The following is a 288,358-nucleotide window of genomic DNA, read 5'->3' on the forward strand; positions in this document are numbered from 1 at the left end:
TGACTTGACCAGAAAGTGACGGTTGTCACAAATTCACTCAAACCAAGGCTCTGATACCAATATGTAACATACATAAAATTCGAGCCAATTTGAAACTTTTTAAATCATTTGAAACCATTCAGATATTACAATTTGTTTTCAAAATAGTTTAAACATCAGAGTTCCCAGAAATCATGATCATTAATCGAGGAAGTGTACGGTCACGCCATCGCCTTCCTGCGCCCATCCGCTGAACCTGAAACAATAAACTGAAACTGTAGGCCCGAAAGCTTAGTGATTTCCCCCAAAATACCCATACAACAATACACAAATAACTATAAACAATTAACAGCATGTACTGGGTCCATAACTTTACAAACTATATTACCCCTGGGCCCACATTGTGAGTCTGGATTGCATTCTGGGCCCACACCTCACATCTGGATGGCCATCGAGCCTACAGTACGAGTCTCCCTCAACCCGTAATTGGAATGCTCCCGGGTTTGTTGGATTACCGCACGGAGCAGTATCACCTCAACCCATCCACATAATATGTCGACGTATAACACAACTAATGAACATACGTATAATCACATGATACTACAGGTAGTCCTACAGATCTACCTAACTGCCATAGCAACTAATATGCAATACTAACTCATACTCAACATGCTACTAAGATACTGATCTAACGGATCATATCAACATATAACGACCTATGTACTAGGATTCTGATCTAACAAATCATAACAACATATATCATCCTATCTTCGAGGATACCGATCTAACAGATCATAACAACATAGCAACATCCTATAACAAGGACACCGAGCTAACCAGGTCACTAAGCATAAACATAACCTCATCCTAACTACCAGGATGCAAACCAATAAACATATCATGCCATAACCGGATACAATCCATAAAGGGTCGGCCTTGGTGCCTTAGACCCTATTGATATAGTGAGGATAACTCACCTCACAATATCAAATCCATAATGAAGAGTCGAACTCTCGAATCGCCGCCTCACCGAGGATCCCGAACTATCCAGATAATGAAACCAAGTCATTACACAACATAACAATCTTGACTAAGGGTCCACACAACTCATCAAGTCCATTCTCTTTATTGGGCCAAAGCCCAATACCAAGTCCTTAACTTGAAAGTCCATTACAAAGGCCATTATTGGCCTAATTTACCAAATTGGGCCCAACTCCTTAATTAGGCCTAAATCCAAGGTCCAATATCAAAACTTGGCCCAAGTCCAATTATTCAGAGAGTCCAGCAAGGCCCAAGCCTAGCTAGCCCAAAAACACTCCAAAAGCCGAAGCCCAAAAGACAAAATTCCGACAGAGGACGTACGCGGGGCGTACTTGTAACATCCCGAATTCAGGTGTGTCTCTTAAACCCTTCTTCTTTTCCCAAGTTGTAAAGTTAAGCCCTTAAATAAATTGTTAGGCTTGTGGGTACGCTGGGCGTATAGAAGAGTACGTTGCGCGTACTTGCGCGCTTATTTTGGACGCGGACTCGCCTGGGTACGCTGGGCGTAACGAGTCCAGGTAAAAACCCTAATTTGGGGCTTGTGCACTATAAAAAGAATGCTATGGCCTGGACCTCAGCCCCCATTCCAGAGAGTGAAACCCTAATAGAGAGTCCTCCTTCGTTTCTAGCTAGTGTGTTGGTGTTCTAAGCTTCTAAGTGTCATTTCAAGGTGGTGGAAGAGAAGTAGAGGCCATTTTGGAGACTAGAAGTTGTGGGCAAGAGTAGATCTGAGTTTTTCAAAGGTTGGAGCTTCTTCCTGAGGCGGGGGCTAGACCAGTGTGTTCGAGTGCGAGATTATCCGAGATACCCGAGGTGAGTCTTCTCACTACACATTAACTAGAGTGGTATATTTGTGTAGACCGGGGGGTCTTGTGTGTTATGTGTATGTATGAGATTATGTGCAATGTGATATATGTATGCTATGTGATTGTATAGACCGGACCGGAGGGTCCAACGATATAGACCGGACCGAAGGGTCCAACGATACAGACCGGGCCGAAGGGCCCAACGAGCTATGGCCGGACTAGAGGGTCCAACGAGCTACGGGACTGGAGGGTCCCGCTGAGACACATCGACCGGAGGGTCGTACTGTAGCCTCGAAAGGCATATGTGTTGTATGTGGTATTTTGGGGAACTCACTAAGCCTTGTGCTTACAGTGTTTGTGTGATGTGTTTCAGGTACCAGTGAGGATCGCGGGAAGGCACCGGCATGACCAGTACACACTATCGGAGTTTCATATGTTTGATCTTGGGATATGATTTTATGGATTTGTTATGCGGAACTTTGAGAATTGGAATCTTTTTATGAATGAAATTGTGTTATTAAAAAGTGAAAAATTGTTTTGAATTTTACGTTGTTACAAGTTGGTATCAGAGCCTTGGTTTGAGGAATTCGGATGCACCTTCGGGCGTGTCTGGACTCAAACTGAGGGTTTGAGAAAGTTTTAATAAAATAAACAATTTTTCTAAAGAAGTAAAAGAGAAAACAGGAGAAAGCAGTGTGTACGGTCAGCCAGCGCCCGAACGGTGATTTCCCAAAATACCCTTACATTATGTGTTATGAGTTATGATTATGATATGATATACATGCTAGAGTAGGCTAGGTATTCATATTAGGACTTGAGTGGCCTGATTTGTGATGCCTTAGCCTAGGAAGATTTCTGCTGCTTGAGAGTGAATAGGTAGCAGTGAGGAGCTTATGATCTACCGAAGGGTAGCCTATGCTAGCGAGATGTAGAGTACTTGTGATCTGGGATCCAAGGAGAAGGACTTGGAGTGAATACTGATGCGGTGTGGACGGTAGTATAAGGGCCCGTACTACCGAAGACACCGTATCAGTGCGCAGTCCAAGTAAGAATCCCTAGGATACTAGGAAGCAAGTAGGGTTGAGTTATCGAGTGCGAGTATGCTCGAGCGGATCTCTGATATTTTGTGTTGTATTTCAGAGAGACATCATGGTTGGGACACGCCACACACTTGAGAGCAGCGGTGTTAGTGATGAGGAGATCCGCAGGTTGATTCATGAGGAGGTGGCTGCTGCCATCCGAGCCGAGATACCGGAGATGTTTGGGTCTATAAAGACCACTCTGATTGAGACTTTTGACGAGCGTTATGCTGCTCTTACTGATGCTGCTGTTGCTGCGGCTACCGCAGCCGTCGCTGCTGCGAGGCCGCAGGGGGGTGACTCGTTGCTGTACCGAGAGTTCAGCAACACAAACCACCAGAGTTCGACGGGACGCAGGATCCGATCGCTGCTATGAGATGGATTTCGGACATTGAGGGATGTTTCTATACTTGCTCATGTCCGGAGCATTTGAGAGTTCGGTTTGCACTGAACCAGCTTCGCTTGGGGGCGAAGGACTGGTGGAAGTTTGTGACGGCAGACTTCACTACAGCAGAGCTTACTACGGTGACCTGGGAGAGGTTCACCACGATGTTTCGAGATGAGTATGTTCCCCCTGTGGAGAGGGAACGTCTAGCCCAGGAGTTCTTGTCCCTCCAGCAGGGAACTGAGTCTGTTACGGTGATTACGAGGATGTTTCATGAGAGGGCGCTGTTTTGCCCTGAGCATGTGTCGACCGAGCAGGCACGTAGGAGTCGATATTTGAGTATTTTGAGGAGGGAGATCCGTGAGTTCGTGGCGAACTCGTCATACCGGACATTTGTCGAGCTCTAGGCAAATGCCCGTAAGAGGGAGATTGAGCTGGAGACCCAGGTCAGGGAGGAGGCCGAGTCTCAGAGGAGAGACAGGCGACCGGCACAGGCGCAGCCGGAAGCCAAGCGGGCAAAGCCCGCTGATTCGAGATCTGGGGGTCCGAAGGGCCGCACTTGTGGGAAGTGTAGCAAGAGCCATGAGGGAGTGTGCAGAGATGGGGTGTGTTACAAGTGTGGGAAGGAGGGACACTATGTGAGGGATTGTCCCCAGGGATTCATGGTTTGCTTCCATTGCAACCAGACCGGCCATCGGAAGGTCGAGTGCCCTCAGTTGCGGCAGGGATCGGCACAGGGATCTGCACCTGTTGCCCGAGCTACTAAGGCCTGGCCGGTTAAGGTCGAGGCTCCGAAGGCTCGCGGGAGAGCCTTCCAGTTGACAACGGAGGAGGTCCGCGTAGCGCCCGATGTTGTGGCTGGTATGTATTCCTTCTGTTATTTATGATGAGTTATGAGATATTGTGCTTATATTACGATATGCGTTGGTACTTTTCTTGTGAGTTCTGTACCTGCTTTGGTGTTATTTGACTCGGGTGCGAGTCGGTCATTTGTGTCTTTAGCTTTTAGTCAGCACATCAGTACCCAGCGAGAGGCGTTGAGTCGACCTCTACGTGTTTCCATAGCTGACGAGCGAGCGGTGTATGCCACTGACGTGATTCGAGGTTGTGTGCTTGAGATTTTCGGCGTTGAGTTTCCGAATGATTTGGTCCCGATTGCGATGGGAGATGTCTGTGTCATCGTGGGCATGGACTGGTTGAGCAAGTTTGGAGCGGTTATCGACTGCGAGCGACAGTTGGTGACCATACGAGACCCTAGTGGGGGAGTTCTTACGATTTATGGCGAGGGTACCCGTTCTGGGTCAGCATTCTGTTCGGCTGCCAGAGCAAGACAGAGTTTACAGAAGGGTTGCAGTGGGTTTGTAGCCTATGTGATGGATGCGCGAGTGGCCGCCGAGAGGCCGAGTTCGATTGATGATGTTCCGATAGTGTACGAATTCCCGGATGTGTTCCCCGAGGAGTTGTCGGGTGTGCCTCCCGAGAGGCAGGTTGAGTTCCGCATCGATTTGATTCCGGGGGCAGCACCTATCGCCAAGGCACCTTATCGCCTTGCGTCGCCAGAGATGCAGGAGTTATCCTCGCAGCTTTAGGAGCTGCTGGGGAAGGGGTTTATTAGACCAAGTAGCTCACCGTGGGGAGCGCCGACCCTTTTTGTCAAGAAAAAGGATGGTTCACACCGGATGTGCATTGATTACCGGGAATTCAACAAGTTGACGGTCAAGAACCGTTACCCACTACCGAGGATCGACGATTTGTTCGACCAGTTGCAGGGGGCATCTTGGTTCTCCAAGATTGATCTGAGGTCGAAAATTTCATCAGATGAGAGTGCGGGATGAGGATATCCAGAAGACGGCGTTCAAAACTCGTTATGGGCATTACGAGTTCGTGGTGATGCCTTTTAGGCTCACCAATGCATCGACGGTGTTCATGGATCTCATGAACAAGGTGTGCATGCCGATGTTGGATCGTTCAGTGATCGTGTTCATTGATGATATTTTGGTATATTCGAGATCCAGAGAGCAGCATGATGAGCATTTGAGGGAGGTCCTCGGAGTTCTGAGATCGGAGAGGCTTTATGCCAAATTCTCCAAATGCGATTTCTGGTTACGGGAGGTCCAGTTCTTGGGGCATCTCGTCAACCAAAACGGGATTTTGGTCGATCCGACCAAGATTGAGGCAGTTATGAGGTGGGAGGTGCGGAGATCGCCCATCGAGATCAGGAGTTTCCTTGGGTTGGCGGGCTATTATCGGAGATTCATCAGGGATTTCTCCAAGATCGCCGTGCCACTCACCAGGTTGACCCGGAAGGGTGTCGCTTTTTCATGGGGTCCAGAGCAGCAGACCTCGTTTGAGACACTTCGCCAGAGATTATGCGAAGCCCTGGTATTAGCCCTCCCGGAAGGGATGGAGGATTTTGTGGTATATTGTGATGCATCGATATCAGGGTTGGGTGCAATACTTATGCAGAGGGGGCATGTGATAGCATATGCATCGAGGCAGCTAAAGCCTCATGAGACGAGGTATCCCACCCATGATCTGGAGTTGGGGGCAGTAGTGTTCGCCCTCAAGATCTGGCGTCACTACTTGTATGGGGTTCGGTGTACTATATACACGGACCACAAGAGCTTAAAGTATTTGATGGATCAGCCCAACCTGAATATGCGCCAGAGGAGATGGTTGGATGTGGTAAAGGATTACGATTGTGAGATCCTATACCACCCGGGCAAGGCTAATGTTGTAGTTAATGCCCTGAGCCGTAGGGCGGAGAGCGCCCCGATTCGAGACATCTGTATGCGAATGACAGTGATGACTCCGATGTTGGACACCATCTGGGAGGCCCAGGCAGAGGCTGTGAGGCCGGAGAACCGTAAGAGGGAGCGGGTGATTGGGCAGGTACCGGAGTTTGTTAGCGATAGCCGCGGACTTATGACCTTTCAGGGTCGGATTTGGGTGCCGTATGCAGGTGGGGCGCGCACCACATTGATGGAGGAGGCACATCGATCGAGATTCTCAATCCATCCCGGGGCCACTAAGATGTATTTGGATCTAAAGAAAGACTATTGGTGGCCCTGTATGAAGAGGGACGTAGCATGGTTTGTCGAGAGGTGCTTGACCTGTCGCAAGGTTAAGGCCGAGCACCAGCGTCCGCATGGCAAGTTGCAGCCACTTGAGGTTCCCCAATGGAAGTGGGAACAGATTTCCATGGATTTCATCACCAAATTGCCGAGAACCGCGAGGGGTGTCGATGCAATTTGGGTGATCGTCGACCGGCTGACGAAGAGCACTCACTTTCTTGGTATCAGTGAGGGCTCTTCGGCAGAGAGGTTGGCCGAGTTGTATGTGAGAGAGGTGGTATCACGGCATGGAGTTCCGATCTTGATTGTGTCGGATCGGGATGTACGTTTCACTTCCAGATTCTAGAAGAAGTTCCATGAGGAGTTGGGCACGAGGTTGCATTTCAGTACCGCCTACCATCCACAGACGGACGGGCAGAGTGAGCAGACGATTCAGACGCTCGAGGACATTCTCCGAGCATGCGTGTTGGACTTCGGAGGAAGTTGGGACACGCACTTGCCGTTGGCCAAGTTTTCTTATAACAACAGCCACCATTCGAGTATCGGTATGCCTCCCTTTGAGTTATTGTATGGGCGGAGGTGTCGGACTCCCATCTACTGGGTAGAGGTCGGGCAACGAGTGTTTGGTAGCACTGAGTTAGTGCTTCAGACGACAGAGCAGATACATCAGGTCAGACAGAGATTGTTGATAGCTCAGAGTCGCCAGAAGAGTTACGCGGATAGGCGACGATCCGAGCTTGAGTTTCAGGTCGGAGATTTTGTACTCCTTAAGGTGTCTCCTTGGAAAGGAGTGATCCGGTTCAGGAAAAGGGGCAAGCTGGGGCCCCGGTACATCGGTCCATTCAGAGTGTCCGCGAGAGTGGGCAGGGTAGCATATCGTTTGGAGCTACCTGCAGAGTTGAGCCAGATTCATGATACCTTCCACGTGTCACAGTTGAGGAAGTGTATTGTCGACGAGTCGGCAATGGTACCATTGGAGGATATTCAGGTGGATGCGAGCCTGAATTATGGTGAGAGACCGATCGCGATCTTAGACCGGAAGGTCAAGATTCTGAGAAACAAGGAGGTGGCTCTGGTTCAGGTCCAGTGGCAACATCGGAGAGGGTCCGAGCTGACTTGGGAGCCGGAGTCAGAGATGCGGGAGCAGCATCCGGAATTGTTTGCGGCATGAGACTTCGAGGGCGAAGTCTGGTTCTAGTGGGGGAGAATTGTAACATCCCGAATTCAGGTGTGTCTCTTAAACCCTTCTTCTTTTCCCAAGTTGTCAAGTTAAGCCCTTAAATGAATTGTTAGGCTTGTGGGTACGCTGGCCGTACAGAAGAGTACGCTGCGCGTACTTGTTAGGGTGCAAAGTTTTCCATGAATGACTTTGTAATGTTTGACTTTTGTAAAACCCACTTGCATGTGGAGTATTAGCCTTGTGACACATGAGAGATAGAGAGTGAGAGAGAGACATGTAAACACCTCTATAAATAGTGGGTTCATACCACTTGTAGAGATGTGCTTGAGAGATGTAAAAGTGAGTGTGTAAGTGTGTGTTATTTATGTAGTCTAGATCTAGATCCTTTTTGTAACACCATATACAATCAATACATCTCTTGATCACCCAAATCACCATGTTCAATTGTGCAAGCTTTAATTCCGCATGCCAAACCATGTTCTTATGTCACTACAATTGGTATCAGAGCGGGTCTTCAAGATCAAGGTGATTTTTGAAGAACGATTCTCGGTTTGGCAATTTTTGTCGCAATTTGAACAATTTTGGTGAGTCTCTCTCTATGATCTCTCTTAATTTCATTGAAATCGTGCGTTGCGTTCTTGATTTGTGATCGTTTGATTCGTTGGATCAATTTTTTTTTTGAAAAACCCCATTGATGATCCAATAAATTTTTTCTATTGATCAAGCCCAATCCAATCATATTTGTTGTTCAATATGTTTATCAATTTGTAATTCGGCATTTGAATCCAGATTTAGCCCAAAAACATTTTAAATTCATTACTGATCATCATTGGTTTTAAGCTCGTAATATCATGATCCGATTACTATTCATTTTTGTTCAATTGTCAAGCCCAATTCTACGATCTTTTCACTGTTCATCGGATCAATTGGCCCAAAATCAAATTGTATCTGAATTCATTGTTAAGCCCAAGAGATGATTAATTCATTCCGATTTATGATAGTCGCTGATTAAGTCGACTTTATCATACGCTTTAAGGAGTTGTACGTTCTTGATTCTCATCGTGTTTATGTTTCCTGTGTTCTGATTTCATCAACTTTATCATTCTGAATAATCAATTTGTGTCTGTTTTGATTAACTAGCCTTCTGAATCAATTTGTGCTCAATCTAAAATCGATTTTGTTCAAATCTTGTCGGGAAGTCGACGATTGAGTTTTTGATTTAGATAAAATTGGTCGAGAATGTTGTAATTTTTGTGAAGAACATTTGAAGAACAGTTGGTTGAACAAGTTTTGATCTGAAATTTGTGGTTAGATTCGTCAATTTCGTGTTTCTTGATCTTTGACTTCGAAAAGTCAATCCCAGAAAAAGTCAAACTCGGCTTCTATGGGTTGATTCAATGAATTGGAAGAAGAAATTGGAAGATATAAGTTGTTTTTGAACCGTGAATGTCAAAATCATGTTCAATTTGGTGTTTAATTTCGAAATTTCTTGGATTAGAGCTAATGGTGTCGATGCTTGTTCTTATGTTCTTGGTTGATTTTGGAACTCGATCTTGGAATTTATTTGGGGTCGAATGTTCTTAATGTGAGTCAAAGTTGATGTTTTGGGTGAATGAAGAATGAAGAACGATGAAGTTGGAATAGATGATCTCAATTAACGAATTCCTTGGAGTCTGAGTTCGTTATTGCAAAGAACGAACTGGGAAGATGTTACAGGAGAACGAACAATTGATTGCTTGTGTTTGGGGTGTGATAACGAAATGGGTTAATTGTTTTACAATCGGATGATTTTATCGAATTTGTTAAGGAGTAGATATCGACTGAGATGGTTTGGGAATGAACAAGGAATGCTTGATTTGGAGTCAAGAAGTCGAAATTTTTTTTATGTTGATGAATTAGGTTGGAGTCGATTTGATGAACAGGTGGCTGACGAAGGCTAGATTGAAGAATCGATGTGCGAAAACTTGTTTTTGAGATGGTCGATGTTGAATCAAGTATTTGGGAATCGAATGTATGTTGCTGTCGATCGATGCGAAGTCAAGAAAAATGGAATTGATTAATTTCCAAAGTGGTGATTGGGTCTCGCAACCGACTCAGAATCGAAACGAAGGCATATGAATTAATTTGGGTCATTCGCACCTACAATCACATTTAGGGGTTAGAGATCAACAAGAATGCAATTTGGTTAACTGGTTTGAAGGCCAAGAATGTTCGCACATAAGGTCACGATTTGTTCTTTGGGGTTAATTGAGTTAGAGATGCGAAGGCTTTGTATTGTAAATTGGATGATTGGGTTTGAAGGTCAAAGTGTTTCGTTCGCATCCATGTTTCAGTATGCGAAGAATTGTATATTGACGTGCCAAGAATTTGACTGGAACGTGCGAAGCGTGTCACTGTGAATTCGTTCATTGAAGAAGAAAACAAATATTTTCGAATTGGGTCCCTGATCTTTTCACGAAATGACATAAATGGTCCAAATTCGAATTGGTGTAATAAGTTTGTGAAGAATGCAGAATTTTCCAAATGAGTCCATGCAGTTTCGGATTTTTGGCAACAAATACCCAACTTCGCAAATGGGTAATAAAAGCTGAGAAATTGCAGAATTTTCATTTCTGGTCCCTGCAGTTTGTGTGAATTTACACATTCTACCCAGTTTCGCAAATGGGGTGTGTTTCGCATATTTGGCTGGTTATGACGCAACGGGTCACTGCAGAATTTTGAAATTGACAATTTCTACCCATTTTTGAGAAATTTTGTCAAAGGCGGTCCGTGAATGAAGCTAAAAGTTGATTATTTTTTGGATTTTCCGGATTGAAGCACAAAGTTTATGCCACATGTTAAGGGGGAGTTTTGACATGAAAAATTCCGAATAGAGCACGTTCTTTTTCCTTGGAGTTTTATAATCAAATTTCGATTATAAAAAGGGGGAGAAGTTTTATATGGAAATTCGAACTTGAATTTTTCATATTACGCGGATTTGAAGACCGAAGTGATCTTGAAGTTTTGAAGCTTACGAGATGATGCATTTGGAAGTTCGGAAGTGATGTATTCGAATTGGGTTTGGAATTATTGAAGATTTTTGGGGTGTGTTTTTATGCTCAACTTTAGGGTGATTATTTGGAGTTTGGGATACTCTTAATCATTCGTTGATGCTCGGATTGTATGGTCTCACATCCTAGAGCCCAAATTGAAGAATCGTGGAAGAATTGAAGATTGAAGTTCGTTTCAACATGTGTCACCTTTGAGGCTCGAACCACGTAGTTGTTCGAATTTGGAAGAATTGAAGTGGGTCATTCATTCCTAACTTTGAGGGGGAGAATGTTAGGGTGCAAAGTTTTCCATGAATGACTTTGTAATGTTTGACTTTTGTAAAACCCACTTGCATGTGGAGTATTAGCCTTGTGACACATGAGAGATAGAGAGCGAGAGAGAGACATGTAAACACCTCTATAAATAGTGGGTTCATACCACTTGTAGAGGTGTGCTTGAGAGATGTAAAAGTGAGTGTGTAAGTGTGTGTTATTTATGTAGTCTAGATCTAGATCCTTTTTGTAACACCATATACAATCAATACATCTCTTGATCACCCAAATCACCATGTTCAATTGTGCAAGCTTTAATTCCGCATGCCAAACCATGTTCTTATGTCACTACAGTACTCGCGCGCTTATTTTGGACGCGGACTCGCGTGGGTACGCTGGGCGTACCCATGGTTACGTTGGGCGTAACGAGTCCAGGTAAAAACCCTAATTTGGGGCTTGTGCACTATAAAAGGAATGCTATGGCCTGGACCTCAGCCCCCATTCCAGAGAGTGAAACACTAATAGAGTCCTCTTTCGTTTGTAGCTAGTGTGTTGGTGTTCTAAGCTTCTAAGTGTCATTTCAAGGTGGTGGAAGAGAAGTAGAGGCCATTTTGGAGACTAGAAGTTGAGGGCAAGAGTAGATCCAAGCTTTTCAATGGTTGGAGCTTCTTCCTGAGGCGGGGGCTAGACCAGTGTGTTCGAGTGCGAGATTATCCGAGATACCCGAGGTGAGTCTTCTCATTATACATTACCTAGAGTGGTATATTTGTGTAGACCGGGGGGTCTTGTGTGCTATGTGTATGTATGAGATTATGTGCAATGTGATATATGTATGCTATGTGATTGTATAGACTGGACCGGAGGGTCCAACGATATAGACTGGACCGAAGGGTCCACCGATACAGACCGGGCCGAAGGGCCTAACGAGCTATGACCGGACCAGAGGGTCCAACGAGCTACGGGACTGGAGGGTACCGCTGAGACACATCGACCGGAGGGTCGTACTGTAGCCTCGAGAGGCATATGTGTTGTATGTGGTATTTTGGGAAACTCACTAAGCCTTGTGCTTACAGTGTTTGTGTGATGTGTTTCAGGTACCAGTGAGGATCGCGGGAAGGCGCCGGCATGACCAGTACACACTATCGAAGTTTCATATGTTTGATCTTGGGATATGATTTTATGGATTTGTTATGCGGAACTTTGAGAATTGGAATCTTTTTATGAATGAAATTGTGTTATTAAAAAGTGAAAAATTGTTTTGAATTTTACGTTGTTACAGTAGTCCTCTGGTACGCGGGGCGTACTCGTCTATATGCTGACCACCATCGAGGTGGTTGACCCAGTATGCTGGGAATACTGGATTTACGCTGGGCATATGCGAGGTTTCTCCAAAACTCTAATAAGTGCTAAATCGCTTAATCACTTAAGCCCAAACTCCAGATCCATCGACCAAAAGTTCCATAAGACTATAAAGTCTTGAACTTTATCACTTTGGACGTCTAGAAGGTTCTTAACACATGGTCTTAATCCGTTAAGACCTTCTCACTTCATGAATGAGGCAAATCTAGCTATTGGGTCACCATTTTTATCACTTAGGACCTCTTTTAAGGTCTAAAAGGACAACTCATTGCGTCCGAAAACATAACATGCACCATTTTGGGACTTTTGGGACAAGAATGCTTCCATTAAGCTAAAATGACTAGATATATCTCGTAGTAGTATAAAGTTCCAAGTTTTTTTTACCTTCTGGAGCTTCAAGTGCACAAATCAACTTCAGATCTACAAGCTTGATCTTCTTCTCCAACTCCTTGATGCAACTCCTTCTTCTTAAAACACTCAAGAAACACTCAAAAAGCTCAAACACTCAAGGAAATGGCTAGGGTTTGGGGAAAACGACTCTAAGCAGTGGAGGCTGGGGGTAAAGGAGGGTCTTGTGCTCATAATGTTGCTTATATAGTCCCCAAACCCTAAATATTAGGGTTTCCTTCTGCCATGAGTACGCCCTGCGTACACAAGTGTACGCCCAGTGTACTAGGGCGCGCCCAGTACGCTCAGTGTACCCTTATGTACGCGCAACGTACTCCTCCTGATCCCAATAATTGAAATTTAGCCCTTAGACTTTCATGGCTTCACCCTTCTATCCCCCGGGACTATAAATGACAAATCTTGGGATGTTACAATATATTAATTTGTATATTTTATATAATTTTTCTGTTCAAATATAAATGAATGTATGTATGAAAACATTAAATTGTGTATTAGGAACTAATATGTTTATTAAACTGTGAATATGTCTTATGAACGATATATTTTTTAAATAATTTACAATTTAGAAATGAAAATTTTGAATTTGTCAAAGCATAATTCTATTTTTCTTTCTTTTATTAAAAACAAAATTTATATTTGGCTTCAAAAGTATAATGACTTAAAAAGTATTACCAAAGAAATGAGAACTACAATATTTTTTCTATTATTTTGTAAATACAACCAAAAAATACCATTGAATTTGGTGTTGGTCAGGCAGCGGTTAAATGATAATCTAGTGGCGGTGGTCCGACGACGGTCCAACAATAAGTAGCAATTAGTTGTAAACTAGGGAATGAAAAGGTTTGGTTAATATAAGATTAATGTTTGATTTGTCCAAAATACCTTTAATGAAAACATTTAAAAAATGGTCCTTAGGGTTCTTACATTTGAACCACTCCCTAAATATGAATATATAAGTATATTTATATTCCGACATATTTGTATAAAAACATACACAAATTTTGTATTACACATTGTTTAAGGTTTCAAATTAAGAAAAAAAATCTTTAATCTTATATAACTTTCATTTAAGAATTTTGAACATAGTAATGTCAGAAATTTGGTTTACCAGTTTTCAAAATTGGGGTTTTCCCAAATTTCAATATGAATTTTGAACGTTAAATGTAAATAAAGGACAATTGATAATATGTTTGTGTTCTCCTTCGTGATACCATCATTTTGATATATCACACGTCCAAAACGAATTAAAAATGAATGAGAAATTACTTTTCAAGTGAGGTATTTGAAAGATACTAAAAATGAGTTAATTGGGTTTTGTTCCATCCTAAAATGGTGGGAGTATGAAAAGAAAATAAATTTATAACTACAAAGAATAACTACCTTTGTAAGACACATAGAACCAATGCTTTTTCTTGCACGTGCAAGCAAGGGGGTTGCAAATACGAGCCAGTTTGGCTTCGGTTCACTGAACTTATGAGCGAGTGCACGTCCTGTGGGTACAAATGCACCACCGGACAACCAGAATAGTTCAAAGACCTTTTTCAAATTATTTTATTTTCGTTTAAAAGCCCTCATATTTGTCAAAATGTTTGGCTTTACCTTAATTCTGTTTTAATGTCCATTAATGCCCTTATAATTTCCAAAAAAAAAATGTTTGGTTTTACCATTTACCTATGATAACAGGTTTTCTAGGTTATATATAATATATCTACATTGAATTACGGTGTCTAAGCCAATAACTAAATTGCTATATTCTTGAATTAGATATAAAGCCCTTTTTGGGTTGCCCTCATAACTAGTAACCAAATAGAATGACATTTGTGATTGTTCAATAGTTGAACAAGAGGGACTTCGGGCTAATTAGAGTTAATTTCGGGCTAAATAGAATTAGTTGGTAGTGTAAGGACTTAATTTGTGATTTTTTCAGTAGTTGAACAAGAGGGACTTCCAGAACCTTCCAGGGCATGCATGGTTCTCGGAGGGATCGTAAAGAGATCCATAATATTCCTTATAGATAACTAGAAAAGATTCCCCCGCATTGCGGGTATTCGACAATATTCGTTCTTTTGATGTTGTTACTATTGGAGTCCCAAAATTGAATAATCATGCCTCTGGTGGTGGGTCACAAAAGTAGGACGCTATAATGTCATCCAAATACAAAGAAATTGGATAGATAAATAGATTATAATACCCTAATATAAGAAATTAAGTAATAAAATGAAATGAAAGAAGAATGCTATACTAAACAAATAAATGAGTGTACATTGTTATTTTTGGCACTTAACATTTTTGGCTGATAGTCAAACCGTTTGATAACGATGCATATTTGGAGCTTAAACACGACTCTTGCATCGGAACAAAGAACACTTGAATCCAAAAATGAAGAACAAGTAACGAGAAAGGATAGATTTGAAGTCCAAACTAGACCTATAGTTTGAATCTTCGATGAAAACAAACCAAAACCTATTGGTTTGATTTCGAGATCAAAATCAGGAAGTGCGTCCCAACCAAGATCAGATTTTGAATCATGCGCAACAATTCAATGAACACAAGTTCGAGTATTTTTCTGGAAAATTCAATATATCAAATCAATCGACAAAAGGGCTTTAAAAAGCCTTACAAAGGAAAGTACAAAGGCAACTACATAATATTGCCAATAAATGGCTTATTTGATTGTTAACTTAAAACTCATAAAGACTAATTATTCCCAACAACGAAGAATGACTCTTGAATTTCCGGAACGTTTTCTCTACTTAAACACCCATGTCACCAAATAGACTCCTTATTCACAGTCAACCCCTTGCATCATAGTCAGTTCGTAGCGAAAGTCCAAAGGCTCCGGAAACACCAAGGTTTGCGACGACTTGCGATCGACCACTTTGCTTTGTGACAAGCTACAAAATACGCCATCTTTGAAAACCTGTCAACAACAACCATAATTGAATCTCTGCCCCCTTTGAGTTCAGGGTAAAGCCACAATAAAATCCATTGAGACATCCTCCCAAGGACGAATCACAACTGATAGTGGAGTATACATCCCTGGTTTGAAAGAACTCTTCGTAATATGACAAGTAACACATTTTCCAACGATGTTGGTTACGTCCCCTAACATTTTGGGCCAATGAAAATGTTCTTTTAGTACTTCCACTGTTTTGATTATTCCAAAGTGACCTGCTATGCCTCCACCACGTGCTTCTCTTACTAATAATTCTCGAATTAGATGCTTGGGTACACACAATCGATTGCCTTTAAACATAAAACCATCTTGTAAAACATATTCTCCGTTTGGACCACTTGCACACTTCTTGAAAAATTCACCAAAATCACCATCAGTTCCATAGTAATTCTTTAAACCTTCAAACCCCAACAGTCGAACATTCAAAGTTGTTATCAATACATAACGCCTAGATAAAGCGTCAGCCACCACATTGCTTTTTCCATCTTTGTATTTTGAAGAAAAAATGAAACGATTTCAAAAACTCTACCCACTTTGCATGCTTGGAACTCAACTTTTGTTGTCCGTTTATATACTTCAATGATTCGTGGTCAGAATACAAAATAAAATGTCTTTCATGAAGATAGTGACTCCAATTATCTAAAGCGTGTACGATCGCATAGAACTCCTTGTCGTATGTGCAATAATTCAAGCATGCTCCTCCAAGTTTTTTTTAGAAAAATAGGTGATAGGGTGTTTGTTCGTATAATCCAGAAAGTTTGGGAACCATTTATGTTTTATTCCCAGTTTATTCATGTAGGATGTTTTCAAAGGTTATGTTAGTCATTTTTCCCTTTTCCTTGGGAACTAGCAATTAAGTGGTTTAGTGTTTCCACATTTCTAGCTGATTGATAGGATAAGTAGATTGTAACGTTATTTTTTGAAGAAGTGAGAAAACCTCAAAAAATTGTCCCATCTTGTTTGTGTACTCTATTCTCTCTAATCCTCCCTGTAAAGCAGCAAACACAAGGGACTCCACCTTTATAGGGCCTATTAAAAAAATTTAAATTCTTTGTAATGATGATTACTTTCGCAACTAGCTAAACATATGCTTTAAGCTTAACACTGTCCTAAAATAATAATATTTTCGAAATTTCACCTGTGTTAATATTAATTAATATCCACGCCATAAAATGCACCCTCAAATGTATATATACATTACATTGCTTTAAAAAAAGAACCAAATTATAAATAAATAAGCACATTTTTAAAATGTAATGTAGAAGACCAACCAACAGCAAGTGCATATGTACATTAGTTGCATCAAATCCAACATTATTACAGAGTTGCCATTGTGTCTAAATCACGTCTTTTCATTTTTTTATGTCATTGGTGGGATTGATGATTCAGCATCAACTAGAGTTTTAACCTTTTCCATTGTGTTTTTCTTTTACTTATCTTGTTTGTTTTTAACTGTTTTAATTTATAAAGATTCGTTTTTCGCTTGTAAAGGGTGATTCCAACCATTGTAGAAACAAAACCAAAGGCTAATATTACCATACTTTTGAATATTAATACCAATTCTTAATCTGATGATTGCACTTGGTTTCTTGAGGTGGGGTATTCAAAACTTGTCCACAAATTATATGACAGTTTAATGATATTCATTGATTTTTAAATTTAGGCGGACACTCGGTTCTCAAGATCACAAGAAGAAATTTGAAACTGAGGTAGTTGTTTGGAGTATATTAGCAGGTGTTTATGTGTGTGAAGGTTTTAGTTATGAGTTTAAGCACATATATTTAAGTTAAATATCGAAATATTAAATGAAAATAGGGTTAAATGCAAGAAATATCAGCATTAGGCTTTTGCTGCTGACAACAATCTTAACGACCCAAGAAGATAATTACATATTATATAGTAAATGCCCGATATATATTATTGGCTTGTTGGAAAGCATTATCTCCTACTATTGATATCTTTTACAACATTCTATCATGGGACAAATGTGTAACAAACACGTTAATAACCTTGTACAATTATCGTGTTTTGTAAGCTTCATAGCTTAAAAGTAAATATTATTAAATTTTATATGATTTTGAGCGTTGAGTTCTAATAAGATAGTTTTATGAGATTTGAAGTAAAACTACGTTTAGAATCATTCGGAAAATATTAGAAGTGATGGGAAGTCTTATGAGATTCCGATCAAAAAGTCAATTATCAAAATTAATGAAAATATAACATTTAATTTGGAAATAAGTAAAACTATTGTTATTGAAAGTTGTAAATTATCTTGTTAGAAACGTTTAGGCGAAGGAAATGATGATTGAACTGCAGAAATTACTTAACAAGGGCTTTATTCAACCGAGTACCTCTCCTTGGGGTGCTCCAGTATTGTTTGTCCAGAAGAAGGATGGATCGATGCGAATGTGTATTGATTATCGCGAGCTAAATAAGGTAACTATCAAGAAAAAGTATCCACTACCTCGCATAGACGACCTGTTTGATCAACTTTAGGGTGTTAGTTATTTCTCAAAGATTGATTTGAGGTGTGGCTATCATCAATTGAAAGTACACAATAAGGATGTACCGAAGACTTCATTCCGTACTCTTTATGGGCATTTCGAATTCCTTGTTGTGCCATTCGGTTTGACAAATGCTCCTGTTGTATTCATGGATATGATGAATCGGGTATGCCGTCCAATGCTTGATAAATTTGTCATTGTATTCATTGATGATATTCTAATCTATACCAAGTCTAAAGTTGATCATGCCATTCATATTCGTGAAATATTAGAACTTCTTCGAAAGGAGAAACTATATGCTAAATTCTTAAAATGTGAATTTTGGCTTCGCCAAATTCAATTTCTCGGCCATGTGATATCTGGTGACGGTATATCAGTAGATCCTACCAAAATTGAAGCCATTCAGAATTGGGAAGCGCCCCGTAATGCTTCTGAAAATTACAGTTTCTTGGATCTCACGGGGTATTACCGGAGATTCATTAAAGATTTTTCACATATAGTTGTACCTCTCACAAGTCTTACACGAAAGGAAGTAAAGTTCGAATGGCGAAGCCCAAGAAAAAGCTTTCTCAACTCTAAAGATCTTTTGACTCATGCTCCGATCTTATCACTCCCAGAAGGTGATAATGATTTTTTCCGTGTATAGCGATGCTTCAAGGTTGGGACTCAGTTGTGTGTTGATGCAGCGTGGTAGAGTAATAGTCTATGCCTCAAGACAACTGAAAGAGTATGAAAAGAATTATCCCACCCATGACCTCGAACTCGCTGCTATAGTATTTGCCCTAAAACTTTGGAGGTATTATCTTTTTGGTACAAAATGCCATTTATTTACTAACCACAAAAGTCTCAAGTATATATTCAGTCAGCAAACTTTGAATATGAGACAACAGCGAGCCATGGAGCTGATCAAAGACTATGACTGTGAAATCTTGTATCATCCTGGAAAGGCCAATGTAGTTGGCGATGCACTTAGCAGGAAGGTTTATCATAATAGTGTGTGTTATGTTATTACTCACACTACAGTAAAGTTCACTATTCTTGATGAACTAGAAAAATGGCAACTAGTGGCCTTAAAGCCAGAAAATGTGAAGAAGGAAAGGATGGTATATTATGCTGATATTTTACTTGATGATCCACGTGGACTGAAAGTATTTAAGAATCGGCTATGAATTCTAGAGATTAGTTGATTAAGACAGAAGATTTTAGATGAAGCCCATAAGTCTAAGCTGTCAATACATCCTGGTACAAGTAAAATGTACTATGATGTACGAGCTGATTATTGGTGGCCTGGATTAAAGAGAGACATTGGAAGATATGTGCAGGACTGCTTAATATGCTTACAAGTCAAAGCGGAAAACCAAAACCCATATAGTAGTCCAGAAGGTATTAATGCCCCCATGTGGAAATGGGAGGAACTGTCCATGGATTTTATTACCAATTTTCCAAAGACTACGAGACAGAATGATAGCATTTGGGTAATTGTCGACCGACTGACTAAAAGTGCACATTTTCTTGCCATGCATGAAACAGATCCAATGGAGAAATACGCATAAGTATACTTGGGTGAAATTGTTGCGAGACATGGTGTGCCACTAAAGATTATTTCCGATCGTGATACTCGCTTCACTTCTCATTTTTGGGTGAGTATGCAACATGAATTAGGATCTCGGGTGGCTCTCAGCACAACTTATCATCCCCAGACAGAGTGAACAATCCAAACAGTGGAAGATATGCTTCGTGCATGTGTCTGGGAATTTGGTGGTAACTAGGATAAATACTTACCTCTGGTTGAATTTTCATATAATAACAGTTACCACACTTCAATCAAAATGCCACCATATGAAGCATTATATGGACGTAAATGTCGTACCCCATTATTTTGGCGTGATGTAGGACAGAAAATCCTTGGAGGCCCTAAAATGATTCAAGACACCACTAACAAGATTTAAATTGTACGAGAAAGAATGAAAGTGGCCCAGGATCGACAAAAGTCCTATCTAGAAAAGAGGAGACGACCCATAGAATTCCCGGTGGGTGATTTCGTAATGCTGAAGGTATCTCCATGGAAAGGCATTATACGATTTGGTAAGAAAGGAAAATTGAGTCTTAGATTTTTTGGTCCTTTCAAAATCATCCAGAGAATTGGTAAGCAAGCATACCGCTTGGAATTGCCTGAAAATCTGGCAGATATTCATGATGTATTTCATGTGAGTTATCTTCGTAAATATTTGAGCATATATGATGAAACAGTTCCGTTATCCGAGGTGAAACTGGATGATAAATTAAGATATGTAGAAGAGCCCGAAGAGATTATAAACGAGAATACAGTTGAATTGCGTAATAAAGAAGTGCATTTGGTGCTTGTCAAGTGGAAACACGATCGAGGCCCAAATTATACTTGGGAAAATAAGAATGAGATAAGAGTGAAATATCCTCATTTGTTTAAATCGTTGTAATTTCAGGGACGGAATCCTCAAAAGGAGGAAGTGATTATAACATACATGTTAATAACACTGTACAATTATCGTGTTTTATAAGCTTCATATCTTAAAAGTAAATATTATTAAATATTATGTGATTTTGAGCATTGAGTTCTAACAAGATAGTTTTATGAGATTTGAAGTAAAACTATGTTTAGAATCATTCGGAAAATATTGGAAGTGATGGGAAGTCTTATGAGATTCCAATCAAAAAGTCAATTATCGAAATTAATAAATATATAACATTTAAGTTGGAAATAAGTAAAACTAATGTTATTGAAAGTTGTAAATTATCTTATTAGAAACGTTTAGGCGAAATCCTCATCGAATTCCGATTCATAACGAAGAAGTTATGACTTATAAAAGTTTTGCGACAGAACCGCCACGACGTCGTATGACGTAAAAAGTGAGTTTGCAATAAACTACTTTTTAGCTTTAGTGATCTAAATGAAAGTCGTAGTATTCGTTAAACCGTGAACTTTCATAAAAAGAATGTCCAAATCGGACTTCGTATGAGAAAAGTTATGATTTTTCTAAGATTCAACATAGCAGTATACAACTCGAAATTCGAATTATAGATCGAGCAATTTTTAGCTGACACAACTTAAACAAGAATCAAAGGTCTCATCAATATTAGTTCAATGGTAAAAAGACAGACGAAAACGGACGTCGGATGAAGAAGTTATGAATTTTTAACAGACTTTTCCTGTCCCGACCTGTTAAAAATATAATATTAAAAATCAAGTCAAAATTATCCGACGGAGTCTAAAAGAAAGTTGTAGAGTATAATTTCACATACACGTGGATATAAAGAACGTCAAAAATGGAGCCCGTATGCGAAAGATACAAAATTTTGAAGTTTCAGACACAAACTTCGAGGATGCCGTATGCCCAGCGTACTCGAGTTACGCCTCGCGTACTTGAACAAGGTCCACGATCAGCCACGTCGCCTCTTTATTCGGACGGAGGACACCTGTCTCACACGATTTACATGTCGGTGACACGAAGCTTCAACGCCCAGCGTACGAGATTACGCTTAGCGTAGAACAGCTTAAGCCAGCCTCGCGTATGCTGAGATTACGCTCAACGTAACGTGAGGTTTCGGCCACTATAAAAGGGGTGCGAGACCTCCTGAATTTGTTTAGAAAAAATCACCTTTTCACACCCTAAACTCACTCTCAAAGTATCCTAACACCCCCGAAGCCTAGGAAATCACCCCAATACCTGAAGCAAGTCCCGAAGCACCCGAATACCTGAGAAAAATAATCTTTTTAGTTGAAACTCTGCCCGCGCAAAGCCCGGTTTTCTACAAAAACTCCCGGTTTCGTCAAAGAAAGTCATTTTTAGAAACGAAGTGTTGCCCAAATTACCATTTTATCATTCGGTTATTTCACGGTGAGTTCAATATAGGGACAATTATATGTTATGTGTTATATGTGCAATGTGCTTTCCTGTGTTATTCTAGTATTAGTTTTATACCGTTGAGCATGTAGAGCATGTCTCGTATCACTTTTGGTATTGGCTTTAGCCTTTGGCCATGTAGAGCATGTCTCGTATTATTATGGTATTGGATTTATGCCTTTGGCCATGTAGAGCATGTCTCGTATCACTTCTGGTATTGGCTTTATACCTTTGGCCATGTAGAGCATGACTCGTATCACTTCTGTTATTGGTATAGGGCTAGGTAGGGCTGAAAGCCTATATGTTCTAGCAAAAACGATAATCTGAAATTGTATTTTTCTGTGCCACTTAGGTTGAAGTCTTATGATGTATATCATGTTGAAATTGTTGTATCTTATTGATTGTAAATCTTTGAATCAAATCATTGGTTGATATGGAAAGCATGTCATATGATACACATATGCCTTTGTTGTTCTTTGTCCCTCTATGTTTCTGTCATATTGTTATATATATGGCATAGCGTTATATTGTATTTATTGTAAAACTCACTAAGCGTCACCCACTTATCCCTCTTAGTGTTTAACTATTGCAGGTGATACGCATCCAGTATAGTCATGTACTGTTGGAAGACTTAGAATAGTTAATACTGTTACTTTTGTACTTAGTGTTCATATATGTATATGAATTATAAATTCATAGGTAGTTATGTAATATATAAAACTTTGTAAAAACCTTAATAGTTGATTTGTATCCAGAATTTTTGTAATTAGACTACTGATGTAAATTATAATTATGAATATGCATGTAGTATGTTTGGAGTAATATGGTAAAGTTTAGAGAATGGGTTCTCTCAAAATGCAAGAAATATTAAAATATGATTTCAATTTTTTTTTGGTATTGGCTCCTATATTGTACTTCCATTTTTTCTTATTACAATATTGTACTTTCTCTAATGGGAGATTGTTGGGATGTGAAATATTAATAAAAAATGCCCTGAGAGAGGATATCCAAAAAGAGATTTAAACACGAACACAAATTATAAAACGTGTCAGTGGCTATCAAATAAAAACATCACATGTAATTAATTTTTGTGACACGTGAAATGAATGAAATAGATCGATTTTTAACGGTGTTACACAAAAACACAAATGAACATGGATTTACATGAATAGACATGTTTTTAATGCCATTTATAAGCTAAAAAAACATACATATTGGTCCTTTTGCTTTCAGTAAATGTAAACTTTAACCCCTAAATTATACGAATATACATGTATATATGCATTTATGGGTGTTGCATATCAGACGAATCTAATATATGTTTTATATGTATTAAAACAAGTAAATCCGCGTTTGACATGTGTAAGACAAGAAACACTAATTCAAAATTAGTGTCGACACAAATTGACATTCACATAAATTTCTAAAACTCGTAAACGGAAAACTCATGTCATGTTAGTCATGTCATGTGTCAAAATGTGGGGTCTACTTACTATTCCATCCATCACCAGAGACAACAAAAATATGTCGACCTCAAATAAAAGTGGATATGGAATTTGGATGCCTTAGAATACTTTACAAGATATAATTCGATGGATAGTAGATCGATGTAGAGGACGAAAAAGCAAGCTTTGGAAGCGATGGTAATGACTACCATATGGGTTATATGGTTAGCTTGTGATACATGTGTGTTTGATCATACGTATGCTTGATCATGGAAAATTTTGTAAGAACGGGCCATTTGAAAACATCGATGCCTTTTCATTTCCATACCTTGTTCATAGAAACAAAAACATTCATGGTAAATGGGTTCTTGGTTACAATGTAAAATACATTGCTTTTTTTCCTTGTAAGATTTGACTATTTAAAACAAATAACTATGGTAATGGATAAAATCTATATAAAAGTAAATTCAATTTTTCGTTCCACGGACAATAATGGTTTTGAATTAAACCAATTATATCATTTGTATATATTTGGTCACTTAACTTTTTTTTGATGCACTTTAACCCTTTAACTTGTTTTTTTCGTTTTAAAAACACCACTATTACATGGAATAACAAGTAAAACCTATTATGGGGTTTTGAGTTCCACATCCAATGACGTTTCTTGTTAGCGGATATTATACCCATTATATTTATTGTTATGTATTTCATGTATTGTATTATATGGCCTAAGAAGGCATCCTTGTATTTATACCTTTGTGCAATGCATATTGAATCATGGGAAAATACGTTCACTAACATGGTATCAGAGTACAGCAGTGGGGCAGGCCATCCTCAACAATAGTGGGGCAGGCCATCTTCAACAGGCCTAGGTCTCCTTGGCAGCCATCCTATAGCCACCCAACCTCAGCTACAATACAGCGCCAACAACCCACATGCCCACCTGCAACCCCTGGGTCCAATTCAGCCCCCGTGGGCATGGCCCACCTATCAGCCCGCGTCGCTTCCCGCTCTTTTTAACACGATGACTCTTGATGACCCAAGCACCAGAGGCTAGGTCATGGATACCGGGGCTACTGATCATGTCCACACAAATGCAGGTATTCTCGATTCTCATTCTAATAATCATTATCCTCGTTCTATTTATGTTGGTAACGGTTCTGCAATACCGGTTGTGACCTCGGGACACTCTACTTTTCCTATTTCTAATATATATCGTCCTCTTCATTTACAAAATGTCCTAATCACACCAAATATCATCAAAAACCTTGTCTCTATTCGCAAATTTACCACTCAAAATAACTGTTCTATTGATTTTGATCCTGATGATTTTACTGTTCTTGATTATCAGATGCGTCGCCCTCTCATCCGTTGTGATAACTCAGGACCTCTCTGTTCTGTCACCTGCTCCTCCAGTCATGCCCTTGTCTCCACCACCTCCACCACATGGCATCAACGACTTGGTCACCCTGGCGATCCAGTGTTGAAGCATTTACTTTCTCGTAGTTTTATTTCTTGTCGTTCACCGAAAACTAATGTAACTTGTCATGCTTGTCAACATGGCAAACACACTAGACTTCCATTTTATCTGTCTGATTCTACTGTTTCTTCACCTTTTGAGATTATACATTCTGATTTATGACTTCTCTCATACCTAGTTGTGGTGGATCTCGCTATTATCTATTGTTTCTAGACCACTATACTCATTATATTTGGGTATATCCCATTAAACACAAATATGAAGTTTTTGAGAAATTATTATATCTTTCTAATGTCAATAAAAATCAATTTAGGGGCACAATCAAACAATTCCAATGTGACAATGGGGCGGAGTACAACAATAAAACCTTTCATGATCACTTCGCCTCTCACGGTATCACTTTTCATTTTTCATGTCCCCACACCTCCCAGCAAAATAGTAGATCTGAGTGCATGATTTGCACAATTAACAATATGATGCGTACTCCACTCTTTCACTCCCATCTTCCACCCACCTTCTAGCCCGAAGCCCTTAATATGGCTACCCACCTTCTTAATATATTTCCCTCTGTCACTATCTCAAATAACACCTCTTACTATCGTCTTTATCACCGTCACCCCACATATGATCACCTACGTGTCTTTGGATGTTTATGCTTCCCTCATATTCACACAACACATACACTCCAACCTCGTTCCACTCCTTGTATTTTTCTTGGCTACCCCACCTACCATCGGGGATTCCGTTATTTTAATCTCTCTACACGGAAGATCATCATCTCTCGACATGTCACATTCGATGAATCCATTTTTCCTTACGGTTCGGTCACCCCAACTGATCCTCCCTCCTATGATTTTCTCTCTAATTCGGACATCTCCCCGAATCATCTCCACATTCTTCACCTCATCGGGTATGGTTCCTCCTCACGGTTTTTAGCCTTGCAGTCTCTGGACACTGGCCTATTCATCAACTTGATGTCAAGAATGTGTTTCTACATGGACATCTTCACGAAACTGTATATATGCACCAACCTCTGGGCTTTCGGGATCCTCAACGCCCGGATCATGTATGTCACCTCTAGCGCTCCTTATACAGACTTAAACAGGCCCCACGGGCATGGTATCAACGTTTTGCTCAACACGGTCTTAACATGGGGTTTCAGCATAGTTGTACAAATTCTTCTCTATTTATTTCTCATCATGGCATAGATACTGCCTATCTCTTACTATATGTTGATGATATTGTCCTGACCGCATCATCTACGGCTCTGCTTCAGTCTATCATCACTCAACTTACTCGAGAGTTTTCCATGACTGACCTTGGCGCTCTCAACTATTTTCTTGGGATTTCTGTTACCTGGTCTTCTAAGGATCTCTTTCTCTCCCAGAGAAAATACGCATCTGAGATCCTTGAGCGGGCATATATGTGTCAGTGTAATCCAGCGCGTACGCCTGCAAACACAACACACAAGCTGGATGCTACTGGACCTCTTGTCGCCGACCCATCTTCTTACCGCAGTCTTGTCGGGGCACTCCGATACCTCACCTTTACACGCCCGAATATTGCTTTTGCAGTTCGATATATTTGTCTTCTTATGCATGATCCACGAGAGCCCCACTTACATGCTTTGAAGCGTATATCACGCTACCTCCGCGGGACCCTCGATCACGGTCTATAGCTCTGTGTGTCCCCCTATCTGATCTTCGTTCCTACTCTGATGCCGACTGGGGAGGGTGCCCCATCTCACGCAGATCGACGTCTGGATATTGTGTATTTTTCGGTGACAATCTCATTTCTTGATCATCTAAGCGACAAGGAGTTATTTCCCGATCCAGTGCTGAAGCTGAGTATCGAGTCGTTGCAAAAGTCGTTGCAGAGACGTGTTGGGCTTGTAATTTACTTCGAGAGCTTCAATGTCCGCCCCCCAAAGCTACTATAATTTTTTATGATAACATCGGCTTCGTATACATGACCTCGAACCCAGTCGAACACCAACGTATAAAACAGATTGTGATTGACATTCATTTTGTGCGTGATTTGGTTGCTCGTGGTGTTGTTCGGGTCTTTCACGTTCCATCATCCGCTCAGTTTGCTGGAATCTTCACCAAAGGCCTTCCGACACAGCTCTTCAATGATTTCAAGACCAGTTTGAACATTCAGAATGCTCCTCCCGATCAAACTACGGGGGGATGTTAGCGAATATTATACCCATTATATTTATTGTTATGTATATCATGTATTCTATTATATGGCCCAAGAAGGCAACCTTGTATGTATACCTTTGTGCAATGCATATTGAATCATGGGAAAATACGTTCACTAACATTTCCGGAGGATACAAGCTCCAACGAAATCTCTGACCGTCTTCTCCAACGACATTTTCAGGTTTTTTTTTGTTTCAATCTTCTCCATCGATAAATCACATAAAAATAACTTCAAAAATGTTTCTTTAATATTGTTTCCTCTCTTTCGTAGCATGTATGCCCCAATTCAAGACATTCAGATCTAATATCAGCAAAAGGAAACCCATATTTCGTATGCGCATTAGGGTTCTTGTAAAACCCTACAAATCACAACAGATTTTCAACCAAGATAAACTGAAATCGTTAAATCGATCACAAAATTAATTCTTATTTGATTGATCAAACATACATGGGATTTGAAAAATAACGAACATGATGATAGGGATGAACCCTAAAATCCATTCTACAAAAAAAATCAAACCCGAAATAGAAATTGTTTGATGATAATGAAGTATCAAGATGAATCGATGTTGTACATAAGATTAATAATGGACCCCTCAAACAAATACAGTGAAGAGGCATGGTCGGAGCTTTTGAATCATAAAAAGTGAGCTTCTTGAACTTCAGCTACCGCAGTCGTCAAGCCCCCGCAGTCAAGCTTCTTCATCAGCAATCGCATCTGCAGTCTCTACCTAGTGCAGTCTCTTTACTAGATTACTTTACTTGTCTTTTATTGTAATACTCTCTATTGTCCAGTATGCCTTGCATGGCTACTCTTAGAGATGTAATCCAGTGTACTTCGTGAGTCTCTATAAATAGAGCTCATTCTCTTGTATTCAAAAAAAAACTTACGCATCTAATATTCTGAATATAGTTCTGAAGTTATCCTTCTATCTCTCTTACTCATACTTCTCACTCTCACTTAATCGATTACAATCTCTCCTTGGAGCAAGTCTTTTCTGACTTAATCACTAAGTTTGATCTCACTTATTAACTTGTCTTGAATGCATTCCTCGTTATGAATCAACTTATGTGTATACTTGATATAACAATTGTTGTCATTTCCATTTCTTTACTTTTCCGCAACTAACTCTCTAACCATCTAACTCTAAATATTACTGTTGATCTTTTAGATCCTTCGAGATTAACTATTCCGCAATATACTTGTTCTAACGTTTGTTCAAGTGTATCTCAAAGTTTTTCTCTCAACAATTGGTATCAGAGCCGTACCTTGAAGATCTCACGATTAGTTCAAGGGAACGACTCCCGTTCGGTGATTATCTTGTGATTTTTCCGTGTTTCTGCAAGAAAAATTTTCGGGTTTCTTACCGGAATTTTTTTTATGAGTTCGTTCTTAGTTCTATTTTCTGGGTGATTCTTACTCAATAAAATAAATTGTTGCTGCTGCTGCTCGTTCTATTTGATGCTGGAAGAAGATGTTCTTAAAAGTTATTATTATTTTGCTGTTGAAGAAATGAAGAAAAATGGGAAAAGAAATTAATTTTGTGGTCTCCAAATTGTTGAAGAATTTGTTCCAGGGAGTTCTCTTATTCTTGGATGAGAAGACAAAATTAATGGGATTATTTTCTTTGAAGTGGTGCTCTTTTTTTTACCCAGCAGCTTGGAAATCTTCTTGAGGTATGAAGACTTTTATTCCTCGTTTTTCTTGCTGTAGATCTTTAATTGAAGAAATATTGGACGTATATTGTGTTTGCAAAAAGCACTTTGTCCTTTTTGCTCTTTTGGTTAAGGAGTAATTCACTCTTATTTGCCTTCCCAAGCAAAAACCATGTGATATTGTCCTTTCCCATCACCTTTTGTCCCTTAAAAAACCTCTGTACACTCTTCCTTTTGCCTTCCTAAGACCACATGTTGACTTCAAATGCTTTATAAAAAGATTCCCTTATTAAAATATGAATAAATGACCTTTGCAGTACCATTTTTCATGAAAAAATAGCATTTTTTGTCACCTGTTGAGCCCTTTCCGGACCCCCGAACCGCAGCCAAAAACTGACTACCGGAGTCCCCTAAGAAGCCTCCCTGCAGCCCTTCTTAGACCTTGATCCAAAGCCTCTTGACCGCAGCCTAACCCCCCTGCTGATGAACCGAAGTCCGGACTCCTTACCGCATTCTATGGAATCTTCCGGACCGAAGTCATCCTCAGACCGCAGCCTCGGACCTAGGTCCTCGCACCGCTGTGATCCTGCCCCTTCTTCGGACCGCAGCGACAATCAACAGACTCGGACCGCAGTGGCTTCCCGGCTCGCACCGCAGTGGCTCTGCTCCCTTGTACCGCATCGCCTACCGCAACCAGCCTTCGCTTCATCCGAACCAACCCTCATCCGCAGCCACATCTCCGCCTCCAACCCTCGTCCGCACCCAAGACCACCCACCCGCAATCACTTCCTTGACTCGCAACACCCAGCAGACCTCGGATCCCCTCAGCTTCGCCCCCTCTCCTCCTTCAGCCTTCCCTTCCCTCCTTCTTCCTCCTCCCCTCCTTCCTCCTTCTTCCTTCCTCCTCCTCCCCCCTCCTTTCTTCCTTTTTTTTCCTCCTCTCCCCTCCTTTTTTCCTTTTTTTAAACCTTTTTTTTCTTCCTGGACTTTATTTTTTTAATTCAGATTTTTTTTCTACATTATTTTTAATTAAAATTTTTTTTTCAGCCAATTATTTTTATTTAGCGAATTATTTTTTTTAACACCAATTTTTTTATTTAGCCATTTTTTTATTACAACCAATTTTTTATTAAAACCAATAATTTTTTTTAACACCAATTTTTGCCACCACCTACCCATGGATTGTCACACTGGTTATTCATTTCATGCCGGTTATTATTATTGGAAGAATACTTCTACCGCAGTCGGACTTCATATTATCTTTTGTGATGCTTGCACCGCAACGGCGATTGATCAACAAAGTTGTTTCGCATTCTTCACATTATGGGATTTTTATGTCTTGGTTGCTTATTTTAAGCAAGTGGACTTTATTTTCTTTGAAGCCACTTCAAGTGTTCCGGCACCGCAGTTTGGATATTTGGATATATTTTTGGCACAACAGATTATTCTCAGCACAACTTCAGCAACTATGTCACCCTCCTTCTCATGACCGCAAGAGTATTTATTTTACTCTTTCTCGTTTCTTATCGAGACCCTTCATACATCTAGGGAGAGCTTCTCTTAGCTCTTGGTATCCGGCACTCTCCATCCGATGATTTGTTGATTTTTGATATCCTGTCATTGGTTATCAAAAATAGGCAGAGAATATCATCCGGATTTGGTTATTATGATTGTTTGAGTTTGGATTTTTGAAGACTTCTGAAGACGATTATTTATTTAGTGATGCGATGTGACACTTATTTTTGGTCTTCACGGATCAAATTTTTGGCATTACTCGATGTTTTCCGATTCAGATTATTTATTATTCGGACTCTACCACAGGATGATTTTGTGTTCGCATCTGGTTCAGTTCTTATGGTTACACGAGTTTGGAATTATGATATGTTGAAGACGAAGATTATTTTGGCGATGTGACGTGACACTTATTTTTGATCGTTGGATCAAATTTTTGGCATCGCTGGACCATGTTTTTGGACTCACATTATCTTTATCCGGACTACATTTTATGGATGCTTCACATTTTTAGTAGGTTATTCTTTGAAGAATTTCAGTGTATTATGATTCGAGAACTCGAGATGTTTTTCAGACTTTTGAAGCCGAAGTGTTTCTTTTATTGGATCTTCTACTTGCTCATGGTGACCTCCTTCTTCGGGTGATTATGACTGGTTTGAAGATTTGGATCTTATCTTTTCTGCTTCATTGGTAGTGCTTTGAAGTCGAAGACCTTCATTGTTAGAGATACATGGCCAGTTTCAGACTTCACAGACACTTCAGAGTTTCAGAGACATTTCAGCACTTGATCTCATTTTATTACCACACTTGCTAGTCGGATTACTGTATTATAGCCTTGTATCACTTATTGTATCTCTCATCATTTGTAAGCATTTAGGGAGAGAATGTTGGTGCATGTAAATGCTCCACAAATAATGAGTGTTTATTAGGTTGTATTTTCCCTTTATTGTATTTATGGTGTAAATACTCTCCCTCCTATATAAAGGGAGAGTTGGTCATTTATTCTTTTAGCTAGCTTATCTTTTCCTTAGTTAGAGTTACACTTCTTACAATGTAATCTCTAGAGAGAGAGAAAGTTGGTGGGTTCTCCCACCCAGGGAGAGTTTCTCTCCCACCATGTTCTTCATGAATATCAATATTATTCTCTCTTTGTTCTTAGTCTTTTTATGAACTCATAATATGTTCTTCGTGTTCATACTTACAAAAACACGATTAATCTCGAAATATCTTACTTCCGCACTCACCGTTCGTTATAAAAATGGGTTCCTACAATTGGTATCAGAGCCATAGTGGTTGCTATTTGAAAATCGGAACTCTGATTTTTCGAAGAGCTTTCTATACCACTAAAGCTCATTTAAAAAAAAAACATGGCACAATCGTTATCTCTGAATGTTTCCAACAGTGTTGGTGGTTCTAATCGAGCCCCAATACTGGTTGCAAATGAATATCATCACTGGTCACAAAGAATGGAAAGATACTTAAGGAGACTTGGTAGAGACGTATGGACATCCGTACAAGAAGGACCACATGTCCCTATCCTTACTCCAGTCCAAACTGACGGAGCTACAACCAGACTAGGAGGAGGTCAACCAGCTTTGAACCGTCCCACCAAAGATGATCTCGATAAAATGGAAAATAATGCTGTTGCTTTTTATGAAATCTCCTGTGGAGTTCCTCCTGACAACTTCGATATTATCATAAATTGCAAATCAGCAAAAGAGATCTGGGATGTTCTCAAGAATCTGTACGAAGGCTCAGAACAAGCACAAGACAAGAAGCTTACAACTGCACTCAATGAGTTCAACAACTTCAAAGCTCATACTGGCGAAAGTTTGGAAGAATCCTTCAAAAGGTTCAACCTGATTGTCACCAAGTTATCCAATGCGGGCACCATCCGCAGTAACCACGAAACAAATCTTCAGTTTCTTAATGGTTTGGGAAGACATTGGACTACGGCTAAGATGATAGTCCAAGGCGATAGAAAGATTCAATCCCTGTCACTCTACAAACTCTATGGAGAACTGCAAGCACAAGAATCCACCGTACTCAAAGACTGTTCAGACTTCGGAGGACCTCTTGCTCTCATAGCACAAGCTCCACATAATCAATCTTACTCTCCCTCGTATGACACTCCACCGCAGTCATACGAAGCAGAATCTGAGTATGATGATGAAGAAGAATTTCAAAAGGCGATTGCTTTAGTTAGCAAACAATTCAACCGACTACCACCTCACTCTTTTCGCAAAAATCAACAATTCAACAAACCACCTTTCAATCGTAACTTCAACCCACAAAACAATCACTCTCATTATCCTAAAAGTTCTCATCCATCACCACAATCTCACAATACTCAACCAAAGGAAGCACCGCAGTCTACTCAAACCACTGACTCCGGTACTCCCTCAGAAGACAAGACTGATGTTGTAGTTTGCCACAAATGCAACAAAGAGAATCACTTTGCAAGAGATTGTAAGGCCAATGTAGTAAAAGACAGAGCATTCTACCTTAGAATGGTTCAAGAGTTGGAAGAAAAGGAAAAAGCAAGGGCATACGTAGCCCATTTCAAAAGAGACCATCAAGTTTGGTCATCCGGAGACGAAGATGAAGCCATCAGTAGTGTCAAAGGAAAAGGGAAGATCTGCATGCTGGCGACTGCGGATGATGATGGGTCTACAAAGATGGACAAAAACTACTGCTACATGGAAAAGGATGGAACTCTAAGCATCGTCGAACAGGTAATACTCATGATCCAGACTCTAAATTATAGCATGCATGACTGTCAACCTTACATAGATGATCTTAATGACACATGTTTTGCCGTCCTTACAGACTATAACAAAGCCTTAGATGAGAAGAACATTGCGTCCGAGGAGATGTTCCATGTGAGAGGACGACTGGATAACAAAAGACTCAAAATGGCTATGTTAGAAAGAGATTTAGAGTTAGAAAAAGATGCAAGAATGCTGAGTGAAACCCAATTAGAGATAGCTTTGAATCAGAGAGATTTAGCTCAGAGTGAAATTGTACACTTAAATCTTTTAATCGAAAAATTGTTCAATGAAAGTGAAGCTATTGTAAATTTTCTAAATAATGGAACTGTGGACAACACATATAATTGGGGTTGGTCAAATGGATATCCTACCGCAATGGATTCCTCACCCCGGTTCAACAAAGACAGACTGTATGTCCCTCCAGACCGAGAATTTCATTTCCCAGTCAATGACAAGACCTTTCCCGAAGATATCAAAACTCACTTCAGTAGACTGCATAATCTAAGCAACAATTGTGTCGTTGAGGAAATTGTGCCTGAGGTTTCGGGTCACACATGTGATCAAATTCCTATCTGTGGCACTACTTACCCAAATTCTCAAAACTCATCCGTAGTTGATGAAGAAATTGTCATTGAGGACACTGAAGTCTCGAAAGACTTTCCATCTCTGTCCTCAGACCACAGTGTATCACACTATAATCAAAAGTCCCACAAAAGTCTCACCGATGTCCCAACTAAGACTTACTCTGCGGTAGTCAAGTCTTCTCTACCGCAGTCTTCGAACAAAAGTTCTGCCACTCTTCAAACAATTCATCATTAATTACCCATAGAAAATTTTGAAGTGGGTCAATGTTCTCAAATCCCTGAGTCTTCAAGTTCGGATGAATCAAGCCCACGTTTTCACAAAGTTTCAAAGGATTCTAGGAAACCGCAGTTGAACAACAGAGACTGCGGTTCACCAAAATCCTTAGCTAAAAAGGCTTTCAAAGAGGAAATTCGCTCCTGAGGCACAAATAGACAAACTTTTTCAAAAAACAAGAAGCATGTCAGATCTCAAAATTCCAAAAGTCCAAAAAAAATTGTTTTCTCTCACTATTTTTCTAAAAACTCTACCATCAATAAAACATCCAAAAAGGAATGTACAGTTTCAACAGTCATTCCTATTTCATCTGACACAACTCAAAAAAGTGTAAAGTTTTTTCGAAACATTTGTTTTCAAATCTATTCCTCAGATGATCCGAAATGGAAAGGTATCTTACCCACTCCAACACTTTTAAAGTCACATCAAAGTTTTAACAAGTGGAAGGGTATTCTACCAAATCCAACAAAAAGGACACAAAGATCTACACGTGCTAAACCTTTTTCAAAACAAAATTTTCAGAAACCAAACAACACTCATGTCAGATCTTTTCAATCTCGGACTAGTCACAAGCCCAACAACTCATCCTTTAGACCGTTGACCAAACGAGGTATCAGAACAAAAGACAAAATCTCAACCTGTGAATGTCAGTGTAGTTGCCAAAATCAGAAACCTCGTAACTTTGCAAAAACACACAACACTCCAAAACTACACAAACACCCAGGACTAGGTTTAAAAGTTGACACGAAACCAGTCCCTGCAACCTCGGTCCATGCATCACTCAGAAACTCATATGTTATTCCAGGCTCCAAACTAGTTTGGATGCCTAAACTAACCGTGTAATTCTCAGGCTTTGTGCAAGGAGGAACAAGAAAATGAATGGCTAATCGACAGTTCCTGCTCCTTGCACATGAGCGGAAGGTTAGAATACCTTCGGGATTTCAGGCCAATTTGCAACGGTGGAAATGTTACATTCGGCAATAATGCGAATGGAATCATCCGAGGTTTCGGTGTACTCACTACGGGGAACTTCTGAATTCAAAAGGTTGCTTATGTAGAAAGCCTTAAACACAATCTCATTAGTGTTGGCCAACTATGTAAGACATGCCATCGAGTTGAATTTGATGATCAATTCTGTTAGTAATGACAAGTGATAGGAGCACCTGTTTGATCAAGTCTCGATCCGAGGGTACCATGTATCCTCTGGATGTCTCTTTGATCATTGACAAACCGCAGTTGTGTTTCCTTTCCAAAGCTGTATCCGAAGTCAGCTGGCTATGGCACCGCAAGCTCGCTCATCTCAACTTCAGATACATCAATACTTTGGTCACTGGAGAGCTGGTCAGAGGACTCCCTATTCTCAAGTTCAGTAATGACACTCTCTGTCCTACATGTGAATGTGGTAAGCAATCCAAAGCAAGTCACCCCATGGTGATTGACTCTTCAATATCTGAACCACTTGAGCTTCTGCACATTGATCTCTGCGGTCCATCAACCGTAGCCAGTCTCCATCACAAAAAGTACATACTGGTTATAGTAGATGACTTCACACGTTTCACATGGGTTTTCTTCCTCAGACTCAAATCCGAAACACCGCAAATTCTCATCAACTTCATCCAAGAAATAGAACTTCAGATCAAGCTGCCAGTAAGACGAATCCACAGTGATAATGGAACCGAGTTCACTAATCATCCTCTCAACAGTTTCTTGGTGTCCAAAGGCATCAATCACAACTTTTCAGCTCCTTATACACCACAACAAAATGGAGTAGTAGAGAGAAGGAACCGTACACTAGTAGAAGCAGCCAGATCCATGCTCAACTTCGCACACCTTCCTCTTTACTTCTGGGCTGAAGCAGTAGCAACCGCATGCTTTGTACAAAATCGAAGCATTGTATGCAAACGTCTCAAAAAACACCATATGAGGGCCTTAACAATCGCAAACCAAATGTTCGTTTCTTTCATATCTTTGGGTGTAGATGTTTTGTGATCAACAACAGAGATCAACTTAACAAATTTGCACCGAAGTCTGATGAAGGCATCTTTCTTGGCTACTCCACGAACAAGGTTGCTTATCGGGTTCTCATCAGACGTACAAGGCTAATCATTGAAAGCTTCGATGTGAAATTGGATGATTCTCACATCCGCAACGCCCCTCCATCCACTGAAACCACCGCAATCATGGAAAGTGATATTCCTGCTTCTTTAGGTCCTTTAAATCTAGTTGAAGTCAATTATGACGATCTTTTCGACCCTGTTGAAACAGCGAAACTATCCGAAGTTCTTGTGTCACCAGCCGCTCAACAACAACACGTTGATGTTTCTGGTCCATCTCTATCCGAAGTAGCATCTCTCAATACTTTCACCTCTCCGGTTGAGAGGGAAAGCTCTACTCTGAATCAAGCAACAACCATCGAGGTTCCAGTACTTGATGATGCTCAAGTTCCTATCCGCAGAAAATCATTACCATCAAACGTATCTTCGGATTCGGATGATGAGCTCATAGACAACATTGACACTAGAACCGATTCAAGGATTATCACTCTCCCATTCGCAATCCAGGGGGAACCTTCTCAGATTCCAAAAGAGCTCCCATCAGCAATCCAGGGGGAACCTCTCCAAACTGCTCAAGAAAATTCCACTCTCGTTCCAACAAGCCAAGATGATTCCGCAGGATGTTCTCAAATCCAGGGGGAACTGCCATCCCCAACGGAAGAAACTTCTGATATTAAAGACATTCCCTCTTCCGTAGCTGCTGATCATCTGATACCTCGTCTACACGTATGGACGAAGGACCACCCACTAGGTCAAATTATTGGCAACCCATCCGCAGGTATTCAGACTCGATCTTCTAAGGACCTATCTGATCATTGTCACTACGCAACATTTATGTCCTCAGTTGAGCCATGATCGATCAAAGAAGCATTATTGGAACCTGATTGGATATCCGCAATGCAAGAAGAACTAGAAGAATTCAAAAGAAACAAGGTATGGCAACTCGTTCCCATACCGCAAGGCCACACTATTGTTGGTACAAGATGGGTGTTCAAGAACAAGTTACATGAATCTGGTGCGGTCATCAGAAATAAGGCAAGACTAGTTGCTAAGGGCTACAGTCAACTTGAAGGTGTTGACTACAATGAAACGTATGCTCCGGTGGCACGAATGAAAGCGATCTGAATCTTCTTAGCATACGCAGCCCACAAAAACGTCAAGGTATACCAAATGGACGTTAAGAGTGCTTTTCTAAATGGGAAATTAAAAGAAGAGGTTTATCTTCAGCAACCTCCCGGCTTTGAAAGTATTGAATTCCCTGACTACTGCTACAAGCTACAAAAAGCAGTCTATGGTCTGAAGCAAGCCCCAAGAGCTTGGTATGAGACTCTTTCTGAATTTCTAGTCTCTTCAGGTTACAAAAGAGGAGTGATTGATCCCACTTTATTTAGAAAAGCAAATGGTGACCACCTTATGCTTGTACAAATATATGTGGATGATATCATCTTCGGATCAACTGATCAAGGAATAGTGGATGAATTTGCTAAGCTCATGACCAACAAATTCCAAATGAGCATGAATAGAGAGATTAATTTCTTTCTAGGTCTTCAGGTGAAACAAATTCAGCAAGGGATATTCATTAATCAAGAGAAATACACCATTGAACTATTGAAGAAATATTCTACGGACAATTGTTCTTCGGCTAAGGTCCCCATGGCCTTCGGATATAAGATGTTTGCTGATCCCTCTGGCGAATCTATGGATCAGAAGACTTATAGAGGTATCATTGGCTCTCTAATGTACCTCACCGCAAGCCGACCAGACATTGTCTTTGCAACTGGTGTATGTGCAAGATATCAGGCTGACCCAAAAGTGTCACATATGATCGCAGCCAAACAAATTCTTCGGTACCTAAAAGGAAGCAAATCTCTTGGTCTATGGTACCCCGCAGGCAATGACTTCAGTCTTCAAGCATTTACAGATGCAGATCATGCCGGATGCAAACTTGATCGAAAAAGCACCTCAGGTAGATGTCAATTTCTGGGAGGAAGACTCGTCAGCTAGTCCTCAAGAAAACAAAGTTGTGTATCATTGTCTACCGCAGAAGCCAGATATGTGGCCGCAGCCAGCTGTTGTTCTCAAGTTCTATGGATGAAGACACAACTGTTAGACTACAGATACAGAATGCTGCGAATACCAATCTACTGTGATTCTGAAAGTGCCATAGCGATTTCTCATAATCCTATTCAACACTCCAAGACGAAGCATATTGAACTACGGTATCACTTCATCAAAGACCACATTCTGAAAGGTAACATTGAACTCATCTTTGTCCCTACTCATGAAGAGATTGCTGATGTATTTACAAAAGCACTTGACTCTACCAAACTCAACGCGTTCTTACAAATGTTAGGAATGATGAATCCGGACCCTCAATTCTTCTTGAATTAATAGGTACCGCAGACCATCCTTGGTCTCCGTTGCGGTCCTAACTGAAAGTTATTTATAATAAATGGTTTTGGTATATCATGTGTACCACAGTCTATGTACCGCAACCATATATTATATTTATCCTTCACTGGTCCTTCTTGTTTGTTATTACTAACTTATTGTACAAGTGCTCTTCTCAGTTTCTTCCACTGCAGTCATATATCTATTCATCCGCAATGGCAAAGGGTCCATCCGCAATGATATGTCCATCTGCAGTCACATTAATTGATTTTCAGACTGATACATTCTTTTGAAAAACAACAAAAAAAACATGGTGTGCTATTTAATGATCCTTCATTAAATAAAACATTAAATAAAAACATTCCTTGAGAAACTGTCTCATTCTTTTTTCTCTAAACCTCGTGTCAGACCTAGGTATGATGACAAAAAGAAAGATTTTCCAAATCAAATCCTTTTAATATTTCCTTTCCTATTACCCTAAAACATCCCATCCGTTACAACTTCCCCTTTACCCAACGGATTGATCTCACCCTCACCACACGTTCACCAGACGTGGTATCAAATCTGACATTTCATTAAATGCAAACCCTTTTTGGTAAACCCCAAATTCAAATTTAATCCCTCTTTTATCAATATGTGGCTGAGATTAAAGACCCTAATTCAAAGGAAAAACCCAAACGTTTTCACCCAAATTCACTTAGGGCAAAACGTTTCCCGCTCCCTTAAGCCACTATAAAACCACTTTCTTCTCCACAAAGAAAAGTTTACGCTCTCTGAACTTTAAACCTTCTCTTGCATTCTACCTTTCTTCTTCAAAGCTTCCTCTAACTCTCAACAATGGTGAAATCCAATGTTTCCAAGAAACAATCCAAGGCTGCTGGATCAGTGAACCCTATTGGTTCAGACTCTCCCACGATTGCTTCAAGCAATTTCAGAGCCGTGTTTAAAGAACACCCTTTCTACAATGCTCTCACGAAACTAATGATCAAGTTCCTGAAGAATCACCCTCTGTTTGGCCCCTTCGATGCTTTCACAGACGTTGTCCCGATCACAACCCTTTTTAAATGTGCCTTTTCCGCCTATCGCCCACTCGAAAACTCCCAAGAAGTTCATCTCAACCTGATTAACGATTCTTTGGTCATTCTGTCCAAAGAAAAGTTTCTTACTGCCATTAACCTTCTGGTTCATCCCTCCATCAAGATTTTCACCCCATCCATGGCAGACATTAGTTCGGCACTTTACCAAATGGGATATCAGAAAAAGATCAAAGGAATTGGTGAGTTCAAGAAGAACCAATTGCCTGCGGTCTGGCAATTTGTGTGCCACTTCGTCATCCGCAGTCTATCCGGCAGAACCGGAGGCACGGATAATATGGGACTCAAACTTTTAGAGCTGGTATGGAGTATCTTCACAGGTCACGATGTGAACTACGGACAGATCCTTTGGGATGACTTTCTTCAATACATTCCCAATGAGAGCCTAAGGGAGAACCCAACCGAACGCAGTTTCGCAAGGTTCTGGTCCCTCTACATTTCAGACCTTCATGCGGACGCAGGAATCAACATGGGCGGTGACATCAACTTCTTCGTCACCAAATATCTCAAAAGGTACAATCCTTCATCTGATCAATCAATTTTTGGACCAATCCGAAGACTTCCTCCCCACATTCTTTCTACCCTCGGTCTTGAGACTGCTGATGTCTCAGACCACATTGAGGCTACGGAAGGTATCGACCCATACCTTCCTACCCCACCTTTTCAAAATCCATCCGCAATCCTTAACCCTGAAGGCACCGCAGTCCCTTCTTCCACTACTCTCTCCAACATTTCTCAATCCCAAAGACGCAAGCATAAAGTCTCTGCTCTTCATGGCCCCTGCAACACCAAGAAGCAAGGAACTCCTAAAAAGGATGCTTCCAAGCCTTCCAAGCCTTCCAAGAAAAGAAAAACACCACCAGTAGTTACTATTGTCGAACCAAGCCGACCTGACTCCAGCAGTGACTCTGACGAGGATGATCAACCTATAGCTATCCTCAAGAAACGCAAAACCGATCCCACTAGCCATATGTGTGACCGGACTGATACCTCAGCCTCTCAACAGGCTCTGGTAGTCCTTGGGATGGCCGCACATCCATTCGACACAACCATCTTCTACCACTCAAACTCAGAAAGTGAGTCTGATTCACAGTAACGAGGAGACTCCCCCCCCAGTTCAATCCCAAGAGGATAATATTGGTTCTCGCCCCAAAGTCTCCAGGGCTTCCCGACTGCATTTCTTTTCTCCTGAGGAGTTGAACTCCATCCTTTTGAACGTAACCCATACACTGCAAACACCTTCCCAACCGCAGGGCACTTCTTCCGCCCATGCCAGAACCGAGCCGAGGCCAAACTTGACTACGGGTCAAGGAGACCAAGGAAGCTCATGAAATCCTACTCTGCTTACATTTGTAACAGGTGGTTTAGGCACGGTGAGCACAAATGTGCAAGGATCCGTGGACCCGAAGGACACTTCGGTGCGATATAAAGGATTTGACGGTGAAGACTATAATGATTCTTGGTTGAACTACAATCTAGTAACAGAAGCCGAGATTCAGAAATATGCCGCTCTCCGTAGGGCATTCCAAGCACGCAAAGATCAACAAGTCAAGCAACAGCAACAGAAGGAAAAAGAAATCCAAGCTGTGGCTAAGTATTGGGCAGATGCAATTAACAATGCCAATACCGTAGCCACCATTTTGAAAGTTCAAGACTGGATGTCTGAGATGGTCGAAACCTTCCACAAGGCTCAGGAAACAACTGCAGATCAACATGCTTCCAAAGTTCCTCCCACCCCCACTGTCCAAGGATCACAAGACGAAGGACCCGAAATAGAAGTGAGCTCTGCTCCCACCTTCAGATTTGATGATGCTGATCTGCAAGAGGTAAACAAACCCTCTCCCTCTGATGATGATCTTATGATGTTTGATGAAGAAGAAGAATCCAGTGGCTCTCATCATTCAACTTCTAAGCCCAAAGAGAAGAAGAAAAAGAAAAAGAATTCTGTCACTAGGAAAGAATTTTTAAGCCTTCAAGCCAAGGTTGATCAAATCCTCGCTGCGGTCAAGCGAACTCAACCGCAACCAGAAGATATCCCCGGACCGCAGTCATTGATTGAACATATAGAGCGCTTGGAAACTCGTGAGAGATTGGATGCTGAGCGTATCTCCCTCAAAGTGGAAATGGGGATCCGGTCCCTTGACAACAATAGATAAGCAGACCACAAGGACTTCATGGCTACTACGAAACGCCTCATCTCTGAGGTAACCGCAATCAAGAAAGATCTTCAAGCAGCCGTTGCGGATCAAGCCTCCCAATCTCAAAAGCTGATCGCTGAGACTCACACTGCCTATGAGTCCGCGATCTCAGTCCTTCAAGCTACTATCAACCGCCTGTAGCGATCCTTGTCCACAAATTTCCATGGTCCCGAAATCTTCCAACTCACCAAGGAAATTCACAGGCTACTCTTCAACCCCACCATCCCCAACAATCAACAACTGGCAGAAGCCCTCAAAGCTCAATTTCAAGAAGTTTTTGCCAAAGTTGATGGCCTTCGACAATGTCTTGAGGAGGCTCCTGGTCTGAACTCCTCAAGAGGGGGAAGTAAAGAAGAAGTCCATCACTCCAATCACTCCATCTCACAACATCAAACTCCCCCCATCTCTACAGAAAAAAATTCCTACACCGCAACTATCTCATCATACTCCACCTCAAAACACTCCACCGCAAGAGGAAAACACTCCTGAAAAACCAGAGACTCCCCCTCACTTCAAAAATCTTGCGGAGCACATGTCTTCTCCGAGCTCAAATGACTCTCCTGCCACCACCCAAAGGAAAAAAGATTGGAAGGCAGCCAAACTTGCTGAGCTCATATGGAGAGAATGAGGTTTTGATACTATCATGGATGAGTCCTTGATAAATTCTTGGATCAATCCTCACCGCAGACTACTTGATGATGATTACACTCCTCACCTCACCTATGCGGAACCCCCTTCGGATGGTTACTGGGATGTTCCAATCTCTCCGAATGCCAGATACTTCACTGTATTTGAGCAATTCGACCGCAGCCTTCCAGACTCAAAAAGCTGCCAATGGAATTTGAGAGACTTAGTCTTTTTTATGCTAAGCATGCCTCTCCCATTGAGAATATATGGTCTAACGATAGACCATCCGCAGTCAAGAACTACAAGATCAGGAAGTTTATGAAGGCTGATTTCATCCAATACACTCTGACTAGAAGGGAACACGACTATGTCCCCACCCAGGCTGACTTCCCCTGTATGAATCCGAAAGAAGTCTTTCTCATTGCAAAGGTGTTCCAACACAAGTCGGAGAAGCACCCGAAGATGAAGATTTCACTTGAAAGGGCTAATACTTTCTTGAAGGAAACAGTTTGTGATTTTGCTAAAATCGAGCTGACATCTACCCCACCCTTGCCAAGAAATTCGATCTGCCACCACTTGACCCCGCACTAATGCCTACCGAAGGCTATGAAGAAAGATCCTTAGGTGCAACCAACTTCCCTGAACTTGGAGTCATTTTCAAAAGGAAGATCGATAATGTCAAATACTTCATTCCTATGACTGCCATGCATCGCCTCACCAGGAAGCAACTTGATATCTGCCGAAACACAGTTGAAAAATCGAAGCACACTACTGCAGAAGTCAAGTTCGAAATCTTAAGGAGAATCATCTGGTTGGAAAACATCAGGAAGTTTTGGTGTATCCTGATCAAGTTTCTTAAACTTGATAGCTGATCAAAGTTAAATAGGTCGCTTAGGGGGAAATTATTGAATCATAAAAAGTGACCCTCTTGAACTTCAGCTACCGCAGTCGTCAAGCTCCCGCAGTCAAGCTTCTTCATCAGCAATCGCATCCGCAGTCTCTACCTACCGCAGTCTCTTTACTAGATTAATTTACTTGTCTTTTATTGTAATACTCTCTATTGTCCAGTATGCCTTGCATGGCTACTCTTAGAGATGTAATCTAGTGTACTTCGTGAGTCTCTATAAATAGAGCTCATTCTCTTGTATTAAAAAAAAAACTTACGCATCTATTATTCTGAATATAGTTCTGAAGTTATCTTTCTATCTCTCTTACTCATACTTCTCACTCTCAATTAATCGATTACAATCTCTCCTTGGAGCATGTCTTTTGTGACTTAATCACTAAGTTGGATCTCATTTATTAACTTGGCTTGAATGCATTCCTCGTTATGAATCAGCTTATGTGTATACTTGATATAACAATTGTTGTCATTTCCATTTCTTTATTTTTCCGCAACTAACTCTCTAACCATGTAACTCTAAATATTATTGTTGAGCTTTTAGATCCTTCGAGATTAACTATTCCGCAATATACTTGTTCTAACGTTTGTTCAAGTGTGTCTCAAAGTTTTTCTCTCAACATGAGCTTTATTAGGGCGAGGGGGGTTGTGCCCCCCCCCCCTTGATTTTTTTGTTACAAATAACCCCTTATACTTTCATTTTATACATATTAGACCAAAAAATATAAAATTTTGGCGGTAAACCCCCCTGCTCACCGATTTTTATACATATTATATTTTCGGTCCCCCAAATCATATGTTGAAGGTCCGTGCATATGAATATGTACAATACTTTGAAGAACAGATGAAATAAAATAGGGTGCGATGAACAGTGAGATACGTCTCTTTCCATTTAATTCCAAATGAATAAAATAGAGAATGAGTATAATATTGAGAATTAAAAATGATTCCAAAAGCAAATAAGTGAATACACAAATAATCACAGAGTCAATGAATGATCAGCAGCAGATTCAACATATTTGAGTAATGAAAAGAATAAGAAATTTTAGGTTTGGTTGTTACCGTTTGTGTGTTTTAGAAGAAATACTCTAAGGTGTGTTATAAAAAACATGTTTGATTTTTTTTGTTTACCAAAATTCTTCTATTATGCATAAATAAGAGAAAGATTTAACAAGAACATTTGCCAAGAATTCACCGAAATAGTCATCTGACAGGAGAAGATGACCGGAAAATCATGTTTGGCCAGAAACAACGTCGAAGACCGGCAAAACCTATTATTACCGGCAGTGGCGAATCTAGGATTAAAACTCACGTGTGTCCAATTTAAATGATGAACTAAATTATAGTAAAAAAAATTTGGTTATCAGGTCGGATTATCAACAATACCATTTAATGCGAGTGTTATAGTAACTTCAAGCACCAAAGATCAAATATAATTTAATAAATAATAATAAATTTGTTACATTGTTCATGAAAAATTCTTATATACATACTAACACAATCCATAAGTATATATTTGCTAATAAGTAAATATTGAAGTGTCATCAACATGATATCTATCGATTGACATACCACTGTAAACGAAATCACAAAAGGGTATTAAGTGTGCTCAAAAAAGGCTATAGTATGCTACTCCATTTTATAGTTTCTAGGATTTGACTCTACAGTAAAAATTGATTTATATTCTACCCACACAGATACACAAACAAGAAACACTAAACACTAAACGGCTAATAGAGAGAGAGAAATTGAGAAAGGTATGAAACCTCTAAAAGAAAAGATATGGAGATCGTGGAGACTCGAGCAGCCACTGCAACTAACTTCAGCCGGTCATCGGAAAGTCAGAAATGAACAGAAGGGGTGGAAGTGGGCGCCAAGCGGTAGATGATGTTGATCACGGAGGCCGAGGAGAGAGGTTGAGCATGAAGTCGCAACAACAAAGGAATGGGATGTAAATTTTTGTTTTTTTAAGGTTTTTGTGTTTTCGGTAATTTGTTTAATCTTTCTTGTTATACATTATCTTCTTAATATATAAAATACTAGGTTATAACCCGTGGGCACCACGGATGAAAATTTTTAAAAATATTTTCTCGATAATTAAGACGATGCTTAGGAATAACTTAATTAAAAATGTTAATATTGTATATATTGTTTTTATTTTAAAAAAATATATTATTATTATTATTTTTTACCAAAATACCCACCGAATCTCCCTAAGCCCCTTTCCCCCTTTGGCTGTAATAGAAATAAAAACCAAAAATTATCCCTACATAGATATATAGGTCGGTAGAACTTGTCCTAAATATCGATTTGTGAAAGGGATTAAAAGTTTGTCCATTTCAATCGCTGAAGGCAGATACGAATATACAACCATAGAAGAAATGTGAAGTGAAGAGAAATTACATTGATTGATAAAAGATGTTAAACTCAAACACTGAAGAAACAAAAAATTGGGGTTGAAAATTAACTTTCCAAATAAAACAACATACATATTCTAAAAACTAATGATGCATTTGAATGCTTATATCTATATATTACAAATCAAGAAAAAAAATTATATATATGAGATTGACATGAGGGTCACAAGTACATAATGGGGCAATCAAATGAAGTGTGCGTTTGGAAAGCCATGTGAGAGGATTAAGACCATGTAACCAAAGTACAATAACACCCTCAAACACTGCAAAAGTGAATATCACCGGTGTAAACAACAAAAAATTAAAAGTTTGACTTTGAGCACGACAATTCACCATTATTTACGTTATTTACGTTCTTTTTCTGAACAACACATCTATATTAAAAAAGAAAAAGACCAACCAATCGCCAGACCAAAGTATAGATACAAAGAGGTTAAAACTACAACAATTTACGACACCAAAATAACCTTATAAAAATGAAATTGGCAACATTGAATTAGAAGGAGCAAACCAACCTTGTCAAAGTACTTTCCAGACTAATCCATCAATAGCAATGCACTTTCCTGTACTACCCTGCTATAGCAATGTACTTTGAATTGCAGCCAACATTAGCAGCAACAATTAACAACTCCCATTATTTAAAACAAACATAAATAAAACACCATAATACAGAATAATGAAAATCGAAATGTCTTTTTTTGGTTTAAGCGAAAAAATAAGAACATAATAATACAAAATAACGATGGGTTATGGCCACCATGAAAACCTAAAAAATTCCATCAATACCCCAACTTGAAAAAACCTTCTAGACTAAATATAAAAAGCCTCCGGTTTATATAAACATCACCAAGACTTCCATTAGTAATTATATATCTGAAATGAATATTTCGCTCTCAACAAAGGGTAAAATGGTCAAATCACTAAAAACCTCAACAAACATAAGATGCCATATTAAAATTCCTCAAAACAACAATGTCTTTGATAATTGAGTTTGTAGGTTAAAAAGAAGGTTCAAATTAAGAAAGCTTTTACACAAGCAGATGGTGTGCAACATGGACCCATCCATTTGAGCAATTGCTTTGCTGGGTTTAACTTATACTTTGTAATCAAACCACAAAAACACACTCATATGAAAAATGCAATGAATATAAAAAAGAAACAAAAATGGAAATAGATAAACAATCGTCAAAAAAGATTCAGGACAGAGAGGGGAGAATACATACTAGGAACAAAGGATCCATACCCGGATCGTTTAGAGAGAGAAAAAAAAAACTTACGATTGACACATCTCCTGAAAAACCAAACTTAAGATTGACACATCTCATGGGTGTAGTTGAATAAACTAAAAAATAAAATGAAAAAAATCCAAACACATATTATTAGTATTTGAAATGAATAAGACCAATTTGCAACTGATTATGGTTTTGAAAATCTTCAACCTCCACAAGAGACTGAGCTGTAAGGGAGGCAAACAACAAAGAAAATGTAGATGGAGCTTTTAGGATTTTTTTTCTAACAATTTCTCAAATCAAGATACAAAGTTGCTTGGTTTCTTACACAGAAGACCAACTATCGCATATCCTCTATCAAGAAACATTTGCAAGAAATTTATCAAAAACCTCGGTAAATACCTGCAATTTCATAGTTTTTTTAACATCACCATCAAACTTCCTTACAAACTCATCAATTTCAAGTTGAAGATCTTTCTGTTTAGGTTTTCATTCAGCATCCTCGCATTCATTGTACCCTCTAAATTACATTCATATTTTTCAATCCATTTCTTAACATTCTCCAAATATTTTAACTTAAATTCATTTCCTTCAAACTATGAATAAAATTATTACCGTGTTACTTTTTCAAATTTTCGACCGACCGGTAAAAACATTCATTTAACGATAAAAAAGCATAACAAATTAAGTACTACAATATTTAGTTAAATAGACAAATCACTAAATTGGTGCAAGTACATTATGCTTTCTGCATTTTTAAATTGTACACAAGTGGCTTTCATGATGCATGATTAATTGTATGCAATAATAAGAGAAAACATTTTTTCTTTTCTTTGTCAAAACCCCAAATTATCTTTCTTTTTTTTGGATACCAAAAACCTTTAAGGGATTAGATATCTGTTGAACTTTTTGCCAAAAAACAAATAGAGAAGGTTCATGAAAGTACTGATATTTAGGTCAAATACGAAAAAGAGAATGAAAAAACTTACCAAATAAACATACACGGCAAAGGACTCGAGAAAGATGGAAATAATTTGGCAATGGATGTATAACTTTTTTACCCTGCATAGTGAAACCCATAAAAACATAATTGTAGAAAAAACAATTAAAAAAATCCCAATTGGGGCATACCAACATTGAAGGAAAATCTACGTGCATAAGAAATGCATCAAACCCTAAAAAACAAAACCGACTGAAAACATAATAAATCAAAAACTAAAGATAAGAGAGGAAGAACAAATTACCTTGAAATCATCGATGGACAGAAGAATCCATTCGAAGAACTCATCTACATCTTGTTACAAGAATCAAAATGAATTACATGGAATATTCATCTTCGTATAATGTGAGAATCGTGGCATAAAAAACATAGTCTGTCGAATTGCTTGTGATAATAAAGTGTGATACGTGTATAAGAGTGAAAATAGAAAGATTGTCTTCCAGATTTTTTGAGATAAGAATCCATCCATGATTTGAAAGTGATTGCGTAAAAAAAGGAAACTGAATATAGAGAAATCAGGGATTGAGTAATTGATTACCAAATCAATCAATTCATTTAACATTTAATAGGATAAAATCGGATATCTTAAAGCTTGACATTTGAGCGGGAAAATTATGAAATACCTTAACCAAAAAATGTCAAGTGGCATGTAGGGGAGGTTTTTATTAAGTATGGAGATTTTATAAGATTTAATCATATCTTCTTAATATATAAAATATTATATAAGATTGAATGATAAAATGCTAATTAAATTTCTATAAAAAAAAAAGGTTTTATTTTTGTTAACCAGTTCCTTATATAGCAGTTTATCAGTTTATATAAAAATTTCAGCAATTAGAAAATTTTGGTTGTTTTTCTTTTTGTTTTGTTTTGTTTTGTGTTTGTGTTTGTTGCCAGAGGTGTCCATTTTGTGATGATAATATGTGTCCATCTTAAATCTAACATATAACCTACAAAAGAAATTTTAAAATTGGACACCCTTTGCTATAATGTAGCCTCGTCGTTCATTACCGGTCATATTGGTATAACGTAAGTTCAATGGTTAATAAAGCATGCAAAATAATTTAATGACCAAATGTGACAAAAAACTAAAATTCGTTACACTCTCAAGTCATTATCCCTTATTTAATAACTTTTAAGTTTCATCCTACTTTCTTTTGAACTTTGTTTTATAGCCTCGATCATTTTAATATATTAAACAGATCTTGTTATAAATGTATGACAAATAATATGTATGATTTTAGTAAATTATACTACTAAGTTTTAAGAAGATTTTTATCAAAATGCTTAATGCGAGACGAATATTATATATTTTCGACATTATATATATATATATATATATATATATATATATATATATATATATATATATATATATATATATATATATAAAAGGTTGAGATCGGTTGAGAACTCATAAATTCCCGAGAACCCGAGAACTAAAAGTGGAGCGTTTGATAAAAGTAATTCATTAATGACATGATCGTCATCTTACCAATCTCATTTAATGTTTAATTTTTTTTATGTTATTTAACATATTAATAAATGTCTAAAAATTTAAATAAATCAAACTTTCATATTTTTTTTAAAAATAGTATTTTTTTTAAATGCAAATGTTTTAATTTTTTTTATAGAAAAATGAATTTTTGAAAAAAAATTTGAAATTTTTTTTTTTAAAAAAACTGCAATTTTTTTAAAAAAAACTGCATTTTTTTTTTCAAAAAAGTTGCAATTTTTTTTTTCAAAAAAGTTGCAATTTTTTTTAAAGAAAACTGCATTTTTTTAAAAAAAAACTACAATTTTTTTTAAAAAACTGCATTTTTAAATAAAAAAATTGTAAGTTTTTTTTAAAGAAAGTTATATTTTTTTCAGAAAAAACTGTATTAAAAAAAAACAACTGCAATTTTCTTTAAAAAAACTGCATTTTTTTTAAAAGTAAATTTTTAGGTACATATGTTCATATTTTTTCAAATGCACATATGTACATTTCTTATACTATAATATTCGTAAGTAAATCACAACAAATCTTATATTTATTAATTAATCTATAAACATAATAGTACAAGTATTTTATTTGATACAAAATAAAATATAAAAAATAAAAATGCTACAAATTTCATAACGTTTTCATGTCTTCGTGTCAATATTTCCTTATTTTCTTCAATTTATTATTTTTCACCTCTTCAATATTCACCACAATTTCTTTCAAATCTACAAGAAAATTAAAAAAAAATTATTGATGCGAAAGCACTCACAAAAATACATATGTGATTTTCATGTGATTAACATATGAATCACATGTAATTCACATATGAATCACATTTACATATGACATCATATGTAAATAGCATGTGATTTATATGTGAATCACATGTGAATCAAATGTGAATCACATATGATTTACATGTGAATCACATGTAATTCATATGTGATTTACATATGAATCACATGTAATTCATATGTGATTAACATGTGAATCGCATGTAATTCATATGTGATTTACATGTGAATCACATGTAATTCATATGTGAATTATATATGATTTACATGTGAATTGAATATAATTTATTTGTGAATTACATATGAATCACATGTAATTCATATGTGATTTACATATAAATCACATGTAATTCATATGTGAATTATATGTGATTTACATGTGAATCTAGGGATGTCAAAAAGTCTCGTGGGGGCACGTCCCGTTTGGGGGAAATTTTAAAAAAAAAATCGGGGGCGGGGTCAAGGTTAACCCCCGTTTTAATTTTGGGGGCGAGGACGGGGGCGGGGGTAGGCAATCCCGTACCGAAACCCCCATGGGGACCCCGTTAATAAATTACACTAATATTTACATATATTAATTATATAAATATAATAAACTACAACATGATTTTGAGCTTCCAAAATTCATCAAAAAAACATGTTTTTAAACTGTTAGTATAATGTTTTTAAGATGCCATAATTTTTTTATTTTTAACATGTAAAATTCTACTATAAATAATTATTTGTTACCTAAAAAATAGTTTCTTTTAGCGTAAATAACAACTTCTTTTAGAAAAAAAAAGAAAAAAAAAAGAAAAGCAGCCCAAGATCAATCGGGGGTGGGGGCAGGAACGGGGGAATAAGGAAATTTCGGAGGCGGGGGCGGGGGCGGGGGATGCACTCCCTGTACCGTTTGCCCCTGTTGACATCCCTATGTGAATCGAATGTAATTCATATGTGAATTACATGTGAATCACATGTAATTCATATGTAAAATATGTTTACTATTGGAAAGTAATTAGTATTCTCCAAGGTTGAGGTGACTAATCTTGGAACCAAAGCAGGAAAAGGTAATTTAACCCTCATATGGTAAAATATGTTTACTATTGGAAAGTAATAAAAAAACATAAAAAGAAAATGATGAAAGAAATAGAAAATGATTTACCAGTTCAATGAGCACCGTGTAGGGAAAGCAATACCAGCTTGTAGACCATTTGCTTGTATCAACCTACGAACAGTATTCTCCAAGGTTTCACAGAGATCAACCATCAACATTCCCTATTTTATAATGCTCCTAACATATTTCCTAACCTGTAAATAGATGAAAAAATTGCCATATATTATTAAGAACACAAGTAGTAATAAATATTCTATACTCTCAAAGTCAAAATATAATTCAAATCGAAACATTTGTAGCATAGTGATATCAAGTTGTTGCAGGATCTAATGCCTTCTCTTCCTTATGAGGTAACCATTAACAATTTCCTTACACCGATTATTTATCTGAAGTTTGAATTAATAGTGGTTGTGAAATGAACAAAATATACTTACATAATTGTTATGTCTTATGAAACTACAGTCAAGGGGGGAAAAAGCAAGAAAATTTCTAAAAAACATCCAGAAGAAAGAACATTCATGCACCAAATTTAACGAAATATCTTTGAATGCAACCTGAGTTTGACTGTTACCCATGATAATATTGTATATTATATATGTATATTATATTAATCTTATATAATATGTAACAGCTCAAATATTTATCAACCAAAATTTTCCAATAGCCTCTCAACTGCAGCATGAACATTACCTGCTGTTGTTGTCATCATGTTAAAAATCACATGATGACAATTGTGGTCAAACATAAAGAGGTTTCAAAGTATATTATTAAGAAATGGGAAATGAGAAATTAGAAGAATCTAATAATGTACGTAAACAAGAAAATGTGAATAGAAAACGATGATTTAGAAGAAATATGGAGTTAAACCTGATTAGAGGATTCATGTTATCCAAGGAACAAGAGGATTTCAGTAAGTCTTTTCACAAACACCTGGTGGGCATTTGGTGATGCTTATTAGAGACTGTTTGCTTGTTTGATATTCAACAGGTAAAACAAACATTATGTAATAGAACAAGTCGACATTTTCTGAAACACATAAAAAGAATGAAGTAAGAATAAGAATGGAATAATCTCGTGTCCTCATACAAGTCTCCTCCACTTATAGTGATTGCTGTTGAAATTGACGATCATTATCGCCGATTGTCAATCTCCACTGTTTGTGAGCAGTGGACTAGGGCAGATTATGGGATCGAGATTGACAGATCGAGAGATCAATTGAAATATGAATCGATAATCAGAGATAAGGTTGAGATGCAAATCAGTCATCAAAAAATGAGGTGGAGATCAATCGTCGGTTTATCGTCAATGTTATCCCGGGCGGAGGCAACGCCATCTCGAAGGTGGAATGCAGTGAAGACGTGTGTGTGTCGTGTGTGTGAGAGAGTGAGTGAGGGGGAAAAAGAGAGACGATGAAGAATTATGATAGAAAGGTTTTAATTAAATTAATTAAGTTAATTGTTAAAGAATAATATTATTAATGCCTAATATGTCCTTGTGATTATTTTTAAAATGTCTAAAATAGATTTAAAGTTGTTCTTATTTACAAATTGTGCCACTAATCATCTAAGCCATACAAATAAACGTTCCACCTTTAGTTCTCGGGTTCTCGGGAAACTTTGAGTTCTCAAATGATCCTTCCTCTCTCTCTCTATCTCTCTCTCTCTCTCTCTCTATATATATATATATATATATATATATATATATATATATATATATATATATATATATATATATAGAGAGAGAGAGAGAGAGAGAGATAGGTTTAAATGTTTCCTACAACTATTGTGTGCATGTAGGAACCAATAGGAATTTAGAAATTATTAAATAATTAATAATTCTTATAAGGGTAATTATGTAACTTAGCATATGATAATTAAAATAAAATCCCTTGATTCATGGAAACTTCCATAAAAATCTCTTTGACTAACTCTTTAACATAACCACTCATATCATACGTAGTCTAATTTTGACTCCTCCCATTTGCTTATTAACATCACCGTTCCTGTTTCTTCCCCAAATATTCTACAACAAAACCCTATCAACGATTGATTCAAGCATCTACAACATAACCGATCATGAAATATAGTCCAACACTTCTTAAATTTTTTTTCTAGATGGCTTTATTAATGTCAGATCTTCAATTCTTGGAGGTGTTTTTCTTAGCTAGTTGCAATCAAGTTCACAATCTGAAGTTGAGATTCATCAGGTTCGTTATTTTCTCCTTCTTTGACTTCATATATTTCTGTATTATCCAAATAAATCTCGTTATTTCACTTCCATTGACGTGTACATGTAAACACCGATGCTAAAAAAAGTTAGATATTCCATCCCCATTTCCTGTCTAATCTGCCTAATATGATTTTGTCATGGCCTCCATGTGTTTGATAAAATGTCGGAATGGAAGATCAGGTTCTAATTCTGTCAAAATGGAATCTCGATTTTATGGCATGGAATCTCAAATTACTCGTTAGTATATGAAGGTATACACTCTTTTATTGTAAATTTAGTAACATTCATGTATTTATTAGTATGTTTCATCAAATGGAGTATAGAGATCTGAGCATCCAATTTTGCCTGCCAATTGTTTGCTAAAATGCTTGAATCAAATATTTCAGCCAATTTTTTTTATAATCTTTGAACTATCATATCTCTCTCATACAAGTTTGGAATGATTTGAAATTTTTTCAGCATATTCTCCTTTGTGTTAGCTACAAGTTAGGTTCTAAAGTCATTTTAAGGGGATTAATGTTAGCTAAGTTACAGTCCTTCAAACATTGGATGTTACAGCTATATTTGTAGCACTTTTACTTTGTTCAGAAAATTTTTGTGATCTTTGAACTGTCATATTTCTCACATTCTTGCTTGTAATAATATGATCTTTTTCCAACGTATTGTCCTCTGTGTTAGCTAAAGCGTATTAAGTCGATTATTTGGGTCAAGTGACTCGGGGAATACTTGATCAAGTGGCTCGAGTATTACATTTTGTAAGAATAAATTAAAAGTCTTTAATATCTAACACATTCTATTAGAATTTATAGTTTTATTCTTTTAGAATATACTAAAAGTTTTAATATTTTAAAGTTGATTATGTTTTCTTTGTGGATATAGATTTTGAAGAGGCTGTCATTGATGTGGAAAAAGAAGAAAGCATGCAGAACGAGAGTATTCTAGCAGAATATATTCTCCCAGAATGTATAAAGTGTTTCTTCACAATAATATTCTTTCAGAATGGATTAGTGTTTTTGTTAGATTTTGATGTTTTTATTTTTATTTTTTTAATCATTCCTAGTTTTAATCTTTGAGAATAAATGTAACTTTTAAATCACTATTAATCATTTTTTTTTCAGAATGAATGTAATAATTGTTTAGTCTTATTCTTTACCATATGTAATTAGTGATTCTTAAAAAAGAAAATTCATATTCTTTAGAAAATATTATTCTTGATAATATGTTGTATAATTCTTTAAACATGTTAATTATAAAAAATATATTGAATGAACCATATTCTGCAAGAATAAAATCGAAAATATATTTACTAGTTTATGTTTGACTCTCTGTTATTCTGACAGAATAAAATCGATTAATATTAGAAATTATAATAGAATAAAATTTGAATTAATTTAAAAAATTCAGATTTAAAAAAGGAAATTAATTATCCCTTAAAATCTGAAAATTTCCTTTTTCAATGTAGGTCAATTGACCAACACACCATTTTTCTGAAATTTGTATTATTATATGGTACATGTTACCTTATTGTAATATCGTAGACCCTCAGATCATGACCATTGATTTTATTCATCCATTGCTCCAGAATTGTAGGGCACACAATAGATGTAAGATACAAAACTATTGGATTACTGTCTAAGCCTGTAACTATATTTGGTATGTACTTGACCCGGTTTTGCATGGTCCTTTTGGGTTGCCTTCACCAATACAACTTGATACGATGATTTATGGAGAGAGAGAGAGAGAGGTTATTATGGTTTAATAATATATTATATGAATAATCTATTAAAGGAGAAATCATATTGTTTAATTAATATTAGACAGGAATTAATTAAGAATTAATTTCGTGGCTAAAAGACATTAATTAAATAAAGGAGACTAGAATTGTCAATTATTTGACAGTTGAATATTGGGCTAATGGACTCCATAGAAGTTGGAGTGGACAAAATCTATGGGGAAACCCATTAGAATTCGTCCAAGGCTTCTAAGGAGGGAGTTCATGGGCTGCTTAGGGCTTAGGCAGTCAGATTAGAGTTTCCTAGTTCAAAACCCTAATAGCCCCACTATATAAGGAACCCTAAGGCCCCAAAAACGTGTGGAAGTAATCCTTAAGGGTTCTTGGACGTTTTTGGTGCCCTCTTCTCTTCTCATAAGTCATTCTCTTGCTTGGGGTGTTTGTAAGCCATTAGAGGAGTGCCATTTGTGACTCTAAGCTCCAAGACAAGAAGATTCAAGCCATTCTTGTAAAGGTAATCATCTAGATCTGATCTTATATGATAATTTCGAAATATGTATGCTAGATCTAGGGTTTATGAGGTTTGGATGATTATTGCTTGTTCACTAGACAAACTAGATCCAAAGCTTTAGGGTTTGCATGTACACCATAGGATTGATGTTTTGCTTAAAACCCATCAGTGGTATGAGAGCCTAGGCTGTTTGTATAATGTATTTGATGTATTTCATAATCATTCAAGCTTAAAATCACAAAATTTTGCTTTCTGGGGGCTGGACTCACCGAGTTCATTGACTGAACTCGTCGAGTCCATGACTGAACTCGCCGAGTCCAGTGCTGACTCGACGAGTCAGAGTCGCAGATGGCTGATTTTGCGGGATTTTGATCTATTTTGTTGTGGGTTAATTACCAAAAACATTTTTAATTAATATAATCCGATTTTTATTGATTTCGTGTGATTATCCTTACCAAAATAGAAGATAATTGTCAAATTAATTGGATATTCATTACCTTATGTGATAAACTTGATTTATTTTTTTTGAATGATTTGATGAATTATATTGCAAGTAATTGAATTAGCTCAATTTTAGATAATTACCAATTATTTGATTAATTGAATTATTTGTAGTTTGATCTAGATAGTTTTGAAAAGTTTCAAAACATTCCCTCAAGTTTTTTGAATTTAAAGTTTTAGTTAAAAGTTAATTTTGAAATATTTAAATTCTAAACCCTTATATTTTGGAAAAGTTTCAAAATTTGTCCTCAAGTTTTGGAATTTAAAATTTTGATTAAAAAGTTTAATTTTGAAATATTAAATTCTAAAACCCTAAGTTTTAAAATTTTCAAATTACACCCTTATGGTTTTATGAAGTTGATTAAATGTATAATTAAAAGAGAGTTAATAAATCCATAATCATATGGTTTATATTTAATTAAATTAAAAGTATAATTTTAGACCACCTAGTATTTTAAAAGTGTAAAATACACTCTTATACTATATATAAAATTAAAAGTCTAATATTATATATATATATATATATATATATATATATATATATATATATATATATATATATATATATATATATATATATATGTATGAGTAAAGATGCTACTCTTACCGTTTGTAGGTCTTATTCACGAAGCCGATCTATAAGGGGGGTATAAGGTTATGACATATAAAATGGTTGTTTAATGGGTGTCCACTCTCACCCACCGCTTCCTTGATTGGTGGAGGGTCGTTAGCCGAACGGGTAGGATAAGGAAAACCCTTTCCTCATTAAAAGTATAATGAATTATAAAGTAACTAAATTTTTTACAAAATTCCCAATCTTAGTTACTTTAGGCAAAAGTGAATTTGATGCAATTCCGTGAAATTACACTTTGTACCCTTGCTAAGACAATTAGTGGAGCGTGTGTGGTTAACCGGCACACAAATTGGGCTCTAAGCGAAGGTGGCAAAGGGTGACTCGATGTTTGTCATAGATCGATGGAGCGTGTGTGGCTAACCGGCACGTCGATTAGGTGACTGTAATATTGGGGGCACCGTGTATATTTGCATGGTTATTCACACCCTGTTTTGTGATCCTCGGCATCCCAATCAAAAAACGAGGGGCATATCGAGATTTAAACATGCCATTGAAAAGTTCAATGAATCTCAAAAGATCTAGGAGGTTTCAATACATTTAAAACTTAATCTCTTTTTCGTTTTTCATGGTGGAAAATTAGTGAATCGTCATTCACTTACCTTCAAATGTTCTACAACCTGGATTACGACATCCCTCTTCCAAATTGTAGAATATTGTGTTGGATCCTAGCCTTAATATCTCATTTGGGTGTTTTATTAAGGACTCAATCAACTAACTTGAATTTTCTCCTGTTTGTAGATGTCTGATTCTAACTATGGTCTTCCCAAATCCCTTGGAACAAGCTTTCTACATGAAGATGATATTCCACGATTCGATCGAGGAACAAGAGATCATTCTTCACTTCCTCCACATCCTCCTATTATTCTCCCTGACCCACAAGTTCGAAGGCTTGAAAATTTCAAGCTCACTCAAGCCCTTTTGGCAAGTAAACATGAAGAAGGAAAGTCAGTATGTGCACACGTCTTAGAGATGAAGTCACACATTGACAGGTTAAGAATGTTGGGATTCATTGTCTGTGAGAAGCTGGCTGTTGACTGGGTTCTTCAATCGCTTCCTGACTCATATAGTGAGTTCGTAAGAGAGTACTATATGATAGACCAGGACGTGACCCTCATCGATCTCACCTATTTGCTTGTTGCTGCTGAATCAGCAATGATTTGGCGCACTGAAGAAGCAAAGTTGATTGGTAGATCTGCCTTCCAAACCTCCATGGACATAGGCAATGGCAACAAAGCCTGAGATAGTTCCGTGTTCTATTCCAAAAGAGTCAATTTGCATTTATTTCCAAGAGAAGGGGCATTGGAGACGAAGTTTCCCTATCTACCTGAGAGATCTAAGAGAAGGGAGAGTCAAGACGTATGGCTCTACTTCAGGTAAAATCCATTAACTAACTCTATAAATTCCTATTTTTTGATTCTTAATACATGATGTGATAAGATTACATTTGATGTTTTGTAGGATCGAAGAAAAGAGAGGAAGCTTAAAGGAAGAAGTGAGCTGAATCTGACTGCGAAGAAATGGATTTCGATCGCATGATTCGATGATCAGATTTTTAGAGCTGCTACTTAGAGAGTTATGATAGATTGCTTATAAATATGTAATAATGTTGTTATCATTTAAATTGCATTGTAAGGACAAGTTTTTCCGCACTTTTTATAAATAAAATATATTTTGATTTTTGTCTTATTTATTTCCTTGCAATGGCATGTATGAAAAATTGATGTTTGTGTATTTCTATTTTTAGCAATGTTGAAATGGATGTGATTCTTAGTTATGTTATTTGTGGAAATATCGAGAATTTACCAAATAAGAAAAGATTCTCATCGCCCGAGTTTCAATTGGATAGAAACTTGGAATCATACAACTTGTATTGTATAATGAATGAAAACCTTCATATTTGGAAAATTAAGACTAATTCCTTGACAAAGAGTCAAGAGAAGGACTAGGAGAACTAGTAGACAATGTTGTACACTAGTCAAGTCCACCACAAAGAACAATAAGATTATTCGTCAAGATTTACTAAAAGTCTAGTAAATGTGGTTATGCTTACAAGATTAAGTGTAATTCTGAATCTTTGAAAAGTTTCAATAAATGGCAGAACGAATAAGAAGAATCAAATGGGCAGAAAGATAAATGTTTCTCTAATCTGAAAAGATGGGAGAGTACTTTAGTGTCATTGTTTATGATCGTCTTGTTGATTGTGAAACCATATCTCAATTAATCCTCTAAGGACATCTTAGTGCACTAGTATGTCTAAGAAGAGGAATCGGAAATTGTTAAAATGGTTAAATCAGAAGGATGAGTCATACTTCGTTCCAAAATCAAGTCTTAAGAGTCATACTCCAAGATTGTGACTTGAGTGACATAATCTTAAGTACGAATGTTCTTACACTTGCACATTTTGGTAAGTTGTGATGTCTTGGATAAGACAAAGACCAACTAGTACCAAATTGTGTGAAGTGTTTGTCTTGATAAGAATCTGCACTAACTCTTGAATATTTGTTTGTAAAGAAATGTTTCTTGACAAGAGAATCTTATATGTCAATATGTCAGTGGGAGTCTAAATGATCTTGAGAAGGTTCAAGAACAAATCAAGAATAAACCTAATTAAACACTAGCACACGACTTGAGGCTTGTAACCTATCGTGTTGACACATTCTTGTTTCTGTGCCATTCCAGTTTGGTCAACTATGCATATGAGTTCTATGAGTTCTCAATAGACTGCATAAAGACAAGCACCTTGTTCAATGAAAGTACGTTGACTAGTATAGGTGAGTTGCTAAATAACTTGGAAGCAATGGTGGGACCATTGATGGCAAGAAATTAAGAATGAACAAGTTCTGTCCATAAGAGTTTGGATTTGTCACAAACATTATCTTATGATTATGGTTATGACAAATTCACATGGATAAGAACACATACACCATAAAATCTAAGTGTCATAAGGTTTCTCTCCTTCATGAAAATGATTGTGAGGAAACGCTTTCACTAAGAGAGATTTTAAGGAGATAGCGATTGTGTAAAGTGCATTCTCAAAAAAAATTGATTATGATTACGACATCCCTCTTCATAATTCGAATTGTGAGATTTGGCAATTAGTTTAAACATTTAAGACTTATTGCTATAAGTGTTGAAATTGTTTAGACACACATATGAGCTATTTAAGGAAAGGTGTATGAGTTTGAGAAGCTTAGATAAAGGCTTATCGAAGTGTATCGTATTAGAAATATGAACTTTGGAAGTCAATAAGTATTGATTTCTAGAAGTCCAACTGTTTTCTGAATACGTGTCAAAGCTAGTGGGAGCATAAATGTTATGATGGTATGGATATAATCATCATGTTAGTAGGAGCTTGATTATTATCTTAAGTGTTGCAAGTTAGCAATATTAATTATAGAAAACAAAAGTTTCATTTTGCGAAGTTGTAGGGGTTAAAAAGTTGTTTTGCTATAATTAAGGGAGAGAATATTATACTTTGTTTCAAAATCTAAATGCTTGGATCGAGAAATTTTAATCGAATTTAGTCAAAGGACATATATGGATATTATGTTGAAACGATTCAACATAACAGAATTCTATATATGGCAATATTATAGCAAGAAACTGGTAAAGTATCAAGTTTTTCATTATAAATCGTTTGTCATACGCTTCGGGTATAGGATCGATTGCATTTGCTATAATATTTGACCGTTATAAAATTTTTCAAATGCCTAGGGCATTAAGAGGGAAAAAGGACTAGAACCGGATTTGACTAAATTAATTAAACAGCTGTCAAGGACAATCTAAGGTCCGCCAAGGATTGGTTGCTTGTGGATAGTTGGAAGTATAGTAATGGATGGACCATATTGACATTATTATGAATAGATAAGACTCTATTTAGAATGAGTTGTCTTATGGCAATATGGAAATGTTTCCATATTGGGAGTTGGAGGTTAACAATTTATGCCTAGATTAGAAACTTTTATGCAAGAAGGATGTTCAAAGGAGTGTACTTTGAATGTGAGACTTCGCATCTATTGAATTGTCTTGTAACCATTTCCAATTGAGCACTTTGTAATTTCATTGGCAAAGTCTTGGTAACTTTTGTGCAATAAGATTACAAAAGGATCATTGCATGAAATGTTAGAATCTAACATATTCTAGTAGTGGGAAGAATTTGGTATTCTTACACTAATGATAAGGATTAGGAGTTGTGAAATGAGTAACATTGGAAATGTGTTCAATTGATGTATTTCACAAAGTAAGGACCATTAGTAAACATAGTGTGCATGCTTGGAGCATGGGACAATTGTTACATTTCAAGTAAAAAGTTGATTACCCGAAACAACGAATAATGAGTAATCAATATCGTGATTAAATAAAGGTGTCTTATTTATACTCAAAAGTTTGGGGCCATATAGGATTAGTTTTATTCTTGTGTTTCACTTTGCAGTTTTGACTTCCAGAATAACTAGGTTATTCAAAACATCCACAGTCGATCATATTTTGGAAGTAGGTATGAAAGAAGACTGTCATGAATCTGTCTGTAGATTCTCTAAAGTGTTTAGACATAGCACAAGTTTGCTGCAGAGTTCATGAGTGCTCCTATAAGATTAGAGTATTGGATTAAACCCGCACTCACTTGGATCGCTTCATGGATTTTATCACGAGTGATTGGTGAGACGATAATATCTTATATTCTAGAAACCGAGATGTGTGAGTTGTATTCTGCAAGTCGGTTGCACATTGATAATATGTAAACGCACCAGTAACTTGGTGTTATAAAACATATTGTTGGGTGTGATTTGATGAGTAGATACGGGAGAGCATTGGAGTCGAAGTTTATCCGTTCCTTTTACCCAAAATGGGATAAAATTGATATCTATGGTCCCCTCGATGATTTAGTGATGATACCCTAAGGGCTTGACCAAGTCGGGACTAAGTTGATGTGTTCAATTATAGTCTGTTGTCATTCGTCATAAATCGAAAATCGGGAAACAACACATAGACTGAGAGAATGATTATAATCCATGTCTCATGTCTATACAATATCTAGAATGGAGGAATATATGATCCTTTATCTAAAGGACAGGTTGCTGATAAGATCAGAGTTCGACAGCATCTTTGAGAGCTACGATTGCTAATCAGATTGTACTTGCATTATAGTTACTAGACTTATCCAAGTGGGACACTGTTGGAATAGTGTCTAAGCCCGTAACTATATTTGGTATGTACTTGTCCCGGTTGTGCATGGTCCTTTTGGGTTGCCTTCACCAAAACAACTTGATAGGATAATTTATGGAGAAAGAGAGAGGTTATTATGGTTTATTAATATATTATATGAATAATATACTAAAGGAGAAATCATATTGTTTAATTAATATTAGACAGGAATTAATTAAGAATTAATTTTGTGGCTAAAAGACATTAATTAAATAAAGGGGACTAGAACTGTCAATTATGTTATAGTTGAATATTGGGCTAATAGACTCCATAGAAGTTGGAGTGGAGGAAATCTATGGGGAAACCCATTAGAATTCGTCCAAGGCTTCTAAGGAGGGAGTCCATGGGTTGCTTAGGGCCTAAGCAGTCAGATTAGGAACCCCTAAGGCAACAAAAACGTGTGGAAGTAATCCATAAGGGTTCTTGGACGTTTTTGGTGCCCTCTTCTCTTCTAATAAGTCATTCTCTTGCTTGTGGTGTTTGTAAGCCATTAGAGGAGTGACATTTTTGACTCTAAGATCCAAGACAAGAAGATTCAAGCCATTCTTGTAAAGGTAATCATCTAGATATGATCTTATACGATAATTTCGAAATATGTATGCTAGATCTAGGGTTTATGAGCTTTGGATGATTATTGCATGTTCATTAGACAAACTAGATCCAAAGCTTTAGGGTTTGCATGTACACCATAGGATTGATGTTTTGCTTAAAACTCACGAGTGGTATCAGAGCTTAGGCTGTTTGTATAATGTATTTGATGTATTTCATAATCATTCAAGCTTAAAATCACAAAATTCTGCTTTCTGGGGGCTGGACTCGCCGAGTCCATGACTGAACTCGCCGAGTCCATGACTGAACTCGCCGAGTCCAGTGCTGACTCGACGAGTCAGAGTCGCAAATGACTGATTTTGCGGGATTTTGACCTATTTTGCTGTGGGATAATTACCAAAAACATTTTTAATTAATAAAATCCGATTTTTATTGATCTTGTGTGATTATCCTTACCAAAATAGAAGATAATTGTCAAATTAATTGGATATTCATTGCCGTATGTGATAAACTTGATTTATTTGAATTATTTGATGAATTATCTTGCAAGTAATTGAATTAGATCAATTTTAGATAAATACCAGTTATTTGATTAATTAAATTATGTGTAATTTGATCTAGATAGTTTTGAAAAGTTTCAAAACTTGCCCTCAAGTTTTGAAATTTAAATTTTTGATTAAAAGTTAATTTTGAAATATTTAAATTCTAAACCCTAATATTTTGGAAAAGTTTCAAAATTTGTCCTCAACTTTTGGAATTTAAAATTTTGATTAAAAAGTTTAATTTTGAAATATTAAATTCTAAAACCCTATGTTTTGAAAAACTCAAAATACACCCTTATGGTTTTATGAAGTTGATTAAATGTATAATTAAAAGAGAGTTAATAAATCCATAATTATATGGTTTATATTTAATTAAATGAAAAGTATAATTTTAGACCACCTAGTATTTTAAAAGTGTAAAATACACTCTTATACTATATATAAAATTAAAAGTCTAATATTATATATATATATATATATATATATATATATATATATATATATATATATGAGTAAAGATGCTAGTCTTACCGTTAGTAGGCCTTATTCACGAAGCCGATCTATAAAGGGGTGGTATAAGGTTATGGCCTATAAAATGGTTGTTTAATGGGTGTCCACTCTCACCCACCGCTTCCTTGATTGGTGGAGGGTCGTTAGCCGGACGGGTAGGATAGGGAAAACCCTTTCCTCATTAAATTATACTTTGTACCCTTGCTAAGACGATTAGTGGAGCGTGTGTGGTTAACCGACACACTAATTGGGCTCTAAGCGAAGGTGGCAAACGGTGACTCGGTGTTTGTTATAGATCGATGGAGCGTGTGTGGCTAACCGGCACGTCGATTAGGTGACTGTAATATTGGGGGCACCGTGTATATTTGCATGGCTATTCACAACCTGTTTTGTGATCGTCAGCATGTCAAAATATCTAGGAGTTTTCAATACATTTAAAACTTAATCTCTTTTCGTTTTTCATGGTGGAAAATTAGTGAATCGTCATTCACTTACCTTCAAATGTTCTGCAATCTGGATTACGGCATCCCTCTTCAAAATTGTAGAATATTGTGTTGGATCCTAACCTTATTATCTCATTTGGGTGTTTTATTAAGGACTCAATCAACTAACTTGAATTTTCTCGTGTTTGTAGATGTCTAATTCTAACTATGGTCTTCCCAAATCCCTTGGAACAAGCTTTCTACATGCATATGATATTCCACGATTCGATCGAGGAACAAGAGATCATTCTTCACTTCCTCCACCTCCTCCTATTGTTCTCCCTGACCCACAAGTTCGAAGGCTTGAAAAGTTCAAGCTCACTCAAGCCCTTTTGGCAAGTAAACATGAAGAAGGAAAGTCAATATGTGCACACGTCTTAGAGATGAAGTCACACATTGACAGGTTAAGAATGTTGGGATTCGTTGTCTGTGAGAAGCTGGCTGTTGACTGGGTTCTTCAATCGCATCCTGACTCATATAGTGAGTTCCGAAGAGAGTACTATATGATAGACCAGGACGTGACCCTCATCGATCTCACCTATTTTCTTGTTGCTGCTGAATCAGCAATGATTTGGCGCACTGAAGAAGGAAAGTTGATTGGTAGATCTGCCTTCCAAACCTCCATGGACATAGGCAATGGCAACAAAAGGCATGCCATGGTCGAAAAGTTTGACGATTAGAGAAAGGAAAAGTCTGAGATAGTTCCGTGTGCTATTCGAAAGAGTCAATTTGCTTTTATTGCCAAGAGAAGGGGCATTGGAGACGAAGCTGCCCTATCTACCTGAGAGATCTAAGAGAAGGGAGAGTCAAGACGTATGGCTCTACTTCAGGTAAAATCCATTAACTAACTCTATAAGTTCCTATTTTTTGATTCTTAATACATGATGTGATAAGATTACATCTGATGTTTTGTAGGATCGAAGAAAAGAGAGGAAGCTTAAAGGAATAAGTGAGCTGAATCTGACCGCGAAGAAATGGATTTCGATCGCATGATTCGATGTTCGTATTTTTAGAGCTGCTACTTAGAGAGTTATGATAGATTGCTTAGAAATATGTAATAAAGTAGTTTTCATTTGAATTGTATTTTAAGGACAAGTTTTTCCACACTTTTTATAAATAAAATAAATTTTGATTTTTGTCTTATTTATTTCCTTGCAATGGCATGTATCAAAAATTGATTTTTGTGTATTTCTATTTTTAGCAATGTTGAAATAGATGTGATTCTTAGTCATGTTATTTGTGGAAATATTGAGAATTTACCAAATAAAGAAAGATTCTCATCGCCCGAGTTTCAATTGGATAGAAACTTGGAATCATACAACTTGTATTGTATAATGAAGGCAAACCTTCATATTTGGAAAATTAAGACTAATTCCTTGACAAAGAGTCAAGCGAAGGACTAGGAGAACTGGTACACAATGTTGTGCACTAGTCAAGTCCACCACAAAGAACAATAAGATTATTCGTCAAGATTTACTAAAAGTCTAGTAAATGTGATTATGCTTACATGATTAAGTATAATTCTGAATCATTGAAAAGTTACAATAAATGGGAGAACGAAAGCTGCTCTCCTAACAGTCCGTAACCTCCTACTCAACGATAGTAATAATCTATGTTAGGGTTTTACTTAATCAAAGGAACCCTCAATTCCCAAATCCTTCCATAAGGCCCAAAATACCCTTTCTTTGCTAATGGGCCCAAAGTCCATGTCTAAAATAAAAAAATGGGCCTCTTGGCCCAATAAGGCTCAACCAATATATCCATGGTCCAATATAGATGAAATGACCCATAACTCACAGAATGCACCCAAGTTCTATAATCAAATGATGCCCAATAGCTCAAATATTCAAAACAGATTTGGGTCCATCTATGATGCGTACGCTCGGCGTACCATCCTGGTACGCGCAGCGTACTGAGGTCATCGGACTACGCGCGGCGTACACTGGGTTATGCCCAACATACAAACAGGTTAAGCACTTTTTCCATTAAGTGCTTAATGCATGATTCCTTTACGTTCAAAACTCAGATCTAGGCTTGTTAAGACGTCCTAAGGCATAAAGTTGGCAACTTTATGCCTTTGCATGCCATATATGCACCCAACACCCCCATTAAGACCTTTCCAAGGTTCTTAACCCATGCATGAGGTCCAAAATCCCACCAAGACTCCATTTTTATGGAACTAAAGGACCAAGGGACTTTAGATCTATCATTCCCATCTTCTAGAGTTGCTAAACTCACAAATGGAGGTCCAAAATCCACAAAAGGAACAAAGCTAGAAAACCCTAGCTAGATCTAGAAATTTAAGTGGAAAGGTGAAAGCTTTTTACCTTCATAAGCTTTGCAAGATGACCAATATGCAGATTCTTGAAGAACCAATTCGCACCAAGCTTGCTTAGCAACTCCTCATTCTTGAAAGAAGTCTAAAATGGCCACAAAGCCCACTTCTTAAACTCCAAAACCCTCACACACAATATCACAGCTGAAGGTGGACAAAAAGAGGCTAAAGAGACTGATAGGGTTTGTGTTCAAGAGGCTAAAAGATGTTTAAATAGGGGATAAATCCAAGATTTAGGATTTGCACCCTCGGCGCGTACGCCCAGCGTACGTCTAGCTCCTCCACGACCAACCATGCAGAGTACGCTTAGCGTACTCATGAGTACGCCCATCGTACTCAAGGGACCATATATATATATATATATATATATATATATATATATATATATATATATATATATATATATATATATATATATATATATATATATATATATATATATATATATATATATATAAGAAATGTAACTTCTTTGAGGGTTTCGAGTCAAACCTGGATTAGGGTGTTACAACTCTCCCCCACTTGAACTAGACTTCGTCCTCGAAGTCCGTAGCTGCAAACAGATCAGGGTAATGCTCCCGCATCTCCTCCTCCGGCTCCCAAGTCCATTATGAGCCCTTGCGGTGCTACCATTTCACCTCTTACCAACCTCACTTCCTTGTTCCGAAGACCCTTTGTCTCCAAGTCCATTATGAGCCCTTGCGGTGCTACCATTTCACCTCTTACCAACCTCATTTCCTTGTTCCGAAGACCCTTTGTCTTCCTATCTAAGATGGCGACCGGCCTCTCAACATAATTCAGGCTCCCATCCACCTGAATGTCATCCAAGGAAATAACCACGGACTCGCCTGCAACACATTTCCGAAGCTGAGACACGTGGAAGGTGTTGTGAATCTGACCAAGCTCCTCTGGCAGCTCTAAATGATATGCCACCTTGCCCACCCAGTCCGTGATCCTGAACGGGCTTATGAACCGAGGCCCCAACTTGCCCCTCTTCTGGAACCTGATAATCCCTTTCCAGGGCGACACCTTCAGCAATACAAAATCCCCCTCCTGAAACTCTAGATCTGATCGTCGTCGGTTAGCATAATGTTTTTGGCGGCTCTGCGCGACTCTCAACCGGTCACGCACCTGCTGAATCAATCCGGTAGTCTTGAGCACTACCTCAGTGCTCCCCATGACCCGATGCCCGACCTCATCCCAACACACCGGAGTTCTGCACCTCCAACCATGTAACAACTCAAATGGACCTCAGTCAATACTGGCATGATAATTATTATTGTACGGGAACTCTGCCACTGGGAGGTATGTATCCTAACTCCCTCCAAAATCCAGAATGCATGCTCTAAGCATGTCCTCCAGCATCTGTATCGTCCTCTCACTCTGACCGTTAGTCTGAGGGTGGTACGTCGTGCTGAAATGTAGCTGAGTGCCCAGCTCCTCTTGGAACTTCTTCCAAAACCTGGAAGTAAACCAGACATCCCTATCAGAAAGTACAGACACGGGCACCCTGTGTCTAGCCACCACCTCCCGTACATAAATATTTGCCAACTTCTCCGTGGATATACTCTCGGAAATCAAAATAAAGTGGGCGCTTTTCGTGTAACACCCGTTTATTTATTAAATAAATAAATAAATAAATGAAGGACTCATAGCCCTAAAATAAATAATTATATATCAAAGGATGGTCTCGAAGGGCTAATTGTCACAGTTTCAGAAGTCAGGGGTTAAAAGTGTAAGTTTCGGACTCAGTTTGTAAATATTTATGAGGACAAGGGCTCCGTGGTAATTATTGGAACTTAAGTTGAAAAGAATGTGAGGAGGAGGGACTAAAAATGTTAACATGGCTAAAGTTTGATCATTCGGACCTAATTTGTAAAGGGTTTCAGATGGTGGGGTTCAAATGGTAACTTATGGACTGATTGTGAAAGGATTTTGGATGTTGGGGGGTTGCTTTGTAAAATATGACCTTATTTTGAAAGAAAATGTCATGGGGAGGGATCAGTCTTGCCATTATGGTAGCAAGTTTGGTGTGGAGGTGGGTATATATGTAACAGCAAACCCTAACCCTAACTAAGAGGGTGCACCCGCTATCATCGGAGATATCCAGCCGCCACCTCCAATTCCCTCGTCGCCACCTTGCACCACCGCCATGATGAGCGCCGCTGCTGCTACCCTTCAACGACGAACGCTGCTGCCGCTGCTCCTTCTTTGCCGTTTTGTACAGTGCTACTCCTTTGCCGATGACGACGAGGCCGCCGCCGCCACCTCCATCGTTTCCTGTTGCGTCATCACAAGTCCGTTGCCGTCGTCGTCATGTTGCAGTCGCCTTCGGCTGTTGCTCGCCGCCGAGAAAAGATGGTTGCGGTTTCGTTTCTGAGATCGGTGTGGACTGCCGACTCGCACCTGTTCATGGCGGGGCTGTGTGGGTCGCTCCACATATGGGAGTGTGTTCCAGATCGTGTTTTGTGTTGCTGTGTTATTGGGAGCCAAAAAGGAATCACTGCCACCACTGTGAGGTGGTGGCTGCCGACGTTAAATCACCACTCCCACCACCTTATGTCTCATAATGGGTGGTTGGGCTCCCTTTTCGAGTAAAGGAGTGAAGAAGTGCATGTGCAGTCGATGTGTGTGTGGGTGTATGGCTGGAGTCCTCAGAAAAGGCATCACCACCACCATAGGGTGGTGGCTGCCGCCACTTGCCACCATCGGCCACCACAAGGTGTTTATGTGTGTGTATGTTTAGCTTAGTTAGTATGTGTGTTGCTTTGGTATTTTCATTGTAAATTGTAACACAAAAATGGAATAATGGAAAGAAATTGAAAACCACCACCTAAGGTGGTGGCTGCCGCCTCCTGCCACCACCGACCGCCGTGTCGGGTGGGGGTGTGCTTAGTTGTGTTGTGATTCGGTTGGGATGTTGGACAAGGGACTAAAACCCTAATGGACCCAAAAAAGCCTTAATGGGCTTAGTGAAACCCTATTGGGCCTAATGAAGCCCTAATTGGCATTAAAGCCCAAACATGTGTCTAATGGGTCTAATGGACCCTAATTGCCTTAGGAAACCCTAATGGGCTTAAGGACCTAGCTATTGGGCCTATTGGGCTAAGGTGGGGTTGGAAACCCTAATTAGGGTTTAGAAAACCCTAATATTGGATTTATGAGCTTGGACTTTGGGACCCACTTTTGGGCCATTGGAATGGAATTTTGTGATTAACCCTAATCACACCATATGACTTACTTAGAAGAATGATGGACTTAATGGATTAAGTCCTTAATGGGTTAAGTGAGAAACACTTAACCCTAATTGTCATTTTATGAGAAAACCCTAATTTTGCTTGGGTTTATTGTTAGGCCTTTTATTGGGCCTTGATGACTAGGTTATTAATGGGCCATCCAAGATCAAGCAAATGGACTAGAATAATTAATGGGCTTTGTGGTAAGGCCCATATGTGGAGTTGGGCCCAATTTGGAAAATTGGGCCATAGATGGGCCATAGTTTGGGCCTTTATGATTATGTGATATGGGGCCATTAGAATGTTGAATGTTGGACTGGACTAAATGGTTGGGCCTTATGGTAAGACCTTGAAAGGATTTAGGCCCAATTTGGAAAATTGGGCCAAATGATGGGCTATGACTCATAGTTGACTTTTGGGCCTATGGATTGGGCTTTTGGCTTGAATAAAGCCAAGCGTGGGGTTATGTAGTGGAACCCAATTATTAATTGGGTGTTATTTTGGTGTTGACAGTTTGGGAATCTGTCATCCAGCAGTTGGGGTTGAGTCTACGGGACTTCAGCAGCGTGGGATTGTGTCTACGAGATTCCAGCAGTGTAAGGTGAGTTACCTTCCAGTAGCGGTGGGTCTACGGCCACAATGTCGGCCCACCAGTAGGAGTTGTATGTTAGATGATTGTCTTTGTGATATCATCTAGGTTTGCTTCTACCTAATATGTTATATGCTGGTATGATATGTTATATGTGATAGTAGTAGAGTTCGATTGTTAGGACCGAAGGGTAGGTCAGACACCCCATATATGTCTGACAGTATGTGATGATGTGTTTATATGCTGGCATGATATGTTATATGTGATAGTGGTAGTAGGAGGGAATAGTCCCCAAGTTCGGTTGTTAGGACCGAAGGGTAGTTCGGACACCCCAGATATGTCTGATAGTATGTTTATGTTGTGATATATGCGATAGTAGCAGTAGGGGTGGAATAGTCCCCGAGGGTCGGTTGTTAGGACCGACGGGTAGGTCAGAACCCTAGAATGGCTTGACACGGGTAGGTCAGCACCCCAGATTAGCTTGACACGGGTAGATCGGCACCCCATAATGGCCTTACCGGCTAGGTCGGCACCCCAGAATGGCCGTAACAGGTAGGTCGGGCACCTTAAAATTGACCGGCAGTATGTATGCTATGTGATCGTATGGTATGTGGTATGATGGGGGAACTCACTAAGCTTCGTGCTTACGGTTTTCAGTTTTGGTTTCAGGTACTTCGTGTTTAAAGGAAAGGAGCCGGCTTGATCGCAGCGCATCACACTATGTTTTCCGCACATGAGATCTTTGGGAATGCACTCTGATATGGTTTTATGATAATATGTTTTGATTATTGAAACTTTGGTTTTGACATGAGATATTATTATGAATGTTTTTATACTGATGGTTTTATGTAATAACTTATTTAAAAATGAAATTTTTGGCCCTGAAAATTAGGATGTTACAAGTTGGTATCAGAGCCTTGGTTTGAGGGATTCAGACATACTCTCAGGTGTGTCTGAACTCAAACTAAGGGCTTGGTATGAAAATTTTCAAAAGTAAAACCATTTTATAAAAAGGAGTTTGAAAAGAATCTGAAAAGAGAAATGAACTTTGAGAAGAACAAAGTGTGTGATGCGTGCAATCAGCCGAGCTCAAGTAAGTTTTCCGTAAGATACTCATACATGTATGTTATGGTATGATATGATATGATAATGAGAATTGCATGCTAGATTAGGGCTAAGGATCTAGGAGGATGCCTTATATGCCTATTGTATGTGCTTGTAGACTTGCATGCTAGTACTGATCAGTCAGTAATAGGATAGTCTGTTTAGGTTATGCCTGATTGTATGAGCCTTTGAATTGCATGTACAGATTCCTGATTAGAGGATAGAATGATTTGATTGGAATATGATGGTTAGATTTTCCATTGTCTGAATGTTGCTTGCTTTGTGCTTTGTGGGCTTCTTAGTAATGTGAGTCAACTATTAAGTGAAAATGCTAAGTCACATGGGACACAGGCCGGATAATCTCAGAGTGGGAGACTTGGCCCTATTGCGCAGCTCTTGTCTGAGTCCAACCGTTCTCGGGATGGGTCTTTTACTCGAAGGATTATCTGATCTCTGTTGCATGTGGCTATATTCATGAGGTAGCTAGTCGACATTACTAGGAACCTTTCAGCAGCTGAGGACTGGGTGAGTTCGGGAACCTAGGAAAGCCTAGGATATGTTTCAGTGGGTTAGTAGTGAGGCTCAGTGAGACTTGGGTGTACCAGTTGAGGAAGTGACTTGGAGGATCCGGGAGGATTTATGAGGAAGGTATGGATAGGTGTGGAAGGTAGTATTGGGCCCGTACTATTGAAAGCACAGGATCCATACTCGAATAGGTGAGAGTCTTGGAGAATCTGAGAAGCTTCAGGCAAGAGTTTGTGACCCAGTTTAGGGACAGAGGATGTTCCAGTTGTTGCAGCTTAGCCATTGGCAAGTGAGTTAGTGAGCGTGGCAGGGTGTTAGACCCTGAAGGATATGATTTCCAGGAAGTTGCAGATGCGAGATCGATTTGGAGCACCCTGGAAAGAGAGTGTTGTGCCAGGTACATATAGTAGAGGGTCCCGGGAAGAGACCCATGACATCTGATCATCGGGTGAAAGGCCAGCAGGGCCTGAGTCAATGCAGCACGTATATGACAGTGCACAAGGGAGTTTGTCGCTCCGAGGGTTTAGGCTACTACAGGGTAGCGTGGTTGGTCATGTCAGCACAAGGTGATTAGTATTCCTCCAGATGTTGCGGGTATGTCATCTTCTATTGCTACTAGATGGATATTGGGGATACGTATCGCGTTGGAGTTATGAGTGAGTTGGATAAGTTAGATCTCGGGTCGGTTTTTTGCTAGTGTTTGGATTATCAAGGATCATATATACCATCCTGGATGCCGAAAAGTCCTTGATGAACCCACAGAGGGATGCATCTTGCGGAGCTGGTTCAGCGTGTACCGTTATCATTCCGGATCTTTGTCGAGATCTGTGCAGGAGTATTGTTTGGAAGATCCTCGGTTAGGGTTAGAGTGATAGTTCTCTGGTGAAGTCAGCGTTCAGGGATTCTATCATTGTCCAGGTGTGGTCGACAATTGTCCATGGATGAACTTTGGAGTTCAAGGCACTACCGTTGCTAGGACAAGACTGGTAACATGAAGAGGGTAGTGTCAGTTGCGGGTGTTAGGTGCATAAGTAATTGGTCATCGGATGTTCAAGAGAATTGTGTTTTCACATGGGCTGTGTTCGGTTAGAGTTCAGCGATACTGCAAGATTGGGAGTAGGAACGAGGATTCGTCAGCTAGAGTGAAGATTAAGGTCTTCAATTGACAACATGTGAGATGGATTGAGGTGTCAAACTGGATCAGATTTCAAGAGTACTCATCAAGATTTCCGAGGATGGGAGATCTCAAGGTTTAATCGGTGATTAAACGCTAGCATTGGCAGGCACAGGTTGTCATCAGTAGGATATTAGAAAGCGAGAAGGATTGGGAAACCTTCAATTCTCGTGCGTTGTGAAGACATAGTCGAATCTAAGTGGGGGATAGACTTTTTATAAAGTTCTCCAATTGTGAGTTCTGGTTGCACGGGGTGCAATCTCTTGGGCACCTTGTCAACCAGAAGGGTATTCTAGTTGATCCGGCCAAGATAGAGGCTGTGATGCAGTGGGAGATTCCGAGGTCTCCATTTGAGATTCGGAGTTCCCTGGGTCTAGCGGGTTATTACCGGAGGTTTATACGAGACATATCCGAGATTGCGGTTCCTTTGACCCGAATGACCAAGAAGTCGATGGCCTTTCACTGGGAGCCTGAGCAGCAGGCAGCCTTCAAGACTCTCAGACAGTGGTTGTGCGGGGCACCGATTCTCACCCTGTCAGAGGGTGTAGATGATTTCGTGGGTTACTGTGATGCTTTGATCACGGGCATGGGTACAGTACCGTTACAGTGGGGTCACGTAAATGCAGGTTTCGGGAACCAAGTTAGAGTTCCGGTTAGGACTTAAGTTCAGTGGTGTGTTAGGGCGAGTGCGTGTTCGACCCGGTATGGAAAGTGTTGTAAAACTATGGGGGTAGCCGTAGCATTCACTAGCAGTCAGTTAGTATGGAAAGTGTTGTAAGACTACGGGGGTAGCCGTAGCATTCACTAGCAGTTAGTAGCATAGAAGTGTTGTAAGTCTGCGGGCGTAGCCGTAGCATTCACAAGGTTAGCAGATAGTGCTAGAGTGATGTAAGACTGTGGGTGTAGCCGCAACATTCACTAGGTTGGTAGATAACATGAGCGCGTTGTTAGGACGAGGGAAGAACAGGAGTACCCGCCAGTTCGGGTGCAACGGTGAGGATATGGAAATTCACAGATTGGATTATGGATTTCCCCAGAGGAGTTAGATCTGGTTAAGCCAGTGATAAGACGTTAGGAATGTCACTACAGTTATGAGATTAGAGAAGCAACGGACTACTTAAGGACGTGTGAGATAAGGCTACCATTGGTCAGGTAGCAATCACTTTCAGCCTTGGATTTGATGATGACAGGATTCGACGTATGGACCCGATCAGTTAGATCAGGAGGTTGTTAGAACCACAGTGGCATGATAACTAGTCGCAACTAGTTCCAGAGAAGGATTTCGTTCAGAAGTCATGTGAGGCGACTAAGTGGGGGTCCTTTGGCTCCGCAGCCGGGCCGGAACCCGATATTTCGGATGATTGGTGAGCGAATTGAGACCCAGGAGGTCTCGGTAGCTTGTGGGAAGCAGCCATGTGGCAGCATACTGCTTCAGGTAGTTCAGTGTTCGGGCAGTTTCAACGTCTGGGCAGTATTAGTATTTATGTTTGGGGTTGCAAGTTCGGACGGAATAACAGATTGTTTGGGGTATGCCAAGTCACTCGCAGCAGAATTAGTTGAGCTTTGGCCGAGTCTAAGTGTTATTTAAGGATAATTGGGTCTCTGACCCTGTTTTATAGTGGGAACCGCGAGTGATCAGAAGTTAAGTAGTCAGTTGTGAGATAAACGGATTGGATTCAATGATAATGTTTATGTATGAGTGGTCTGTCAGGGAATCAGACTATCTCAAGGCAGCATATTTCAGACGAAGTGGATGTGATCTTGTGGTTGGGAATTCGTTCACCTGCAGATTTTAGGGCTTTACGAGGATGGGTCATGGATACCCTGGGAAGGCTAGGGCGTGCCCAGGTTGCTGACCATGCTACTAGTGGTTGGGCGAGTAAGGAACAGTAAGGAATGATTTCGAGGACAAAATCTAATTTAAGTGGGGGAGAGTTGGAACACCCGTTTATTTATTAAACAAATAAATAAATAAATGAAGGACTCATAGCCCTAAAATAAATAATTATTTATCAAAGGATGGTCTCGAAGGGCTAATTGTCACAGTTTTAGAAGTCAGGGGTTAAAAGTGTGAGTTCCGGACTCAGTTTGTAAATATTTATGAGGACAAGGGCTCCGTGGTAATTATTAGAACTTAAGTTGAAACGAATGTGAGGAGGAGGGACTAAAAATGTTAACATGGCTAAAGTTTGATCATTCGGACCTAATTTGTAAAGGGTTTCAGATGGTGGGGTTCAAATGGTAACTTATGGACTGATTGTGAAAGGATATTGGATGCTGGGGGGCTGCTTTGTAAAATATGGGCTTATTTTGAAAGAAAATATCATGGGGAGGGATCAGTCTTGCCATTATGGCAGCAAGTTTGGTGTGGAGGCGGGTATATATGTCACAGCAAACCCTAACCCTAATTAAGAGGGTGCAGCCGCTATCATCGGAGATCTCCAGCCGCCGCTTCCAATTCCCTCGTCACCACCTTGCACCACCGCCATGATGAGCGCCGCTGCTGCTACCCTTCAACGACGAACGCTGCTGCCGCTACTCCTTATTTGCCGTTCTGTGCAGTGCTACTCCTTTGCCGACGACGACGAGGCCGCCGCCGCCACCTCCCTCATTTCTTGTGCGTCGTCAGAGGTCCGTTGCCGCCGTCGTCATGTTGCAGTCTCCTCCGGCTGTTGCTCGCCGCCAGAAAAGATGGTTGTGGTTTCGTTTCTGAGATCGGTGTGGACTGCCGACTCACACCTGTTGATGGCGGGGCTGTGTGGGTCGTTCTACATATGGGAGTGTGTTCCAGATCGTGTTCTATGTTGCTGTGTTATTGGGAGCCAAAAAGGAATCACTGCCACCACTGTGAGGTGGTGGCTGCCTACGTTAAATCACCACTGTCGCAGCCTTATTTCTCATAACGGGTGGTTGGGCTCCCTTTTCGAGTAAAGGAGTGAAGAAGTGCATGTGCATTCGATCTGTGTGTGGGTGTATGGATGGAGTCCTGAGAAAAGGCATCACCACCACCATTAGGTGGTGGCTGTCGCCAGTTGCCACCGCCGGCCACCACAAGGTGTTTATATGTCTGTATGTTTAGCTTAGTTAGTGTGTGTGTTGCTTTGGTATTTTCATTGTAAATTGTAACACAAAAATGGAATAATGGAAAGAAATTGAAAACCACCACCTAAGGTGGTGGCTGCCGCCTCCTGCCACCACCGACCGCCGTGTCGGGTGGGGGTGTGCTTAGTTGTGTTGTGATTCGGTTGGGATGTTGGACAAGGGACTAAAACCCTAATGGTCCCAAAGAAGCCTTAATGGGCTTAGTGAAACCCTATTGGGCCTAATGAAGCTCTAATTGGCATTAAAGCCCAAACATGTGTCTAATGGGTCTAATGGACCCTAATTGACCTTAGGAAACCCTAATGGGCTTAAGGACCTAGCTATTGGGCCTCTTGGGCTGAGGTGGGGTTGGAAACCCTAATTAGGGTTTAGAAAACCCTAATATTGGATTTATAAGCTTGGACTTTGGGACCCACTTTGGGCCATTGGAATGGAATTTTGTGATTAAGCCCAATCACACCATATGACTTATTTAGAAGAATGATGGACTTAATGGATTAAGTCCTATTGTCATTTTATGAGAAAACCCTAATTTCGCTTGGGTTTATTGTTAGGCCTTTTATTGGGCCTTGATGACTAGGTTATTAATGGGCCATCCAAGATCAAACAAATGGACTAGAATAATTAATGGGCTTTATGGTAAGGCCCATATGAGGAGTTGGGCCCAATTTGGAAAATTGGGCCATAGATGGGCCATAGTTTGGGCCTTTATGATTATGTGATATTGGGCCATTAGAATGTTGAATGTTGGACTGGACTAAATGGTTGGGCCTTATGGTAAGACCTTGAAAGGATTTAGGCCCAATTTGGAAAATTGGGCCATATGATGGGCTTTGACTCATAGTTGACTTTTGGGCCTATGGATTGGGCCTTGGGCTTGAATAAAGCCAAACATGGGGTAATGTAGTAATGACCCCCCAAAGTACGTACTTATGGTTATGTAGTGGAACCCAATTATTAATTGGGTGTTATTTTGGTGTTGACAGTTCGGGAATCTGTCATGCAGCAATTAGGGTTGAGTCTGCGGGACTTCAGCAACGTGGGATTGTGTCTACGGGACTTCAGAAGTGTGAGGTGAGTTACCTTCCAGTAGCGGTGGGTCTACGGCCACAATGTCGGCCTACCAGTAGGAGTTGTATGTTAGATGATTGTCTTTGTGATATCATCTAGGTTTGCTACTACCTGATATGTTATATGCTGGCATGATTTGTTATATGTGATAGTACTAGAGTTCGGTTGTTAGGACTGAAGGGTAGGTCAGACACCCCAGATATGTCTGACAGTATGTGATGATATGTTTATATGCTGGCATGATATGTTATATATGATAGTGGTAGTAGGAGGGGAATAGTCCCCAAGTTCGGTTGTTAGGACCGAAGGGTAGTTCGGACACCCCAAATATGTCTGATAGTATGTTTATGTTGTGATATATGCGATAGTAGCAGGAGGGGGTGGAATAGTCCCCGAGGGTCGGTTGTTAGGACCGACGGGTAGGTCAGCACCCCAGAATGGCTTGACATGGGTAGGTCAGCACGCTAGAATGGCTTGACATGGGTAGGTCAGCACCCCAGAATGGCTTGACACGGGTAGGTTAGCACCCCATAATTGCTTGAGACGGGTATGTCGGCACCCCAGAATGGTCGTACCGGGTAGGTCGGCACCCCAGAATGGCCGTACCGGGTAGGTCGGGCACCCCAGAATTGCCCGGCAGTATGTATGATATGTGATTGTATGGTATGTGGTATGATGGGGGAACTCACTAAGATTCGTGCTTACGGTTTTCAGTTTTGGTTTCAAGTACTTCGTGTTTAAAGGAAAGGAGTCGGCTTGATCGCAGCGCATCACAATATGTTTTCCGCACATGAGATCTTTGGGATTGCACTCTGATATGGTTTTATGATAATATGTTTTGATTATTGACACTTTGGTTTTGACATGAGATATTATTATGAATGTTTTTATACTGATGGTTTTATGTAATAACTTATTTAAAAATGAAATTTTTGGCCTTGAAAATTGGGATATTACATTTCGTTAGTCTATCTACGATCACCCATATAGCGTCCACACCCCTCCCCGTCCTAGGCAACTTCGTGATGAAGTCCATAGTGATCTCTTCCCACTTCCACATGGGAATGGGGAGTGGCTGCACCTTGCCATGAGGTTGCTGATGCTCGGCCTTGACCTTCTTGCAGGTCAAGAACCGTTCCATGAACCAGACGATCTCCCACTTCATGCAGGGCCACCAATAACTCAGTCTCAAGTCCCTATACATTTTGTATCCCCTGGATGTATAGAGAACTTGGATTTGTGCGCCTCCTCTAATAGCCTCTGCCTCTCTCCCCCCGTCACTGGTACCCATACTCGGCCGAACTGTGTCAAAAGGCCGCGGCTATCCTTAACAAACAAAGGATACTGTCACACCTACGAACCGGGACGGCGAAAACGTCTGGGGGCTTGGGTGACTTCATTTTTTATAGTATCATCACAGAGTGTATAATTGAATCATAACATCATCATCATCACACATGTAATAATACAACATTCATTGTTTACATCAAGTATTGTATTTCAATAATACATGCCGAAATATTCAAAGTATGATGAAAACAAAACATAACAAAATATCCATGTAGTTTTGTTAACCAACCTGCTCAACGATTTCCTAAGAATACAAGTTAATTTTTAAAGGTGAACATAAAAATGTTGGTGAATTCATAAGTATGTTTGAGTAAAATGTTTTGAATTGCTTGGTAAACACCAGAAAATCCGATATTTTCTGAAAAAACAGTTTGAAATATTTGAAATGTTTGTGTCCGATCTTGTATTAATGCATGTGTGTTAATGTTTGTGAGAGTATAAAGAGAATGACTCCAGACAACCCGATGTTGTCTACTTATGAGAATGATGGAATCTCAACACCCGAGTTTAAGTACCAACACGAGTATGTTACCGTGTTATGTGTCTGATCTTGTATTAATGCATGTGTGGTAATGTTTGCGAGAGAATAAAGAGAATAAACTCCAGAATACCCGATGTTGTCTGTGTAAGAGAATGTTGGAATCTCAACACCCGAGTTTGACTACCACCACGAGTATGTTACCGTGTTATCCACAAAAGTTGGTTTCCCATAAATTTTATAACGTTAATTCCTCTAAGTGAGCCGTTATTACCATACTTGATAATGACAATTTCACCTGTCATGACGTCAATTAGACGCCGACTTGTTTAAGGTATGGTTTGTCACCCTAGACTGACCTAGTCTAACTGTAGCGAACAACTCAGGTGTGAGGCGTCACCCCCGTATAGATCTATACACAAACTCATGCTCTCACTCTGGGAGACTCTGGTTATAAATACATGCTACGTTTGTACACTCATTTGGTGCCAAACGAAACGTCTCACTAGATCCTTAATCGAATTTACACGAAAGAGAAAACATATAAGGTATATTCCAAGCCCAATAAACATGTAAGTGGACACTAAGGCCCACTAAGCATGTAAATTATTTCCAGGCTCAACATGAATGAGATATATACATGTCTTGGGCCCAATATACATGAAAAAGGACAACTAAGGCCCATTTAACATGTATATTATTTCCAGGCCCAATAGGGACGTGAACATATGTCCCGGGCCCAATATATATGTAAAAGGACAACTAAGGCCCATTTAACATGTATATTATTTCCAGACCCAATAGGGATGTGAATACTGAAATCGATCCGTGGTTTCTTACGTTGGTTGTTTAAGCTATGTTGTTTACCGAAGTGACATAAAAAGCTCGCCTTTTTGTAAAAGATTATTTTTGCTCCTAAAAACCGAAAATTTATATTTGTGGCACATTTTTGGTAAAAATGACAAATTAGGTCTTTTAAGGACACAATTTGTATTTGAGGCTAGTTTTAATAATATTTTTTTAACTCCTCTTTGTCAAAACTATTATTTTTGGGCATGATTTTTATGAAAATGTGCATTCTAGGCCCTTTTATAAATAATTTTATCTTTTTTGCCCAAGTTCTAACAAATTCACATTTTTAGTATTTCTTAGCAAAAATTTACATTTTTGGCACAACTTGTTAAAAATGACATTTAAACCCACAAAAGTCCAAAAATTTACAATTTTTGGCCCAAGGCCATGAAAAGCCCAAATATGGCCCATTTGTGAAAAAATTTACATTTTAGTCCTTGTAGGTTCACAATTGCCCTAAATATCCATTTTAGTAAAAATAACCCTTTTTTAACCCCTAAAAACTGTGAGTTACATAAAAATACCCCATTTTTTGTTATTTTGTCACTTTTGGCCCTTCTTATGCAATTTTCATAGTTTTAAGCAACTTTGATGTATTTTAAAACCTTTTCTTTGCATAATAAATTGAAATAAGTGTTATGTTATACACACATGTATTTTAAAACCTTTTCTTCAAGTTCATGGAGTTTATAACACACAATCAGACAAATATCATGAGAAACGGACACAAATCATGCATACACACATAGATCTACACAAAACAACTTGTATTCTCCCCCAAAACATAGTAAAACCAAAAATAGGGGGTATAAACTCACTTTTCTTTGGAGATTTCAGTTTTTGATGAAGAAATGGAAAGATCTCAGCCCTTAGCAAGCTTTCTTGAGTAGATTTAGAACCTAAGGTGGATCTAGAGAATGGATCATGAAATGATGTGGGTTAAGAATAGATTTCTAGAGTAACTTGAATCAAAAGTTATAGAGTTTCACAATGACTTACCAAGGATGTACTAGCTTTGATGGAGAGTCCTTGATGTACCCTTAAAACTCACGAGAATTTGGAGGAGGAAGGAGAGGAGTTCTTGGCCGTGAATAAGAAGGAGAGGGGAGAGAGAGAGTGATGAGACTTCCCTAGATGCATGAGATTTCATAGATGTATGGTGGGTATTATGCATGGATATTCACCATACAAAAGGTGAAGTGTCTTCCCCACAATTTTCCTATTTTTTTTTGTTTTTGAGAGTGGGTCGTGAATGAGGAGGGATTGCGTTTACGGACCAAATACATTAGAGAAATGGGTTTACGGCCCATCATAGTTCAAAAGAGTGGCTCACGACCCAAACACACTAAGGAGATGGGTTTACGGCCCATCATTGCTCAAAAGAGTGTTTCACGGCGCATTGGGTCCTTCTTAGGGGTTTACGGCCCAAAATGATAAAGGAATGGGGTTTACGGCGCAATAGGGCTTATGAACCCATTTACGGCCCCTTAAGGCCCATGATGACAAGGTGAGACATTTTAGGCCCAATAAGGTCCATGACAAGTCTTACGACCCAAAATGCTATTATTTCATGTATATGGGTCTATTTAAGGTCCAAATAAGGTTCCTCGACCCAAAATAGTCAAATTGAGAGTTTACTGGCCCATTAGGCCCACCATGAGGATCCTGGTCCATTCTGAGTTTGAACCGGGTTATTAGGGTTTCAAACCCACAACTAAGTATCTAAGACATATTAAGTTAGGTTTTGGACTTCACTTAGGAGTTTTGATTCAAATGGATGTTTTTGATTGAGCATAAAATATGATATCCACTTAGATTACAAGTCTTACAAGAGTTGATGTTTTCATGAAAACAGAAATATTCTCTAGCTAAAAATGGTAGTTGTGACATCATCCTCCCATTAGAGGGAATTTCGTCTCGAAATTCTTTTGAAAATTAGGATTATAAATGAGAGAATAAGTGCGGGTACTTCTGCTTCATCTGGTCCTCGCGTTCTTATGTGCATTCCGGTCCACACTTAGCGTTCCGTCGAACCTTCACAATTGGAATACGACTCTGCTTCGTACGCTTCACTTCCCTGTCCATTATCTCGACCAGTTCCTCGACGAACAGGAGATTCTCGTTTATTTCAATCTCTTCTAGAGGAATGACAAGGGTTTCATTTGTTAAGCACTTTTTCAATTTCGAGACATGGAAAACGAGGTGTACGCTGCTGAGCTCCGTATGTAGTTGCAGTTTGTATGCCACCGGACCAATTCGGGCAAGAATCTCGAATGGCCCGATGTATCACGGATTCAGTTTTCCCCGTTTCCCAAAACGGGTCATCCCTTTCCAGGGAGAGACCTTTAATTGCACCCGATCTCCGATTTGGAATTCCAGAGGCTTTCGTCGTTTGTCAGCATAACTCTTTTGTCGGTCCCGCGATGCTTGGAGTTAGGTTTTGATTTGGATTATCTTCTCGGTTGTTTCTTGAATGATTTTTGGCCTTGTAAGAGTGCTGCTTGGTGATTGCCCTTTTGCCAGTTGGGTGTCACCTACCTCAGCCCAGCAGAGAGGCAATCTGCACTTGCAACCATACAAAGCCTCAAAAGGAGCAATCTTTATGCTCGTGTGATAGTTGTTGTTATATGAGAACTCAATTAAAGGCAAGTGGGTATCCCAAGATTTGCCAAAATCGATCACACAGGCTCGGATCATGTCCTCAAGTGTTTGAATGGTTCTCTCACTCAGGCTATCGGTTTGCGGGTGGTAGCCAGTGCTCATGTCTAATTGTGTTCCCATTGCCTTTTGGAGCGACTGCCAAAACCGTGAAGTAAATCTACTATCCCGATCTGAGATAATAGATAATGGCACTCCATGGAGTCTCAAAATCTCTTTTATGTAGATTCTTGTTAATCTTTCCATCTTGTACGATACTTTTATTGGCAGGAAATGGGCGGATTTGGTTAACCTATCGACAATCACCCAGATAGCATCCAATCCTTCTGCTATATTAGGTAATTTAGTTATGAAGTCCATGGTAATCCCTTCCTATTTCCACTCGGGTATCACTGGCTGTTGTAATAATCCCGAGGGCTTTTGATACTCCACTTTCAATTTGGCACACGTGGGACACTTTCCCACGTAAGTAGCGATCTCTGCCTTTATATTTGGCCACCAATGATGTTGCTTAATGTCCAGGTACATTTTTTCCGAACCTGGATGGACGGAATATCATGTTTTATTAGCCTCGTTCATGACTATCTCTCTGAATCCCCCAAATTTAGGGACCCATATTCTATTCATGAAGTAGTAAGCTCCGTCCTCTTTAGCTTCAAGGTTTTTATCCATCCCACGCAGCGTTTCAATCAAGGCGTTCTCTGGCTTCAATACGTCTAATTGGGCTCTCTTGATTTGTGAGGTTAGGCGGGAGTGGATGTTTATCAATAATGTCTTCACCCGACGACCTGAGTATTCCTTCCAGCTCACGGCATCGGCTACCACGTTAGCCTTGCCTGGGTGGTACTTGATCTCGCATTCGTAATCATTTAGCAGCTCAATCCATCTTCGCTGCCTCATGTTTAGATCCTTTTGGTTTAGAATGTGCTGGAGGCTTTTGTGATCCGAGAATATGGTGCACTTTGTACCGTAGAGGTAGTGCCTCTAAATCTTTAGGGCGAAGACCACAGCTCCCAGCTCGAGATCATGGGTGGTGTAATTCACTTCATGTGTCTTCAATTGTCTGGATGCATAAGCTATCACCTTTCCATGCTGCATGAGGACGCAACCTAACCCTTGATTCGAGGCATCACAATATACTACGAAGTCTTCGGTTCCCTCTAGTAAGGACAACACTGGTGCACTACTGAGGGCTCGTTTCAAGGTTTGGAAGGCAGCTTCTTGCTTGTCCGTTTAGTTGAAAGATATACCTTTTGTGTCAAGGTGGTGAGGGGCTTGGCTATCTTAGAAAAGTTCTGAATAAATCTTCGGTAGTAGCCTGCGAGACCCAAGAATTTTTGAATTTATGTTGGTGTCTTCGGAATCGCCCAGCCTTCAATGGCCTTGATCTTGGAAGGATCTACGTGAATCCCTTCCTTACTGACTACATGACCCAATAAATTTACACTGTGAATCCAGAACTCGCATTTATAGAGTTTTGCATATAATCTTTCGGCTCTTAGAGTTTCCAAGATTTGACGGAGATGTTGACCGTGCTCCTCCTTGCTTCGGGAATATATGAGGATGTCATCGATGAAGACGATTACGAAATTATCGAGGAATGCACGGCAGACTCGATTCATGAGGGCCATAAATGCGGCGGGGGCATTTGTTAGACTGAAGGGCATCACAACAAATTCATAATGACCGTATCACATTCAGAATGCAGTTTTTGGAATGTCCTCTTCTCGGACTCGAAGCTGATGATAATCGGATCTTAGATCTATTTTGGAGAAGTAACTATCTCCTTGAAGCTGGTCAAATAGATCGTCAATCTGAGGGAGTGGGTATCGGTTTTTGACCATGAGTTATTCAATTCCCTATAATCGATGCACATTCTGAAGGATCCATCCTTCTTTTTGACAAACAAGACTAGAGCTGCTCAGGGTGAGAAGCTTGGTCTGATGAATCCTTTGCTCAACAATTCGCTTAATTGACTGGATAGCTCCTGCATTTCGGCGGGAGCTAACCTGTAGGGTGATTTGGCAGTTGATGTGGCTCCCGGTACGAGATCGATTCGAAATTCAACCTGTCTTTCTGGGGGTATTCCCGGAAGGTCCTCAGGAAAAACATCCGGGAAGTCGCATGCTACTGGGATGTCTTTAAGGTTTATTTCTTCTTTGGCTTTGTCCACCACATGGGCGAGGAAAACATAGTTCTTCTTGTGCAAGCATTTATGTGCCTTGATGCATGAGATAAGAAGAAGATTAGCGCCAGGTTTATCACCATAAATCGTTAGGGTTTCATGTTAATGTGCACCCTACGTAAACATCTTTAGTTGTTTCGGTATTCCCATTAGCCATCTCCACCATGAAGGTGTCGTTTAGCTTCTGGGGTTGTTGATTTAGTAAGTGTTTGAATTTGGTACTAATGAAGCTCCGCTCAGCTCTGCCATCGAACAAGATGCATGCAAAAGTGTTGTTAAGTGGGAACGTACCAGTAACAACCGTTGGGTCTTGAATTGCCTCTCCCTGACCCAAAGTCAGGATCCTTCCTGATCCTCCCGCCCTTGGTTGTTGGCTTTGGGTTAATTTCTTCGGATATGACTTGTTTCTCCACATCCATAACAAGTGAGACTAGCGCTAGCATTGTTATTATTGTTATTGTTGTTGTTGTCATTGTTTGGCTGTTGGTTCTGTTGGAGCTGAGATCTGCAGTATCGAGCGGTATGGCCCTTACGATTGCAATTTGTGCAATGCATCTCCCTGCACTCTCCATGGTGGTGAAAGCCACACTTGTTACACTTGGGTAGGGTTCCTGAGTATTGTCTGGTAGTAGTTTGCATAGATGAGGCTGGAGCATGCGGTGTTGAGGCAACCTAAGCAGTAGTAGCGTGGACTGCTATAGTTTGTTGCTTTTTCGATGACTCTTGGCTTTGTGTAACACCCGTAGATCATGGCTAATCAATTTAGAGACGATAAGCATCAAAAATGACTTTTTTATGGAAGATTATTTACAAGGAGTAATCTTAACTAAGTTGTAGTATATGTTACAAGGATTCCGTACATATAAAAAACGCCGAAATCCGAGTTATAACGAAGAAGTTATGACCTGTCGAAGTTTCGCGACAGAACCGGCACGACACAGCGCGACGTAAATAGTAAATTTACGTTAGAGCGATATTTGGTCTTAGCGATCTAAATTAAAGTCGTAGAATACGTTAAACCGAGAGCGTGCATAAAAAGAACGTCTAAATCTGACTTCGTATGAGGAAGTTATGATTTTTCGAAGTTTCAGCATTAGCAGTATGCTACACGAAACTCGAGATTGAGGTCGAGTGATATTTAGCCAAAACTTTCTAAATGAGAATTGAAGATCTCATCAATAGTAGTCCAACGATAAAAAGACAGACGAAAACGGAGTTCAGATGAAGGAGTTATGAATTTCGAACGGAGTTTTCCTGTCCCGGCCTACTAAAAATAATATATTAATAATATATTCAAATTAAAATCAAAATTAGCCAACAGAGTCTAAATGAGAGATTTAGAGCATAATCTCACCTTTGCGTCGATATAAAGAACGTCGAAAACGGAGTTTGTATACGAAAGTTATGAATTTCTGAAGTTCAGGCGCGAAACCCCAAAACTGTCAGGGTTCACGACGTGAAAACAGTGTTCACGACGTGAGCTGACTTCTGACGCCTTCTGGAGCCTCCAGAGCAAGTGGACGAGTGACGAACGCAGTGACCTACTGTGCTCACGACGTGAACACTTAAAACTCACGACATGAGTGCAGAAATTTCACCCTATAAATAGAAATCAAGGGTCAGCCGATTTTGGTTGCTCCGTCTCTTCTCTCTCACTCCCGATACTCTCTCTAAGCCCTATTTTAACCCCCTGAAGCCCCGATATCATCCCTAGACTCGAAGCGAGTCCCGAAACCCCGAAGCTCCCGAGAAGAAAAGAGTTTCCGAGCCGAAGCTCTGCCCGTGAGAAGCCCGGTGTGTGAAGATCTTCTAGTTTTACTGAAGAATACTACTTTACGAGCCGTAGTGCTGTCCGAGAATCGTCTAATCAAGTGAGTGTGTAGTTACTTTCTTCTAACACATAGATATGAAGTATTTGCTATGAAATAAGTGCGATGTGCTTATACATTGTTTGTTTACTTGAGATGGATGTTGAATGAATGTTTTATACGAGTTTTTAAATAGTTTTAAACTGTATATGTAATTTATATCTACAAATATGTTGGGTAGAACATGGGTAGATGAAATAGTTGGTGTGTGATGAAATAATGTGATAAGAGATAGGTGAGGATATAATGTTGATGATAGATAGGTGATGAATTACGAGTCCAGGCGATGTTGTGGCTGCGTATTCATGCGATGATAGTCTAACCCTTATTATGAATTACGAGTCTAGACGATGTTGTGGCTGCGTATTCATGCGATGATATTCTAACCCTTATTATGAATTACGAGTCCAGACGATGTTGTGGCTGCGTATTCATGCGGTGATAGCCTAACCCTTATTATGTTTTACGAGTCCAGGCGATGTTGTGGCTGCGTAATCATGCGATGATACCCTAACCCTTACTAGACACATATTGAGGGAGTGATCCACGAATTAGTATTGTGTATGCGATGTAGGCGATGATCCTTAGGAAAAGTTCTTAGGAACAAACATATAAGGAAATAAGATGTAAGGAGATGAGAGGTAAATATGATAGAGGAGATGACCCTTAGGATAATATCTTTAGGGAAGATTAAATGAAGATAATGGGGATGGGTAATTGGGTTGATTGTTTGATGATTAAATATAATAATCATATTATTGTGGGTTGAAAACCCTATACGCTCACCAGGCTCCCAAGCCTGACCCACTCAGTTTTTCTTTGCATTACAGGTAATGGCACAAGAGTATAAGTTGGTGGACTTGATGAGAGATTTTGGATTATAGATCAGTAGTTATAAATAACTGTTGTAAGGTCTATTTTATACTGTTTATTCTTTTGGTTTGTATCGGAACATGACATCCCGAGATTTTGTTATTTAATGAAAATACAGTTCTCTAAAGAAATGCTTTGATAAATTCTTATCATATTTTGTTTTGGGAACAAATTCCGCAAATGTTTTCTTTAAAAGATTACTCTGATTTTAAAACAAAGCATAAACAAATCGGTCTTTTCTGGCCGAGAAATTGGGGATGTCACACTTTGTCGCCCCTTTCGTTTGTTGTCTTTGCTCTTCTTGTTATTCTTTCCCTCTTTCTTGCCCTTAGTTTCTCCAATTTTGTCACCCTTCTTGTTGTCGTGATCGTACAACTTCTTGGCTAGCCTTTTTGCACTGTCATACGTTTTCGGGTTTGTTGCGATTACATTTCTTTCAATTGGAGAGGTCAGTCCCCAAATAAATCTTTCAATCTTCTTTCCTTCAAACATGATCATGCCTGGACATAGGAGTGACAACTCACTAAACCTCGAGATGTAAGCATCGATGTCGGAGTTTTGGACTATGAGATTCCACAGTTCCTGCTCCATCTTCTAGACTTCTCCCCTTGGACAATACTCGGCCATTAGCATTTCCTTAAGCTCCTCCCATGGCATAGCATTTGCCACTGGGAGTATCATGGCCTCCACGTGACCATTCCACCAAGAAAGAACTTGAACGACGAATGTGCACGTTGCAAACTTCACCTTGCACTCTTCAGGGCACTCGCAGATCTCGAATACTGATTCCACTTTTTCTATCCACCTTTTCAGAGTTATCACACCTCCCGTCCCATTGAAGATTCGAGGCTTGGCATTCGTGAAATCTTTGTAAGTACAGACCTTGATAGGTCCTTGGTTCATCCCCTGATTTGAACTTCCGGCTCCTTGCCCGTTACCTCCTCCGTTATTTCCGTTGTGAATTTGTGTGAGTTTTGCGGTGACCGCAGCTGACACTGCCGCTTTGGAATGCAACTGAGTTTATTTCCGGTGGTGTTGGTGTCGTGTTGTTTCCGCGATTTGGTCTCTACGGTGTCTTCTGTCATGGAACGGAAAGATGTTGAGTATTCAGTGCATTTTAGTTTCACGATTTCTTAATTATAGAACAGTGTTGGTGATTTGGTTGTGAGTAAGTAAGTGAGTGCATACAATCAACATGTAATAGAAGTAATAAAACACATAGCAGATAACAACAAAATGAGAAAATACTTAGCCGTTTTCATTAATAATAATCTTTTGATACATGAAAATTTGCCTTTATAAGGCATACAATACATGAAAGGAATAAAATCTGACATCGTAACGACCCTATGAGTAGTGTAATCACTTAATCATGTAGTCGGAAATACATAGAGTAGTACATAAAATAAATACATAGAGTAGTACATCCCTATTGACCTCATCCCTCTCATGCTCTGCTTTCACGGATCGGGCTTTTGTTGCTAATAGTTGTTGCTGAAGGGTGGCAACCTCCTCCTCTAATGAGCGAGTCTGATCGAATGGATCCCTCGGTGTTGTGGGCTGGTCCTGCATCACCTCTGAAGCGGGAGGCTCGATGGGGACTTCATTAGTGTCCCCATCTTCCTCCATATCCTCGTCAGGTTCCCCGAATTCATATTCGGTCTCCCTGTATTCCTCAGGTCCAACACCTGGATCTGCCTCCTGACCCATGACAGGTTCTCCTCCAATCAACCCATTGGCCACCAGGGCCTGATAGTAAAGGATACCTTGTTGGACTTCTTCCATGACGACTGCGCGAGAAACTTGAGGGGTGAGAAGTGTGTAAGGAGAGTGTATGTAATTAGTATTGCAATTACTTTAATAGTATTTGTTTATGTTTGGGTTCCTTAGAAACTTTTTGGATACAAGGTCGGTTAGTTTCTAAATTCATTGCCCACCATGTTCACTCCCAAACACATGATGGCCGTATTGTGAATAAATATAGTTGATCAGGCTCTATTTACCCCCAATATGACTACATAACTATCCGGGTTTAACCATGGTGTTCAGTTTCTTCCAGAGACTTTTAGAGTTATAGTATTAGTGCACACCTAGGTATTATTTTATTCAAAGTGTTGTAGTCCCACTGTATTTATAGTTGCATATCTTGTATGATTAGATATGCCAGTTCACTATAAACAATGCTCTGATATCAATCTGTCACACCCCAGAACCGAGACGGCGGAAACGTTCGGGGGCTTGGGTGACTTCATTTTTTGTAGTATCATCACAGAGTGTATAATTGAATCATAACATCATCATCATCATCACACATGTAATAATATAACATTCATTGTTTACATCAAGTATTGTATTTCAATATTACATGCCAAAATATTCAAAGTATGATGAAAACAAAACATAACAAAATATCCATGTAGTCTTCCTGACCAACCTGCTCAAAGTTTTCCTGAGAATACAAGTTAATTTAAAAAGGTCAACATAAAAATGTTGGTGAGTTCATAAGTATGTTTGAGTAAAATGTTTTGAATTGCTTGGTAAACACCAGAAAATCTGATATTTTCTGAAAAAAAGTTTGAAATATTTGAAATGTTTGTGTCCGATCTTGTATTAATGCATGTGTATTAATGTTTGCGAGAGTATAAAGAGAATGACTCCACACAACCCGATGTTGTCTGCGTATGAGAATGTTGGAATCTCAACACCCGAGTTTAAGTACCAGCGTGAGTATGTTACCGTGTTATGTGTCTGATCTTGTATTAATGCATGTGTGGTAATGTTTGCGAGAGTATAAATAGAATGAACTCCAGACAACCCGATATTGTCTGCGTAAGCGAATGCTGGAATCTCAACACCCGAGTTTGAGTACCAGCGTGAGTATGTTACCACGTTATCCACAAAAGTTGGTTTCCCGTAAATTATATAACGTTAATTCCTCTATGTGAGCCGTTATTACCATACTTGATAAGGAAAATTTCGCCTGTCATGACGTCTTTTAGACGCCGACTTGTTTAAGGTATGGTTTGTCACCCTAGACTGGCCTAGTCTAACTGTAGCGAACAGCTCAGGTGTGAGGCGTCACCCCCATATAGATCTATACACAAACTCACGCTCTCACTCCGGGAGACTCTGGTTATAAATACAGGCTATGTTTGTACATCATTTGGTGCCAAACGAAACGTCTCACTAGATCCTTAATCGAATTTACACGAAAAAGAAAACATATAAGGTATATGCCAGGCCCAATAAAGATGTAAGTAGACACTAAGGCCCACTAAGCATGTAAATTATTTCCAGGCTCAACATGAATCAGAATATATACATGTCCCGGGCCCAATAAACATGAAAAATGACAACTAAGGCCTATTTAACATGTATATTATTTCCAGGCCCAATAGGGACGTGAATACCGAAATCGATCCGTGGTTTGTTACGTTGGTTGTTTAAGCTATGTTGTTTACCGAAGTGACATAAAAAGCTCGCCTTTTTGTAAAAGGTTATTTTTGGTCCTAAAAACCGAAAATTTACATTTGTGGCACATTTTTGGTAAAAATGACAAATTAGGTCATTTAAGGACAACATTTTTATATGAGGCTAGTTTTAATAATATTTTTTTAACTCCACTTTGTCAAAACTATTATTTTTGGGCTTGATTTTTATGAAAATGTGCATTCTTGGCCCATTTATAAATAATTTTATCTTTTTTGCCCAAGTTCTAACAAATTCACATTTTTAGTATTTCTTAGCATTACATTTTTTTCACAACTTTGTTGAAAATGACATTTAAACCCACAAAAGTCCAAAAATTTACAATTTTTGGCCCAAGGCCGTGAAAAGCCCAAATATGGCCCATTTGTGAAAAATTTTACATTTTAGTCCTTGTAGGTTCACAATTGCCCTAAATATCCATTTTAGTAAAAATAATCCTTTTTGAACCCCTAAAAACCGTGAGTTACATAAAACTACCCCATTTTTAGGTATTTTGTCACTTTTGGCCCTTCTTACGCAATTTTCATAGTTTTAAGCAACTTTGATGTATTTTAAAACCTTTTCTTTGCATAATAAGTTGAAATGAGTGTTATGTTATACAAACATTGTCACATTTTAGTAGATCTTCAAGTTTATGGAGTTTATAACACATAATCACACAAATATCATGAGAAACAGACACAAATCATGCATACACACATAGATCTACACAAAACAACTTTCATTCTCCCCTAAAACATAGTAAAAACCGAAAATACGGGGTATGAACTCACTTTGCTTTGTAGATTTTGGTTTTTGATGAAAAAATGGAAAGATCTCGGCCCTTAGCAAACTTTCTTGAGTAGATTTCGAACCTAATGTGGATCTAGAGAATGGATCATGAAATGATGTGTGTAACAACCCGATATTTTCAAGTCAATATAATGATCTAAAGTCAAGTATTGTAACCTATTGTTTTTGAAATGATAAGAATAACGTCAGATGTTCAAAAATCTCAATTGGAATGTACTAAGTGATAGATATCGTAACAAGGCTTTCAAAAACATAAGGAACACTAAAATCCGAGTTATAACGAAGAAGTTATGACCAATCGAAGATCCACAACAAAACCTGTAAAACACTGTTAAGCATAAAACGTAAAATTTCAATAAAATACTTTTTAGCCTTAGGTATCAAAATGAAAGTCGTAGATATCCTTAAACCGTAAACGTATATAAAAAGAATGTCCAAATCTGACTTCGTGTGAGGAAATTATGATTTTTCTAAGTTTCGGATATAACAGTAGACACCTGAAAACTCAAAATAGAGATCGAGCGACTTTTAGCAGGCACAACCTAAACTAGAATCGAAGATCTCGACAATGGTAGTACAATGGTAAAAAGACAGACGAAAACGGACGTCAGATAAAGAAGTTATGAATTTTTAACGGACTTTTCCAGTCCCGGCATGTTAAAAATATAATATTAAAGAGAAAATCAAAATTAGCCGACGGAGTCTAAACGAAAGTTATAGAGCATAAGATCACCTACGCGTGGATTTAAAGAACGTAAAAATCAGAACTCGTATGCGAGAGATATGAATTTCCGAAGTTCGGGACATGAATTCCAAGCCCGTCAGAGGACTCACGACGTGAGCCAGTAATGGATAGGTTCCAGGCTGTCAGAAGTCGAGTCAGTGGATGGATAGGATCAAACTCACGACGTGAGCCACTCCATGCGCACGACGTGAGCTCCAAAATTACTCCCTATAAATAGAAATCGAAGGTCTCGGGTTTAGGCTGCTCAACTCTACTTCCCTCTCTACTTTTACTCTGTGTTAAGCATCCCGAGACTACCCCGACACCCCGGTTACGTGTCCAAGCCCTGACGGAAGCCCGAAGTCCCGAAGTTCCTGAGAAACTTGCATCTCTCTGGTCGAAGTGTTGCCCGCGTGAAGCTCGTTTCTTCGCTAGAAACCCGCGGTTACGTCAAGAAAGATCATTCCTAGAAACGAAACGCTGCCCGATTCACTCTTACCAAGTGAGTTCATACCCCTAACTTATCTTTTAAATGATTTTAAATGCTTTTATGGGGGGGGGGATACACGTAGAAAACCATATAGTTGTAAAATCAATCACATGTGATTTATGACTATCGAAACAAAAGATTTCTTATACTTCAAACTGTGTTATCAAATAAACTTTTTCAAATCAATTCAATACCTTTGGGTAGCAAAGGTGTACAAACATACTCAGTCATTCAAACAACATTATAACTATAATAGGTATAGTTTATAGGACTACTGCTCACTATTTCTAGTACAATGAAACATACAAGAGTCAGTTCATACAAGAGTCAGTTCATAAAAGAGTAAGTTCAGTACATACTATAACGAGAAACAGAAAGAACATACTATAAAGGGAAACATGGAGGAACATACTATACACTAGAACAGAAGGAACATACGATAACAAGAACAAGATAACAATAATGTGAAACCACTACTTCACGGCTTAGCAATATACTTGTTAAGTCGCGTTTTGTAACCAGAGTCTCCTGGAGGGAAAGCATGAGTTTGTGTATAGATCTATATAGGATTGACACCCCACACCTTGCTGCTAGCTACAGTGGGAATTACAAGTCTACGGGTGACAAACGTCACATCAGTTTCGGCGCCAGTAGGTTGTCGTGTTAAACACGTGTCATATCAATATGGTTACAGCCACATCACATTTTAACCTTAATTAAGAAACTGGTTTTAAGGTAGTTAGTACATTCAGTTAGAAAGTGGCCTATAATGCTAACTTTATGATTCCTCAGTAGATACATCAGGGATATATATTAATCGGGTCCGGTAGACAGTAGAACGTGTGCTTTCCGCTTCATTTCTTGTTCCTTGTTTGGTTGTGGGCTTAGAGCCGATTCACCCAGTCTACTATCTATTCGATCTTAGCTATATATATATATATATATATATATATATATATATATATATATATATATATATATATATATATATATATATATATATATATATATATTTCGTATACACCAAGTAATCATAAGGAGTACCAGTTATGGGTCAGGTCGTAGAATACAAATTCAATATACCATTTTCTAGTACAAGAACATACTTTTCAGATAGAGTATTTAGTAGGCTAAACCAGAAACTTATCAGTAAAAGGGTTTAATTCATTTTATTAAACCAGTATAACTTATAGGACCTTTAGTGGTTAATTCTATAATACCATAGTTTATACATCAGGGTTATATGTAATTAATATCCGATAGGCAGTTGGATGTGTGCTTTCTGCTTCATTTCCGGTTCCTTGTTTCGTTGTGGGCTACTCCCAAGGTTTTATATAATTGAGATTTTATAGACTTAGAATTTGTGATCTATGCTCAACTTCCTGTTCCTTGTTTGGTTGTGGTTTTGGAGTAGGATCACTTATTCGAAGGTCTATTTAATCTTAAATTATATACAACTTGTATACATTACACAATTACAGGAGGACTTGGTAAGGATCACCCCATAATGTTACATTTAATCTCATAGATTCTTTAGACACTTCCATTCTCGCACGACAAACCTTGATAGATGTAACCACTCCATCATAGCAGTCAGCAGAGGAGTCAAAGAGAAACAAAAAGACATTCAAAAAGAGTTTTCCAAGAAAGGATCAGACGAAGAAACTAAAACGTCTTATGCGTCACACTAATAAATAATAACCTTAATTGACTTAGTGAGCTAGTGATTTCACTACTCACACTATGTGTTAGGATTATTCCTTTTTTATGGGGCCAGTAACGGATATTCAATTCACAAAACTCATTCGAGGATAGCCACTTCTGATTCATAAAGTTTATTTTATATAGACTTCCTATATGAATTGTTTCCAAAACCCTTTAAAAGTCAGAACCAAATACATTCAGAACTAGGATAACGTAGTCTTTCAGCTTTTGGCTTATAACCTCTGCTATAGACTTATATCCATCTTATCTTTGTATTCTTATCAGCAAAAGATGCCTCGCGGTAGACCTGTAGGGCGCAGAGTCAATAACGCAACAGAGAATCCACCACCACAACCCGACTTTGCTGCTTTCCAAACAGTGGTAACAGCCGCAACAACGACTGCCATAGCTCAGATTCGTGCAAATGGTATCAGTGGATCTGGTAGCGGTACCCATCTATCTAATCCCGGAGTTACCCACGGACACCCACGTAAGTGTTCGTACAAGGACTCCATGAATTGCAAACCCAAATCCTTTAATGTAAATGGGGGAGTCATTTCTCTGATGCGATGGTTCAAGAAAACAGATTCGGTCTTCGCAATCTGTCTGTGCCCAGAAGGGAGCAAAGTTAAGTTTGCTGCCTGCACTTTCTCCGACAGGGCCCTAACATGGTGGAATAGCCATGTCAAGTCACTGACCCTATCAGTGGCTAACTCAATAGGTTGGGAAAACCTTAAAGAGATGATGTTGGAAGAATACTCCCCAAGGGGCGAAGTACAAAAGCTGGAACAAGAACTATGGGAGAATACCATGGTCGGCTCAGACATAGTGGCCTACACTGACAGGTTTAGCAACTTGGCAGCACTGTATCGCGGGATGGTTACCCCGGAGAGTAAGAAGATAGAAAGGTACATCTGGGGGTTATCTCTCCCGGTTCAAGGGGACGTGCTGTCTTCTAACCCAACTACCTTCGATAGCGCCAAACGCCTGGCCCAACGACTCATTGACCATGGAGTCCTCCATGCCGTGGTGGTCCCTGTTCCCGAGCTATCAAAGGGAGGGAACTATAAACGAAAGTCGGGGAAAAAAAGGAAGGAGCGAACAACACAGGAAACCCCGCAGGAACAACCAATGGTTACTATATACGCCGCCACAACATCTGTTATTCCAGCATCTGTCAGTGGATATGTTGGAACTCTTCCGAAGTGTGGAAAGTATAACTACCACCACACCGGAGTATATCGGGAAATGCATTGCTTGAATTGCCACAGGAAAAGGGCACACTGCCCGGTTCTGCAGGGCACCGGCACAACCGATCTCCCAAGTCCTCGGAGTAGAAGTAAACCATGCTTGCTATGGCTGTGGTGAGACAGGACATTACAAGAGGGACTGCCCGATAAAAAAGAACTCAGGCGCAGATGGACGGATTCTGATGATCACCGCAGGAGAAACTACCCCCGAGTCCCCAGCGACGAGCGGTACGTCTTCGAAATAAGAATTGCTTTAAAAATTAATTTATATTTATATAAGATTAAAACTTGGGGGAAAACATTTAAAATGTAATAATAATAACTCATTCATCTAAACAAGTCACAACATTCATAAGAGAACTAAAGATCCGTACAAGTGAGCTATGATGGCTTAGTATGTACACCAGAGTTATGTATAGCTAAGATTTTGTAGACTTAGAGTGAGTGATTCCGCCTTAATTCTTGTTCCTTGTTTGGTTGTGGATTTAGGGCAGAGCCACTCAGTCGACCGTCTTATTTATCTTAACTATACATAATTTGTATATGCCAGGCGATCATAAAGGTACCGAGGAGGATCATGATATAGAGTATCGACACTAGTTAACAAAGCACTTTCACTATTAGTACTCGCTCATCGAGGTATGGTTTGTGATAGTGGTAATATCAAAGACAAAACTGAAAGCACTAGAAAGTCTACACAAAAATATCCGCATCTATTCCCTAGTCCGTAAACACTTACTTTTAGAAATAATTTCGGGACGAAATTTCCTCTAACGAGGGGATGATGTAACAACCCGATATTTTCAAGTCAATATAATGATATAAAGTCAAGTGTTGTAACCTATTGTTTTTGAAATGATAAGAATAGCATCAAAAATGAAATGTTCAAAAATCTCAATTGGAATGTACTAAGTGATAGATATCGTAACAAGGCTTTCAAAAATATAAAGAACACTAAAATCTGAGTTATAACGAAGAAGTTATGACCAATCGAAGATCCGCAACAAAACCTATAAAACACTGTTAAGCATAAAACGTGAAATTTCAATAAAATACTTTTTAGCCTTAGGTATCAAAATGAAAGTCGTAGATATCATTAAACCATAAACGTATATAAAAAGAATGTCCAAATCTGACTTCGTATGAGGAAGTTATGATTTTTCTAAGTTTCGGATATAACAGTAGACAGCTAAAAATCGAAATAGAGATCGAGTGACTTTTAGCCGGCACAACCTAAACGAGAATCGAAGATCTCGAGAATGGTAGTACAATGGTAAAAAGATAGACGAAAACGGACGTCAGATAAAGAAGTTATGAATTTTTAACGGACTTTTCCAGTCCCGGCCTGTTAAAAATATAATATTAAAAAGAAAAGTCAAAATTAGCCGACAGAGTCTAAACGAAAGTTGTAGAGCATAAGATCACCTACGTGTGGATTTAAATAACGTAAAAATTGGAACTCGTATGCGAGAGATATGAATTTCCGAAGTTCGGGACACGAATTCCCACCCTATCAGAGGACTCACGACGTGAGCCAGTAATGGATAGGTTCCAGGCTGTCAGAAGTCGAGTCAGCGGATGGATAGGATCGAACTCACGACGTGAGCTCCAAAATTACTCCCTATAAATAGAAACCGAAGGTCTCGGGTATAGGTTGCTCAACTCTACTCCCCTCTCTACTTTTACTATGTGTTAAGCATCCCGTGACTACCCCGACGCCCCGGTTACGTGTCCAGGCCCTGACGGAAGCCCGAAGTCCCCAAGTTCCCGAGAAACTTGCGTCTCTCCGGTCGAAGTGTTGCCCGCGTGAAGCTCGTTTCTTCGCAAGAAACTCGCGGTTACGTCAAGAAAGATCATTACTTGAAACGAAACGCTGCCCGATTCACTCTTACCAAGTGAGTTCATACCCCTAACTTATGTTTTAAATAATTTTAAATGCTTTTATGGGGGGAATACAAGTAGAAAACCATATAGTTGTAAAATCAATCGCATGTGATTTATAACTATCGAAACAAAAGATTTCTTATACTTCAAACTGTGTTATCAAATAAACTATGTCAAATCAATTCAATACCTTTGGGTAGCAAAGGTGTACAAACATACTCAATCATTCAAACAATATTACTAGTAAGCTATAATAGGTATAGTTTAGAGGACTACTACTCAATATTTCTAGTAGAGTCAGTTCATACAAGAGTCAGTTTAGTACATACTGTAAAGAGAAACAGAAAGAACATACTATAAAGAGAAATAGGGAGGAACATACTATACACTAGAACAGAAGGAACATATGATAACAAGAACAAGATAACAATAATGTGAAACCACTACTTCATGGCTTAGCAATATACTTGTTAGGTTGCGTTTTGTAACCAGAGTCTCCTGGAGGGAGAGCATGAGTTTGTGTAGAGATCTATACGGGATTGACACCCCACACCTTGCTGCTAGCTACAGTGGGACTTACAAGTCTACGGGTGACAAACGTCACATCAGTTTCGGCGCCAGTAGGTCGTCATGTTAAACACGTGTCATATCAGTATGGTTACAACCACATCACATTTTAACCTTAATTAACAAACTGGTTTTAAGGTAGTTAGTACATTCAGTTAGAAAGGGGCCTATAATGCTAACTTTATGATTCCTCAGTAGATACATCAGGGATATATATTAATTGGGTTCGGTAGACAGTAGAATGTGTGCTTTCCGCTTCATTTCCTGTTCCTTGTTTGGTTGTGGGCTTAGAGCAGATTCACCCGGTCTACTATCTATTCGATCTTAGCTATATATATATATATATATATATATATTCTGTATACACCAAGTAATCATAAGGAGTACCAGGTATGGGTCATGTCATAGAATACAAATTCAATATACCATTTTCTAGTACAAGAACATACTTTTTAGATAGAGCATTTAGTAGGCTAAACCAGAAACTAATCAGTAAAAGGGTTTAATTCATTTTGTTAAACCAATATAACTTAAAGGACCTTTAGTGGTTAATTCTATAATACCTTAGTTTATACATCAGTGTTATATGTAATTAATATCCAATAGGCAGTTGGATGTGTGCTTTCCACTTCATTTCCTATTCCCTGTTTGGTTGTGGGCTTAGGGCAGATTCACCATTTAACTGTCCGTTCGATATTAGATTGTATGTAGCTTGTATAAACTAAGGGATTATAGAAGGAACTATTTTGGTTACTATTTTACTAAAGGAAATATAGGATTTTCTTAAAGAATGTTTTCATCAAATATAAAGAACTATTACTGTTAATTCTGTAAGTAGCAAATGAATACGCCAGGGTTATATACAGTGAAGATCTAACAAACAATGGGATGTGTGACTTCCGCCTCATTCCCTGTTCCTTGTTTGGCTATGGGCTTAGGGCAGATTCACACAATCGATTGTTTGTTTAATCTAAATTGTATATAACTTGTATCCATTTAGCACTCATAGAAAGAATTGTAGAGTCATTTTTACTTTCAATCATCACATCAGAAGATATAAGATTTTCTGAAGGAACATGCGAACTTTTCTAAAAAGAACTTTCAGTTTACTTTACATCACTTAAATACTTATGAACTCACCAGCTTAAATGTTGATGTACTCTTTCAAAATAACTTGTATTCTCAGGACAATAGTAGACAGGTACGCACTCTGGGATTCAGAAGATGGAGCATAATAGCTTCATGTCTTGTTTTGTTATTTTACTTTTGGAGTCTATCTTTTGTAAAACACATAATTTGTATACACTTTCATATTAATGCAATGGTCGTATGTTACTTTGATTACTATGATGCATGTGTTGTCATACGAAACATGACGTCCTCCGCCCCCGAACGTTTCTGCCGTTCCGATTTGGGGGTGTGACAATGTGGGTTAAGAAGAGATTTCTAGAGTAACTTGAATCAAAAGTTATAGAGTTTGACAATGACTTACTAAGGATGTACTAGCTTTGATGGAGAGTCCTTGATGCACCGTTAAAACTCATGAGAATTTGGACGATGAAGGAGAGGATTTCTTGGCCATGAATAAGAAGGAGAGGGGAGAGAGAGAGTGATGATACTTCCCTAGATGCATGAGATTTCATAGATGTATGGTGGGTATTATGCATGGATATTCACCATACAAAAGGTGAGGTGTCTTCCCCACAATTTTCCTAATTTTTTTAGTGTGGGCCGTGAATGAGGAGAGATGGGGTTTACGGCCCAAATACATTAGAGAAATGGGTTTACGGCCCATCATAGTTCAAAAAGAGTGGTTCACGGCCCAAACACACTAAAGAGATGGGTTTACGGCCCATCATTGCTCAAAAGAGTGGTTCACGGCCCATTGGGTCCTTCTTAGGGGTTTACGGCCCAAAATGATGAAGGAATGGGGTTTACGGCCCAATAGGGCTTATGAACCCATTTACGGCCCATTAAGGATCATGATGACAAGGTGAGACATTTTAGGCCCAATAAGGTCCATGAGAAGTCTTATGACCCAATATGCTATTATTTCATGTATATGGGTCTATTTAAGGTCCAAATAAGGTTCCTCGACCCAAAATAGTCAAATTGAGAGTTTACTGGCCCATTAGGCCCACCATGAGGATCCTGGTCCATTCTGAGTTTGACCGGGTTATTAGGGTTTCAAACCCACAATTGAGTATCTGAGACATATTAAGTTAGGTTTTGGACTTCACTCAGGAGTTTTAATTCAAATGGATGTTTTTGATTGCGCATAGAATATTATATCCACTTAGATTACAAGTCTTACAAGAGTTGATGTTTTCATGAAAACGGAATTTCCTAAGCTAAAAATGCTAGTTGTGACAGATATTGTCACCATATTTTCTCTATCTTCCAATTCTCTTTCTTCACCCCCTCGACCTGGGCCTCCCTGATCATATCCATCAAAGGCGAAATCACAGTCATCCTCAAACACATGTCCCTAATCGGGGACCCCGCCGTCTTGTGGCTCAATGTATCGGCCACCACTTTGGCCTTTCCTGGGTGGGAAAGGATCTCACAATCATAATCCTTCAGCACATCTAGCCACCTCCTCTGTCGCATGTTGAGGTTCTGCGGATCCATCAAATACTTTAGACTCTTGTGATCGTTATAAATGGTGAACCGCCCTCCATATAAGTAGTGTCTCTAAATCTTGAGGGCAAACACCAATGCCCCCAGTTCCAGGTCATGTGTGGGGTAATTCGCCTCGTGACGCTTAAATTTTCTCGAGGCGTAAGCAATCACGTGCGCCCTCTACATCAGCGCCACAGTACACCACTAAATCATCCAATCCCTCAAGTAACACTAGAATTGGAGCCTCGCATAACCTCCATCTCAGGGTCTCAAAAACCAATTGTTGATTCGCACCCCACCGAAAGGTCACATTCTTCTTGGTCAAGCGAGTCAATGGCACAACAATCTTGGAGAAATCTTGGATAAATCTATTGGATTTTGAGCATTCTAACACTCCTATGGTGTACATGCAACCCTAGAAACCTTGGATCTATGTTTGACTAAGATACATGCAAATAATTATTTTTCCAAGGTTCTTATCCTATCTAGCATGGCATGGGGAACTTGAATCAAATAAAGCTAGTAGAATTACTTACCTTGTAGTTGTAGTTGATTGCTTAGAGTTTTAGAGCCTAGCACCAATAGTATGGATGCCTCAAATGGAAATCACAAATCACCACAAACATGGAACTTTGAGAGAATAGTAACCCTTCTTGAAATCGGCCCTCTTACTTTACTCACTACAACTAGTGTGATTTCAAGAACCAAAGCCTCCTTTATATAGTGTGGTGGATTAGGGTTACATCCATGTAAACCCTAATACCCATGTCTTTTCATTTCCATGAGATCCATGGGTTAAAGCTCCATGGAGTATCCATGGACTTTCCATGCAAGCCTAGCCCATTCCAAATAAGCATTAGCCCACACTATATAAATACAAGAGCCCATATTTAATTAGTCATACTTTTGATCTCTAAATTAATTCTAGATTAATTATAGATCAATACTAATTAAATAATATGATTTTATATTAATATATTAGAACTTATAATATATTAATAAACCATAACTTATACTATTTTCAAAAGATTATCCATAAATTGTTCGGGTGAAGTGCAACCCAAATGGACCATGTCGGGTCGGGTCAAGTACATACCAAATATAGTTATGGACTTAGACACTATATCCAACAGTCTCCCACTTGGATAAGTCTAATAACTATAGTTGCAAGTAGGACTTCAGGAACCGATCAGCAATCGTAGCTCTTTAAACTCTGTTGAACTATGAATCGCCATTTTAGATAAGTGATCATATAATCCTCTGTTCTAGATATCAGCCGGACAAATACATGGAACATGGTCTTGCTTATTGTCCAGCATTTGTTTCCCAATTTCCGATTTGTTTGACATAGAACTTAACTGAACACATCAATTTAGTTCTGACCGGGCCCGGTACATAGGTCAAAACAAAATCATCGAGGGGCCCAGATATCACTTCTAATCCTAGAAGGAACAGATAAACTTCGACTCATATGTTTGCTCTACTACTTGTTGAATTACACACAAAAGCACGGTTTATAACATCGAGTTACCAATGCGTTTTCGTGCAATCAATGCATAACCAACTCATAGGCAACAAATCATATCTCTAGGTTTGAAGACTTATATGATATTACCGTCTCACGATCACTCGAGATAAATTCCATGAAGTGATACAAGTGAGCGTGGGTTGAATCCAATACTCAAAACTTATGAGCACTCATGAGTGTTGTAGCCCCGCTTTGTCTAACAACTTAGACCTCTACAAGCCAACCCATGACAGTCTTGATTCATATCTACTTCCAACATATGACCGACTGTGGAGAGTTTGAATAATATGATATAAACCATAACATAATTATTCTGGAAGTCAAAACATGCAAAAAGAAATAATAGTAAACGATTGACAAGAGATAGCAACACTTTACTCATAAATAACAACTTTTATTTATCATCAAATGTCAATTACATTTTACAAATTTCAAGATTATCTAACTACTAAAACTAATATCATCCTTCAGCCCTATGCTCCGAGCATGCTGGAGATACTTAACCCGAGTCAGTCCCTTCGTGAGGGGATCTGCTGGGTTCTCATCTGATGATACCCTCTTTGCCACGAGGATTCCTTCTTCTATTCGATGTCTGATGAAGTGATATTTTCTGTCAATGTGTCTGGATCCCCCATGATCTCTCGGTTCCTTGGCTAACGAAACCGCACTACTGCTGTCACAGAAAATCTCCATTGGCTCCTTTATAGCTGGTACAGCTCCAAGGTTTCCGATGAAGTTCTTCAGCCATATAGCCTCCTTTGCTGCCTCGCTTGCTGCTATATACTCTGATTCATAAGTAGAATCAGCCACTGTCTCCTGCTTGGAACTTTTCCAAGTAATTGCCCCTCCGTTTAGGGTAAAGAACCAGCCCGACTGAGACCGGAAATTATTCCCTGTCAGTCTGAAAGCTAGCATCACTATACCCTACAACTCTCAAGTCATCACTCCCACCAAGGGTAAGGACCCAGTCCTTAGTCCTTCGCAGGTACTTGAGAATATTCTTTACCGCTGTCCAGTGAGCCTTGCCAGGATTCCCCTGATATCTGTTGACCATGCTCAAAGAAAAGGCAACGTCGGGGTGAGTACAAGTCATAGCATACATGATCGAGCCTACGGCAGAAGCGTATGGTACTCGACTCATCTCAGCTATCTCAGACTCTATACTCGGACTCTGAGTTTTACTCAGTCTGGCATTACATTGGATAGGTAACTCACCTTTCTTGGAGTTATGCATGTTGAACTTTTTCAACACTTTGTCCACATAGGTGCTTTGACTAAGTCCAATTAGTCTTTTACTCCTGTTTCTCAAAATCCTTATCCCTAGGATATAGGCAGCTTCTCCAAGGTCCTTCATAGCGAAACACTTCCCAAGCCAGGACTTTACTTCCTGCAGGGTTGGCATGTCATTTCCTATGAGTAGTATGTCATCAACATACAGTACCAAAAAGCTGACTATACTCCCACTAGCCTTTATATAGACACAAGATTCATCTTCACTCCTTGAAAAACCAAATTCTTTGACTTTCTCATCGAAGCAAAGATTCCATCTGCGAGGTGCCTGTTTCAATCCATAAATGGATTTCTCGAGCTTACACACTCTATTGGGGTACTCTGTACTGACAAAACCCTCTGGCTGAACCATGTAAACATCTTCAGCCAACTTTCCATTAAGGAAAGCGGTTTTGACATCCATTTGCCATATTTCATAGTCATGAAATGCAGCAATGGCTAACAGAACCCTAATAGACTTAATCTTGTCCACTGGTGAAAAGGTCTCATCATAATCAACTCCCGGAGTTTGAGAATAACCCTTTGCAACCAGTCGTGCCTTATAAGTGTCTACATTACCATCCATGTCGGTCTTCTTCTTGAAGATCCATTTGCACCCAACTATCTTACGATCAGGTACATTGTCAACCAAGTTCCAAACTTGATTGTCATACATGGACCGTATCTCGCTATCCATAGCCTCTTTCCATTTAGCAGCCTCAGGGCCTGCCATGGCTTCCGTGTAGCTGTTAGGCTCATCCAATTTTACCAGTGTGTTATCACTGATAAGTGTTTCACCTTCTGCAGTAATATGGAAACCATAATAATGCTCAGGTGCATTCCTAACTCTGGTGGAACGCCTCGGAGGTATAGATTCTTCAGTCGGCTCAACAGGAGTTTCCTCCTCAGGTTGAGGGCTAGGGTTTGAGGTTCCTTCACCACTTGACTCTTGAATTTCCTCAAGGTCAATTTGCCTCCAACTGTCTCCTTGGCTTATGAATTCTCTCTCTCGAAAGAATCCTCTTGTTGCTACAAAGACCACATTATCACTGGGTCTGTAGAAGATGTAGCCAAAGGATTTATATGGGTAGCCGATGAAAATACACCTTTCACTTCGGGGTTCGAGCTTATCGTGAGTCTTACGTCTCACGAAAGCCTCGCAACCCCAAATCTTGATGTGGTCTAGATTGAGAACTTTTCCAGTCCACACCTCGTGAGGTGTTTTGGCAACCTTCTTTGTAGGGACTAGATTAAGGATATGGGCGGCAGTCTCTAAGGCATACCCCCAAAATGAGATTGGTAGCAAAGCTCGACTCATCATGGAACGAACCATGTCCAACAAGGTCCGATTGCGCCTCTCAGCTACACCATTCAACTGTGGTGTGCTAGGAGGTGTCGATTGTGAGACGATCCCACATTCCTTAAGATAGTCAAGGAACTCAGTACTAAGATACTCACCACCACGATCGGATCGAAGCATCTTAATGTTCCTGCCCAAATGATTCTCCACTTCTTGCTTAAATTCTTTGAATTTCTCAAAGGTTTCTGACTTATGCTTGATTAGGTAGACATATCCATATCTACTAAAATCATCAGTAAAAGTCACATAGAACCGATTAGCATCTCTTGTGGCGGTTCTGAAGGGTCCACACACATCTGTGTGTATGAGGTCCAACAAACCTTCACCCCTAGCACAAGTGCCAGTAAAAGGTGACTTTGTCATTTTACCAAGCAAACAATATTCACAAATATCATCTGACTTTAGGTCAAATGACTCCAAGACTCCATCCTTTTGGAGTTGGCCTATGCGTTTCTTGCTTACATGTCCAAGACGACAATGCCATAAAGATGCTTTATCTAAGCTAGTGGAAGAGTCAATACACAATACATTATTTCCTAGATTATCTACAATAGATACAGTTTCATACATGCCATCACAAGATAATGCTTTAAAATAAAGAACATTATTAAAGAAAGCATCAATACTACCATTATTATTATCAAAATAAAAGGTAAAACCTTGTTTATACAATGCACGAAAGGAAATAACATTTCTTGCCATTTCTGGCGAATAATAACATTTATTCAAATCTAATGTAAACCCACTATTTAGCACTAAGGAATAAACTCCTATCTTGGTGACAGGTGAAGCTTTCCTGTTTCCCATGATCAAGTTTATCTTTCCCTGCTCCACATTCTCACTTCTTCTTAGTCCCTACAAATCACAACATATGTGAATACCACAACCTGTATCAATGACCCAAGACTTAGAATGAGGTGAGTTATTAGACAATATAGTGTATATACCTTCATGGTTGGGTTTTACTTTCCCATCCTTCAAATCTTGCTGGTACTTTGGGCAGTTTCGCTTCCAGTGCAATTTTTCATGGCAATAGAAGCATTCAGCCTCATTAGGGTTAGCAGAAGGAGTGACAAAACCTTTCTTGGTTTTGCTTGAAGAGGAGCCTTCAAGGGTCTTACCCTTGGTACCCTTAGAAGGGTTATTTCTCTTCTTCCCTTTGCCATGCCCGATTGCCAAGACATTGGCCGCAGTTGGAGTAAGAGTAGGAGTAGTAACAACTGACTTACCCTTTAGACCACTTTCGGCGGTCTTCAAGAATCCTTGAAGTTTGCTAAGGGTGACTTCTTCCTTGTTCATGTGATATGTCATGCAGAATTGATCATAACACAATGGCAAGGAGTGCAAAATGATGTCTATTGCTAACTCCTCGGGGAAGTTCACATTCAGCTTCAGTAAATGGTCCACATACCTTTGCATTTTCTACATGTGGCCCGTGATGGGTTCACCATCCTTCATTCGGGTTGTTATCATGGAGGAGATTATTTCATATCGCTGTTGACGAGCACTTTGATGGTAGCGGTCCATCAAGTCCTGGTGCATCTCAAAAGGATAATAGTCCTCATAGGACTTTTGGAGCTCGGCTGTCATGGTGGCCATCATGATGCATGCCACTTTTGTAACATCTCTTTCATGTACCTCATATTCAGCAAGCTCTTCAGGAGTAGCAGTTGGCTTGGGTACCTTCAGCTCCTTGTCGAGAACATATTCTTTGTTCTCATATCGAGTGACCATCCTGATGTTTCTGATCCAATCTGTAAATTTGGACCCATCAAAGATGACTCTCCCACAAAGATTCATGAGAGAGAAGGAGTTAGTAGGGTTTGAGCCAGAAGCATTGTTATTGGAAGACATCTGAAAAGAAGAGGGAATAGATTAGATTAGATATAGAGATAGTCCTTAATAAAACACCCAAATGTAATATTAAGGCTAGGACCCAACACAATATTTTATAAATTAGAAGAGGGATGTCGTAATCTAAGCTATAAGATATTTGAAGGTAGGTGAATGAGGATTCAGCAATTTCCACCATGAAAACTAAATATTTAATTAGGTTTTAATTGGTTTAGAAACTCCTAGATTCTTTGAGATTCATTGAACTTTCTTCAATGGCATGTTTCAATCTCGAGTGTGCCCTTCAAGTTTTGTGACTGGGATGCCGAGGATCACAAAACAAGGTGTGAAGTAACCATGCAAATTACTTGGTAACCTTAATGTATTACCCCTCAATCGATGTGCCGGTTAACCACACACGCTCCATCGATACTATGATAAACATTAAGTCACCCTTTACCAACCTTGTTAAGTTCAAGTTAGTGTGCCGGTTAACCACACACGCTCTACTAACGACTTAAACAAAGTGTAAAGTGTAATTTCATGGATTAGCACCTTATTCACATTTTCCTAAAATAACTAAGATTGGGAATTTAATAAGGTTTAGTTACTTTAGTATTATCATTATACTTTTAATGAGAATTTATAAGTCCTTGTCCTACCTGTTTGGCTAACGACCCTCCACCGATCAAGGAAGCGGTGGGTGAGAGTGGACACCCATTAAGTTGCCATTTTATAGGAAACAACCTTATACCCCCCTTATAGACCGGCTTCGTGAATGAGGCATACTAGCGGTAAGACGACTTGATCTTATACATATATATATTATTAACTTATAATATTATAAAGTATAAGGGTTGAATTTTAACTTTTAAAATTCTAATGGTTGGAACTAAAGTTTTAATCATGACTTTACTTGTTCCAAAACTTGAGGGCAAGTTTTGAAAACTTTCAAAACTTTTCATTTCTTATAACTTATGAATTTAATTGAGTATTAAAATGAAGACTCTTCATTTTTCCTAACTCTTGTGTTCTTTTAATGGATTTTATTAAAGTGTGACCTTTGGATTTCCATAACTTGAGGACAAGTTATGGACTCCATTAAAACACATAATGATCAAGAATTAAACTACCAAGTAGGTTACAAACAATTCCTATGATCATCTAATCTTCATAAGTTCAAGAACATGAATATGAAAATTCCAAGAATCATAAATTACTCATAAAACTTGTAATTTTTTATAATAGCCATTGTAAATGGATTAGCATAAACATTACACCATCTAAAACAAGTTTTATAACACCAAAACAGTTTAGGGTAATGTTTCTAGTCCATTTCCAGCAGCAAAACTCGAAAAATTGGACACTGCAGCCTCTACTCGTCGAGTGCATGAACAGACTCGACGAGTAGCATGCATTTTTTCATGGACTCGTCGAGTCCCCCCATGGACTCGGCGAGTTCATACGGCAGTGAACAAAAAAATTTGATTTTTAAGCTATTTGCATCAAGTATCAAGTAAACAAGCATAGGCTCTGATACCACTGTTGGGTTTTGAGCATTCTAACACTCCTATGGTGTACATGCAACCCTAGAAACCTTGGATCTATGTTTGAATAAGATACATGCAAATAATTACTTTGCCAAGGTTCTTATCCTATCTAGCATGGCATGGGGAACTTGAATCAAATAAAGCTAGTAGAATTATTTACCTTGTAGTTGTAGTTGATTGCTTGGAGTTTTAGAGCCTAGCACCAATAGTGTGGATGCCTCAAATGGAATCACAAATCACCACAAACATGGAACTTTGAGAGAATAGTAACCCTTCTTGAAATCGGCCCTCTTACTTTACTCACTACAACTAGTGTGATTTCAAGAACCAAAACCTCCTTTATATAGTGTGGTGGATTAGGGTTACATCCATGTAAACCCTAATACCCATGTCTTTTCATTTCCATGAGATCCATGGGTTAAAGCTCCATGGAGTATCCATGGACTTTCCATGCAAGCCTAGCCCATTCCAAATAAGCATTAGCCCATGCTATATAAATACAAGAGCCCATATTTAATTAGTCATACTTTTGATCTCTAAATTAATTCTAGATTAATTATAGATCAATACTAATTAAATAATATGATTTTATATTAATATATTAGAACTTATAATATATTAATAAATCATAACTTATACTATTCTCAAAAGATTATCCATAAATTGTTCGGGTGAAGTGGAACCCACATGGACCATGCCGGGTCGGGTCAAGTACATACCAAATATAGTTATGGACTTAGACACTATATCCAACAGTATCTCCGGTAATAGCTCGCTAAACCCAAGAAGCTACGAATCTCTGATGCACTCCTCAGTACTTCCCACCGCATCACAGCCTCAACCTTGGCAGGATCAACCGAAATACCCTTCTGATTGATGACATGCTCCAAAAATTGTACTTCCCGCAGCCAGAAATCACATTTAGAAAACTCTGCATAAAGTTTCTCTTCCCTCAGGGTCTCTAACACCTCCCTCAAATGTTGCTCATGCTGCTCCCTGGTCTTAGAATAGACCAGAATATTATCGATAAAAACAATCACTGACCGATCCAACATCGGTCTACACACTCTATTCATGCGGTCCATGAATGCTGCTGGGGCATTGGTGAGCCCGAACGGCATCACCACGAACTCATAGTGCCCATATCGAGTCCGGAAGGCCGTCTTCGGTATATCCTCATCCCGGATCCTCATCTGATGATACCTAAACCGAAGATCAATCTTGGAAAACCAAGAAGCACCCTGTAGCTGATCAAACAAATCATCGATCCTCAGTAACGGATAACAGTTCTTTACCATTAGTTTGTTCAGCTCCCTATAATCGATGCACATCCGATGGGATCCGTCCTTCTTTTTCACGAAAAGGATCGGTGCACCCTATGGGGAACTGCTTGGACGAATGAACCCTCGGTCTAGCAGCTCCTGAAGCTGCATAGATAACTCTTGCATCTCCGGTGGTGACAACCGATATGCTATCTGGGCGACACCCGGTACCAAGTCAATGCGAAACTCCACCTACCTTTCTCGAGGCACTCCTAGTAACTCTTCAGGGAAAACAACCCGAAAATCCTGTACCACTGGCAGACTGCCCATATCTGTCACAGTCTCTACTCTCGTATCTGAGACATAGGCCAGAAATCCCGTGCAACCCTGTTGTAAAAACCTCCTAGCCCTTGCAGCCGAACAGAGGGTCGCTCCTGAAACTTGGTGGTGATCTCCACCACAGTCTCGGTGTTCTGTTGCAAGTCATGAAACTCCCGCACTAGCCGTTGCACCTCAATATGTGGTGCAAACTCTGAGTCAAAATGCCGAACAAACTCGGCCCAAGTCATCTCAGCCACTCCGGCTGGCCCCACCTGGCTAGTGACCTCGCCCCACCAATCCTGGGCCCTGTCCCTCGGCATACAAGAAGCAAACCCAACCTTTACCGCATCCAGGCAAGAACTCGTGCGTTGGGCATTCTCGATATCCTCCACCCAGCATCTGATGAAAATGGGGTCCCTGACCCCGAAAAACTCCGACGCTCCACACGCCTTGAACTCCTGGAACGAGGGAGTTCGGGCCCTAACCTGGCCTGTAGCGAACTCAGCCCTGAATGATCTGAGTCTCTCCTCCCTGATCTCCATAATGCCTTCCTTGACCGTCCCAAAAATTACTAGGGTAGTGTCAAGGATGCCCCTGGTAACCTCGGCTGCAATAAGCTCGTGCAGCCTCTCATCAATCGCATCAGTAATGTCACCCGACCCTGTCCCGGATGCAGATCCCGATCATGATCCCCCTGCTCCAAATCGTGTCGTCACCATGCTGAACTGAAAAGTCAAAAATCATAACGATCAGGATTTCCATACAAGGGATTTCCCCCACACCGGTCCTCCTTGAAATCGTCAGATCTAGCATTGGTTCGGGTACCGGTCGTGTGCTTCCAGTAGTACGGGCCCAATACTACCTTCCACGCCTAGCTGTACCTTTACCCACTACTCTACCTGATAACTCCAATTCGTCCCAAAACCAAACCATACCTATAATTATAGCATATATCAATCCCAGGTTGTCCTGAGATTTACTCTACTCATATCAATCAAACTAATCACAACAGGTTGCCTTCATGCATGCAAATTGTACACAGAAAAGGATCAAATAGACTTTTGACTAAAAGATTCTACCCTAGGACCACAACCAAACAAGGAACGGGAAATAAGGCCAAATCAGTCATTCTGAGGCTATAAGCTCCTAACCGTATACAATGTTAAAAGCATATACATAGCAAGTTCCATATAATCAACAAAGCTCATATACAAGTATAACATGGATAACATATTGGGGAACTACTTACTTGGCTCGGCTGATCACGCGCGTTGCACTCTCATCTTTCCATTTCCTTTTGAAAAACCCTTTTCTTTTATGTTACTTTTGAAATTTTTTTTACCATTTCCTTAGTTTGAGTCCTGACACACTCAAGAGTGTGCCCGAATCTCTAAAACCAAGGCTCTGATACCAACTTGTAACGATCCAAATTTGACAAAGGAATTTTTTTCATTTTTAATTAATAAAACACATTTGCATAATTCATAAAATCCCAACATAATTGTTTTCAAGTCAGCATTCATTACAACTTTATATAAATCATCAGAGTGTCCCCAAACATATCAGTGGAAGAGAGGTAGAGTGCACGCCACGTCATCACGCCTTGCCTTTGCCTTTAGGCTCAGATGTACCTGAAACAAATCTACAAACGGTAAGCTTGAAAGCTTAGTGCGTTCCCCTAGAGCATACCCACACCAATACATATAACATATCATACAAGCTAAGCAGCTATACAAACATATAAGCCATGCATTCCAACATATATAGGGAAGCCCTGGAAACCCTCCAGGATCTTACTCTGGGTGTCATGGGAACCCCCACATGGTCTTAGCCTAATGCCTCGGGAATCCCCCTAGGTCTTTGACCTAGGATGCCAAGGAAACCCTCCAAGGTCTTACACCTAAGTGCCTCAGGAACCCTCCGAGGTCTTTGACCTAGGATGCAATAGAAATCATCCACGTTCTTATACCTAAGTACCGTGGGAACCCCCCGACGTCTTCCATACACGATACATAGAACAACTAGTAGATTACAAATCAAGTAATACCAATAGTATATACGTCACAATTAATGGGCCGACCTTGGTTCCTTCGACCCATTGGTATGGTGAAGAGACTTACCTCTGTCTACTGAATACAAAAGTTGCTCTCCTAACAGTCCGTAACCTCCTACTCAACAATAGTAATAATCTATGTTAGGGTTTTACTTAATCAAAGGAACCCTCAATTCCTAAATCCTTCCATAAGGTCCAAAATACCCTTTCTTTGCTAATGGGCCCAAAGCCCATGTCCAAAATAAAAAATGGGCCTCTAGGCTTGTTAAGACGTCCTATGGCATAAAGTTGGCAACTTTATGCCTTTGCATGCCATATATGCACCCAACGCCCCCATTAAGACCTTTCCAAGGTTCTAAAGCCATACATGAGGTCCAAAATCCCACCAAGACTCCATTTTTAAGACACTAAAGGACCAAGGGACCTCATATCTGTCATTCCCATTTTCTGGAGTTGCTAAACTCATAAATGGAGGTCCAAAATCCACAAAAGGAACAAAGCTAGAAAACCCTAGCTAGATCTAGAGATTTAAGTGCAAAGGTGCAAGCTTTTTACCTCCAGAAGCTTTGCAAGATGACCAATATGCAGATTCTTAAAGCACCAATTCGCACCAAGCTTGCTTAGCAACTCCTCCTTCTTAAGAGAACTCTAAAATTGCCACAAAACCCACTCCTTAAGCTCCAAAACCCTCACACACAATATCACAGGTGAAGGTGGACGAAAAGAGGCTAAAGAGACTGATAGGGTTTGGTTCAAGAGGCTAAAAGATGTTAAAATAGGGGACAAGTCCGAGATTTAGAGTTTGCACCCTCGACACGTACGCCCAGCGTACCTCCGGTACGCCCAACCTACGTCCAGCTCCTCCGCGACCAACCATGCAGAGTACGCTAAGCGTACTCATGAGTACGCCCATCGAACTCAAGAGACCATATATATATATATATATATATATATATATATATATATATATATATATATATATATATATATATATATATATATATATATTATATATATAAGAAATGTAACTTTTTTTAAGGTTTCGAGTCAAACCTGGATTAGGGTGTTACAAGTTTGTTGACATTGCATTTGTGTTTTACATAGAAATGCATATTGGAAGAATTTACTCGATAATATCACTTTATTTAGTTTTTGACTTTATAACAAAATACCCTAAATGCAAAAGGCTCGTAAAATATGGCGTTTTCTTCTTGACTGTTTCACATATGTAGTACTTTTACGAAAATAAAAACAAATGAAATAAAAGCAGTTATTACAAGTTTAAAACTCAAAAATGGTCTTCGAAATGTTGGTACAAACAGCATATACGTTTTTTTTTTTTTTTTTTCTCTTAATTGTTAGACTACATTTTCTTTGACAGCCTTTTAAGGGAAGTTTTCTTTGACAACCTTTTAAGGGAAGGAGTCATTCTCTTCAAACCACTATCATGAGCTCTTTTTTTTTTTCTCTTAATTGTTAGACTACACCATCATTTCTCTTTTTTATCTTTTTCATCTTTCTCAACTCATAAAATATGAAAGCTCTATATTTTCTAACCCATTCAATCCACTTGTCACATAATTATTTTTTATTAAATTAAACTAGAAAATATAAAATAAAATAAAATATAACATTTTTTTCTTTAAAAATAAACTTTTTCTAATTTAAAACAAAATAAAATCAAAAATAATATTTAAAATAACATTTAATTAAAAGAACATATTATTTAATGAATTGTAAATTAAATATAGATTATTAAAAATATTAAAAATATTGGAAGTATATATAATATATTAAAGATGTTATGCACAATTTAATTAAAAAAATATGATAGAAAATAAATAAGTATGCTTTAATAACATCTGTAAACTATCTTTTCAATCGATTGCAACCCTAGACCCATCATTTCCTAAAAACAGCTGCCTTCATCATTACCTGTACAACTTTGAAATCTTGCAGTGTATACCATATATTTTTTAAAAACTACCCCACTCCATTAATACGTGTATGTATAGAGAGTATAGAGAAAGAGTAGATAGGGAGAGACAACAAGAGTAGAGAGGGAGAGTCCGCTGCCTTCAAGATTTGCGGGTACCAACCCGTCCAGTCGATTGCCTGCTCATCCCGTCTTTGCTCGGAATCAGAAACCGACGGTACCGCCTCAATGTACATCACAAATCGCCATTAACTCCCTCCTTACTAAAACGACTTTTTAATGCTAAAAATGTATATTATTTTTTCGAAAAAATTACATAAACATTTAAGTTTGTCACTTTTGACTGTTTTACTTTAGCATCATTTTTTTTATATGCCTAAGACCATTTTCAACCCTTAGGACATTTCCAACCATTGGGGAGGGGTGTTGAGGAGGGTAAGGTGGACATCTGCACAGGACTATTTTTTTTCTTTGTTATATATTTTTATTTAAAAATAAAAACTTATAATAACGACAAGATCCTTTTTATCTGACTCGTACCGGGACTTTGAGAATATTTAATTCCTAAGGACCAGCCTGTCTCTAACCCTACACTAAAAACCACTTTTACATTATAATTTGCACTATACCTAACACTAAATAATTATAGTTAAACCTATAATTATATCGTAAAAGATAATGTTAACACTAAACCTCTCCAACCCATTACAATATAATCACCACTAAAAAGAATATTCTAGGTATATTCTATTTTACGTAATTTTTATAGTGTAAAAGATAGTATTGATGAATCGAATAACACTACATTTAATGTTATACTATTTACCAACACTACATCATATTATGTCACACCCCCAAACCAAGGATGGCGGAAACGTCCGGGGGTGGAGGACTTCATATATAGTATCATAACAACAATTGTAATAGTAATTCAAGCAAACACAACCAACATATATATAATTGAAAAAAGTTACATCATTGTATGAATTACATGTTTACGAATCAATTACAATATATTGACAAAATATGAAATAGTAGACGCCTTAGCGTCCCATCCTCAAAAGCACTTGATTACCTGTTTGATGATTTCCTGAGAATACAAGTTGTTTGAAAAAGTGTCAACACAAAGGTTGGTGAGTTCATAAGCTTTTGTTTGGTATTATTAAAAGCCTTTCGTTTGTGAAAGTAGTATTTGTGTTAGAAAATCCAATATTTTCCTTAATGTGTAAATGTAGTCTTAAAACCCAAAGACCGAAATGTACAAGTAATTTGTCATATTTATAGTAAAACAATGCAAGTTTAAATCGACATAAACTCGTTAAATTTTAATGAAGTTCCCGTAAATTCCAATGTTTATTAATACTTTATGTGAGTTATTATAACCATGCTATGACCTAGTTGGCCTGAAACGACGTTCTTCAGGCGTCGGAAATGTTATGACATTTGTCACCCCAGACCTGCCGGTCTAGCTGTTGCATGCAGCTTAGGTGTGGGTTTGTCAAACCCAATATAGATCTATACACAAGTATCACGCTCTCCCTCAAGGAGACTCTGGTTACAATACAGGACTTAATGGTAATTTGAAGTAAATGTCTCACAAAGTAATTAACAGAATTACGTGTTATGAAAACTTGGTACCGTATGGCCGTACCTTGCTTAATGAAAATATCATTTGTATAAATGTACCCTTTTTCAATGTATGTGCTATGTAATGTATCATAAACTATACCTATTATAGTTTATCAACCAAGGGTAGTACGTAGTAATGTATGCAAACTATATTTAAAATAGTTTATTAAATGTTTGAATGTATCGTTAACGGAAATACGTGTTATTAAAACTTGGTACCGTATGGCCGTACCTTGCTTAATGAAAATATCCTTTGTATAAATGTACCATTTTTAAATGTATGCGTTATGTAATGTATCATAAACTATACCTATTATAGTTTATCAACCAAGGGTAGTACGTAGTAATGTATGCAAACTATATTTAAAATAGTTTATTAAATGTTTGAATGTATCGTTAACGGAAATACGTGTTATGAAAACTTGGTACCGTATGGCCGTACCTTGCTTAATGAAAATATCCTTTGTATAAATGTACCATTTTTAAATGTATGTGTTATGTAATGTATCATAAACTATACCTATTATAGTTTATCAACCAAGGGTAGTACGTAGTAATGTATGCAAACTATATTTAAAATAGTTTATTAAATGTTTGAATATATCGGTTGTACTTTGATTATAATCACTTGTTATTCTTTATATTCAATATGTCCAAATCCATTTGTAAACTGATGTGTGTCCATATATTAAGATAAAATGACATATATTGCAATAACATATAATCATATAAAGATATACACCTTGCTCAACATGTTACAAGGTGAAATGAAATTGACAGCAACTTTTTGTTGAAAACAGTTTCTGTTACTATTTTTAGAAAATTTATAGAAAAATCATCAAAGCTCCAAATCCAAATCCGCAAATTTTGAGAGTTTGGAATATGAGTCTAGTTTGTTTGTAAATTTTATCAAGATTTTTAGTGATCTCTAACAGAGGTGAAAATGTCCATAATCACAGACTGGTCCGGGTTTGCCTCTGAAATGGTAGGCAGTTTTGTAAAAATCACCATAAATTGTAGAAACATCATATGGGGATGTTCAAGTAGCCATTTTAAAGCTAAGAGTTTGAACTACTTGCACCTGGAACAGTTTTGAAAACTAAATTATTTAAGTTGACCAAAACAGTCCGTGATTGAAGTCTATCTTTTCTGATGTAATCTGTTAGAAAAAGTTTAATTGTGTTCTTGATGATTTTGCTTGTATTCCCCCCTTAAAAACTTAAGAAAACATGTAAATGTAGGGGTATGAACTCACCTTATGTGGTTTCAGTAGATGAAAGTGGGAGAGAGGAAGTGTTCAACCCAAGAACACTAAGAAGATGTCTTGATGATTCGAGAATCTAACACCGAATAAGATGGAACTTGTGTAAGATATCAATGTTTTGAGTAGAATGGAGTTTAATAATTATGTGAATGATGAAGATACTTACTAATTGAAGAAAGAAATCCCTGGAGAAAGCCTTGATGTTCTTGAAGTTGAGAGAAAAGATGAGAGAATTTTGGAGAGTGTTCTTGGTTGCTAAGTGTAGAATGAAAGAATTTTATGGAGAATGAGGAGAGAGGATCAATCCTCCAGCTCTTAGAACGTGGGAAGAGCTGGAAATTGGGTGTAAAGGTCCACTAAGGAGACAAGGGGTAGTGGGAAAGAGTGGCTAATCATAGAGTGAGGTGGTGGTGGTTTGCTTTTGCCATAAATTAAGGAAAAGCAAATATTCCCTCAATAATTAGTTCAACCACTAATTATTTTAATATATTTTATAAAAACCCTGAAGATTTATATATTTTGGGGCCTTAGTTTATAAAATAAAGTTTTGGGTGAAAATCTCACGTTAAAATAATGAAAAATGGAGTTAAAACGAAGTCGTAGTCGAAAACCGGGAGAAAAAGCTGAATCTGCGAAGTTGCTCGGTCCTGGGCCGAGGTTCGAACCTGAGGCTTCAGACCTGACGCTTCGGTCCTGAGGCTTCGGTCCGAGGCTTCGGTCCTGAGGCTTCGGTCCGAGGCTTCGGTCCTGAGCACTTCGGATGCGAGGCTTCGGTCCTGAAGCTTCGGTTTTGGGTCCTTAAGGCTATTTTACCCGTTTTTACCCCGTTTCAAGTGGTTTTTGACCCGGTTAAGGGTCGTGATGACCCGAATGATTACAAAAAGTTAAAGGAACTTTTGAGAGAGATTTGGGAGAGATTTCTAATAGAGAGAGATCGAGTGAAAGAGATTGAGAGAGAGTTCTTTTGAGACCTTTTTGAGTGTTTGGCTTTGAAACGCAAGGTCCGTAAACCCCGTTAAGCCGTGATTTAGTGTCCTACACAATCCCGATGATTGTGCAATAGTGTTTTATCGCTTTGGTTCGTTGTTTAGCACTGTTAAGGCTAAGGAAAATCAAACACATGAATTTTCGAAATGATGTTTTCTCATTAAAATAGCGAATTGTACAGTGATTACATAACGTAAACCCTAACATACAAGGGTTATTGGAGTTGACCGGTTTGACTTGTTGACTTTGTTTGACTTTGACTTGACCGAAATTTGACGGTTGTCACATCATCCCCCCGTTAGAAGGAATTTCGTCCCGAAATTTGCATTTGACTGGGACATCAAGAGTTTGGGAAAAGATGTGGGTATTTTTGTTTCATTTGATCTTCGCGTTCCCAGGTGAACTCAGGCCCTCGTTTAGCGTTCCAACGGACCTTCACGATGAGAATACGACTTTGTTTCGTTCGTTTGATTTCCCGATCCATGATTTTGATTGGTTCCTCCACGAAGTGGAGATTTTTGTTAACTTCGATTTCGTCGAGTGGTATTACGAGGGTCTCGTCGGATAGATTTTGTCAATCATATTTTTTTGGGTAAAAAAAAAAATAAAAATAAAGTTTTATTAGTTACCTATAGCGACGACTTGTCGTCACCACAGGTTTAATCTATTACGATGACTTGTTGTCGCTATAGGTTTTTAACAATAGCCAACGACATACCTATAGCGACACACAAGTCATAATTTGCATGTGTGAAGACTTGGAGTACTTTCTAACTGGTTCATGTGTGAAGACTTGGAGTACTTTCTAATGAAAACTGTGCTACTGGGGAAATTGGAAACTGGAACGTAGCTTCAAAGTCAAGAATATGCAGTAGGCATGTGATGCATTAAATGCATGAGGCACACAAGTCATAATTTGCAGCAACATATCCGTATATGTGTGTGAATTGAAGAAGAAGGTTACGGCTCAAAGAATATATATATATATATATATTCATTTTCTCTTCATTTGTTAGATACACAATAACCATAACATCATAGACTATATATATTCCATTTCATTTGTAATTTTCACTAGTTTATATTCTACGAGTGTTACCGAAATCATTTATCAATTTTTCAGAAGTGCTTAACTTGTTTTGTTGCATTCCCAACAATTTGCTTATTAATTACTTCTCCCACTTTACTTATATAAATCATCACATTCTTACCGCGACTTTTAACTTCTCCCTCACAAATGGATCCACCTGCAGATCATCAAAACCCCATAGATGACCTCGATTGGTTTCAGTACTTTGATCATCAAGATCTTTTCAGGTATATATAAACGTCACTCATTACACCATCTTACGCACAAAAAAGTGATTTTGTCGACATTGATCAAAACATGGTTTAGATTTGTAATGATCAAAAAGAGTATTTCATCGTGTTGGATTTGATTATCTTGAGTTTTTTTTTTTTTTTTTTTTTTTTTTTTTTTTTTTTTGGATTTTTGCAGTGGTGACATGCTCAACCATCATGATTACGAGTTGTCGGAAAAATTGCATGAAGGGCTCGATCAGAACGTTTCCACAGTACTTAACAAGGATCAAAACATCATTTCTAGAAATGAGTTTCACGATCTTGATCCCCTTGAAGATATAAGCTTATGGGATTGTTGGGAGGATGGTAATTTACCATTGGTTAGTTTCAGTGGAGACTATAAATCCGGTGGTGAGGCTACATGTAGTGCTAGTGCTGTCACCACTGATCACGGTGGCCGGAAGGTAACAAAGAGATTGAGACCATTGGAGTTTGAAGAGATAGAGAAGTACTTTGAGATGCCGATAATCATGGCAGCAAAGGAACTAGGGATAAGTTTAACAGTGTTGAAGAAAAGATGCAGAGAGTTAAACATAAACAGATGGCCTCATAGAAAACTTAAGAGCCTTCAATCCCTCATTGAAAATGCCAAGGTAAATTATGATAATAACCTTCTATACATTACTCATGCACTTGGTAACCAAAGTAGTTTTGGTATTTTCTAAAATTTTAATCGTTAGCTTCTTTATAACTAAACATAGGTCCTAGGCATATGCCACATCAAATCAATTGATTTACTACGATCTCCTGATTTATATTTATATAAACTTAACTCATTGTAAATTTTGTGAACTCACATGAAAAATATATTGTATCTACCTTTAAAAAAATTAGGAGTTGGGATTAAACGAGGAGATAGAGACGTTAGAAGGCCACAAGAAGATGATGGAGAAATTGCCAGGTATGGAATTGACAGAAAGAACAAAGAAGCTTAGGCAAGCTTGCTTCAAAGCTATTTATAAGAAGAGAGGACTTAACAATCCTTAGCCATTTTGTTATCATTAGTGGATTTTAATCTACATTGTATGTGTTTTTCTCTTGATAGTTTGATACTCTTTTTTTTTGTTTCATTTTATGTATTTGTCTATTGATTTTTAATGCAGAAAATTTTGTATAATTTGGGTATTATAGTTTGTATTATGTATTTAGCCATATTTTAGATTGCCGACACGACTACGCCGACGACTCTATACCAGAGGTCTATATAAATAGACTTATGAATTTAGTAGGAATAACTTGATTATAATCTTGTGATTTGTTCCATGTCTGATCCACTCCTAAGATTCTCTTGACATGCCCCCAGTTATGTGTAATTAAAGTTTTATTAGACTGTTGATCCTAATGAGTCTACCCTAAGTCCACAACCAAACAAGGAACAGGTCCTAAGGCGGACTCACCATTTCTAGGTCAATCATTCCTTAATTACACATAACTTCGAGGTACACCTAAAGAATCTTAGAGTTACCAGTTGTAAATTGTTTGTAATACCAAGTAGTGAGATTCAATGAAATAAAATGCATGCCTATTTCATTGATAAACCTTTTAGTAAATATCCTTACCATTTATATACACATGTATATTTTCGCACTTTAGTGAACTATTCTTGGTGTTTTTGTTAACGTCTTGGAGATGGAGTTATGGTAGTGGGTAGAAGTAGGTTTTGTACGGGCGTTAAAATTTACACATCATGTTGCTCCTGCGAGAATAGGGGTAGAAGAGATAATTAATAGACGCCTAATCCTATAATTACTTATAGGGGTGATCCTTATTAGTTACGTCTATAATCACGTAGTGCATATCAGTTATACATAATTTGAGATAGAATAGACTTTCGAATAAATGACTCTACTCTAAGTCCACAACCAAACAAGGAACAGGAAGTAGAGCAATAGTCATAGATTTTGAGTCTATAATATCTTTAATTATGTATAACCTTGGCGTATGCACTCAGTTATCATAGGCCTACTAATAGAGGTCTTTAGTTTTCACATAAGTTGGTTATAGTATCACCAAATACTCCTATAGTATTTTTAGCTGTTTAGATTCGATTCTTAAAGTATTCTCTGTAGGGTGTAGTTAGGTTGATAGATTTGTTGCCCATTATGACTATCCCCCAGTATATGCAAGTCACTCCTCGGACAGATATAGTTGATCAGGCTATATCCTTCCCAGACTTGATTTACATATACCAAGGCATACCCATAATGTACAACTTCTCTTCTTTTATTTTATGTTCTTCTAGTTATGACACTATATGAGCATGTATTCATGTATTTATACTTTTAATAAAAAATCATTTATTTTCTAAAAAGTATATTTATTTGAAAAATGCACAAATCAGAGACTATTAGTCCCAATTGTGTTTATAGTTTGTATATCTTATGTGGTTTGATATACTTAATTCACTATAAACTGTGCTCTGATACCAATCTGTCACACCCCCAAACCAAGGATGGCGGAAACGTCCGGGGGTGGAGGACTTCATATATAGTATCATAACAACAATTGTAATAGTAATTCAAGCAAACACAACCAACATATATATAATTGAAAAAAGTTACATCATTGTATGAATTACATGTTTACGAATCAATTACAATATATTGACAAAATATGAAATAGTAGACGCCTTAGCGTCCCATCCTCAAAAGCACTTGATTACCTGTTTGATGATTTCCTGAGAATACAAGTTGTTTGAAAAAGTGTCAACACAAAGGTTGGTGAGTTCATAAGCTTTTGTTTGGTATTATTAAAAGCCTTTCGTTTGTGAAAGTAGTATTTGTGTTAGAAAATCCAATATTTTCCTTAATGTGTAAATGTAGTCTTAAAACCCAAAGACCGAAATGTACAAGTAATTTGTCATATTTATAGTAAAACAATGCAAGTTTAAATCGACATAAACTCGTTAAATTTTAATGAAGTTCCCGTAAATTCCAATGTTTATTAATACTTTATGTGAGTTATTATAACCATGCTATGACCTAGTTGGCCTGAAACGACGTTCTTCAGGCGTCGGAAATGTTATGACATTTGTCACCCCAGACCTGCCGGTCTAGCTGTTGCATGCAGCTTAGGTGTGGGTTTGTCAAACCCAATATAGATCTATACACAAGTATCACGCTCTCCCTCAAGGAGACTCTGGTTACAATACAGGACTTAATGGTAATTTGAAGTAAATGTCTCACAAAGTAATTAACGGAATTACGTGTTATGAAAACTTGGTACCGTATGGCCGTACCTTGCTTAATGAAAATATCCTTTGTATAAATGTACCCTTTTTCAATGTATGTGCTATGTAATGTATCATAAACTATACCTATTATAGTTTATCAACCAAGGGTAGTACGTAGTAATGTATGCAAACTATATTTAAAATAGTTTATTAAATGTTTGAATGTATCGTTAACGGAAATACGTGTTATTAAAACTTGGTACCGTATGGCCGTACCTTGCTTAATGAAAATATCCTTTGTATAAATGTACCATTTTTAAATGTATGCGTTATGTAATGTATCATAAACTATACCTATTATAGTTTATCAACCAAGGGTAGTACGTAGTAATGTATGCAAACTATATTTAAAATAGTTTATTAAATGTTTGAATGTATCGTTAACGGAAATACGTGTTATGAAAACTTGGTACCGTATGGCCGTACCTTGCTTAATGAAAATATCCTTTGTATAAATGTACCATTTTTAAATGTATGTGTTATGTAATGTATCATAAACTATACCTATTATAGTTTATCAACCAAGGGTAGTACGTAGTAATGTATGCAAACTATATTTAAAATAGTTTATTAAATGTTTGAATATATCGGTTGTACTTTGATTATAATCACTTGTTATTCTTTATATTCAATATGTCCAAATCCATTTGTAAACTGATGTGTGTCCATATATTAAGATAAAATGACATATATTGCAATAACATATAATCATATAAAGATATACACCTTGCTCAACATGTTACAAGGTGAAATGAAATTGACAGCAACTTTTTGTTGAAAACAGTTTCTGTTACTGTTTTTAGAAAATTTATAGAAAAATCATCAAAGCTCCAAATCCAAATCCGCAAATTTTGAGAGTTTGGAATATGAGTCTAGTTTGTTTGTAAGTTTTATCAAGATTTTTAGTGATCTCTAACAGAGGTGAAAATGTCCATAATCACAGACTGGTCCGGGTTTGCCTCTGAAATGGTAGGCAGTTTTGTAAAAATCACCATAAATTGTAGAAACATCATATGGGGATGTTCAAGTAGCCATTTTAAAGCTAAGAGTTTGAACTACTTGCACCTGGAACAGTTTTGAAAACTAAATTATTTAAGTTGACCAAAACAGTCCGTGATTGAAGTCTATCTTTTCTGATGTAATCTGTTAGAAAAAGTTTAATTGTGTTCTTGATGATTTTGCTTGTATTCCCCCCTTAAAAACTTAAGAAAACATGTAAATGTAGGGGTATGAACTCACCTTATGTGGTTTCAGTAGATGAAAGTGGGAGAGAGGAAGTGTTCAACCCAAGAACACTAAGAAGATGTCTTGATGATTCGAGAATCTAACACCGAATAAGATGGAACTTGTGTAAGATATCAATGTTTTGAGTAGAATGGAGTTTAATAATTATGTGAATGATGAAGATACTTACTAATTGAAGAAAGAAATCCCTGGAGAAAGCCTTGATGTTCTTGAAGTTGAGAGAAAAGATGAGAGAATTTTGGAGAGTGTTCTTGGTTGCTAAGTGTAGAATGAAAGAATTTTATGGAGAATGAGGAGAGAGGATCAATCCTCCAGCTCTTAGAACGTGGGAAGAGCTGGAAATTAGGTGTAAAGGTCCACTAAGGAGACAAGGGGTAGTGGGAAAGAGTGGCTAATCATAGAGTGAGGTGGTGGTGGTTTGCTTTTGCCATAAATTAAGGAAAAGCAAATATTCCCTCAATAATTAGTTCAACCACTAATTATTTTAATATATTTTATAAAAACCCTGGAGATTTATATATTTTGGGGCCTTAGTTTATAAAATAAAGTTTTGGGTGAAAATCCCACGTTAAAATAATGAAAAACGGAGTTAAAACGAAGTCGTAGTCGAAAACCGGGAGAAAAAGCTGAATCTGCGAAGTTGCTCGGTCCTGGGCCGAGGTTCGAACCTGAGGCTTCGGACCTGACGCTTCGGTCCTGAGGCTTCGGTCCGAGGCTTCGGTCCTGAGGCTTCGGTCCGAGGCTTCGGTCCTGAGGCTTCGGTCCGAGGCTTCGGTCCTGAGCACTTCGGATGCGAGGCTTCGGTCCTGAAGCTTCGGTTTTGGGTCCTTAAGGCTATTTTACCCGTTTTTACCCCGTTTCAAGTGGTTTTTGACCCGGTTAAGGGTCGTGATGACCCGAATGATTACAAAAAGTTAAAGGAACTTTTGAGAGAGATTTAGGAGAGATTTCTAATAGAGAGAGATCGAGTGAAAGAGATTGAGAGAGAGTTCTTTTGAGACCTTTTTGAGTGTTTGGCTTTGAAACGCAAGGTCCGTAAACCCCGTTAAGCCGTGATTTAGTGTCCTACACAATCCCGATGATTGTGCAATAGTGTTTTATCGCTTTGGTTCGTTGTTTAGCACTGTTAAGGCTAAGGAAAATCAAACACATGAATTTTCGAAATGATGTTTTCTCATTAAAATAGCGAATTGTACAGTGATTACATAACGTAAACCCTAACATACAAGGGTTATTGGAGTTGACCGGTTTGACTTGTTGACTTTGTTTGACTTTGACTTGACCGAAATTTGACGGTTGTCACATATTAGGTTTAGTGTAAGCTTGAAAGTGTAAAAATGAGTTTAGTATAGAATATAATATAGGGTTGAGATAAATCTTTTTCATTCTTGGTATTTATTAGGTTTCTCCATTCTTAGACTTAGCAGGATACACATGCTGACATGGAGTGTAGTGGCGATGACTAGTCTTGTTCACGTCACCATAGTGCCTTTAACTAAAACTTGAAAGAAGGGGAAAAAATGAAGGGGCTTGATAAGATTCGAACTCACCATATTCTACACACAAGGCCAATACATCATACGATTGGATTGTAGACATTTTTGGTTTTTAATGTTGTACGCTTTCTTATATGCACATTGTAATATATAGATTTGGTATTTAAATATGTACGAGATCTTTTTTTTGCATATTTTTGTGTATTTATAAGTATTATTCATATTTACATATATTTATATGAAAATACCTATTAGTGTTTTCTTAAAAGTATGCTTTGATATGGTGAGGAGACTTACCTCTATCTACTGAATACAAAAGCTGCTCTCCTAACAGTCCGTAACCTCCTACTCAACAATAGTAATAATCTATGTTAGGGGTTTTACTTAAACAAAGCAACCCTCAATTCCCAAATCCTTCCATAATGTCCAAAATACCCTTTCTTTGCTAATGGGCCCAAAGTCCATGTCCAAAATAAAAAATGGGCCTCTTGGCCCAATAAGGCCCAACCAATATATCCATGGTCCAATATAGATGAATGGCCCACACTCACAGAATGCACCCAAGTCCAATAATCAAATGAGGCCCAATAGCTTAAAGGCTTAAAACATATTCGGGTCCATCTCTGATGCGTACGCTCGGCATACCATCCTGGTACGTGTAGCGTACTGAGGTCTTGGGACTACGTGTGGCGTACACTGGGTTACGCCCAACGTACAACCAGGTTAAGCACTTTTTCCATTAAGTGCTTAATGCACAATTCCTTTATGTCCAAAAGTCAGATCTAGGCTTGTTAAGACGTCCTAAGGCATAAAGTTGGCAACTTTATGCCTTTGCATGCCATATATGCACCCAACACCCCCATTAAGACCTTTCCAATGTTCTTAACCCATGCATGAAGTCCAAAATCCCACCAAGACTCCACTTTTATGACACTAAAGGACCAAGAGACCTCAGATCTGTCATTCCCATCTTCTGGAGTTGCTAAACTCGCAAATGGAGGTCCAAAATCCACAAAAGGAACAAAGCTAGAAAACCCTAGCTAGATCTAGAGATTTAAGTGGAAAGGTGCAAGCTTTTTACCTCCAGAAGCTTTGCAAGATGACCAATATGCAGATTCTTGAAGCACCAATTCGCACCAAGCTTGCTTAGCAACTCCTCCTTCTTAAGAGAACTCTAAAATGGCCACAAAACCCACTCCTTAAGCTCCAAAACCCTCACACACAATATCACAGGTGAAGGTGGACGAAAAGAGGCTAAAGAGACTGATAGGGTTTGGTTCAAGAGGCTATAAGATGCTTAAATAGGGGATAAGTCCGAGATTTAGGGTTTGCACCCTCGGCACGTACGCCCAGCGTACCTCCGGTACGCCCAGCCTACGTCCAGCTCCTCCGCAACCAACCATGCCGAGTACGCTAAGCGTACTCATGAGTACGCCCATCGTACTCAAGGGACCATATATATATAATGTAAATTTTTTGAGGGTTTCGAGTCAAACCTGGATTAGGGTGTTACAAGTTTGTTGACATTGCATTTGTGTTTTACGTAGAAATTCATATTTGAAGAATTTACTCGATAATATCACTTTATTTAGTTTTTGACTTTATAGCAAAATACCCTAAATGCAAAAGGCACGTAAAATGTGGCGTTTTCTTCTTGACTGTTTCACATATGTAGTACTTTTACGAAAATAAAAACAAATGAAATAAAAGCAATTATTACAAGTTTATAACTCAAACATGGTCTTCGAAATGTTGGTACAAACAGCACATACGTTTTTTTTTTCTCTTAATTGTTAGACTACGTTTTCTTTGACAGCCTTTTAAGGGAAGAGGGAGTCATTCTCTTCGAACCCATTCAAACCACTATCATATGAGCTCCACACCATCTTTTCTCTTTTTTTATCTTTTTCATCTTTCACAACTCATAAAATATGAAAACTCTATATTTTCTAACCCATTCAATCCACTTATCACATAATTATTTTTATTCAATTAAGCTAGAAAATATAAAATAAAATAAAATATAACTTTTTTCTTTAAAAATAAACTTTTGCTAATTTAAAACAAAATAAAGTCAAAAATAATATTTAAAATAACATTTAATTAAAAAAAATATTATTTAATGAATTGTAAAATAAATATAGATTATTAAAAATATTGGAAATATATATACTATTTTAAAGATGTTATGCACTATTTAATTAAAAAAATATGATAGAAAATAAATAAGTATGTTTTAATAACATCTGTAAACTATCTTTTCAATTGATTGCAACCCTAGACCCATCATTTCCTAAAAACAGCTGCCTTCATCACTACCTGTACAACTTTGAAATCTTGAAGTGTATACCATATATTTTTTAAAAACTACCCCACTCCATTAATACGTGTATGTATAGAGAGTATAGAGAAAGAGTAGTTAGGGAGAGACAACACGAGTAGAGAGGGAGAGCCCGTTGCCTTCAAGATTTGCGGGTACCAACCCGTCCAGTCGATTGCCTGCTCATCCCGTCTTTGCTCGGAATCAGAAACCGACGGTACCGCCTTAACGCACTGCATAAACCGTCATTGACTCCCTCCTTACTAAAACGACTTTTTAATGCTAAAAATGTATATCAGCTTTTCGGAAAAATTACACAAACATGTAAGTTTGTTACTTTTGACAGTTTTACTTTAACATCATTTTTTTATATGCCTAAGACCATTTTCAACCCTTAGGGTAATGTGGACATCTACACATGACTAATTTTTTTCTTTGTTATATATTTTTATTTAAAAATAAAAACTTATAATAACGACAAGATCCTTTTTATCTGACTCGTACTGGGACTTTGAGACTATTTAATTCCTAAGGACCAGCCTATCTCCAACCCTACACTAAAAAACCACTTTTACATTAGAATTTGCACTATACCTAACACTAAATAATTATAGTTAAACCTATAATTATATCGTAAAAGATAATATTAACACTAAACCTCTCCAACCCATTATAATATAATCACCACTAAAAAGAATATTCTAGGTATATTCTATTTTACGTAATTTTTATAGTGTAAAAGATAGCATTGATGAATCGAATAACACTACATTTAATGTTGTACTATTCACCAACACTATATAATATTAGGTTTAATGTAAGCTTGGAAGTGTAAAAATGAGTTTAGTATAGAATATAATATAGGGTTGAGATAAATCTTTTTCATTCTTGGTATTTATTAGGTTTCTCCATTCTTAGACTTAGCAGGATACCCATGCTGACATGGAGTGTAGTGGCGATGACTAGTCTTGTTCACGTCATCATAGTGCCTTTAACTAAAACTTGAAAGAAGGGAAAAAAATGAAGGGGTTTGATAAGATTCGAACTCACCATATTCTACACACAAGGCCAATACATCATACGATTGGGTTGTAGAAATTTTTGGTTTTTAATGTTGTACGCTTTCTTATATGAACATTGTAATATACATGTATTTGGTATTTAAATATGTACGAGATCTTTTTTTTTGCATATTTTTGTGTATTTATAAGTATTATTCATATTTACATATATTTATATGAAAATCCCTATTAGTGTTTTCTTAAAAGTATGTTTTGATATGGTGAGGAGACTTACCTCTGTCTACTGAATACAAAAGCTGCTCTCCTAATACTCCGAAAACTCCTACTCAACAATAGTAATAATCTATGTTAGGGTTTTACTTAATCAAAGGTACCCTCAATTCCCAAATCCTTCCAAAAGGCCCAAAATACCCTTTATTTGCTAATGGGCCCAAAGTCCATGTCCAAAATAAAAAATGGGCCTCTTTTCCCAATAAGGCCCAACCAATATATCCATGGTCCAATATAAATGAAATGGCCCATAACTCACAGAATGCACCCAATTCCAATAATCAAATGAGGCCCAATAGCTTAAAGGCTCAAAATATATTCAGGTCCATCTGTGATGCGTACGCTCGGCGTACCATCCTGGTACGTGCAGCGTAGTGAGGTCTTGGGACTACGCGCGGCGTACACTAGGTTACGCCTAGCGTACAACCAGTTTAAGCACTTTTTCCATTAAGTGCTTAATGCACAATTCCTTTACGTGCTAAAGTCAGATCTAGGCTTGTTAAGACGTCCTAAGGCATAAAGTTAGCAACTTTATGCCTTTGCATGCCATATATGCACCCAACGCCCCCATTAACACCTTTCCAAGGTTCTTAACCCATACATGAGGTCCAAAATCCCACCAAGACTCCATTTTTATGACACTAAAGGACCAAGGGACCTCAGATCTGTCATTCCCATCTTCTGGAGTTGCTAAACTCACAAATGGAGGTCCAAAATCCACAAAAGGAGGAAAGCTAGAAAACCCTAGCTAGATCTATAGATTTAAGTGGAAAGGTGCAAGCTTTTTACCTCCAGAAGCTTTGCAAGATGACCAGTATGCAGATTCTTGAAGCACCAATTCGCACGAAGCTTGCTTAGCAACTCCTCCTTCTTAAGAGAACTCTAAAATGGCCATAAAACCCACTCCTTAAGCTCCAAAACCCTCACACACAATATCACAGGTGAAGGTGGACGAAAAGAGGCTAAAGAGACTAATAGGGTTTGGTTCAAGAGGCTAAAAGATGTTTAAATAGGGGACAAGTCCGAGATTTAGAGTTTGCACCCTCGACACGTACGCCCAGCATACCTCCGGTACGCCCAACCTACGTCCAGCTCCTCCGCGACTAACCATGCAGAGTACGCTAAGCGTACTCAATGGACCATATATATATATATATATATATATATATATATATATATATATATATATATATATATATATATATATATATATATATATATATATATATATATAGGGAAAAGTTCAATAGAGAACCATAATTATGAGTTCTTCAAGGAACCAAATCTTTTTTTCAATTTCTAGAGCTTATTCTTTATTGAAAAGAAAATCTAAAAATATCTAAATTCATATATTAACATTGTGAATGTGAAAAATATTTTTTGGATTCACCGTGTGAATCCGGATTCACGTTGTGAATTTTCGAAGATTCACATTGTGAATTTGACGTAAAAAAAATCGAATTTTATATCATTGGAAAAAGGATAAAAAGTTATGAATTTCTGTATTTTTAGTTTTTTTTTTGATAAAAAATAAGTTCTAAAAGTTGAAAAAAAGATTGGTTCCTTGGTTAATTATGGTTTTCTATTGAACCTCACCCTATATATATATATATATATATATATATATATATATATATATATATATATATATATATATATATATATATATATAAGAAATGTAACTTTTTTGAGGGTTTCGAGTCAAACCTAGATTAGGGTGTTACAAGTATGTTGACATTGCATTTGTGGTTTACGTAGAAATGCATATTTGAAGAATATACTCGATAATATCACTTTATTTAGTTTTTGACTTTATAGCAAAATACCCTAAATGCAAATGGCTCGTAAAATGTGGCGTTTTCTTCTTGACTGTTTCACATATGTAGTACTTTTATGAAAATAAAAACAAATGAACTAAAAGCAATTATTACAAGTTTATAACTCAAAAATGGTCTTTGAAATGTTGGTACAAACAGCACATACGTTTTTTTTAACGAAATCGAAAATGGCAATTCTTCGCCTGCAATTTCATTTAATGAAGTGCGATTTCCCGTGCGATTAGCCTAATGTATTTGAACCTTAAGAAAAAAAATAATCACATTTTTACATCTTCAATCTAAAGGAAATTGTCTCTATGAGCTCTCATCACATTCTATGTTGACATATGAATAAAACGTTTATTAACTCTCCAAAAGTTATATTCATATATGAATAGCACATTTATCAGAATTATGTTACAACCCATTTGTTATTCATATATGAATAACTAGTACGTCCGTACTACTTATTCATATATGAATAACAAATGAACTGTAACAAAAATCTTATAAATGTTTTATTCGTATATAAATATAACATATGATGAAAGCTAATATACGTTTTATTCATACATAAATATAAATGCGACGAAAGATGATATAAAAAATATACTTTAGGTAAGAAACTTTATTACATGTTATATTCATATATGAATAATACTTAAACTGTAAAAAAAATGAACATACTTTTTATTTTCAAGTGAATAACAGATATGGTGTAATAAAAATCTGATTTATTTTTATTCATTTATGAATAACAATAGCTGAAACTATAAAAAAATATTTTATCTTAAAACTATATCAATATAGATGTCAATTTATAGAGAATACAAAAAATATGAATTTTGATTTATTTAAAATAATTTCTCGATAAAAATAGCTTCTTAAAAATTATAAAAAAAAAAAAAAAAAAAAAAAAAAAAAAAAAAAAAACTACTCCCTCCGTCCCAGAATTATTGTCCACGGACGAAAAACACACAAATTAAAGAAGCATTAACTACCATTAACTTTATACAACAAAATGACAGTTTTGTCCTTATTTTGCATTTAATGTTCTATTAAATGCTTACTTGGTTAAGTAATAATGAGAGGATATTTTGGTAAAAATGTTATTTATTTTTAGAAGTTGACTATTATTTTGGGATAAATCAAAAAGGAAAGATGGACTATAATTTTGGGACGAATTGTAGGGGGAAGGGCTTTGCCCTTAGTGAATAAAGCAGAGTGATTTGAGATTATAAGATTTGAGTTGTTCTCAATCTTCTTCTGTTGAAATAGATTTTCTATTTCTGAATAGCAGAACCCTATCCAAACATATCCATATATTCATATAAACATATCAAACCCAGACAATCAATCCGGATTGTAGGGGGGGAGGGTATGTTTTTGTATATATATTAATATAATGATTAACATAGCTTAAGGACACATGTTTGACTTAAAAACGCACGTGTATCCTTTATCCATTTTCGTTGGTACGCTCAAATGTTTTATGACAAAATAAATGTGTGGCTGAGAATGATTATTCTGCATCAATTTTTTTTTCTCTCAATTGAAACCTCATATATATATATATATATATATATATATATATATATATATATATATATATATATATATATATATATATATATATATATATATATATATATATATATATATATATATATTAGTATTTTAAATAAGATTTATAAAATATGTTTAAAATTTTATTATTTATTAAAGCTTAGTTCGGTTTGTGTGGCTCAATTTGTTGCCGAAAGTCGTACCGGATCATTCAACTTTGTTTCTGTATAATCAAGAACTGCACCGTTAATCTTTGTATCAATTTCAATTTATTAAGATCAAGGTTGTAGAACTCGTTACTCGGTGCCTTTTCGGACGACTACCGAGTAGCGAGTACTCGGGGGTACGAGTACTCGGATTTGGTAAATCATGTAGAAATATTTTTAAGGAAATTATATATGCAAAAATCATTAGTTACAATCATAATTTGATTGAAATATATAACAAAGTCAAATACATGTCAAAATACAAAAACTGAAACACATAATGGTTTCACTTTGTGAATATTTACTGAAAATTTAAGATATATATGTAGTAATAATCACATGTATGTGTGTTAAATAATAAATCATTAAGTATATTATATATATTAATCACGAAGTTGACCGAGTTTTACAATACTGCTCAGTTCAGTAAGGGGCCGATCGGGGAGTACTCGGGATTCTGTAACTCGCATCGGCAAGGAGCCGATTAGCGAGTACTCGGAGGAGTAATCGACAAACTCGACGAGTTTTACAACACTGATTAAGATTCACTGGTTTCTTTTAATTGGTTCGATTTTTGTTAACTTTTAGATTTCATAATTAGTTACTTTTTTAACGTGCTACAAGATGCATGTTTTTTTGAAACGGCTGCTACAAGATACATGTTAATGATTTGTTTATGTATTTCTTAAAATCAATAATATACTAAAAAAATTAATGTTTTATGGCATCTATAGTTATTGTCGAATAAAAAGAATAACTATTTATAACTTTTGCCTTATTTAGATGGAAAAACGAACTTTTACTGTGGAATCATATATTTTCAAGAGGCATCAAATTCATTTAATGATGTCGCGAGGGGAATTGCTAGTCAAGTCTTGGGGTCTTTTATTAGACGAATTCACACGCGTTATCCAACGTAGGTTAAAAATATATTGTTAGAATATTGAAAAATATAGGTTTGTAATGGTTATGTTATTGACATTAACTTTAACATAATATTTTTACACTAATATATATATATATATATATATATATATATATATATATATATATATATATATATATATATATATATATATAATCTCAATTATTTTGACCAATAATATTCATTGACATCAAACCGCCTTCCTTATTAATAGAATTAAATATAATTATCTATGTAGTATTATTTTTAATAATTGTTATGATTGATTAATTTAAATTTTTACTTATACAATTATTTTCTAATTTCATTAATGATGTTCATTTAAAATATAATTTTTTTGTAACCAATGCTATGTAATTTATAATTTGATGTTATTATCATTTAAAATTATTGTTCATTAATTTTTAACCACTTATTATTAATAATAAGTTAAAGAAGACTTTTAAGAAATACTTAATATTATTATCCAAATATAAAACATATACCAAATAATAAAGTGATAAGATTGAGAATTTGCATTTCAAAAGAGACTTGCATGGATATGACATATCCATGATTTTTATATTATGATTTTATTATTTATAACTATTGTTCGTTAATTTTAAAACCACTTATTATTATTATAAGTGAAAGAAAACTTAAAAAAAAACATTTATTATTATACTTAAAATGTTAAACATATACTAAAATATAAAGTGATAAGATAGACAATTTGCATTTTAAAAGAGACTTACATGGATAATATGGATAATATGACATATCCATGATTTTTAATTAATTATTGCTTTGAAGCAACACAAACATACAAACATATAAACAATATTTAATTAAATATTATTTATATCACATTCCATAACATATGACGGATAACATGAATCTAATCTAATTTAAATTAAAGTTTCAACCACAACATACAATGATTGTTTTAAAAGAATACATAAACCAAGAAAAAAAAGAATTAGTATATAACAAACTTACAAATTAACAACTTTAACATAATAACATGACTTGAAAAATGGTCAAAAGCCCTCAAACCAACACAAAAACATTTAGATTTGCTTTCTTTGTGAATTTTGTATATGATTGGTATTTGTGTGTCTACTCAAAGAGATTGACATTTTATAGTAGACTATCCATTAATTGCTTATTAAACATGTTATATAAGTTATAAAACATTTGAATGATTATATAACATCCCGTTTAAAATAAGATAATTAAATAATAAGCCCGGGACCCCGAGAAGTAATTCAAATTATTATTTAATATTATAATAATCTGAAACCAAATAAGAAAATTAGCTAGGAGTTGGTTTTGGGAAGCTAAATGACAAGATTTGAATCTCCAGGGGTTAAAATGTAGTTTTGGGACTTAATTTGTAAGAATTTATAGAAGCAGGGACTAGAGAGTAAGTTCTGGACCTAAGATGAGAAGATTTTGTAGAGGAAGGGCTGATTGGTAACATTTTGGTCTTGAATTGTAAAGGATTTCAGGTGGCAGGGTGTAAATGGTAAAATATGGATTTGCTGTGAAAGAAAGGGGAAAAGGAGGGACTATAGTTGCCATTATGGCAAACTTTTAAATGAAGCGGGTATTTAAGGATCCCGTAACCCTAACTCTAGGAACGATATGTGCAGCCGTCATCCCCCACTTCCTCTTCACCCTCTAGCCGCCACCCTCTCCTTCTCCTCCATTCTCCGGCGATATCACCTCTCCAATCAATAGTCGCCATAGCCACCCCATAATCAACGTCGTGGGCCTTCAATGGAGCCGTGTATTGCCGCCGCTGTCTGATACATCGAAGCTATGAACCGCCGGGGGCCGACGAACACCATTGCTCCATTAACCGGTGCTGCTGAAGTGCTCTTCTCCGTCTTCTTCTGCCACTGCGATCGCCGACGTCGTCGTTTTGGGCGACTGTTACGGCTAACGCCCTTCCCCGACTGCCTTGTTTCCTTCCCGTCTAGTAGTTGTTGCTACCGATGTCGAGTGATACCACCGATTATTGCCGATGCCGCCACTCCAAGTCACCGCTGTTGCTTTCGTTATAGACCAAGCCGCCACCTGCTGCCATTGTCTCGTCGCCACAGCCACTGTGGAAGGTGCGTGTGTGTGTGCGTGTGTGATGCTATGTAATTTAGGGGTGTTTTGTATTTCTGCTGTCTTGCGTTAAGTGGGTGGGTTGTGTGGCTGAAATCGAAAGTGGGCCACCACGACCACCGTGAGGTGGTGGCTGCCACCTCCAACCACCACCTGCCGCCACAGTGCGGCTGTGTGTGCGTGTGTTTTATTAGCATGTGTGTGTGTTTTATTTGGATTGAGTTGTAACTTGTAAATGGTGCCCAGAATAATAATAGAAAATCCATAACCACCACCGTGAGGTAGTGGCTGCTGCCACCGGCCGCCGTGTCGGGTGGCGGTGTGCTTTGCCTTGTCATGTTTGATTCGGTTGGGATGCTTGAAGCCCTAATGGGCCCAATAAAGCCCTAATGGGCCTAGGAAACCTTAATGGGCTTAAGAACTTGGTTTTGGGCCTATTGGGCTAAGATGTGTTGAAAACCCTAATTAGGGTTTGGAAAACCCTAATGCCATGAAACCCTAATTTGGGACTTATCGGGACCGCATCAGAATTATTTAATGAACTTAAAATATTAAATTATAATCATTGGCAAATTAACTTAAGGTAATAGTGAACTTAATGAATTAAGTCCTTAATGGGTTAAGTAGGGACACTTAACCCTAATCATCATTTTATGTGAAACCCTAATATCACTTGGGCCTCGAGTTGGGCCTTCCTATTGGGCTTTGGTGATTGGACTATTGAAGGACTATCCAAGAACAAGTAAATGGACCTAAATAATTGGATGGACTTTAGGGTAAGGCCCATGTGAGAGACTTGGGCCCAATTTGGAAAATTGGGCCATAGATGGGCCATATTTGGGCCTTTATGATTATGTGATTTTGGGCCATAGGAATACCAAGATTTTAGACTAGAATAATTGAATGGGCCTTAAGGAAAGACCATGTAGAGGTCTAGGCCCAATTTGGAAAATTGGGCCATATGTTGGGATTTGGCCCATTACCTGACTTTTGGGTCCTTGGAGTGTGAGTTAGACCTTGGGCTTGCAACCTAATTATTAATTGGGTATTGTTTGATGTTGGCAGTTCGGGAATCTGTCAACCAACAGTTGGAGTTTCATCCGCGGGACTTCAGAAATGCCAGGTGAGTTCTCCTCACTATATCAACAGGGTCTAAGGCACCAATGCCGGCCCTATTTGGATTTGCATCCGGGTTTATTGCATGATATGTTTATTTGATTTACATCCTTGTAGTTAGGATGGTTGTTATGTTAGAGATCGGTTAGATTAGTATCCTGGTTATAGGATGGTTGCTATGTTAGTGATCGGTTAGATGGGTATCTTGGGTATAGGATGATTGCCATGATTAGTGATCTGTAGATCTGCATGATTAATTGTTTATATGTATGTGCACATGTGTGTTGGTTTGGGGGAAAGGGTTGAGGCAGGTCCTGCTGTGTGCAGTAGGCCAAGACACCCTGGGCGGACCGGGTAGACTGCAGGCTCGGGCCGGGCAAATCTAGTCAGGCCGAAGGCCCCACGAGCGGTTCTGATAGGCTAAAGGCCCCGAGGAGGGCGGTCCACACGTGCCGAGGGCTCGGAGAGCGGTCCAGATAGACTGAAGACCGAGATTCGGTCCAATCAGACCGATGACTCATTATGCATGCTGTTTTCTGTATTTGTTATATGTTATGGTTATATTTGTATGACGTTGGTATTTTGCGGGAACTTACTAAGCTTTGGGCTTATAGTTGATGATTATGTTTCAGGTACTTCTGATGAACGCGGGAAGGAGAAGGCGTGAGCGTGCACCTCCTTATATTTTCATGATTGGATTCTGGGGATACTCTGATACCTAAATTTTTTTGAAAACAAATTGTAATATCTTAATGGTTTTTAAATGTTTTAAAAAAGTTTTAAATTGGCTTGAATTTTATGGGTGTTACAGGTTAATCATTATTAAGAGACTTTTGAGTGGTCTTCATTCAAATAAGAGGTTTCAAATGAATATTGTTTGAGTAAAATACATCATGGGAGTTTCAAATGAATGTGGTGAAAGGAAAAATGTTTTCTTTATAAGTATACTAGGCGAATGCCCACGCGTTGCGCAGAAACACCTATATAGTTGAAATATTTATAAATATATGTTTTTAAAAATATAACAATAACGTTGTTGTTAAATTTGATATAATAATTTGTATACTAAATTGATATAATATATTGATTATTTTGGATTATATGATAACATATACATCTATTATAACTGCATAATCTCAACCGTTTGAATGACTTAAACCCGCGAGTTACTCATGAATAAAATTAAATATAGTATATGGTTTAATGTTATTTATAGTTATTATTGTTAATTAATTTTTTGAAATTTATCTGTTTAACGTTTTAATTTCTATCATTATAATTATTTAAAACATCAAACATTGCTTTTCGATTTTAAATGTAACATTATAATCATTTATATAGAGTTATATTTAATTATTGTTATTGTAAGTTACTTTAAGCTACTTATTTGAAAACTTTTAACAATTATACAAATATCTTTAGGAAATATTTTAGTTAAATTGAGATTATAATTCAGCTTTTGCATTTAGCACTATAATTTATCATTTTTAACTATTTACAAAATATTCATTGGGTTTTTTAAGTGGAACTGAAATTTATATTTAAGTTGACACTGTAATGTGATATTATAAATTAACAATTTAAGTATATTGTCCAAACTGTTCAAAAGTTATAGCTTTAAATTGATAATGATTTATATACAACAACATCTTAATCTAATAAATTAAGTATAATCTCTTAAAAATTAATGACATAACTTTATAAGTAGAAGTAAAGATGTTATTTTAATATTGAAATTTAGTTTATTTATGATTACACTTTAGGTTTGATATTTATTTAACCTTATTAACCAACTTATAATCATTATTAGAAAGACACTACAATTTATTAGTTTTAACTATTTACAAAATATTATTTGGGTAATTTAAGTTAAACTAAAATTTATATTTAAGTTGATCATGTAATGTTATATTTAAATTTATAATTTTAAGTATTTTATACAAATTGTTCAAAAGTTGTAGCTTTAAAATGATAATGGTTTACACCCAACAATATATTAAAACTAATAAATGAAGTATAATATGTTAAAAGTTAAACAACATAACTTTATAAGTAGAAATACAGATATTCTTTTAATATTGAAATTTAGTTTGTATATGATTACACTTTATGTTTGATATTTATTTAATCTTATTAACCAACTTATAACCATTATTAGAAAGAAATTGAAAAGTCATGGAAGTTTCAAATGAATGTGGTGAAATGAAAAATGCATGGGAGTTTCAAATGAATGTGGTGAAAGAAAAAATGCTAGCTTTATAAGATACTAGTCGAATCCCCACGCGTTGCGCGTGAATATAATTATATAATTAAAATAATAACATTTAACAAATGGTGATTTTATATTTATACATGTAAAACCAATCTCAATAGCAAAACAAACTTTATAGTTAACATATTAGTTTTATTAATTTTAATAAATTTATGTCATTAGTTATTTCCACTATTAATTCATGATTTTATAAACCGTTTTATATTGTGTAAATTATATATCAAACATATTTTGATTTCTATGTATAGTATGAAAAAATAAATACTACAACTTTTGATGATTTTATAGAACGTTTTAAGTTGTGGAAATTAAATATAAAATATATGCCGATTTGTATATAAAACAAATAACAAATAGTATAAAAAACACTATAGCTTTTAATAAAATAAAAACACTACAACATTATAACATTTACATCAAACAAAACTTATTAAATACTTATAAATCATTCAAAATGAATATTTAGAAATCAACATACATTTGATATATAGAAACATTGTTATAAAAAAATTGTGTTGAAATAACCATTGATGCGACAAAACTTATTTTTTTCAACTCTTTCATTTTGAATTACAAATCTTTTCAAACATATGATTTTTTTATCAAAACATACTTATATACTACTAAATAGCTACAATGTGTATAATGAATAAGTGGAAAATAAAAAAAACATTGCACATTAATAACCAAAAGTTTAAAAACTTTTGAATGTAGTGGAAAATATAAAAGAAAATTACATTAAATTTGAAATCATAATTACATTTAAATAGAAAATTATTGAGTTGTAGTGAGAGTTTTAAATTATTGATTTGTGCTCAATAATATAATATAAATATTAACAATTATATGTTATAAAAAAATACTATAAATATTTATCATTGAAATAATGATATTTATACTAAGTTGTAACTAATATTATAATAATTTTAAATATACGATAAGAAAGATATAAAAAGTTGTGTTTGAATCAAATTGAATTAAGTTTTTGATTTAAAATTTTTTAAACTATAGGTATTTTTAACTAATTTATAAAAATTTTATTTGAATATTTTTTATTTCCTATATTTTATTATTGTTGTTGTTGTTGTTGTTATTATTATTATTATTATTATTATTATTATTATTATTATTATTATTATTATTATTTCAAATAACAATAACTTTTTAATATAATATAATCTATTCTTTAGGTTTACCTTATTTTAAACAATTATTAATTTTTACTAATTAAAAACTACTAATTTTAAAATTTTCATTACTATATTAAAAAAAAAATTATCATACTTTTTTATTGTACTTTCATTTTTTCCTTAAAGCTATGAAATATTTGAAGATAATGAACGGTCCAAATAAAATGGTAATTTTGAATTTTAAAACTATAGTAATTGTTATATAGTGCGACCACTGTTTAAAAAATATGTTAAGAGTGGATTAGGGAGAAGGAGTATTACACTTAAGGTATATTTTTATCACTTATATTTTTTTATGAAAATATTAATATTTTATTTATTTTACTTTTTTTTTTATGAAAATATTAATATTTTATTTATTTTACTTTTCATTTACGATAAAGAACGAATAGAGAAAAAGCAAATTGACAAATGTAATAAGATAATTTATTTTTATTACTATAAAAACATTTAAATTGGATACATCCATATAGGTTTTTGTAGAGCATAAAGAATTCATTTTTATAACACATATAATTATTGGTTTTCAACAATAAAGTCATGTCATATAAAAAATCATTCGTTTTAATTCGTCATTATCACCAACAATTTGGAACAATAATTGTAAACACCTTTCATCAAAATCAATTATAAAAAACTTCATCGATGTTATTTACAACAAAATAAGCAATAGAAACTAACATAGTATATACATAGCATAAAATACATGTTGAATAATGTTCTCTTGTACATAAAATATATTTTCTTAACATAAAAAGAGAGAGACAACATAAAGATACATACATGTTAACAAAGTTAATTGTTCTAAGTGATAAATAGCTTGATGGTTGATTTACCAAAAGCTCATGAGAAGTAATTATCAATCTCACTTCATCATCATGTGATTATAGAAAGATGCATAAAACATAAACTTAAAAAATGATATCAAGTATACATTTATAAACATACCTAAATTTGAACATTGGTTAATATCTAAAACTTTACATGCACCTAATTTGAGTTTACATGAATTTATATTTGGAAAATTTGCAATTGCTTTCTTACATCCATGGAACCACTCACATAACTCTTCAAACCCTACACATATAATCTATAATTTTGTGTTGACATACATGCAATATGTAATCTACAAATTTCTTATATAGGCTAAACATTTCATTTAACTCATCAAATAAATAGCATGATTTGAAGAGTTTTAAGAGTTACAAATCATAATATTTTAATTAATCATAAATTAATTTGTTAAGTTGAATAGTCTTAGGAGTTTCAAATGCATGAGGTTCAAGGAAAGTTGGTCTTGAGAGTTTCAAATGCATGAGGTTCAAAGAAAAATTCTAGCTTTATAAGATATATAGATATAGATAGATAAAGATAAAGATTTACTAGTTATGAGACTCATGTATTAAATGGGTTAATTTTTAAAAAATTAAATAGAAAAGTTAAAATATTTGAGAACTTTGAATTTTGAAGAAAATAAGAAAAATAATGAATTATTATAATTTCTAACATTTAATCTTCATTATCATCTTAGTTATCATTGGAATGTTTTTTATATTTTAAATTTAAACAAATAATTTAAATAAATAAACAAAAGAAAATAATGAACTTTAATTTGGAAATTTTGAAATTAAAAGTTAACTTCATTAATGAAATTGATATTCATTTATTACTCTATCTATTGCAATTATTATATTAAAATATTATGTGAATTTATTAAAATAGAAAAATTCATAAAATGACATGTTGAAAAAATTTTAATTCAAAATAACCACAAAATGAAATTTGTCAAATTGAATGAGAATATGACATGTGGCAAAAAAAACATTTATTTACTAGAGTAGATACCTGGTTTCCAAAATAAAAATCAAATTCATTTAATACAAATCTAACTAGAGACACGTTATTTATTATAAATTTATGGCAATTAAATTGATTCACTTTTATATTTACAAAATTCATATTATACCAACAAAATGTTCTGGATTTTTGAAATCTTATTAAGAATACTGTAGAATATATATATATATATATATATATATATATATATATATATATATATATATATATATATATATATATATATATATATTGCACAATACTAGTACTTGAGATAAATAAAACATGAATTTGATCTTACATGCACTTGTGATCCTGGCAATGGTGCCATTTTGTATTGCTTCAACGTCCAACGCTGTCATGTTTAGAATGTATATAACGAATGGCATCGAAGATAATATTGCAGTCCATGTCTTTGGCAAAGACCAAGACTATGAAGGACAACGTACACTTGCTTTTAATGAAGAGTTTGATTACAGGATTCGTGCCAGAGTTGGCACGATTTCTAGTGGTGAGTTTTGCTGGGGATCAAAGTATGCAACCGTTAGTATTTTTAATTTTGACATTTTTTATGTTTGCTTCAGTGGAAATATCTTTAAAGTTCAAAGATGTTATTGGTTAGTAAGGCCGGATGGAATTTATATAAACGGAAAAAACGAGACATTTCCTAATAGTGGTTGGCATAAAAAAGTAACTTGGTAAAACTTGTAGCCTCTTTAATCAATCCAAAGTATGATTTATGAAAGAAATATAACAGATTCTACAAATAGATTTTATTTTCTTTATTCTTGAAGATGATTCTATTTTTTTTACCAGCATAAATTTTATTTACTGAGAAGGCGTTAAAGAAAAAAAAAAACATACTTACATACTAGAAATAGAAAAAGATTATAGTGAGGTTAGTTGTATTGGATGATAAGATATAATTAAGACTCTAACGGTGTCAAAATAAGCGAAAATATGTATTGTATGAAGGTTTACAAAATATTTGACTTCGCGGTCTAATTGGTGTTTATTATTTAGTATATATATATATATATATATATATATATATATATATATATATATATATATATATATATATATATATATATATATATATATATATCAGCAGCTCTTGAGATTTTCTTAAAATCCAACTGTTTTGTCATTAAAAATCACAAGTAGAGTGATTATAACCAATAACCATATCAAGTTGCAATTCTTTAGATATTTCTCAGGATGCATTTTAACGACTCAAGAGCCTGATAAAATCTTACAGTGGCTTTTATTCTCTAATTAAGCTATAATTTCACCCAAAAGACACAGAAAACATGATGAAGCCGTTTGGAAGTTCAAAAACTGTTAATTCACCGTCTTCAAGAGCAAAAGGAAGGCGTTTATTGACATTTTAAAACTAGGTAATTAATTTTGCGCTTAGGTTCGTGGAGTGGCCTCATCATGCCTTCGACACGTTGAGCTCGACACTCATCAACAACGACAATGGCTAAAAGATGATAGAGAAGAGTGTGTACCCAAACCATGATTAAAAAAAAGTTGCCCACTTTTATATCATACCACAACCTTCAATATTCTTCTTATTTTGTGAAAAATGGCTTCCACGAGCTGCACATCCAACCCAAAAAGTCCATGAAGAAACAAAAAGAATACCCCAACTACAACCACTTCAAACCCTTCATCACTCATCTTCTATCATTCTCAAATGGAGCACAATATTTTTTACCCTTACTTTCCATTATCCCGGCACCGGTCCATACTACAATCCATATCTTAGCCAATCCCATGTTAGTGATTAAGGTTTAGGTCCAAACCCTTTAGGGGTTAGATTATGTCTCTAATGTATCCCTATTTACATAAGGTTTTACCTCACTATTTATCAATAATAACAATCTATTATATAACATGGTATCCGAGATCTAAGTTAAAATCCTACCACAGACTATCTGACCTTAACCCGCTACCGCCGCCCTCCACCTTTGGTGACATTCTCTCATAGTCTTCGGAGGTTCCTTCATTATGCGTCATTTTTTTCTCCTCCTAAATAATAAAACACCCGCTGAAACCAAACTAGAGCACTTACATCAGCTTCTTCTGCTGCCTCGTCGGATGGCACCTGCCTCTAAGCTTTTTTCATTTTCCTCAACTTGCCTCTTCTTCAGATCTGTTTTCCAAGTCAGTTGGAATAGGCTTCGTCCGCCGCAGCTCGAGCCCTTTTTCTCTCTCGCTGCTTTTCTCTAGACTCATCTTCCGCCGATTCATTGATCGTCGTCGCTGTCGCCGCTCCTCTCTTCATATACAAATGAACTGCCGCTGGGGCATCGCTTATTCTCTCTCCTTCTCCGACGAGCAGTTGTTGTTAGCCATCATTGTTAGAGCCCTACTACCACCATTGTTGTTCTTCTCATTTCTGTTATGTTTTATGTTTTTGTTTTTCCAGTTTAATCGTCCCCTCCCGATCAAACTGCTGGGACATGTTAGTGATTAGGGTTTATGCCCAAACCCTTTAGGATTTAGATCAGGTCTCTAATGTATCCCTATGTATATAAGGTTTAACCTCACTATTTATCAATAATAACAATCTATTATCTTACATCCCAACTCTAGTTGTAATCCAAATCCCAATCTCAACCCTAATTCCAATCTCAAAATGATTTCAACCCATTTGACCATTTAAGAAACTTAATTGAAATTTCAATCTCAACACCAATTACAATCCCAATCCCATCCCCAATAACAACCATAATTCCAATATGAACCCCCATCCCATATCATGCCTGAAACAGATCCCTGAAAATGATCAACCTCAATTGGAACCCAAGAAAAAAAGGAGAAGCCCCTAGTATGAATTCTCCCCTTAAGGAAGAGGAGTTGTTGACTTATGCATGGGCTGACATTTCGGAAGACCCAAAAGTCAGAAACGACCAAGATGAGTCAACTTTTACTGGAAAGTTACAAGGCCCTTTTTATCCGAAATAAAACGTGGACACTACTGAAAAAAAAGATCAAATTTACTCGATGTGGAGGAACACAAAAAGGTTGTGCATACTGTCTTATTTAATTATATTATTTTAGGCCATTATCTTAATATATATGGACTTAATTTTTATATTTAAAGATAAATGAAACTTAATATGCTTTAAATTGGACAGTTATAGGTAAAATTCATAGTTCATGATACAAGGAAAGAATTGGGACAAGAATGGAGTTGATAAGGACGAAATTCAAAAATCTGCCAAAAATTTGACAACCACAATGTAACAATAAACCATTTATGTCGTGGAATCGATGTTTTCCTGATCCTATAAATACACGATTTTTCAACCTTAATTAGGGGTGCAACCTTGGGAACCTTTCACAAGGAGTTAGAAGGTGTTCTTAACATCCACAAACCAATTTGGGTCGATATTAAGGTTGGAGAAACACTTTGGAGTAAGGTTTAAAGAATCGGAAGCTAGAGCATTAAAACTACAAATTAGTTTGCTTTATGATCATGTTTAGCAATTCGTTTTTGATTTTTTCCTATTTTTATTTACTAATTATGGGGTAATACTCTTTGCTTCCGCTTAGATGTAGATGAGCCCTTAATACTTTGGTTGTATATAGTTTAAATTATTTATTTTTTTGTGAAGTTTGTATATAGTTTTATATTAGTTGTTTTTATTCTTATGTTTTTTAAATGGATTATCTAATTTTTTTATACCTTTTATTTTACTCTTGAGCATTAGTTGTAAGAACTAGAGATATGTCATCGAGAAAAGAATTGGAGGAACTAGAAAGATTACTGGAAGAAGAGGATTATGGTGCTGAAAACGACCTCCTAATGCTCGAAAGGTTGATGTAAAAAGAACTAGAAAAAAATGGAGTGATGAAATCCAAGAGATACGCCTCACCCTCGTTACTTTCGCACCACACTCCTCTTTTCCCATTTTCCTGACATTTGGGGTGAAGTTTTTGTCTCTGGAGAATATTTTGAAGTGCGACCCTTTTCTGATCGGTGTCTAAAAAGTTACACTTCTTGTTGGTATTTTGGAGATCTATAAGTACTAGCGCGTATGGTCAATTTTCGAAACAAAGAGTTAAGTTTTATGAATTAGTTTTAAAAGAGTATTAAATGTAAAAGATGGATTGGAAACAAATATATTAGAAGTTAATGAAGTTGAGAGTCCATCTCAAGACTCACACAAAAAGAACTGCTCATTGGGAGATATATGAAGATCCCCTTGTAGTAGAAATCGTTATGGGTAGGGGCCGGTCAATAAAGATGCCCAATCAAAAATAAAAAAACCCTAACTTGAATAAGTACAAATATCAAAAGAGGAAGAGAAGCAAGATCACTACATTAGTTCATCGTGGTGAGACAGAGGATGTCTAATAATGAGGAGCGAGACCACTATATTTTTTCAGCATGGAATAAAAATCTGATTTTTATTTTGGAGATTATGCGATTACATGTACATATAAAATCCGCAATATGTGTTGGCGGAGTATTCAAATTTGGATAAGATTTGAATCGTGGTTTAATGAGATTAGGTGAAACATAAATTAATTCTTGATATTGATACAACCTATTTTAGAGTATAGTGATGGGCGGAAATTCAAATCACAACTAAAAGGATATTAATACAAATTATGATGGAAATACAATAGAAGAGAAAACATGGAGAAGCTCCAGAATTATGACTCGATCTACCATTTTTTTGTTATTGTAATAAGGTAGATTTCATAATGGTTTTTTATGAACAAATAACTAAAATTCAGATCCAATCATTCTAAAAAAAAGACATTTGTATTTTCTAAAAAAATCACTTTTAGTCCGGCTATTGAATTTTTGACATGACTCGACCATGTGGTTCCCAAATGTTGCATTAGTGATTGCTAAGGTTGTTACCGTAAATGAGTCTTTGTTAAATGAGTGTAAGTTGAAAGATTGCTCTCACCCTAAATTAAAAAAATACTATAAACTAAATAGGCTAAATTTATAATTTCATATATCTTAAGGCATAATTACTATAAATAACTAAAAAACCTGAAAAGGCATACAACAATCTAGAACACATTCACCTTCAACTATGATTCTCTCTTCTCTTTAGCCAACTAGAATCAATCACAAGCTGTCATTGAGCACACTCTCCCCTCCCTCTTTGGCACCTAAATCTGGAGATCACCATCGTCTATCGTTCACCCCTCACCCCTCTCCCCCCTCGACCTTTAGTCTTGAAAAAATCAATGTCCATCTTCAGCAAGGACACCACCGTCGGAAACCCTCTCCATTGCCACATGCTACCTCTGGTCTTCAACATTGGAAACTGATGGATCTAATCTCTTCCTCCTCCTACTACATCCAACAACAATTCCTTCCTCCACCACCGAAGTCTCTCTACCCGATTGTACGTATGGTTGTCCAACGCTACCATCTTAGCATATCTCTCTCTACCCCAAATGCGAAGAAGACCTCCTAGCGACTTCCGACAAAGCTGGTTTTTATTTTAGATTTAGGTTGTTCATTTGATGGTGGTATTGTTATTGATGATCGAGTAGTTGAACAATTTTGGTGGTGGTGGTGGTGGTTAGTGGGCCTGGTCGCAGTAGTGATGATGAAGTCGACGGTGGTTGGCTTCTCTTCTAAAAATGGGTGGTGGTTGTGGTTTTGGTATTGGTGACGGTGGTTGGTTTTCTAGTGGAATGATATAGTGGGTGTAATGGTTGTGGTGGGGAATAGGATAGGTAGGGTCATTAGTTTATTTTTAAAAATAAACATAATAAAAAAAGACAACATAAAAAATAACAAAATGAGGGGCAATGGAGCATCTTAGACGATAACAACTTCATGGATCATGGTTTCTACTTTTGGAAACCATCAGGGACAAGTCATGTCAAAACCTCATAAGTTACAGTAAAAGTACATATGGGTGTAAACTATAAGGACCAAATATATAATATGTTTAATATTATATTAATATCGTAAACTAAAACATGCATTAGGGAACTCCATAACTCCTTCAGATGTGTTTTCCAAAGTTAGCTGAAAGCTGGAAGCTTGTAGGTGGTAGGTGATAGCTTGAAGTTTGAAGCTGTAGCTTTTACTTTTATAATGAGTATTTGATAAAAATAGTTGGAAACTTTTGAAATGTGTAAAAATATATAAAAGGGAAATTAAAATAGATCGAGTTAATCTCATTAAGGGAAATTCTAGAAATTGATTAAAACCGTTCAATAGTTTTTCCTCAAATACTACAAGAAGTAGCTTTTAGATTTGAAGTTTTTTTTTTCTAAGCTAAATAATAAAATCATGTACCTACAAACACAACTTTTTGTTTTAATCGAATTAGTTGTAAAAAACTAAAAGCTAGAAGCTTTTAAAGTTCCACTGCCAAACACGCTCAAAGGCTTAAAGTTTGGTAAAAGCATATAGACATATTTTATGATATGGGAATTTTGTTTTTATACTTGTAAATATTCATAGTTTAAAGAACAAACAAGGTAACTATATGATAATCAAAGCAGTTTGCCGGTTTCAAAGGTTTAGTTGTTTTATACGTGTTTAAAAAAATACGTTTATTTGCCTACGTGTATTTGGTTGTTTGTTATCAAAATTATCGAGCACGAATAAGATTGTACGGTTCGTACCTCTTAGAATAATAAAACACGAATGTATAAATTTAGGCATAAATATGAAGAGAAAAGATCAAATGAGAACCAAAAAAGTTTAAGAACCCTTAAGAACTACTTTTTTTAAACATATAAATAAAGATGTATTTATTATTTTTCTTATATATTATTATAAATATTAGAAAAAGCATTTTTGTCAACCAATTGCTAAAAAAATGGGGTTATTGTAACTTACAAAGAATCTTATCCTAATTTCCCAAATAATAACCAAATCTAAAAAGTGGATATGAGTTCTCAAAAACAACTTCTCCCTTCCTCCATCCTTCTACCAACGGTGTCACCGACAGCCTCCTGTTGCCGATCTCCGCCCCACTACCGCCTCACCGGAATCCAAATCGGAACTTATGCCGACATCCAGATTTGTGACACCGCTACTTTATCTCTACTTCATATCCATCATATATTCTTCTTCTCATCAGAGATCTACAAGCTCCGGCGAGCGATGAGGTCTACAATTTCCGCCATATCTCTTCCCCTTCTCCTCTAGGGAATTCTTCCGTCGTTGTCTCTTCTGTCAACTATTAGAAACCCAGATCCCTAAGAGTTTTTCGATAATGTTTTCGTTTAAACTATTAGCTTTCTTTCCATTGACGTATTCCGACGAGATGTTCTGACATCTGTTTAGGCTTCCCGGTGAGTTCAACACGACCAATTATGCTGTTTGGTAAAGAGTTCTGGTAGAGATTTGTTCCGACGAGTATTTCCAGTGCTTCTCAAGGATTACCGTTAACAATAAAATGGAGATTTGTAAGAAGTAAGAGATCGAAATTATTATTCTCCGGTAATGCTATGGAGACTTTCGAAGAATTAAATATGATGCATCTAAGGTTGTATGTGTGTGCAAGATGCAATAGTGATTCTACCGTGAGTGCTAAGACCAAAGGGTACAACATTGACCGACGTATCTAAGAAAGAATAATTATTAGTCTTTTCCGTAGGAGTTTCTTACAAAAAAAAACCCCTGGTCACATCAATCTTATCATCTTTTAATTTTTTTTATGTTTTTTTTTCTTTTTTGGTAATTTGATTTATAATTATTAATATTTTAAATTATTTAAATTCAATTTATTATTTAATTTATATTATTAATATATTTATTTAATTTTTTATTTTACTATTTAGATGACATTTCGGATTAACTTAAGTACTTTTTCGATTTTTTCTTTCTTGTTTTCGTTTCAAACATGATTTCAATTATAGCATACCAGGAAGCTTTGATTGCAGTTTTGGTTCTAACTCATGCCATGTTTAACAAATCTTTATTTTTAGAATTCAGAAATCTTTTGTTTTTTTAAGGGTTTATTCAAATATATGTTTATTGTTGTTTTTTTGATGTTTTGTTCGTTTTTTTAAAAATTTTAACATTGTGTTCATTTACATTGTTTAATCATAAATTTTTGACGTCTTGATCGTTTATATAAAACCGACTTTTGAAAAACTGGATCATCCAAATCCGTTAACCTTAAGTTATCATTTTTTATAATAACATAAATTTTTTTTATTAATTATATTTACTTATATATATAAACTATTTTTTGTTGAAACGTAGATGGTTACGATGTATCGATTTTCAGGTATCAAACTGAACTTTTTGATTTTTTTTAGTTTTACTTATTTAAACCGGTAAAATTTATGTATTTGATTCGGTCAAAATATAACATAATATCTGAACGGAGAGTTAAAGTTCCAAAATAATTATATAACAGTCAAAATACAAAACAATTAAAACTAGAGAAAAACCATAGTAATAAGTTAAATAAGTTTACGGGCGTGTTCAACAAAATTAGCCGGTAGCGGGTAACTTGTAGTTTGTAGCGTTTTGTTAAATACTACATAAAGTAGCATTTGGATTTGGAGCGTTTTGTTTAAACTAAACGCTAGAAGCTTGTAGTGCCGAACAAGACTTTCTGTATAAAATTGAACGTTTTGTCAAACGCTAGAAGATAGAAGCTCTCAAACGCTCCGTGACGAACACACACTACGTATTGGTGGTCATTCGTTCTTTTTCGTTTCTTTTTTTTAATCAAAATAAGTAAAATTGATGTATGAAGTATAAAGTAGTGTGTGTGTCTGAATATATATATATATATATATATATATATATATATATATATATATATATATATATATATATATATATATATAAGAGAAAAAAACAATAAGTAGCAATTAGTTGTAAACTAGGATATTAAAAAGTTTGGCTAATATAATATTAATTTTTGATTTGTCCAAAATACCTTTAATAAAAACATTTAAAAAATGGTTCTTAGGGTTCTTAACATTTTTTGGTTCTCATTTGAACCACTCCCTAAATATGAATGTATAATTCTATTTATATTACGATTTATTTGTATAAAAACATACATAAATTTTGTATTACACATTGATTTATGGTTTCAAGTTAAGAAAAAAAATCTTCATTTTAAATAACTTTCATTTAAGAATTTTGAACATAGTAATGTTGGAAAATTGGTTTACAAGTTTCCAAAAATGGTGTTTTCACCATTTTTGTGCATGAATTTCGAACTTCAAATGTATATGAAGGACAATTGATAATATGTTCGTGTTGTACTCCATGATACCTTCGTTTTGATATATCACACATCCAAAATGGATTAAAAATGAATGAAAGTTACTTGTCAAAGTGAGGTAGTTGAAAGATATTACAAAGGAGTTAATTTGATTTTGTTCCATCCTACATTGGTGGGAGTATGAAAAGAAAATGAGCTTATAGCTACAAATATTAACTACCTTTGTAAGACTCATAGAACCAGTGCTCTTTCTTGTGCGTGCACGCAAGGGGGTTGCAAATGTGAGTCAGTTTGGCTTCTGTTCACTGAACTTATGAGCGAGTGCACGTCCTGTGGGTACGAATACACCATTGGTCGACCAGAAAAGTTCAAGGACCTTATGAGCGAGTGCACGTCCCATGTATAGGTGTCAAAAAGCACATCCAGTCTCTATTTTCAAAAATTAACTCAGACCATCCCTCATATCGTTAAAAGTTGCACATTTCATCCCTTATTAGTTTAAATTTGCATGTTTCATCCCTTGTGACGAATGAAATGACTAAAATGCCCTTTGTAATTTCTATTTCATTTATTTTTGATATTTCTTGTTTTTTTAATTATTAAAGAATATTTTAAGAGTAAATTACACGAATGGTCTCTATGGTTTAGGTTAATTTGTGCGTTTGGTCCCTAACTTATTTTTTTAACTCGGAAGGTCCCTATTGTTTGTTTTTGTTACACGCTTGGTCCCTGTCTTACCTAAAAAAACTATTTTTCCCTTGATTTTTTAATTTATTTAAATAAACACACCCCCAATCCCACCCTTCTCACCTTATCTTTCCTACCCCACCATTTTTTCCTATTTAAATAATAGTCTTTTTAAATAAGACATGAACCAAGCACGTAACAAAAACAAACAGTGGGAACCAAGAGCGTAACAAAAACAAACAGTAGGGACCTTCCGAGCTAAAAAAATAAGTTAGGGACCAAGCACGCAAATTATCCCAAACCATAGGGACCATTCGTATAATTTACTCATATTTTAATTAAGATTATGGGTCAACCAAATACTTTTAAAATGATATTTTTTTTGTTGAGAACACTTAATCACCACTATCACCGGAAATCTACACTACCAACAGAAATCAACCCTCACCTCACCCCACCCCACCCCACCCACTCCCCGGTTCAAATCTTAAGACTACCACCTTGCTTCCATTGACCACCTGTTTCACCTCCTCATTATACCACATGTTCAAAGGTTAAGAGCACCACCGCTACCCTCCTGTACAAACACCAACATACAACCCCCTTGAAACACCACATGTCATCACTCCATCATTACTATTAGAAAACCCACATCCGCCATTAAACATCACCTACCACCTCCATTGCTCATAATTAGGGCAAAACCAGTTTGATAAAATCAAAAACCCAAAACCAGTTGCTCAAATCTAATAAAAAAACATAACCCCTCAATAAGAATTTGAATCTAGGTTTACCGTGGTGGTTTTAAGAGAAATTGAAACCCCTACCGTAAATCGACACACAACCCCTCGCATCTTTTAGAAAATCAACCAAAATCAAAAAGATATAGTGGAGTAGATAAAAAAGACCGAAGAGATTGAGAGTTAAGGCGATGGCAAATTCGGAGTTGTAGGTTTCCAATCGACAAGGTAATCGTTGACGATTGTCTCATTGTTATCATCTTCTTTTGTCGGAATCCAATTTACAGATCCAGAAACGGGAGACACAACAAAGTTATTTTCCACAATGAAGTCGATCGATCTAGTGTTTTAGGGTCGTAAGAAGGTTTTCTTGTCGAAGAAGAAGTGAGAGACGGAAGCGGAGTAGACATAGGCGGTCTGCCATTTTGTTTCACGTGAGCTGGGGGACGAAAGGAAAATGAGAAAAAGGAATAGGGAGGTTTGATTAAGTGGAGATATTTATTTATTTATTTATTTTTAAAATTTTAAAATGATAAACAAATAAAACAAAATTAAAAAAGAAATTATTATGGGAATATAGTCCTTTTATGTCCGGACGGATGAAGTGTGCAAATTTTAAACAAACGAGGGACAGTCTAAGTTAATTTTGAAAATAGGGATTAAACATGTTTTTTGACACCTACACGAGGGACCATTCATGTAATTTGCTCTTAGAATTAATTTCGGGAGTGAGAGGGTACTTCTTTATTGATGTTAGGCGTCTCGTTATACCTATCTACCCTGTATGTGAGCTTTTGTATTTTAGTTGTTATTTGTGAGGTGAGTCTTTTCAATGTATTACTTAAGGCATAGTGTGTGTCCGCATTGACTAGTTCGGGGGGGGGGGGGTATGTTGCTGTTATGTGCTATTGAGTTGCTGATAGCTCTAGGGTGTGCTGTTAGCACATTGGGACCGCTGATAGTCCACAGGGTTAGCGATAACCCATCATGCATGATGTTGGCCCATTGGGCGTGCTGTTAGCCCATTGGGACTGCTGATAGTCCTCAGGTTTGCTGACAAACCATAGTTGTTTATTTATCTTGTGTTGTATGTGATACTTTGGGGAACTCGCGCTTATAGTTGTGGATTTAATTGTGTTTCAGGTACTATAAATGATCGCGGGAAGGCGAAGGCTTAACTGTACACTCTCGTTGGCAGCTTTTCGTGGCTCCGCATTTTTAGATACACTGATTTTTTGGGATGATCGTATTCGATACTCATGATTTTATTACTTGGATTTTCTGGAAACTATGTTTTTAAATAATTTTAAAAAGAAAAATTCTGGTTGTGATTTTCGGGACGTTACATATCATAGTTTTATTTTAGTAGATGACATAGATTTATATCTATATATCTATGACATAGATTTCCATCGCATCTAAACTACAACTTAAAGGCAGTTGTGACATCCCTGTATTTTCAGAACCAATTAAAACTTTTTGTTTAATCTTTAAGTATTTTTGTTTCCAGTTTTATTAAAACAAGTGAGATAACATAAGTTATTTCATTTTATAAAAATACCATAGATGTCACCATTAACATCCAAACATAGGTTACAATGTAAAATAAAAAGGTACTGAATTACTAATACAGGCTCGTCTCTTATTTCACTCAACATCCTAACTAGATTCCAGTAGCCTTAGTTCTGCTACTTGTGATGCATATAAATTGAGTGGGTCAGGTTTAGGAAACTTGGTGAGATGCATAGGTTTTCGAGCCCATAATAATTTAATGATAATTAAATCATAATAATATCCCTACCAACAAACATTTATAGGTGTATATAATTTTATGTAAGACCACCTACCCTGCCCAATCGATTCTCACAAATCCTAATTCGACGATCATCTAGAAGAGTCACCTTACCTGATGAACCGTTTGAGCAAGTTTTTGACTAAGCAACTAGTGAAGTCCTTGGCCAGTGTAACTCATATAAATACAACCAATGTATAAAGGCAACCAACATAATTAACTAGCCAGTTTAACTCATAATTAACAATGTTTGTGGGTTATAGGTCTACACTAGCAACATAATTAACTAGGCCACCTAGAATAGTCAAGTATTGTCATCCACTCTGGTCGACGACCCATACATACTTGTCAGTTTCATGATATCGAACCACCATTTTTGTAATGGGTTTTGATCATTCTAACACTCCTATGATGTACATGCAACCCTATAAACCTTGGATCTATGTTTTCTCTATTATACATGCAAATATTCAATATTCCAAGGTTTTAATCTTAACTAGCATAACATGAAGCAACTATACTACAAAAGCCTAGTTAGATAACATACCTTTTGATGGAGCTTGAAGTCTTGAACTTTAAGAGCTTAGCCCCAATAGTGTCGAAGCCTCAAGTGGAACCACAAATCACCAAAAACATCTTGGAAAACTTGAGAGAATAGTAAGCACACTAGAAATTGACCCACTCTTGTTTACTCACACACTAGTGCCATTTAATGTGCCAAGGACCCCTTTATATAGTGTGGTGGATTAGGGTTACATTCATGTAATCCCTAATACCCATGAGCTTTCATTTCCATAAGATCCATAGGTTAAAGCTCCATGGACTTTCCATGCAAGCTTAGCCCATTCTAAATAAGCATTGGCCCACTCTATCTAAATATAAGAGTCTATATTTAATTAATTCCTTTTGATCACTAAATTAATTCTTGATCAATACTAATTAAATAATCTGATTTCATATTAATATATTAGAACTTATAATATATTAATATAAATCATAAACATACTATTCTCAAAAGACTATCTATACAAATTGTTCCGGTGAAGTGCAACCCAAATGGACCATGCTACTTTCGGGTCGAGTACATACCAATAATAGTTATGGGCTTAGACATCTAATCCAACAGTCTCCCACTTGGATAAGTCTAAAACTATTATTCAAGCATGACTCCAAGATCCCGACTAGCAATCGTAGCTCTTAAAGCCGCTGCCGAACTCTGACCTAGTCAAATGACGTGTCCATTAGATAAGGGATCATATATTACTTGTGACAACCCGAAATTTCTATCTTGTACAACTATTCAACTCAATCAAAGTCAGACATGTTTTTGCTATCTTTTAGCACTGTTTAGAGTATGTTTGAGCATTCTGAGCCTAGTACACCAAAGGAATGAGTGATAGGAAGTGTCTGTTGAAGTTGTAAACCATCAATAGAGCTTTAAACTTCATCATGTGTAGTTTACGAACACACCATGTGAGTTTACGACCGTAAACTCATGGTGGCCGTAAACTCATGTTATAAACATGATATTCTTCCATTACTTCCTCATTCTTCAACTTTTTAGGTCTAGAAAACCGATTTCTCTCTCAAGTATCATTGGATCTTCATTTTGTTCTTCAAAAATGTAAGTGTTTCTTCCCTTGATTTGTTGATACATCTTCTTAACTAGTATAAACCATTGATTCCATCCATTAACATCATCTTTTGGGTTAGATCTTCAAGAACACCAGGAACACACACTAGTGTTTTGGTCCAAAATAAACCTTTTTAGCTTCTATATTGTAAGTATTACTTCCCTATATTTGATATCTAGTAAGAACCCTTTCTTAGCACCTTAAAATCATCCAATATACAAGATCAAAGAGAGTTTATGGCCAAGAGCATCTCCCTTGGCCGTAAAACCTTATTAAAGGTGCAAATGTGGTCATAACTCTTCCTAAGGCTTGGACTTAAGACTAGAACAATTCCTTGTGGATTGTATGACCTTTAATTCACTCTTTGGCACTAAACTTTATGAGTTTACGGTCGTAAACTCATAGGGCTGTAAACCCTATGGCCGTAAACTCACAAGAAGCATACCACTTGGCCGTAAACACCATTGTGTGGCCATACACCCCTTAGATGCAACCCTTGGTACTTCTAGCACTTCAATATAAGTGTTCCTATGTCCTAGGGTGTCTTTCCGTGCATAATTAGTTGTTTAAACACTGATTATATACATATATGTATCATTATATGCTTAATAGGATCCGTGTGTGTGCTCAAGTCTTCACTTGACACCTAGCTTCCTATAACGATCTTTCATTCGTATCACTCACTGCAGGTGAGTTCATACCCCTTAACATATCTTTTAAATGATTTTAAATGCTTTTATGGGGGGGGGGATACAAGTAGAAACATTATAGTTATTATATCAATCACATGTGATTAATAACTATCAAACAAACAGATTTACTTCACTTCAAACTGTGTTATCAAACAAACTGTTTCAAATCATTTTACAAACTATTTTATATGTAAAACTCCTTATTAAACTCTTTCAAACTTATATATTGTCAAAATCATATCTATATAAATATAGTTATATAAGTAGGATTGAAAGGACTTAGGACTGATAACTTGCCTTACTTCATGTTCCTTGTTTTGTTGCGGACCTAGGGTATTCGGTTGTTTGTCCGACGGTCGTTTGGATCTTAGTTATATATTATCTGTATATATATGGATATTAAAGTTCAAGCATTTAGTTCAATTTCTTTGGGTAGCAAAGGTGTACAAACATGTTCATTTATACAAACAGCTTTACTAGTAAACTATAATAGGTATAGTTTAGGAAATCACTACTCACTATTTCTTGTACAATGAAACATACAAGAGTCAGTTCATTCATGAGTCAATACGAACATACTATGATGAGAAACTAAGAGAACATACAATACACTAACACTATACTAAAGAACATACTATGATGAGAAACTAAGTGAACATACAATACACTACACTATACAAGAGAACATACTATGATGAGAAACTAAGAGAACATACATTATACTAGTACAAAGAGAACATACAATACACTACGCTAGTACAGAGAGAACATACAAACACTAGAACACTATAACATTAATGTGAGCCACTACTTCATGACATGGCAAGCAATTTCCATGTTGTGTTTTGCAACCAGAGTCTCCTGGAGGGAGAGCGTGAATTGGTGTATAGATCTATACGGGATTGACTATCCTACACCTTGCTGCTAGCTACAGTGGGACCTGCAGGTCTACGGGTGACTAATGTCATACCATTTCGATGCCTTAGAGCGTCGTGTTATACTAAGTTTATTAAGTATGGTTACAATCATATCACATTTTACCTTAATTAACAAACTGGCTTAAGGTAGTTAGTACATTTGTAGTTACTTACATACAATACTACTGTACACTGTTATTTGCCCTTTGCATTCACATTGTGATCTTCTCACATAAACGGTAATGTAAACTATATTTTTGGTAATGATAGTCATACTTGGGAAAGATACACTTTTACAAACAAGACAACATAGAACATTCGGGCCTTGGTAGAAGGTTGCGTTTACTAGAAAATATAGGATTTTCTAGGAGATACAAACATTTACTACAAACTCTTACCAACATTTACGTCAAACATTTACAAACACTTTCATACAAGCAACGACACTAAAATACTTATGAACTCACCAGCTTTAATGCTGATCTACGCTTTCAGAATAACTTGTATTCTCAAGTCATCAGTAGACAGACACCGATGCCAGGTTTTGAGAAGATGGGTACATTCAAGACTCATCTCTTATTTTGATTCATATTTTTGGTGTCTTATAAACTATACAGAACACACTTGTATTAAAATTATATTATTAATGCAATGGATGATGTTGTTGCTTGTTTACTATTATGCATTATTGTGATACTGTACATGACGTCCTCCGCCCCCGAACGTTTCCGCCGTTCGGGTTTTGGGGTGTGACATATTGGTATCAGAGCATTGTTTATAGTGAATCGAGTATATCAACCCATAAAAGATATACAAACTATAAACACAATAGGATTAAAATACTCTAACCAAGAGTATATACTTTTAAATAATAAAATATTTAACTAAGTATACATACCTGCATTCATACTAAAATCAGTGTCACTAGGACAGAACAAAAGTATTACGATTGTTGAACAACATAATTAGACTTGGGAACATATAATCAGATCTGGGAGTGATATAGCCTGATCAACTATATCTTTTCGAGGAGTGATTAGCATGTGCCTAGGAATGGTTGTGGTGTTGCAGCAAGTCTAAAAACTTACCAACACTACTACAACGAAAACATTAGAACAGAACATAAGCTTAAAATACTATAGGAGTATTTTGTGTTACTATAATTACTTATTTGAGAACTAAAGGTCTTTATTAGTAAGTCAATAGTTGCTTGGTGGATACGCTAAGGTTATATGTGACTAAGGTATCATAGACTCAGAATCTGTGATCTTTGCTTTATTTCCTGTTCCTTGTTTGGTTGTGGATTTGGAGTTAAGGTCACTTATTCGAAGGTCTATCCTGTTTTGATTATATGTAACTGGTATGCACTATGCAAATATTAAAGTAACTGGTAAAGATCATCTTATAATAATCCTAATTAGTATGTCTATTAATTAATTTCTTTTATCCCTATTCTTGCGTAGATAACATGGCTGGATTCCATCCCCACGGTGACCCGTACTTCCCCAACCAAGGTATCAGAGGATGGATCGATGCAGAGCCAGAAGAGAATCATCCAATCGCTTTGGATGACGACTTCGCAGAGAACTTTTCGGAGGATTCTGACTCCGAGCCCGAAGTCAATAACCTACCTCCAGTGGCTCAAATCCTAAACCCTAACCCCCGTCCAACATTTCAAGGCCCCACACCCCTGTGGGCAACAAACTTGAACAGTTGGAGTCATGAACAGGGTCAACACTTACCTTACAACGGAGATCGAAGCTTCTATAAGTTGAGCAAGGGAGGCTCAGCGGACAGAGTCTTGCCTATTCTGGTCCGCAAGTTGCTCGTAATGATGAGCAGGTTAGAGCGGCCATCAACCGAATCATGGAAGTTGATGCCGATGCGGGAGTCAATACCCTTCGCATTCGCCATCTGGAGTCTGCTTATGAAAGGACTCAGAACCAGAATGCAGCTCTGTAGAGAGATCTTACTACAACCCAAGCTGAAGTCAGGGAACTTCGAGCTTGGCAGGCAACATATGAAAGACGCATGAGGGATATGGAACGTCTTCTGGCAGAATCAAGGACTCATTCTAGTGGTTCTCATCGCAGATAGAGCCTACTCAACTTTCTATTTTTGGATATAACTTAAGTCTATGTAAAAGCGCTAGTTTTAGTTTCCTATCTATGATATGACTTTAAACTTGTTAAGTCTTTATTCTGTCAAAATTTTCCTATGTTGGTTTGATGTAAGACCTACTTCTAGGTCATTTTTCCCAAACTCGATACATCTGTAATACCAGTGTTATTGACAGATATCTAATCTCATGGAAATTTAATATCCAAATGCTTTCATCTTTCTAGTGCTAGGTCTATATTCAATCACACTCTCATTTATGTTGTTGGACTATGGAGAGTTAGTTCATGTTTCACTCTCATCATTTTCTCTATCAAACTCTTAACCATATCTTTATCCTTGTAATCTTATGGCCATAAGATGCCTCCGTGTCGATCAACGAGATGCACCACTCCAATAACTCCGAATCAAACTCCAACTCCTCCTCCTCAATACAACCCAACAGCTATCCAAGCTGCTGTGAATGCGGCTGTTACGACAGCTCTAGCACAATTCACCACTAACGGTAGTAGTGGCAATGAGACTTATGTGCCTCCCACTGTTGTCGAAGCTCCAGTACGCTCTAGAGAGTGCTCGTACAAGGACATCACCAGCTGCAAACCCAGGGCCTTCAATGGAACTGGCGGAATCATTTCCCTCTCGCAATAGTTCGAGAAGACGGAGTCGATCTTTGAGATCTGCTCCTGTCCGGAAGGGAGCTAGGTTAAATTTGCCGCCTGCACCTTCGCGGATCGAGCTCTGACGTGGTGGAATAACCATGTCAAGTCACTATCTCTTATAGTGGCGAATGTTATCGGCTGGGAAGCTCTAAAGGAGCTCATGATCGAAGAATACTGCCCAAGGGGCGAAGTTCAAAAGCTGGAACAGGAGCTCTGGAGCCTAACGATGAAGGGCTCCGACATAGTCTCCTACACTGCCACATTGAGCGATTTGGTAGCGCTATGTCCAGGAATGGTCCCTTCTGAAGCAAAGAAGGTGGAGAGGTATATCTGGGGGTTGGTGCCTCCATTCCAGGGGAATGTACTAGCTTCAAACCCCGCTACCTTCGATAGTGCCAAGCGATTGGCACAACGACTCATTGACCATGGGGTCCGTCCCCCTCAATAACAACAAACCTAGCCATCTCAGAACCCTCCAAAGCCGCTGATAACAAGCGGAAATTCTGGGATGACCAGAGAAAGAACGCTGCGTAGAAAGCTGCCAAAAAGCAGCTGGTCATAGCGGTTCATGTTGCAATAGCACCTGCCGCTGCTGCACCAGTGAAGCAGTACGCGGGGAGTTTTCCGACGTGCAACAAATGCAGCTTCCACCACACTGGACCCTGCCAAGAAATGCAGTGCTCTAACTGCAACAGGAAGGGGCACACTGCCCGTTTCTAAAAATCTCCGGCAAGGCCAATCAACCAAATCCCGACGCTGGTGTGGGCTAGGCTTGCCCGAAGGCAGGGAATGCCGGTGGTGTGGGAAGAGTTTTAGCTATAGGCCACGAGGAAGCAGTTGCCGACCCTACAGTGGTCACTGGTACGTTTCTCCTCGATAACTCTTATGCATGCATACTGTTTGATAGTGGAGCGGAGAGGAGTTTCGTGAACCAAAAATTTGCTCATTTACTTAAGAAAAAATCACGAACACTTAAAGGACCGTTCACTGTAGAAATGGCTAACGGAAAGACTGAGAGCACTAGCAGTATATACATAGGATGTACTCTAACTCTAGATAGCCATTCATTTTCAATCGACCTCATGCCGGTCTCAATTAAAAGTTTCAACGTCATTATCGGCATGGATTGGTTGAGTCTACATCGTGCCGACATCATGTGTTATGAAAAGGCTGTTCGCCTTAATCTGTCGTCTGGCGAAACTCTAGTAGTCTATGGCGACAAACCCGGCACGAACATTCGTATCATCTCGAGTATTCAAGCCTATAAGTACTTTCGAAAGGAATATCGCGCATTCCTTGCTCATGTTGTCGATGTGAGCCAAGAGATGAAAGACATAAAGAACATCCAAGTGATATGCAATTTTCCCGACATCTTTCCAGAAGAACTCCTAGGATTACCTCCGCAACGTCAAGTCGAGTTCAGGATCGACTTAAATCCAGGGGCTACCCCAGTAGCCAAATCGCCCTATCGTCTATCACAAGCCGAGATGCAGGAACTATCCGGTCAACTTAATGAGCTGCTCAGCAAGGGCTTCGTTAGACCAAGCTTCTCACCCTGGGAAGCTTCGGTCTTGTTCGTGAAGAAGAAAGACGGATCGTTTCGTATGTGCATCCACTACATAGAACTAACCAAGCTCACCGTTAAGAATCATTACCCTCTGCCTCGCATAGACGATTTGTTCGACCAACTTCAAGGGGTGAACTACTTTTTGAAGATAGATCTGAGATCCGGGTATCACCAGTTGCGAGTGTTAGAGGAGGATGTCCTGAAGACAGCCTTCCGAACTCGTTATGGACACTAAGAATTCGTAGTAATTCCATTCGGATTAACTAATGCGCCCGTAGTATTCATGGATTTAATGAATATGGTATTGCGTCCTTACTTGGATCAGTTCGTCATTGTGTTCATTGATGACATACTTATATACTCTCGTAGTAAGGAAGAGCATAGTAAGCATCTACGTCAGATCTTGGAAACATTACGAACAGAGAAGCTCTACGTGAAGTTCTCTAAATGCGAGTTTTGGATTCGAAGAGTCGAATTCCTGGGTCATGTTGTTAGTGAGGAGGGAATTCATGTGGACCCTTCCAAAATAAAGGCCATTGAGAATTGGTCAGCACCGAAGACGCCTACAGAAATTCGCCACTTTCTAGGCCTCGCTGGCTACTATCATAGGTTCATTAAGAACTTCTTTAGAATCGCGAAACCGCTTACTACATTGACCCAGAAAGGCGTGGCCTTTGACTGAGAAGAGAAACAAGAGAAAGCATTCCAAACACTGAAACGAGCCTTATGCACCGCACCAATACTATCCCTCCCAGAAGGCATAGAAGACTTCGTGGTCTATTGCGATGCATCAAATCAAGGGCTCAGCTGTGTTCTGATGCAACGAGGTAAGGTCATCTCCTATGCATCAAGACAGCTGACGACACACGAGGTCAACTACACCACACATGATCTTGAGTTAGGAGCAGTAGTGTTTGCTCTGAAGATCTGGAGACACTACCTGTATGGTACGAAAAGCACTATCTTTATAGACCACAAGAGCCTACAACATATATTCGACCAGAAGGAGCTCAACATGAGACAACGACGGTGGGTCGAGCTACTCAGTGATTATGAATGCGAAATTCGTTATCATCCCGGCAAGGCCAACGTAGTAGCTGACGCCTTGAGTCGGAAAGAATACTCTGGTCGTAGAGTCAAAGCATTGACTATGACTATCCATTCACACTTGTCCACACAAATTAAGGAGGCTCAGCTCGAAGCTTTGAAACCTGAAAATGTGGTGAGTGAATCCCTGAGAGGGAGGTATAAGAACTTGGAAGTCAAGGGTGGTGGAGCCTTATATTTCATGGATCGGATCTGGACACCGAAACACGGTGGTTTCAGAGACTTGGTCATGACCGAAGCGCACAACACTCGATATTCCGTCCACCCAGGTTCAGATAAGATGTATCTGGATCTTAAAAAGTTATACTGGTGGCCTAACATGAAAGCAGAGATTGCTACCTTCGTGAGTAAATGTCTTACTTTCGCCAAGGTTAAGGTCGATTACCAAAAACCATCAGGTCTACTTCAACAACCGGAGATACCTGAATGGAAGTGGGAGCGGACCACGATGGAATTCATAACCAAGTTGCCCAAGACAATGGGTGGTCTCGATACCACTTAGGTGATCGTAGACAGGTTAACCAAGTCCGCACACTTCCTGACCATCAAAGAAACTGACAAGATGGAGAAGCTAACTAGAACATACATTAGGGAGATAGTACGACTGCATGGTGTTCCCATATCCATTATCTCGGATAGAGATAGTAGATTCACTTCGAGGTTCTGGCAGTCGCTACAAAGTTCCCTAGGAACCAGGCTGGACATGAGTACAGCCTACCATCCTCAAACCGACGGACAAAGTGAGAGGACTATTCAAACTTTGGAAGATATGTTGCGAGCTTGTGTGATAGACTTTGGAAAGACATGGGATAGTCATCTACCCCTTGTCGAGTTCTCCTATAATAATAGTTATCACACGAGCATAAAGGCAGCTCCATTTGAAGCCCTCTATGGCCGTAAGTGCAGATCCCCTTTGTGCTGGGCTGAGGTGGGCGACACACAATTAGGTAAAGGACGAGTTCCTGACAGCACTCTCACAGGTCCGGAAATTATTCGGGAAACAACAGAGAAGATCGTTCAAATCCGTGAACGATTGAAAGCCTCTAGAGACCGACAGAAAAGCTACGCAAACAAGAGAAAGAAACCTTTGGAATTCCAGGTTGACGACCGTGTTCTATTGAAGGTCTCACCCTGGAAGGGATTGATACGCTTCGGAAAGCGTGGAAAGCTAAATCCAAGATACGGAGGGCCTTTTGAGATTCTCGCTAGAATCGGCCCTGTAGCTTACAAACTCAATCTACCTCGTGAACTCAGTAACGTAGATTCTACTTTCCACGTCTCGAACTTGAAAAAGTGTCTGTCCGACGAGACTCTTGTAATCCCACTCGATGAGATCGAGATCGACGAGAGCCTCAACTTCGTGGAAGAACCTGTAGAGATAATTCGACCGGGAGGTCAAGCAAATGAAGAAACGCCGTATCCCGATAGTGAAGGTTCGCTGGAATGCCAAGCGAGGAACTGAATTCACTTGGGAGCACGAGGATCAAATGAAATTGAAATATCCTCATCTTTTCGCTAACTACTTATTTGCTTACACTCTAATTTCGGGACAAAATTCTCTCTAACGGGGGGATGATGTGACAACCCGAAATTTCTGTCTTGTACAACTATTCAACTCAATCAAAGTCAGACATGTTTCTGCTATCTTTTAGCACTGTTTAGAGTCTGTTTGAGCATTCTGAGCCTAGTACACAAAAGGAATGAGTGATAGGAAGTGTCTGTTGAAGTTGGAAACCATCAATCAAGCTTTAAACTTCATCATGTGGAGTTTACGGCCACACCATGTGAGTTTACGGTCGTAAACTCATGGTGGCCGTAAACTCTCGTTATCAACATGATATTCTTCCATTACTTCCTCATTCTTCACCTTTTCAAGTCTAGAAAACTGATTTCTCTCTCAAGTATCATTGGATCTTCATTTTGTTCTTCAAAAATGTAAGTGTTTCTTCCCTTGACTTGTTGATACATCTTCTTAACTAACATAACCCATTGATTCCATCCATTAACATCATCTTTTGGGTTAGATCTTCAAGAACACCTAGAACACACACTAGTGTTTTGGTCCAAAATCAACCTTTTTAGCTTCTATATCGTAAGTATTACTTCCCTATACTTGATATCTAGTAAGAACCCTTGCTTAGCACCTTGAAATCATCCAATATCCAAGATCAAAGAGAGTTTACGGCCAAGAGCATCTCCCATGGCCGTAAACCCTTATTAAAGGTGCAAATGTGGTGATAACTATTCCTAAGGCTTGGACTTAAGACTAGAACACTTCCTTGTGGATTGTAAGACCTTTAATTCACTCTTTGTCACTAAACTTTACGAGTTTACGACCGTAAACACATAGGTCCGTAAACCCTATGGCCGTAAATGATGGGTTTTGAGCATTCTAACACTCCTATGGTGTACATGCAACCCTAGAAACCTTGGATCTATGTTTGACTAAGATACATGCAAATAATTATTTTTTTAAGGTTCTTATCCTATCTAGCATGGAATGGCAAACTTGAATCAAATAAAGCTAGTAGACTTACTTACCTTGTAGTTGTAGTTGATTGCTTGGAGTTTTAGAGCCTAGCACCAATAGTGTGGATGCCTCAAATGGAAATCACAAATCACCACAAACTTGGAACTTTGAGAGAATAGTAATCTTCTTTCTTGAAATCGGCCCTCTTACTTTACTCACCACAACTAGTGTGATTTCAAGAACCAAAGCCTCCTTTATATAGTGTGGTGGATTAGGGTTACATCCATGTAAACCCTAATACCCATGTCTTTTCATTTCCATGAGATCCATGGGTTAAAGCTCCATGGAGTATCCATGGACTTTCCAAGCAAGCCTAGCCCATTCCAAATAAGCATTAGCCCACACTATATAAATATAAGAGCCCATATTTAATTAGTAATACTTTTGATCTTTAAATTAATTCTAGATTAATTATAGACCAACACTAATTAAATAATATGATTTTATATTAATATATTAGAACTTATAATATATTAATAAATCATAACTTATACTATTCTCAAAAGATTATCCATAATTGTTCGGGTGAAGTGCAACCCAAATGGACCATGCCGGGTCGGGTCAAGTACATACCAAATATAGTTATGGACTTAGACACTATATCCAACAGTCTCCCACTTGGATAAGTCTAATAACTATTGTTGCAAGTATGACTTCAGGAACCGATCAACAATCGTAGCTCTTTAAAGTCTGTTGAACTAGAACGCACCATTTTAGGTAAGTGATCATATAATCCTCTGTTCTAGATATCAGCCGGACAAATACATGGAACATGGTCTTGCTTATTGTCCAACATTTGTTTCCCGATTTCCGATTTGTTTGACATAGAACTTAACTGAACACATCAATTTCGTTCTGACCGGGCCCGGTACATAGGTCAAAACAAAATCATCGAGGGGGCCAGATATAGCTTCTAATCCTAGAAGGAACAGATAAACTTTGACTCATATGTTTGCTCTACTACTCTTTGAATTACACACAAAAGCACGGTTTATAACATCGAGTTACCAATGCGTTTTCGTGCAATCAATGCATAACCAACTCATAGGAAACAAATCATATCTCTAGGTTTGAATACTTGTATGGTATTACCGTCTCACGATCACTCGAGATGAATTCCATGAAGTGATACAAGTCAGCGTGGGTTGAATCCAATACTCAGAACTTATGAGCACTCATGAGTGTTGTAGCCCCGCTTTGTCTAACATCTTAGACCTCTACAAGCCAACCCATGACAGTCTTGATTCATATCTACTTCCAACATATGACCGACTGTGGAGAGTTTGTATAATATGATATAAACCATAACATAATTATTCTGGAAGTCAAAACATACAAAAAGAAATAATAGTAAACGATTGACAAGAGATAGCAACACTTTACTCATAAATAACAGCTTTCATTTATCATCAAATGTCAATTACATTTTACAAATTTCAGGATTATCTAACTACTAAAACTAATATCATCCTTCAGCCCTACGCTCCGAGCAGGCTGGAGATGCTTAGCCCAAGTCAGTCCCTTCGTGAGGGGATCTGCTGGGTTCTCATCCGACGATACCCTCTTTGCCACGAGGATTCCTTCTTCTATTCGATGTCTGATGAAGTGATATTTTCTGTCAATGTGTCTGGATCTCCCATGATCTCTTGGTTCCTTGGCTAAGGCAACCACACTATTGCTGTCATAGAAAATCTCCATTGGCTCCTTTATAGCTGGTACAACTCCAAGGTCTCCGATGAAGTTCCTAATCCATATAGCCTCCTTTGCTGCCTCGCTTGCTGCTATATACTCTGATTCACAAGTGGAATCAGCCACTGTCTCCTGCTTGGAACTTTTCCAAGTAATTGCCCCTCCATTTAGGGTAAAGACCCAGCCCGACTGAGAGTCGAAATTATCCCTGTCAGTCTGAAAGCTAGCATCACTATACCCTACAACTCTCAATCATCACTCCCACCGAGGGTAAGGACCCAGTCCTTAGTCCTTCGCAGGTACTTGAGAATATTCTTTACCGTAGTCCAGTGTGCCTTGCCAGGGTTCCCCTGATACCTGCTAACCATGCTCAAAGCATATGCTACATCAGGTCGAGTACACGTCATAGCATACATGATCGATCCTACAGCTAAAGCATAAGGTATTCGACTCATTTCTGCTATCTCAGCCTCAGTACTAGGGCTTTGTGTCTTACTCAATCTGGCGTTACTCTGGATGGGTAACTCTCCTTTCTTGGAGTTATGCATGTTGAACCTTTTCAAGACTTTGTCCACATAGGTGCTTTGACTAAGTCTAATTAGTCTTTTACTCCTGTTTCTCAAAATCCTTATCCCTAGGATATAGGCAGCTTCTCCAAGGTCCTTCATAGCGAAACACTTCCCAAGCCAGGACTTTACTTCCTGCAGGGTTGGGATGTCATTTCCTATGAGTAGTATCATCCACATACAGTACCAAAAAGCTTACTATACTCCCACTAGCCTTGATATAGACACAAGATTCATCTTCACTCCTTGAAAAGCCAAATTCTTTGACTTTCTCATCGAAGCAAAGATTCCATCTGCGAGGTGCCTGTTTCAATCCATAAATGGATTTCTCGAGTTTACACACTCTATTGGGGTACTCTGAATTGACAAAACCCTCTGGCTGAACCATGTAAACATCTTCAGCCAACTTTCCATTAAGGAAAGCGGTTTTAACATCCATTTGCCATATTTCATAGTCATGAAATGCAACAATGGCTAACAGAACCCTAATAGACTTAATCTTGGCCACTGGTGAAAAGGTCTCATCATAATCAACTCCCGGAGTTTGAGAATAACCCTTTGCAACCAGTCGTGCGTTATAAGTGTGTACATTACCATCCATGTCGGTCTTCTTCTTGAAGATCCATTTGCACCCAACTATCTTACGATCAGGTACATTGTCAACGAAGTTCCAAACTTGATTGTTATACATGGACCGTATCTCGCTATCCATAGCCTCTTTCCATTTAGCAGCCTCAGTGCCTGCCATGGCTTCCGTGTAGCTGTTAGGCTCATCCAGATTTTACCAGTGTGTTATCACTGATAAGTGTCTCACCTTCTATAGTAATATGGAAACCATAATAATGCTCAGGTGCATTCCTAATTCTGGTGGAACGCCTCAGAGGTATAGATTCTTCAGTCTGCTCAACAGGAGTTTTCTCCTCAAGTTGAGGGCTAGGGTTTGAGGTTCCTTTACCACTTGACTCTTGAATTTTCTCAAGGTCAATTTGCCTCTCACTGTCTCCTTGGCTCATGAATTCTCTCTCTCGAAAGAATTCTCTTCTTGCTACAAAGACCACATTATCACTGGGTCTGTAGAAGATGTAGCCAAAGAATTTATGTGGATAGCCGATGAAAATACACCTTTCGCTTCGGGGTTCGAGCTTATCGTGAGTCTCGTGTCTCACGAAAGCCTCGCAACCCCAAATCTTGATGTGGTCTAGATTGGGAACTTTTCCAGTCCACACCTCGTGAGGTGTTTTGGCAACCTTCTTTGTAGGGACTAGATAAAGGATATGGGCGGCAGTCTCTAAGGCGTACCCCCAAAATGAGATTGGTAGCGAAGCTCGACTCATCATGGAACGAACCATGTCCAACAAGGTCCGATTGCGCCTCTCAGCTACACCATTCAACTGTGGTGTCCTAGGAGGTGTCAATTGTGAGACAATCCCACGTTCCTTAAGATAGTCAAGGAACTCAGTACTAAGATACTCACCACCACGATCAGATCGAAGCATCTTAATGTTCCTGCCCAACTGATTGTCCACTTCTTGCTTAAACTCTTTGAATTTATCAAAGGTTTCTGACTTATGCTTGATTAAGTAGACATATCCATATCTACTAAAATCATCAGTAAAAGTCACATAGAACCGATTAGCATCTCTTGTGGCGGTTCTGAAGGGTCCACACACATCTGTGTGTATGAGGTCCAACAAACCTTCACCCCTAGCACAAGTGCCAGTAAAAGGTGACTTTGTCATTTTACCAAGCAAACAAGATTCACAACTATCATCTGACTTTAGGTCAAATGACTCCAAGACTCCATCTTTTTGGAGTTGGCCTATGCGTTTCTTGCTTACATGTCCAAGACGACAATGCCATAAAGATACTTTATCTAAGCTAGTGGAAGAGTCAATACACAATACATTATTTCCTAGATTATCTACAACAGATATAGTTTCATACACGCCATCACAAGGTAATGCTTTAAAATAAAGTACATTATTAAAGAAAGCATCAATACTACCATTATTATTATCAAAATAAAAGGTAAAACCTTGTTTATACAATGCATGAAAGGAAATAACATTTCTTGCCATTTCTGGCGAATAATAACATTTATTCAAATCTAATGTAAACCCACTATTTAGCACTAAGGAATAAACTCCTATCTTGGTGACAGGTGAAGCTTTCCTGTTTCCCATGATCACGTTTATCTTTCCCTACTCCACATTCTCACTTCTTCCTTGTCCCTGCAAATCACAACATATGTGAATACCACAACATATATCAAGGACCCAAGACTTAGAATGAGGTGAGTTATTAGACAATATAGTGTATATACCTTCATGGTTGGGTTTTACTTTCCCATCCTTCAAATCTTGCTGGTACTTTGGGCAGTTTCGCTTCCAGTGCGAATTTTCATGGCAATAGAAGCATTCAACCTCATTAGGGTTAGCAGAAGGAGTGACAAAACCTTTCTTGGTTTTGCTTGAAGAGGAGCCTTCAAGGGTCTTACCCTTGGTACCCTTAGAAGGGTTATTTCTCTTCTTCCCTTTGCCATGCCCGATTGCCAAGACATTGGCCGCAGTTGGAGTAAGAGTAGGAGTAGTAACAACCGACTTACCCTTTAGACCACTTTCGACGGTCTTCAAGAGTCCTTGAAGTTTGCTGAGGGTGACTTCTTCCTTGTTCATGTGATATGTCATGCGGAATTGATCATAACACGATGGTAAGGAGTGCAAAATGATGTCTATTGCTAACTCCTCGGGGAAGTTCACATTCAGCTTCAGTAAACGGTCCACATACCTTTGCATTTTCTACATGTGTCCCGTGATGGGTTCACCATCCTTCATTCGGGTTGTTATCATGGAGGAGATTATTTCATATCGCTCTTGACGAGCACTTTGATGGTAGTGGTCCATCAAGTCCTGGTGCATCTCAAAAGGATAATAGTCCTCATAGGACTTTTGGAGTTCGGCTGTCATGGTGGCCATCATGATGCATGCCACTTTTGTAGCATCTCTTTCATGTACCTCATATTCAGCAAGCTCTTCAGGAGTAGCAGTTGGCTCGGGTACCTTCAGCTTCTTGTCGAGAACATATTCTTTGTTCTCATACCGAGTGACCATCCTGATGTTTCTGATCCAATCTGTAAAGTTGGACCCATCAAAGATGACTCTCCCATAAAGATTAATGAGAGAGAAGGAGCTAGTAGGGTTTGAGCCAGAAGCATTGTTATTGGAAGACATCTGAAAAGAAGAGGGAATAGATTAGATTAGATATAGAGATAGTCCTTAATAAAACACCCAAATGTAATATTAAGGCTAGGACCCAACACAATATTTTATAACTTAAAAGAGGGATGCCGTAATCTAAGCTATAAGATATTTGAAGGTAGGTGAATGACGATTCACCAATTTCCACAAAAAAAAATGAAATATTTAATTAGGTTTTAATTGGTTTAGAAACTCCTAGATTCTTTTAGATTCATTGAACTTCCTTCAATGGCATGTTTCAATCTCGAGTGTGCCCTTCAAGTTTTGTGACTGGGATGCCGAGGATCACAAAATAACGTGTGAAGTAACCATGCAAATTACTTGGTACCCTTAATGTATTACCCCTCAATCGATGTGCCGGTTAACCACACACGCTCCATCGATACTATGATAAACATTAAGTCATCCTTTACCTACCTTGTTAAGTTCAAGTTAGTGTGCCGGTTAACCACACATGCTCCACTAACGACTTAATCAAAGTGTAAAGTGTAATTTCATGGATTAGCACCTTATTCACATTTTCCTAAAATAACTAAGATTGAGAATTTAATAAGGTTTAGTTACTTTAGTATTATCATTATACTTTTAATGAGAATTTATAAGTCCTTGTCCTACCCGTTCGGCTAACGACCCTCCACCGATCAAGGAAGCGGTGGGTGAGAGTGGACACCCATAAGTTGCCATTTTATAGGCAACAACCTTATACCCCCTTATAGACCGGCTTCGTGAATGAGGCGCACTAGCGGTAAGATGACTTGATCTTATACATATATATATTATTAACTTATAATATTATAAAGTATAAGGGTTGAATTTTAACTTTTAAAATTCTAAGGGTTGGAACTAAAGTTTTAATCATGACTTTACTTGTTCCAAAACTTGAGGGCAAGTTTTGTAAACTTTCAAAACTTTTCATTTCTTATAACTTATGAATTTAATTAAGTATTAAAAATGAAGACTCTTCATTTTTATAACCCTTGTGTTCTTTTAATGGTTTTTATTAAAGTGTGACCTTTGGATTTCTATAACTTGAGGACAAGTTATGGACTCCATTAAAACACATAATGATCATGAATTTAAACTACCAAGTAGGTTACAATCAATTCCTATGATCATCTAATCTTCATAAGTTCAAGAACATGAATATGAACATTTCAAGAATCATAAATTACTCATAAAACTTGTAATTTTTGATAATAGCCATTGTAAATGGATTAGCATAAACATTACACCATCTAAAACAAGTTTTATAACACCAAAACAGTTTAGGGTAATGTTTCAAGTCCATTTCTTGCAGCAAAACACGAGAAACTGCATTCTGCAAGCTAAACTCGTTGAGTTCCCTAAGGAACTCGTCGAGTTCATGTGTTAACTCATGAACTCGGCGAGTTTTTGGCCAAAACTCGTCGAGTTTTGCAGTCTGTACAGTTTTAGTTTTTGAAAAACCAACTTTTGCATCAAGTATCATACAAACAAGCCTAGGCTCCGATACCACTGATGGGTTTTGAGCATTCTAACACTCCTATGGTGTACATGCAACCCTAGAAACCTTGGATCTATGTTTGACTAAGATACATGCAAATAACTATTTTTCCAAGGTTCTTATCCTATCTAGCATGGCATGGGGAACTTGAATCATATAAAGCTAGTAGAATTACTTACCTTGTAGTTGTAGTTGATTGCTTGGAGTTTTAGAGCCTAGCACCAATAGTGTGGATGCCTCAAATGGAAATCACAAATCACCAGAAACTTGGAACTTTGAGAGAATAGTAATCTTCTTTCTTGAAGTCGGCCCTCTTACTTTACTCACCACAACTAGTGTGATTTCAAGAACCAAAGCCTCCTTTATATAGTGTGGTGGATTAGGGTTACATCCATGTAAACCCTAATACCCATGTCTTTTCATTTCCATGAGATCCATGGGTTAAAGCTCCATGGAGTATCCATGGACTTTCCAAGCAAGCCTAGCCCATTCCAAATAAGCATTAGCCCACACTATATAAATATAAGAGCCCATATTTAATTAGTAATACTTTTGATCTCTAAATTAATTCTAGATTAATTATAGACCAACACTAATTAAATAATATGATTTTATATTAATATATTAGAACTTATAATATATTAATAAATCATAACTTATACTATTCTCAAAGGATTATCCATAATTGTTCGGGTGAAGCGCAACCCAAATGGACCATGCCGGGTCAGGTCAAGCACATACCAAATATAGTTATGGACTTAGACACTATATCCAACAGTAAACTCATAAGAAGCATACTACTTGGCCGTAAACACCATTGTGTGGCCATACACCCCTTAGATGCAACCCTTGGTACTTCTAGCACTTCAATCTAAGTGTTTCGTATGTCCTAGGGTGTATTTCCTTGCATAATTAGTTGTTTAAACACTGATTATATACATATATGTATCATTATATGCTTAATAGGATCCGTGTGTGTGCTCAAGTCTTCACTTGACACCTAGCTTTCTATAACGATCTTTCATTCGTATCACTCACTGCAGGTGAGTTCATACCCATTAAATTATCTTTTAAATGATTTTAAATGCTTTTATGGGGGGAATACAAGTAGAAACATTAAAGTTATTATATCAATCACATGTGATTAATAACTATCAAACAAACAGATTTACTATACTTCAAACTGTGTTATCAAACAAACTGTTTCAAATCATTTTACAAACTCTTTTATATGCAAAACTCCTTATTCAACTCTTTCAAACTTATATATTGTCAAAATCATATCTATACAAATATAGTTATATATGTAAGATTAAAAGGACTTGGGACTGATAACTTGCCTTACTTCCTGTTCTTTGTTTGGTTGTGGACTTAGGGTATTCGGTTGTTTATCCGACGGTCGTTTGGATCTTAGTTATATATTATGTGTATATATAAGGATATTAAAGTTCAAACATTCAGTTCAATATCTTTGGGTAGCAAAGGTGTACAAACATTTTCATTTATACAAATAACTTTACTAGTAAACTATAATAGGTATAGTTTAGGAAGTCACTACTCACTATTTCTAGTACAATGAAACATATAAGAGTGAGTTCATTCATGAGTCAATACGAACATACTATGATGAGAAACTAAGAGAACATACAATACACTAACACTATACTAAAGAACATACTATGATGAGAAACTAAGTGAACATACAATACACTACACTATACAAGAGAACATACTATGATGAGAAACTAAGAGAACATACACTATACTAGTACAAAGAGAACATACAATATACTACGCTAGTACAGAGAGAACATACAAACACTAGAACACTATAACATTAATGTGAGCCACTACTTCATGACATGGCAAGCAATTGCCGTGTTGCGTTTTGCATCCAGAGTCTCCTGGAGAGAGAGCGTGAATTAGTGTGTAGATCTATACGAGATTGACTATCCTACACCTTGCTGCTAACTACAGTGAGACCTACAGGTCTACGGGTGACTAATTTCATACCATTTCGATGCCTTAGAGAGCCGTGTTATACTAAGTCTATCAAGTATGGTTACAATCATATCACATTTTACCTTAATTAACAAACTGGCTTAAGGTAGTTAGTACATTTGTAGTTACTTATATACAATACTACTGTACACTGTTATTTTCCCTTTGCATTCACATTGTGATCTTCTCACATAAATGGTAATGTAAACTATATATTTGGTAATGATAATCATACTTGGGAAAGATACACTTTTACAAACAACACAACACAGAACATTCGGGCCTTGGTAGAAGGTTGCTTTTAGTAGAAAATATAGGATTTTCTAAGAGATACAAATATTTACTACAAACTCTTACAAACATTTACGTCAAACATTTACAAACACTTTCATACAAGCAACGACACTAAAATACTTATGAACTCACCAGCTTTAATGCTGATCTACGCTTTCAAAATAACTTGTATTCTTAGGTCATCAGTAGATAGGTACCGATGCCAGGTTTTGAGAAGATGGGTACGTTCAAGACTCATCTCTTATTTTGATTCATATTTTTGGTGTCTTATAAACTATACAGAACACACTTGTATTAAAATTATATTATTAATGCAATGGATGATGTTGTTGCTTGTGTACTATTATGCATTGTTGTGATACTGTACATGACGTCCTCCGCTCCCGAACGTTTCCACCGTTTAGGTTTTGGGGTTTGACATTACTCCATTCTAGATATCATATGGACTGAGACATGGATTATAATCATTCTCTCTGTCCATTTTTTGTTTCCCGATTCCGATTTATGACGACTGACTAATTGAACAAATCAAATCAGTCCAGGCTTGGCCAAGAACTTAGGGGTGTCATCACTAAATCATCGAGGGGCCCACATATATCGCTTTTATCCCTCCAAGGGTAAACGGAATGGATAAACTTCGACTCATATGTTTGTACTGACAATTTGTTGAATCATACACAAAGGCACGTTTTATAACATCAAGTTACTGAAGCATTTTCGTGCAATCAATGTATGACCAACTCATAGTCAACAAATCATATCTCTAATGTTTGAAGAATATAAGATATTATCGTCTCATGATCACTCGTGATAAAATCCATGAAGTGATTCAAATGAGTGTGGGTTTAATCCAATACTCAGAACTTATGAGCACTCATGAATGTTGTAGCAACACTTGCTATGTCCAACACCTTAGACATCTACAAGCCAACTTCATGACAGTCTTGATTCATACCTACATCCAACATATGACCGACTGTGGAGAATTTGAATAACCTAGTTATTCGGGAAGTCAAAACATGCAAAGTGAAACACAAGAATAATACTAATCCAATATGGCCCCAAGCACCTTTGAGAGTAAATAGAACACCTTTTATTTAAACCCGATATTGATTACACATTATTCTTTGTATAATGTTTCAAATAATCAACTTTATACTTGAATCAAAACAATAGTCATGCCATGCTCTAAGTATGCACACTATGTTTGTCCAAACAATAGTTATGCCATACACCAAGTATGCACACTATGTTTGTCTATGATCTTTACTTTGTGGAATAGATCGATTGAACATAATTCCAATGATTCTAATTTCACAATCCCAAATCCTTACCGTAAATGTAAGAATTCCAAATTCTTGCCATTTATCGAAAGCTGTTAGATTTTAAACTTATATGTACATATCCTCTTGTAATGGTTATGCACAAAGTCACCAAGATTTGTCAACAGACATTACAGAGTATTCCACAGGAGATCAATTCCATGGAAACGAAATCTCATATTCAAAGTACATTGCTTTGAACATCCTTCTTGCATTAAGTTTTCTAATCTTACACAGATTGAATAACTTCCACCTATGGAGACATTTCTGTATTGCCATTTTGACTATCACTTCTGAACAAGAGTTGCCTCCATTCAGAATATGTCAATATGGTCCTTCCAAAATTAACACTGTTCTTCCAACTGTCCATGAGCAACTAATCTTTGGTAAACCTTAGATTGTCCTCGACAATTGCTTAATCATTTTTAGTCAAATCCAATTCTAGACTTTTTCCCCTCTTAATGCCCTAGGGATTTGGAAAATTTAGAAATGATAAATATTATAGCACATGTAATCGATCATATACTCGAAGCATACGGGACACGATTCATGATGTCTCACATAAAGACATGATCCTAGGCCAGTCTTTTGCCACAATATTTTTATTTTCCATGTTTTCATAATTCAAATTTGAAGAGGGATGTCGTAATCATAATCGAATTTTGAGAACGCAATATATATAGAATTTCCTTATGTTGAACCATTCCAACATAAAATTCATATATATATATATATATATATATATATATATATATATATATATATATATATATATATATATATATATATATCATTGACTAAAGATGATTAAAATCTCAATCTAAGCTTTTAGAATTGAAATGAAGTATAATTTCCTCTCCTTTAATTATAGCAAAACAACTTTTCCCAATTGAAACTTTTGTTTTCTATAATTAACATTGCTAACTTGCAACACTTATCATAATTATCATGCTCCCACTAACACGATGATTATTAGCATTACACTTATGCTCCCACTAGCTTTGACATGTATACAGAAATCAGCTGGACTTCTAGAAATCAATACTTTATTGACTTTCTTACCAAAGTTCAGATGTTTTGATAAGACTTTATCAAAATCATACACCTTTTCTTAGAGAGCTCACATGTGTGTCTAAACAATTTGTAGAACTATGAAAAGGGATGCCGTAATCATAGTCTCAATTGTTTAGACCTTTTCCATTTCTCACAAGTCCATGTTAGTGTGTCGGTTCACCACACACGCTCCACTAACGACTTTGAGAATGCAAATATCACAATTGCTATCTACTTAAAATCTACATAGTGAAAACGTTTCCTCACCATCATTTTCATGAATCGGAGAGAACCCTTATGACACTTAGATTTTGTGGTGTTATGTGTTCCTATCCATGTGAATTTTTCAAAACCATAATCACAAGACAAGGTTAGTGACATATCCAAACTCATATGGACTGAACTTGTGCAATCTTAACTTCTTGCAACTTGGCAGCACAAGGCCTACCATTGCTTTCAGGTTGTTATGCAAACAATTGAGAACTTACAGAACTCAGATGCATAGTCAACTTTAACTGGAATGGGCATAGAAATATGAATATGTCAACACGATAGGTTATAAACCTGGATTCGTATGCTAGTGATAAACTACACGTTTTATTCTTGATTAGTTCTTGAAACTCTTTCAGGATCTTTTAGACTCCCACTGTCCTCTTGACATATAAGACTCTCTTGCCAAGAACCATTCCTTGACAAACAAATATTCAAGAGATAGTGCGAATTCTTATCAAGACAAACACTTCACACAATTGGCCTTAGTTGGTCTTTGTTTTATCGAAAACATCACAACTTACCAATTTCAAATGTACAAGAATAGAACACATTTTACTCTTACATTTGACAAGTGTTATAAACCTTCTTTAAGATGTGTCACTCAAGTTACAATCTTGGATTATGACTCTAAGACTTGTTTTGGAATGAAGTATGACTCATCTTCTTGATTTAACCACTTCAACAATTCATGACTCCTCTTCTTAGCCATAAGAATGCACTAAGATGTCCTTAGAGGAAGAATTGTGATATGGTCTCATAATCATTAAGATGATCAAAAAACATGATACTAAAGTACTCTACCATCTTTTCAGATTTGAGAAACTTTTATCTTTCTGCCAAATTTGATTATTCTCATTCGTTCTGCCATACATTGAAACTTTTCCAATGCCTCAAAATTATACTTAAGCTTGTAAGTATAACCATATTTACTAAACTTTAGAAAATCATGACGAATAATCTTATCGAACTTTTGTGGTGGACTTTGACCAGTGCACAAAAAGTGTACTCGATCCCATAGTCCTTCACTTGACTCACATATACATGTGAACAAGGAATTAGTCTTAATTTTCCAAAGATGAAAATTCTCATTCATCATACAATGCAACTTCCATGATTCCAAGTTTCGGTCCAATTGAAACTTGGGTGATGAGAATCTTTCGTTATTTGGTAAATTTAGACACTACCACAAATGAAAGAATCAAATTCATATTTCTAATATTGATAGAAACATACAAACATCAATTTTTTTATAAATGCCATTGCAAGGAGATATAAAATAAAGTAAAACAAAATTTTATTTTTTTATAAAATGCGGAAAAAAAACTTTTCCTTACAATGTAATTACAAGTGAAAAACTATGCTATTACATATTTCCTAGCAATCTATCATGACTCCTAAGTAGCAGCTCAAAAATCCGATCTTTAAACCATGCGATTGAAATCCATCTTCACGATCATATTCAACATACTCTTCTTTTAAGCTTCCTTCCCTTTGCTTGATCCTGCGAAACATCAAAATGCAACCTAATCACATCATGTATTAAGAATCAACAATTAGGAACTTAACATAGTTAGATAGTGGACTTACCTGAAGTAGAGTCAAACTTTTTGATTCTTCCTTCTCTCAGATCTTTCAGGTAGTCAGGGCAGCTTCGCAACCAATGCCCATTCTCTTGGCAATAGAAACATATAGACTCTTTGGGAATGGTACACGGGACTATCACAAAATTAGCTTTTCCCTTTACCTTTTGGTCAACCGGGTTGACCAAGGCCGATCCCTTTCCATTGGGAAGAGAAAGCTTTTCTCGACTTCCAATGTTACCATAGTCAGTGTCCATGGAAGTTTGAGAAATAGCCCTTCCACACAAATTTACTTTTCCAGTGCGCCAAAACATTTCTGATTCAACAGCAACAAGAAAATAGGTAAGATCAATAAGGGTCATGTCGTGATCTGTCTCATAGTAGTTCTTAATGAACTCACTATATGATTCAGGAAGTGACTGAAGAACCCAGTCAATAGCCAACTTCCTTGAAACAACGACACCCAACATTCTCAACCTGTCAATGTGTGACTTCATCTCTAAGACATGAGTACACACAGGTCTTCCATCTTTATGTTTCATTCCATGTAGGGCTTGAGCGACCTTGAAATTTTCAAGTCTTCGAGCTTGTGGGTCAGGGAGAATAAATGGAGGAGGTGGAGGAAAAGAAGTATGGTTTCCATGATCCAATAGCGGGACATCATCTTCATTAGGAAAGCTTTTTCCAAGAGATTTGGGAAGATCATAGTTGTCTGAACCAGACATCTACAATGGGAGAAATTCAAGTTAGTTGATTTAAGTCCTTAATAGAACACCCAATATGAAATATTAAGGCTAGGACCCAACAAAATATTTTATAACTTGGAAGAGGGATGCTGTAATCCAAGCTATAAAATATTTGAAGGTAGGCGAATGACGATTCACCAATTTCCAGCATGAAAAACGAAATAGAAATTAGGTTTTAATTGGTTTGAAACTCCTAGATCTTTTGAGATTCATTGAACTTTTCAATGACATGTTTAGATCTCGATTGTGCCCTCTCAAGTTTGTGACTGGGATGCCGAGGATCACAAAAAAGGTGTGAATAACCATGCAAATTAACTTGGTACCCTTAATATTATCACCTAATCGATCTGCCGGTTAACCACACGCGCTCCACCGATCTATGATAAACATTAAGTTACCCTTTGCCTTCCTTAATAGTCCAAGTTAGTGTGTTGGTTAACCACACACGCTCCACCAACGACTTGGTAAGGTACAAAGTGTTAATTTCATGGGTTAGCACCAAATTCACATTTTCCTAAAGAAACTAAGATTGGGAATTTATAAAAGGCTTAGTTATTTTATATTTATCATTATACTTATGATGATAATTATAGTCCTTGTCCTACCCGTTCGGCTAACGACCCTCCACCAGTCAAGGAAGCGGTGGGTGAGAGTGGACACCCATTAAGCTGATATTTTATAGGCAACAACCTTATACCCCCCTTATAGACCGGCTTCGTGAATGAGGCCTACTAACGGTAAGACTGACTTGATCTTATATATATATATATATATATATATATATATATATATATATATATATATATTATTAACTTATAATACTATAAAGTATAAGGGTTGAATTTTAACTTTTAAAACTCTAGGGTTTGGAATTAAAGTGTGTGTGAGACTTTACAAATTCCAAAACTTGAGGGCAAGTTTTGAACAATTCAGAAAAACCTTTGGATTTTCATAACTTATGAGTTTAATTAAGGTTATAAAATTTTTTAATGAAGAGACTCTTGAACATCCATAACTTGAGGACAAGTTATGGAGTTCATAAGACGATTTATGATGAAAAAGACTCTTCAATTGTGTAACCTATGAATTTTAATGGATCTTCAAAAGAAATGACTTTTGGTAATCCATAACTTGAGGACAAATTATGGACTCCATTAAAAACATTTAGATCAAGAATTAACTAACAAACAATTTGCAAATAATTCCTAGGATCTACCAAAACTCATAAGTGTATGAACAATCATATCAAAAATTTCAAGAATTACATAAACACATAAAACTTGAAATTTTGATAATAACCATGAAATTGGTTTACCATAATCATTACCACATCAAAAACAGGTTTTATAAGTCCAAAACAGTTGAAGGTAATGATTCTAGACCAATTCCAACCTTTAAACTCGAAGATATCTTGTTAGGGGGTCCAACTCGTCGAGTGCATGAACCAACTCGACGAGTTGGACGAATTTAGGCATGGACTCGTCGAGTCCCTTAATGGACTCGGCGAGTCAACTGTCCGGACAACATATAAACTTCGATTTTCAGCAATTTGCATCAAGTATAAATGAAAACAAGCCTAGGCTCTGATACCACTAATGGGTTTTGAGCATTCCAACACTCTTATGGTGTACATGCAACCCTATAAACCTTGGATCTATGTTTTCTCTATTATTCATACAAATATTAAATATTCCAAGGTTTTAATCTTAACTAGCATAACATGAAGCAACTATACTACAAAATCCTAGTTAGATAACATACCTTTTGATGGAGCTTGAAGTCTTGAACTTGAAGAGCTTAGCCCCAATAGTGTGGAAGCCTCAAGTGGAATCACAAATCACAAAAAAAACCTTGGAAAACTTGAGAGAATAGTAAGCACACTAGAAATTGACCAACTCTTGTTTACTCACACACTAGTTCCATTTCATATGCCAAGGACCCCTTTATATAGTGTGGTGGATTAGGGTTACATTCATGTAAACCCTAATACCCCTGACCTTTCATTTCCATAAGATCCCTGGGTTAAAGCTCCATGGACTATCCATGGATTTCTCATGCAAGCCTAGCCCATTCTAAATAAGCATTGGCCCACTCTATATAAATATAAGAGTCCATATTTAATTAGTTCCTTTTGATCACTAAATTAATTCTTGATCAATACTAATTAAATAATATGATTTCATATTAATATATTAGAACTTATAATATATTAATATAAATCATAAACATACTATTCTCAAAAGACTATCCATACAAATTGTTTCGGTGAAGTGCAACCCAAATGGACCATGCTACTTTCGGGTCGAGTACATACCAATAATAGTTATGGGCTTAGACATCTAATCCAACATTTTGGTCATCCAAAAAGAGGCGGACTACTACACTCTACTCTCATATCACACTCTACCCCAGAATGAGATCTGTCATATATTCAACTAATTTGGACCTAAGCTCCCTTTATAAGTTTATACTAACCCAAGCTGTAACTAAAGGCAATTTGATCCCAACACAGTTCCTAATAATGAAAACTAAGGTAGTACACAAATAACACAGAGTATAATTAATACAATTAGCATTTAATAAATACTTTTATTGAATTATGCTCTTGAAAGTAACTACACACTCACTTAACAAAAGTAGGCCATTTGAGGTTACGGCAACACTTCGCCTTAATATTTTATCCTTTCAAAAGACCTAGATGTATATAAAACTAAATTTTAGTCTATTTTTATATTTATTTTGACTATGATAATGATAGTCTAGATTTCTCAATAATCTCAATGTCTACGTCAATATCTATCAAATAAGGAATAACTAGGTAGGATCATATCATAGGTAGCATCCGTTTGGCATATAGAGTATATTTTTTGGAGATCCCACTCTAAAAACCTCATTAAATCCAACGTAGGCATCACTCCCATAAGTAGATCAACAACTATTTTGACTTGGAGTCACTAACAAATCTTATTTGTAGGTTCATAATAACGATTATGATTCTAAATATAAGTTACACTTAAATTAGGACAAGTGAAACTTAACTAACATAGTTTTCTAATGAGAACCGGTAACTAAGCAAACAAAACACTGACCCGGTAACTTCTATTTCGCCGGCTCTCTAATGTTGTAGGGCCTCACTAAAGTAGTTGGGAACTAGGGAGTATAGGGGCTAAGGGGTAAGAAAGAATTCATGAGGATTCAAAATAATTGGGATGGAGAAATGAGGGGGAAAACGAAGGTACATATATAGGTTGGAGAAGAAGGTGTGTTTTCCCATTTGTCGGTGCGAGCCACACCCTTGGTTAGAGAAGGGTAAGGTGGCTTCAGTAGACATGTGACACGTAGCAGGTTTTGGGTGGAGTGTTAGATACGCGTCGCACCTCACGTCGGGGTGCAGAAACTTTAATTTCTTTAAAAATTCATATCTTCTTCATTCAAGTTCCACTTTTTGACATTATTTATATCTACGTGTAACTATCTATGATATCTACAACTTTTGTTTAGAATCCGTTGGCTAATTCTCGCTTTATGTTTAAAGCTATAATTTTAACACACTTAGACCGTTAAAGTAAGTAAAAAATCATAACTCTCTTGTAAGGTATCCATTCTCAACTATATATATATTGATAGATAGGAAATGATGAGATCTTCAACTCTCATTTAGATTGTTTTCCATAACAATCGTCTGATTTTAATTTCGGTTTCTGAGTCGTATACTGCTATGCTGAAACTTCGAAAAATCACAACTTCCTCTCACGAAGTCAGATTTAGGCGTGCTTTATATGCAAGAGTTCACATTTTTTATTACTACGACTTTTGTTAATATTATTTATCCTAAATAATGTTTTATTTTAATTTATATTTTATCCCTAGTTATTTCGTTCGACGTAATATTTCACACATATATCATATGCACCTAATATCTATAAAATTCACACACACACACACACACATATATATATATATATATATATATATATATATATATATATGAATAATGTACTTTTATTTATTGATAAATATTTTAATCGTCGAACGACATACATACATGTTTTTAACTATGCCTAACGATTAACACGGACATTACAATCATTTCCCCTAATGATGATGCCGTCTTGGAAACATGCATCAAAAAATAGATGTGGATGTGAATCTTCAAGTCTTTTTCTATTTCCAAGGTGAGGTTTGGCCCCGCCAAATGTTTCCATTGCTCCAGCACTAAGTCAATCATCTTACGCCGTAATTTCTTCTTGTTGCGGTCAATAATTTCTTCAGGCTCTTTTACCAGTCTTTTATTGTCATAAATTCTTAATTCCGAAAGTGGAATCATATCGGGTTCTTCTCTCAAGCACTTAATCAGATAATAAAAATAAAAGGTTTTGTGGATACCTTCCAATTTAGGCGTCAAATCAAGCTTGTAAGCTTGATTCCCTATCTTCTGATGTACTTTGAATGGACCATAATATGTGGACTTAACATCCCATGTTTTCCGAATCTTATAAGTCCCTTCTATGGAGAGACTTTACATAGCACTTAATTACCGACCTCAAACGTGATAGGTCGTTGCTTTGTATATCCATAACTCTTTTGACGACTTTGAGCAGATAACATTCTTTCGCGGTTTATTTTCACCTTTTTAGCGGTTTGTTGAATCATTTGAGGACCCACAAAGTGTTTCTCTCTGGCTTCTAACAAACAAGATGGTTTACGGTAGTTCCTTCCATATAAGGCTTGGTAAGGAGGCATCGTGATGCTTGAGTGATAACTATTGTTGTAGGCGAATTCTACTTATAGTAGGTAATCATCCCAACTACGAGTAAACTTTAAAGCACATGCCTATAACAAATCCTACAAAGTTTGGATAGTTCTTTCACTCTGTCCATCCGTTTGTGGATGATAGGCAGTACTTAAACACATTTTCGTACCCATTTCTTTTTGCAGACTCTTCTAGAATCTGGAAGTAAATTGACTGTCTCTATCTAAAGCGATCGACAATGGGACTACATGAATCTTGAAAATCTCCTTCATGTAGGTTTCTGCCAACTTCTCTACAGACTAATTTTCTCGTGCGGCTACGAAATGTGCAGTTTTTATCAATTGATCTACTATAATCCAAATCATGTCATGACCCTTCTATTGGATTAGGTGTCTAAGCCCATAACTATAATTGGTATGTACTAGATTTGATGGTAGCATGGTCCTTTTTGGGTTGCCTTCACTCTAGCAACTTGACATGATGACTTTTGGAGAGATAGGATGATAAATTGATTTATTAATGTTTTATGAGAATAATATATTAATCAGAAATTAATTTGGAATTAAATTTAGGATTAAAGGAAGTGGTTAAAGGAACAGGGGTTGTTTTGCATATCATTGATAGTTGTGAAACTGGACTAAAGGACTCCAAGGAAAGGAGTGGACAGAAAATTATAGGGTGGCCCTATAAGTTTTCGTCCAAGGCTTCTAGAAGAGGATTCCATGGGCTGCTTAAGCCTTAAACAGGAAATTAGGGTTTCCTCTAACAAACCCTAGCAACCCTCAACTATATGAAGGACCCAACCCCTTAGAGTTTTCTTCCAATGCTTCTAACCCTAGAATAGCCAAAAATACGGTGCTATTCCCTCCTCTCTCCTCTCATCCTCATGCAAAGAGTGTTTGTAAGCCATTAGAGATGTCACATTTGAGGAACTTGCTTTCAAGAGTCAAGATCCACAAGGTTTTCTTGTTATTACTACATAACAAGTAAGGTAAACATCTAAACCCTATTTGTGTATAAATTTTGAATTATATACTAGTTCCTAGGGTTTTGCTTTGGTATTCAAGTTTACATGTTCAACTAGTGAAAACCTAGATCCGAAGCAATTAGGGTTGCATTGTAACACTAGTCAAAATAGGTCAATAGACAATCACATGTGATTATGCCAATCATGTAATGTGATTATGTTAACCTAGTAATATGGTAAGAGTGTTATGTAGTTCATGATAAATTCTAATACAAATATGAACTTTCTTTATGATACAACTTAAAGTATACGTCCATACGATTCCAAAAATATAGAGAACGTCTGAATCTGACTTTGCATGAAGAAGTTATGATAAACGGAACACTATAAATCTCTATAATAAGAGGAATTTAAAATAGACTTAGAATTAGCTATTTAAGTCTAAAAGAGAGTTGTAGTACTCGTAAATACCTACGCGTGCATATAAAGAACGTCAAAAATGGAGTTCGTATGCAAAAGTTATGGCCTTCCGAAGATTCAGCTTTCAGAAACCCTAAGCTAACTAAACTCACGACGTGAACAAGGGTTTATTCACGACGTGAGGAGTCATTTTGCCACATTTCGGAATCTAGAAGGTGTGACGAGGCTGCGAGGGGATAGGATCCAAACTCACGACGTGAACAAGGAGTTTTTCATGACGTCAGGAGTCACATGGCCACCTTCCGAAGCTAGGGACGCAAATGGCAAGTCTACGGGGTGATCATGCAAGACTCACGACGTGAGCCTTATGAAACTCACGACGTGAGAGTCCAAAATCCTTACTATAAATAGCAGGTCCGACTTCAGCTATTCCTTACACCATTTCCTTATCTCCTCTCTCCCTTGCTGAAGCCATCTTGCATCCTGAGCCCCGACGATCTCGCACCCTGACCGTTTTGCTTAGATAACATAAAATCACGCTACTAGGGTGAGTTTCACGGCCCCACTTTCTAATATTTCGGGGGAAAACGCATGCTAGTTATTGTATATATGTTATTATTATGTCTATATGATAGTATATAGTTATGATAATCGAGATATGATTGTTCTAAATATAACATTTTGAATACATACAACTATTATTAACTTATTAGTATATTAATTTACTAATGTAGATCTTTAGTTATACTTAGGATTCTACATATATGTTGTGTGCGATATAATACCGAAGTTATATTCAAAAGTTCTAAATGTTAAGTTATATAGTATGTTGCTATTAATAGTTTTATGTCAAGATAAAACTGGATATGTTATATGTTGTTATTATTAGTTTTATGTCAAGATAAAACTGGATATGTTATATGTTGTTATTGTTAGTTTTATGTCAAGATAAAACTGGATATGTTATATGTTGTTATTGTTAGTTTTATGTCAAGATAAAACTTGGTATTGTTATTGATAGTTTTATGTCAAGATAAAACTAGAAACGTTATATGTTGTTATTATTGGTTTTAGGTCAAGATAAAACCTGTTTTTACTTCAAGATATAGCTGTTATACTGCCTAAATATTATGAAGTTAGGAGTAATGTTTAAAAGAATAGTCTAGTAACTTAAGGTTTTAGACATGAAGATGCTTTTGTTGTTAGAGCTATAGGAAGTCGTCAAAGTCTACATGAGTAATTGTAATCATCAACTAAGATTGGGGATCTTAGCGGAAATCCTCTGAACTGTAACCATTAATCCCGTGTGAGCGAGGAAGTCGTGTATAATTAGTATACGGGCTGACCACCCCACTTGTGACTGTTAGCTACAGTCAACCAAAAAACAAGTGATGAACTATCCTTTTATTTGTTATTATTCCGGCGTCGATGAAGCGTACGGTGTTGTTTCTCATGGTAAATCATGAGTGTGTTTGTTTCTCATGGTAAATCATGAGTGTATTCTATCAGAGGTATTATGTCATAGCAGCGGTTACAGGCTCATGGTAGCAAATTGCTAGAAACATTATACCTTGTCGTATACAAGTATTAATGTTAAGTATGAGTTTTCCCCTACTTATACCTTAAGATTAAGAAATGTTTATGTATAACACTTAATTGATAAGTATACTATTATACCTAATGTTGGAGAGTCAAAATGATACTTTCAAAACTATACTTTTGAATGTGTAAAAATGTATTGTTTTATGGAGTCAAAACCTGTGGACTCACCAACTTTATGTTGACGTATTTTAAAATGCATGTGTTTTCAGGAACTTGAAAAGCTGGTATGTATTCGAACAGGAGAAGTTTTACTATTATCTTTCTGTTTATTAAGAAGTATGTCATAGTCGGATATTATGTAATAAATACTAGGAAAAGAATAATGTAACTTTCAATCATCAATAAAGGTATGTATTTTCCTTAAGTATTGTTCAATGTATGTTATATAACTGTGATACGAAAAATGACATTACACTACCCGGTGTTTCTGCCGACGGCCGGGGTGTGACAGATTGGTATTAGAGCTATTAACTATAGTGAACTAGTACTTTCTTAGGAAAGCACGTCTATAGTTTAGGACTTACTCTATTAGGTTTAGGTATATCCCTTAGCCTATAAATAAAAAGTATTATTAATTATACTACTGAAGGACTACTTACGGGAGTGGTGACAAGGATAGACATGTCGATTTGGGTTGCTGGATTTCAGAACGGCTATATGCTAAAATGATCCTGCCCTTTCGACAGTCCTGACTGGCCGGAGCCTTATCAGATAGACCTGAAGTAACAAACAATAGTAAAAGCGTGAATACAATAAATAAGAATATAGAGTCATATATAAAGACTCAGACCCGCGATGAGAATACACCTTAATACCCGAAATGTTTTTGATCTCAAGGATTTAGATCAAATATTCCAACTAAAGTTTATATGTGCATAGATCCTATCACAACTAGGTGTAGGTGCGCAACTACATTTTATTACGATCAGATCATATGAAATATTTAATTTGGGAGAAATATTTGATAGACTAAACTCTTGGAGATCCAAAATGTATAGGAATCCGACATGGCACATTCACGAGAATGGATAATCATCGAGGATACGGATGAAGAAGAGGAAATTTCATTCCCTATGATGTTAGGCGATCCTTACTATCCTGTAACTCCAACCACCTTTCATCCAATACCTTCTGACGATGGAGCACCTTTACCCTCCAATGAATGGGAAGAGAGTGAACCAATGGAAGAAAGCGAATCCATGGAGGAGACAGAGTCGGTGGCATCATCTCTACCACCACTGAACACTCTTTACCGTAAAGTTCCAGGAGGAGTAAAAATGAAACGCACTGCACGTAAATCTATACCGATATGGCAAAAGCTTAAGAAGAGTCAGAAGGCAACATCTTTAGGAAGTCATAGAGTTCAAGATGAACCTGCACGGATCGCACAAACAGTTGATAAATGGGCGGCGGAAGAAAAAGCTGCCAAGATGTATGAGACTGGTCAGTCATCTCGACCACATCTCCCACATTCTTCTGAAGATAACACTTTATCTCAATTGTTTGAGAAAAGTGTGAAAATTGAAGATAAGATGGAAATTGTCGAAGGGAGGGCTACTCATCTCTCTGGAAGAGTGCGAAGGATAGAAGGACAAAGGACACGAGATCAGGAATCGGTGATGGATGTCCATCATCGTATAAATTTTGCTTATAATGACATGATTACTCACGATCCTAGGATTGCAGAGTTAGAGCTCTACAATCAAACCTCAAGAAATGAAGAACGCACGGGAAGTCTTGAGCAGAGAACTCAAGCACTTGAAGAGCAAGTGGTTAATGTCACTGATGTGCTGGGTCATCACTTAGGTTTCTGGTAGATAAGCTACAACTAGTGGTTATGTAAATAGAGTTAATCAGACTAGTTAAGGCGAAAAGAGGAAAGTTTATAGCAAGGGTGTAGAAAACCTTGCAAATTTTGCAATGTTTATAGAAACTTTTCTCTTATAAACCTAAATAAACTGATGTAACCACTGGTAATAATATGAAGCATACGTTATAGTAATCATTATGTTGTCTATTATGTTTTACGCTGTGAATAATAACTAGAGTATTTAGTACTCGTGTATTAAATGATCAACAAAACTCATAAAAATTCTTATTATTTATAATAGGAACTAAAACAAAATGCCTAGAAGGAGTAATCGGCTAAACCCTAACCGACCATCAGCACCACAACAACAACCACAACCACCGCCAGAAATAAACCCCTCAATAAGTACAGTGCAACTTGAAGAAATCATAGCTCAAAGAATTGTTGCGGCTCTATCTAATGTCACAAGAGATGGAGTTAGAAATGAAGGCCAAGTAGGGACCGCTAGAACGTGTACCTACAAAGATTTTATGAATTGTAGGCCAAAAATCTTTCATGGAAATGAAGGGGTAGTGAATTTGACAAGGTGGATAGAAAAGACAGAATCCGTCTTTCAAATAAGCTTTTGTCCAGATGATTGTAAAGTACGATTTGCAGCATGTACTTTTGCTGACGCATCACTTACATTGTGGAATAGCCATGTGAATACAATGGGAATTGATACTGCAAATTTCATGAAATGGGAGGAGCTAAAAATGATGCTAGTAGAGGAGTATTGTCCTAGGGAGGAAATACATAAACTGGAACAAGAACTGTGGACCCTAACCATGAAGGGTTCAGAGATAAAAGCTTATACCGCTAGATTTAATGATCTTGCTGTAATGTGTCCAACACTTGTGACCCCTGAATATAAAAAGATTGAGCGATATATCTGGGGTTTAGCATCGCAAATCAAAGGCATGGTGATCGCATCAAAGCCTACAACTTATGACAGCACCAAGAGGATAGCTCATCAGCTAACCCTCACAGAGATCCAAGGAACAGAAGTGGTCTCAAAGGCTGAGTCTCCCAAAGCTAGAACAAACAAGCGCAAGTTTAATAAGAAGAATCCCAAACAATCATCTGAGAAAAGACAAGAAGTGGCAACCAACTACGCAGCCACAACAGCAGTACCTACTCAACCAAAGTCTGCATGGTGCAACCACTGCAACCGTCATCACCCAGGTGACTGTTTTGTTTGCACGAAATGCAAAAAGAAGGGGCACACTGCTAGTTACTGCAGGAGCACAACACCTGCAACAGTCAATCAGCAAACAAATACTGGAACAGGTCGTGGTGAAGAAAGAAAGTGTTATGAGTGTGGAGAGGTTGGACACATCAAGAAAGAATGTCCAAAGTTAAGGAGTCAAGGAGGCATAGGGCGTGGCAGGGCATTTGTGATTGGAAGCAGAGAGGCTATCCAGGACCCTTCAGTTGTATCTGGTATGTTTCTCATAGATAATTTATACGCTAGCATACTCTTCGACTCTGGAGCAGATCGAAGTTTTATAACTCCGACATTTAGAAAATTGTTAAGTCATAAGTCTAGCATATTAAAAGAAATCTATGAAGTAGAAATCACTAACGGTCAAATTGAGAAAACACATGAAATCCTAGAAAACTGTCTGTTAACTCTTAATAACTACCTTTTTCATGTCAACCTCATGCCAATGTCTATCGGTAGTTTTGATGTCATAATTGGCATGGATTGGTTATCTTCACACCGCGCCGAAATTCTATGTCATGAGAAAGCCATACGACTACCCTTACCAAACGGCGAAGCCCTGATTATCTATGGTGATAAGTCTGGGAAAAACCTCAAAGTCATCTCTTGTACCAAGACACAGAAATATCTACATAAGAAATGTAGCACATTCTTAGCCCACATTGTAGATAAGAGAAGAAAGATAAAAGAAATCAAGGACATACCTCAAGTATGTGATTTCCCTGACGTATTTCCTGAAGATCTACCTGGAATACCTCCCGTCCGACAAGTCGAGTTTCGAATCGACTTAATTCTAGGAGCAGCACCAATAGCGAAATCTCCTTATCGGTTGGCTCCATCCGAAATGCAAGAATTATCTAGTCAACTACAAGAACTTCTTGACAAAGGCTTTATTCGACCAAGTTTTTCACCTTGGGGAGCACCAATCTTGTTTGTCAAGAAGAAGGACAGATCCTTTCGAATGTGTATTAATTATCGGGAGCTGAACAAGCTAACGATCAAGAATCGTTATCCGCTTCCAAGAATTGATGATTTATTCGATCAACTGCAAGGATCTAGCTACTACTCAAAGATAGATCTTAGATCAGGATACCATCAACTAAGAGTACAAGAAGACGACATTCCAAAAACAGCATTTAGAACTCGTTATGGTTATTATGAGTTCTTAGTTATGTCTTTTGGATTAACCAATGCCCCAGCAGTGTTTATGGATCTCATGAATCGTGTTTGCAAACCATACTTGGATAAATTCGTGATCGTATTTATCGATGATATATTGATATATTCACGAACCAAGGAAGAACATGGTCAACACCTGCAAATAATCTTGGAACTACTAAGAAAAGAAAAGTTGTACGCTAAATTCTCCAAATGTGAGTTTTGGATTAGAGAAGTACAATTTTTAGGTCATATAGTTAGCAACGAAGGAATTCATGTTGACCCATCCAAAGTTGAAGCAATCAGGAATTGGGAAGCACCAAAGACGCCAACAGAGGTGCATCAATTCTTAGGACTTGCTGGCTATTACCGCAGATTCATAGAGAATTTCTCCAAAATAGCCAAGCCGCTTACAACACTAACCCAGAAGGATACGAAGTTCAACTGGGAAGACAAACAAGAAGTTGCTTTTCAGAAACTGAAGCAAATGTTGTGTAGTGCACCAATCCTATCCCTTCCTGAGGGGACATAAGATTTCGTTGTATACTGCGACGCATCAAATCAAGGATTGGGATGTGTGTTGATGCAAAGAGGAAAAGTTATCGCCTATGCATCACGAAAACTTAAGGTGCATGAGAATAATTACACTACCCATGATCTTGAATTGGGAGCTATAGTTTTTGCAGTAAAAATCTGGAGACATTACCTATACGGTACTAAGTGTACTATTTTTACCGACCACAAGAGTCTCCAGCACATCTTCGACCAAAAAGATCTTAATATGAGACAACGAAGATGGGTCGAATTGTTGAATGATTACGAATGTGAGATTCGTTATCATCCTGGAAAGGCAAACGTGGTAGCAGATGCCTTGAGCCGGAAAGAATATATTAAACCCCGTCGGGTACGAGCATTAACCATAACTATCCATTCTAACCTTGCCGCACAAATTAGAGAAGCTCAACTTGAGGCTCTAAAAGAAGATAACATCAAGAACGAAGCCTTGCGAGGAATGGAAAAGCAACTTATACAAAAAGATGACGGAACGCGACACTTTATGAACCGAATTTGGACGCCTAAGTTTGGTGGAGTCAGGGACTTGGTCTTAGAAGAAGCCCACAAGTCCAGATATTCCGTGCATCCAGGTTCTGACAAAATGTACTTAGACATAAAAGTACATTATTGGTGGCCAAACATGAAGGCAGAAATTGCTACTTATGTGAGCAAATGTTTGACTTGTTCTAGAGTGAAGGCAAAACTGTTGGATAAGGTGTCTAAGTCCATAACTATTTCTGGTATGTACTTGACCCGACCCGGCATGGTCCATTTGGGTTGCATGGCACCATGCAATTGGATAAACTAAAATGAGAGAAATAACACTTATGGTTTATTAATATATTATAAGTTCTAATATATTAATAGTATTATTTAATTAGTTTGATCAAGAATTAATTTAGAATTAATTAAGTGATCAAAAGATAACTAATTAAATATATGGGTTGATTATGTAAATTATGGATAACTTGTATAGTGGGCTAAGAGGCTCCATGGATTATCAAGTTGGGTTAAACCCATAGGATGCTCCATGGGAGTTACAAACCCATGGCTCATGGAAATGAAGAGTCATGACACATTAGGGTTTACATGGTGTAACCCTAGATGTGTCAACACTATATAAAGAACCCATGCTCCACCAAAATCGGTTGCACACAAGAATCAAGAGGGCTAGAGCCGATTTTGCAAGTGTAAGATTCTCTCAAAGTTTACTCCTTTGCATTTGGTGTTGTGTGAAGCATTTGAGGCATCACACTTGGGGTGCTAGGCTCACAAGGTTTCAAGGATCATAATCAATAACAAGGTAAGTTATTCTATCTTTCATTCAAGTTAAAAATGTTCCCCATGTATGCTAGATAGGAATATAACCTTGGAATTCAACTTTGCATGATAATTAGACAAACATAGATCCAAGGTTATTAGGGTTGCATGTACACTTAGGAAGTGTTAGAATGCTCAAAACCCATCAGTGGTATCAGAGCCTAGGTTTGTTTGTTTTTTTTTGTGCAAACTGCTTGAAAAAAATCGTTTTTCTGTTATCTGCTCGTATGAAAGTTTGCACATTTGTTGCTGGAAATGGACTAGAAACATTACCCTAAACTGTTTTGATGTTTTAAAACTTCTTTTAGATGGTGTAATGTTTATGCTAATCCATTTACAATGGCAATTATCAAAATTACAAGTTTATTTTTTTAAGTGTAATTTTTTATTCTTGAAAGTGTTCATATTCATGTTCTTGAACTTATGAAGATTAGATGATCATAGGAATTGTTTGTAACCTTCATGGTAGTTTAATTCATGATCATAATGTGTTTTAATGGAGTCCATAACTTGTTCTCAAGTTATGGAAAACCAAAAGTCTCACTTTTATTAAAGCCATTAAAAGAACACAAGAGTTATAAAAATGAAGTGTCTTCATTTTTATTACTCAATTAATTTATAAGTTATAAGAAATGAAAAGTTTTTTGAAGTTTACAAAACTTGCCCTCAAGTTTTGGAACAAGTAAAGTCTTGATTAAAACTTTAGTTCCAACCCTTAGAATTTTAAAGTTAAAATTCAACCCTTATACTTTATAATATTATAAGTTACTAATATATATATGTATAAGATCAAGTCGTCTTACCGCTAGTACGCCTCATTCACGAAGCCGATCTATAAGGGGGGTATAAGGTTGTTGCCTATAAAATGGCAACTTAATGGGTGTCCAGTCTCACCCATCGCTTCCTTGATCGGTGGAGGGTCGTTAGCCGAACGGGTAGGACAAGGACTTATAAATTCTCATTAAAAGTATGATGAATATTATAAAGTAACTAAATGCTTTTATTAAATTCCCAATCTTAGTTACTTTAGGAAAATGTGAATAAGGTGCTAATCCATGAAATTACACTTTACACTTTGTTTAAGTCGTTAGTGGAGCTCGTGTGGTTAACCGGCACGCTAACTTGGACTTAACAAGGAAGGTAAAGGGTGACTTAAAGTTTATTATAGGTCGGTGGAGCTCGTGTGGTTAACCGGCACATCGATTGAGTAATAAACATTAAGTGTACCAAGTGATTTGCATGGTTACTTCACACCTCGTTTTGTGATCCTCGGTATCCCAGTCACAAAACTTGGAGGGCACACTCGAGATTGAAACATGCCTTTGAAAAGTTCATTGAATCTCAAAAGAATCTAGGAATTTCTAAGAACCAATTAAAAACCTAATATCTATATTTCGTTTTTCATGGTGGAAATTGGTGAATCGTCATTCACCTACCTTTCAAATATGTTATAGCTTGGATTACGGCATACCTCTTCTAAGTTATAATATATTGTGATTGGATCCGAGCCTTAATATTACATTTGGGTGTTTTATTAAGGACTCTCTTAATATCTAAACTCATCTTGTTCTCTTCTTTCAGATGTCTTCAAACAATGCTGCTTCTGGCTCTAATCCGAATGGCTCCTTTACCCTTATGAACTTGTGTGGGAAAGTCATTTTTGATGGATCCAACTTCAATGAATGGATCAGAAACATCAGGATGATTACCCGCTACGAGGACAAAGAATATGTCCTTGACAAGGAGCTTAAGGAGATTGATGAGACCACTGCAACTCCCCAGGAGATCGCTGACTTCCGGGCACATGAAAGGGATGCTACAAAAGTGGCATGCATCATGTTGGCCACCATGACAGCGGAACTCCAAAAGTCCTATGAGGACTTCTACCCTTTTGAAATGCACCAAGATCTGATGGAAAGATACCATCAAAGTGCACGACAAGAGAGGTATGAAATCATATGCTCTATCATAACAACCATGATGAAGGACGGGGAATCCGTCACGAGCCACATGCAGAATGCAAAGGTATGTGGATCGGTTGCTGAAGCTTAATATGAACTTCCCTGAGGAGCTTGCAATAGATATCATTTTGCACTCCTTACCATCGTGTTATGATCAATTCCGCATGACATATCATATGAATAAGGAAGAGGTCACACTCAGCAAACTTCAGGGACTCCTCAAGACCGCAGAAACATGTCTTAAGGGTAAGTCGGTTGTTAACACTCCTACTCCAAACTCCGCCCCGGTTTTGGCAATCGGGAAAGGTCGAGGGAAGAAGAGGAAGAGCTCTTCGAAGGGTACCAAGGCTAGGACCCTTGATGGCTCTTCTTCAAGTGGAACCAAGAAATGTTTCGTCACTCCTTCTTCTGACCCTAAAGAGGCTGAATGCTTCTATTGCCATGAAAAGTCACATTGGAAGCGGAACTGCCCAAAGTACCAGCAAGATGTGAAGGATGGGAAAGTTAAACCCAACCATGCAGGTATTTACACTATCTTATCTAATAACTCACCCCATTCTAACTCTTGGGTCCTTGATACCGGTTGTGGTATTCATATCTGTTCTGATTTGCATGGACTAAGAAGAAGTGAGAATATGGAGGATGGAAGAATAAACTTAATCATGGGGAATAGGAAAGCTTTACCTGTCACCAAGATTGGAGTTTATACTTTATCGCTAAGTAGTGGGCTTAGTTTAGATTTGAATAAATGTTGTTATTTGCCAGAAATGGCAAGAAATATTATTTCCTTTCATGCATTGTATAAACAAGGTTTCACCTTTTCATTTGATAATGAAGTTGGTTCAATTAATGCTTTCTTTAATAATGTTCTTTATTTTAAAGCATTACCTTGTGATGGTGTGTATGAAACTGTATCTGTGGTTGATAACTTAGGAAATAATGTATTGTGTATTGATTCTGTTAATGATAATAACTTGGATAAAGCATCATTATGGCATTGTCGTCTTGGACATATAAGCAAGAAACGCATAGGCAAACTCCAAAAGGATGGAGTATTGGAGTCATTTGACCTAAAGTCAGATGATAGTTGCGAATCATGCTTACTTGGAAAAATGACAAAGTCACCCTTCACAGGTTCTTGTGAGAGGGGTGAAGGTTTGTTGGATCTTATACACACGGATGTGTGTGGGCCCTTCAAACATGCCACAAGGGATGCTAATCGTTATTATTTGACTTTTACTAATGATTACAGTAGATATGGATATGCCTACTTAATCAAGCATAAGTCAGAGACTTTTGAGAGGTTCAAAGAGTTTAAACAGGAAGTCGAGAATCAATTGGGTAGGAACATTAAGATGCTTCGATCCGATCGAGGTGGTGAGTATCTTAGTTCAGAGTTCCTCGACTATCTTAGGGAATGTGGGATTGTCTCACAATTGACACCCCCCAGGACACCGCAGTTGAATGGTGTAGCTGAGAGGCGTAATCGAACCTTGTTGGATATGGTTCGTTCCATGATGAGTCGAGCTTCGCTACCAATCTCATTTTGGGGGTATGCCGTAGAGACTGCCGCCCATATCCTAAATCTAGTTCCCACAAAGAAAGTTGCCAAAACTCCTCATGAGATGTGGACTGGTAAAGTACCCAAACTAGACCACATTAAGATTTGGGGTTGCGAGGCTTTCGTGAGACGCGAGACTCATGATAAGCTCGAACCTTGAAGTGAGAGGTGTATTTTCATCGGCTACCCACAGAAATCCTTTGGTTACCTCTTCTACAGAGCTAGTGAGAATGTGGTCTTTGTAGCTAGGAGGGCTTTCTTTCGAGAGAGAGAGTTCATAAGCCAAGGAGACAGTGGGAGGCAAGTTGACCTTGAAGAAATTCAAGAGTCAAGTGGTGAAGGAACTTCAAACCCTAGCACTCAAATTGAGGAGGAAACTCCTGTTGAGCCAATTGAACTTGCGAATCAGAGTATATAGCAGCTAACGAGGCAGCAAAGGAGGCGATATGGCTGAAGAACTTCATTGGAGACCTTGGAGTTGTACCAGCTATTAAAGAGCCAATGGAAATTTTCTGTGATAGTGAAAGTGCAGTTGCCTTAGCCAAGGAACCAAGGGATCACGGGAGATCCAGACACATCGACAGAAAATACCATTTCATCAGACATCGAATAGAAGAAGGACTCCTCGTGGCAAAGAGGGTATCATCGAATGAGAATCCAGCAGATCCCCTCACGAAGGGACTGACTCGGGTTAAGCATCTCCAGCATGCTCGGAGCATAGGGCTGAAGGATGATATTAGATTTAGTAGTTAGATAACCTTGAAATTTGTAAAGTGTAAGTGACATTAGATGATGAATAAAAGGTGTTTTATTTATGAGTAAAGTGTTGCTATCTCTTGTCGATCGTTTACTATATTTCTTTTGCATGTTTTGACTTCCAGAATAATTATGTTTGGTATATCATATTATTCGAACCTCCACAGTCGGTCATATGTCGGAAGTAGGTATGAATCAAGACTGTCATGATTGGTTGCAGAGGTCTAAGTTGTTGGACATGGCTACAACACTCATGAGTGCTCATAAGTTCTGAGCATTGGACTCAACCCACGCTCACTGGAATCACTTCATGGAATTTATCTCGAGTGATCGTGAGACGGTAATATCATATAAGTCTTCAAACCTAGATATATGATTTGTTACTTATGAGTTGGTTATGCATTGATTGTACGAAAACGCATTGGTAACTCGATGTTATAAAACGTGCTCTTGTGTATAATTCAATGAGTAGTAGAACAAACATATGAGTCGATGTTTATCTGTTCCTTCTTGGATTAGAAGCTGATATCTGGGCCCCTCGATGATTTTGTTTTGACCTATGTACCGGGCCCGGTCAGAACTAAGTTGATGTGTTCAATTAAGTTCTTTGTCAAACAAATCGGAAATCGGGAAACAAACTGCTGGACAATAAGTAAGACATTGTTCCATGTATTTGTCCGGCTGATATCTAGAACAGAGGATTATATGATCACTTATCTTAAATGGCGTATCATCATCTTGTCAGTTCCGAGAGACCTTGAAAGAGCTACGATTGCTGATCGGTTCCTGAAGTCATACTTGCAGTTATAGTTATTTGACTTATCCAAGTGGGAGACTGTTGGATAAGGTGTCTAAGTCCATAACTATTTCTGGTATGTACTTGACCCGACCCGGCATGGTCAATTTGGGTTACATGGCACCATGCAATTGGATAAACTAAAATGAGAGAAATAACACTTATGGTTTATTAATATATTATAAGTTCTAATATATTAATAATATTATTTAATTAGTTTGATCAAGAATTAATTTAGAATTAATTAAGTGATCAAAAGATAACTAATTAAATATATGGGTTGATTATGTAGATTATGCATAACTTGTATAGTGGGCTAAGAGGCTCCATGGATTATCAAGTTGGGTTAAACCCATAGGATGCTCCATGGATGCTCTATGGGAGTTACAAACCCATGGCTCATGGAAATGAAGAGTCATGACACATTAGGGTTTACATGGTGTAACCCTAGATGTGTCAACACTATATAAAGAACCCATGCTCCACCAAAATCGGTTGCACACAAGAATCAAGAGGGCTAGAGCCGATTTTGCAAATGTAAGATTCTCTCAAAGTTTACTCCTTTGCATTTGGTGTTGTGTGAAGCATTTGAGGCATCACACTTGGGGTGCTAGGCTCACAAGGTTTCAAGGATCATAATCAATAACAAGGTAAGTTATTCTATCTTTTATTCAAGTTAAAAATGTTCCCCATGTATGCTAGATAGGAATATAACCTTGGAATTGAACTTTGCATGATAATTAGACAAACATAGATCCAAGGTTATTAGGGTTGCATGTACACTTAGGAAGTGTTAGAATGCTCAAAACCCATCAAGAACATCAAAAGCCTTCAGGTTTACTTCAACAACCGAAAATACCTGAATGGAAATGGGAGCAGATATCAATGGACTTCATCACTAAGTTACCTAAAACTCCTAGTGGGTTCGACACTATTTGGGTAATAGTCGATAGATTGACTAAGTCTGCCCATTTCTTACCAATTAAGGAGAACGACAAGATGGAGAAGCTGACAAGAGTTTATCTTAAGGAAATTGTTAGATTGCATGGAGTTCCAAGTTCTATTATTTCTGACCGAGATAGTAGATTCACTTCACGATTTTGGCAATCTCTACAAAAATCCTTAGGAACACGTCTAGACATGAGTACAGCTTACCATCCACAGACTGATGGTCAGAGTGAGAGAACCATTCAGACTTTAGAAGATATGCTCCGAGCCTATGTAATAGACTTTGGAAATGCGTGGGATACTCATTTACCGTTAATTGAGTTTTCCTACAACAATAGTCATCACACCAGCATCAAGGCTGCACCGTTTGAGGCTCTTTATGGACGAAAATGTCGTTCCCCAGTATGTTGGGCAGAAGTTGGAGATACGCAGATGGCCAGAGAACGTACAGGCGATACCTTACGTACTGGACCAGAAATAATCCACGAGACAACTGAAAGGATCGTGCAAATTAAGGATCGATTAAAGGCTGCACGTGATCGTCAAAAGAGCTATGCTGACGTAAGACGTAAGCCTTTAGAATTCCAAGTTGGAGATAAAGTAATGTTGAAGGTCTCTCCTTGGAAAGGTGTAATTCAATTCGGTAAGCGAGGCAAACTAAACCCACGGTATATAGGACCTTTTGAAATTCTAGCTAGAATTGGTTCTGTCGCATACCAACTCAAGTTGCCTCAAGAGCTAAGTAATGTACACGATGTTTTTCACGTATCAAATCTCAAAATATGTCTATCCGATGACACTCTTGTGGTACCTCTCGACGAGATACAAGTCAATACCAAACTCAACTTTGTAGAAGAACCTGTCGAGATCACGGGTCGAGAAGTCAAACGATTAAAGCAAAGTCGTATTCCCATAGTGAAAGTTCGATGGAACTCTTTGCGAGGACCTGAATTTACTTGGGAAAATGAAGATCAGATGAAAGAAAAATACCCCCAACTGTTTGACAAAACCCTATCCACAAGATAAATTTCAGGACGAAATTGTTCTAACGGGGGGAGAATGTAACACTAGTCAAAATAGGTCAATAGACAATCACATGTGATTATGCCAATCATGTAATGTGATTATGTTAACCTAGTAATGTGGTAAGAGTGTTATGTAGTTCATGATAAATTCTAATACAAATATGAACTTTCTTTATGATACAACTTAAAGTATACGTCCATACGATTCCAAAAATATAGAGAATGTCTGAATCTCACTTCGCATGAAGAAGTTATGATAAACGGAACACTATAAATCTCTATAATAAGAGGAATTTAAAATAGAATTAGAATTAGCTATTTAAGTCTAAAAGAGAGTTGTAGTACTCGTGAATACCTACGCGTGCATATAAAGAACGTCAAAAACGGAGTTCGTATGCAAAAGTTATGGCCTTCCGAAGATTCAGCTTTCAGAAACCCTAAGCTAACTAAACTCACGACGTGAACAAGGGTTTATTCACGACGGGAGGAGTCATTTTGCCACATTTCGGAATCTAGAAGGTGTGACGAGGCTGCGAGGGGATAGGATCCAAACTCACGACGTGAACAAGGAGTTTTTCACGACGTGAGGAGTCACATGGCCACCTTCCGAAGCTAGGGACACAAATGGCAAGTCTACGGGGTGATCATGCAAGACTCACGACGTGAGCCTTATGAAACTCACGACGTGAGAGTCCAAAACCCTTACTATAAATAGCAGGTCCGACTTCAGCTATTCCTTACACAATTTCCTTATCTCCTATCTCCCTTGCTGAAGCCATCTTGCATCCCGAGCCCCGACGATCTCGCACCCTGACCGTTTTGCTTAGATAACATAAAATCACGCTACCAGGGTGAGTTTCACGGCCCCACTTTCTAATATTTCAGGGGAAAACTCATGCTAGTTATTGTATATATGTTATTATTATGTCTATATGATAGTATATAGTTATGATAATCGAGATATGATTGTTCTAAATATAACATTTTGAATACATACAACTATTATTAACTTATCAGTATATTAATTTACTAATGTAGATCTTGAGTTATACTTAGGATTCTACATATATGTTGTGTGCGATATAATACCGAAGTAATATTCGAAAGTTCTAAATGTTAAGTTATATAGTATGTTGCTATTAATAGTTTTATGTCAAGATAAAACTGGATATGTTATATGTTGTTATTATTAGTTTTATGTCAAGATAAAACTGGATATGTTATATGTTGTTATTGTTAGTTTTATGTCAAGATAAAATTGGATATGTTATATGTTGTTATTGTTAGTTTTATGTCAAGATAAAACTTGGTATTGTTATTGATAGTTTTATGTCAAGATAAAACTAGAAACGTTATATGTTGTTATTATTGGTTTTAGGTCAAGATAAAACCTAGTTTTTACTTCAAGATATAGCTGTTATACTGCCTAAATATTATGAAGTTAGGAGTAATGTTTAAAAGCATAGTCTAGTAACTTAAGGTTTTAGACATGAAGATGCTTTTGTTGTTAGAGCTATAGGAAGCCGTCAAAGTCTACATGAGTAACTGTATTCATCAACTAAGATTGGGGATCTTAGCGGAAATCCTCTGAACTGTAACCGTTAATCCCGTGTGAGCGAGGAAGTCGTGTATAATTAGTATACGGGCTGACCACCCCACTTGTGACTGTTAGCTACAGTCAACCAAAAAACAAGTGATGAACTATCCTTTTATTTGTTATTATTCCGGCGTCGATGAAGCGTACGGTGTTGTTTCTCATGGTAAATCATGAGTGTGTTTGTTTCTCATGGTAAATCATGAGTGTATTCTATCAGAGGTATTATGTCATAGCAGCGGTTACAGGCTCATGGTAGCAAATTGTTAGAAACATTATACCTTGTCGTATATAAGTATTAATGTTAAGTATAAGTTTTCCCCTACATATACCTAAGATTAAGAAATGTTTAGGTATAACACTTAATTGATAAGTATACTATTATACCTAATGTTGGAGAGTCAAAATGATACTTTCAAAACTATACTTTTGAATGTGTAAAAATGTATTATTTTATGGAGTCAAAACCTGTGGACTCACCAACTTTATGTTGACGTATTTTAAAATGCATGTGTTTTCAGGAACTTGAAAAGCTGGTATGTATTCGAACAGGAGAAGTTTTACTATTATCTTTCTGTTTATTAAGAAGTATTTCATAGTCGGATATTACGTAATAAATACTAGGAAAACAATAATGTAACTTTCGATCATCAATAAATGTATGTATTTTCTTTAAGTATTGTTCAATGTATGTTATATAACTGTGATACGAAAAATGAAGTTACACTACCCAGTGTTTCCGCCGACGGCCGGGGTGTGACATGCATGAACACATAGGTTTGTTGTTATGCTTAAAACCCGTCGCCTTCTTCGTTCTTGGCAAGTTGGTTAGAAAATCCTGTTAGGTTTTGAGCATTATAACACTCCTATGGTGCACATGCAACCCTAGATGCTGTGGATCTGTTTTTTCTCTAATTATACATGAAATTTCAATTTTTCAAAGCATACATCCTAACTAGCATACAAAATTTGATAATTGAATCATAAACTAGGTAAATAAATTACCTCTTCTTGTAGCTAGTTGTCTTTCGCCTTTAAGAACTTAGCACCTCAAGCAGATACCTCAAATGGTTCATAAACACCATGACCAATGGAGGACTTGAGAGAGAGGTTACTAGCACACAAAATCGGTTATGAACTTCAAGAACATACTAGTGCACGATTTTAGGCTAAGGAGCATCATATATATAGTGTAGGATTCTAAGAGTGTAAACCCTAATCCATACACTTGGGTTATGATCCATAAATCATGTGGGCTAACTCTTCATGGATACTTACATAAACTTAGCCCGTTATGGATCAATAGCCCAACCATATATATATATATATATATATATATATATATATATATATATATATATATATATATATATATATATATATATATATATATATATATATATATATATATATTACTGATTTACATAATCAGTCCCCGTTATTTAATTAATCTATTTTGATCACTAAATTAATCAAAATTAATTTTTGATCAATACTAATTAAATTATATGATTTCATATTAATATATTAGAACAATATATTAATAAATCATAAATATCCTCTTTCTAAAATATCTAGCCTATCAGATTGTTCTAGTGAAGGCAACCCAAATAGACCATGCTACTCTCGGGTCAAATACATACCAATTATAGTTATGGGCTTAGACACCCAATCCAACAAATCCATGGTAATGTCATCCTACTTACTCATGGGTGCTGGTAGAGGTTCCAAGCCTACATACGGCTTATGATGTTGTGGTTTTACGCTTGAACAAGTCAAACATTCAACCACGTAAGTTGTTATGTTGATCTTCATAGTTGGCCACCAGTAATAGAGTTTTAAATCTAAATACATCTTTTTGCTTCCTAGGTGTATAGAATACATGGTTTTATGAGACTCTTGCATAATAATATCTTGTATTCCGCCCAACTTTGATACCCAAATACGATTTTTGAATAACTTTAACCCTTGATTGTTCTCTTTAAACACTGACGTCTTCCATATATGTTCTTCTTTCTTTGAATCTTTAGCAAAGGAACTTGTCTGAGTTTCTTTGATCTTTTCTACAATCATTGAAATCATCTTAATCTTCAACAATCTAGCTCTCTTCCACTATTGATTTACCTTTCTACTCATGGCATCGGCTAAAATATTCACTTTACCAGGGTAGTAAAGTATCTAACAATCGTAATCCTTGAGTAGCTCCAACCATCGTCTATGCCTCATATTCAATTCAATCTGTGTTAGGGGATATTGAAGGCTTTTATGACCTATAAATAGCTTGCATTTGGTTCCACGAAGATAATGTCTCCAAATCTTTACGGAAAAAACCATTGATTCAAGCTCTAGATCATGTGTTGGATAGTATTACTCATGGGTTTTCAATTGTCTCGAAGCATAAGCTACTACTTTGTCTCTTTGGGTAAGGATACTGTTGGGTTTTAGGTACTATAACGCTCCTATGGTGCACATACAACCCTAAATGCCTTGGATCTAAGTTTTCTCTAGTTATACATGCAACAAAAAATTATCCAAAGCATGAAGCCTACAACTAGCATACAATATTGGTAATTGAAACATAAAAGTAAGTTAGAAGATTACCTCTTTGTTGTAGCTTGTAGATTATGGCCTTTAAAGAGCATAGCATCTCAAGTGTGATGCCTCAAATGTCTTATAAAAACCAAGAACAAGAGGATCAATTTGAGAGAGAAGTGAGGAGACATAAAATCGGTTATGGTTCTCTTAGACTCATAGGGGCCGATTTTAGCAAGCTAAGGATTATATTTATAGTTTGGAATCCTTAGGGTTTAAACTTGTAAACCTTAATTTACTTGGGATTTTAATCCAATAACTTATTATCCTTATGGACTAACTCTTCATGTGCTTTTAATCCAATAACTTACTTGGGCTTTTAGTCCATTTCTAATCAACATGGATCATTAGCACAAACTATAAATATTACTGATTTACCTAGTCAGTCCTTGTAAATTTAATTAGTCTCTTTTGATCACTAAATTAATTATGAATGAATTCTTGATCAATATTAATTAAATAATATGATTTCTCAATTAATATATTATACTTATAATATATTAATAAATCACAAATAACCTATTTCTCAAATATTCATCCTATCAAATTGTTCTAGAGTGTTACAACCCAAATATAGTTGTATATCTTTTATAGGTTGATATACTTAGTTCACTATAAACAATGCTCTGATATCAATATGTCACACCCCCAAACCGGAACGGCGGTAACGTTCGGGGGCGGAGGACGTCATGTTTAGTATCACAACACATGCATCATAGTAATCAAAGTAACAAACAACCATTGCATTAATATGAAAGTGTTTACAAAGTATATGGTTCACAAAAGATAGACTCCAAAAGTAAATAACAAAACAAGACATGAAGCTACTATACTTCATCTTCTGAATCCCAGTGCGCGTACCTGTCTACTAGTTTCCTGAGAATACAAGTTATTTTGAAAGAGTAGATTAGCATTTAAGCTTGTTGAGTTGAAAAACTCTTAGATCGATTAGATCTTCAACAGGTTAAACAACAAAATCAAACAAACACAATAAACACGATATAGAATCAAGTAATGCTGAATGATTCAAAGTAGTCACGCCTCAGCAGAGCTCGATGAAGAACTTCCACTGTAGAGGCGAGCTAGGGTTTGTAGTACAATGATCTGAATAATAATTAAAGCGATGTCTACTAAGGGTGCATGCATGCACCTTAAATACTAAACCCTAATAAAACAATCACGGTTGGACAGGCCCAAGCCGGATAACAAAACTGGACTAAGGACCAAGCACAATGACGCAATACAATTAGACCCAACAATCTCCCCCTTTGCGTCAAATAAGGTGAGAGACTACTTCGGTTGAGTGACCTTGACCTGCTTCACAACCTTGAATAGCCGAGGGATAATTGCAAGAAGTGTCTGCCGAAACTGAATTTACCAACGAAACATATCGGTGAACAACTTCTTGTCAGCTTCACTGTTCTGATTACATCTGTGTATGATCTCCAAAATGTGCTCCAAGAAAGTAGTAGAGAACAGGTGCTTGTCAATAAGAGCGAACATGCACTTTTGACCTTCACCCCTAATGAATATCACTGTATGAAACTTAGAATCGATCTTGCCTTTCATCATCACATTCACATTGCCAGTTCTTCCAATTGGTTTTATCGTAGTTCGCTTGAGAGTGGCAGATGCGATTTCTTGATCCATCTTTGCTACTTCGTGAATGTAACAAACAAGCATTCGCTTGACGTGATCAATGATCGGCTGATACTCCTGAGGATTGGATAACAAAATATTGTTGAGGAGTATCCAGTCGTGCAGGTTCAAGTTCGGTAGATCAGCCAGGGAAATAGTATGGACCGAGCTATCCGAGCCTCGGGTTACTTTGAATTTAACATTAACAAATTTCCCAGCCGAAGAGGGCATCAATACCTTCACCGTTGTAATCTTCTTTGAGCTCCATGTCAAGTATTGTGGCTGAGCAAACTCTAGATAAAAATCTAATAAATTCCGATCTACCTTCGGGTCTGGAGAGGGAACGACAGCCGTTGAGACAAAGCAATGGAAGATAAATGCCTTTCGGGTGATTGACATATCGAATTGAGCATCCTTTGAGTTCTCAAGACCGAACGACATAACAGGTTCAAGCCAGTGAGTACTTGGTTCATCAATGACTTCCCTCTGGAGTGATTCAATAGTCCATTCCGAAAACATAGACTTCTTTTTCTCTAAGAGTTCTTTTTCTTTCAACTCTTTCTCCAAAAGATTCATCTTCTCCTGAATCTATTGATCAGAAGGCTTGAATTTCTGATTAGGCTTAGAAGGATTCCCTTTCATGATGTCTTCAATATCATCATCTTCATCTTCATCGTCTTCTCCAATCTTCTTTTTCTTTTTGCTCTGACTGACCGAAACTACATTATCCTTCGGTCCAGCAGTAGCCTTTGGTTCTGGAGGGGGTTGAGGTTGAGCCTTGTCAGCCTTGCCTTGAGGAATCTTTTCTCCCCCTTGTTTCGGAGGAACACTAGTCTCCGGAACACCCTCAATCCTACTTAAAATATCCAAAGCAGGACGTAGCTTCTCAGAATGGAGATAGTCAAAATGGAGTCATGGGCGTCCAGGAGATGCAACAAGATTGAATGGACATCACCTACAGAGCTTCGAATTACCTCTCGTTCAGATTTTAAATCATCAAGCTCTTTAGTTGCGGTCCGGAGCTTTAAATTCTGAATTTTGAGCTGGGAAGTTCGCTTGTCCAGCTCATCCATTACTTTGTTTTCGACTGCAAGCTCAGCCTCAAGCTGAGTTAAACGAGTATCAACTTTAGTATGAAGCTCTTCGTTAGCAGCCTCAATAGCTTTTTCGAGCCACTTCAAGTTGTGTCATCTCTGACTCTAGTGAACGTGTGAGAGAGTCAACATATGCGTTCACTTTTTGTGCGTTTTTCTGAGCAGCTGCTTTCAAAGAATCCAAAAATAGTTGAGCCTCTGATATTAGTTTTTCTACTTTTGCGGTCGCATCCTTGCATTCTTTTGTTGAGGCTTCAACAACAAGCGAAGCCTTCTGGCATTGGGAGGTAGAGGCGGCAATAGCCTTTGCAGCATCGGAGATTGAGGTATCATGTGCTTTGACTACGGAAGAGAACAAAAATTTGAGAGCAGCTTCTGAATAAGTACCAGCAGTGGATGAAGAAAGTAACTGATCAAGCTTATCAGTCACAGCCTTGAGATGTCGCTTGGTAAGAGGAACGTCTTCATCATCATCGCTTTAGACACAATAAGGACTGAAGTAAGTAGAATCAAACTCCAAGTCCTCACCACCAAGAACGGTATTGGTTTCTATTGATTGGGTAGGTGATAGAGGTTTGGTGGTAACAGGGGTTTCGGGTGGAGAAGAACGAACCCCCGTATCAGATACGTTGGCTTGCACTCCAGTGGTGGTTGTAGTGGTAGCTTCAGAAAAAATAGGTGTAGGGATGGGAATGGTAGAGGAAGGTTGTGATGTGATGATAGGGAAAGTGGGAGGTAAGGAAATAGGAATGGAAACAGGTGGAGGAGAAGGTGCTTTGGAGCGAACATGCACCTCTGGTGTAGGCGAACGAGGTGGGGTACCACCATGAGCCGAACCTTCATCATCTGAGCTTTCGCTCTCAGATTCGCTAGGAATGGGGTGTTTATGACCAGTAGGTACGTACTCAGAGTCTGAGTCGCTTGATGATTGAAGAATAAGCTTCCAAGCAGGTTTCTTGGTCTTCTTTTGCTTGGGCTGGGAAGGTGATGCCTTCTCAGACTTTCACTTCCTTGGAGTCTGAACCTTTGATACTGGACCTCCTTTATCCCCCTTTTTCGCTTCTTGCTTCTTGCCCCGCTTAGCAGGTTTGTCTGCTTCCTCAAGAGATTTAATAATTTCAGGAGAAAGTTCCCTTGGACCAGAAGAGGGGAGCTTCTTATACTCCTGAATAATCTTGCTCGCAGGGGACACACAAACATACATTGCCTCAGGAATTGAGCCAACGAAGTGAAACTTCGACGGATGAGTGACAATGATGTTAGTGGTATGAAAGGTAGCAATGGAGGAGAGAAGTGAGTCTGTCATGATAGGAACATGATAACGCTCCATAATCCATTGAGTGATAATGGTCCAAAACCGGGCACAAGAAACTTTTGTGTGGCGAGAAGCAGATGACAAACTTTGTACAAGTTGAATCCATAGAACCATACCATAATTGAGATTGATACCAGCGTACAATCCATAAAGCAGAGTCATGAAAGACTTGCTAGCACCATCAGATCCAACACTGCGTTCAGAAAGCCCTTTGAAAAGAAGGGTAAAGAGGCCACTCCCTTGAGGAGGAAGGCATGATTTCTTGAACTTGGTCACAGTAGTTAGGGTTTCAATGTACCCCATGTTGTAGAACATAGAGAAAAACTGACCGGTGGAGATGGAATGAGGATTCACCATGGATTCGTCATAAGGAAGCCCTAGCAACGAGCAAAATCGACTCTTGGAGATCGAAGATTTTTGGTTGAGAATGTCGAAGTAAATCTTCTCTGCACCTTTGTCGTACGTAGCAGTGGAATAAAGTTGGGAGAGGCATGCCATTGGTACGACTTCCACCGTTGTGAGAGCCTTGACGAGTCGGGAATATTTTAGACATTCCACCACTTAATACATGTAAGTATCGTAGAGGAACGGTGTAAGATCGATCAATAGGTTCTGGTTGGCCTTGATTGCGAGAAGAGTGGAGCGTCCAGTGGTTTCTTGAACAGAGGAAGATTCTGCCATTGGTTGAGCTTGAAGAAGAAGATGATGAACAGTGATCGTCTTTTTGCTTGAGAGAGTTGAAGAAGGGTAAAGAGTAAGATACCGGTTAGCAAAACCCTTAAATATAATTTAGTGGAGAGAGAAAAAATCCGGAGTAATGATTCCAACAATTTGGGAAACGTCGCCGAAAAAGGCATGATTTGACAGCTAGCAACCCTGATAAAGCAGCAGATGACGTAGGAGTGGGCAACGGTGCAGAAGCACGCGCCTTTCCATACATATCCTCTTTTCAAATCCCCAATCGTTTAGACTTCCTACTGACTCACTCTTTAAACCTTTAATGGAATCTTTATCGCCATAAGTACCAAAGGCGTTATATTGATGCATCCCTTCGTTTGAAAATAACTGCATTATATCGTTAGGAACCAAAGCTGTATATTTATGAATAGCTTGTGAATAACCAACCAAGATTTTTTGGAAAATACAAGATTTTCGTGCAAGATAGTGTCAAAGATAAAGAAATAAATTAAACTATTTGTGGGATTATGTGATGTCATTTAAGACATAAAGCAGTGGATCCCGGGCACGAATCTCTTCCTTCAAAGTAAAGAGAGACTTCAAAGTGCTTGTGTGGATTCCCGTTGAATTACGATCAAGTACTTGTTAAGAAGCATTGAAAGGTATCTTTTAGATATAAGGCTATTAAGGGTGGCTTTCGCTTCAATTCTGAATTTCGATACCTGACATAGGACCGAAATAGAACGAAGTACTTGTGAGACCGATGTGGCCTGTTAAACAAGTTGGTTTGGAACATATTCAGTGACTTGTTGACAATAAAGAATTAGAAATCTCATTTAAAAATTAAAACTGGACCCTTTGGAAAGAAAAGTCTTGGTGATAGACATTTTCATAAGGATCTCTCACAAGAATAGGAGATTTCAGGGTACATCCACAAAAGTAGTTTCGTAAATTCAAGGTGAAAGCTAGAACATTTATTTGTTCCCCGTCAATGCATTATAGGTATTGAATTTCGGGTTTCACTTAGCACGTAGTGACACGAAACTAAGATCACAAACACATAGGTTGTGTAACCATAAACCTCAGTGGTAGGGCTGAGAGTCTCAAGGGTTACAATTATGAAATGAATGATTAATGGAGAATAATATTAAGGGAGTTAAAGAACGAATGTACCTCTGCTATAAAATTGGACCAAGCAGGAAAACTCTTAACTCATGTTAGAGTAGAGTTAGGTAGCTCATGATGAGAGTGAATTTGTCAGCCTAATTGGGAAGACATGATTGGTATATATCAAGTCATTAAGGCTTCACTCAAAATCGTTAGAGGCTTGGGTCAACATACAACAACATGCTTCTAGGGACACTTAGCTAATACAAAGATAAAGAATTATACCTTTCCCATCTCCATCATTAAGAAAGTTTCTTATACATTGATTAGAGAAAGACTGAATAATTTAAAATGAAGAAAAATATTTTTGAATTATTGTTTGAATTTCCTGAAAAGAAATAAAAACAAAAATGAAAAATATTTTTCGATTTTAAGAGATTTTCTGAAAAAGCAATAAAAACAGAAATAAAAATAAATATATAAGAAAAGAGTGTATACATACTATACAACTGAAACCGTCACTTGAAAAATAAGAAGCGAACCGAGCCCGGTTAGACCGAACCCGAAATAGACCGAGCGTTCGGTTCATTTCGGTTCCCAAAAGAACCGAACCTGAAATAAACCGAGCGTTCGCTCCATTTTGCTTCCTACTTTTATTGAGGCGAAAGTGACTTTGGTACAGATACAGCTTCTATCATTCCTAAGCCTTGAAGGATTTTATTAAAACTGGTTTCAGGCAAGGCTTTAGTAAAGATGTCAGCCAATTGATCAGTGGTTCTTACAAAATGAATTTCTACATTACCGTCTTCCACATGATCTTTGATGAAGTGATACCTCAGTGCCATGTGTTTCGTCTTTGAGTGTTGCATTGGGTTGTGACAAATCCTAATTGCACTACCTGAGTCACAATATAGTGGGATTTTCTTCATGTTTAGGCCATAGTCGCGAAGTTGACATTGTATCCAAATGACCTGAGATGTGCATGATGCTGCAGCTATGTATTCTGCTTCTGCAGTGGAGAGTGAGACACAGGTTTGTTTCTTCGACTGCCAGCTAACCAGTTTGCCATCCAGAAATTGGCATCCTCCAGTGGTACTCTTTCGGTCCAGTCCATATCCCCCAAGATCAACATCTGAGAATGCTTGGACAAAGAACCCTAACTTGGCTGGGTACCATAGACCGAGCGAAGAGGTTCGCTTCAGGTAACGGAAGATATTCTTCACAGTTAGCAGGTGAGGTTCGCATGGATTAGCCTGAAACCTAGCACAATAGCAAACATAAAACATTATGTATGGTTGACTTGATGTTAGGTACATCAGGGACCCTATCATTTGACGATAGAGGGTCATGTCAGCAGCCGGTTTGTCCAGAGAAGGTGTTAACTTTGTGCCAAACGCCATAGGAACCTTTACTTTTGAATCTCCCAACATTCCAAACATGGCCAGCAAGGTCTTCGTGTAAGCCTCTTGATTAATAAAAATACCTTCAGGACCCTGTCTAATATTCAAGCCAAGGAAAAAGTTAATCGGACCCATTGAGCTCATTTCAAATTTAGTCTCCATCAACTTCCTAAATTTAGCTGTTAAGCTAGGACTTGTGGAGCTGAAGATGATGTCATCGACATAAATTTGAACTATCATAAGGTGGTCACCCTCTTTCTTTCGAAAGAAGGTTGGGTCAACTAATCATTGTTTAAACTTAGACATTTTAAGAAATCTAGTCAGAGTTTCATACCATGCCCTTGGTGCTTGCTTGAGACCATAGATTGCCTTGTCCAGAATGTAGCAGTGACTTGGATATTTTTCGTTCACGAAACCCAGTGGTTGCTCTACATACACCGTCTCTTCTAGTTCACCATTTAAGAAGTCACACTTCACATCCATTTGGTATACTTCAAAGTTCTTATGTGCAGCATAAGCAAGAAAAATACGAACTGACTCCAGCCTAGCTACGGGAGTGAAGGTCTCTTCGTAATCAATGCCTTCTTCTTGACAATAACCTTTCACAACCAATCTTTCCTTGTTGCGAATTACGTTTCCTTCCTTGTCCATCTTTTTCCTGAAAACCCACTTAAGTCCAACCACAGAAGCATCCTTTGGAGTTGGAATCAGTCTCCACACTTTGTTTCGCTCGAACTCATTGAGTTCGTCTTGCATGGCCTGTACCCAATCAGAATGATCGAGTGCAGTGTTGATCGTCTTCGGTTCAACCTTGGAGACGAACGAATTAAACATGCAAAATTCCACTTTAGAGAATAGTGCAGTTTGTTTCACTTTCAGCTGAGAGCGTGTGAGAACTTTTGCTGATGGTTTACCAATAATTTGTGTTTGAGGATGATCTTTGGTCCATTTGGTGAGTGGTGGGTAATTAGGATCATAAGAGGGATCCAGTTCAGCATCCACTTCTTCTTCGAGTTCTGATTGAATATCATCATCGTTTGAATTTGCATTCTCCCCCTCGAACGATGATACTTCCTCCGGTTCAGGTTTAGAAAACTTTCCCTGGACTTGGCTTTCGGTTGGTGTTGATGATAATGGAATCTCCCCCTGGAATGATGAATCTTGGTTATTTGGAGGACACGAACCCTCCCCCTGAACATAAGAACTATCTCTGGGAGGTTCGCTTGAGTTAGACTGTTCGGTTGGTTCTGGTTGTTAATCTGTCATTTTCTTTGCAGCGTGATCGATTATCTTCTTCAGGCGATCTACCTTGTTGTCTGCAGCTTTAGATTCAGAGTAAATGGCCTTTTCTGGTTCATCAAATAACAGCATGTACTGCTCAAAGAGATTTGAAATGGGTACCGTAACTTGACCAGAAATGGGAAATATTTCCTCCACAGAGCCTTCGGTTGTCTTCAGTTTCTTGACGTAGTTATCATCAAAGGTAACATAATAGGTCTCCTCTATTTTCTTTGAAAGCTTCTTGAGAACTCTATATGCTTTGGAGGTTAAGGAATAACCCATAAAGATTCCTTCGTCTGCTTTGACATCAAACTTGTTTCAGTGCTCCTTTGAATTGAAGATAAAGCATCTTGAACCGAACACGTGGAAAAAATTTACATTGGGCTTTTGGTTCTTCAAGATCTCATAGGGAGTGATTGAGAAACGTTTGTTGAGATAAGATATGTTCTGTGTAAAACACGCAGCAACAATGGCGTCAGCCCAGAAGTATAGAGGTAGAGAAGCGAAGCTCAGCATGGTTCGGGCTGCTTCACATAGAGATTGGTTTCGCCTTTCGACAATCCCATTATGTTGTGGAGTATATGGAGTCGAGAAGTTGTGAGTTGTTCCCTTCTCTGCAAGAAAATATTTAAAGTCTTTGTTCATGAACTCCAACCCGTTGTCGCTTCTTATGTTGTGAACTACCTTTCGTAGTTGAACTTCAATCTGTTTGATAAAGAGTTTAAGTTTGGGAGTGACCTCTGATTTCTGCTTTAAAAAGAATACCCAAGTAAACCGAGAGAAGTCATCCACTATGACAAGTATGTACTTGTTACCGCCAATGCTTTCGATTGAAGAAGGGCCACATAAATCAATGTGCAGTAATTCGAGTGGTTCAATAACTTTTGTGTTGATTCGAGAGGGATGACTCTGCCGATTTTGCTTTCCCATTTCACATGCGGCACACATGTGTTCTTTATCGAACTTCAGAACAGGAAGACCTCGAACGTGATCCCCGAGCACCAGTTTGTTGATGTCTTTAAAATTGAGATGGGAGAGTCTTCGGTGCCAAAGCCAACTTTCGTCTGAATGAGCCTTTGTTAGCAGGCAAACTGCTGGTTTTTCTCGTATGGGATTGAGATTCAAAGGGTACATCTCTCCTTTTCGCTTCGATTTCAGCAAAATATTGTTCGTCTTCTTTTCAATAATCTCTGAGCCATCGTCATCGAACGAAACCTTTAACCCAGTACCAACCACTAGTTGAGAGACACTGATGAGGTTGTGTTGTAGACCTTCAACGTACGCCACTTTTCGTATCGAGAAATCACCATCGGTGATCATACCATAACCTTTGATTGTGCCAAACGAATTATTACCATACTTGACACTTCCACCATCTTGAAGGGACCGAAATTCCCTTAGCTCTTCCTTTCTTCCTGTCATCTGACGCGAGCAAGCACTGTCTATGTACCATTCATCGTCAAACTACTCGTCACGTATAACCTGCAAAAATTAAGCAGATTTAGGAACCCAAAGTTTCTTGGGTCCTCGTGAGCCTTTTACATAACAAGGAATTGTAAGGGGAACATCAACTAGAAAGGTTCTATTTATTAGTGTTGTTTCGACTTTTCTTTTTATGGTGAAAACTTTGATTTTATTAGATTTAGGTTTAGTTTTTGATTTGACGTCCGCAATCTTTTGATTCTTCACTTTAGGTTCAAATGTCGTCTTCTTTTCATCTCCTGGAAAGAGCTTTCCTTTTCTCTTTCGATCATTCTGTGAGTGAAGATGAGACTTGGGAGCAGTATTCAGCTTTCGATCATTGCTCTTACTTGATTGAGGGCCGAAACTCTGTTTACGGTTATCTTGGTTTTGAGGACCGAAACTCCTTTTTTGGTTGTCTTGACTCTGAGGACCGAAACTCCTCTTTCTGTTGTAATGACTCTGAGGAACGAAACTCCTCTTTCGGTTGTCTTGACTCTGAGGAGCGAAACTCCTCTTTCGGTTGTCTTAACTCAAAGGAGCGAAACTCCTCTTTCGGTTGTCTTGACTCTGAGGAGCGAAAATCCTCTTTCGGTTGTCTTGACTCTGAGGAACATGAGAAGCTGAGTTTGCTTTTGTTTCTTCGTTTGACTTAGAAGCCTTTTCATAGCGAACGTAACTAGGATTTTGAGATTGCCATAACTGTTTCCTTTCAGAAAGATTCTTCTTGTATCTTAAATTTCGTTGATGCTTTCTCTCCAACACTTGTTTTGGAGTTTTATGGATGTTGGCCTTTCGCTTTGGTACTTGAGCATGACTTTCGCTCTTTAGAGAAGAGGTTTCGCTTGACATCCTGACTGGTTCGCCTGAGTCAATTTTAGTACCACTTGTGCTTGGCACATCAAATCATGTAGGATCATTAACTGGTTCTGTCACATACCTACCTTTTACCATCCATGATGTTTTCTGAGACAGACCTTCTGTTTCATCGGCATTATCTATTGGTGCTGACCAGAAAAACTCATCGCATCCATCAGCATTATCTTCTTCTACTAATGTTGTTAGTTCGGCTGTCTGTTGCTGTGTAACTCCTTGAGTTGTATAAACTTGATTCGGAGTTGTCTGGACCTTTTGATATACAATAGCATTTTCCTTGAGAACTTTAGTCTTGTCTTTTGATGAGCGAGCGAACTCAACAGAGTTTTCAGAAATAAGATTTTTATTGGTTTCGGGTTCGCTCTTGACAAATTCAGAACAATCCACCTCATCTTCTACAGATATCACACTCATATCATCATCCTCATTGAATTCAAAAGTGTTTTCAATATCAATTTTGTTTTCTGAATTCAACTTGGCATTCAAAGAGTCAAATTTCTAAGCAGTTTCGGTTTTGATTTTTAACTTGTCATTTTCATCTAACAAATTTTTGAGCATGTTCTAATGGTCTTTTGACTTTATGAAGGACTCTATTTTGTCTAGACCAATTTTGTATGAGGGAGAGATATCATCAAAAGAGATAGCATTTTCACAGTTATATGCATCGGCATCGATTTCATCTTCCTAGAACTCAAGGAAAGGTAAAATCATACGATGTATCTTCTTTCCTATATCACAATTAAGATTCGATTGAGTAATGTTGGAATATAATCTTTTATCCACATACGTCTCTCCTCACTCTTCGATGATACCCTGCTGATTTGATCAGTTAGGTTAGAGTTTGTGATGCGAGTTTGAGTTAAACTACCACTTATACTAGAAAATTTAGATTTTAATCCATTTCGTTCTCTTTCATAGTTTGTGATGGGGATATTTAAAGAAGCAAGAAGAGATTGTACCTTCTTAATCAACTCATCGCATTCATTGATTTGCACACTGACAGGTTTCGCTGCAAAACACCTGTCTTCTCGCTCTTTCGCTTCGTCTCGTCCTCCATTGTGACAACCGTCAAATTCAAGTCAAAGTCAAAATCAACAAGTCAAAGTCAAGTCAACAAGTCAAACCGGTCAATCTTGTATAATACTTGTATGATTAAAAGTTATTCTATGAAAACGTACATTTGTATGTCAAGAATTCGAGTGTCTCGGTAAATCTATGTGTTTATCAATGTGAAACCCTAAGAAGGGAGTTAAATGCATCAAAACACGACTATGGACCCTTTTGGGGACTTAAAATAATCATAAACGAAGTATAACGGGGTCCACAAACCTTGCATTGCGAGGTGATACAATAATAATGGCTAAAATGAAATCTCTCCCAAATCTCTCCAAGTATGTGAAATTTCTCCATGTATGTGAAATCTCTCCCAAATCTCTCCAAGTATGTGAAATCTCTCCCAAATCTCTCCAAGTATGTGAAATCTCTCCAAGTATGTGAAATCTCTCCCAAATCTCTCTCAAAATCTCTCTCAACTTTTATAGTCATCTGGGTCATCCCGACCCTTAACTTGGCCAAAAATCACTCATAACGGGAAGAAAACTTGAAAAACAGCCTCTTAGAACCGAACCCTCTTAAGGGCCGAACCTCCCTTAGGAACCGAAACTACCCTTCTAAACAGAACCTAGCTTATGAGCCGAGATCGAAGTCAGCAGGACCGAGACCAGCCTTCGGGTCTGAGACCCACCTTCACTTCTTTCACCTTCGGGTCAAAACCTTCGCACCTTCGGTCCCTCCTTCTCCCACTCTCGGTTCTCGCCTTCTAAGAGCCGAACCTCGCAGGTTCGGTCCATTATGCCCAGTTTTCGACTACTTTCGCTTCCTAAGCCCGTTTTTGACGGGATTTTTTTCACCAAATTCATATTTTTACCATTTTAAACCCCCAAAACTCATATTGTATTAATTTATCAAGGATTTATTAATTAAAAATCATTATTTTATATTAAGAGGATATTTTACCCCACAAGTGGGTCAAGTGTGCCCATTTGCCTTCCATGTGTCATCCTCTCAATAGTCCAACCCTATCCACATCACACAAACCAAGGTAAACATCCCTTCAACCTTGCCACTTTCTCCAACAACCTCTATATAAAGAAATCCCTGAAGGATTTCTTTGTTCACTTTGATCAATCCTTCACTTACACACTTCTCAAACCACCTCAAGAAAGCTCTTTTCTCTATACTTCCCACCACTTTGTGCTAGTGTTCTTGAGCTACTACTTCACTTTTGGTAAGTATTCCATCTAAACTCAAGTGTTATTCCATGTTTTCATAACATCCTTGAATCATCTACACACATTTTAACACCAAAGAACCGTTCTTAGGATCATCCAAGCATTCACGTGTTCATCAAGTGTTCTTGACTTGATACTCCTCGTCTTCGACCTTCCGTTCTTCAAGAATCACTCAAGGTGAGTTCATACCCCTACATTTTTCCATTTTTCTTTAGTTTTCAGGGGGGGGGGGGGGAGAATACAAGTTAAAACACCAAAACATATTTGAAACTTAACTTGACAGCTTACAATAGAAAAGTTGTGACCTGTTCACGAACTGTTTTACCCAAATTAAACTTAATATTTTTCAAAACTGTTTAATATGCAAATAGTTAAGGTTTATACCTTTAAAATGAATACTTACACATCTCCATACGATTGTTCTACAATTTATAGTGATTTTTACAAAACTGTCTGTCACTGCAGCAACGTATTCGGACTAGTCTGTGAAAATATACGTTTTCACACTGGTTTGAGACCACCAAAAATTATAATAATTTTTATGAACATAGTAGACTCTCTTCCAAACTGTCAGAGTTTACGGACTCATTTTTTGAATTACGATGATTTTTCTATAAATATTCTAAAATAGGGATAATAGAGAGTAAAATTACCAAAAACAAGTTTAAGAGTTATTCACACTTTGTAACATGTCGAGCAAATTATGTAATACTAGGGTTAAGTCTACTTAGTATTTTATTGCCATTTTATTTCACTAAGGAATAAAAATCATAACTATAAAAGTTTTACATCATAACAAAACATTCATATTAAACTATAATAGGTATAGTTTGTTAGTCACATTCACCTACACAAAAAGGAAAACACATACTTTTACAAACAAAAAGGGATTTTGGTTGCTTAATACGTAAACTTGTTAATGAATAAATTTCTGAGGTATTCTCCTTCGGGGTACTCCTGAGTACCACAGAAAAGTCCTGTACTTATAATCAGAATCTCTTGTAGGGAGAGTGTGATATTTGTGTATAGATCTATATTGGGTCTGACAAACCCGCACCAAAGCTGCTTGCAACAGCTAGACCGGCAGGTCTGTGGTGACAAGTGTCATAACAATTCCGACGCCTGAAGAACGTCGAGTACGAGGTCTTTGAGTTTTAGCATGGTTATAACAACTCACATGGGGTATTAACAAAACATAAAGTTTACGGAGACTTAAGAACCACACACACACACACATATGCACACACCAAAAGGAGTTTTATGCATATTTAAAACCATGTATACTATTTTAGGTACGGGGATTTACTTACAAAAGTGGAGTCTTAATACATTAAAGGCTACAAACTATATTTTTTTGAAAATACAGAATCTACCAGGTTAAGCATCATCACTGGCAAAGTGAGGACATCTTCAAACTAGTTTTCTTAATAACAAAACTACACACTTGTAAACCAAGTATGGTGCTTATACTTACATATTTCGGCCTTGGTTCAATAAAGGCTATAACACACTTTATGGAAAATATAGGATTTTCTGGAAACATTAGAGACTTAAGAACCACACAAAAAGGGGTTTTATGCACGTACAAAACTACATATACTATTTTAAGTATGGAGATTTACTTACGAAAATAGCATCTTAGTAAACACGTAGTGGATCCGTTCGATCTAAAAACTTTACTAACAGGTACACACCGAGGAATCGCACCAGGAACGTATTTTGCTTACTAGTCTTTCGAATTTTGAAACATTCTTTAATGACATGAGAAACACGATCTTAAGACTCTAAGGCAACATTTCATTTTTCCAAAGAACAAAAGGACGTATCTCTTTTACAACAAAAATACTTATGCACTCACCAGCTTTAATGCTGATACTCTTTCAAACTACTTGTATTCTCAGGAAATTAGTAAGTCAAGTATGCATACAGGTTTCGAGAAGACGGAGCATCATAGTGCCAAGTCTTAGTTTTGTTGTTTGCTTTTGCAAGTTAAACTTATGTAAAACAATTACAATGTAAACTATATGTTATCACTGAAATGGTTGTTGTTGCTTTGATTACTATTGTACAATTGTTGTGATACTGGGCATGACGTCCTCTGCCCACGAACGTTTCCGCCGTTCCGGTTTTGGGGTGTGACAGATTGGTATCAGAGCATTGTTTATAGTGAACTAAGTACATCAACCTATAAAAGATATACAGCTATAAATAAAATGGGGCCGAAGTGCTCTGACTAAAATTATACTTTTAAAATATAACAATATTTTTACGAAAGTATACATACACGAATATATTTATTTATATATGTACATACTAGAGCAAGTATCACAAGAAGAACAAAAAAAAAGTATTTAGAGGTTGGACACTACAGCCAAACCTAGACAGTTATGTAATCATATATGGGATAAATATAGCCAGATCAACTATATTTATTCAAGATACGACCAAAATGTGTTTAGGAGTGATAGTGGTGTGTCAACGGAACTAAAACTTACCAATACTACATAAAGGAACACTAAAACCGAACATAAAGATTTAAAATACTATAGGAGTATTTTATGAAACAATGCAATAAGCAACAAATCTAAAAACTCATCAGTTTCGTATATCAAGAAGCTCAAGAATCCATCATACAACTAAAATACTATGGGAGTATTTGAGGTTCTATAACTAACTTATATGAAACCTAAAAAGACCCTGACTGGATGGTCTATGATTTCGGAGTGTATACTCTCAGAGTTATATATAATTGAGATTTTATAGACTTAGAATCTGTGATCTTCGCTCTACTTCCTATTCCTTGTTTGGTTGTGGACTTAGAGTAGGATCACTTATTCGAAGTTCTATTTAATCTTGGTTGTGTATAATCAGCATACACTACGTAATTATAGGAGGACCCGGTGAGGATCACCATAAAAATCTTAATATTTTAACTACTCGCATAGATTCATTAGACATTTTCATTCTCGTGCAACCAACACGCCTAGATAGAACAAGCAGTCAACGGAAGAGTCGAGACAGAACCAGAAAAAGGGTTCACAAGGAGGATTCTGAGAAAGAATCGAAAGAAAGGAAATACTCCCTTCTAGAACCATAAAAACCGACCCTCTTGAAAAATCAGTATCGATACTCGATTTTGGTCGAACTAGATTCTAGATAAAATACCTATTTCTTTTGTCTACCACAAGTACATCATGGGAATGCAGAATGAGACATTAAAAGATCATATATCGAAACAAGAAATTTATGCGTGTATTTAAATAAATGAGTGACACCTAGAAATATCTATTGTTATTTACCAGTTTATTTCATACATTGCAACAGCAACATGCCTCCGCACGGAAATAACCAGCCAACCAACGAAACACCATTCATGCAGATAAACTCTGCTACCTTTCAAGCTGCGGTTTCAGCTTCCGTATCCGCCATTATGGCACATCTCAATACAAGTAACACTAGTGAAAATGGGAGTGGTGTACGCAATTCAAACCGTAGTAACAACCAAGGAAATCGACAAGTACCTACCTATAAGAATCCTTCAACTCACAAACCTAAGGTCAATAAACGAAAGTTCTGGAACAAAAAGAAGAGTGGAGTATCCCTGAAATTTTCCAAGAGGCAGCAAACTGCGGCAACCCCTACAACCACAACATCTACTACCCCAGCACCAACGCCAGTGCGCCAATATGCTGGAAAGCTTCCAAACTGCAACAAGTGCAACTACAATCATACCGGAGCTTGCCGAGTGCTGCGTTTAATCGGGTGCAATAGAATTGGGCATACCTTCCCTTTTTGTAGAAACCCAGCCCAACACTTCACTTCAACCACCGATGCTAGTACAAGTCAGATATGTCATGCGTGTGGTGAAATAGGGCATTTCAAGAGAGATTGTCCAACATAGAAGAATGATGGGGGAGTAGGAGGTGTCTAGCAACGGAACATGGCGAGACAAAAAGGAACTCTACTAGAACTTTTGGTACGTATCCTAGCAACGATAATTTAACATCAAATTTTACTCTAAAAATTTCGGCATTTAAGACAAAAACTCATAAAGAATTCTCTCGCCCAAATAAACCCAATCGTCTATATGAAAGATAAGGACCCTCACATGTGAGCTAGTACGGTTTAGTGTATACCTCAGAGTCATCTATAAGTAAGATTTGTAGACTTAGAGTGAGTGATTCCGCCTTATTTCCTGTTCCTTGTCTGGTTGTGGAATTAGGGCAACATCACTCAGTCTACGGTGTTTCAAATCTTAATTGTGCGTGACTGGTATACCCCAAGTAATAATAAATACACCTGATAGGGATTCTATTCTAAAAGGGCATCATTTTGAACTTCTCAAAAACTCACAATACTCACTAAGAGGCAATATACAAATGTTCGCAGTAGTAATAACAAAAGAAAAAAAAAATGAAAACACCGAGAACATATACCAGGGAGGCATTACCTTCTAACAAACACACCTTCCAGATCGAGTTAATATATAAGAGATCCTGACGTCATCATTCAAACGCAATTGGCTTGGTCCTCACCATACCAATTGTGTGTTCTACGGAATTAATATTCGCCTTAACTAGCCAACTAACAAAGCCCTCGTCATCCATAGCAGTGAACCCGACGCAAACCCCAGAATCACCGCCTGCCTCAAACCTTCGTAGTACTCGTGTGAGGAGTACCACACTTTTCATAGTTTTTCTCAACAAACCTTCCAATTGTACCACATGTATATCAAGTACACTTCGAGGGTAGCGACAGGTGGGCCCTACGGATTAAACTATCACCACTTGGGGGATGTATCAGGGTGGTATAAAATTAAGATCCTACGGATTTTGGATGTGTGATTCTGCCCTATCTCCTGCTCCTTGTTTGGTTGTGGACTTGTGTCACACCCCCAAACCAGAACGGCGGAATCGTTCGAGGGCGGATGACTTCATGTAGTATCGAAATAGTTGAATACATAGTAAAGAAAGTAACACAACCATCATATATATAATTTGAAAGTTTACATTGTAGAAAGTACTTGTTTCAAAAGAAATTACAATATGATGTCAAAATGAAATTAAACTAACGCCGCAACGTCCCGTCTTCAAAAGCAGTAGTTTACCTGTATTACTGAATCCCTAAGAATTTCAAGTAGTTTTGAAAGAGTAGGTCAGCATTTAAGCTGGTGAGTTCATAAGTATTTAGTGACAATGTTTGTATGAAATAGAATGAAAATGGATTGTACATGTTTAAATGTTCCTAGAAAATCCCATATTTTCTACTATAGTAGATGGTAGTTTAATTGTTCCAAAACTATAATGCAATAGTGCTTTTCATGCCTAAGATAGTAGGTTTATGTATAAATCGCTAAGGCATTTGAAAAACCCCGTAAATCAATGTGTTTTTAATACTCCAAGTGAGTCTTATAACCATACTATTTGACCAGGATGCCTATAACAACGTTCTTCAGGCGTTGGAAAGTTATGACGTTTGTCACCCCAGGCCTGCCGGCCTAGCTGTAGCTAACAGCTTAGATGCGGGATTGTCAATCCCGTATAGATCTATACACAAGAATCACGCTTCCCCTACAAGGGATTATGGTATATAATACAGGACTTAAAATGCATACTCGAAAGTACGTGAAATGTCTCACAAAACTTAGTATAAAACAGATTTATGTATGAAAATGTCCATTTGTTCTTGTGTATGAAAATATCTCTTTGATATAGTGCTTCTAGTATGTAAATGTTCACCATTTTCTCGTAAACTATACCTATTATAGTTTTTCAAAGTGTGTGTTTCGTTTGTATAGTAAACCCTAGTGTAATGCTCACTTGTTATGAAAAGTATAACTTTTGTAGTGCCATAAATGAACACATATACTTAAAGTATAAACAAAGTGTTTGATTTGTATATATATAATAACATATTTCATTTCAAAAGACATGATGTTATCGTGATATATTTTGCGTACGAAAGTTTCCATATAGTAGTTATGAATCACATATGATTCACTTGATAAAAAGTGTATAATGAAACTTTTATGTAACACACGATAATAACCGTGTGTTTACATGTATTCCCCCCCCCCCCTTAAAAGCGTATAAAATCATTTATAAAACATTTAAAAATGTAGATTATAGGGGTATGAACTACTTGGTTGATTGAAGAAAGTGAGATGAAAATTGAGCAGAACTTCGGCTTGTGAAAGTCGATTTTCTCGGGATTCTCGGGAATCTCGGGAATGCAAAACCTTCCTTCGGGACTTGTACGCGAAAACCGGGGCTTCGGGAGGGTCTCGGGGGCTTAGAAACAGAGTTTCAGCACAAGAGAAGAGAGAATTGAGCACTAGAACTCGAAACCATCGGTTTCTATTTATAGGCTGAGTTTTGGGGTCTCACGTCGTGAGTTTTGGGTGTCTCACGTCGTGAGGCTTATTCAGCTTGATCCTCTTCGACGATTGGACGTGGCTGACACTCTGGAACACATCAGTTAGAAACTCACCTCGTGAGCCTCACCTCGTGAGGCATCTGACAGCTTCGTTTTTCGTGCCTTAAACTTGCAAAATCCGTATCTTCCGCGTACGAACTCCGATTTCGACGTTCTATATATGTACGCGTAGGTGTGAAAAGGATCTACAACTCTCGTTTAGATTCCGTCGGTTAGTTTTGACTTTATTTTTATTATATTATTTTTTATAGGCCGGACCTGGAAAAGTCCGTTTAAATTCCATAACTTCTTCATCAGATGTTCGTTTTCTTCATAATTTTTACCGTTGCGCTACTATTGTTGAGACCTTCAATTCTCATTTAGGTTGTTTCGGCCAAAAGTCTCTCGATCTCTATTTCGAGTTTTTAGCTGTCTACTGCTATATCCGGATCTTGGAAAAATCATAACTTCCTCATACGAAGTCAGATTTGGACGTTCTTTTTACGTACGTTTACGGTTTAATGATATCTACAACTTTCATTTAGATACTTAAAGCTAAAAACTATTGTATTGAAACTTCGAGTTTTTTGTTTAATCGGTGTTGCCGGTTTTGTCGGAAATCTTAGAATGGTCATAACTTCTTCGTTATAACTCGGATTTTAGTGTTCTTAGTATTTCTGTAAACCTTGACACAATATCTAACATAGTAGGTAACCCAATAGAGACTTTTGTACATTTATTTTCGAAGTTAATTTCATTATTTCAAAAGTGGTTACAATACTTGACTTTTTAGGTCATTACATAGAGTCGAAATATCGGGTTGTCACATCATCCCCCTGTTAGGGGGAATTTTGTCCTGAAATTTAATGTAAGAAAAACACTTGCGGATTAGGGAAAAAGATGTGGGTACTTGTGTTTCATCTGATCTTCGTGTTCCCAGGTGTATTCAGGTCCTCGCTTTGCATTCCAGCGGACCTTCACGATGGGTATGCGACTTTGTTTTGTTCTTTTAATTTCCCTATCCATGATTTCAATTGGTTCTTCTATAAAGTGGAGACTCTCGTTGATTTCGATTTCGTCTAAAGGGACGACGAGGGTCTCATCTGACAAACATTTCTTCAAGTTCGACACATGAAAGGTAGTATGTACGTTATCGATTTCTTGTGGTAGACGAAGTTTGTAGGCTACCGGGCCGATCCTTGCAAGGATCTCGAATGGTCCGATATACCTTGGGTTTAGTTTCCCACGTTTTCCAAAACGTATTAGTCCTTTCCAGGGCGAGACCTTCAATAGCACTTGGTCCCCAACCTGAAATTCCAAGGGCTTTCGTCTTTTGTCTGCATAACTCTTTTGTCTGTCTCTTGAAGCCTTTAGTCGTTCCCGAATTTGTACAATCTTTTCAGTTGTTTCTCTTATGATTTCCGGGCCAGTGAGAGTGTTGTCGGGTACTTGTCCCTTGGCTAGTTGCGTGTCACCCACTTCAGCCCAGCACAGTGGTGATCTGCACTTTCGGCCATAGAGGGCTTCGAATAGAGCAACTTTAATGTTGGAGTGATAGCTATTGTTGTATCAAAATTCGACTAGTGGTAAATGGGTATCCCATGCTTTACCAAAATCGATTACACAAGCTCTTAGCATATCTTCCAAGGTTTGTATGGTCCTCTCACTTTGACCGTCGGTTTGTGGATGGTAAGCAATACTCATGTCGAGCCTCGTTCCTAGAGATTTTTGTAACGATTGCCAGAATCGCGAGGTGAACCTACTATCTCTGTCGGAGATAATGGATATTGGTGCACCGTGCAGTCGTACAATCTCTCGGATGTAAGTTCGAGTTAGCTTCTCCATCTTATCGGTTTCCTTTATGGGTAGGAAGTGTGTGGATTTTGTTAACCTATCGACAATTACCCAGATGGTGTCTAGCCCACCTGCTGTCTTTGGTAATTTAGTTATGAAATCCATGGTTATCCGTTCCCACTTCCACTCGGGTATTTCGGGTTGTTGTAGTAATCCTGATGCCTTTTGGTATTCTACCTTGACTTTGGCGCAAGTCAGACACTTGCCCACGTAGGTAGCGATCTCCGCTTTCATGTTTGGCCACCAATACAGTTTCTTGAGGTCTAAATACATCTTGTCTGAACCTGGATGTACGGAGTATCGAGCCTTATGCGCCTCGTTCATGACCACGTCTCTGAATCCACCAAACTTCGGTGTCCAGATCCGATCCATGAAGTAACGAACTCCGTCACCCTTGACTTCAAGATTCTTGTCCATTCCTCTTAGGGCTTCACCTGCCACGTTCTCTGTTTTCAAGGCTTCCCTCTGAGCTTCCTTGATTTGTGTGGACAGATGTGAATGGATCGTCATGGTAAAGGATTTCACTCGGCGACCTGAGTACTCTTTTCGACTAAGAGCATCAGCTACTACATTCGCTTTTCCTGGGTGATAGCGAATCTCGCATTCGTAGTCATTCAGTAGTTCAACCCATCGTCTCTGCCTCATGTTGAGTTCTTTTTGGTTGAGAATGTACTGAAGGCTCTTATGATCGGTGAAGATCGTGCATTTCGTGCCATAAAGATAGTGTCTCCAGATCTTTAGCGCGGAAATGACTGCTCCTAGTTCAAGATCGTGGGTAGTGTAGTTGACTTCGTGCGTCTTGAGTTGTCTTGAGGCGTAAGCGATGACCTTACCTCGTTGCATTAGTACGCATCCAAGACCTTGATTAGATGCATCACAGTAGACCACGAAGTCTTATATTCCTTCTGGCAAGGACAATATAGGTGCGCTGCATAGAGCTTGCTTCAGTGTTTGGAATGCAGCGTCTTGTCTTTCTTCCCAATCGAAAGTAACACCCTTTTGGGTCAAGGTGGTAAGTGGTTTCGCAATCTTCGAGAAGTTATGTACAAACCTTCGGTAGTAGCCAGCAAGGCCCAAGAATTATCGAATTTCCGTTGGGGTTCTTGGAGCTGACCAGTTCTCGATTGCTTTGATTTTGGAAGGGTCCACGTGTATTCCGTCTTTGCTAACCACGTGACCTAGGAAATCTACCTTCCGAATCCAAAATTCGCACTTGGAGAATTTTGCGTATAGCTTCTCTTTTCTTAGCGTTTCCAAGACTTGTCGGAGTTGTTGACTGTGATCCTCTTTAGTCTTCGAATAGATGAGTATGTCATCTATGAATACGATCACAAACTTGTCTAGAAACGAATGACACACCCGGTTCATTAAGTCCATGAACACCGCTGGTGCGTTTGTTAATCCAAAGGGCATCACTACAAACTCGTAGTGACCATAACGAGTTCGAAAAGCTGTTTTGGGAACATCTCCTTCCAAGACTCGTAGTTGGTGATACCCGGATCTTAAGTCGATCTTCGAGAAATAACTCGCTCCTTGGAGTTGGTCGAACAAGTCGTCAATGCGTGGTAAGGGATATCGGTTCTTGATAGTGAGCTTGTTGAGTTCCCGGTAATCGATGCACATGCGGAAAGATCCATCCTTCTTCTTTACGAACAAGACTGGTGCTCCCCAAGGTGAGAAGCTCGGCCTGATGAATCCTTTGTTGAGTAGTTCGTTCAATTGGCTGGATAACTCCTGCATCTCTGCCGGTGCTTGACGGTATGGCGACTTAGCTACTGGCGTAGCTCCGGGAATTAAGTCGATTCTGAACTTGACTTGACGTTCTGGTGGAACTCCGGGAAGATCTTCAGGGAAAACATCGGCAAAGTTGCAGACTTCCGGAATGTCCTTGATGTCTTTCGTTTCTTTTTCCTTGTCTACCACATGGGCTAAGAAGGCATGGTACTCCTTACGTAGGTATTTCTGGGCTTTGACGCAAGAGATGATTTGTAAATTGGTACCAGGTTTGTCACCATAAATGACAAGAGTTTCGCCGTTTGGCAGATTCAGGCGAACGGCCCTTTCGTGACAAAGTATATCGGCATGGTGTAGGCTTAACCAATCCATACCGATGATGATATCAAAGCTCTTTATAGTGATCGGCATTAGATCGATTTGAAATGAATGTTCGTTTAGAGTTAGTGTGCATCCTATGTACATATCATTTGTGCTTTCTGTTCTACCGTTTGCCATTTCTACTGTAAATATCTTATTGAGTGATTTAGGGTTCTGTTTTAGTACGTGCTTGAATTTATGACTCACGAAGCTCCTCTCCGCACCACAATCAAAGAGTATGCATGCATAAACGTTATTGAGGAGAAAGGTACTCGTAACCACCGTGGGATCAGCTATCGCTTCGTTCTGCCCTATTGCCAGCACTCATCCCGTGCCGCCCGCATTCCTTGCCTTAGGGCAGTCTCTTTTGTAATGCCCAGCTTCACCGCACCCGTAACATGCTTGACCCACACCGACTCCTTGGACTTGGGTGATCGGTTGTGCTGGTGCTCTACAGAAACGGGCTGTATGCCCTTTCTTGTTGCAATTGCTACAGTGCATCTCCCGGCAATTTCCATTGTGGTGGAAATTGCATTTGGCGCACTTCGGCAGGTTCCCAGCATATGGCTTTGCTGGTGTAGTGGTAATTGGAGCAGCAGTGGGGGTAGTAGCGGCATGGACTGCCACAATCTGTTGTTTCTTGGAAGGTTCCTGTGAAGACTAATCCTTCCTCTTGTTCCAGAACTTCTTCTTGCTGTTGTTGTTGGTATTGTTGTTCTTGTTGTTGCTTCCTCTGGGTTGCTCCGGAGCGGTAGTTGCGAAGCCTTGACAGATTCCATGGTCAACGAGGGCTTGTGCCAACTGTTTGGCGCTATCGAAAGTGACTGGTTTGGAAGCTAGTACACTTCCTTGAATCTGGGGGGACAATCCCCAGATGTACCTCTCTATTTTCTTGCTCTCTAGAGCAACCATCCCTGGGCAAAGGATTGCCAAATCACTGAACTGTTGGTATAGGTCGTGATGTCTGAGCCTACCATGGTAAGGCCCCAAAGTTCCTGTTCGAGCTTTTGTAAGTCGCCCCGTGGACAGTACTCTTGCAGTAATATTTGTTTTAGATTCTCCCAGCCCATAGAGTTAGCCACTACTAGCGTTAGTGACTTGACATGGCCATTCCACCATGTCAGAGCTCTCTCAGAGAAAGTACAGGCAGCGAACTTCACTTTGTTCCCTTCCGGACAAGAACAAATCTCGAAAACTGCTTCAGTTTTCTCTGTCCACTGTGATAGAGCAATTATCCCTCCGACCCCATTAAAAGTAATGGGTTTGCTATTCATGAAATCCTTGTATGTACAATCCCCTGAACGACCTGGACGTTGGCCATTCGTAGAACTATTTACTCCCCCACCAGAACCATTGTTACTCATTTGGGCCATTGCCGTTGTTACTGCAGCCGTTACAGCAGTTATCAATGCGGCATTTTCCGTCGATGGAGGCGGTGGTGGTGGAGGTATCGTGCCCGGTCGGGGTCTTAGGTTTGGATGAGGAGTCGAATGAAATGCACAGAATTAACACACAAAAGAGGTATGTCCTATATATATTAAACATATGGTTGCGTTACATCCGAAGTTAGAAAATTTTGACCTTTCTAAAGGTCTCCGATTACAGGAAGTTAAAGAAGATAAGACTTCTAGCCGATGGTCCTATTCTATATCAAAATTTTGGGATTCGGCAAGCTCTACTTGCGACGTAGGTTGCGCTTGGAGCTTGACTCCGCATCCGATTGCTTTGCTTCCATAAGACGCCTATCGAACGCGGCTTGCTATTCCCTCATCTCAGAGAGGGCTGCAATCGTTTGTGCTTGGAATGTGTCGGTGCGGAGTTGGGTGTCATCCTGCAACCAATCCAGTCGACGGATGTCGTAAGTATGAACTTGTACTTCCACGTTGACTTCACGAATCCGGTTAGCTTGAACCCCGGATTGATAGGACTGGTTGGCTAGCTTGCCCACCATGACTGGGAGTGCTCGATCGGCTGAACCTCCACCGCTGACATCGTAGAAGTCTCGACACATACCATAAGGAGGACGCACTCCTTGCTGTTGACTCCAATGGTGGAGGTGACTTCCCCAAACGGGAGTGGGTCCCTGAAAGTTTCTCCTAACTGCGGGAGGTTGAGCGACTGGTGGGTTGATTACCTCTGGTTCTGAGTCTGTCCCAGAGTCATCCCCTTCATCCAACTCGATTGGTTCTTCATCCTCTTCGGGGTCCTCCTCTATCCATCCACCATTGCCCTGATTCGGGTAGTAGGGATCCCCTGGTGGATCGAATCCAGCCATTTGACTATATGAGAATAGGGTTATAAGAATTGAACAAAATTTGAAACATGTAAAACTTAAACATGTCGATTAAACTATTGCATTTACCAAATACTCCTATAGTGTTTAAATTTGTATGTTTGATACTAGTGTTTATTTTGGTAAGTTTTGACTTGTTGCTCACGACGACCATTCCTCGACATACGTTAGTCCAATCTCAGATAAATATAGTTGATCAGGCTATATTCGTCCCAAATCCGATTACATATTTCGAGGCCTAATCGTAGTGTCCAACTTGTCTTAATACTTCTTGTATAGTTCTAACCATGAAAATATATTATTGTATGCATGTATTTGTACTTTTACGACCCAAAATAATCTAAATTAAATGAAACGAGGTTTTAGGTGTAAAAAACGTTTTGTCAGAGAGTTTTAGTCCCTTATGCATTTATAGTTTGTATATGTTATGTGGTTCGATATACTTAGTTCACTATAAACAATGCTCTGATACCAATCTGTCACACCCCCAAACCAGAACGGCGGAATCGTTCGAGGGCGGATGACTTCATGTAGTATCGAAACAGTTGAATACATAGTAAAGAAAGTAACACAACCATCATATATATAATTTCAAAGTTTACATTGTAGAAAGTATTTGTTTCAAAAGAAATTACAATATGATGTCAAAATGAAATTAAACTAACGCCGCAGCGTCCCTTCTTCAAAAGTTGTAGTTTACCTGTATTACTGAATCCCTGAGAATTTCAAGTAGTTTTGAAAGAGTAGGTCAGCATTTAAGCTGGTGAGTTCATAAGTATTTAGTGACAATGTTTGTATGAAATAGAATGAAAATGGATTGTACATGTTTAAATGTTCCTATAAAATCCCATATTTTCTACTATAGTAGATGGTAGTTTAATTGTTCCAAAACTGTAATGCAATAGTGCTTTTCATGCCTAAGATAGTAGGTTTATGTATAAATCGCTAAGGCATTTGAAAAACCCTGTAAATCAATGTGTTTTTAATACTCCAAGTGAGTCTTATAACCATACTATTTGACCAGGATGCCTATAACAACGTTCTTCAGGCGTTGGAAAGTTATGACGTTTGTCACCCCAGGCCTACCGGCCTTGCTGTAGCTAACAGCTTAGATGCGGGATTGTCAATCCCGTATAGATCTATACACAAGAATCACGCTTCCCCTACAAGGGATTATGGTATATAATACAGGACTTAAAATGCATACTCGAAAGTACGTGAAATGTCTCACAAAACTTAGTATAAAACAGATTTATGTATGAAAATGTCCATTTGTTCTTGTGTATGAAAATATCTCTTTGATATAGTGTTTCTAGTATGTAAATGTTCATGATTTTCTCGTAAACTATACCTATTATAGTTTTTCAAAGTGTGTGTTTCGTTCGTATAGTAAACCCTAGTGTAATGCTCACTTGTTATGAAAAGTATAACTTTTGTAGTGCCATAAATGAACACATATACTTAAAGTATAAACAAAGTGTTTGATTTGTATATATATAACAACATATTTCATTTCAAAAGACATGATGTTATCGTGATATATTTTGCGTACGAAAGTTTCCATATAGTAGTTATGAATCACATATGATTCACTTGATAAAAAGTGTATAATGAAACTTTTATGTAACACACGATAATAACCGTGTGTTTACTTGTATTCCCCCCCCCCCCCTTAAAAGCGTATAAAAGCATTTATAAAACATTTAAAAATGTAGATTATAGTGGTATGAACTCACTTGGTTGATTGAAGAAAGTGAGATGAAAATTGAGCAGAACTTCGGCTTGTGAAAGTCGATTTTCTCGGGATTCTCGGGAATCTCGGGAATGCAAAACCTTCCTTCGGTACTTGTACACGAAAACCGGGGCATCGGGAGGGTCTCGGGGGCTTAGAAACAGAGTTTCAGCACAAGAGAAGAGAGAATTGAGCACTAGAACTCGAAACCATCGGTTTCTATTTATAGGCTGAGTTTTGGGGTCTCACGTCGTGAGTTTTCGGTGTCTCACGTCGTAAGGCTTAGTCAGCCTGATCCTCTTCGACGATTGGACGTGGCTGACACTCTGGAACACATCAGTCAGAAACTCACCTCGTGAGCCTCACCTCGTGAGGCATCTGACAGCTTCGTTTTTCGTGCCTTAAACTTGTAAAATCCGTATTTTCCGCGTACGAGCTCTGATTTCGACGTTCTATATATGTATGCGTAGCTGTGAAAAGGCTCTACAACTCTCGTTTAGATTCCGTCGGCTAGTTTTGACTTTATTTTTATTATATTATTTTTAATAGGCCGGACCTGGAAAAGTCCGTTTAAATTCCATAACTTCTTCATCCGATGTCCGTTTTCTTCAGACTTTTTACCGTTGCGCTACTATTGTTGAGACCTTCAATTCTCATTTAGGTTGTTTCGGCCAAAAGTCTCTCGATCTCTATTTCGAGTTTTTAGCTGTCTACTGCTATATCCGGATCTTGGAAAAATCAAAACTTCCTCATACGAAGTCAGATTTGGACGTTCTTTTTACGTACGTTTACGGTTTAATGATATCTACAACTTTCATTTAGATAATTAAAGCTAAAAAGTATTGTATTGAAACTTCGCGTTTTTCGTTTAATCGGTGTTGCCGGTTTTGTCGGAAATCTTAGAATGGTCATAACTTCTTCGTTATAACTCGGATTTTAGTGTTCTTAGTATTTTTGTAAACCTTGACACAATATCTAACATAGTAGGTAACCCAATAGAGACTTTTGTACATTTTATTTTCAAAGTTAATTTCATTATTTCAAAAGTGGTTACAATACTTGACTTTTTAGGTCATTACATAGAGTCGAAATATCGGGTTGTCACAACTTGGGGCAGAATCACCCAGCTGACAATCTAACCGATCCTAACAATATACGACTTGAATACGCTAAGTGATGATAGAGGAACCAGGTATAAGAACCTACCACGACTTCAGGACGCAGCCGCCAGGAGTACAGATGGACTCGACACCATTAAGGTAATCATTGATAGATTAACCAAAACCGCACGCCTCCTACGAGTAAAAGAGACAAACGAAATGGAGAAACTCACAAGGACATACATTAAGGGAAAATGGTACGACTACCCGGAGTGCCGATATCCACTATCTCCGATAGGGTTAGTAGATTTACATCACAGTTCCGGTAGTCGCTACACGTACCTGTTGGGACTAAATTTGGACATGTGTACAGCCTACCACCCACAGACCGACGGACAAAGACCAAGAACCATTCAAACATAGGAAGGCATGCTGAGAACATAGGGGATAGACTTTGGTAAAGCTTGGGATGCTCACTTACCCCTTATTGAGTTCTCGTACAATAAAAGTTATCACACTAGCAGCAAGGTTGCTCCATTCGAAGCCATCTACAGCCGTAAGTGCAGATCACCTCCGTGTTGGGCTGTGGTGGGCGATACGCAACTAGCAAAAGGGCAAGTTCTTAACAGCACACTCACTGGCCCGGTGATCATAAGGGAAACAACAGAAAAGATCGTCCAAATTCGATAAAGGATGAAGGCTTCACAAGACCGACTATAGAGCTACGCCGATAAAAGACGAAAGCCTTTGGAGTTCCAAGTTGGAGATCGAGTACTACTGAAAGTATCACCTTGGAAGGGATTAATACGTTTTGGAAAACGTGGGAGGTTAAATCCAAGGTATATCGGGACACGAAATCCTCGCCAGGATTGGCCCAGTGGCATACAAGCTTCGATTACCACAGGAACTCAGCAACATGCACCCTACCTTTCATGTGTCGAACTTAAAGAAATGTTTGTCTGATGAGACCCTTGTCATTCCTTTGGAAGAAATTGAGATCAATGAGAACCTCCACTTCATTGAGGAACCTGATGAAATCATGGATCGAGAGGTCAAATTGACGAAACAAAGCCGCATCCCCAATGTAAAGGTCCGCTGGAACGCCAAGCGAGGACCCGAATTTACATGGGAACGTGAGGATCAAATGAAGCAAAAGTATCCACATCTATTCCCCAACCCTTGAAGTTCGTCTCAAAATGCAAATATCGGGACGAAATTCCTTCTAACGGGGGGATAATGTGACAACCTTCAAATTCAAGTCAAAGTCAAAATCAACAAGTCAAAGTCAAGTCAACAAGTCAAACCGGTCAATCTTGTGTAATACTTGTATGATTAAAAGTTATTCTATGAAAACGTACATTTGTATGTCAAGAATTCGAGTGTCTCGGTAAATCTATGTGTTTATCAATGTGAAACCCTAAGAAGGGAGTTAAACGCATCAAAACACAACTATGGACCCTTTTGGGGACTTAAAATAATCATAAACGAAGTATAACGGGGTCCACAAACCTTGCATTGCGAGGTGATACAATAATAATGGCTAAAATGAAATCTCTCCCAAATCTCTCCAAGTATGTGAAATCTCTCCCAAATCTATCTCAAAATCTCTCTCAACTTTTATAGTCATCCGGGTCATCCCGACCCTTAACTTGGCCAAAAATCACTCAAAACGGGAAGAAAAGTTGAAAAACAACCTCTTAGAACCGAACCCTCTTAAGGGTCGAACCTCCCTTAGGAACCGAAACTACCCTTCTGAACCGAACCTAGCTTCTGAGCCGAGACCGAAGTCAGCAGGACCGAGACTAGCCTTCGGGTCCAAGATCCACCTTCGCTTCTTTCACCTTTGGGCCAGAACCTTCTCACCTTCGGTCCCTCCTTCTCCCACTCTCGGTTCTCGCCTTCTAAGAGCCGAACCTCACAGGTTTGGTCCATAATGCCCGGTTTTCGACTACTTTCTCTTCCTAAGCCCGTTTTTGATGTTTTTGACGCATTTTTTGACCAAATTCATATTTTTACCATTTAAAACCCTCAAAACTCATATTTTAGGAACCGAAACTACCCTTCTGAACCGAACCTAGCTTCTGAGTCGAGACCGAAGTCAGTAGGACCGAGACCAGCCTTCGGGTCCGAGACCCACCTTCGCTTCTTTCACCTTCGGGCCAGAACCTTCTAACCTTCGGTCCCTCCTTCTCCCACTCTTGGTTCTCGCCTTCTAAGAGCTGAACCTCGCAGGTTCGGTCCATAATGCCCAGTTTTCGACTACTTTCGCTTCCTAAGCCCGTTTTTGACGTTTTTGACGGGATTTTTTTCACCAAATTCATATTTTTACCATTTTAAACCCCCAAAACTCATATTTTATTTATTTATCAAGGATTTATTAATTAAAAATCATTATTTTATATTAAGAGGATATTTTACCCCACAAGTGGGTCAAGTATGCCCACTTGCCTTCCATGTGTCATCCTCTCAATAGTCCAGCCCTATCCACATCACACAAACCAAGGTAAACATCCCTTCAACCTTGCCACTTGCTCCAACAACCTCTATATAAAGAAATCCCTGAAGGATTTCTTTGTTCACTTTGATCAATCCTTCACTTACACACTTCTCAAACCACCTCAAGAAAGCTCTTTTCTCTATACTTCCCACCACTTCGTGCTAGTGTTCTTGAGCTACTACTTCACTTTTGGTAAGTATTCCATCTAAACTCAAGTGTTATTCCATGTTTTCATAACATCCTTGAATCATCTACACACATTTTAACACCAAAGAATCGTTCTTAGGATCATCCAAGCATTCACGTGTTCATCAAGTGTTCTTGACTTGATACTCCTCGTCTTCGACCTTCCGTTCTTCAAGAATCACTCAAGGTGAGTTCATACCCCTACATTTTTCCAGTTTTCTTTAGTTTTCAGGGGGGGGGGGAATACAAGTTAAAACACCAAAACATATTTGAAACTTAACTTGACAGCTTACAACAGAAAAGTTGTGACCTGTTCACGAACTGTTTTACCCAACTTAAACTTAATATTTTTCAAAACTATTTAATATGCAAATAGTTCAGGTTTATACCTTTAAAATGAATACTTACACATCTCCATATGAATTTTCTATGATTTATGGTGAGTTTTACAAAACTGTCTGTCACTGCAGCAACGTATTCGGACTAGTCTGTGAAAATGAAGGTTTTCACACTGGTTTGAGACCACCAAAAATTATAATAATTTTTATGAACATAGTAGACTCTCTTTCCAAACTATCAGAGTTTACAGACTCATTTTTTGACTTCCAATGATTTTTCTATAAATATTCTAAAATAGGGATAATAGAGAGTAAAATTACCAAAAACAAGTTTAAGAGTTATTCACACTTTGTAACATGTCGAGCAAATTACGTAATACTAGGGTTAAGTATACTTAGTATTTTATTGCCATTTTATTTCACTAAGGAATAAAAATCATAACTATAAAAATTTTACATCATAACAAAACATTCATGTTAAACTATAATAGGTATAGTTTGTTAGTCACATTCACCTACACAAAAAGGAAAACACATACTGTTACAAACAAAAAGGGATTTTGGTTGCTTAATACGTAAAATTGTTAATGAATAAATTTGTGAGGTATTCTTCTTCAGGGTACTCCTAAGTACCACAGAAAAGTCCTGTAGTTATAATCAGAATCTCTTGTAGGGAGAGCGTGATAGTTGTGTATAGATCTATATTGGGTATGACAAACCCGCACCTAAGCTGCTTGCAACAGCTAGACCGGTAGGTCTGTGGTGACAAGTGTCATAACAATTCTGACGCCTAAAGAACGTCGAGTACGAGGTCTTCGAGTTTTAGCATGGTTATAACAACTCACATGGGGTATTAACAAAACATAAAGTTTACGGAAACTTAAGAACCACACACACACACACACACATACGCACACACCAAAAGGAGTTTTATGCATATTTAAAACCATGTATTCTATTTTAAGTACGGGAATTTACTTACAAAAGTGGAGTCTTAATACATTAAAGGCTACAAACTATCTTTTTTTGAAAATACAGAATCTACCAGGTTAAGCGTCATCACTGGAAAAGTGAGGACATCTTCAAACTAGTTTTCTTAATAACAAAACTACACACTTGTAAACCAAGTATGGTGCTTATACTTACATATTTCGGCCTTGGTTCAATAAAGGCTATAACACACTTTATGGAAAATATAGGATTTTCTGGAAACATTAGAGACTTAAGAACCACACAAAAAGGGGTTTTATGCACGTACAAAACTACATATACTATTTTAAGTATGGAGATTTACTTACGAAAATAGCGTCTTAGTAAACACGTAGTGGATCCGTTCGATCTAAAAACTTTACTAACAGGTACACACCGAGGAATCGCACCAGGAACGTATTTTGCTTACTAGTCTTTCGAATTTTGAAACATTCTTTAATGACATGAGAAACACGAATATAACTTGGTCTTAAGACTCTAAGGAACATTTCATTTTTCCAAAGAACATAAGGACGTATCTCTTTTACAACAAAAATACTTATGCACTCACCAGCTTTAATGCTGATACTCTTTCAAACTAGTTGTATTCTCAGGAAATTAGTAAGTCAAGTATGTATATAGGTTTCGAGAAGACAGAACATCATAGTGCCAAGTATTAGTTTTGTTGTTTGCTTCTGAAAGTTAAACTTATGTAAAATGATTACAATGTAAACTATATGTTATCAATAAAATGGTTGTTGTTTCTTTGATTACTATTGTACAATTGTTGTGATACTGGGCATGACGTCCTCCGCCCCCGAACGTTTCCGCCGTTCCGGTTTGGGGGTGTGACATCCATCCGTGATATAACCTCTCATCTGTGACACCTTAGAAGTCACCATCAGACACTTTACAGCAACGTTTGCTTCATTTACCAACAACGCCCTGCCATGAGTGGGCTTCCTCACTTCTTCATCTTCAGAATCAGTCAACCAAACTTCAACACCGCCAAATTCATCGTCAACAGTATTTCCCTGCACAATTAAAGCATTCATAGTGTTATGAGATCCAGTATTCTTCTTCTTGATTTCCTCCAATCATCGTAAGAGGTTCGCTTCCTCGTCATCATCTTCATTCTTTTCAGACTTCTTTCTCAACATACAATCTTTGGCAAAATGTTTTTTGCCTCCACAATAATGACAGTTAAAGCCTGAGTCACCACCAAGTTTTGCTTCCTTCTTTAGTTCTTCAGACTGGGGAACGCTCTTCGGTTCTTCCTTCACCTTCTCAGCACTATAGCTTCCCTGCCAGTTTCAGTTCTTATTGACTGGGAACCTTCTTTTGATGAACTTCTTGGGATTTGACACCTTTAAAGCAAAATCATCGCTAGTTAGATCATATTCGGAAAGATCTAGTTCTTCTTCTTCTTCAGCAGCATTCTTTCCTTTGGAGATTAGAGCTAATGAACCCATACTAGAAACCATGTTCGTCTCCTTAGTCACTGCACTCTCATGTGACTTTAATATTTCCACTAGCTTTGCCAGAGAGTAAGCCTTGAATTGTTTGTGTGCCTTCACAGTGGACACCACAACCATCCATTCGGGTCTAAGGCCATTCATAAAGGTGGCCTTTTGTTCAATAACTTTCCTTTCTATCCCATGCTTTATCATCTTACTAAGGAGATGATTAAAGCGATCAAAAGCTTGAATAAGCTTCTGTTCAGGCTTCTGTTTGAAGTCACCAAATTCTAAAAGCAACAATGTTTAGATTGAATGCTCAAGATCTTCATCCGTAGAATACAATTCCTTCAACCTGTCCCATATTTCTTTTGCCGATGCACATGAGATCACTAACTGTAACGTGTCTGATTGTAAAGCAAACCTAATAATTCTTAAGGCTTTGATGTTGCACTGAAACTTTTCCTTCTCGTCTTGGGGAATGTCTTTCACATGATTGACAAGTTGATTGTACTCCTTTTGAGTTTTAACAATTCTTGAAGTGCTGGAGTGAGCGAATGGACCTACAGTAATTGCCTCCCAAATTAAGTATCCATTGTCTTCTGAGCCAATCACGTAGTCTTCAAAGTGGTGCGTCCAGACCTCATAATCCTGAGTGTACAATATAGGAATCCTTGTCGTCGATCCAACGCTGTTGGAGATATTGATTGGATTTTACTGAGAATCATCCATGGACATGACGATGTGTGTTCAATAACATGCTTAAGATCAGACTTGTAAATAACGATAGGGTAAGATCGAATATTTAAAGAACGACGTCAAAAATAATGACAACTCTAGCAATATCAATAAAAGCGGAAAACCCTAAGATCTTCTTCAACAGAAAAGATGTGTATGAATTACATAGTCTCCTGCTCTGATACCAATTGTTGAGTTGAAAAACTCTTAGATCAATTAGATCTTCAACAGGTTAAACAACAAAAGCAAACAAACACAATAAACACGATATAGAATCAAGTAATGTTGAATGATTCAAAGTAGTCACGCCTCAGCAGAGCTCAATGAAGAACTTCCACTGTAGAGGCGAGCTAGGGTTTGTAGTAAAATGATCAGAATAATAATTAAAGCGATGTCTACTAAGGATGCATGCATGCACCTTAAATACTAAACCCTAATAAAACAATTACGGTTGGACAGGCCCAAACCGGATAACAAAACTGGACTAAGGACCGAGCCCAATGACGCAACACAATTAGACCCAACAAAGCTGGTGAGTTCATAAGTATTTAAGTGATGTAAAGTATGTTGTAAGTTCTTTTAGAAAAGTTCACATGTTCCTCTAGAAAATCCTATATTTCCTGATATGATGAATGAAAGTAAAAATGACTCTACAATTCCTTCTATGAGTACTAAATGGATACAAGTTATATACAATTTAGAGTAAACAGACAATCAATTGTGTGAATCTGCCCTAAGCCCAAAACCAAACAAGGAACAAGGAATGAGGCAGAAGTCACACATCCCATTGTTTATTAGATATTCACTGTATATAACCATGGCGTATTCATTTGGTGCTTACGGAGTTAACTTTAATAGTTCTTTATATTTGATGAAAACATTCTTTAAGAAAATCATATATTTTCTTTAGTAAAAATAGTAACCACAATAGTTCCTTCTATAATCCCTTAGTTTATACAATCTATATATAATCTAATATCGAACGGACAGTTAAATGGGTGAATCTGCCCTAAGCCCACAACCAAACAAGGAACAGGAAGTAAGGCGGAAAACACACATCCAACTACCTATCATATATTAATTATATATAACCCTGATGTATAAACTAAGGTATTATAGAATAAACCACTAAAGGTCCTTAAAGTTATACTGGTTTAATAAAATGGACTAAACCCTTTCGCTGATAACTTTCTAGTTTAGCCTACTAAATGTTCTATCTGAAAAGTATTTTTTGGTACTAGAAAACGGTATACTGAATTTGTATGCTATGACCTGACCTATACCTGGTACTCCTTATGATTACTTGGTGTATACGGAATATATATATATATATATATATATATATATATATATATATATATATATATATATAGCTAATATCGAATAGATAGTAGACTGGGTGAATCTACTCTAAGCCCACAACGAAACAAGGAACAGGAAATGAAGTGAAAAGCAGACATTCTAATGTCTGTCGGATCCGATTAATATATATCCCTAATGTATCTACCGAGGAATCATAAAGTTAGCATTATAGGCCCCCTTTTTACTGAATGTACTAAGAATCGACTGTACTGTTTGTCTTTTGTAAGTCTTCCCAAGTTTAAGACTATCTTTACTAGAAAATAGTTTGCATTACCTTTTATGTGAGAAGATCACAATATGAATGTGATTGGAAAAATGAAAGTATTCAGTAATGTTGTATAAATTAACTACTGAACACTTACTACCTTAAAACCAGTTTTTTAATTAAGGTTAAAATGTGATGTGGTTATAACCATACTGATATGACATGTGTTTAACACGACGACCTACTGGCGCCGAAACTGATGTGACATTTGTCACCCGTAGACTTGCAAGTCCCATTGTAGCTAGCCGCACAGTGTGGGGTGTCAATCCCATATAGATCTATACACAAACTCAAGCTCTCCCTCTAGGAGACTCTGGTTACAAAACGCGACCTAACAAGTATATTGCTAAGCTGTGAAATAGCGGTTTCACATTATTGTTATCTTGTTCTTGTTATCGTATGTTCCTTCTGTTCTTGTTATTGTACGTTCCTCCTTATTTCTCTTTATAGTATATTCTTTCTGTTTCTCGTTATAGTATGTGATGAACCCCTAAACTATACCTATTATAGTTTACTAGTATGTTTGTTTTGAACTGTCTCTGATTTGTAGAAAAGACTTAATTATCTACTGAGTTATGCTCGTACTTTAAAAATGGAGTTTTATAAACAATAAAATAACATAACTTAAAAAGAGTTTTTGAAATGATTTAATCACTTATAAAAGCATAAGAAATACTTTAACGTGATGGTTATCACAAATAACATTTACACAATTATCATTGTGTTCAACTTGTATTTTCCCCCTTAAAAGCATTTAAAACATTTAAAAGATTGATTATAAGGGTATGAACTCACCTTATGTGGGTGATTCAAATGAAGATCCGCGTAAGGATGAGAAGTTCCACAAATGAATTCCCGAGACACAAACGAGTCCTAAATGACATATAATGGCATATATAGGCATGTAATTAGTGTTTAAAACTACTAACATGCAAGGAAACAACCTTAGGGACTAAGAAACCCTTGGCATCAAGTGTTATAATCACATGTGATTGACTAAAGGGAGTTTACGACCAAAGGACGGTGTGTTCACGGCCACACTTGAGTTTACGGCCAAAGGAAGAATGGTTCACAGTCCTATCAAGCATCTTTGAAGGGTTCACGGTGGTGAACTCTTGAAGATCTTGCATTTGGTGCTTGTTTCATGCCTAGGAATCAAGTGTTTCTTATGGATAACTAGATGATAGAAGAAATACTTACACTTTGGATGACTTTACAGTGTTCACGGCCACCAAGAACAAGTGTGTGTTCTTGGTGTTCTTGGTGAAAGATGATGATCTTGAAGATCTTGAAGGAAAGTGATGAATCAATATGGAATTCAAAGGGGTTTCTAAGTATACACAAGTAAGGGATGAGATACTTACGATTTTGAGGTGAAAAGAGAGTCTTTGTTGGATGATACTTGAGAGAGAATGGAGTGATTGCGGACAAGAGATTAATAAGTGAAGAAAAAGTGGCAAAAATTCATCCATATAGGAGGGGTTCACGACCTAATAAGGGTTCACGGCCGTGAACATGGATGGCGGTGAACCTCACTTGTTGGGGTTTTATGGCTCGTATGTTGTTCTACGCTCTTGGTTCTTACTTCGTTCACTTCCTAACACACAATCCTTGAGTGTACTAGGCTTAGAACTCATTAGAATGACCCTTAACCAGGCTAGAAGGCAATAGAATTAAGTCTGACTTTTGGTTGATTGAATTGACTTTACAAGATAAAAAATTTTGGGTTGTCACAGTTCAAATCTAGTATTCTTAAGTATTGTGTGGTTATGAGGGAATCATTAAGGACCGAGGACCCTCGCAGCCGCAAACGGTTCGGGCTGCAAACGAGCCTTCGGAGCTGTAAACGTCCCTCGTTCTCGGCCGTGAACCCCCTTCAGACCGCAATTTCTTCACTTTTTCATATATATATATATATATATATATATATATATATATATATATATATATATATATATATATATATATATATATATATATATACACATGTGTGTTTGTCCGGAATTTCTTCACCTTTTCACTTCTGGCCGTAAACTCAAGACTTTTGCTCTCAAAATCTTCAACCGCAAACACCATTCTCTCTCAAATATCATCCTTCAAATCCTTTGAATCTTCTTAGGATATTACTTAGGATCTTCAAGAGTTCTACATTCATCAAGTTCATTGGGCCGTAAACACCTACATCTCTTTCATTTCGCCAAGAAACACCAAGAACACACATTAAGCCCCGCCGAAAACACTTGTATCTTCAAGAATTGAAAACCCTTTGCGGCCGTGAACACCGAAGACTAGTCGTAAACACCTTACAGCCTCTTGATTTCGGTTCTATCACTTCTTTTCTAAGTGTTCCTTACATCATAGGTTGTTTCCTTAATGCCTTAAAGGTTATATTCACTAATTGTATGCCTATATATTATGTGAAATGCATTTTAGGACTTGTTTTGTCTCGGGATCTAACTTAGGGAACTTATCATCCTCTATCGAACATTCAATCGAATCACTCACTTAAGGTGAGTTCATACCCCTACAATTTACCTTTTTAAATGCTTTTAAGGGGAGGGGGGATACAAGTAGAACACAATAGAATTATGTTAACATTTACATGTGAAAACAAACAAACAAAGGATTTCTTATGCTTATATTTGTTGTTAAAATCATTTCTAAAACTCTTTTACACTATTTTAGATTGTTGTTTATTATCAATATCATATTCATTTATATATTTATGTATAATTATGCTTTAACGGACTTAGGACTATTGATAAACACATTGACTCCTGTTCCTAGTTTGGTTGTGGGCTTAGGGTAGGATTACTAGTCCGACTGTCGGCTAAAACATAAGTATACTTACTAAATCTATACATGAATATTAAACTCCATTTTCAAAGTACATACTTAAATTAGTTGCATACATTGGGCAAATGAGTCTTTTCTACAAAGTAGTAGCAGTTCAAACAAACATACTAGTAAACTATAATGGGTATAGTTTAGAGGATCACTACATACTATTTCTAAAACATATGAACAATACATGAGTCAATACATGCATACTATTACTATTCATTACAAAGTTTACTTTTCATTTATAAGAACAAGAAGGAACTTACATACTATAACAAGAACAAGATAACTAAAATGTGAGATACTATCTCATGGTATTGCAACATTCTTGCTATGTCACGTTTTATAACCAGAGTCTCCTAGAGGGAGAGCATCTACAGGTGACGAATGTCATATCATTTTCGATACTTGAAGAACGTCGTGTTTTATACTAGTTTATCAAGTATGGTTATAACCTGTTCACATTTTAACCTGAATTAACGAGTTTCGTTTTTAAGGTAGTTAATGCATCAGTAGTGTATTTTATACAATACTACTGTAAATCTTCATTTTACCATTACATTCATACAGTGATATTCTCACATGACAAATGCATACTATTTTTCGAGTAAAGATAGTTTTACAAATATAGAAAACATACATTTATACTATTTCAAGTACAAACATACATTTTTCACCATTTTCAAGAGAACAGAACATGCAAACAGTTGAGTCTTGGTAGAAGACAACTTTTTCATTTAAGCAGAAAATATAGGATTTTCGGGGAAGTATACAAACATTTTCACTACACAGATACAAACATTTTTAGTATACATATACAAACATTTTCATGAAACAAATGCAAACACTTGAAACTAAAATACTTATGAACTCACCAACTTAAATGTCGATACTCTCTTTCAAAATAACTTGTATTCTCATGTCACCAGTAGACAGGTACACTAGACCAGGTTTTCAGAAGACGGAGCATGTTCAAGTCTCGTCTTTTATTTTGTTATTTATACATTTTTGGTGTCATACAACTATTCATAAAACACACTTGTATTAACTATATTATTAATGCAATGGATGTTGTTGCTTGTTTTACTATTATGCTTTGTTATGATACTGTACATGACGTCCTCCACCCCCGAACGTTTCCGCCATTCTCTGTTTGGGGGTGTGACAGATTGGTATCAGAGCATTGTTTATAGTGAACTAAGTATATCAAACCATAAAAGATATACAACTATAAACATAATGGGATTAAAAAAATCTGACCAAGAGTTATAGTTTTTAAATAATAAATATTTTACTAAAGTATACATACATGCATTCATACTAGAACAGTGTCATACTAGAACAGAACAAAAGTATTGTGATTGTTGAACATCACAAGTAGGCTTGGGGATATATAATCAGGTATGAGATTGATATAGCCTGATCAACTATATCTATCCAAGAAGTGAATAGCATATGCCTAGGAATGGTTGTGGTGTTGCAACAAGTCCAAAAACTCACCAACTATACTACAAAGAAACACTAGAACATAACATAAACTTAAAATGCTATAGGAGTATTTTGTAGTACTATAATTACTTATGTGAAAACTAAAAACGATCCTAACTAGTAGGTCTATAGGTTCTAAGTCGATACGCTTAGGTTATATGTGACCAAGATGTTATAGACTTAAAATCTGTGATCTTCGCTTTACTTCTTGTTCCTTGTTTGGTTGTGGTCTTAGAGTAGGATCACTTATTCGAAGGTCTATTCTACCTTTAGTTATATATAGTTGGTATGCACTACGTAAGTATAGAAGTAACTGGTAAGGATCAACCTATAATTATCTTTAGTAATACATTTATTATATGTTTCTTACACCCCTATTCTCGCGTAGATAACATGGCTGGATTTTATCTGCCGGGAAACCCGTACTTTCCCGATCTAGGGAATGGTGGATGGCTCGAAGCTGATCCACCAGAAGATAACCCGGTAGTCCTAGAGGAAGAAGACTTCGAGGAGAGTTCTGAGGAGGAGAACGAAGATGAGATTCAAGAAGACTCTGACTCGGAACCTGAGGTCTAAAATCCACCTCATGTTGCTCAAAATCCTAACCCTCGATAGGGTTTTCAAGGCCCGACGCCTTTGTAGGCAGTAAACTTGGGAAGGTGGAGCCACGAACAGGGACAACCACCTCCTTACAATGGAGACCGAAGCTTCTACAACTTGAGTGAGGGTGGCTCAGCTGACAGAATCCTCACTATCTTGGTCCGTCATATTGCTCGCAATGTTAAGAAAGTAAGAGCAACCATCCACCAAGTCATGGAAATCCATGCTAACTCAGGAGTCAATACAGTTCGTCTCCGCCATCTGACCGATGACCAGAAGTTAACAAGGACTCACACTAACTCCCTACAGATAGAACGGAATGCCTGCCAATCCGAAGTTAGGGATCTTCGATAGAACCAAGTTACATTGCAAAGGCATGTGTGGGAAACAGAACAACAGCTGGATGAATCCAGGGGAGAATCTAGTACCAACCAGGACAACACTTCTCGCGAGTAGAGCATACTCTGCTCTCTCTTTTGGATATAGTTTAAGTCTACTTTTAGACTCTAGTATTATTTTCCTACATATGTTTAGACCATGAACTTTCCAGTTTCGTTAGGTCTTTGTTCTATCAAAGTTTTCTCTATTGGTATGTTGTAGACCTATTACAAGGTCAGTTTTCCCGAACACTATACATCTATAATACCAATGATATTGACATGCATCTAATTCTATGAGAAAAGCTCTATCCAAATTCTTTCATCTTTCTAGTGGTAGATCTCTATTGCAAATAATTACATGTTGAACTATGGTGAATTAGTTCAAGGAACACTCTCATTATGCTCACTATTGAATTCTTACAATTATCATAATCTAAAAAACTTATAGTTGAAAGATGCCTCCTCGCAAATCGAACAGGCGCAATCCACCAATAACACCAACTCAACCACCACCCCCACCTTAATTCGATCCTGTGGTTTTTCAAGCTTTAGTAACTGCAGCTGTAACGACAGCCTTAACTCAAATCAACGCTAGCGGTACTAGCAGGGGTGGAACGGGTATTAACTCTACCCATGGTGATAGCCATGGACACCCTAGGGAGTGCTCATACAAGGACTTCATGTAACGCCCGTAGATCCGGGCTAGTCAATTTAGAGAAAATAGGGGTCGAAAACGACTTTTTGACAAAAGATTATTTAGAATAAATAATATTAACCAAGTTGAAGAATACGTCTCAAGGGTTCCGTACATATAAAGAACGTTGAAATCCGAGTTATAACGAAGAAGTTATGGTCCGTCGAAGTTTTACGGCAAAACCGACACGACACCGGGAGACGTAAATAGTGAATTTATGATGGAGGACTTTTAGCCTTATAAGTCTAAACAAAAGTTGTAGTATACGTTAAACCGAGAACATACAAAAAAAGAACGCCCAAATCTGACTTCGTATGAGGAAGTTATGAATTTTCTAAGATTTGGCTTAGCAGTGCACAGCCCGAAACTCGAATTTTAGATCGAGCGGTTTTTGGCCTACGCGACCTAAATGAGAATTGAAGATCTCATTAATAGGAACTCAACGGTAAAAAGACAGACGAAAACAGAGCCCGTATGTAGAAGTTATGAATTTTATGCGGACATTTAACAATATAATCTCCTCGTACTGTTAAATTTAAGATCGGTCGAGTATTTGCCGACGGTTTCAAAATCAAAGTTGTAGATATTATTTTTACCTACGCGTGGATATAAAGAATGTCAAAAACGGAGGTCGTATGTGAAAGTTACGGATTTTAGAAGTCGGAAGTGTGCTGTGCGAAAATCGGTGATGTGGCACAATCTTGGTCATTGCTTTCTCCCCAAGTCTTGCCACTAGATAGTGACATGTGGCACCAAGTTCAGCCATTTTTCACCCTATAAATAGAACCTCTCCCACCCTCATTTTCTTCACACCTTTCTCATTCTTTCTTCTCTTACTCTCTCTCTAGAACCTCTCTCTAGCCCCGAAACCCCCCGAAAAGCCTAGGGAACCTCCCTAGCACGAGGCGGAAGCCCCGGAGTGCTCGACGGCTTCGAGAAGAAGAGCTTTTCAGCTCGGGAACGCTGCTCCAAGCAAAGCCCAGTTTTCTATAAAACCCGATGTAAGTGAGCTACACCTACGCTATTTTTAATATAGTTTTTATTTAATTATAGTAACGTTATTAGGAACTTATAATAAGTACTTGGGCTATTATTATGGGTTATATAAGTATTTTTTAACGCTTATATAATAGTAATAATAGCTAGACTATTAATTAGTATCGGTGAATAATATACTAAACTCTAGTGGTAATAATACTAGGTTTCGTCGAAGGAAATTATTTTTAAGAAGCGAAGCGCTGTCGGAGTTTGGAATCACCACCTTTTCAAGTGAGTGCATGGTCCTTTTCATCTTACACATAGATATGAAGTATCTAATATAAATTACGTGCTATGTGTACATATTGTCTGAATACTTGTTGTCTATGCTGGGTGAAATATTTGTATACACGTTTTAAATGATTTAAATTGTATATGTATTTTATATCTACAAAACGTGTTGGGTAAAACATGGGTAAATGTAATAGTTGCTGTGTGACCAAATAAAATAATGAGATGCCTCGATATAGATGTTATTGATGATCCAGTCATCTAGCGGAGTATAAAAGACGACCAATGACTATTCTAGACAGTCCAGTGGAACGCTAGCAGGCTCGCAACCTGTAGGTGTTTATTTGAAATGTGTGCTCACCAGCAGTACTCCATCCCCCACATGGTTGCCTTATTTGACATGAATTGTTGAGGAAACCCCGAAGCATGTGTTGTCACCCCGATGAAAATCCCTTAGACTAGGTCCCTTGTGTTAGATGTTTTAGGGACGTAAAGTAAGGATAACAGGAACGGGTAATCTGGTTTGTTTGGTTTGATAAAGTTAATAAACGTATTTATTCTGGGTTGAAAACCCTATGTACTCACCAGGTTTCCCAACCTGACCCACTCAGTTTATTTATATCGCAGGTGTTGATATGAAGTCACATTACACTGAGAGATTAAGGAGATATAAATCACTAGTGATAATGAATGTAAGTTCTGTTTATGCTTATGTTCATGTATTGACGATGACATCCCAAATGTTTTAAAATGAATAAAAATACTTTTCTTCGGAAATGATTTGATAACATATTTATCATGTTTTACTGGGAACAAATTCCGCAACATTTTTATTAAAAGAGGTACTCTGATTTTTATAAAGCATAAACAAAATCTGTCTTTTCTGGCCGTGAAAATGGGGATGTCACACTTCACCAACTGCAAACCTAAAGCCTTTAATGGTACTGGGGGAATCATTGCTCTGTCGCAATGGTTTAAGAGAACGGATTCTATCTTTGAGATCTGATCCTGCCCAGAAGGAAGCAAATTAAAATTTGTTGCCTGCACCATCTCCGACAGAGCCCTCACATGGTGGAAAGGCCATGTCAAGTCACTTACTCTCATAGTGGCTAACGCGATGGGCTGGGAGACATTGAAGGATCTTATGACAGTGGAATACTGCCCGAGGGGCGAAGTTCAGAAACTTGAACAGGAACGTTGGAGCCTTACAATGAAAGGTTCTGACATAGTAGCCTACACGAATAGATTCAATGATCTGGTGGCTTTATGTCTGGGGATGGTCCCCACGGAGGGAAAAAAGATCGAGAGGTACATCTGGGGACTGGTACCTCCAGTTCATGGGAACGTATTGGCTTCGAACCCCTCTACATTCGACAGTGCCAAGCGATTAGCATAGAGACTCATTGACCATGGAGTCCGTCCTCAAGCAACTACCCCTGCTGTCCCAGAATTGACCAAAACAAACGATAACAAGAGGAAGTTTTAGGACAAGAAGAAGAACCAATCGGCATAGAACTTTGCCAAGAGACAGCAGATTGTGGTTGTTCATGCCGCAACAACCCCTGCTGTCGCTGCACCAGCAAAGCAGTACGATGGGAGTCTGCCAAAATGCAGCAAGTGCAACTTCCATCATAATGGACCTTGCCGGGAGATGCACCGTGTTAACTGCAACGGGAATGGGCACACTGCCTGTTTCTATAAGGCACCGGTAAGACCAATCTCCCAGGTCCCTGGTACTAGAGCAGGCCAGGCCTGCTACGGGTGCGGTGAAGTTGGGCACTACAAGAGGAACTACTCAAAGGCGGGGAATACTACCGGAATGGGAAGAGTTTTGGCTATTGCCATGAGGAAGCTGTGGTAGACCCTACAGTGGTCACGGGTACGTTTCTCCTCGATAACTCTTATGCATGCATATTATTTGATAGTGGAGCGAAGAGGAGCTTCATGAATCAAAAATTTGCACACTTACTTAAATAACAACCACAAGCACTAAAATAAACGTTTAACGTAGAAATGTTTAACGGGAAGACTGAGAGCACTAACGATATATACATAGGATGTACCCTCTCTTTAGATAGTTATTCATTTCAAATCGACCTCATGCCTGGCTGAATTAAAAGTTTCGACGTCATTATCGGCATGGATTGGTTGAGTCTTCATCGTGCTGACATCCTGTGTTTAGAGAAGGCCGTTCGTCTTAATCTACCGAATAGCGAAACCCTAGTTATCTATGGCGAAAAACCAGGCACGAACCTTCGAATCATCTCAAGTATTCAAGCCCAGAAGTACTTACGAAAGGAATATCATGCATTCCTTTCTCACGTGATTGACGTGAACCAAAAGGTGAATGACATAAAGAACATCCTAGAAGTCAGCGAGTTTCCCGATGTCTTTCCCGAAGAACTTCCAGGATTGCCTCCACAACGACAAGTCAAGTTCAGAATTGACTTAATTCAAGGAGCTACCCCTGTAGCCAAATCGCCTTACTGACTAGCACCAGCTGAGGTGCAGGAACGATCCGGTCAGCTGAATGAACTACTCAACAAGGGATTTATTAGACCAAGCTTTTCACCCTGGGGAGCACCGGTCTTATTCGTAAAGCAGAAAGACGGATCGTTTCATATGTGCATCGACTATCGAGATCTAAACAAACTTACCGTTAAGAACCGATACCCTCTACCACGTATCGACGACTTGTTGACCAACTTCAAGGAGCAAGCTACTTTTTAAAGATTGACCTGAGATCCGGGTTGTTGGAACCTGAAAGTGAACCTCTACCAATCCTAAGTACATATTCCGAAGGGTGTTGGTTCCAAAGGAAAGAGTGCTCTGGAACCTGTCTGGAGCTGAAGACTATTTTGAAGAGGAAGAGGAACGCATTCCGAAGTGATCTTAACGTCCGGAATGCATGCTGATCCGGAAGAATGCTATTTTGTCTTTTGTCATTTATTATCTTTGAATTGATGTAACATTTCATAGGATTCAGTCTTTTGTTATATTAGACAATCAGAATGTCAGGCATAGTTCTATTGTCCGGTCCTATGTAAGTTACTTAGTTAATTCACTGTAACATACTCTCCTATATAAAGGAGTATTCAATAAAAGTTTAGTACGGATCTTTTTCACTCACTTTTGGCATTGACTCTATCATATTTAAAACATTCTTCTTGTTCTTCATTTATTAACGTTACTTTGATCTTTTATTCTCATTCTTAAATCAGTGTCTTGATCATTTGTTGAACTTATTATCTTAGACTTGACTGGTCTCTCCAGTCTTGACTTGAACTTCGATTAGCAAGCAAACATTGATCTCAAGCATTCACTCAAGGTTTGAGTTTTCAAACCTTGTCCCTGCGCATCGATCTTGTTCTCACAATTGGTATCAGAGCTTGAGTGGTTGTCCTTTGAATCCATAAGATCAGATTATAGTTGGCTTGAATTTACCTTGGTATTTCAACAATTTCTGTGATAAGGATAAAAGTTCTTCTATATACCACTTTAGCTTGAAGATATCTTGACTTCAATGGCTGCTTCTAATCCTCAGCAAATGATTTCAATGCAAATCGCAAATAGCGTGGGTGGCCCTACACGTGCTCCATTGCTAGTTGTGGAAGAATATGATCATTGGAAAGTTAGAATGGAAAGGTTTTTACTGGCCAAAGATAAGGGTGAACAAATATGGAGATCCGTCAAAGAAGGTCCTCATGTTCCTGTAAGAACAGTTGTAAGAGATGTAGTTGCACATCTCATGCGAGAAGATGAAGCTCGTCCGGCTCCTCTAACCGCAGATGATATCGAAAAGCTGCATGCTGATCAATTTTCCTTCTCAGAAATGGTGTTTGGTGTTCCTCCATCACTCTTTGAGCATATCAAGCTATGCAAATCAGCCAAAGAGATTTGAGACACTCTTCAGGATTTTATTGAAGGTTCCGAAAATATGAAGGACAAGCGCCTTACCTCAGTTGTCAATGATTTTGATGCCTTCACCACTACTCCAGGTGAATCTGTAGCCTCAGCCTCTAACCGTTATCGAATCGTTGTCAACAACATGATTGCTCATGGGATTGTTCGAACTCCCTTGGAGTACAATCTCAAGTTCATAAACAGTCTGGGCAAAGGATGGGGAAATGTAAAATCCTGTCTCCAAAGTAATGGCTCCTTAAAAAAGCTGAAGCTTTATCAACTTTTTGATGAACTTCAAGGCTATGAGTCAAATGTTGCTCAAACAATAAGGGAACTCTCTGGAGGTCCTCTTACTCTTGTCAGTTCTTTCGAATCAAACATTTCGAACTCATCCACTTCGGATCCCTTCAAACCCATTGTTCCGTCTGTTTAAACATCCACACCTTCCCTATCAACAAAACTTATCCCGCTGATGATTCCGAAGCTATGGAATCTGAACTCTGTTTCCAACAGGAGTTCGCACTACTTTCAATGAAGTACAAACGTCCCTTCAATCCTTCCTACAAACCATACCAAAACCGATTCCATGCTCCTCACCAGAACAATCCTCGACCATTTTCAACTCCAGAACCTAAACCATCTGATAATCCTCCTGCATACAAACCAAACCTCCCTAAAACAAGCTCTACTTCGGAACCCTCTCAGAGTACAAAATCAGACAAACCTAAAATCTTGTGTCATAAATGTGGTCATGCGAACCACTTTGCCAAAGACTGTCTAGCTGATGCTCCACAAAAAACAAAAATCAAAGACTCAGCTTACTATGTACGAAGAGCACAAGAAATGGCTGAAAGTGAGAAAGCCTTTGTTACTACAGTTTCAAGAGATGTTGAAGGATATTGGTCCTCCGGGGATGATGATGATGTGACAACTGGAAGGAATATGTGTCTGATGGCAAGACAAACGGTTGAATGTGATGAAGGTTATTGGTCTTCTGCGTCCGAAGATGAAGATGAAGCTGCTGAACCTCACTACTGCTACATGGCCACTAACGATCCACCAGGTCGAAGCATCGCTCAGCAGGTAAAATCTATGATCTCTGATAATAATTTTGTTTTGACTTTATGTGAACCTTATCTGACCCATATCCAAACAGATATGAACACCATTTATAAAGCCTATGAGTCTGACATAGAAGCCAGTGAGAAGAAGGATTGTGAACTAAGTCGTCTTAGGTTATGTTTTGAGGATAAAAAATTGAAAATCAAGTCTTTAGAGCATGAACTTGTAATGTCAAACGATGAATGTATCATTTTGAAAGATAAATGTGAAATCACCTATTCCGAACGTAATGTGTTGATTTCTTATATTAAACGTCTTAATGCCAAAATAGATGCTCTGCATAATTCTGTTGACATGCTTGAAGCGGACATTCGGATGACTCACAATTTTCGTCATCCATGGTCTAAAGCACCTGGTCTTGGAAGCGCGTTTCCGAAACCAATTGCTAGTCCCCTGAAGGAATTGCAAAATCTGACATTTATGGGAGAAGTTCCGAACCTAAAGCATTCGGACACCCCTGTTTCTCCCTTGTCACCCCTTCCAAATACCACTGATCATTTTGAGTCCCTAATTCCTGAGTTCAAGCCAATTGTTGTCAAATGTCCTGATTCCACGCAAATTCCGCCTCTGATAAACCTGGACCTGAATCAGACTACAGAATTTCATTACAGTCTCCCAAATTGTGTAGACTATGTTCCTAGAAGCAATCACACTAACAATTGTGTTGTTGAAGAAATTCATGTTGGATTAGTGTCTAAGTCCATAACTATTTTGGTATGTACTTGACCCGATTATGAGCATGGTCCTTTTGGGTTGCCTTCACCATAGCAATATGTAGGATGAATTAAGGAGAGAAAGGTTTAATTATGATTTATTAATATATTATGAGAATAATATATTAAAGGAGAAATCATATTGTTTAATTAATATTAGTCAAGAATTAATTTTGTGGCTAAAAGAGATTAATTAAACTTAGGGGACTGGAATTGTAATTATAAGATAATTGCAATTGGGATATGGATCACCTTGGAATAATAGGTTGGATGAATTCTATGGGGAAGCCCATTAGAAATCGTCCAAGGCATGTTCCAGAAGGGGTCCATGGGCTGCTTAGGGCTTAAGCAGTGAAATTAGGGTTTCCTTGTTAGATAACCTTAATTGCCTACCTATTTAAAGAACCCTGGAGACCCAAAAACGGGGCTAAGTGTTCCTTTAGGGTTTCCAGCCGTTTTTGGTGCCTCCTCTCTCCTCCCTCTTCATCCAAGTTGCTTAGTGGTGTTTGTGACTCCATTAGAGGTGCAACACTTGAGGCACTAAGCTTTCTGAAGCCAAGGATTGATTGTTATTGCTATATAACAATCAAATGTAAAATCTAAACCCTAATTTTAGTTATAGTTTATTAGATCTAGGGTTTATGGCTTTGGATTATCAATTGCATGTTCATTAGATAAACTAGATAAAAAGCTATTAGGGTTTGCATGTACACCATAGGATTGATGTATTGCTCAAAACCAATCAGTGGTATCAGAGACTAGGGTTGTTTGTTAGTGAATTTGATGCTTGATTGATCGATTTTTGCATTAAAAATGAAGTTTTTTTTGCCCTCTGCCTTACTGACTCGGCGAGTCAGTGGATGAATTATCCTACAAGAAATTTGACTAGGTCAAAATTAGATAATTGCCTTATTTGAATTGTTGATCTAGAATGTTCTTGGAAAAGTTTCAAATTACTCCCTTTAGGTTTCATAGTTTAAATTTAAACTTAATAGTTTTAGTTTTTGAAATTTAAATAGTTGAACACTAATGTTTTGAAAAGTTTCAAAACTTGCCCTCAAGTTTTGGAATTTAAAAGTTGATTAAAAGTTTAATTTTGAAATGTTAAATTCTAAAACCCTAGTATTTTGAAAAAGTTCAAATTACACCCTCATGGTTTTGTTAAATTAATTAAAGGTTTAATGAAAAGAGAAAGTTAATAAAACCACCTAGTATTTAATAAAGTGTAAAATACACCATATACTATGTATATGTAACATTAAAAGTTTAATATTATATATATATATATATATATATATATATATATATATCTATATGAGTAAAGAATCAGTTTTACCGTTAGTAGGCCTCATTCACGAAGCTGGTCTATAAGGGGTGTTTAAGGAAATTGCCTATAAAATAGCGATTGAATGGGTATCCACTCTTACCCACCGCATCTTGACGAGTGGAGGGTCGTTAGCCGAACGGGTAGGATAGGATAGAAACCTTCCATTATAAGTATAATGAAGTACAAAGTAACTACATGCTTTTACAAATTCCCAAATCATAGTTACTTTAGGAAAAATGTGAAATTGTATGCTAATCCATGGAATTACACTTCGTACCCTTGTCAAACGTTAGTGGAGCGTGTGTGGTTAACCGGCACACAAATTTGGGGATAACATTGGTAGTGAAGGGTGGCTCGATGCTTATCATAGATCAATGGAGTGTGTGTGGCTAACCGGCACATTGATTAGGTGATAGTAGCATTGGGTGCACCACGTGATTCGTATGGTTATTCACACCTTATTTGTAATCCTCGGCATCCCAGTCACAAATAGAAGGGCATAATCGAGATTAAACATCCCATTGAAAAGTTCAATGAATCTCAAAAGATCTAAGAGTTTCAATTCATTTAAAACTTAAATTTCTTTTTTCGTTTTTCATGGTGGAAATTGGTAAATCGTCATTTACCTACCTTCAAATATTCTGCAACTAGATTACGGCATCCCTCTTCTAGGTTTATAGTATTGTGTTAAATCCTAGCCTTAATAATTCATTTGGGTGTTTTATTAAGGACTCAATCAACTTAACTTGAATTTTCTCCCGTTTTGTAGATGTCTAGTTCTGACAATCATGGTCTTCCCAAATCCCATGGAACAAGCTTTCCAAATGAAGATGATGTTCCACGATATGATCGAGGAACTAGAGATCATGCTTCACTTCCTCCACCTCCTCCAATTATTCTCCCTGACCCACAAGTTCGAAGGCTTAAAAAGTTCAAGATCACTCAAGACCTTTTGGTAAGTAAACACGAAGATGGGAAACCTATGTGTCCACACGTCTTAGAGATAAAGTCACATACTGAAAGGTTAAGGATGTTGGGTGTCGAGATTTCAAGGAGTTGGCTATTGACTGGGTTCTTCAGTCACTTCCTGAATCATATAGTGAGTTCGTTAGAGAGTACTATATGATGGATCACGACGTGACCCTCATTGATCTCACATATTTGCTTATAGCTGCTGAATTAGCAATGATTTGGCGTGCTGGTCAAGCAAATTTGTCTGGTGAATCAAACTCCCAAACTTCAATGGACACGGGCAACATTGGAAGTCCAGAAAGGACTAAGTCTGTGAGTGTCCAATGTGCTGTGCCAAAGGAGTCCATTTGCTTTTATTGCCAAGAAAAGGGGCATTGGAGACGAAGCTGCCCAAACTACCTGAGAGATCTAAGAGATGGGAGAGTCAAGGCATATGGCTCCACTTCAGGTAAAATCCATTATCTAACTCTTTTGAGTTCCTATTCTAGATTCGTAATTCATGATGTGATAAGATTACATTTTGATGTATTGTAGGATCGAAGAAAATAGAGGAAGCTTAAGGGAAGAAGTGAGCTGAATCTAATCATGAAGAAAGTGGATTTCGATCGCATTGTTTGAATATTGGATTTTTGAGCTACTACTTGGAGTTAGAATAGATTGCTTAGGAATATGTAATAGCATAGTTTTTCATTTGAATTGCATTGTAAGGAGAAAGTTTTTCCGCAATAAAATAAAGTTTGATTTTGTCTTATTTATTTATCCTTGCAATGGCATGTATGAAAAAAATTGGGGTTTGAATGTTTCTACTATTAGCAATAATGGATTTGATTCTTAATTATGTTATTTATGGAAATGTCGAGAATTTACCAAATAAGGAGAGTTTCTCATCGCCCAAGTTTCAATTGGACAGAAACTTGGAATCATGCAACCTGCATTGTGTGATGAATGAAAAACTTTCATATTTGGGAATTAGACTAATTCCTTGACAGAGTCAAGAGAAGGGCTAGAGATCAGGTACACTTGGTTGTGCGCTGGTCAAGTCCACCACAAAGAGAGACAAAGTATTCGTCATGATTTACTAAAGTTTAGTAAATATGATTATACTTATAAGATTGAGTATAATTCTGAGTTGATTGAAAGAGTTTCAATCAATAGTAGAACGAATAAGAAAAATCTAGTAGGAAGAAAGATAAAAGTTTCTCTATTCTAAGAAGAAGGGATAGTACCTTTTATTGTGTTTTATGATAATTCTTAATGATTACGAACCATATCTCAATTGATCATCTAAGTGAGTCTTTGTGCATTTGTATGTATGAGAAGAGGAATCAAGAATTGTGGAAATGGTTAAATCAAGAAGTCAATCATACTTCATTCCAATATCAAGTCTTAGAGTTATACTCCAAGATTGTGAATTGAGTGACAAGTCTTTAGTAGGTTTATAACACTCAACAAATGTGGAATTGGAAAAAGTCTTCTTCTTCCTGCACATTTGAAATTGGTAAGTTGTGATGTCTTGCATAAGACAAAGACCAACTAGGACCAATTATGTGAAGTGTTTTGTCTTGATAAGAAATACACTAACTCTTGAATATTTGTTTTGTCTAGGAAAGTTTCATGACAAGAGAATCATATATGTCAAGAGGTCAGTGGGAGTTTTAATGATCTTGAAAAAGGTTTCAAGAACAAATCAAGAATAAACCTTATCGATCATCACTAGCACACGACATGAGGTTTACAACCTATCGTGTTGACATTATTCTGTTTATGTGCCATTCCAATTGAGTTAATTATGTATGTGAGTTCTATGAGTTCTCATTTGAATGCATAAAGACAAAGCACCTTCATTGATGGAAAGTACATTGATATGTAAGGATAAGTTGCTAAACTACTTGGAAGACATGGTGGGCACTCGTGTTACCATAAGGCAAGAAATCAAGATTAAGAAAGTTCAGACCATATGAGATTGGATTTGTCGCAAACTTTGGTTTTGGCAAATTCACATGGATAGGAACTCATACACCATAAAATCTAAGTGTCATAAGATTCCCTCCTTCATGAAAATGACTGTGAGGAAATGCTTTCACTAAGAGAGATTTTAAGAAGATAGCAATTGTGAAAATTGTATTCTCAAATTCGATTATGGTTACGGCATCCCTTTCCATAGTTCGAATTGTGAGATTTGGAAATTAGTCTAACATTTAGGACTTATTGATATAAGTTCTGAATTAGTTAAGACACACATATGAGCTATCTAGGGCAAAGGTGTATAAGTTTAAGAAGCTTACATAATGGCTTATCGAAGCATCTGGTATTAGAAATATGAACTTCAGAAATTCAATAGGTATTGTTTTCTAGAAGTTCAGTTGTTCTCTAAATACATGTCAAAGCTAGTGGGAGCATAAGTGTGATGCTTATATGATAATAATCATCATGATAATGGGAGCATAAGTGTTATGCTTGTATGATTATTGTGGCAAGTATTGCAAGTTAGCAATATTAATTATAGAAAACAAAGATTCACTTTGCAAAATCGCAAGGGTTGAAAAGTTGTTTTGCTATAATTAAGGGAGAGAATATTATACTTCGTTTCAAAATCTAAAGCTTAGATTGAGAAATTTTAATAAATATAGTCAAAGGATACATAGTGTGTTCTCAAATTTTGATTATGATTACGGCATCCCTCTTCATAGTTCGAATTGTGAGAACATGACACATAAAGTATTATGACAGAAGATTGATAAAGTATCATATCTTTATGTAAGACATTATGCATTGTGTCCCATATGCTTCGGGTACAGGATAGATTGCAAATGCTATAATATTTCACCATTCTAAAATTTTCCAAATGTCTAGCGCATTAAGAGGGAAAAAGGACTAGAATCGGTTTTGACTAAAATAATTAAACAACTATCAAAGGACGATCCAAAGTTCGCTGAGGATTGGTCACTTGTGAGTAGTTGGAAGTATGGCATTGGATGGACCATATCGACATTATTATGAATAGATAAGATTCTATTAAGAATGAGTTGTCATATGGCAAATATGAAAATGTTTCCATATTGGGAGTTGGATATTGAGAGTCTATGTCTAGATTAGAAAATTTTATGCAAGAAGGATGTTCAAAGGAATGTACTTTGAATGTGAGACTTCACGTCTTTGGAATTGTCTTGTAACAATTTCCGATAGAGTACTTTGTAATTTCATTGGCCAAGTCTTGGTGACTTTTGTGCTATGACTTTGTGAAAGGATCGTTGCATAAAATGTTAGAATCTAGCATATTCTAATAGTGGCAAGAACCTTGTGTTCTTACACTAATGATAAGGATTGGGAATTGTGATATGAGCATCATTGGAAAAGTTTTTCAATTGATCTATTTCACAAAGTAAGACCATAGGAAACATAGTGTGCATGTTGGGTGCATGGGACAGCTATTGTTGTAATTTGAGTAATAAATTGATTTTCTGAAACAGTAATCAATATGGTGGTTAAATAGAAGTGTTTTAATTACTCTCACAAGTTTGGGGCCATATAGGATTAAGTATTATTGTTGTGTTTCAGTTTGCATGTTTTGACTTCCAGAATAACTGGTTTATTCGAACCTCCACAGTCGATCATACTCTGCAAGTAGGTATGAAGCAAGACTGTCATGAAAAGTCTGTAGATTGTCTGAAGAGTTTAGACATAGTACAAGTTTGTTGCAGAGTTCATGAGTGCTTTAATAAGATTAGAGTATTGGATGAAACCCACGCTCACTTGGATCACTTCATGGATTTATCACGAGTGATTAGTGAGACGATAATATTGTATATCCTTGAAACCGAGACTTGTGGGTTGTTATTTGCTGGTCGGTTGCACATTGATGATAAGTAAACGCACCAGTAACTTGGTGTTATAAAACTTATTGTTGTGTGTGATTCGATGAGTGAATGCAAGCGAGCATATGAGTCGAAGTTTATCCATTCCTTTTACCCAAAGTGGGATAAAAGCGATATCTATGGGCCCCTCGATGATTTAGTGATGACACCTAAGCGCTTGGCCAAGCCGAGAGTAAGTTGATGTGTTCAATTGTAGTCTGTTGGCAGTCGTCATAAATCGGAAGTCGGGAAACAGTATAGAGAGAATGATTAAAATTCATGTCTTATGTCTATACAATATCTTGAGAATGGAGGAATATATGATCCCTTATCTAAAGGACACACGTATCTGATAAGATCAGAGTTGACATCGGCTTTTGAAAGCTACGATTGCTGACCAGGTTCTGAAGTTATACAAAATAGTTATTAGACTTATCCAAGTGGGAGACTGTTAAATTAGTGTCTAAGTCCATAACTATTTTGGTATGTACTTGACCCGATTATGAGCATGGTCCTTTTGGGTTGCCTTCACTATAGCAATATGTAGGATGAATTAAGGAGAGAAAGGTTTAATTATGATTTATTAATATATTATGAGAATAATATATTAAAGGAGAAATCATATTGTTTAATTAATATTAGTCAAGAATTAATAAAGAATTAATTTTGTTGCTAAAAGAGATTAATTAAACATAGGGGACTGGAATTGTAATTATAAGATAATTGCAATTGGGATATGGATCACCTTGGAATAATTGGTTGGACGAATTCTATGGGGAAGCCCATTAGAAATCGTCCAAGGCATGTTCTAGAAGGGGTCCATGGGCTACTTAGGGCTTAAGCAGTCAAATTAGGGTTTCCTTGTTAGATAACCCTAATTGCCTACCTATTTAAAGAACCCTGGAGACCCAAAAACGGGGCTAAGTGTTCCTTTAGGGTTTCCAACCATTTTTGGTGCCTCTTCTCTCCTCCTTCTTCATCCAAGTTGCTTAGTGGTGTTTGTGACTCCATTAGAGGTGCAGCACTTGAGGCACTAAGCTTTCTAAAGCCAAGGATTGATTGTTATTGCTATATAACAATCAAAGGTAAGATCTAAACCCTAATTTCAGTTATAGTTTATTAGATCTAGTGTTTATGGCTTTGGATAATCAATTGCATGTTCATTAGACAAACTAGATCCAAAGCTATTAGGGTTTGCATGTACACCATAAGATTGATGTATTGCTCAAAACCCATCAATTCCTAGTATGACAACCGAAACTGACACCTCTGAGGTTTTATGGGCATCCTTAGATGATAAGGTTGGAAAATCAAGCAGTGTCTCCTCTGATTCTTGTGATTCAGATTCCTTAGTTGTTTCAAAATCTAAGTTGGTTCCCATTTCTCCTAAGTTTAATAATCCTTATGTAGGACATACCTCAAAGTCCTTGTCTCACACTAAGAGAAAACCAATGCTGAATAGAAAGGATATGATAGATCCCAGAGTAGAAGCTAGAAATGCAGTTAAGAAGGAAGTTAAGACTAGACAAAATTCCAGGTTCATTACCAATTCGATCCATAATCAAAACTTCTCTGCTCCCACTAAGATTCTCAAAAGACCTTCCATGTGTCATAGTCATGTGGAACCTAAGAAAGCAGATTGTTCTACTCATCCTAAATCTCATGTGAATATCTCAATATCTCAAAATCTCAAAACACACTTCCTCGGAGAAACTCATCAGTTTTCATTGCAAAATTAGATGGCATAATTTTTAAACCAAAATCTATCAACTCAAATGTGTCATCAAGCAAATCCTCAAATCAAAAGAAAACCTCTTCCTCAAAATCCTTGAAAAAAAATTTGTGTGGAAAGTCAAGACTCCCATTGATGAAAACTCAATTCCGGAGGTAAGTAATATTATAAACACTCCGGAAGTCAAGTGTCCGAAGCAGACCATTTCGAAACACCAATTCATTGAATATGACTACTGGATAGATGAGAAGACATTAGCCTTTTGTCTGTTTCCGAAATACCTAAAGAATTCCACTCAGAAACACAAAGCTGTTCGAAAATCATTGTCTAAGTCCAAAGCCTGTGCCTATGTCCCAAAATCTAATTTGGAGCCTAAAAACTCCATTTCTCACTAATTTTTGCAGGCACTTTGTGCTTCGGAGCAAGAAACAATATGGTATATTGATAGTGCTTGCTCCATGCACATGACGGGGCAGAAGGAATTTCTGCGAGACTTAAAGCTCACTCCAAATGCTGGTTATGTAACATATGGAAACAACTCCAATTCACAAATTTGTGGTTATAGAACTCTCACCAATGGAAACTTCTCAATTTCACATGTTGCTTATGTAGCTGATTTGAAACATAACTTGATAAGTGTTGCTCAGCTCACTGACTCAAGTCGTCGTGTGGAATTTTGCAAGAAGTATAGCTATGTGATGACTGAAGACTGAAAAGAATGTTTGATAAAGTCACTCTGCAACAAGAACATGTACCCGCTTGACATCAACATGATTATTGGCAAACCACAACTTTGCCTTCTCTCCAAAGTTGTTCCTGACGTCAGTTGGTTATGGAACCGAAGGCTCGCTCATCTAAATTTTCAGTACATGAATGATCTTGTATCAGGCGAAATGGTAACAGGTTTACCTATTCTCAAGTTTGAAAATTTTCATTTGTGTGCTGATTGTGAGTGTGGTAAGCAGTCCAAGAAGGGTCATCCTGTCATTATTCAAAAATCCATTTTGGAACCTCTGGAACTTCTACACATTGATCTTTGTGGACCTTCCACTATAGAAAGTCTTCATCATAAGAAATACATTCTTCTGATTGTTGATGATTTTACAAGGTTCAATTGGGTTTTCTTCCTAAGGTTGAAATCTGAAACTGCCTCAGAGCTCATAAATTCTATCAAAGGAATAGAAGTTCTTATCAAACTCCTAGTCAGGAGAATCCGAAGTGATAATGGTTCGGAATTCACAGATTCAACCATTGAAAAATTCCTCATAGAAAAAGGAATCGACCATAACTTCTCCGCTCCCTATACTCCACAACAAAATGGTGTAGTAGAAAGACGAAACAGAACTCTCGTTGAAGCTGCTCGATCCATGCTGAACTTCGCAAATCTACCTCTTTATCTTTGGGCTGAAGTTGTATCCACTGCGTGCTTCACTCAGAATCGAAGTTTCATCAATCGACGCCTCAACATGACACCATATGAAGCAATGAATGGTCGGAAGCCATCAATCTCATTTCTTCATGTCTTCAGATGCAGATGCTTCATCAAGAACAATCGTGATCAGCTTACCAAGTTCCAACCTAAAGCTGATGAAGCCATCTTCCTTGGGTACTCCTCAAAATCGAAAGCTTACAGATTTCTTAACCGGAGAACTCATGTTCTGGAAGAAAGCTTTGATGTTACTTTCGATGATAACTTCGTTCGGAATTCTGGCCCTACTCACATTACAACTCACATCATGGAGTCCGATGCTCCTCCGCCAGGATTTCGGAACCCTTAGACAATTCTTGAAGTGGACTTTGAAACCCTCTTTGGTCCTTCCGAAACTGCACTTGATTCGGAATCTCGATCAAGACCATCTATCATTCCAAATCCTGCTTCGGAAGCCCTAGTCTCACAACTCGTTTCCGGTTCTCTTCCGAGTCTCCCTCCATTTGATTCTGAACCGTTTCAAACTTTTCAGTTTGAGGGGGAAAATAATGCAAATCCCTCTCTTGAATCAAATGTGGATGGCTTCCAAGATGCAGCTGTTGATTTCAATGACTCTAATCCTCTCAAAATTGATGAAAATGAAAATTTCTTCGAGTTCCCTTCAGATGATGATGCTAACCTCTCCGGTTTAGAAGTTCAGGGGGAGCATCATCCAAATATTCAAATCATTCAGGGGGAACAAATCAATTCCATTGGTTATGTAGGATCTACGGCTGCACAAGAACTCCCTCGATTACATGTTTGGACGAAGGATCATCCTCCGAACCAAGTGATCGGTAAGCCTAATGTTGGTGTACAAACTCGCTCAGCCACCAACATCCAAAATGAATGTCACTTTTTAGCATTCATATCCATGGTTGAACCCAAATCCATCAAGGAAGCATCGGAGCATGCTGATTGGATTACAGCCATGCAAGAAGAACCGGCAGAATTTGACCGAAATGAACTTTGGACTCTCGTGCCTCCTCCTCCAAATCATCCCATTGTTGGTACGAGATGGGTGTTTCGCAACAAACTAGATGATGCAGGAGTGATCATTAGAAACAAAGCAAGGCTGGTGGCTAAAGGATTCACTCAGATCGAAGGGCTTGACTACGATGAAACCTTTGCTCCTGTGGCACGACTTGAAGCCATCATAATTTTTCTTGCTTATGTAGCTCACAAAGGCTTCAAAGTTTACCAAATGGATGTTAAGAGTGCTTTTTCTTAACGTTGAACTTGACACTGAAGTATATCTTCAACAACCTCCCGGATTCATCAATCTCTCATTTCCAAACTATTGTTACAAACTCCGAAAGGCTGTCTACGGACTCAAGCAAGCTCCACGGGCTTGGTACGAGACTCTCACTGATTTTCTAAAACGCTCAGGTTTTCAAAGAGGTATTCTTGATCCCACACTGTTCCGAAGACCAAATGGTAAGCATCTCATGTTAGTGCAAATTTATGTGGATGACATCATCGTTGGATCTACGGACCCATCTATGGTTGCTGACTTTGCTAAACGTATGATCAATCGATTTCAAATGAGCATGAATCGGGAGTTAAGCTTCTTTCTTGGTCATCAAGTCAAACAGACTAACAGAGGAATCTTTATTCACCAAGAGAAGTACATTTCAGAACTCCTCAAGAAATACTCAAAGGATACCTGTGCCTCTGCAAAGGTACAATGGGCTTCGAACACAAGATCTTTACCGACCCTTCGGGTGTTCCTGTTGATGAAAAGAAGTATCGTGGAATGATTGGATCTCTACTCTATCTCACAGCAATTCGTCCGGATATTATGTTGTCAACATGTTTATGTGCCAGATTTCAAGTCAATCCAAAGATGTCTCATCTCTTGGCTGTGAAACAAATCTTCTGATATCTCAAAGGTACCAAGAGTCTCGGAATCTGGTATCCAGCAAATGAAAGCTTCCTACTTCAAGCTTACTCTGATTCGAACTATGGTGGTCTTCAACTCGATCGTAAAATCACTTCAGGTGGCTATCAATTTTTAGGTGGTCATTTGGTCAGTTGGTCATCCAAGAAACAGAACTGCATTGCTCTCTCAATAGCCGAAGCTGAATACATTGCTGCTGCCAGCTGTACTTCTCAAGTTCTGTGGATGAAGTCTCAAGTTTTGGATTATGGTTACCGCTTTCAATTCATTCCTATCTATTGTGACTCTCAAAGTGTCATTCCCATCTCTCATAATCTAATTCAGCACTCCATGACCAAGCACATTGACATAAGGTACCATTTCATAAAAGATCATGTAATTAATGGTGACATTGAACTCATTTTTGTTCCATCTGACGATGAGATAGCTGATGTCTTTACCAAGGCATTGGACGAAACCAAATTCAATGGTTTTCTCAAAAAAATGGGTATGATGGTACCAGATCCTCAGTTCTTTCAAGAGACTTGTTCTCTTTGATAGACGTGTCTGAAAGAAATCTAGTTCCGATCTCAAAATCTCTTCATCTCGGAACTACTTTCTCTCAGATACTTAGGATCGTCTTACTTATCTTTGTTTTCTAACCTTCACTTGAGTTCTATGTTGTACAGTTTATCTTATTCATCACGATTATCAAAGTTCAAAACATCTTCAAATCTTTGTTTCGGAACTGGCTGCATAACGAAAATCCGGAATTCCACTCCAGATAGGTAATTTTTCTGTACTCCGGAATTTCAAAATTGCTCCGGAATTTTCAAACTTGCTCTGAAATTTTCAAACTTGCTCTGGAATTTTCAAACTTGCTCTGGAATTTTCAAACCTGCTACAGAATTTCAAACTGCTCCGGAATTTTTGAACCTGCTACGGAATTTTCAAAATCACTCCGGAATCTCAAATCTTACACCGGATTATTTCTCACTCCGGAACTATCTCAAAAGAAGATATTCAAAACTCATCAATGTGCCCACCGGATCATAACCATTCCGAACTCACTCATCCTGAATACCAAAGGGTTTTAAGACGAACCATTCACAACGGTTACTTGTGGCGTTTCTTATCCTATCAACCTTGATTCCCGTGCCACGATTGCACGTTTCCTAAAAGCAAACATCGAACGTCGGATGATATTTCCATTTTAAGCTTCGAACCATTCAACCTTTCACCTTCCTGTCCCATCAATCCTAAAAAGGCACAATTTCATTTAATGCGACGCATTTGATTTCGGTTCCTCATCATTACCTTTTCAACCCAACCCAACTTCCCCTACCTATAAATACCCTTTCAAATTCCCTTTTACCTCTTTACGCTATCTTAACTCTTAAACCTCCAAACGCTCTCACTGTTCTTCGTGTTCATCAAGCATTCATCAAGTCTTCAACAATGGAGTCTTCGAAGAACCCAACTCAAACTGCATCAGGTCCAAAGAAATCAATCTCAAGGAATAAATCCTCAAAAGGGTCAAAGGGCTCATCCTCTTCTGCCGATCAAGAACCCTTTCTCAGAGATACAACCCAACTCTTCTCTCTGAATCCTTTAGACTAAGATGAATCGATCAGAGTGATGATCGAGTTCATTGCAAACCATCCCATCTCCGTTCCACTTACTAAAATCCCAGATCCACCCCTACCACTTCATCATCTTCATCGAGCATTCACAAGCATCAAACTTAAGGATGGAGTTCTGGAAACCACCATTATCGGCGATCGCATCATTCCTGTCTACAAATCAACCTTTCTCAAGGCGATTGGGGTCTCACCTAACCCCATTGGTTTCGAAGTGGTTGAACCAACGGCTGAAGAGTTTCAGACGTTTTTGAACTTCATTGGTTATTCGCACAACTAGAGGGCGAAGAATTTCAAGAAAACCATTGTTTCTGGGCTATGGACGGTTCTTATGCATCTTATCATCTGAGGGTTATTGGGCAAGCATGGTGGTACCGATACTTTAAGCAAGGATTGGCTTAATCTAGTCTTCAGCATTTACTCTGGGCGCAGCAATGCCATAGACCATCTTGAAGTCCTGTGGCAAGACTTCTGTAAATTCGCCATCAAAAGGAAACCGAACGAGATTTCATGCCCTAGATTTTGGGCTCTGACGATTCAACAAATTTTCAAAGAGCTTTCGGAACCGCTTCCGGTTAACGTCATTCCTCCGGAGGTATGTATCTCCTTTAAAACAGTTAAGACATATAGAATTCAGGACCAATCATCTTTTGGTCCGCTCAGATGTCTTCCGGACAATATGTTGGCCATCATCCCTTCCGACTCTCCCCATTTAAAACATCATCTTGAGACTTCGGTTGTGTTCGACCCAACACAACCTCCCCCGGTCTCTGTTGAGCCTACTCCGGAAGAGGCCAACCCTGCCAAGTCCGGACCCAAAGTTAAGAAATCAGCCAAACGGAAGGCTTCTCCTACCAAACCCAAGGCCAAAAAGAAAACCAAATTCAGTGCCTCCTCTCAACAAGAGGGCACCCATGACATTCCGGCTGATTCTGGCCGTCCGCACACCCCTCCTACCCACTCATCTGAGGTACCCCTCAATGTTTCAACACCACTCGCACACACTCACGGGGAGTCTCCACATAATCCACCCTCACCCTCCCAAAAGGGTGATGCCAGTGTTGAGAAAAGTTCCTTGCAGCCCCCTGGAACACACTCACGTGTCAAATTTGATATTCCTATTATCTCTTCTACACGCACACACTCCGGAACCACTGTTCCGGACCCCAAGCATCCGGAAGGAGGAGCAGTCCCTCCAACTTCCAATGCCTCAACTGGTCTGATACCCGGAAGGAGTAAAGGACGACCAGGTGCTAATGATCCCGCTTGGGAAGATTATGTTGACAGGGCAGCATCTAGGCGTCCGGACCTCACTAGAGCTCAAGTGGAATCCACTCTAGTTTCCATAAGGAATAGGGCCATTCAGAGCAACATGCCCTATGTTCCTCCCACTGACAAGGATGTAGATGTTGAGCTAAACTCCGAACAACCACCTGTCATCACCCATCCAAGTGCATTCCAAGTCGATCCGGAAGAAGAGATCTCCGAAGAAGTACTGTTGGACGAAGAAGCAAGGGTCATTCCGGACTATACCTTCAACACTTCTGCTCACTTTACATCAAATCCATCCAGTTCTAAGTCTGTATATGACTTCGGATCCTCATCTTCTACCACTCCGGACGGAGGCTCAAACTCTAAACATCAAGAAGATGATGCTACCACCAAACCTGGTCCTTCATCACATCCTCACTCTCACAACTCTCCTCCGCAACACTCCGACTCTGATTCGGAATCATCTGCTAGTGATTATGTTGACCCCTTCGCCCTCCTGGAGATCCGGACCAATATCTATGATACGAAGCAAAAAGTGGTGTCTGTGGAAACATCGGTAACGGAGCTTGATAAGAATAAAACTTAGATCGATTAGATCTTTCACAGGTAAAAGATAAAGATCAAACAAAACAAACACAATAATATGATGAACATAGAATACAATCAACGTTGTGCTTATGATTCAAATATAGTCACGCCTTAGCAGAGCTCGATGAAGAACTTCCACTGTAGAGGCGAGCTAGGGTTTACAAAAACTGAATCAGAAAAATAATGAAAGCGTTAACTACAAAGACTGCATGCATGCAGCTTAAATACTAAACCCTAGAATAAAACAAGCACGGTTGGACAGGCCCAAACCGGAAATCAAAACTGGGCTAAGGACCGAGCCCATGACGCAACACTATAAGCCCAACAATCTCCCCCTTTGCGTCAAATGAGGCGAGAGATCACTTTCTTTGAGTTGGCTTCACAGTCTTGACCACTTTGAACAGCCGAGGGATAATAGCAAGAAGAGTCTGCCGAAATTGAATGTACCATCTCAGCATATCAGTAAACATCTTCTTGTCGGCTGTAGTTTTCTGATCACACCTCTGAATAATCTCCAATATGTGCTCCAAGCAAGCAGTTGAGAAGAGGTTTTTGTCACCAAGAGCGAACAGGCATTTCTGTCCTTCGTCTCTGATGAACATCACAGTGTGGTACTTTGAATCAATCTTGCCCTTGAGCATTGTATTAACATTACCTGCTCTGCCCATAGTTTTGATCGTGGTTCGCTTGTGAATGGCAGAGGCAATTTCCTGGTCCATCTTTGCTACCTCGTGAATGTAGCACACAAGCATTCGCTTGACATGGTCAATGATCGGCTGATACTCCTATGGATTTGATAGTAAGATATTGTTAAGGAGTATCCAGTCGTGGGGATTGAGGTTCGGTAGATCAGCAAGGGTGAAGTTATGAGCCGAGCCTTCAGAGCCTCGAGTCACCTTGAATTTCACATTAACCAACTTCCCTGGTGAGTAGGGCTTCAGAACCTTGACAGTCGTAATTTTCTTCGAACTCCAGTTCAAGTACTGGGGTTGAGAGAACTCTAGGTAGAACTCCAACAGATCCCTATCCTCCTTCGGGTCTGGAGACGGGATGGCAACAGTCGAGTTGAAGCAATGAAAGATGAATGCCTTTCGCGTGATCGGCATGTCAAACTGTGCATCCTTGGAGTTATCAAGCCCGAATGACATCACAGGCTCAAGCCAAAGTGTGCTTGGCTCATCAATGGCACACCTTTAAAGCGAATCAAGAGTCCATTCAGGAAAAATGGACTTCTTCTTTTCCAGGAGCTCTTTTTCCTTTTGCTTCTACTCCAGCTCAGCCTTTTGTTTCTTGAACCTTTCTTCAAGCTCTTTATCAAAAGGTTTTGTCTTCTGAAAAGGCTTCTCGGGATTTTCACCATAGACATCATCTTCATTATCAGTTTCATCCTCCCTAATTTTCTTCTTCTTCTTGTCTCTATTACTGATCGAAGCTTCATTATCCTTCGGTTCAGTAGATGGTTTCGGTGCAGGAGGAGGTTAAGTTTTTACCTTCTCTCCCCCTTGTTTCGGCTGGACGCTAGTCACCGGAACACCCTCGATACGACTAAGGATGTCCAGGGCAGGTCGAAGTTTCTCAACCAAATGCCTGCGAATGGTGATGGTAATGATGGGATCATGGGCTTCAAGAAGGTGAAGTAAGATGGAGTGAACATCAGCAGCAGAGCCTCGTATAACCTCCCTCTCAGACTTCAAGTCATTGAGTTCAGCTGTTGCAGTGCGAAGTTTGAGATTCTGCATCTTCAGCTGAGAGGTTCGTTTGTCAAGTTCATCCATGATGCGATTCTCAACAGCCAACTCTGCCTCCAATTGAGTCAATCGATCATTAACATTGTCGTGCAGAGTGGCATTGGCTGCCTCGATTGCTTGACGAGCAGCTTCAAGGTTAGACCGTTCAGCTTGAAGAGAACGCTGAAGATTGTCAACCGAAGCGTTCACAGTTTGAGAATTTTTCTGAGCTGCCGCCTGCAATAAATCCAAAAATAAGTGAGCCTCAGAAATTAGTTTATCAACTTTTGCGGTCGCTTCTTTGCACTCCTTTGTGGAAGCCTCAACAGCGAGGGAGGCTTTCTGGCATTGTGAAGTGGAGGCGTCTATAGCCTTAGCTACAGCAGAAAGAGAGGCATTGTGTTCTTGAACGACAGAGGAGAACAAAGCCTTTAAAGCAGCATCAGAATAGGCTCTAGATGAAGAAGAGGAGATCAGTTGATCGAGTTTGTCGTTGACCGCTTTGAGATGACGCTTGGTTACCGGTTCATCGTCGTCTTTATCACTCTGTACACGGTAAGGACTGAAATAAGTGGAATCAAATTCCAAGTCCTCACCGCCTAGAACTGGGGTGGTGTCAGTAGAAGGTGTAGGTGATAAGGGTTTGGTAGTAACAGGAGGTTCGGTTGTTACTAGTGGTTCGGTTGTAACAGGTGGTTCGGTTGTAACAGGTGGGGTGGGAGCTGTAGAATGAGTAGTGGTGGTAGTGGTAGTGTCTGTGAAGATTGGAGTGGGGATGGGAGTTGAGGTTGATGGTTGAGATGTAGGGATAGGAAATATTGGAGGGATGGATACTGGGATAGTAACAGGTGGTGGAGAAGGAGGTAGGGAGCGAACTGGAATTTCTGGGGTAGGCGAGCGAGGCGGGGTATCACCACGACCCGAAGCCTCATCATCAGAGCTTTCGCTTTCAGATTCTGAAGGAGGAGCAGATTTATGTTTGGGAGGGACATACTCTGAGTCTGAATCACTTGAAGATTGGAGTATGAGTCTCCGAGCAGGCTTCTTCTGCTTCTTTGGTTGAGGCTGGGACGGAGCAGCCTTGTCAGACTTTCGCTTCTTAGGGGTTTGCCCCTTGGTTGTTTTAGTCACCTTCGACTCCTTCTGAGTGTCAGTCTTCTTTACCCTTTTTGCTGGCTTGTCAGCCTCGTCAATAGAGCGAACCATAGCTGGTGTAAGCTCCCTTGGACCCGAAGAAGGAATCTTCCTGTATTGTTGCAGGACATTACTTGCTGCAGACACACAGGCAAGCATGGTGTCAGGAATGGATCCAATAAAGGAGTACTTGGTGGGATCCATGACAATTATCTTGGTTGTGTGAAAAGTGCTGATAGAGGAGAGAAGAGAATCCGCCATGATTGGAACGTGAAGACGATCCATTGCCCACTTGGTGATGATGGACCAGTACCTGCCACACGAGATTTCTGAGTGTCTTGAAGTGGAGTACAAGCTTTCGACTAACTGTTGCCAGATGATGGACCCATAGTCCAGATCTATCCCATGATATAGACCATAAAGCACAGTCATGAATGACTTGCTTGCTCCATCTGAGCCGGCGCTTCGCTCAGAGAGTCCTTTGAACAACAGAGTAAATAGACCATTCCATTGAGGAGGAAGGCAGGACTTCTTGAACTTGGTTATGGTGGTTAGGTTTTCAGTGTACCCCATTTGATAGAACATTGAGAAGAGCTGACCAGTAGTGATCGAGTCAGGGTTAACCAAGTTTGGTTCTTGAGAGAGACCAATTAGGGCACAGAAGCGGTGCTTGGAGATAGAAGTCTTCTCGTTGTGGACTTCAAAGTGAATCCTTTCAGCAGCTTTGTCGTAATAGGCAGTGGAGTAGATGAGTGAGAGGCAGGACATGGGAACGACTTCAACTTTGGTCAGAGCATCGACGAGAGGCGAGTATTTGAGACACTCGACGACATAGAGCATGTAGGGTTCATAGATGAAGGGAGTAAGATCGATGATCAGGTTTTGTTGAGGTTTGATGGTGAGAAGGGTTTGGTGAACAGAGGTATCATGAACTGAAGAAGAGTCTGCCATTGCTGAAGCTTGGAGAAGATGATGAACAGTGAGATAAATCGCCGTTGTTCTTTGAGAGATTTTTGTGAGTGATAAAAGGGTAAAGTGGAGCGTTCCTGACCCTTTTATACGTACTAGGAGGAGAGAGAAAAATCCGGCTGATAGCTTGGATTTAATTGGTAACTGCGCCTGATTTGATGGATGAACAGTTGTCATACCCGATGATGACGCAGGAAAGAGAAAGGACGTTTCCTTTTTGCACGACATTCCATAAAATGTTCTTTTTCAAATCGTCGAAACGATTGGATAGCTGCTGAGTCACCCTTAACTTTATCCCAATCGTCACCCCATATTCCACATGAACCGTCATCGCTTTTTAACTTTATCGAGCATTGAAATACTTGATGAAACGAAGCTGGAACAAGTAAATCACCATTAATAGAACCAGATTTTGGAAAATTAAAAATTTTCGTGCAAGGAGTGTAAAAGATAAAGAAATAAAGCAAACTTTTTGGGATAACTTGTGATGTCTGAAAAAGACATAGAGCAGCTGATTCTGGGCACGAATCTCTTCCTTCAAAGTCAAGAGAGACTTTAAAGAGCTTGTGTGGTTTCCCATTAAATAACGATCAAGTACTTGTTAAGAAGTATTGAAAGGCATCTTTTAAATTAAAGCTTATAACGGGTGGCTTTCGCTTCAATTCATGATTTCGATACTTGATATAAGACCGAAACTGAACGAAGTACTTGTGAGATCAATGTGATCTGTTGAACAAGTAGGTAGGAAAGATATGTATTGACTGTTGGATAGGTGAGAAATCTCAAAAAAAATTAACTGGATCCTTGGGGAAGAAAAATTCTTGGTAGTAGAATGTTTCAGAAGAATCACTCAAAAAAAATAAAAAGAGATTTCAGTCGTAACATATAGTTCATGTACCGTCAATTCATTAATGGTATTGAATGGTGGGTTTCACTTAGTACATAGTAACACGAAACTAAGATCATTAACACAGATTTTTGTATAACCATAAACCTCAGTGGTAAATGTTGAGAGTCTCAAGGGTTATGTTGGTGAGATGAAGTATAATGGAGAAAAATGATGGAGGTGGTATAAGATACAAATGTACCTCTGCTATAAAAGAAGGACTAAGCAGAAAACTCTAAGCTCAATGTGAGTAGAGTAAGGTAGCTCATGATTAGAGTGAATATTGCAGCCTAGCTTGGGAAAACATGGTTTGTATATATCATGTTATTAAGGCTTCACTCAAAATCTTTCGAGGCTTTAGTCAACATGCAGCAGCATGCTTCTAGGGACGTATAGAACGTGTGTAGAAAACAAATCATACCTTGTGGATCTTCATCATTGAGAATAACACTTAAAAAAAATTGATTAAAACGAAAAATATTTTTGTATTTTGTGAAAAATATTTAATTGAACAAAAAAGAAAAATATTTTTGAATTTTATGAATATAAAAAGAGGTATTTAAAAGAATGTACATGGTAATACAATGAAAATGCCTTGAGAAGAAAAAGAAGCGAACAAGTTTAGAAGGACCGAACCCGAAATAGACCGAACGTTCGGTTCATTTCGGTTCTTGGTCGAGCTTCACCCGAAATATACCGAACGTTCGGTTCATTTCGGTTCGCTCTATTTCGCTTCTTACCTTTATTGAAGCGAAGGCGATTTTGGTACTGATTCTGCTTCCATCATTCCTAGGCCTTGCAAAATCTTGTTGAAGCTAGCTTCAGGTAAAGCCTTAGTGAAGATATCTGCCAGTTGATCAGTTGTCCTTACAAAGTGAATTTCCACGTTGCCATCTTCAACGTGATCCTTGATAAAGTGATACCTCAGTGCTATATGTTTGGTCTTTGAGTGTTGCACTGGGTTATGACAAATCCTAATTACACTCTCAGAGTCGCAATATAGTGGGATTTTCTTCATGTTCAGCCCGTAATCTCTTAGCTGACTTTGTATCCATACAACTTTAGATGTGCATGATGCTACAACGATGTATTCAGCTTCTGCAGTAGAGAGAAAAACACAAGTTTGTTTCTTCGATTTCCAGCTAACCAATTTACCGTCTAGAAATTGGCATCCTCCAGTGGTGCTTTTACGATCTAATCCACAGCCACCTAGGTCAGCGTCTAAGAACGCTTGAACAAAGAATCCTGAGTTAGCTGGATACCATGGACCGAGAGAGGAGGTTCGCTTTAGATAGCGGAAGATGTTTTTCACGGCTTGCAAATGAGGTTCTTGTGAGTTAGCTTGGAATCTGGCATAGTAACAGAGTGAAAACATGATGTCGGGTCTACTGGCTGTGAGATACATTAGAGACCCAATCATTTGACGGTAGAGCGTCATGTCAGCGGCCGGCTTCTCCAATGAGGGCGTAAGCTTTGTCCCAAAAGCCATTAGAACTTTAACTTTGGAGTCCCCCGTCATACCAAATTTAGCCAATAATGTCTTGGTGTATGCCTCCTGATTAATAAAAATGCCTTCGGGTCCCTGTCTAATGTTTAATCCATGGAAAAAGTTAATTGGATCCATTGAGCTCATCTCAAATTTAGTTTCCATCAACTTCCTGAATTCAGCTGTTAAGCTGGGATTCGTGGAGCCAAAGATGATGTCATCAACATAAATTTGGACTATCATAAGGTGGTTACCCTCTCTCTTTCGAAAGAAGGTTGGGTCAACCGAACCTTGTTTGAATTTAGACATTTTTAAGAACCGAGTTAGAGTTTCATACCATGCCCTGGGAGCCTGTTTTAGGCCATATACCACTTTATCAAGTATGTAGCAGTGATCTGGATACTTCTCGTTCACGAAGCCTGGCGGTTGCTCAACGTACACAGTTTCTTCAAGTTCTCCGTTGAGAAAGGCACACTTGACGTCCATCTGATAGACTTCAAAGTTTTTGTGTGCAGCGTAGGCAAGAAAGATACGAATGGACTCTAATCTTGCAACGGGAGAGAAGGTTTCTTCATAGTCGATACCTTCTTCCTGACAGTAGCCTTTCACAACCAACCGAGCTTTGTTACGAATCACGTTCCCCTCCTTATCCATCTTGTTTCTGAATATCCATTTGAGACCTACAACTGAAGCATCCTTTGGAGTTGGAATAAGACGCCATACTTTATTTCTTTCAAATTCATTCAACTCATTTTGCATGGCTTGCACCCAGTCAGAGTGATCAAGTGCTGAATTAACAGTCTTCGGTTCAATTTTGGAAACAAAGGAGTTGAACATACAAAACTCCACTTGAGAAAAGAGTGCAGCTTGTTTCGCTTTGATCTGGGATCGAGTTAACACCTTTTCAGAAGATTCCCCAATAATTTGACTTTGGGGATGATCTTTTGTCCATTTAATAAGCGGTGGGTAATTTGGATCACAAGAGGGATCCAATTCTGCATTGATTTCTTCTTCCAATTCTGATAGCATGTCATCATCATTGACATTGGTGTTCTCCCCCTCGAAGGATGACGCCTGTTCAGAATCTGGATTAGTATCTTCTCCTTCTATTGGATTCTCAAAGAAGCTTGATGATTGTGACGATAAATTCTCCCCCTGGAATGATGAACCTTGATCGTGTTGTAGTAACGGACCCTCCCCCTGGACATTAGGATGGTAATTTGAAGGTTCGCTTCCGTCTGGCCTCTCGGTTGCTTTAGGTGGATCATCAGTCATCTTTTGAGCAGCATCATCGATGATTTGCCTTAGACTATCAACCTTGTTGTCTTTCGCCGTTGATTCAGAATCAATTGCTGTTTGAGGCTCGTCAAAAAGAAGCATATATTGCTCGAAAAGATTTGAAATAGAGGCTGTAACTTGACAAGTCTTTGGAAAGATTTCCTGTATGGCACCTTCGGTTGTCTTCATCTTCTTAACATAGCTATCGTCAAAAGTGACATAGTATGTTTCTTCAATCTTCTTAGAGCGCTTGTTTAGAACTCTATATGCCTTAGAATTCAGGGAGTAACCTAAGAATATTCCTTCATCTGCCTTAGCATCAAACTTATTTCGATTCTCTTTAGAGTTGAAGATGAAGCATCTTGAACCGAACACATGGAAGAATTTCACATTCGGTTTGCGATTGTTCAAGATTTCGTAGGGAGTGATAGAGAATCGCTTGTTCAGATATGATCTATTCTGAGTGTAACAAGCAGCAGCGATTGCATCAGCCCAGAAATATAAAGGTAATGATGCGAAGCATAACATCGTTCGAGCTGCTTCACACAAAGACCGGTTTCGCCTTTCAACAATACCATTCTGCTGTGGAGTATAGGGGGCTGAGAAATTATGTGTCGTTCCTTTCTCAGCAAGAAACTCTTCGAAATCTTTGTTCTTGAATTCCAAGCCGTTGTCACTTCTTACATTACGAACAACTTTCCTCAGTTGAATTTCTATCTGTTTTATGAAGAGCTTGAGCTTTGGAGTAGCCTCAGATTTTTGCTTCAAGAAGAACACCCAAGTGAATCGAGAGAAATCGTCCACTATGACCAGAATATACTTGTTACCACCAATGCTTTCAATGGAAGAAGGGCCACACAGATCGATATGCAATAGCTCCAATGGTTCTATTACCTTTGTATTGATAATAGAGGGATGACTTTGTCTACTCTGCTTTCCCATTTCACAGGCTGCGCATAGGTGATCTTTATCGAATTTAAGAACTGGAAGACCTCGAACATGATCTCCTAAAACCAGCTTGTTGATATCCTTGAAATTAAGATGAGAGAGTCTTCGATGTCATAACCAGCTTTCATCTGAATGAGCCTTCGTGAGTAAACAGACTATTGGTTTGCCTCGAATTGGGTTGAGGTTTAAAGGGTACATTTCCCCCTTTCGCTTCGACTTCAGCAGAATATTATTTGACTTCTTCTCGACTATTTCCGATCCTTCATCATCAAACGATACCTTCAATCCAGTACCAACTACCAGCTGTGATACGCTGATAAGGTTGTGTAGGAGCCCTACAACATAAGCTACCTTTCTTATCAAGAAATCGCCATTGGTGATCATTCCATAGCCTTTGATAGTACCAAATGAGTTGTTGTCGTACTTTACAATACCACCATCCTTGAGAGACCGAAACTCCCTCAGTTCTTCCTTCCTTCCTGTCATGTGACGTGAGCAGCCACTGTCAATATACCATTCTTTGTCAAACTGCTCGTCACTAATAACCTGCAAAATATTAAGCAGATTTAGGAACCCAAAGTTTCTTGGGTCCTTATGAGCCTTTTACAGGACAAGGAATAGTAAGAGAGATATCAACCAAATAAGTACGTTTAACTAAAGTTGTTTCATCTTTTCTTTTTATAGTGAATACTTTAATTTTGGTTGGTTTAGGTTAATTGGACGTAGGTTTTGAGATTTTGACGTCAGCATTCTTTTGTGTCTCTTTTGGACTTCTGTCATCTTCTGGATAGAGCTTTCCTTTTTCCTTAGAATAAGAAGAGTTGGGTTTAGAAGTGACATTGGGTCTTCTGTTCGTCTGATTGAACTTGTATGGTTGAGGACCGAAACCACTCTTTCGGTTGCTATTAGCCTGAGGACCGAAACCACTCTTTCGGTTGCTATTAGGCTGAGGACCGAAACTGCTCTTTCGGTTGATATTGGGTTGAGGACCAAAACTGCTCTTTCGGTTGATATTGGGTTGAGGACCGAAACCGCTCTTTCGGTTGATATTGGGTTGAGGACCGGAACCCTCCTTTCGGTTCCTTTCAGTCATGGAACCGAAGCTACCCTTTCGGTTCTTTTCAGTCGAGGGACCGAAACTACCCTCTCGGTTCTTTGATTCCTCTTGAGACTTATGCTTCCTTTCGTTCCTAACATAGTGAGGATTTTGTGATCTCCAAAGCTGTTTTCTTTCTGAGAGATTTTTCTTGTATCTCAGATTTCATTGGTGTTTTCGATCAGCTACCTGTTTTGGATTTTTGTGGATGTTAGCCTTTTTCTTTGAAGCACGAGCACAGTTTTCGCTCTTTGTTGAAGAAGTTTCACTGGTAGTTTGCACCGATTCGCCCAATGATGTTTTGGTGCCACTTGTGCTTGGCACATCATATCTTGCAGGCTCATTTAGAGGTTCTGGCACATATCTACCTTTCACTCTCCATGAGGTCTTCTGAGATAGACCTTTTGTCTCGTCAGCATTATCTATTGGTGCTGACCAGAAGAACTCATCACATCCATCTGCATTATCTTCTTCCACCATAGATGTCAGTTCTGCGGTTTGTTGTGGAGTGACTCCTGGAACTGTGTAGACTTGATTTGGAGTGGTTTATACCTTTTGATACACAACAGCTTTAGCTTTAAGAGTTTTGGTCTTGTCTGTTGATGAGCGAGCGAACTCAACAGAATTTTCAGAAATCAGATTTTTGCGTGTTTCAGGTTTGCTTTTGATAAATTCTGAACAGTCCACCAAATCCTCTACAGAGATTTCACTCAGATCATCATCCTCATTAAGTTCAAATGCATTTTCAACATCAATTTTATTTTCCGAACTTAATTTGCCATTCAATGAGTCAAATTTATGTATAGTTTCGGTTCTTAACTTCAATTTATCATTCTCATCTAACAGATCTTTGAGCATGTCCTTGTGGTCTTTGGACTTTATGTAGGATTCAATTTTGTCAAGACCGATTTTATATGCAGGAGAGACCTCGTCAGAAGATACAACGCTTTCATAGTTGTAAGCTTTAGCATCGATTTCATCCTCCTTTAACTCAAGGAAGGGTAAAATCATGCGATGTATCTTCTTTCCTATTTCACAATCAAGATGCAACTGAGTGATATTAAAATAAAGTCTTTTACCAATCAAACAAAACACATTTCGTTGTTTTAAAAGTTTAAGATTGTCTCTTTGCAAATAAATCGATTCATCCTTAGACCTAATCAACTCTTTCTCCTTCAGCTCAATCCACATCCTCCTTTCCTCACTCTTCGACGATATCCTGCTAATTTGATCAGTCAGGTTAGAATTTGTGACACGGGTTTGGGTAAGACTGCTACTTATGCTTGAAAATTTAGATTTTAAGTTATTTAATTCCTTTTCATAGTTAGTAACAGGTATATTTAGAGAAGCAAGAATAGTTTGTACCTTCTTGATCAACTCATCACATTCGTTGATCTGTGCACTAACAGGTTTAGCTGTGAAACACCTGTCCCCTCGCTCCTTCTCGCCTTCTATCCCACCATCGGTTGTATATCCTCTCATCTGAGATACACCTTCGGTCACCATCAAACATCTTCCTGCAGCAGTTTCTTCTTTTACCAACATCGCCATGCCATGAGTGGGTTTTCTCACTTCTTCATCCTCGGAGTCCGTGGACCATACTTCCACACCACCAAATTCATCACGATTGCCTGTATCCTGTACAATCAAAGCATTCATGGTTATGTTGTTAGTAGCAGACTTTCTTTTCTTGATTTCCTCCAGTCGTCTCAGGAGGCTCGCTTCCTCATCATCATCATCTATCTTTTCTGCTTTCTTTTTCAACATACAGTCTTTTGCAAAATGGTTCTTGCCTCCACAGTAATGACAATCAAATCCTGAATCTCCAACAGCTTTTGCTTCTTTCTTTGGCTCTTCTGACTTCGACCCCATCTTCGGTTCCTCCTTAACCTTTTCAGCGATGTAACTTCCCTGCCAGTTTCGGTTCGTGATGGCTGGGAACTTTCTTTTAATGAACTTTCTAGGATTGGAGACCATCATGGCATATTCTTCACCGGTTAGATCGTAGTCAGCAAGATCCAATTCTTCTTCTTCTTCAACTGAACTCTTCCCTTTTGAAACAAGGGCTAACGAACCCAAACTAGAAACCACATTCGTTTCCTTAGACAGTGCATTTTCATGGGATTTCAAAATTCCCACCAGTTTTGCTAGAGAATACGATTTGAACTATTCATGTGCTTTAATAGTGGATACGACAGCCATCCATTCAGATCTCAAACCGTTCATGAATGTAACCTTTTGTTCTATAACCTTCCTTTCGATCCCATGCTTTATCATCTTACTTAAAAGATGATTAAAGCGATCAAAAGCCTGAACCAGTTTCTCTTCGGGCTTCTATTTGAAATCACCAAATTCAGAAAGCAAAAGAGTTTGAATGGAATGTTCCAGATCTTCATCAGTGGAATACAATTCTTTTAGCCTGTCCCATATCTCTTTAGCAGTAGCGCACGAACTCACCAAACGGAATGTATCTGACTGCAGAGCAAACCTAATCATCCTCAAGGCCTTGATGTTGCATTGAAACTTTTCCTTCTCGTCTTGAGGAATATCTTTTACATCGTTAACAAGCTGATTGTACTCCTTCTGAGTTTTGACAATCTTTGAGGTGCTTGAGTGAGCGAATGGGCCAACAGTGATTTCTTCCCAGATCAAGTACCCATTATCTTCCGATCCAATCACATAATCTTCAAAATGATGCGTCCAAACTTCATAATCTTGAGTATACAAGATTGGAATCCTTGTAGTTGAACCAATGCTGTTAGAGATGTTGATCGGATTGGATTGAGAATCATCCATGGACATTATGATAGCGTTTGATTAATTACCTGTTTTAAAGACCAGACTTGTAATTTTATCAATTAGAGTAAGACTGACGATTAATGAGATACGTCAATATGGAATGACGGCTCAATTAATATCAATCAATGCGGAATTAAAACCCTAATAACTTCTTCGACAGAAGAGATGTGTATCAATTACACAGTCTCCTGCTCTGATACCAATTGATGAGAATAAAACTTAGATCGATTAGATCTTTCATAGGTAAAAGATAAAGATCAAACAAAACAAACACAATAATATGATGAACACAGAATAGAATCAACGTTGTGCTTATGATTCAAATATAGCCACGCCTCAGCAGAGCTCGATGAAGAACTTCCACTGTAGAGGCGAGCTAGGGTTTACAAAAACTGAATCAGAAAAATAATGAAAGCGTTAACTACAAAGACTGCATGCATGCAGCTTAAATACTAAACCCTAGAATAAAACAAGCACGGTTGGACAGGCCCAAACCGGCAATCAAAACTGGGCTAAGGACCGAGCCCATGACGCAACACTATAAGCCCAACATAGCTGAATTCCAAGTTGGATCAAAAAGTCTCTGGACTGGATTCCAAACTTGATACTATTCTACAAACACTCTCTCAGCGGTCCGGACCATCAATTGTTGAAAGAGAAGCCCACCTTGATCAGCTTGTCTCCATCCGGCTCAAACATACAAAATACGACGCCTTGGTGGACAACTACCTCCAAACCATTACTTCAATGCTCAAGGTCCATGATGATCTGGTGTCTGCTACAAATGACCTGATAAAGCAGACTCATATTCGCCATGAGAAACAGATCCAGAGGCTCGAAAAAGAGATTAAGCAAAAGGATGAGATGAACCTCATCATTCAACAAGTCCTCATCAAATTCTTGCGCTCAACTTGGAACATTGTTGATGTTCCGAACAAGAAGTTTGATGAGATGATTCCCATCCTTAGCAGCACTTTCAAACATCTCTCCCAACAAGCTCCCACTGCCGAAGCCTATAACACTCTCACTCTTCAACTCTCCTCAGGTCTTCAGAAAGTTTTCTCCAAACTTGATGACATCAAGGAAGACTTAGTGCTTGCACCGGTCTCAAGGTTCACCGATGCAAGAGGGGGAGAAGGCCCAAGCAGAAGATGGAAACCAGCCTTGGAATTCTCACTCCGGGATGAGGACCTGGATTCCGAAGAAGAAGATGTTCAAATCATCTCCGATCTACTGGGAATCACTGAAGGAAGCGAAGACAATGAAGAATATATTCCGGATGAAGCTCCCAAAGGAGTGCTTGGTCTTTAAGCACCAAAACTGACCACTCCGAAGGTTATTACGGAAGAAAAAAAGAGGATCTGGTCCGCAGTCTCTTGGCCATCCTCTCTTCCGGAAGTTTTTGAGCGAACCGTCAAAATGGCTAAGGCCAAATCTTTCCTTACAGCTCAAGCTTTCCTAGCCACTCCTTCTGTGATGTCTCCCACTCCCATTCCGGAACCAAAAATCGCTCCAATCGATCAAGCCTCTCCTCTCCGGACTCCTGATGACATTCCGGAAGAACCACTTCTAAATCCAACTCCGGAATTCACGATCGATGAGAACATGAAGCTCGTCATCTCTGCACTTCAAAGAGACAAAGGCAAGAAACCAATGACAGACGAACAACTAGCTATGCATTCCGGACCTCCTCTCAAACAAAAACATGGATGGTCTCTGGAGGAAATAAATCAAGCTCTTGAAGAAAGCATCCGAATCCAGGCTCTGAAAGATAATCCTAACCCAATGCATGGGATATCTCCTCTTTGCCGTGAAGGCATCCTCCAAAGTCATGACATCGTTCCAGTTATGTCCTATGACATTCCTACAAGTGACTTTGATCAATTAGATCTTCCTCTCTCTCCCTTCTACAAGTACTACACCAAGTTAGCTCCACTTCATCCCACAGATCCTCCGGAAGTTATCATCCGAACTGAAAGAGAAAGACTTGACACTTTCTACTCTAAGAACGCTATACCATTCAAAGAAGTGTGGTCGAAGAAGAAGATTACTAAGGTCAATGGCTTCGGAAGAAAATTTTTGGTGAAGTTCGAACTCCACTGTCCGTTGTTCCGTTTTCACATTCTCCGGAACAAGCCCACTCCCCGGACAGTTACTGATGCGGATTTCCCTTCAATGAACCTAAATGATATACTCACCTTGGCTGCCTACTTCAGAGAAAATCAGAAGGATGACCTCAGTATGGGAGCCTATCATGCTGCTCTGGGCTTTCTGAAAGATTATGTTGCAGAATTCAGCCGAAGAGATTATGAACTTGCCCATCTCTACGGAACTAAGCAATTTGTTCCTAAAATCGATTTCATCCTTCCAGAAGCTGAACTCCTTGCCGATGGTCCTATTGAAGAGCCTGTTCTAGGGTTTGTCTACACTACAAGAAAAACGAACAAGAAGGATTGCTTCTGAGTCCTGGACAAACACCTGATTCCTACCAAATCTCTAAAGAAATTCATTTCGCGTACATCCAAGACTGATGCTCCAGAACATGTGAAGGCAAAGTTTGTAAGTCAGCTGGCATGGTACATTGAAGTCCGCGAATGGTTGTTCCGGGCCTACACCTTCATCAATGAAGAAAAGATCTAAGCTTCTTGGATTGCTAAGTTCACTTAGGGGGAGATTGTTGGAACCTGAAAGTGAACCTCTAGCAATCCTAAGTACATATTCCGAAGGGTGTTGGTTTCGAAGGAAAGAGTGCTCCGGAACCTGTCCGGAGCTAAAGACTATTTTGAAGAGGAAGAGGAACGCATTCCGGAGTGATCTTAACGTCTGGAATGCATGTTGATCCGGAAGAATGCTATTTTGTCTTTTGTCATTTATTATCTTTGGATTGATGTAACATTTCATAGGATTCAGTCTTTTGTTATATTAGACAATCAGAATGTCAGAAATAGTTCTATTGTCCGGTCCTATGTAAGTTACTTAGTTAATTCACTATAACATACTCTCCTATATAAATGAGCATTCAATACAAGTTTAGTACGAATCTTTTTCACTCACTTTTGGCATTGACTCTATCATATTTAAAACATTCTTCTTGTTCTTCATTTATTAACGTTACTTTGATCTTTTATTCTCATTCTTAAATCAATGTTTTGATCATTTGTTGAACTTATTATCTAAGACTTGACTGGTCTCTCCAGTCTTGACTTGAACTTCGATTAGCAAGCAAACATTGATCTCAAGCATTCACTCAAGGTTTGATTTTTCAAACCTTGTCCTTGCGCATCGATCTTGTTCTCACACGGGTGTCACCAGCTACGAGTGTTAGAGGAAGATGTTCCCAAAACAGCCTTTCGAACTCGTTATGGTCACTACGAGTTTGTAGTGATGCCTTTCAGATTAACCAATGCGCTCGCAATATTCATGGACTTGATGAACCGGGTGTGTCGTCCTTACTTAGATCAGTTTGTTATTGTATTCATCAATGACATACTTATCTACTCTCGAAGTAAGGCCGGAGGAGCATAGTCAACGCTTACGACAGATCTTGGAAACACTACGAGCAGAGAGACTTTATGCGAAGTTCTCCAAATGCGAATTTTGGATTCGAAGAGTCGAATTCTTGGGTCACGTGGTTAGTGAAGAGGGAATTCACGTGGACCCTTCCAAAATCAAGACCATCAAGAACTGTTCGGCACCATGGACGCCTACGTAAATCCGTCAATTTCTAGGCCAAACTTGCTATTATCGCAGATTCATTCAGAACTTGTCAAGGATCGCGAAACCACTTACTACATTGACCCAGAAAGGTGTAACCTTTGACTGGGAAGAGAAACAAGAAAAGGCGTTCCAGACGCTTAAGCAAAGCTTATGCAGCACACCGATATTATCCCTCCCAGAAGGGATAGAAGATTTTGTGGTATACTGCGATGCATCCAACCAAGGGCTTGGCTGTGCTCTAATGCAACGAGGAAAGGTCATCGCCTATGCCTCAAGGTAGCTTAAGACACACTAAGTCAACTACACTACACATGCTCTTGAGTTAGGAGCAGTGGTATTTGCCCTGAAGATCTGGAGACACTACCTGTATGGTACGAAAAGCACTATCTTTACAGACCACAAAAGCCTTCAACACACATTTGACCAGAAGGAGCTCAACATGAGACAATAACGGTGGTTCGAGCTACTAAATGACTACGAATGCGAAATTCGTTATCATCCTGGTAAAGCCAACATAGTAGCTGACGCCCTAAGTCGGAAATAGTACTCAGGTTGTAGAGTCAAGGCATTGACTATGACAAACCATTCAAATCTGTCCACACAAATTAAGGAGGCTCAGCAGGAAACCTTGAGACCTGAAAATGTGGCAGGTGAATACCTGAGAGGGATGGATAAGAACTTAGAAGTCAAGGGTGACTGAGCCTTATACCTCATAGATCGGATCTGGACACCGAAGCTCGGTGATTTCAGAGACGTTTTCATGAACGAAGCGCACAATACTCGATACTTCGTTCATCCAGGTTCAGATAAGATGTATCTGGATCTCAAAAGGTTATATTGGTGGCCTAACATGAAAGCAGAGATTGCTACCTTCGTGAGCAAGTGTCTTACTTGCGCCAAGGTTAAGGTCGAATACCAAAAGCCCTCAGGTTTACTACAACAACCGGAGATACCTGAGTGGAAGTGAGAGCGGATTACAATGGACTTCATAACCAAGTTGTCAAAGACCACAGGTGGTCTCGATACCATTTAGGATTTTGGGTGATCGTAGACAGGTTAACTAAGTCCGCACACTTCCTGCCAATCAAAGAAATCGACAAGAGGGAGAAACTGACAAGAACATACATTAGGGAGATTGTACGGCTGCATGGTGTTCCCATATCTATCATCTCTGATAAAGACATTAGATTCACTTTAAGATTCTTGCAGTCGCTACAAAAGTCCCTGGGAACTAGGCTGGACATGAGTATAACCTACCACCCATAAACTGATAGACAGAGTGAGAGGACGATACAAACATTGGAAGACATGCAGAGAGCTTTTGTGATCGACTTTGGTAAAGCTTGGGATATCCATTTGCCATTGGTCGAGTTTTTATACAACAACAGCTACCATTCTAGTATCAAAGTTGCTACATTTGAAGCCCTCTATGGCCGGAAGTGCAGATCCCCTATGTTCTGGGCTGAGGTGGGTGACACGCAACTAGCTAAGGGACAAGTTCCTAACAGCACTCTCACGGGCCGGAAATCATTCGGGAAACGACAGAGAAGATTGTTCAGATTCGTGAACGATTGAAAGCCTCTAGAGCTCGACAGAAAAGCTACGCTAACAAAAGGCGGAAACCCTTGGAATTTCAGGTTGGTGACCTTGTTCTACTGAAGGTCTAACCCTGGAAGGGTTTGATACACTTTAGAAAGCGTGGTAAGCTAAATCCAAGGTACATAGCGCCTTTTGAGATTCTCGCTAGAATCGGCCCTATAGCTTACAAACTCCGACTACCTCAAGAACTTAGCAATGTACATCCTACTTTCCATGTGTCGAACCTAAAGAAGTGTTTGTCTTATGAGACTCTTGTTATCCCACTCGATGAAATCGATATTAATGAGAGTCTCAACTTCGTGGAAGAACCAGTAGAAATCATGGATAGGGAAGTCAAACAAAACAAACAGAGTGGTATTCCGATAGTGAAGGTCTGTTGGAATGCAAAACGGGGACCCGAATTTACTTGGGAGCGGGAGGATCAAATGAAACATAAATATCCTCATCTTTTCCCATAGTCCATGTGTCTTTCTTAGTCTTAATTTCGGGACAAAATTCCCTTTAAAGGGGGATGATGTGACAACCCGTAATTTCTATCTTGTAAAATTCAAACTTGGTCAACTAAAGTCAAACATATCAATCAAAGGTCAAACTTATTTCTTTTATTATCTTAATATAGTTAGGGTAATGAATTGATAGTTGTTTAAATCTAGTATTCTTAAGTGTTGTGTGGTTATGAGGGAATCATTTAGGACCGAGGACCCACGCAGCCGAAAACGGTTCGGACCGCAAACGAGCCTTCGCAGCCGTAAACGTCCCTCATTCTCGGCTGTGAACTCCTTCGGGTCGTGAACCCTTACACACACACACAAACATATATATATATATATATATATATATATATATATATATACATATATATATATATATATATATATATATATATATATATATTTGACCGGAATTTCTTCACTTCTTCACTTCTGGCCGAAAACTCAAGACTTTTGCTCTCAAGGTCTTCAACCGCAAACACATTTCTCTCTCAAATATCATCCTTCAAATCCTTTGAATCTTCTTAGGATATTGCTTAGGATCTTCAAGAGTTCTACATTCATCAAGATCATTGGGCCGTAAACACCTACATCTCTTTCATTTCGCCAAGAAACACCAAGAACACACACTAAGCCCGGCCGAAAACAATTGTATCTTCAAGGGCCGAAAACCCTTTGCGGCCGTTAACACCGAAGACTGGCCATAAACACCTTACATCCTCTTGATTTCGGCTCTAACACTTCTTTTGTAAGTGTTCCTTACATCCTAGGTTATTTCCTTAATGCCTTAAAGGTTATATTCACTAATTGTATGCCTATATACTATGTGAAATGCATTTTATGACTTGTTTTGTCTCGTGGGATCTAACTCGGGGAAGTTATCATCCTATATCGAACATTCAATCGAATCACTCACTTAAGTTGAGTTCATAACCATACAATTTACCTTTTTAAATGCTTTTAGGGGGGGATACAAGTAGAACACAATAGAATTGTGTTAACATTTACATGTGAAAACAAACAAACAAAGGATTTCTTATGCTTATATTTGTTGTTAAAATCATTTCAAAAACTCTTGTAAACTATTTTAGATTGCTGTTTATTATAAAAAT

The sequence above is a fragment of the Lactuca virosa genome, chromosome 2, assembly GCF_052849685.1.
Source record: "Lactuca virosa cultivar CGN04683 chromosome 2, Lactuca_virosa_CGN04683_v6, whole genome shotgun sequence".
NCBI classification, from domain to species: domain Eukaryota; kingdom Viridiplantae; phylum Streptophyta; class Magnoliopsida; order Asterales; family Asteraceae; genus Lactuca; species Lactuca virosa.